Raw genomic sequence first — 254,128 nt, 5'->3', positions numbered from 1 at the left:
AAAACATTAAAACACACATATTTAAAATACTAGTGGCTACTGCCCAGGCCTCAACTCCACGTACCCCATTCTTCTTTCCCCACACTTGACCAGCCCCTCCTCTTTCCCTTTATAGCTCACCTATCCCCTAAAGCTCAACCCAAGCCCCTCCTGTCCGAAGACCCACAACCCTTTAAAGGAGGGGCGAGACACTTCACACAGCTTGCTAAAACTGCATGAAGGGCCTCTCTGCCCCCACCCTGGCCACCATGATAAGCCTCTGTTGGTGGCCATGTGAACTGCAGAGCATTGCAACACTGTGTTTTAATGTATACACTGTATAGGAAGATGCAATAATACAAGTCAATTAAAAAGCATAACAACTGAATAGTTAAAAAACAATTACCATACTTTTCCATGTATAAGACTATTTTTTTTTACTCTAAAATTATGTTCAAAATCTGGGCTCGTCTTATACACAAATAGTGCAGAGTGGGGAGTCCCCAAATCAGAGTCTCCCAAAATAGGGGGCGTCTTATAGATGGAAAAATACGGTAAAACGGATGAAAAAGTTCCAGGCTCACCAGGTCTCTTTATCCTGATTAAATAAATCATTAAAACCCATCCTTTCTCATTTACATTTCTTTCTTAATCTACTCAACTTTTTTATTTTCTATTGGTTGGATGATTATTGCATTGTTTTAACCGTGTTTGTGTGCGCATGCTACATTTAAGCCAGAGTGGGAAAGAAAGCCTTTTCTGCCAGGGGGCCACATTCTCTTCTGTGCAATTTTCTGTGGGCCACAAGCAAAGCAGGTGCAGCAATGAATGCAAGTTTTGCCTTTGTCTAGTAAGCTAGTTTCCATACACACCCACACCCCACTCTCCGTTCCCCACCCCAGCAAGCAAGAGGCATTATCAGAATTCAAGGACATATTGCAGCCAGCCCAAAACACTCAAGGAAGATGCAAAGCAGGGCCTGAGGGGGGTGCAGACTTGGAAGAGCCTTGAGGTCTAGTTAAAGAGACTTGGAGGATTACATTTGGTCTCCCCAAGCCTGAGATTCCCGTTGGATTCTTCCAAATGTTATTAACTGGATAAATGGCATGTATGCCTCACCAGTGCCTCATGATACAGGTGACATAATTATTGTTGCACACCACCGCAGTCTTTGAGCGGTGTGAGATTCCAGGCACTTACCCAGGATTCGTGTTTCCTTCTGGAATGAGGCACAGTGGAGACTATGGTGTCTTTATGATATACGGCTTATTTACTATTGAGGGGTTCACAGCACCCCAAAAGGGTCTTTCTTCCCCCATAGCTGCATCCTTTTATTCAAATGGACTCTCCAATTTGCTGCTTTTCTTCTAACCCACATCACTCTGATGTCAATTCTGGCTTTGTCCTTCTAGCCATCCACAAGTTTGCTGTCTCACACAGAGCCCTTTTCCTTTGTTGCCTTAATGGCCCATCGCCCAGGCGATCACATCACCAGGAATCCAGCCTGACTTACAATTTCACAATTTCTGGATCCAGGGGTTAGAAGGGTCTCAACATGCAGCCTCCCCCCCCCCCTGCACAAACTCATACCGTTATTACATCACTTGCTTTGATATGTCTCATCTGTATGTGTTAAAACTTGCAAGTATGGCTAAAACCCATAAAGTTGTACAGCTGGCAACCATTTTGTGTGCGTCCAATTGGCATGTGATCGCCAGCATGCAGGTCCCTTTGGAACCGGAAGTGGGCATAATGTGGGTGGGGCATAACAGGGTGGGGTGCGCTTATGCAAGTTCTTCCATTGGGGGGGGGGGCAGGAAGGGAACCCCAACAAGAAATGGTCCTCACCTGTATCTGTCAAACATAATTAGATGGGTCAATTGGGTCTGAATTTTCAAAGGGTTTTGAATTTCTTACAGTAAACAACGAAGTGGCAGTAGAGGTCAGGAAGGAAAAAGGAGTGCTAGTTCTACAGGCCATAGAGGTGACAATGCCTAGGAATAAAGGTCACACATCCCTGCATATTTTCAAACAAATCTTCAGCTTCATGAAGACCAGAAGCTTGCTGACTTTTCTAAAAAAACAGCATCTTGGAACCACATGAGCAGGTGTCACACACAATCCCACATTCACAAAAGCATGGGGAACAAACAGCCCTCACGTAATCAGGGCTGCCCTCTCCCCCAGCACACAGTTGTTTTCCTCAGCAAATAAGTTTGCTCAAGTCTGCAGCTGAGAGGAGTTTTTATGCTGCATTTAGTATGTCAGCCTCACCAAGAATCTGATCTGAGATTAGGAGACGTGGGTCGCTAAAGAGCTGGAACACAGGTGTTTTCAAGAGACAAACTGCAGGTGTAGATGCTTGAATCAACTTTGGGAAAGATTAAAAAGCCACATGTAATACTCTGCACCTTAGCAATCTCGAAGGTTTCCAATCACCTGCTACTCACACAATTGACCCCCTCTCTACAAATATGCACACTTTGATGACATCATTTCTATTTTTGTACATTCTGATTTGGGCACCAATTGCTGCTAATTTCAACATAAAAGACTTAGATGCCTGAATGATTTTTAGCAAGTCTTCCCTTTCCAAAGTTGCCTCTCTACTCCCAAGGGTGCCACCAGGGCACGATTTGGGGACAAGGAACCCAGGCTTCAGAATGGATGGGAGGGCCCCAAACACAGCAGCTTCATCACTATACTTTGAAGCCCATGGAGTAATACACGTTGCAGTTGAAAGAGGCAGGACCACTAAGGGTCACTAACATGTGCCCACAGAGGCTCTCCCTGGAGCCCACGGGATCCCCTCCCCTGTCACATCCACACACACACCACAAACGGTAGCCTTGAAATAAATTTTCTACGGTAGCTAAAGGTGAGGGAGGAAATTCAACTGGTCCACATTTAAAGGTGAAGCTGGTTAATTTGCACTTTCCAAAACAATGCAAGAACCGAAACACAGTGATTTTCAAAACTTATGGTAAGCATCTCTGAATTTTGCAAAGCAGTTCTTCAGGCAAACGACCTTGGTGAAAATGAAAGTATGCATAGAAATGCAAACACTGAAAATGGCACACACAGATGCTTTATATTAGGGGCAATTGCTTGCAAAAATGTGTGCCGTAGTCAAAACTGCATTTTAAAAAATGTGTTTATTAGGAGAAAGGCATACTAAGATGCTGATGAATTTTCATGAGAGTATTTTTTAAAAAAGAAAAAAAGCTAAGTATTTCAGAAGTGAATTTAAGATGGGAAAAGTCAGAAACTTGAGAGAGTCAGAATGGACAGATCTGCCCACCCCTAGTAGCCAATAGTCGATGTTGCTGCTTCTTCTCTTTCTTCTTTGGTGATCACTCGTAGCAGAGTAAGATTGCCTTCCATAAACACGGTTTTAACAATGAGTCCGTAAGTGACTGTGGAGGCCAATTCTGGATCCACACGTCCTTCCACTGTGGGGACATTGGTTTCCAGGCGGGAGTTGATCACGGTGTGGATTTGCCAAGAATGCCTTCCTCTTAGCACGTTTCTCCCTTGCGTCCTGAGTTTGAGTGTCTTCAAAGCCCATGACACCTTTGGTAAAGGCTGTTCTCCAACCGGAGTGCTCGCAGGCCAGTGTTTCCCAGTTTAAGATTTGCCTTGAGACAGTCTTTACACCTCTTGTTGACCACCAGCATTACGCTTTCCATTTTTAAGTTCGGAATAGAGTAGTTGCTTTGGAAGACGATCATCAGGCATCCACACAACATGGCCAGTCCAACGAAGTTGAGGTTGAAGAATTATTGCTTCAACATTGGTGATCTTTGCTTATTCCAGTACACTGATATTAGTTCGCCTGTCTTCCCAAGTGATGTGTAAAATTTTTGGGAGACACCGTTGATGGAATCTATCGAGGAGTTGGAGATGGCGTTTTTAAGTGGTCCATGTTTCACAAGCATGCAGTAAGGTTGGTAGTACAATAGCTTTGTAAACAAACATTTTGATTTCCCTGTGAATGCCCCGGTCCTCAAACACTCTGCACTTCAATTAGGAGAAAGCCGCACTCGCAGAGCTCAGGCGATGCTGGATTTCGTCAACTCAATGTGCTTGATTGCAGGGAGGATGGAGAGGAGTGTGTGGAGAAACTAGTCTTCCCTACAAAGGTAACATTTACATTCCTTCCTCCACCCACATTTCCTTATCTACCCACCACCACTGGCAAGTGCCCTGAAAGGCTGCCTGAGAAAATGTGGCCCTTGGGCTGAAAAAGGTTGCCCCCCCCAGCCTCAACCATCAGCCCTCCACCCACAGCCACTGACCACGCTCATTCCATGTATGGCTCTTTCACAGTTGCCCTGCTCTCTTTAGGGTTCATTTACGCTAATTTTGCTTTGCAGGTTTACAAACCTTGAGACTTCCCCCAAGCCTGTTAATTCCTCCCTCTTATGCATGGATTACCATTATTTATTAAATTGCTTTTGTCACAGCAGCTCAAAGCAAACTTAAAATATTCTAAGCAAAAGCAAACACACACACAGGCATACATTTAAACCAGCATTTAAAAAATATCTAAAAGACAATTCCATATATATATATATATATATATATATATACACACACACGCACATATATACATATACATATATATGTGTGTGTGTGTGTGTGTGTGTGTGTGTAACATCCCACTCATGCGAAGGCCATAGATAGGTAAAAGTCAAAGGCCAGATGAAAAAGGCAGCTAAAGATACATAACAATGGTGGCAGGCAAGCCTTACTAGGGAATCATTCCACAAGCCGGGAGTCAACACTTCAAATGTGATACTACCTCTTATTTACCTGAAGAGGGTGAGAGGCTGGGTAGACACCATGCATTTAAAGCACATGGCTAGAAGTGTGTGGCCTAAACCACAGAGCCTCTTGGGCTTGCTGATCAGAAGGTCGGCGGCTCAAATCCCCACAACAGGGTGAGCTCCCATTGCTTTGTCCCAGCCCCTGCCCACCTAGCAGTTTGAAAGCACGTCAAAGTGCAAGTAGATAAATAAGTACTGCTCCGGCAGGAAGGTAAACAGCGTTTCCGTATGCTGCTTTGGTTCGCCAGCAGCGGCTTAGTCATGCTGGCCACATGACCGGAAAAACTGTCTGCGGACAAACACCAGCTTCCTCGGCCTATAGAGCGAGATGAGGGCGCAACCCCAGAGTCGTCCGTGACTGGACCTAATGGTCAGGGGTACCTTTACCTTTAGAAGTGTGCATATCTGGAGCACTGTAGGAGCATGCTTTTGTCAATAAAGAATTAACTTTCAGACGTGCACCTTCCTTGGCTGCAGGTGCCTAGGATAGGCTGGGCTCCTCCACTCCTGGACCTGCAGTTTACTTTTTAGAGCAGCGCTGGAAAACCTGTGCCTCTCCCAATGTTGAGAGACATAAGAAGAGCCAGCGAGATCAGGCCAATGCGCCATCTAGTTCTCTCAGTGCCCCAGTGCCCCATTCTGTTCTCTCAGTGGCCAACCAGATGCAAGCGGGAGCCAAGCACACAACCTCCTCTTTCCCCGCCTGTGGTTTCCAGCAACTGGTATTCACAAGCATTGCTGCCTCCGACTGGGCAGGCAGGGCATTGCCATCATGGCTAGTAGCCATCAATAGGCTTATTCTCCATGAATTTGTCTAATCCTCTTTGAAAGCCATGCAATTTGGTGGGCATTACTGCATCCTGCAGGAGCGACTTCCATCGCTTAATTATGTGTGAAGAGGTCCTTTCTTTTATCTGCCCCGAATCTTCCAACATTCAGCTTCATTGAATGTCCACTAGTTATCGTGCTATGGGAGAAGAAGAAGAAGAATAAAAATCTCTATGCACTTTCTCCAGGCCAAGTCTAGTTTTATACACCTCTCTCGTGTCCTCTCTTACTCACCTTTTCTCTAAACTAAAAAGGCAAAACGTTATTGGACTCCACCTCCCATCAGCCCCAGCCACTAAGGTCAGGGATTTCTGAATTTGGGGGTGGTAGTGGTCTGGCCCCCACAAACCTATAACACTATAATGTGGACACCATTAAGTCGTCTGTTCCTCCACAGGGATGTGACAGTGTGGCATTCTAAAAGACTCAATAACCAAATACTTAGGGAGAAGCGGAGGAACTGGATATGGGTCTCCATTTTTGGCAGAAAACCAGCATTTTGCACCCCATCTTGCTCCACCTTTATAATCCTTTTGGGACGATATAATACCTCTTGGGTATTATGCCAACAGCAATTGTTTTGTTAAAGCGCATTCTCACCCCACCCCCCGCTTCCCCCCGTTAATTTCACAGCAGAAGTAGTGGTGGAGAAACTAAAGTCATGGAAAGGTCACCAAATAACGATTTAGCTTTTGCTGCTTCAACACACACAACAGCGTTTATGTAGCGACTCCGATCTTTGCCTCCCCTGATCCTTAGCAGAGCCATACATCTAAATAAATCAGCAGGACAGCAAGCTTAGATTGGTTTATATTGGTAGATTACCCATCAGCTAAAAGATGCAATCATATCCACTTACCTGGAGCAAAGTCCCATTGAACTATATGGGATTTGCCTCCAAATAAACATGCATAGGATCGCACTGCACAGCAATAATTGGGATGGGCACATTTTAATTGGGCTCTGAATTAAATGAACACCTGTAGGGCAATTTTGATCTAGGTACCCATGTACAGTATAAAATACACATTCCTGTAATGATTTATTTAATTTACTGCACATTTAATTTAAAAGGTTTTTAGCCTGTCTTTCAGCAAAAGTATCTTACTATTATCAGGAATGTATCATACACAATTAAAGATGACCCTTCTACCTGATAATGAATATCAAGTTTTGTTTATTTAGTGCTGGGGCAGAGAACCTGTGCCTCTCCAAATGTTGCTAGATAGTTCCCGTCATACCTGACCATTGACCATGTTGACTGGGGTTGATAGGAGTTGGAGTCTTAACAACACCCAAGTCCTGAATTACGGGTTAGATTCAGCCTTCTTCACCCTGGTCCCCTCCAGACACCCTGGATGACAATTCCCATCATGCTGACTGGGGCAGATGGGAGCTGTAGTCCAAAACATCTGGAGGGCACTGTCATGGACTGGCTGGATGCAGAGGGAGGCACCAGCTGTGAAACCCCCAAGGGAAGAAGGCTTTGAGCCGGGGAATTGGTGATGGGGTGATGTTGAATGGTCAGAGGGAGAAGAGGGAGCAGACTGGGAAGAGGAATTGTCAGAAGCTGAAAAGGTAACAGGGTTTAGTGAGCAGGAAGATTCTGTGACAGACAGCAGCCCAGAACCAGAGGCAGAAGCAGAGGCTAGAGAGGAGGGGGGCCAAGAGGCAGACATGAGGCAGGCTGCTGAAGAAGCCAGTGGGTTTCCCCCTCCTGCTGCAACTAGCTCCCCTCCTCCTTGGTCTCCCAGAACCAGAAGAGGTATGAAAAGGGTGGAGCAATGACAGACGAGCCAATGAAGTCTCAGTTTGCCTGGGGTAAGCACCTAGGGGACTGTGGGGAGGCAGGGACCCTTAGTCCCTACAACTGCCTCATTGGAGCAAGATCTACTGAGAAGAGTTGCTGTGCTCACTAGGCCTCCTGAACTGTTTTGTTTCTTTGAATAAAGAGTTAACTTCACAGACACCGTGTGAGTTATTGCTGACCTGCTCCCGGCAGGCACCAAGTTGAGGAAGTCTTGGTTAGATGGTCAGGACTGTTGAGACAGTTCAAATCCCCACTCTGCTATAAAGCTCATGTGGCAACCTTGGGCAGGCACTCTCAACTCAACCTAAACCTACCTCAGGTGTCGGGAACCTTTAGCTCTCCCAGCAGCCCCACCAAACACGGCCAATAGTGAGGCACGATGGGAATCATAGTTCAGCAATGTCTGGATGGACAAACGTCCCCCACACCTGCCCTACCACCGAGGATTGGTTGAGGATACAGTGGGTGGGAACCCTGTAAACTGCCCTGCTCTACTTCTAGGACAGGTGGGATAGAAATCAACAAGAACACCAATCCTTGGCATATTAAATATTAAGTTACCCCCCACTTTTTTCAAAGCTCAATTTGAGGGCACGGCAAGATGCAAAGCTGAACTGATATGTCAGCTGAAAATAAACACCAACCAACTTGATGGTACCATCATCCAACAGCCCCAAATAATATGGCGTTAATGCTGCTGATGGTCACGGAAGAGCAATGAGGGCGGCTTGCCTCACCACTGCAGAAAGGCTCTGTGTTGTTTTAATTCTGTAATGCTTAGCTTGGGAAGGAGGAGGAGAAGCCCCCCCCCCCCCACGCTCTGTTCTCCCCCCTGCTCCTTGCCTTTCAGCCTGCACTACCCTGCTGCGTTTCCCTTTCCGACAGGGACCCACGCCAACGCTGATGGAGGGCAGTTCTAGGAACGCCGCTGCTGCCATGATCCTGCTGACATTTGCTAATCAGCTTTAACCTTAGATCTACACATGCACTGTCTGGCTTGCTGTCTTGTCTCCATGGAGACACACAGCAACCTTTGCTCACAAGCTAATGGTACCTCCGAAAGCACACACACACACACAAAAACACCACCGAAAAACTAAACCCGCTCTCTCCTTCCTTCCCATTAGAGCCAGGTGGATAAGGGGCACTTTGTCCAATAGAAGGAGCGGGGGAGAAGAACCACTTCTGGCTGCAGTATGCATTTAAAGCACTGTCCCTTCAACTAAAAAAGAATCCTGTAGTTTGTTCAAGGCACTGAAAATTGTAGCACTGTGGAGGTAAACTACAGTTCCCATGATTCTTTGTTTTTCTTTTGGGCTTTAAATGTACTCTGTGTGTGGTCTAATTCTTTCCATACCTTTATTCTTCTGGAAAAGGGTGTCACTGTTGGCACGTTTGTTTTATCTTAAAGGAACAGAATTGCACAGGGAAGAAGCTAGGCGTTCTTAAACTACATCACGCTGGTTCAAAATCTCCTACTCATTTGGACTCAGTTCACTCTATTAAAAAATAAATAAATAAATAAATGCTTTTGCTAGCTTATAAAGCCAGTTGAGCCATAGAAATGAGAGCCTTTTCTTGAATTGGTAACTGAAAGCTCAAGCCATAAAATGAGGCTGCTGGTTCAGGCAAGTGGCCCATCTAGTCCACATCCTGTTCTCACAGGGGAGGGAAGCCCCCTTCTCACCCTCCATGGGGGAAATTCAGCAGTCTGCTGGATGAGAGGCAGAGTTCTCTTTCCTCTGCTAGCCCCTAGCAGGCTTGTCATCTTTGCAGTCAGGTAACCTTGGTGGGTTTTATAAAGCTGCCCTAAGCCACAGACCCGTTATGCAAACGCAGCAGTTGACAAGGATTCTGTGCCTTCTCTCCTCCCAAAAAGACTCACCCTCCGCAGGTTTACTTGGAAGTATATTCCACTGAGTGTCTAGGACTGCAGGGCCAGACCATTACATTTTGCTGGATGAGGAGGAGATGCACAGCACCTAAGGCTATGCACCTCTCCCTAGCAGTAAAAATGAAACAAAACACCGTAATGATGCATTAGATAAATAACGATCTGCTGCCCTTTCACGATACCCAAAATCACCTGTCTGGCACAACCCCCTCCCTCCGCCTAAGGGTAGGATGAGCTCTAAGATGTTTTTGTTCGCATCCACACCTTAAAGCACATGGTTTCCTCCAAAGAATCCTGGGGACTGTAGTTTTCCCTTCACAGAGCGGCCAGAATGCTTAGCAAGCATGAGTTCCCAGGATTCTTTGGGTGAAATAATGTGCTTTAAATAGATGGTGTGCATGCAGAGACTTTTGTTCATATTAACACTGTATATTTAAAGCACATTTAAACCACATGCTGTTCCCCAAACAATCCTGGGAACTGCAGTTTATTCTTCAGTTCCAGCACTTAAACTACAGTTCCTAGGATTCTAGGGTAGAGGGGAATGTAGTTTGCTTTAAATGTATGTTGTGTACGCAGCCTAATGAGCCTGCGCCAAAATAAAATTTGAGGAACTCCAAGCAAATATGCTGTTGGGAAGGGAAAGAATCCAAATCTTATTCATAATGGCTCTGGTCTTATCAAGTAGAAATGTTTTCTTATCATAACTTCCAGGGGGGTGGTAAAAGAGGAGATAAAGGAGTAGGAGGTAAAGAATTTCAATCCCAGGGAGGGTTAAAAGCACCTCCCTTTCCCAGAAGTGCCTTGCTTTCCCTTGTCTTCCCTCTCAAAATTAATGCGGGGAAAGATGCCCATTACCTGCTACCAGATAATGACTATGATTAGGTGGATCTCTGCCACCAGCCAAGATCTGAAGGATTTGCTCAGGGCTCCAGCAGAGGCTGCCACTGCAAAAACAAGAGCCATAAAAGTGTAAATAAAAGACTTTGGAAGACAGCTCTGGCCGCCTGGAAAGGGCACAAGCTGAAAGAGCTTTGATTATCTTCTGCAGCAGGGCTCTGCGTTTGAGCATCTGGGTTGAAAGAAAGACACAGACACAAGCCAACCTTGCTTTTTATCCCAAATCTGAATGAGAACCATTTTGTGGGGTGGGTAGTAATAACAGATATAGAACACCTGCGTGGTAATTAATAAAAGAATTGGCTGGATCCCTAGATCCAAAGCATGGGGCTAAACATACTCTCCAGCAAAAGAGAGCCCCCCCCCCAGTAGACACCCACAGGAAGATCACTGTTTCCTTATCCTTTAATTTTTACACATTTACTCTCAATCTGCCTTCCATGCTCCAGGTCACGGATCTCTTCACAAGTTCCTATGTTCCAGTCATGAGTCTTATTCCACCAAGTTTCAGTTGTGTCTATTAGGTTGCATTTGCCATCAGGTATTGAGAGACAAATAAAACCATGAATCATTCCCTCCGACTGCTTTCTTCTTGTAGTTTTCTGACCTTTAGCAGGTTTCCTGTTGTCATGGACCGGCTGGATGCAGACTCCAACCCTGACAGCTGTACATCAGTGAAGATATTATCCTCAGTACCTCCATGTCATGGAGGGGGTCCCTAGAGATAGAAGTTAATTGGGAAAGGGGAGAGAAAGAGGGCAGCCCCCTTCTCCCAAGTGACTCTACTCTGTTTTGCAGTCAGCTCCTGCTGGGCTTAAGCTTGCAGAAGCTGCATACACACTCTTCTATATTAGGGAAGACTCAAGCAAGCCCACCACCTGGAGGAGCCCAGGCAAAGATGGAGACTTTAGCTTTCCCAGCCTGACCTGGAGATACCAAGGATTACACCTGGGATCATCTGCCTTCAAGCAGATTCTCTACCAGCATCTGTAAGAACACAAGAACAGCCCTGCCTCCTGCCCCAAATCCTAGAGAGCTGTTGCTAGCATCAAAAATTGTGAATCAGATGCACCAATAGTCTGGCTTGAGAGAAGGCAGATTCCTATGTTCCTCTGTTCCAGCCTGGTCCATGGACTACCGACTGAGCAACAGAGGATTCACAGTCTTATATTTAGTGGCCCAGAGGCACTGGCGGAGGAAAAGGAGTGCAGGGGGAGCGCACCACCCCCGCAGTGCGATCCCGGTGGGGTGCCATTGTGGCTGCCCCCCTGCCCACGCTGGGCACCAAGCCACTGCAGGCAGCGCGCCATGCCCCCGGGGAAACGTGCCAGCCGTGCCCCCGCCTGCTATCTGCCCCCTGGTGCCAGAGCATGAATAAAAATAATTTATTATTTATACCCCGCCCATCTGGCTGGGTTTCCCCAGCCACTCTGGGCGGCTTTCAACAGAATATTAAAATACAATCATCTATTAAATATTAAAAGCTTCCCTTAGCACGGCTGCCTTCAGATGTCTTCTACAAGTCTGGTAGTTGTTCTTCTCTTTGACATCTGGTGGGAGGGCGTTCCACAGGGCGGGTGCCACTACCAAGAAGGCCCTCTGTCTGGTTCCCTGTAACTTGGCTTCTCACAGTGAGGGAACCACCAGAAGGCCCTTGGCGGTGGACCTCAGTGTCTGGGCAGAACGATGGGGGTGGAGATGCTCCTTCAGGTATACTGGACCGAGGCCATTTAGGGCTCCGCCACTGCCTAGAGGTCTACATGGCTGGCAATCCCCAGACCAGGAGATTTACCTTCTGGTGGTCCAGCTCCTAAGAGAACAGGATGTAGCTGCTCAGGAGGTCCCTCTCTGTCGTGCCAGACACTGGCACTGCGTTTTCATCTGTTTGTGGGGAGTCTGCCAAAGCTGTGCACTTATTTGGTGATGACCTGTCCCATTTTCAAGCCTTCTCTCCCCACACTGTCCATGGGCAAGCAAAGAAAAAACAGACGACAGAGCCCTTTCCAAGGGTGGCAACTTATGCTGTGCTTAAGGGAGATGGACAGGCAAATAGGTTGTGTTAACTTACATGCAGAGAGGCGAATTTAGACAGTTACCACAATTCAAACAGAAACACAATGCATCTCCCCATAGTGAGAAAGACTGTGACCAGGAGCACGGTGTGCCTCGCTCAGTCTAATGCCCAGGTGCTCTCTGTTGATGGGTGACATCAAGCCTTCCTCACTCTCCCAGTGTGGTGAGAGCCAGTGTGGTGTAGTGGTTAAGAGCGGTAGTCTCCTAATCTGGGGAACCGGGTTTGCGTTTCCGCTCCTCCACATGCAGCTGCTGGGTGACCTTGGGCCAGTCACACTTATTTGAAGTCTCTCAGCCCCACTCACCTCACAGAGTGTTTGTTGTGGGGGAGGAAGGGAAAGGAGAATGTTAGCCGCTTTGAGACTCCTTAAAAAGGGAGTGAAAGGCGGGATATCAAATCCAAACTCTTCTTACTCAGGGTTCCTAAACTTTAAACCAGCCTTGAACTGTAGTCTAACTTATATTTTAATCACCTGTTTTTTTTGTTTTTTTTTAATGTTTTTACTGTAGTTACATTCAGTGTTAGTTGCCCTGAGCCCAGTCCTGGCCGGGGAGGGCAGGGTATAAATAAAATAATAATAATAATAATAATAATAATAATAATAATAATAATAATAATAATAATATTGAAACAGACAGCTGTTCAAACAGAAGACTGTTGTGCGGAAGGGCTTCAAATTCTGTGCTCTGTAAAGTGAAGCACATGAACACCCCAGCTTCATTTCGTATCCATCTTCTCCATTTTTCTCTTAAGTAGCTATTTATGGGGCTGCAGTTTTCTCTTTCCCTTTCTCCCACTCCGGTCTGCGTGTTGCCCCACCTGCCTGAAGTGGCTTCCCTTTCCCAGGCAATTTCTACCACAGTGCAGGCCAATGCAGGAGGCTGTTGGGATGCCTGAGGATTCTGATGGAAATGGGAGCGAAATTTGTCAATGTTGGCTTATTTGCCCCATGTTCAGAACGGAAACCAAGCAATCAGTGTTTGCTGTTCTCGTCAGTCCACAAATGATGCATACAAATGATGAGGAATAAGGCAATCATAATGTAATGATAACATAATTGCGTAAAATTTCGCCATAGCCAGCAGTGAGACAAGTAACGTAGCTTTTGCTGGAAACTGAACTGCAGTGGAACACAAGCAGTGTTGCAGGCGATAGATAGAAGATGGAATTGAAAGTGATGCCTTCTGGCGTTTCTAGGTGGCAGATCCTAGGGCACCACAAAAGGAAATTGCCAATCGTTTTGTTGATTGTTATATTTTTAGCACAATGGGGAGATTTTCTTTAAGCACCAATATATCATGGGTGCTTCACCTAGTTATGCAGAATATGGAATTCTGGCAGAGCTTTTCTTACCTTTGCAGCACTGATGTGATAAACTACGCCCTGTCAAAATCCCTTCTCCTACACAACTATTAAAGAGACAGGATCTCCATCCTGAATTGTATCTAGTGGTCTCTTTCCTCCTACAGCTGTTGGGTCCAAGCCCATCTAGCTGTCTGAATCAGTCAATGAATGGATTAACTGTTGCTGAAAATGCAGCATGTTTAGTTGACAAAAAAAAAAAAATCTTTATTCGGCCGACAGCCCAGAAAACTTTGCAGCTTGCAAAAGGGCAGGAGGGGGGTCGTTGCAGAGTGAGAAGAAGAGGGAAACGGGAGCAAGATAAATCCATTTTCAGTGGGTGAATGCATTCTCTCACTGGGAACCTCTCTCACACATGCTGGGGGTTGGGGAGGGGCTCTCTGCGGGATTTGTCATCCCCTCCTAACGAGGAGATGGATCCCATGCAGTAGCAGGAGTATTAAAATAGTGCTCGTCTGTTCCAGCTGGACCCTGGAGCTCCTGGGTCTGGGAGACCACTGTGGAGACCAGCAGCTCCTTTCAGTCTCCATGGGGTGTGTGATAAGAACCACCACCAAGTGGGTGCAGGAGGGTTGTTGATTGAACAAGAGTTTATTGGGTGCACTTGGGAAAGTGTCCAAAGGGAAGAGTGTGTCACTTAATTGATTAAATACCAATATTTAGAATCTGTACTACATACATAAAACCAGCAGCATACACACAACCACTAGATTTCCAACATATAGTCACATAATGTTCCTATTAGTGTCTACAGGGCCAATGTTATCCAGTACCTCCAAAATGTGAAAGTGCTCCTTTTTTCCATGAATAAATTCTCAGGCAGTCTTCCTCCTCTGACGCTTTTCCTGCACTTCAATAATCCATTTTTCCAAAGCTGGCGTTCCCATTCCCTGCAAACACCCCCCCCCCCCCGTTGTAACAAACGGTTATTCTAGGAGAAGTTGGCAAATGTTGGACTAATTTTTTTTTTTTAATCCTGTACCAACACTAGTTCTTTCATATAGTCAAAGAAGATAATTAAAAGGTACGTGGGTGGTATATATGCCAGGCATAAGCAAACTCTGGCCCTTCAGATGTTTGGGACTACAATTCCCATCATCCCTAGCTAACAGGACCAGTGGTCAGGGATGATGGGAATTGTAGTCCCGTCCCAAACATCTGGAGGGCCAGAGTTTGCCTGTGCTTGATATATGCTATGATTATTTCATTTCCCCTTATTTTGTAAACCTCTTTGAGGGGTTTTTTAAAAAAGAAAACAACCAAATAGTATATAAATTTCATGAAATAAATTTGAGGGAGGCATGAAGCAGGGAAAATTGTGGTGCACGATCGTAAATCCTTGCACGAGGGCACTTGTGGCTTCTTGCATTCCATCATCCTGCATTAAACACAGGTTGAACGCATGACAAAAGCAAAAGCCTTCTTACTTACAAACCAGTCCAGGGAGGTGGCCTCCTTACTCTCAGTGCTGGCCTTGAAGAACTCACCAGGAAGGAGGACAGGGACCAAAGAAGAATTAGTTGGCTCTGCCTGCAACTGGCTCAATGTTCTGTTGGCTGCCCTACCAGTCCTAAAGGGCACCAGCCACCACCGCTGCTGATTAAAATAAAAACAATTAGCCAGAAGTTAAGTTCCCAAACATTTCTAGGGTTTTCTGTCAACCTAACACAAATAAAAGATTAAATGCCGAGACACCAAGGTTATAATAATAACTAGTTGGGCTGGAGTGTGGACCCATCACAGATGGCCAACCATACCAACTCTGACAGTCAGTGCCAGACACACTTCTCTGGGCAAAGACTTCCAAAGAGAGGGTTCAACAACTGGAGTGGCAGTGGAATCTGTCTCAAGACAGAGCCAGCCTTACCCAAGTTATTTGCCTCCTTCCAGCCTGATATCACAACTCAAGAGCAGAAAGCACCCATGCCCCGTGTTAAAAGCACATGGAGGGGATGTAAAAAGGTAAAAGTAAAGGGACCCCTGACCATTAGGTCCAGTTGTGACCAACTCTGGGGTTGCGGCGCTCATCTCGCTTTATTGGCCGAGGGAGCCAGCGTACAGCTTCCGGGTCATGTGGCCAGCATGACTAAGCCACTTCTGGTGAACCAGAGCAGCGCACGGAAATGCTGTTTACCTTCCCACCGGAGCGGTACCTATTTATCTACTTGTACTTTGACGTGCTTTTAAACTACAATATAACAACTCGAGATTACTTCCTCCTTCTTGCCCCAACACCCCAGACAGGAGCATTTTTTCAGAAACACTGGGCTTGTCCCTAGAGCAAAACATAGATTTGCACCAGCCTGTCTCACCATTTTAAAGTATGTCCATGTGACATCCTTGCCGCCACAGCATTGTCCCAGATATTTTCCCCTTTAAATGCAGAGTTTTTCAATCTTGGCCATTTCAAACTTTCCAAGGATTGAAAAAAAAAACCCACATTTAAAGGGGGAACTGGTCTGGGATGATTCTGGCATGGGGAAGACATCATGTGGACATCCTCACATCAATTGGGAAACAAGCACGTGCAAATACGCAAATACGCATTTTGCTCTGGTATGGACAAGCCAGGTGTCAGACTTGAGCTATTTAGAATAGCCTTTTTCAGAGCAAGGTCAAACTGACTGAGGGTTTGTTTTTTTTTTACAGATTTTTATCAGGTGTTACCTGCCTTTCCTTTGTTTAAATGGCATTATTAGCTATGTTTGTTGTGGATTATTATTTCCCCACCCAATAAGGCCCCGAGATAGGCAAAGTATTTAAACAAACAGCCTAGAAGAAAAATAAATAAATACACATCGGTATATCTCAGTTAACAGGGTGAGCCTATAGACATATCTACACCAATGTATGTCCCATGGAGCTAAACAGGACTCACTCCCAGGCAAGAGGGTCCAGTCACCAGCATCTTCAGGTATGGCTGGGAACATCTCCTGCCTGAAATGCTGCTGCCAGTCTGTGTAAACAATATGGAGCTACATAGACCAAGGATATAAGACAGCTTCCTCAGCCAACAGCAGACAAAATCACTCCGCTTGGGGCTGCAAAGCCCCATTGTTTCCTTCTTTCAAAAATCCACAACCTGCCCCTACCTGTTTTTTCAGTGATGTCACCAGTACCAACGCAAAACAAAAACAAAAACATTTCTCCAAGGAAGGGAAGCTTCGCAATTAAAACCTGGTGTTTTAAAAGGACCTCTTTCTATTTCAGTAAACTGCCTCTGTGTCTCTGGTAGCTTCTCCTTTCTCTTGCCCGGAGCCCAGGCTGCACAGGGACAAAGCAGAATGCTTTCGTGTGTGCATTGTTGACAAGCCTTCAGCTTTCTGCTCTGGCCAAACAAGTGGAAGGAAAAGTCAGGTGAGAAAAAAAGAGGCAACTAGGGAATTGAAGGAACAGAAGCCGGGATGGCGGTGGGGGGGGGGAGGGGGTGGCTCGGCTGTTTTGCGTTCAGTCGTCCTCTCTCCCTCTCTCTGTTGGGTTGCATGTGGGTGTTTTAGCATTTCCTCTCTCCGTGATGCCGCCCCCCCCCTCCACCCCGCCGCAATCTCATGCCTTCCAGGTCTGGCTCTCTGGCTGGTGATTGGCTGCTAAGCCTGGCAAGGCAGGCTGTGTCCTACCTACAGGGTGCAGATGTATGTAAGCGCTCGAGAGACTGGCTGTCAATAGCCCAGGGCTGCCGGACCACATCTTGCTGGGGTTTTCTAAGGTCACCGAGGAAAAACAAAAATAACCCAGGACTCCTCCAGACTTTATTGAGCATTCATCCTGGTTTGCTTGCACAAAATTTGTGCGGTGTCTGGTCTTTCTTAAGCAGTTTGTTCTTATTTTTTTTTAATGGGGAAGTTATAGTAATACAACAGGCATCCGTCCTGTTATCAAGGGGCTGTGAGCTATGCGGACCCTCCATGTTCAGAAGCAGCCTACTCCCGAGTAGGAGATGCCGGGAGTCAACAGGAGCAAAGGGTTGTTGCCTTCATGCCCCACTGGCGAGCTTCACAGAAGCATATGACAGTCGCTGCCCCCTACTGGAAACAGAACATTTTGTCTAGACTGGGTAACCAACATGGTGGCCTCCAAATTTTACTATACCACAACTCCCATCATCTCTGACCACTGGTCCAGAGGCTGATGAGAGCTGGAGACCCACAGCATCTGGAGGGCAACTCTGATCCAGTTTTGCGAGTCCGGCTCTCCTTGCGTCCTAGCTTTCTTGCCCAAACTAACTGCATACCCTCCAACATTTCTCCGATGAAAATAGGGACGTCCTATTCCATAATAATTTTTTTTTTTACTTTTTATACCCCACCCGTCTGACCGGGTTGCCCCAGACACTCTGGGTGGCTTCCAATATATATATAAACACAACAAAACTTTAAACATTTAAAAACATTTCTATACAGGGCTGCCTTCAGATGGCTCAGGGGGTCAGATAACTCCATACCCTCCAACAGTTCTCCAGTGAAAATAGGGACACCCTAAGGAAAAGTGGGACGTTCCAGGATGAGATCAGAAACCGGGATGACTTCTGTAAATCCAGGACTGTCCCTGCAAAACAGGGACACTTGGAAGATCTGTAAACGACAGTGTGGGAAGGGCCCCGACTAATGAGAGCAGGGACAGGCGGCCTCATTTGCAGTTTACTGAAGGACCTTTGCTAGCACAGGCCGGAGGATTTCCCTCAGGCGACATGAAAGCCTGCTGCTCCCGCAGCATGCAAGGGCCTGAAAGAGAGGTTGCTGGCCCTGATCGGTATGATCAGCAGTCCTCTAGCTGACACAGAACAACATTTCTGCTGCTGCAGCCTTGGAAGCTCTCTGGCACGGCAGATCATTCATCACAGCAAGAGGGAAGTCGTAAGCACAAACAAACAAAATGGCCCCCAGTGGCACTCCTGGCCTAGGCGGAAACCACATTTCCAGCTTCATGGCGGCCTAGTCCCAAAACAAAACAAAATGGAGGAGGAGGAGGAGGAGGAGGAGGAGGAGGAGGAGGAGGAGGAGGAGGAGGATCAGAGCCCCGGCTTGGATCTGGTCTGGTATCACCACCAGAGAGTGTAATTGCTCCTCACTTGCAAAACTCATTTTGGGGAGCCGAGGGTCCAGAGCAAACGCCTCTGGCAGAATGAGGAACCAAGTGAAGCCGCAGTGCACTTGTCCTAATTTCTCCTCTCTTGCACTTCACACTGCAGATGGCTCTCCCAGCCGGGTGAATCCCACAAGAGAATGATTTAACGTCTACGTGAGATGCAGCATTCCAACAAACGCAGCTATGCACAGCATAGAGACGCAAGGATATGAGGGGCAGCTTCACCTGTTGGGGTGCTGCCTGTCACGTGTCTGTTAAAAGAGCAGCAGTCCTTTCATGAACTTGATTAAAAAACAACAACAGCCAACACCTTGGTCAGTGATTTCCCTCTAGAAGCATTGAGTCTCTTTAAGACTCACCTGGGATATCCAGAACCACAGCAGAACCTTCCAGCATTAACTGGAAGTCTGGCTCCTTATATACATTCACCTGGGTAAACAGTAGCATACACTGCTGTCCAAAAAAGGAAGACAAAATGCATCACCAAAAGAAGAGGACAAAAGGACAAGAGATCTACATAATATTTGCATGTGCTAATAGATGCAAATGTATACATCACTATGATTTTGATAGAAATACTTCTCACCATAGTGGGGATCCTAGGTGTCTGCTCAGCCTGCTGTCCTAGTGCTAATAGTTGATGGGCGACAGAAAATCCCCGCCTGTTCTCCCTTCTTAAGAACAGAGGAAGTGCTCTTGTACTGAGCCAGACCACTGCTCCGTTGAGCTCAGTATTGTCCACACTGAGCGGCAGCAGCTCTCCAGGGTTTCAGGCAGGAAACTCTCAGGCTTACCTGAGACACTGCAGATTGAACCATGCAGTTCTTTATCTTTAAACCAAACTTGAACCAGACACCCCTTCATAGGAACAGAGGAAGCTGACCACTTGCATCGTACTGTCTACATGGTTTGGCCAGGGTTTCATGCAGGAATCTCAGCAAGCCCTACCTGAACTTGCCTGGGATTGAACCAGGGACCTTCTGCATGCAACGCAGACTCTCTAATCAGTGAGCTACGTACCTTCCCCATAAAAGGAAGGATGCCTACAAATAGAAAACAGTCCCTTAGCATCCCTTCAAATTAGAGGACTGGCCTCTGTAGCAAGACACAACTTTTGCAGCTGAAGTAGCAGCTGCCTGTAAGCAGACAGACAAAGCCTGCACAGATTATTAGATCATAGAACTGTCGAGTTGGAAATGACCCTGAGGGTCATCTAGTCCAACCCCCTGCAATGCAGGCATCTCAACACACCATCCCCCATCCAATTTGAAACCATACCAAACCCTGCTTAGCTTTGCAAATAGGCTAGCAGTTTTATTGCTGCACCACTAGCAGGCCTCACCACAAATGTTTTTAGCAGGGCTATACCACTAGGGGAGGGGCTTCCCCTTCCATTCTGTGAGCGTTTCACAAGGCTGATTTACAGCAAACTCCTTTGCATGTTTACTCAGAAGTCAACCCCAGTCTATTCAATGGGTCTTACTCCCAGTTAAGTGTTGCCACAGGATTGCAGTAGTAGCTTGATAGGCTACTTTTCAGGAGAGAAAAGAGGCAACATTCTGCTAATTTTTTGTTTTTGTTTTGTTTAGACCAAGGAAGATAGAGCTCTAACCTCTACATTAAAATAAAGAATAAAAAGTCTTAAATAATCATAATGGCTCTATAACATGGTATGCTTAAAAATTCAAAGGAGCCTTAAATGCTGCTCCATGTGAAATGTGCAGTTGTGTTACCGGCTGCTGCAACCCAATAAAATCCTTGTTTGAGAGAAGCCAACTGCAGCTTGGCGGTGGGGGTCATGTATTTCCTTTTGCTGGCAGGGACCAGAGTGTGCTTCTCTTCTGCTCTCCACTCCAAGGACAACTTATGGCTCGGAAGAAATGTAAAGAATTCCAACGCAAACAGAAAGAGGAGTGGAAATGGTCAATTTTCACTTATTTGCCTATGTCTGGAATGGAAATCAGTCCAGCAAATTTGATGGGCACTGGTTGCCATTGCTGCTTTCACTCCACCAACAAGACATTAATTGATTGCTCCCCCCTATTTGCATTTAGTTTGTATTGAAATGAAAGTGGAACGAACTAATTTACGTACGTTACGGGACAAATAACATTTTGGGGGCAGAAGGCAAACTGTAGTGGCATGGAAACAGTGCTGCTTGCGACAAAATTCAGGGAACAGAATACGGTGCCTTCTTACAATCCTTTTGCTGGGTCATACAGCCCCCCTGGATAGCTGCCCTCGCCATTGCATCACAACATTGCTCCAGGATTGGAACAGGCAGAAAAACCAGAGTCATCTGTAGTATGATTTTTCATCCTAATTCTTATTACATCAGAACAGAATGTGCTTGATCATAATTGGGTCTGCCTGAATAATGCCCCGCCCCCTTTTGTTTTTGCATCAGGGGTCTCCTTTAACCAAACGCTCCCTTCCTGAAAAGAAGGGAAATGGGCAGCAGGCAGGCCTGTCAGAGATGTCCTCCTAGCAGCACTGCTGAGTGAGCTGGGAGAGGAGAGCTAATAATTGCTCCGATTAGGCAGAATTCCCAGCAACAGAGGTTTCTTCTTTGCTGTCCCCCCACCGCCTTTCAGCGATAACCAAGAATAATATAATCCCCCTAATCCCTTCCCTTAGGAGATTGTGTTCCGCACACAAGGCAGGAAATGGTGGACAGCTTCTGCCTCCACCGATAACTCCAGCAATTTGGGCCCCCGTGGAAAATAAATGCCTTGAGTTGCTCTTTTTTTTTTTAACAATTTGCTCTCTCATGATCTCCATGGATGCAGGATCCCTTTGAACCCCCTCTCCCTACCTACACCTTTGCTAGCCTCCACAGGGTGACATTCTGCAAGCTGATGTGAAAGCAGAGACAACCCCAGCCCACTCACCGTTGCACCAGACGTGAGATTCCCTTAGAGCAAGGAAGGGGAACCTAAGGAGCTGCTTAGGGTTGAATTAAGAAAGGTCACATCCACGCCATGCTTTTAAAGCACAGCACTGCCTCCCCCAAGAATCCTGGGAATTGTAGTTTATCCCTTTACAGAAGCACACTTCCTGGGGGGTCTGTAACAAATTACAGTTCCTAGGATTCTTGGGGGAAGCCATGTATTTAAATTGTATGAGCCTGGAGGTGACCAAAGTTTGATAAATATGATATCCGCTGGAGAGTGCAAGTATTAGGGCTTGCAATGAGACCTTAAAACCTTTTAGATCAGAGCTATTTAGCAGCTCACACTTAGTGACTGTTTCTTGATCACCCAACCAGTTCTGCACTTCTCAGCATTCTGCCTAACCCTGAAATCACTCTGGTGATTCAGGGCCAATTCATATGCACATGGCAGGAGGGTAACCAGATGCAAAACAGGGCTCCTGCACCTGTGTAGAAGAGAGAACTTCAGTCGATGTATGTAGCTTGTCATGCAAGCATAACCTGCTGAAATTTCCTCTTCCACACAATTATTAAAGGTGCAGAAGCCCCAGATTTCCACATAACTATTAAAGGTGCACGAGCCCTTTACTATTTTGCATATGATCATCCAATGTGAAGGCAAGATGCCCTATGTTGGGGTTTAGGGAACCTTGGGCCCTCCAGTGGTTGCTGAACAACAACTCCCATCAGCCTCAGCAAGCTTGGTGATGGAAGCTGTAGTTCAGAAACAGCTGTGGGGGGCAAAGGTTCCCTACATCTGCCACAGGTGCAGTGGAATGCACTAGGGATGTTTAGGGGCATAAATTCAGTGGGAGGTCTTCCCAAGCTGTGTTGTGCATGCATCAGACACGCCTGCTTTTTCAAGTGTCAGAGAAAAGCAATGTGTTTTCTTGAGGAATTACTGCCTGATCCTGGGCACATATATTCCACTGAGCGCTCAGAACTGTATCCTTAGAACAAGGACACACCAAGACATTTTGCAGGAGGGGATGCAGAGGCTAAACACTTTAATTTGGCACCTGACGCAGAAAACCCCCCAAAGTACCTCTTCTTGGCAGGAAACAAAAGCCAGCAATAACACATTAGACAAGTAGCCATTTGCTACTGTTTTCATCAGTGGTGGATTTCTGGTTGGTGGGGCTCTGTGCACAATGCTTTTTAAGGGCCCTATTCATGGCAACCTAAGCATAAACACTGATATTTCCAAATTAAGGATATACGAGGAGAATAATCAGGAAAAAGCGGGTATGATTATTATGGTGCCTCTGCACTGGGCTCCCCCCACTCCAACAGCTTGGGAACAATCTCTGTTATATGAAGTGCAGGAAAGCATTGCCACGTCCTCCCCTCACCCTCGTGTTCCCCTCAAGCAGCTGCCTGCTATGTACCTGGCAGGCAGCAAAATGAGCAACATGTGATTCTCATGCTTTCCACACCCCAGAAGAAGCTTTTTTAAAAAGTAGATACCGCCTAGTGCTCCATGTGGCTGACAGGCAGCAAAACAAAATGAATCAAGCAGAAAATAGGGGGATCCTGTGCTTTTGCATTTACCACATTCCAAAAACTCGTCCATAGCCAGAGCAGCTGCCTGCTGCTTGCTCCATCTGGCCAGTGGGCAGCAAGGCAAAGGAGAGGCAAATAGAGATTTATCTACCAGGTCCCGATTCTCATTTAAATACAGATTCAGTACCACAAGCTCTGGAGACATTGTGACACACTGATGTGTAATGTTACGTATCTCATTAAACACTTGTTCCCCCAAATTTGCCACTTTTGGACATGTCCACCAGAAGTACCTATTCTCTCCCCCACATCCTCACCAGCACATAGATGAAGTACATTTATACAGATACGAAAGTTTGCATTTAAAGGCAAATCTACCCATTTCCAAAAGCATATGAGAACAAAAAACAGCCACCCTTCAAAATTCACATTCATCTGAATTTTGCAACGCAGTTCTCCAACCAGTCAATGTGTACAAAAATGCATCTATTAGGAGGAAATGTGCATAAAAAAGAATCTATTCACTAAAAATAACAGGAATATGCATTATAATAGGAGCTATTGCTTGCAAACAATGTGAGTGTTAGTCATACCCTGCTCTGATGGAGACAACGAGTGGAACAGCAACTGGAATATATTCTTATTCTTGATATGATTATATCCAATATATAATTTTATTAATATATATTGTCTTACAATACAATATACTACTAAAGTATGCCTTGGAGAGTTACAGTGGTACCTCGGTTTAAGAACAGCCCTGTTTACGAACTACAGTGGTACCTCAGGTTACATATGCTTCAGGTTACAGACTCCGCTAACCCAGAAATAGTACCTCGGGTTAAGAACTTTGCTCCAGGATGAGAACAGAAATCGCGCGGTGGCAGCGGCGGCAGGAGGCCTATTAGCTAAAGCGGTGCTTCGGGTTAAGAACAGTTTCAGGTTAAGAACGGACCTCTGGAACGAATTAAGTACGTAACCAGAGGTACCACTGTATTTGGTTTAAGAACTCTGCAAAACCGGAAATAGTGTCCTGGTTTGCGAAGTTTACTTCAGTCTAAGAACGGAAGCCAAACGGTGGAAGGGCACCGGCGCCGGGAGGCCTCATTAGGGAAAGCACGCCTCGGTTTAAGAACAGACTTCTGGAACGAACTAAGTTTGTAAACCGAGGTACCATTGTATTTGAATAGAACAGTGGGGTGGATGGAGTATTAACACTCATCTTAATCAGTAATATTTTTGTAGTGTGAATATGAAACCTCTTTGTGCCATGCTGCTTGTCTGCGTTACAAATGCCTCCCTTTTGCCCTTCTCACCCACATTGATCCAGTGTTCACAGAAATAGCCTAGTGCACAAAGAGAGGCCGGGAAGTGTCATTTTTAAAAGAAAAGAAAAATTGCACATGAGGCCACTCTTAAGAAGCTGCTCCTACTGGCCAATTTGCTTCCCATGTCCTAAAGCCCACGAGATGAACTTTCTGGCCATTCCACCCCACTCTCCTTAATCTTTCTTGTGTTGTCGCCAGAGCCTCCAATTGGCAACCGGTATAGAAATGGGGGCTGCAAGACGGTGGCCATCCTCTCTGCTCTGCTCTTGAGACACCATCACCACAATGAACCCTTTGCTGGGAGCTCCTTGGCTGCCTGCAATGGCACAGAGACAGCTGGAGATTTTAGCTGCCTGGGTGAGGCGGATGAGAAGAGTCAGATGGAGGAGCTGCAGAACCACACATCAGGCCTCTGCCAGTCTCTTCCTCTCAATGACATACCCTTATCTCACTGCTGTCTGCTCTTAGTAGCCATGTGCAAGAGTCCATACCCAAGATCATCTGGCACAGATTAGTTACTCCTTTGCAACTTGCTCTGCCAAAAAAACAACAAAATTAGGGTTGCCAACTGACCTGGGGCCCAATGTATATTGACAGAGCTGAACAACCATGCAAAAAGTACAACACAGGATGAAGTTTAAAAGACCTTAAAAACAAACGTTATTTGCCTAGCACCTGAAAAGCAAGCAAAAGGGCAAAGTGTGTGTGTCTATCTGTGAAGGCCATGGCTTCAAAGGTTCTTTTGTTCACAACCACCCCCTGAATCAGTTTGCAATATTATTCAGAGAAGGCGTCAGGCTTGTTTCTATGTTGGCCACTTAAAAAAGGTAAAGGTACCCCTGCCCGTACGGGCCAGTCTTGACAGACTCTAGGGTTGTGCGCCCATCTCACTCAAGAGGCCGGGGGCCAGCGCTGTCTGGAGACACTTCCGGGTCACGTGGCCAGCGTGACATCGCTGCTCTGGCGAGCCAGAGCCGCACACAAAAATGCCGTTTACCTTCCCGCTAGTAAGCGGTCCCTATTTATCTACTTGCACCCGGGAGTGCTTTCGAACTGCTAGGTTGGCAGGCGCTGGGACCAAACAACGGGAGCGCACCCCGCTGCAGGGATTCGAACCGCCGACCTTTCGATCGGCAAGCCCTAGGCGCTGAGGTTTTACCCACAGCGCCACCCGCGTCCCACCATGTTGGCCACTTACATGTACCCAAAAAGGGAGGACACAGATTTGCACAAAATGTGCATATGCATGTACAGATGATATAGATATAGATATAGATATAGATATAGATATAGATGATATAGATATAGATATAGATATAGATATAGATATAGATATAGATGATATAGATATAGATATAGATATAGATGATATAGATATAGATAGATGCACATTTAGGAATAGTTACCATAATTTAAACAGAACTACATTTCACTGTAGTGGGAAAAACTGTTACCTACTTGAGTAAGTTTTTGTTTGCTCTTAAAAAAAAAATGCTTTCTTGTTTTATTCCCCCCCCCCCCCCGCTTGTTATGGTATTATCTGAAATTCAATTTTTAAAAAAGTAGGAGATTGCCATTCCATTTTATGCAAAATAACAAAACCCTCCTTAGATTGCTCGGTTGCTTGAAAAGCTCAGCCCGGAGGAAGTCAAAATCAGTTCAGAGCAGAGGCCTTGGTAGCAGATGAAGACTGCAGTTTTAAGTACACTTACTATAAGGCACGGGTAGGCAAACTAAGGCCTGGGGGCTGGATCCAGCCCAATCGCCTTCTAAATCCGGCCCACAGACGGTCTGGGAATCACATGTTTTTACATGAGTAGAATGTGTTCTTTTATTTAAAATGCATCTCTGGGTTATTTGTGGGGCATAGGAATTCATTCATTCCCTCCCCCATATAGTCCGGCCCCCCACAAGGTCTGAGGGACAGTGGACTGGCCCCCTGCTGAAAAAGTTTGTCGACCCCTGGTATAAGGCCTTTAAATGGTGGCCAGGCGCCTAACCTTACGGAAGACAGTCCTCTGCCTGAAGAGCTGCTGAGTCCAAGTCCAGTCTAAAGCTAAAGAACTTCAAGCACCATGGGAGCTGGGTCCAACTCTTCTAGAGTTGGAGTTGTTGCAGTCAAAGCTCCCTTTTCCCCTGTGTATCTAAGGATGCAGTCCTACAGAGATTTACTGGTACCTGGAAATAAGTCCAATTAAACTCGGTGCTGAGGTATATCCCAAGTATCTTTCATCAACCCCAGGACAAAACAGGAGAGGCACCAGGGAGCCTATTCCCTTCCAAAAACACCATATGCATAGCCAGAATATATTCCAGGTATCTTCAGTAGGATACATCAATCGGAACATCCAGTAAGTGTTGGGGAAAGTGTAACAATCACCCTGTCAGTTAGGGGCTCACATACATTTCCTACCTCACAGGGGCTCTGTCTTCCCCCACCCACCGCTCTCGCTTCAGGATCCTTATGCAGGAAGCTGCCTGATACAGTCATACCTCTTGTTACGTTCGGTTCAGGTTACGTTCTTTCAGGATACATCCCACAGTGACCCAGAGGTAACGGAACAGGTTACTTCTGGGTTTCGCTGCTCAAGCATGCGCAGACGCTCAAAATGATGTCGTGTGCATGCGCAGAAGCAGCAAATCATGACACGAGCAGATGCGGGTTGCATTCTGCTCATGTTCTGAATGGGGCTCCGGAATAGATCCCATTTGCAACCAGAGGTACCACTGTACTGAGTCAGACCACTGATTCATCTAGCTGAGTATTATCTTCACAGACAGGCAGTGCTTGTCAGGGTTCTGACAGGGTTTGAACCTGGGACCTTCTGTGTGCAATGCAAGTTCCCTACCACTGAGCCAGAGCCCATAGGAAACCTGAAGGACAGCACACAAATCATTTTTTAAAAAACTAAGGCATCCCTGGGACGCGGGTGGTGCTGTGGGTTAAACCACAGAGCCTAGGACTTGCCGATCAGAAGGTCGGCGGTTCGAATCCCCGCGACGGGGTGAGCTCCCATTGCTCGGTCCCAGCTCCTGCCAACCTAGCAGTTCGAAAGCACATCAAAGTGCAAGTAGATAAATAGGTACCACTCTGGTGGGAAGGTAAATGGCGTTTCCGTGCGCTGCTCTGGTTCTCCAGAAGTGGCTTAGTCATGCTGGCCACATGACCCGGAAGCTGTACACCAGCTCCCTTGGCCAATAAAGCGAGATGAGTGCCGCAACCCCAGACTCGGTCACGACTGGACCTAATGGTCAGGGGTCCCTTTACCTTTACCTAAGGCATCCCTAAAGTACCTCTGTTAAACATTGGTCTGTCTGCTCCCTTTTGAAATCCTTTCAAGTTGGTGGACATCACTGTGTCTAGTTTAACTATGTACTATGTGAAGTTGTGCTTCCTTTTCTGTGTCATCATGGATCTCCTGCAATTTAGCTTCATCAGGTGACTCCAATTTCTAATATTATGAGAAAGGGAGAAAAACATCTCTCTGTTCATGCCCCTCCCATGAAGGGACTGGGGAGAAACTCAATTCAGTTCCCACTTAAAGTCAAATCTCCCCAATTTGCACTTTCCAAAACAATATGAGAACCAAAAACATGGTCATCATTTTAAATTTGCACTTGTCCAGATTTTTCAATGCAGTTTTTTAAGCCCAGTGAAGTTTACAAAAATGCATATACTAGGGTAAAGTGTGTCTATAAATGCACACAATACTGGGTTTGTTTGTTTTTGCAAAAATGTGAATATTAGGGGGGGGGAGTCTGTTAGGAGAAATGTGCACTAAAATGCTGGTGGATTTTCATGAGAATTTAAAGAAAAATGGCAAATTGTTGTTGAAATATGAATTTAAGATTGAACAACATGAGACTATGAGAGAAACTGAAATAAACAGTTCCAAAATTGTCTGGGTTGGACACATTAACCTCCAAAACTCTCCCCTGCTTGGTCCTCGCTGGCCTCAAATCACAGATGTTTTGCTTGTACCTTATGGCTCATTTGGTGTATTTCTCTCTGCCCGGGACTCTGTCTCGGAATTGAGCCACTGTGGAGGGAATGCCAAGGAAAGAAGAGGAGGTGGTGTCACTGTACCAATTCCACCCCCAGCCTCTCAAGAGCCTCCCAAGGTCAGTTGTCTTGCCTTTCATTTCATGGAGAAGTGACTGAGAAACTGGAGCTGTTGGAAGAATGACAGGAGAGAGAGAGTTTAGATTCAGCATGGGCAAAATGGGACAAGTGAGGGTTTCTGTAGCAATGAATAGCAGGGCAGTCTCTACCACGCAGAAGGACAAACTGACCTGCTTAAAGGGGACGCCATGAGGGTTGAGATTTGGGGGGGGGGGGCAGATGGAGACGATGTCAATGTAGTCAGTTAGAGTACTGCATTAGGACTGGGGAGACCCAGGTTGAAACCCACCTTCCCAATGGGTGGTTTGAAGGCAGTCATTATCTCTCAGTCTAACCTACCACATAGATTGTTGTGAAGACAAAAATCAGAGGAAGACCTTTACGATGCCTTGAGTTCCTTGCAGGATAAAAACGCAATAAAGGGTAAAATTAAAAGGTACTTTCAGGTGTGGGGCTAGGCAATATTGGGTGTGTCAATTCAGAATGCCTCGCTTGCACCCTAAACAGAAGCACCCCATTATGCATAGCTTTGTTGCAGTTCCCACTTGTTCTCTCTAATAGTAAACTCGAGTGGTTGAGGGCAGATCCATACTGTATACAGTGGCACCTCTGGATACGAACAGGATCCGTTCCGGAGTTCCGTTCGCATCTGAAGTAAATGCAACACGTGACTGTGCATGTGTGGGTCGTGTTTTGCTGCTTCTGCGCATGCACATGACGTCATTTTGAGCGTCTGCGCATGCGCGAGCTGCAAAACCCAGAAGTAACGTGCTCCGTTACTTCTGGGTTGCCACAGAGCGCAACCCGATAATACTTAACTTGAAGCTACTTCAACCCGAGGTGTGAGCACATCTGACGTACATTTTTAAAGAACATGACTTCCCCCAAATAATCCTGGGAGCTATGATTTCTCCCTCACAGAGATGTAGTTCCTAGCACCCTTAACAAACGACAGTTCCCAGGATCCTTTGGGGAAAGTCATGTGCTTTGAATGTGATTTGAATGTATGCTGTGGATCTGCCTTTGAACGCCTGTCAATACAGAAGTGGTAAGGAGCCACCCTGAAAGAAGGTGGTGGCTTCTACCTAACTCAGAAAGCATCCTAGGTACACAGAAATACAAATGTTTGTAGGTTCAAAGGCTTTTAAAAATCAAACAAGCAAGAAAACTGTCTGACAGGAACATAAAAGGTAAAGGTAAAGGTAAAGGTAAAGGTACCCCTGCCCGTACGGGCCAGTCTTGACAGACTCTAGGGTTGTGCGCCCATCTCACTCAAAGAGGCCGGGGGCCAGCGCTGTCCGGAGACACTTCCGGGTCACGTGGCCAGTGTGACATCGCTGCTCTGGCAAGCCAGAGCCGCACACGGAAACGCCGTTTACCTTCCCGCTAGTAAGCGGTCCCTATTTATCTACTTGCACCCGGGAGTGCTTTCGAACTGCTAGGTTGGCAGGCACTGGGACCGAGCGACAGGAGCGCACCCCGCCTCTCGCCCTCCCACTTCCCTTTTCCTCTTTTGATATAGCAATGAGTAGCACTTCGGAAGCATTTGTCTCTGTTTTCAACAAGCCACAGTTTATAGTTATATTTTAACCACAACAAACTATGGTTTGTTTTAAGTATGGTTTGTCTGAACAAGCTTGAAATCATGCTTTAAAAATTCAAACTTCTTTCTAGAAATTAATATATTGCTTTAGTCTCTATGCCAAATATGTGCATTTCAGTTTGAGATATGAGATGTTCATGTGTCCACTGAGAAGCAGTGAGGTGTGTTTGGTTTTTCGTGTGCGGGTTTGTGTAAAAAAGAGTCAGTTACGCTTTCTATTTTTTAAAGGAACGTAATTTATGACAGCTTAAATGAAAACATTCCAGTCCAACAATCTGGTATTGGAATAGGAGTAGAAGCTATCCCCTGCAATAACCAGTGGATAAGGAAGAACAAATCTTTCCACTTTTGTTTCAGTTTCTCATTTTTCCCAGTCTTAAAGTTTGTTCCCCACATTTCTGCACCCCTTCGTGATTTTTTAAAAGGTTCCTCATGAAAATTCATCAGCATTTTAGTGCAAAATTTTCCTGACACGTACATTTCTGTATGCAATTTGGCTTAATATGCATACTTTTTGCAAATGAGGTCCCCCTATATAATGCATTTCGTATGTCATTTTTACCAATTGTGAATTTTTGTTATTCAAACTTTCCTCTAATGTAAGTCCCCCCCCCACACATTTTTGGGTTGGAGAACTGCATTGCAAAATTCAGAGATGAGTGAATTTAAAATATATTCTGTGTATTCAAATATATTTCGTGTCTTGTTTCAGGAAGTGTGAATTAAGAAGGTTTGTATTAAAATCCAAACTGAACCAAGTTTCTCTCCCATCCCTATGCCTGGCCTGGCATCAAGTAAATCAGAGGCCCAGAGAGTGGGACTCTCTCTGGGCTGCACCCCTCACTAGCTGTGCTTCACACTTAACTACTTTTGCCTGTCTGTAATGTGCCCTTGAGCTCTGATGATGCCTCTTGCTAACCTGGATGGAGGATAGAGACATGTGTGTGCAGGAAGTAGCCTAGTGTACAAAGGCAAAAATTACATATCTTGTTCTGCCCACTTTTGCCTCTGGCCCTGCCCACCACTGGCATGTGGCCCCCAGATGGGAATGTGGCCCTCAAGCTGCAAAATATCCCCGCACCTGAAGTTAAGTGGATGGTTTCCATTGGTTGAGTAGAGCACCAGACATTTGGCTGTCATTGCATAAGTAAAATCCAGGAAGCATGTGGCGTAGACTGATGACAATTGCAGTTTCTCCCATAATGGGAATGCCTTCTCTGATAAGTAACAGGGAACCCATGCTGTGTTAGAATTTTTGTTTTTAAGTATGCTCGCGAATAGACGTCAAACATGGGCACAGCGGGAAAGTTCTGGTGTTCACACTCAGCTAGTGACTGTTTTGGTGTGGGAATCAATTTCAGCAGCTGCCTTAAGCTCAGTCTAACAGTTGCCCCAAGCAGGGTTATAACCCGTGTTTAAGAAACAGCATAGACAGTTCCAAGATTCAGGGTAACAGGAAATTGCTACAGACAACCTAATACCTCAATGCACGCAAGTATTTCACAGCACCCATGCAATGCCAGTTTGAAAAATGCCAGATGATTTCCCCTCTATTTAATCTGGAGTCACCTAGATTTGCAAAAGTCTGCCAAGCCCATCAGCTGCAATGGCCCCATCATAGGGTTGCTATATTTCAACAAGTAAAAACCCCCAAAGTTGTAGATCTTTTTTTAGAATCCCCCTGGACATCCATTCTGCCTTTGAAATCCCAAGGATGTCTGGGAAATTCCGGACGTATGGCAGCCCTACCCTGTCAAATATCACCGACAAGGAAATGAGACGATTCAAAACAAAGATGCTTCTAGAGGGCTAGACACCCTGTTTGCTCATTGCACTCAGCGGTGGAGCATATGCCTGTGCTGCCCAGGGCATGTGTGCTCCTGAGGGGGACGTGGCGTGGAGGGTGCCCTCCCAGGCACAGGATAGCCGCTCAGGTGCCCGCTCAGGTGCCCACGCCCTGCAGCCGGGGGTGGAGCGAGCCACTCATGGGGGCGCAGTGAGCTGCCCAAGGTGGACATTCAGCCCGCTGCCTGCCCATGACTGCCCAAGCTGTCAAAACGAAGGGGGAATGCTGCCAGAAAAGTGACGCAGCTTCCCCCCTTGCCCCAACGGCTTGGAGTAGGCTTGGGAGTTGTGGGCGGTTGGCACGCCGAATGTCACCCCACTCAGTGAGGGCACCTGGGGCAGTCCGCCCCCCCGCCCCCCTTCCTGTGCCCCTGATTGCCCTTCCACTGTGAGCTGCATGTGGAATTGCAACAGACTTTCCAACACCTCAGAAGGAACAGGGCAATATACATTGTGCATGATGCCTTGAACTCCTGGGAGGAAAGGCAGGATATGACTGCAATTAATTATGTCTTGTCCAGACCGAGAGGGCATAACTTAACCACGTGGGTAAGGAAGGGGCAACACACCTGATCGTGCCATTTTAGCAGCCTGTTTATTGTGACAATCAATTTTAAAATTTATGCTAAATCACTTTCTCTTCCAAGTGCCCCGAAAGATGCATTGAGCCAGCAAGTGTCTGGGCTCCCACTTTTGGACACAGCAATTGGACACTCAGCTCGAAAATTCCCAAAGGCTTTATTCCAAGAGCCAGCACACAGTTTAGGCCCAGCCTATCTGAAGCTTCCATATGAACCTGCCTGAGCTCTGGAATCATTGCGGGAGCCCCTTCTAGCAGTCCCACCACCCTCTCAGGAATGCTCGGTGGGTGTCCTGAACCCCTGGCCTACCTCCTGGCAAGCCAGTATGTCAAGTCCTCAGTCCAGGGCCAATCCACAAGTCCAGAGTCCAAACCGAAGCACAATCCCACAGAGATCCTGGAGCATCCAAGCCGAGGTCCATCAACATGGGCAGTTGAGCAGACCCAGCACCTCAGCTCTGCTTCCCTTTGGTACTTTGCATGCTGATTGCACCATCTGGGCTTGACGAGGCAGGTGACCCTCACCTGTTCTGAGCCAGCTCCAGCTGAGGAATCATACCCTTCCTTTCAGAGCTAGCGAGCCCCACTTGGCCAGCTAGGGAGCTGGGCTGTGGGCCCTTGCCTGCCTCAGCCTCCTAGAGCACCCTGCCTGCTGCTCCTTATGCCTCAGAGCCCGCTGTGTTTGTGGAAACAGGGCCCTCTCTGGCTCTGGTGATGGGTCCTGCTGCTCTGGTTCCTCTGCACTGACTCCCTCCTCTCGCCATCCTCTTTCACCCCGTGAGTACTTCCTTCCCCATCCCCTGCTTGTGTCCCAGTCCCGGCTACACCCCTTGTTGGGATCCTCTTCCTCATCTTCCTCCTCCCAGTTGTGCTGCCAGTTCATTACATTGGGGATCCAATGGAAGAGGGCTTTCTCAGTGGCATCTCCCAGACTTTGGAACTTCTAGAGAAGCTAGACTGGCTCCCTCCTTGTTGTCCTTCTGCTGGCAGGTGGAGAATGTTTTATTCTAGCAGGCCTTTGGAAACTAGCTGTTTTTTTTAAGGAAGTGGCTTTTAAAAGTGCTGTGCTGTTTTTACTATCTGTGTTTTAAATATTGTTTTAATTCTATTAGAATTTAATTACATTTTAAGAATTAACTTTTATATGTTTTTGAATTTTATCTGTGTCATTTTAATTTGTGTAAGCTGCCTTGAGTCTAGGCCTGGGGGGAAAGGCAGAATATAAATAAATATAATAACAACAATATTAGTCATAGTTGAGAAGCATTGGTTCAGAAGCTGAGCTCTTAACATAGAAGCTAAGATGTCCCAATGCCTGAACCCACCCCACCCCCTTTCAAAGACTGAGTTGGGCACAATCTTTCACACAGTTCCCATTGGGACTGTGCATGCAAATGGGCACTCCTGCCAGTAGGCTGCGCCTGCTTGCGCTAGTGCATCTGAGGATTCATCCTTGGAGATGGCACATGAATACTTGGCCAGCTTACTGTCCTACTCAGGCCTATGTGCTTCCTCAGTTGCCAGGGCAACCTCACTCTCTGGAGGCAGAGTGATAGCTGGCTCACAGGATTCTCCTTCCTGTGCTGGGCCATCCAGCAGCAGCAGCCGGGCGGTCATGTCTCCTGGCAGACTGCTCGGTACTTCCCCATGAACAGTCTCACTGCTGGGCAGCAGGGTGGGCAACACACCACTGTCTCTTTATGGCCCAAGGTGAGGTGCTAAGGCCTCAAATCCTACCCTAGACTGAAAGGGTTTCCCTACCCCTCTGGCCTGCTCTGTTGCTGCGCCAAGAACCCAGGATAGGCTCAGAGTTCACTGTCCAGGATTCTTTGAGGCAGGGAATGTGCTTTGGATGTGCTTTAATGGCATACACACAGCCTCAGATAATACCAAGGCACACGGTGCTTTCCACAACACATTCCTTTGTGCTGCAGTGGATAAAGATGTATCTGGCCCTCCATGGGATTTGCGATGTCCCTGACCCCTTTCTGCACACACACACATTCTCTCTCTCCCCCCCCCCCATCTTCTTTTCCAGCTAGCAATGAAGGGCAGTGCGGGCGGGGGAAGTCTCTTCGCTCTGTTTTCCACATTCTTTCTCTCTCCTTTTTGTCTACTCCGTGTGTGTGTGTTAGCGCTTGTGTCTGTGTGCCTTGCTTTCGTTCCATGCAAACACGAAGGAGAAAGATTTGGCTCCATGTAAACACCAGCTGTGTCAAGAGTGAGCAGCTCCTTTTAGGTCAACAGACAGCTGTGTGGTTGCCAGGCAACGGGGCCTGGGCTCTTCCTCCCCTCCAGCCTCAGCAGTGCCAGGCTCTTCACAGCGCCTTGTGCAGGAGCAAGGTCACCAACCAGGGAGATGGCCTCCACCACGCCGCCAAGGAGGCCAATTAAGCGAGGCAGGATTTGCAGGCTCTCACTTCTCGGAGGAAGAGGGGGAAGAGGCTGCGGCCTGCGCAGAGGGCACCACAGGCCGCAGCTTCGCTTCCTAGGCCTTCCGAGATGGTGTAGGATCGAAAAGGGGGGTGCTGCTTGCTGTAGCGCCTCGTAGCTATGGACATTTCTCTCACCGAAGACCATGGCTCCGGTTTCCCTTCCCCGCCTCACACGTTGCGGGCTGCATTTCACCATCTGGTGCGTGAACTGCCCTTGGTTTGTACCTGTGTTTCGTTGGGTGACATACACAAAAACTTCAAGAGACTGACAGGAGGGGCTGAACAGGGAAACGCTTGGTGGTGTGGCACGCTGACAGGATTTCAGAAATGTCAGAGATGGCATTTCACCAGGGAGAGGTGCCAGAGAGTTGAGAGCTGCCTCTGATACATAGGAAGCTGCCTGGCGTCATAGGGGGCATTGGTGGGCACAAGGGCACCTACGGGCGCCGTGTTGGTACCCCTGCTCTACCTTGTGCCCAACACACCTGTATTGCAAAGTATGTTTCGCATAGGGATTTCCGCTTAGATTGCTTTTATTAAGTTGTTTGACAATTCTTAGTGTTATGAATTATATTTGTATTCACATAGTTATTTTACGCTGCTTCATAATGAATTTAGAAACTGCTAGATAGCTACTGAGCCAAGTTCATGGTGTTAATTTTGGTTTTTGAGGTCCTAAACAGCTCAGAACCAATCTATTTGAGAGTGCCTGAACTTGTATAGTTGATCCCAGTCTCTGTGACCTTTTAACCATGCCACAGCCAAGAGATGTTCATCTGGTGGTGGTGGTGGTGAGAAGGGCCTTTTTTGTGGTGGCACCTACCATGCGGAATGACTTTCCCACTGAGGTGAGGTAGTTTCTGCCCACTAAATGCATACCCAGGTGTTTCCCTGGCCACCATTATTTATTTACTTGTTCATCACTTTCCACACAAAAAAGATGTCAGAGAGAGATTCCTAAAGTACATAAGGCTTACCAAAATTTAAAAACAAATACGTTAGGTTTGTTGGTGTGTGTGTTTTTTTAAAAAAACCCAATAAAACACGGGTTTTATCTGAAAATTACTCACCCAGCAATACTGAAAAAAAGAACAAAGCCTACCCTACCCCACCCAACTAAAAGATGAACACCACAAACAGGCAGTTTGATCCTAATTACTCTTCCCAAAGCCTGGATAAACAGGAAGGTCTTGACCTGTCTCCTGAAAGCTGACACTGAAGGCACCAGACATGTTTCCCCAAATGCAGAGTGACCACTGAAAGCCTGTTTTTGTGTTGCCACTCTTTGTCCCTCCCTGGGTGGGGGCAGATGGAGAAGGGCCTATGATGGTGAAGGCAGGGTGCAGGTTGGTTCATATGGGGAGAGACAGTCCCTGAGGTATCAATGCCCTATAAGGCTTTATAGGTAAAAACCAGCACTTTGAATTGATTCCCAGGAACTAGCTGGCAGCTAATGCAGTCGGACCAAAATTAGTGTAAGATGTTCAGACTGTCTGGTTCAGTCAACAACCTGTCCTCTGAATTCTGCCCTCTCCAAACTGTCTTCAAAGGCAGCCTCTTTTCTAGTTTAGAGAAAAGGCGAATAGGAGGTGACAGAAATGTATAAGATGATCCCTGGTGTGAAGAAAGTAGATAGAGAAATGCACACACCCCTTTCATAACACTAGCACTTGTGAACATCCGATGAAGCTGAATGTTGGGAGATTCAGGACAGATGAAAGAAAGTGCTCCATGCAGTGCGTAGTAAAACTATGGAACTTGCTCCCCCACGGGAGGCTGTGATGGCCACCAACTGGTATGGCTTTCAAAGAGGATTAGACAGGTTCCTGGAGGTTAAGGCTACCAACGGCTGCTAGCCAAAATGGGTGTGTTCTGCATCCACTGTCAGAGGCAGTATACCTCTGAATACCAGTAGCTGGGAATTGAAGGTGGGCAGTGCTGATGCTCTCCTGTCCGGCTAGCAGGTATCTGGTTGGTTGCTGTGACAACAGGATGCTGGATTATATGGGCTATTGGCCTGATATGCTCCTCTTATGCATGCTGTTATAATGTATTGCAGTAGTCTAACCTTGAGGTTGCCATAGTGTGACCACAAATGCTAAGCTAATTGTTATGTACTGAGCTGAATCCTAGAACAATACGATCCAGAATGCAGCAGTCTGATTGGTCCGCAGGAGCCACCCAATCCAGCTCCAGGTGGAAGTGAATCAGCGACCTGACTGGCCTGCAGGAGCAGCCCAGAATTAGCCAATCATGTGGGGCCCATTGTGTAAATAATGTATATATAGCTAGACGTTTTGGGGAAAGATTCATTCATTGCTACTATGAGCTGAATAAAGAGCATGAAATTCACACTCGACTCAGCATATTTCACTAATCCTAGTTGTAGGCGCCGCTTAGTTACTCTGACTAGTATACTGTTGTTGTTTTATAGGTTGTTTTTGTTGTGATTTTATGACTATATGTACACACCACACACACACACACACACACACACACACACGATGGACATTAAAGTGGCATATAAATTTGAGTCAAAGTAATCCTGCATTGCAGAGGGTTGGACTAGTTGACCCTTGTAGTCCCTTCAAACTCTGCAATTCTATGATTCTTTGAAATTTGATTCAAACAAACAAAGAAAATAGTGTGTGCAAGAATCCCCCCCCCCATGTTTTGCTCCGCCAGTCATTTTCATCATTACCACCTTTCTTTCAGTATTCATTTGTGAAACTCTTGTTCAATCTGGTTCTGTCATGGAAATTCCATTGTCTTACATTGGGTAGTTTGTTTTGTTTTTTGAACTAATTTATATTATTATTATTATTGCTGTGGTCTGTGGCTGTGGCATCAGCATCTGTGTCCTCCTGGCAGCCTGGAACCTGACCTGATCTGAACAGGCTGCCTTTGGTTCAATGCATCACACATTCCAGAACTAAAGTGAGGCAGAGTAGCTTCAAATCCATGCTCAGGGAGATGGCCTTGGAAAAAACTTCACCTACCTCACAGGGTTGTTGTGAGGCATGCCTACAGCTGCCCTGAGGTCTCGGGGAAGTACAGGGGAGGGTGAGGCACAAATAAACATTTGGAACAATTGATGTTTAAAATGCTGAAAGCAGGCTTCCTGACTCATGGAAAAAAAACTCTGGGCTTAGATGTTCAGAGAGAAAAACCAACAGCAACTAAATAGGAAAATGCTGTTAAAGCTTCCCAAACAATGACTGTAGTCTTTTGGGACAAAGAAGCAGTCTGCTGTCCCATGTGCAAATGCTAAATTAATCAGTGCTGGTAGAATTCAACCATACATGCTACCTTTGAAAACCAAGAGGGCATTGAACTGACTGTGAGAGTCAAGGTGCTAACATGAGCTTGCAACTTTATTTACTGAACTGAACCTCTCCAGATTAGCGCCATAGCCATGGGAGGGCTTGTGGGAGCCGGGACTTCATGGGGATATTCCCAGAAGCTCTGGTTTTTTATTTTAAAAAAGCCAAGTTTCTAGTCCCTTTCATTTACAGGCATAAAAGGGGAAGTTTGAAAGGAAAGTTCTACCTAGCGGCTGAGTTAAGAAGTAAAGTGGCTCTCTGCTTCTGCTCCTCGTACCAATGAATGTGAAGGTATGGGTCCTCAGCATTGATTTTTGTTAACTTTTATGAAGATTATATTACATTTTGCAGGAAGTACTATTTAATTTAGAAATGTCTAGGGGAAGGCAGATATAAGAAAAAGAGAGGTCTCATCAGGCAGCCACTTATTATTTTTTTTGCAGAACTATCTTCCTCCCAGCTTCACAATTGGCACAACAGATGTACATACCTGGAAATCAAATGCTGATTCATCTGGCTGCCTTGCCCCTCTCCCTCTTACTCTGGTTCAGGGATGCCACAACGGTACCTCGGGTTAAGAACTTAATTCGTTCTCAAGGTCCGTTCTTAACCTGAAACAGTTCTTAAGCTGAGGTACCACTTTAGCCAATGGGGCCTCCCACTGCCGCTGTGCTGCCGCCACCGTGCAATTTCTGTTCTCATCCTGAAGCAAAGTTCTTAACCCGAGGTACTGTTTCTGGGTTAGCGGAGTCTGTAACCTGAAGCGTCTGTAACCCGAGGTACCACTGTATATGTTAATCCATCAAACTTTCTTTTTTTAAAAAAATACAGTCTTCAATACAAAAGTTTTATGTAGTTGTGAAACTACTCTGTGTTAGATTTGTCACAAGCACTAGCCAATAGGCGCCCTCCACAGGTAGATCTTCCCCATTCAACTCCTCCATGCTGAAACTGCATAAAATGTGTTTCACAGGAAAGGCAGTCTTTTTATTGCTCATTTGTGATGATTTGCTGTCATGATGGTTTCAGGGTAGTTATATGCAATCCCACTTTCATGACACTGTTTGAATCTGCAAAGGTTTCAGGGTGGAAACCCTGCTTTGCTTTCAACAGGGACACACCCCATAGCTTCTTGCTGAAACCCTTTTTTTCCCCATGCCACAGATATCCCAGTTTACTCCCAGTTCACTTTTTATCTCCTGTTATTGTTATGTTATAGTACAAGAGAGCCAGTCCAGACAGCAATCACGCAGCAACGCTGGGGAAGCATTGCAGAACAACTAGCAAAGTGGAATGATGTGTTGACTGTCTACTAATGCTCTACTGTTGTGTCAATTGCATGTTGCAGGATTCACCTGGAGAAGAAATGCCAGGCTGGAGGGCTCTCTATTTTACGAAGGACAGTTCTCTATTGAAAGGCACCTTCTGAAGAACCGTCTGGTCAAGTCCTCTTCAAAGGTAAAAGCTAGCACCTAATGCTAAAACTAGTTCTGCATTCAGAGCTGGCAACTGCTGCACCCTCAGCACCCTGGTGGGATGCAAACCCCTGCCCTGCTGTGCCCTGCCCACTCTTCTCCATGCTGAGCAGCTGGGTCTGTGAGCTGCCATTTTAAATTTCCCACAATGCCCGCAAGATAGCACCACCCAGTGGGGATCCCCGTGGGAAATTTAAGGTGGCAGTTCACAGCTGCCAGCTGCAGGGTTGCTAGCCCCCCCCGCTTTGAGCTGGTGACCCCTTCAAACCTGAAGCCAGCCCTTATCTCTCCCAATTGGAGAAAATCAAATGGAAATGCTGTCTGTTGACGGATACTTTTGACCTGGAATTTCTGATTCAGCAAGAAGAAACACCCTCTCTCCTCCTGTCTCTTATCTTTCAGTCTCCAGTATCTTGCATGCTTCTGCAACATACTTGGGCTCACCCCTTTCTCCTTTTTTGCTTGCTACTCCTATAAATATGAGGGCCTGTAGCCTTCTCCCCCCCCCCACCCCAAGCTGTCAGCCTGGTTGGTGCTGTGAAAATAAAGAGCACGGATCCTTTAAATCAGACCCTGCAAGGTCACAGTTGGTTTGGCAGGTGGCTGGCTTTTTCTGATCTTTTTCCAGGCTCATTGTTTGATTTGGCCAAGATCACAGGAGAAGGGAGGTGGGGAACATTTTGGGGTCGGGTTTTTCTCTCCCTCCCTCCCTGCGCTCAGAGAAGCTCAGCAAAGGGAAATGCCTGTTTTGTGTCCTTCTCCTTTCTCATGAGAAGGGGGGGGGGAGAGAGAGGAATAGCAACGGAGAGAAGGAGGGTGAGCCTGGCAGAGAGAGGCTGGGGAGAGCATTGCTTCAGCAAAGGAGACTGTTCAGAAATGCCATCCCCAAAGGAAAGAGGCTTTGCGGCAAAAGCCACATTCCCCTCCCTGTTTCCTCCCTCTCCACCCCCCCCCCATTCCTCCTAGCTTTCTCCTTTCACTGTACAGATGGCTCTCAAGCCTCTCATATTTGCTGTGGCAGTTCTCACCCCCCCTTCTCCTTCCCCACCAGTCCATCAGTATGCATCATGTGTTTTTTTTCACCATGGCAACCTCCTTTCTCCCTCCCCAGCCCCCCCCCCCCAGCTTTCCAAAAGCACTTAGTAGCAATACCCATGACCCTGTGGATATTGCTAACCTCTCCTCACCACCCACAGGTAGAGGCTGCCTTGCGCCTCCTCCCGCCTCTGCTCTCCCAGCCTGCCTGCCTGTCTCTCCCACCTCTGTGGCCCCCTCCACCTCCACACACCCCCCCCCCGCAAGGCTGCTGCATCCCCTCCTAGAGTAAGGACACTGACAGGGCTGTCTTTCGATTCCTGGAACTTTCACGCCAGGCGGTGTTTATGGCACTGGCATTCTCCCGCCACCGCCCCCCCCCCCGCACCCACCCATCTGTCTCTCTTAACCTGTCTGCAGTCCAGAGTCAATGCTGCTGCCTCCTTCTTCCTTTTGCTGGTTGGTACACAACAGCTACCCTCACAGCCATCTATCAAGTCCCGTCCCCCCCCCCGCCTCCCCATCCAGGGAAGCTGTGGCCTGCAGGTGCTAGGAGACCTGTCGCCTTGCTAGGATCTGCAGTCTGCATTAATGGCTAGGAAGGAGGACGCTTTGCCTCAGCTTCTCTCTCTCCCCCTGATGCTGAAGGACAGCAAAGGGCGGGTGGTACTCCTGCTAGGTGACAACTTTCCCACAGTGATTCATGCGCCCACAAGCAAGAGCGAGAGGCTGCCTGGCAGGAGAGGAGCGCATGCCGCGCCGTTTGCTCATGCCCAAGAGAGATGCCACGTAGGCCAAGGGCCAGGTCTCTGCCTACATAACTGTAGGAGACAGAAGCGCACGGCTCTGGCACAAACAGGATTGGTCTGCAAGACAGGCCCCTGTTTCACACTTTGCGTTTGCCAGAATCAAAACAGTGATAAATTATGCAAATCCACTTTTTACTTCTTCTTTAGTTTAGAGAAAATCAGCATGCATTCACGGGGGTCACTCTCAGTTTGCTGCCCTCCTCCGTCTCCACCCGCCTTATTTGCATTGGGAATGCTGAGTCAGGAAACATCCAGCTGTACCCTGAACTCCAGCTATGCACTTTTGAGCACAGGGTGCGATGCTGGAGGCAGCAGAGGATTTGAGAAATGAGGATCCGAGCTTAAGGGACACACAAGAAGGAATCCCACCTAGACTTAACGTGCTTGTTGGCAGCAGAGGTTGCCTGCATCCTTCCATTCAAGGGATCTGTAGTAATAGCTACTGGGTGGAGCGATCTTATGGAGTTGAGAGGTGGGAGAGTCTGTAGAGGAGGAACCACAGTGGAAGTTTCTTCAGCTAGGGCTAGTAGGGTGGAGCTCTCCTAAGAATCTAACCATGTGCCTCCACACCCACACCCAAAGCCATAGCCCCATCATTCTCCTATCACACTCACATTCACACATTTCCATTGACTGAGGTTGTGTATACACCATGCATCTAAAGCATATTCCCCTGCTCCTCCCCAAAGAATTCTGGGAACTGTGGTACTGGGAATTATAGTTTGTGAAGGATAAACTACTGTTCCCAGGATTATTGCAGGGGTGGGGTGGGAATGTGCTTTAAAAGTGTGGTGTTTACATGGCCAAAGAGAGCCACTGTGGTGTAGTGGTTAGAGTGTTGCACTAGGACCTGGGAGACCAGGGTTCAAATTTCCAACCAGCCATGAAACTCACTGGGTGACCTCGGGCCAGTCACTGTCTCCTAACCTAACCCACTTCCCAAGGTTGTTGTGAGGATAAAATGGGGGGGGGGGGCCGTGCATGCCACCTTGGGTTCCTTGGAGGGAGGGAGGATATAACTTAAATCATTCAATCAGTGCTCATGGTGTATAACTTCCCCACAAACAAATCAGAATGAATGCTCAATATACAATGACTGTAACCTTTGTTTAAGCAAATCAGAGTGAATATTTGATAAACACATCATCTGGAGAAACTCAAAGACTACCACTGATAAGCCTGCTGGGGTTTCAGACAAGAGTCTTTTCCAACCCTATTTGGAAATGGCAGGCATTGAACCCATGGCCTTCTGCACATCAGGCATGTGCTCTGCCATTCAGCTGTAGCCCCTTGCCAAGACAAGAGGGAGAAAAGTGACTTGCACAAGACAGGAACTGGAGGGGTGTGTGATGCTAATGTCAACCATTTCAATGGCTGCTAAGGTTCCATCTCCTCTCCGATTTTTATCAGTACCAGAGGGACAAATTAGCACTCAGTACCATGGCTATCATTGGCTACTAACCCTGATGACTATATTCTACCTCCACTGACAGAGACAGTGAATGCTGCTGAATGCCAGCTGCTGGAAATCATGTGGGGACATTTGCTGTTGTGCTCAGGTTATGCTTGTGGGCATCTCATGTGCGTCTGGTTGGCCACTGTGAGCACTGGATCCTGGACCAAGTGGATCCAGCATGTCTCTTCTTATGTTTTTACATGAGAAGAACATGTAATTTCCCAATGACTACATCCTGCAACCAGTTTGCGCTGCCTACTAGACCATTTTGGAAACTCCTGCTTACTCAGGTTAGGACTATACTAAGCCTTAACTCCTAACTGGGTATCAAAGAGAAACTTCAACAGATAAAAGATATTTACAAGGAGAACTGAAGCAAGAGGAATGCAGGACAGCTCCCTTGAAAAAGAGCGATCAGGCCAAGGTTGAAGAAGACCCGTTTATTGAGCATTCCTGATTTGTTTTTCCAAAGTTTGTGGGGAAGTTAGCTATTTACTGATAGGGAGGCATTTAGGGCTCCCCACCCGCCCTAAACAGCTGATTGCCAATGAAATAAGCACACAGTGACCCAAGGTGCATCTCCTTTTGCTTTCTTTTGAAGGGTAGAGAAAGGAAGGAAGGAAAAGGGAGTCGGTAAAAACATGAGAGTTGTGGTTGGATTTTAAGAGCAAACAAAGCCTGTTGGTGAGAGGATCTGAGTCTGCCCCCTCCTGCAGATTATCTCCCATTGCTCCTTCCTGCCCAGCACGTTAACTCCTCGCCAGGCTTATTTTTGGTCCTGGAGCCCAGCTGCAGGGGCAAAGGCGGGGGGGACGGGGGACGAGGATGAGTTCTGGCAGCAGATGCAGAGATGGAAACCGTGGGAGGAAGCTCAGTGCTGGCCCAAGACATTTGCCTTCCTGAAGCAGAGCCTAAATGGCACTCTTCCCTCCCTGCTGCAGCGCTTCAGAAAGAAAAGGCAAGGTCTTGCTACACCACCAGTTCCCGCCTTCATTCTAGCACCAGTCGCCCAGCTGAATGGCCAGCCAGCCCTGAATATTCCAGGAAAAATGTGGAATTGAATCAGATACCCCCTCCCCCCAAAAAGAGGTGTCCTATGCTAGGAGGGATCCTTTTTCCTGCATGACCCCAAAGTAGGTGTGGCTACCCCATTTTCTCTCTTTCTGTGCCACCCCTTTTGTCTCTCTTCCTGTTACCTTTTTTGCCCGCCTGCCCATCCCAGACAGGCTGATGGTAAAGGGACAGATCACTATTTCAAGAGATCTGAATTGATCATTTGCAGGGGGCTTTCCCTTTCTTCTCCTTCCATCACTCTATTTTGGCTTTTTTTGGGTTGTCCCGCTCAAGATCACTTCCTTCTTGATTACCCCCAACTGTATGAAATGTGGTCAAATGTACCCATGCAGCGTTGTGTGTGCCTGGCATCCTATTTAAACTGGGCCATCGGCCTCTCATTCCTCCAAGCACACACCCCAGTTCCATGAACAAAGCTGACCAGACAGGCAGCCGAATCTTCCTTCAACACTGACAGCCAGGCCACGGCCTCCAGTGCACTTGAGATCAGTGGGCTAGCTCAGGGGATGGTGCAGGACAGCACATTTCTCCTAATCCAAACATTTTTCTGTATGCCATTTTGTCTAATATGCATTTCTTCAAGCATTTCCCTGTAATAGAATACATTTTAGGTATTTTAATGAATGCATGCATTAAAAAATCCAAACTTTCCCCAATATATGCATTTTTGCACACATTTTTGTGTAGGAAATGTGTATTTTAAAAGAGATCTTTTAGTTTGCATATTGTTTCTGATTAGGTGGATTCATATTAAAATGTCATCCGAATCAGATTTGTTCCTCATCATATAAACACCTTGGGAGTGTGTGGATTACAGGGACTTAGCTATGTGTTTATTGCCTATCCAGCTTTTTTTTTTTTTTTAAAGAAAAAACGGGGGGAAACCCCCATAACCTACACCACTTTGTAGAGTTTCTGCAACATGGCAAGGAACTTGTGGTAGTGCTTGTATGTTTATGGATCATATTTCCCATGCGCACTTGCTGATGGCTGAACATTTTTTTAGAAGCTTTATTTGGGGGCTAACGGGTGAGAGGTGGGAAGGAAGCTTGCACTCTGTGCATTCTGCACTGGCTGAACTACAACTCCCATTGGCCATGGGGGCTGAGGCTGATGGGATTCCTCATCCTAGTATAGGCAAATCTGGAGCTAGATGGACCAATGATCTTAATATAAAAAATATTTCTGTGTTCCTATTGCCCATGTTTTTGTTATAGTGGGGATGGTAAAGTGAAGGATGAACAGAGCCACTTCTGAATACACACGGCACTTTTTTTAAGAGGAGAAGCTTGATGGATGGTCAAACCACTATTTGCTAGCATCCAGGGTAGGCTTTTGACGCAAAATTATAATGCCTGTTTGCTCCCTTTGAAAGGGGAACAGATCTGCATGCAAGAGTTATTCCTCTAATATAGAAACCTTTAGAATAGTGCAGGGCTGGCCACCCATGAGGCAAGGTGAGGCAACTGCCTCAGATGGCAGGATGCATAGGGCCAGCAGATTTGGCCACCAAGGAATGTTTTGTCCGCTGCTGCTGCTTGGATGGCAGTGACTGCAGCAGCACACTCCTTGGAGGCTGGATCTGCTCTCTCCTTGGCAGCACCCCTAATGCCGCCTCTATAGTGGCCTCTTGGTGAATAGGAGCTGCTGCTGGTCTTCCACTTGTTTCCAATGAAGATCTTTATTCCCCCTTTGTTCTTGATGTAGATGTTCACTTACCCCATCTTCCCTGGTTTGTCCCACACTGGCATATTAAAATGCACACAAAAAATCTGCCTGTCGGTCACTGTGCACAAGCAAAAAAAAAAAGTTACTTGTGCATTGTGATGGCACCCACTTTCCCCTGAATTAGCACGCAAATGCTGAACTGTGTGTGTGTGTGTGTGTGTAAGTTGCCATCTTGAAGTGCCCTTCAGTTTCCTCCTGGCTTCCCAGCAGCACAGCATTTTTTAGGGCACCTTGTCTTCCAACCACAGTGGGAGCAACGGCAGACAAAGTCGCACAGACAAGGCTTCCCGCTTTGAAATGCAGGCCAGAAAAAAATCTCATCCGCCCCGCCAAGCTTATTCTGGTGTTCTGGTGCGGAGGCCTCTCAGTCGAGAAAAACAAGCGAGCTATTTTGATGCCGCCAACAGAGAGGCTGGGAGCCTAGAGCCAAGTGGCAGCAAGCTGGAAATCAGGATCCTACAGAACTGCAAAGAGCAAAAGCTTATGCTCTCCATCTGATGATGCCCTTTGATTGCAGCCCAAATGTCAGAATGGCAGCCTTTGCAACCCATTGTTCCTGGATTTGGCCTTAGAAGTGCCTCTCCCACCCCCACCCCAACGCATAACTAAGCACAGCATCTGAAGTGCATGAGCTAAGCATTAGTTCCAGCCCCTCCCCTCCCCAATCCCCAAGTGCTGGCAACAGACGCTCCCTAGATACCCTAGGCATCCATTCAGTTGTCAACAGAAGCACACAAAGCAGCCTCGTCACTCAATATATAGGTTTCTTTTAATATAAAAAAGTGTCTATTAAAAATTCCTTCCTAAATACACAAAAAGACCAGTTGGGGCACAGGGAGGGGGGAGGGGAAGCAAAATAAAAAGAGGGGCTTTGAGGGGTGGTGTGGATGAAGGCAACGTGGCCTGGGGAAGGAATCAAGCAAGCAGGAGCTTATATGGTGACAAATCAGGTGTGTTCTGTCTCCAGTCGACTACCAAGTCTGGTATATTTAGTCGTACAGTTCAGATCAGTAATGGGTAACACAGAACAGGGGTGGGGGGTCTTCCTCTTTTTTTAAGTTTCTTTCTTTTTTTTGTTTTTGCACAATCCACAAAGCTGTACATAAGTTTCCAAATCCAGGAAAAGGAGGGAATAGAGAGGGCAGGACAAAGGTGGAAAAAGAAGTCACTCGCTCACACGCACACACACATACACCCTGAGCTCAGCACTGGCGCAACGGGGCACACATGGAAGAAATACGGTTTACAAGTGGCCAATGAGAACTCAGAAAATGCCGTTGCTCCCCTCCCTCTCCCTAAAAAAAGAGGGTGCATTTGCTTGTCTTTAATCTCCCCCCCCCCTTTTCTTTTTAAAATACAAATTTGGATCTTTGGGTGCGTACTGCCAAAAAACAAAACAAAACAAAACAAAACAAAAAAAATCCCGCCCCCCTCAACAAACAATAAAAAAGCAACTTAAAACCTCAAGGAAACCCATGCTGAAATTTGCACATCACAAAACCACAGCAGATGTACAGATGCAATATACAATACACGATTTATAATAAAACATTATATACAATAAATAGCTTCTTGTTACTTTTTGTCAATCAATCTGCAAATAGATTTCTCAGTGCATATCTGACACAATTAGCTTCTCTCCTGCTTTGACTCTCTCTGGACTCCTTTTTTTCTTCTTCTTCTCCTCTCAATATATATTTCTGATTTTGAAAACGCACTCTGTGTTTGTGTGTGTGTGTGTTCGTGTGTTTTCATTGTGTTTGCTCTTTTGTATTTTTTTTTTCATTTTTTTATATATTTTTGAAAAGTATTTACAATTGCTGGTTTTGTGCAGAAAGAAAAGCCCCATTTTCCCACCCTCCACCCCACCTTGCTTCTCAACAAAGGAGACACAAGCATCTCAGTGACAGACCTGGGGTTGGGGAGAGGCAGGAGAGGCAGTAACATAGAGGGCCACAGTAATACAGGTGTGTATTGGGGTTGGGCAGGGGGGCAGGGAGGGAAAGGCAACACGAGGCTTCTGTCTTCTTGCTGGGACTTCTCAGTGGATGAGGATTCTTCAAGGGGGAAGTCCTCCTTCTCTCTACCCAGCCTCCTGAAGGAGCAATGTCAAGAGGAACCAAGAAGGGTGCATTTCCGTTTGTCACAAGAGCATAGCCAGTGTGGTCGGGGGAGGATCTTCCTGTTGGTTGTGGGAACTGGGAACAGAAACAAAGGGAAAGAATTAACAGCAATGACACGGAAGCTAGGCTTGAGGAACCTGGTGCCCTCCAAATCATGCTGGATGTTAACTCTGATCAGTCCCAGCCAGCATCGGTTGGTTGTTAGGGAAGATGGGAGTTGTAATATATGAAGGGCCACAGGTTCCCCACCTTCGGGTAAATAGCACCAGCATAACAACAGCAGGTCAGTGCAGCCAAGTGGCTCCCAAGTATGTGGTTTTTCAAAAGCAACCTCAGATTCAGAATGTGAATCTGAATTTTAGAGGGTCTCTGAACGGTTTTAGAGGGCCTCTGAACATACGCAGTGTTTGCCTTGAACGCATGAAGCTGCCTTGTACGAGTCAAACCCCTGCTTCATCTCACTCACTGTTGTCTCCTCTGATTAGCACCAACTCTCCCAATTTCCGCACAAAGGCCTCTGCTAGTTTGGTGGCCTGAATTTCTTTTACTTAGGGATTCCAGGGACTGAACTCAGGATCTTCTGCAGGCAGTGCATGTACTCTACCACTGAGCTACCATATCATCCCACAGTGTGTGGCTTGTCTTTCTTACTAGAGGTATCAGGGCATTGTTCAGCCACAGATCTGCTGTCTACTCATGGCACGTTGCAATCTATGCCCATCTATGGGAGGCGTATTATTAGCGATGTCTCTTGATGCCATTCAACAAATCTTTCAGTATAAGGACCAAGCTATTTGTGACTGTAACAGTGTAGCCCTGCTCCTGGGTCCAGGGTATTTTGTCCAGCCCTGAAGTGAACAATTGTGAATTGTGTATAGCTCTTGTTATTATTTATTGATAGGGGATTTAAACCCTTGCATGTTGTTTTTAACACTTTGCCCCCGTTTGTTCTCATACCGCATCACTGGAACATAGAGCTCATAGACTTATAGAATTGTAGAGACCCAAGGGGTCATCTGGTCCAACCACCCACAATGCAGGAATCCTGCCTATCAGACCACTGGTCCATCTAGCTCAGCACTGTTTACAATGACTAACAGCGGCTCTTCATGGTTTCAGATAAGGTTCTCTCCTAGCCTGACCTGGAGGTGCCACAGATTGAACTTTGGGCTTTCTGCATGCAAGGCAGATGCTCTACCACTGAGCTATGGGCCTTGCAGAAAAAAGTGCCCCTATTTGTTAATGGGATGTCTATTCTGCCTACCCACCCCCTCACTTTTTTGCAAATTATATCGCTAGTTTAGGGGCCCCGATTTGGATGAAGACTGCAATGGGATGGCAAAGGGTTAAAGGCCCCCTACCCCTCACAGAAGAGTTCCAATCTGGAATGGGGCCTCTACACAGGCAATTTGTAAGGGGGAAATGCTGCATTCGAGGTCAGAACTACCTAGTTAAGAGCACTTGTAGTTTAAACGCATGCAGTCGGCCCCTGAAAACAAAAGGGAGAAACAGACTGGCCCTTGGGTGGCTTGGTAGAGTGCAATACTGACTGAATGAGAGATTGTGGCCACCGTCCTTTGGACAGAAAAGGGAGCTTAGGAATACCTGAATGTTTGAGTGTATGGAGACTGAAGGGCTGATATGCACAAGAGCTGGCCTGGCAGCTTTGCACCTTAAAAATCTCAAGATGTATGCAGGCAGACTGTCGTTACTCAGTCCTGAACTGGGCTGCCACAGAGACTGTCTTGCCCAAGGATCCTCCAAAACATGGAGCCACCAATGGTACCGCAGTCACGTCATGTGTGGTTAGAGGTACCAACTGTGTGGTTCCAAGGTGTTCACATACATGTTCTGGGACTGAATCCAAGCTCAGTATTTAGCCCTGGTCACACCATGGAGATCTTTCCAGCCATGCCTAAACAAAAACAGCAGGCACTGCTTCCGAGTCCAAGGGACCTAGCTTTGTAGTTCCAGAGGCAGAGCCACCTGGGGATCAAGAGGCATAAAAATGCAGAGGAATGGCGCGTTCAACCCTCCCGTGACAGATGCTGGAGGCCCTCAGGCAGAAGAAACAGAGTGACAGGCATCCTAGCGAGGCAAAGGATGAGGAGAGCTAAGGGATCAGTTGTCATAGAGACTGTTACTGCTAAGACTTGTTCAGCTTAGTTAGCATGGGAGAGCAGGAGAAGATGCCCATTGGACAGCTACCGCTGAGAGGCTCTCAGAAGTGGCATCAAAATGGATGCTAGTAGGAAGGGACTGAGGAGCAGCCACAGGAGGAGAAGGGGGGACGGTGCTGGCCACAGCAGCCCTAGAAACACATGTTTAAAGGGTGGGTGGAAGTGGATGCCCTAGCTAAGGCCTGCCCCTGAAACCTTTCTCCCAGCTCTGCCCTATTCATTTTAAAAACCATGGATTCTGGGCAGGGATGCAGCCTAGTGGGTTCTGACAGAAACTGGGCTTTTTGCACTTCAAACCTGACCATGGAGACCCTGGACACCAGCCCTGTTCAGTAGTGAGTAATGATAGCCAGTCTGCACACAGCTTGAGATTTTAAGGTGTAGAGCTGCTAAGTCAGCTTCTGTATATATCAACCTTTCCATCCTAGTATGCTCAATCAGGTATTCCTCCGAGCCCTCCTTTCTATCAAAAAGTGGGTGCTCAGCATGTCCCACCCTGCAGTGAAAAAAGAAGCAAGTAAGCAAACAAACAAACAACCAACAACCCAAAGCTTTTTGGCAACTTTTTTTAGTGTGGGGTGAAGAAGCTACATAGAGAGGTGCATGCAGGAGCAAGTCCACAGTGGCCACTCACAAGTCACCATTTTGCTCTGCTGTCACCACCTCTGTCTCAGAACAATGGAAGATGGGTGTGCAGAGGAAAAAACCACTCTTCTACTCCATTGTTAAGTCTCTCATTCAGCAGCAGGAGACATGATGAGCTGAGACTGCGCTCACAACTTGGTTCCTGGAGCAGGTGTCAGGGATCGGCACTGTGGGGACCCCAAAAGAGGCCCCACTGTGGACTTCTGGCTCCCCTGGGACCTGCTCCTCTTCTTCCTCTTTGCTGCCACTGTCTGTTCAGTGGCCTCTTGGAGCAGCTGTGCAGATAGCATGCAAACAGGCATCAGTGAACAGCAAGGAGGAAGTGAGCCCACTCATAGAGGAGAGGCTTCATGAGGGCATCTTGCCCCAAAGCCCCCTCAAAAACTCTGCAGCCTACACTGCATAGCAAACCGTGCGGGTGCGATTCTGCCTGCAACATAGATATTATCGCCTGCTAGTTGTTTTCAGGCCACTACTGAAACCTGATTCAGAAAGGGGACAAGCTGTCATGAGCTGCAGCCCCCCACCATCCTGTTCTTCAGCAGTCACACTGGTTGAGGACTGCTTGCCTACTTGCCAACCAGACGTATGAAAAGATAGGACAGAGGAGCAGGAAAATGATAAAAGGAATGAGACCCCACAGCCAATACAAAGATTGTTGTAAAAGTACCAGAATTTTCTATATTAAGAGCGGCATGTAAATGAACCTAATAAATAAATAATAATAGATAAATGAATCATCCTAGAATGTGCCTTTCAAGAGTTATGGAGGCCCCTTTGTATGTTCATTCAAGTCAAAAAACACTTTCATATGTAAAGCTACAATGTCGGAGAGATAGGCCATAATCCTTCTCTGAGTCCTGCCACGATTTCTAGGCATTTCCTTACTCTCCATCATTTGTCCTGCTTCAAGATTTGCAGCACAGAGCTATGCGGGATATAGCAGCCAGGCTCCCTGACCACTGCAGATCTGATTCAGCAGGCTCCCCTCTGGCTTTTGAGCCTTGCTCAGCCCACACACTTTCCAGTCTACATAGCCTTGAGTGGTGTATAAACATGCTCTTAAAAAGAGAGTGAAGATTATCTATGTGCTGAATTCTATATCCGGTGCCAATTTCTGCATTTGTGCAGAGGGGGCTGTGGAATGCACTCCTTTCCCCAGTCCGTTTCTTGATTATTTCATGTATCAACTGGAAAATGTACTTGGGCAGGGCCTGCTTACACGTTTTGTACACTGCCTTGATCTTTGAAGAGGGGCTGTAGCTCAGTGGGGGAGCCCCTGCTTTGCATGCCAAAGGTCCTGCGTTCAATCCTCCACATCTTCAGGTAGAGCTGAGGAGGACTCTAGAGATTGCTGGTCAGTGTAGACAATACTAAGCTAGATGGACCAATGGGGTCTGACTCAGTATAAGGCAGCTTCCAGGCTTTATGATGGTGGTGATTATGATTATTATTATTCCCCATATTTTTTCCTGACAGGACTTAAGGCAGCTTGCATATAAAAATAAGAACTGCTAAAAGCAAAGAAAAAAAATCATCATTAAAAAGCAATTAAACATGGATAGAAATAAAACCATATACATATATAACATCTTTTAAAATCATACAAATAATTACAATAAAAGCAGCACGGCACCAGCCGTTTCATTAAAAGCAGCCAGTCCCCAAAAGCCTGTTAGAACAAATAAGTAAGCAACAACCTACTTCCCTGATTATTATTTTTTTTAAAGTCAGGCTTTCAATGCATAGTGTTCTGTGGATTCCTGAGAGCTCAGTGGCAGAGATAAAAGGATAAACATCAAAGAAAGGGTTAAGGAAATAAACAGACCCATCTCTCCCCCACACAACACACTTTCCATTGAATGGGCTTAAATGAGCACTTAATGTGACTTTAATATGGCTGTTTCAGTATGCTAATCCAATATCGATTGATTGTAAAAAGGGACGCCCTCTCTGAAATTGAACAAGCCAGTGAGAAACAGACCTGGCATGCAATTAGTGCCAAATTACCCAGGCCCTGATGGCTTTGAGTGCATCCTGATTAGAGCTGGAAACTCACGTGGAAAGGGGCAAATTCCAGACAGACACCTGCACTCCAGGAAAATGCTTTCTGATGGTGGCAAACTCTAGGCAGGGAGGAGGTGTGCAAAAGGTGCAGCAGCACAATCAAGAGGATTAAAGGAACAGGTGTGCGTCTAGACATGGTTTAGCCAGAGAAAAACTGAACAAGGGTTGGGCCGAACGAGAGTTCAGGATGACCCGAGCCTGGAAACGGGCAATTGTTTTAAGAGGTGAAGTTGATGACAAAACAGTAGCAGCGTCACTTGGGGGGCATACACCCATAAATTATGTTCCACTTGGACCCAATGCAAGGCCAATCCTGCCTTTAGGTAGAGTGAAGCAGATGCTCAGGCAGTGAATGCTGGGGAGGGCATTGGCTGATCCTCCTGATCCCGATTCCCAGGATATGTCTGCACATGCCACACCACTTGACAGCTGGCCCTCTTGGTTGGGTGACCCTTCAGACATTTATGGGATGGGGACATGCGGTAGGAGAAGAGGAAACGGCAGTCCTGCTGTGCCATTGGAACTCCACCAGCGTTGCTCTCATGCATCTCACAGTGAGACATTTTATTTTCCCACAAGGCCCTGAAAGGACATTAGACTGCTAGCATTGTAGGAGACTGAGATTGTTACTTACTGGCAGATGATGGTGTCCCCAAGGCCCGTTCACAGACTTGTAAAATCTTCTGGGCTCTCCAAAGAAATTAAGCAACGGCAACAAAAATGTTCTTTTTTAATAAAAAAAATGCAAACAAACAACCTGGGAGAAAAATAATAATAATAATATAATAATAATAAAAACCGCACAAAAGAAAGATGAGAAGAAAAAAGAAAAAGAACTACGAGGAGGAGGAGGAAAATGCTGAGTCTCCAATCTTCATTACTGAGTTTTCATTTGAGTTCACAGATTAGACGGTTCTCTTTTCCCTCTCCCAAAAAGAAACAAAAATAAATTTCCCCTTCCCATGGCTATCCATGTAGGTTGTCCATTGCCTTCCGGTGTGTTTCTCGTATGCATGCTGTGGGTGGGTGGTGCTGGGCATCACGGGTGCTCCCCTGGCTCTCGCACTCCACGTGGGCAGTGGCTGTGATCGTTCGATTGTCTTTTTGCTGGACTGCAGGGTGGGAGGAGAGGAGGGCTGACAACATGGTCTGGTTCAAAAATCGTCTCCATGCCGTTCTCAAAGAAAGCGAGTTTTTTATTCTTATTTTTTTAATATATTTTCTTTTTTCTTTCTTTCTTTTTTTTTAAAAAGGGGGTGTTTATCTCTCTCCTTTTCCCCTCTTTTCCTTTCTCTCTCTCTTATTTTTTTCTTAGAAAACCCCCCCAAAAGAACCAACAAACAAACGAACAAAAAGATCAGTTTTTGATTTCCATTAAATACAGAACTTGAAAAGTGTTCCAGAAAAAGTGCTGGCTAAAGTAGCTCTGAAAAAGAGAGGGGGAAGGGAGGAGAAAAAAAGAAAAAAGAGAAACATGTATCAAAACGTGGCCCATTCCATCAGAGCATGCACATTCATTCTGGAGCATGGAGCCCGAGGGGCCAAAACCCTTTTGTCCGACAAATCCCCTTATTTGAATCTTCAGTTTAGTAGGCCTTTAAAAGAACCTACTAAACCTCTCCTTGTACATATGCTTGTTGCTTTTATTTAGAGTAGAGATTGATAGATAACTTATGGTCTATACATATTATGGCCATGTATCCTGCTAACTGACCTATCCACATGGTCAGTTTTATCTGACCCTTACTGGGCCTACTTAAATTTAAATAACCCGTCACTTTAAAAAAAGTCTACCGTTTTTTTTCTATAGAGGAAAAATTACCTATTCAATTTATGTCCCCAACCCTTCCACCAAGGTGTTCTGTGTAACATTACACACACCATTTGTGTCAGGCTGAATTGCAGATCATTGTGCCTGTCAGAGGAGCCTGCATAAGCCCACCCCGCCCCCATTCCAACCCCTTCTGGGTCTGAAAATGGCCCACACATGCATGGCTGCATGTTCTTTGAATGCATGTACAGGAGTTGCCTGTATATAGGTTTGTGTTTTTAGAAATCTGCTTTAAAAAGCTATGTTCAAATATTTGTGAAAGAGATATTCCATAGCTTAGTACTGCACCCTTGGTAGAAACTGGACATTATGGTGTGTGTGTGTGTGTGTGTGTGTGTGTGTGTGTGTGTGTGTGTGATATATATATATAGAGAGAGAGAGAGAGAGAGAGATGGAAAGCCACAGATTGGTTTTCCATCCTTTCTGTTCCACGAAGTCCTATAAGACAAAACACATGACAAAACGTCATTGCATGGTAAGATTCACTATCCCTGTAAACAGCAAATGACATGGAGCGTGGGTGGGGAAACTCACATGGCAATGATATAACAGCACAGATTTTTCTAAATTACACTGGACCAGGAATGGGGAAACCTGTGGCTCTCTGGATGTGTTATTGGACTCCAACTCCCATGAGCCACAGCCAGCATGGCCCGTGTGAGGCAGCAGCAAAAAAGCTAATGCTATTCTAGGCTGCATCAACAAAAATATAGTGTCCAAATCATGGGAAATAACAGAGTAGTGCTCTATTCTGCCTTGGTCAGAACACACCTGGAATTCTGTAGCCATTTCTGGGCATCACTGTTTAAGAAAGATATTGACAAGCCAGAATGTGTGCAGAGGAGGGTGACCAAGATGATCAAGGGTCTGGAAATGAAGCCTTATGAGGAACGGTTGAGGGAGTTGGGTATGTTTAGCTTGCATTAGAGGAAAATGAGAGGAGATATGATCATAGAATCATAGAGTTGGAATCGTAGAGTTGGAAGGGACCCTGAGGATCATCTAGTCCTCCCTGCAGCAGTGTAGGAATATGCAGCTATCCCATATGTGCACAACCTTGGCGTTATCAGCACCACACTCTAGCCAACTGAGCTATCCATGATTGCTTCAAGTTACTGGAAAGGAGATTCTGACGGAACATCAGGAAGAACTTTATGATAGCAGAGGCAGACTTACGGGAGCATGGCAGGTTGGCCCAAACTGGGTGTCAAGCTGAGAGGGTGCTGCAACAATGTCTGTGGTGGTGGTGGTGTCGAATTTGGTGTTGCACAGGGTGCCACTGAAATTTGAAATATCGAAGTCCGCCCCTGTATTGCAGGGGCTTGGACTCAATGACCCATGGGGTCACTTCCAACTCTATAATTCTATGATTCAAAATGTGGAACAGCATCTAGCTGTATTTGCATGTGTTAGTTCCTTGCTTGTACAAGGGTCTATACACTCACAATCATCATAATACCCAGTGAGATTTGCAAATGAAAACCTTTTGCCTCCAATTGAACAATGTTCAGAGCACAACAGAATAATACTAAACTTGTGCTTGAGAGGCCTGCACTTGCTTCTGTTAGCTTTTGGTGACCACCTAACCAGCACTTTGGGCAGCATTCAACTAATGAGCCCTGACAATGGAAGGCTGTACAAGAACTTCTGCTGGCACAATGGGGTCCCCACCCCCCCATGCACATACCCAGAATTGGTTCAGGAGAATCCTTGGAACAGCACATAAGAGGAAAAGGTAGAACATTCCACCAGGCAAGCGGAGATACTAGTGTTGGCAGAGGCGTTCAGCTTAGCATTATGCTGAATTCCTCCCTTAATATCATTTATTTATCTATTATTTCTTGCCTTTCTGCATATAGTCCCCAAGGTGGCTAACACAGCAATAACAGAAATATAATAAACCAAATAGCTTGGATCCATCTTGCTTTATAGCTACTTTCCCTCTCTAAAATCACCCCCAAATCTCCTGTTAACAGTTTTCACCTCTAGAGCTTGTAGAAAGGCATTCTCAATACCTGCCCCTCATTCATGGAGCTTCTTTCACCTAGAGGTTCTTTAGAGCTCAGGCTGAAGTGCATTTCGGAAATAGTGAAAGGCCCTTCAAGTTCAGGCATGCATCTGGAAGCTGAGGCTATGTACACATAGTTCCTATATTTACAGCATTTTGGTTTTTGCTAACTTGAGGGACGATTCACAGGTCCCTGTGTTTCTACCCCAGTGTGACAGCATCCTTTCTATAATATCTGAAGGGCGTTTGCGTGTCCAGGAACTTCTGCTGACCATGACTTCTTGGAGACAGCCATAACACCCTACAGAAGTTACAGAAAGGGACAACGCCAACCTAGGACAAAGACACAGGGAACTGCATTTTGCTGTTACATGTGAAGTCATCATTAGCACAGAGCTATCTCGCCTACGTTTTGCCATAAGATGCAGAATACGTATCTGCTTATTTACACCTCTGCCTGCATCTGTATAACATGCACACCCGTGTCATACAAAGGTCTCATTCCTATGTATGGGGCAGTAACTGCTGGCACACAGACATCTGCTTTGAGGCAAGGGGCTTCAAGGATCTCAAAGCCACCACCTTTCTCCCCTCCCTTTCCCACAGTGCATCCCAGGTTTGATTCCCCCCCATCCCACCTTTCATGTGCCAGGAAGCCCTTTCCTGGCACAGCTGTGATGAAGCTGAGTTACACAACAAGCCCAAGACTCCCTCCCACTAAAGCATGTCCCCTCCCCCTCCCCCCTTTTCCTCCAGCACCTACCCTGAAACAAAACCTCGTTGTCTGGTTGGCACTTCAGATGACACTACAATGAGGTGACTGTGAATGTGTCCTCAGGATGTTGCTCTAGCATTGGACCCAAAAACGCGCTCTTCTGGGCTGCAGTCATGATGGGGTGCCCTTGGGGTGCAAAAGTGGGGTACCTATAGTTGTCCTGCAGCGGCAGCATAGAGTCTCTTGGGACTGGGGAGATATTCAAGTCGTTCATCAAGGGGCAAATGTAGGCCCCTCGGTGGTGGGCCCTTGCCATGTCCATAGGCTCCTTCTCGCTCTTGGAAGGGTTGGTGTTGGGGGGGCTGGTCAGGTGGGGGTTGAGGCAGGAGACATCTGGGCTTCTCCCCATGAAGTCCACTAGCATCCCAACCCCGGCTTTGTTGTCGTAGGGAGGGCTGCGGGTGCTGGAGGTGGGGGAGTACCAATAGTTGGGGTTTTTGCAGCTGGGCGAGTCGTAGTGTGGCTGGGACATGGGCAGGTCCCGGCAAGACATGTGCGCGGCTGGGTGGGGCATGCCACCAGCCCCTTGCATGCTGTGTTTGAGCGAGTCGCAGGCCGGGAGCTTGCGGATATCGCTGGGCCTCAAGTCCTCTTTGAAGGCCAGGGTTGGGGAGCAGTTGGGCGAGAAGGCTTTCTGTAAGCTTGCTTCAAACACAGTCTGCTGAGGGGGCGGGGCAGCAAGCTGGTGGGGCAGGGCGGGGAAATGCTTGCTGTCCAGGTCTGCCTGCCCTAGGCCAGGGGAGTCACTCTGGAAGCCTTGCCCAAAGGTGCCGTCCGAAGGGGTGGAGGGGTTCATGGAATAGGGCCCAGCAAAGTCGCAGGGGTCCCTTTCGCTGAGCCCAAAGCCCCGCGACTGGGAGGGCAGTGGGGACATGCTGCTGTCTCCACTGTAGTAGTCCAGGCCCAAATCTGTACTGTCTTGAAACATGGGGTTCACTTGCTGGGATTTGGTAGGGAACTTGGTCTTGCCAGTGCCTCTCTCCTTCTTGGAGGCACAGGCACCTCGGGAGCCTCGTGGCTGCCTGGCCCCCGTGCCCCTCTTGGAGGGGTATGCACCTGTCGAGAAGTTCAGGTGAGCAGCATCAAATATATCCACTTTCTTCCGCCTACCACGTCCCGGCTTGGAGCTGCTCTGAAATAAGACACTCTGGTTCCAGTTGTAACCTGGGGCCGAAGATGACTCATTCCAGTCCATCATCAGCTTCTCCAGGCTAGAGAGGCTGGACTGGCCCTCACTAGACGAAGCCTCGCTGTTGGCCCTTCTGTAGCCAGCTGGCTGGTTGAACTGGGTACTGTCCGATGAGGACTCGGAGAAGGTCTCAGAGACGGTCTGCTGCTTGGCCTTCTGGGGTGTGTAGTTGGAGATATCCAGGATAACATTGGGTTCGTTGATATGGCAGTCAAAGCCTGGGTTGTAAAGCTGGCTGAAGGTTTCAGAGTTCCAGTCCAGGTTGCTGTAGCCTTGCCGGAAAGCCCACTGGGAGGCACTGGGAAACTGCCGGCAGTTCTCCGGGGAGGGCTGAAAGGAGACTGAGCCCTTAGGGACCATGTAGCCACCTGGGGACACAGTGCTTGCCCGGCTGTCGCACCTCATGGGCGTGTGGGAGGAGCTGGAGAACTGGCTGGGATCTGAGCTGTTGAAGAAGGAGGCCTTATTCAATGGCAAGCTGGGCCCCGAAGTCTGCTGGGCATAGCTGGCACTATGGGCACTGCTCGGTGATGAGGGCAAGCTGTTGCCACTGCCATACGTGAAGCTGCAGTCTTTGTTGTTGGGGCAGTCCTGTGTGGCATGGTATGGCTTCCCTTGCTGGAACAAGCTAGAAGGTGTCACGCTCTGCCCACCACTGTTGCTGAAGCTGCCGTACTGTGCATAGCTGGAGGCTGCTGTGGAGTGGGCGGTGGGTGACCTGGAGACAGCTGAGAGAGGCGCCAGCTTCTGAAAGGCATCTGTGCTGCGGCATTCCGAAGCAGCCTGAGAAAGGCTGTATCCCGCTGATCGGCTGGGAGGGAACGACTGCCGGCTTGTCATGGCTGTGTGAAAGGGTGCCTCAGTAGTAGCAGTAGTGGTGGTGGAGGAGGGCGTGACTTTACCCCCTCTGCTTGGGTAAGATGCCATGCCCCTCTGTGTAGCGATGGCATTAGGAGGAGCCGTGTACGAAGGAGCAGATTTCCGTGACTCAGAGCGTGTATTTGAGAGGGCAAAGTCTAGCAAGTCAGAGGAATCATCTGAATCCAGCAGGGAGCGGAAATAGCCTGTGAAGAGGCTCTGTCTCTCCTGGCTTAGCTCGGACTGTGATGATGGGTTGCTCCCACCATAAAAACCAGTCCTACTGGATGAACTCGTCTCCAGCGTCGAAGAGTGGAAGGTCCGAGAGTCTTGGTAGCTGCAGTTCCTGTTGGCTTGGCTGGAGAGGTGTCCATGATGGGACATCCAAAGACTTTCTTTGTCTCCGCCCCACTCGGAGGTCCCATCACTGAAGTTCTGGCCAAGGTTTTGCTCAGGAAACAGTGCCCCATTCTTGCGAGACCGCCTCTTCCTCTTCGGCTTCTCCATGGAGTCGGGCTCTGGCCGGCCCCTTTTTCGTGGGTGAACAGGGTCAGCATGCATGGCTGCTCCTGGGGCTGCCTTCTTCTTCTTGCCGATGCCTTCAAAAAAATCACTAAAGGAGCAGCGAGGTGACCGGGCAGAGTGGCCCCCTCCACGTCCAAACCCGCCTCCTTTACCACCACGTCTGCGGAAACCTTGGACCCGGTGCAAAAAGTGGGAGATGCTTTGAGTGTCTGGGGCTTGGTGGATGGAGTCTGGCTCACTTGGGGTCCAGCAGCGAGGCGGGGAGCAACGAGCCGAGCACTGGCTCTGGCGGTTTAGGAAGGCAAGCTTTGCCAGGACATCAGAGTAGTCAGCTTTACTATCATTGGTGTCGGCGACATACGAGGGCTGTGGTGATGCCAGTTTCTGTTTTCTCCTCCTCCGCTTTTTCACTTCTGGGGTGGGTTCCTTGGGTTTGCAGGGACCCAGCATCAGGTTTTTTGGGGGTCTCCCCCGCTTGCGCTTCAGGATAATAGGCATTTCACCTGGAGGAAAGACCACCACCACATTACGACCATTGTTCTTCATCTTCAGCAGTGGAGTTGGCTCCAACGAGCTGCAGGTTGTAAGCTCTTTGCCTTCCAGGTTCAAGTTGCTGTTGAGGGAGGACACTTTGTATGTCGTCTTGTTCCTCCTCCCAAGGGAGACAGGGATCTTGGCCATCTTCACCACCATCCTTCGCACTCCACGGCACTTGGGTTTTTGGACCTGCAGGTTGGCGGCTGGTTTCTGGCCATCTTCAGGTTCCAGTGGGGAAACAATGGGCTCCATCACTTCTGCTGTCACCGGCATCCTGACTTCATCTGGTTGTGCCATCACCACCTCCACCGGTACAGCCATGGGGAGGACTCTGTTCTCAGCTACAATCTCTGCCCGCCGGCCCCGGCCACCTCTCCGCCGGCGGCAGAGCATCTTTGGTTTATCTGTTCTACGTAGAGCATATTTCCTGTGATCATCCCTTCCCCGCCCTCCTCCTCGCCTTACTACTCCTCTCAGGGAGCAGCCTCCAAGGTGGGAGCTGGGCGGCAGCGAATGTGCTCCTAGGGACTCGTCTGTCCCTAGTTGGGGCTGGGAGTCTAACAACTTGGGCAGGGGGCCTAGCAGCTGGGCTTCCGGATCCAGAAGCTGGGCTTGAGAGTCGAGCAATTGGTGGTCCAGAGTCCCTAAAGACTGGAGCCCTAGTGGCTCAGAAAGGGGCTCCAGGGACTGAAGTGATAGTGATTCAGACAAGGGCTCCAGATTCTGCAGCTCCAAATGCTCCAGAGTCTGCAGCCCCAGTGGCGCAGGCAGTGGCTCCACCGTCTGCAGTGCCAGCGGTTCTGGAGGAGGCTCTAAAGACTTAGAGTCCACTAGCTGAGGCTGGTGTTCCAGAGAGTGTGAACCAATTAACTGGGATCTTGAATCTAGCTCCTGGCTTTGCAGCAACTGGGAGTGGGGCTCCAGATGTTGATGATCTATTAACTGGGGGCCTGGGCATGCCAAAGAGGCCAGTTCGCTCAGGATATCTGTTTCAGCCAGTTCGGGATAATCAGTGGTATCAGATTCCGAGCTGCTAGCTTCATCTATGCTGCTTGATGATGCCTTCAAAGCAGGGCTACTCTGGGTGGCGGGGTACTGGGCACTCTGAGTGTCCCCCTCTGACTCTCCTTCACAGATGCCAGTGGGTCGGGTCTGCTTGGGCAGCTCAGCTTTGGTGCTGCCCTGCACTGCTACCTCCTCGGGGCTACGGATGCTGCTGGCAAGCATGGGTGAGGAGTAGAAGCTGTACTGCAGGCCCTGATCCTGGCCTTCCTCGTTGAGTGGTGGGTGGCTGTTAAGCTCTAGGCCACTGCAGTCCAGGTGAACGCCACAGCTCTTCAGGTCCTGGGAGAGGCGGTTGATGTCCTTCATGATGTCTATGAGCTGCACCACAGGGTAGAGGTTGATACGGCCATTTCCACACTTGCTCTTTAGCAGCGAGATGATGTTGTCAATGTTGCACCTTCCTGAGGCCAGAGTGGCATTGGAGAAGGTCTTGGCAGCTCTGTCGTGCGTGGCTGTCTCATCTAGGCCCCGGGTGTCAACAGGGCAGCCCAGAACATTGGCCGACGGCAAATCCTCTGCCTTGGTGCTGCCATGGGCATGAAAGCTCTTGTACCGGTCAGCAGTCTCAGCATGACGCAGTGAGCTAGACTTGTGCTCACGGCCTAATGCTGAACAGGAACCTTCAGGAAAGCTGAGCATGCTGAATGACAAGGCTTTTTCAGCCAGACACGCTGAAACCTTTTGACCAGGGTGCCCTGCCTGGTATAACTTTGGCTCTTGGGAGTAATCAGAAGAACTGCGGATGGCGCCTCCTGCTGGTGGGACTGACGGGCCCTGTGATTTCAGGCGCTTCCTAAATTCTTCTTCACCGGCATGCCTCTTGGCAGAACAGTTGCTGGGATGTACATCTGCAAATGTGGAACCTGGAACAGGCAAAGAGGAGACATTAAGTTTGTCCTGTTAATTGGTTCATGTAGAAGTGTGTGATACACTTCAATATAAGACAGCATTCACTTCTGGGGCTTCATGGAGGATGCTATTATTGTTATTATTTAAATTTGTTAGTCATTTTATCTTGCCCAGGGCAACCCAAAGCAACTTACGGCCAAACAAACAAACAGACAATAAACCCAACATGAAACCCAACATAGATACATTAAAACCAAGAGGAAAGAGAAAGACATTAAAAATATCCCACCCACTTCTAAAAGGCCACAAATAAAGTCCTGATTAATATAGAGGAAAGTTTTTGCCCGGTGCCTAAAAATATGTAGTGAAGGCACTAGGGGAGAGCATTCCACAAATGGGAAGCCACTGCAGAAAAGGCTCATTCTCATATTGTCACCCTCCAGATGGTCCTCAGAGCACAGTGTCTGAGTGTAGGCTCACATAGGGAGAGCTGGTCCTTGGGGTATTGTGGCCCTAAGCAGTTTAAGGCATTATAGGTCAAAGCCAGCAGCCTGAATTGGCCCAGAAACTGATTGACAGCCAGTAAAATTGGGTCAGGATTAGTGCTATATGCTCAAACCATCTTGCCTTGGTGATCAACCTAGATGCCAAAATCTGCACCTGTTTCTGGGTTGTCTTTGGAAGCAGCCCCATTTACCACACATTGCAGCAATCTAACCTAGGGGTTACCAGAGCATAGATGGCAGAAGTTAGGCTATTCCTCTCCAGATGAAAGCCATGCAGACAGAGCCCAATGCAGGAGAACAAATGTGCATGTGTTACACAACAAATGAACTGTACAGAAGGGTCCTCAGCACCATTTGTTTCACTGCTGCTTTGCAAGAGAAGAGTGGGGTAAAAGTCCACAGCATAGAACTCACCTTCTGTTTTGCTGTTCCTGCTGTTACACTTGAATTCTCTGTGGAGAAGGAAGACAAAAAAAGAAGAAGTTTAGCCTGGAGAACAATCAGAGCCACCCTTTGCAGTCCTTCCTGTCGGTGGCTCACTCATGTCAATCTCGTTCTGCAATAAGGGACCCAAATCTACAGCTGGGCATTTAGTTGTACAAATATCCTCTTAGTGTTCTGGTACCCCAGTTCTGCACAGACAAGCAGTGTGGGGGTGGAAAGGTGACTTAATGAAAGAAGGCATGGCTGGCTAACACCTTGAACAGGAGCACTCCACCATATTATTTTGCTGGTCCCACCTGTGGTTCTGATTATTATCCCACCTCAGAAGGGTTCTCTCCCATTAGCACTGTGCCTTTTCACCTCAAACCAATACCTTCTTTTGAGAGAATTGCTCTTAACAGTGTTTCTGGGCTATGACTGATAATGAATTGCTGGAACACCTTTATACTTCACCAGTCGCCCTTGCGGGCCCCAAAATAGGTATGATGGGGGGATTTCTTTTTTGGAGGGGGAACCCCCAAGCACTTTAAAGCAGGTACAATGCCCTTTTTTGACTGGAGCAGATGGGCTCAGAGAGCAAGTGTTGCTTTTGCTGTCTAATATCCCTCAAATGCTGCTATTACCCCTAAAGTAACAAACAAACAAACAAACAAACAAAAACACTAGCACAGCACAGATACCTGCATTTCGTTCTAATGCAGAGCTAATAGAAGCTATTTCTGTAGCTAATTAAGTGGGAGGAGGAGCTATTTAGATTGAGAATATGGCACCAAGGAAAGGGTTAAGCATTCAATTCACCCCTGGCTGCTTTATAGGCAAATATAACAATTCTTCCACATCATGCCTGTTTTGGCCCTGATTCTCAAAGGGAATAAAACAAGTCATTGTGAGGTTCCACTACAGTGGAGATTCTGAGGAAAATCCACCTCTTCCATCTTATGAAGATTTTAACTATGACGGCTTACTCAGAAGCGCCATTGCACTCAGTGCTGGTTACTGCCTGGTAGGTGTGTTTAGGGCCGTACTCTTTAATGTGGGTCAGGTAGCTCTTACTACCCAGCTTTCACTCACATTCAGACAAACAGACATTCAACAGGTACAGTCATGAGGGAATTGAATTGTTTTTATTTCTGTCTGTCATTTAAAAGCTCAGAGCCTCTGTTCAGAGTGGAGGTGGGTAACTCTGACAGAAATAAAAAAATAAAAAGTGGATATTTCAGATGCATGCCAGTGGGAGAAATGGAAACTATAAGCATGGATTGTATGATGGTGGAGGAAGGCAGATATTCTGGATGTATTAACAGGAAGTCAAGTATCTGGTATATGTAGCACAAGTCATTTTTGGCTACAGGCTCTTGCAGCCACGTCTCCACTAGGTGTCCCTGATGAGCTACAGATCCCCTTCCAAGCCGCCATGTCTGTCAAATGGTTAAAACCCCCTCCCAAAGTTATTCCCACTTTCCGTTTAAACTTTCTGACCTGGCTGTGCTACTTCTCTGGCCTGACAGAAAGCCCTCTTTGTGCAGTTCCCCTTTTTGTGCGACAGCAGCAGAGCACTTTCCTTGCCCAGAGCCGGCTGAGGGAACGCACACCTGGCACCAGAAGGGTCCCCCCCCCCTTTTTATATATAGTATCAGTTACACGGTCTGTGCCTCCCCACACTGTGGAAGGAAGGGCGACAGAAGGAAGGAAAGACACAGAGAAAGAGAGTGACGCTGAGGAAAAGAATGGAAGTTCTTTGTGTGCAACTTTCTCCTTGGCGGGGAAAAGGGAGGCCCAAACTGAACATTCACCATTCCAGCCTAGCCCCAAAGCGCCGGCCTCCACTTCAGACGAGTCTCCTCCCTCAGACTGTGGCAACCCTAGTCTGTCTGGGGAAGCCTTGCTTCAGACTGGCCGCACGGACGACAACCGGCCTACGCTGAGGCCAAGGGAGCTATGACTACACATGAAGCAGAACATGTGTATCGCCTCTGTCTTTGCAGGCTTTGCTGTCGGAGGCGAGCAGCAAATGGCGTCTTCGTCCTCTGCTCCAACCCCACCAGCCCAAAAACACAGCACCCAAAGAGCGTCATGCTTTTGTGGCCCCTGAGATAGAAAACTCCACAAGTGCCCCACCCGGCAATAAAAAAACAAAACAAACAAAACACCCCAGTAATAATTTGCCGTCCTGTCATGACACCACAAAGCCAGCTGCCTGGGTGGACTGTTTCGCTCTCCCCAGTAGAGGCAAGTTCAGCCTCTACTGGGGCAACTTCAGCCTGCCTTCAGCCAGCGCCCAGCTTACACATAGCCATTCTGGGAGTGGTACCGACTGCCCGCATCCTCCTCCTGAGTCTCAGTGTTGCCTTTGCAGAGGATGGTGGCAACAGCAGGATTAGTTGGTTTCACCTACTATTGTTGCAGTTATTTGTTATATTTATCAGTAGTTTTTTTTTTTAAAAACAACCACCCCAAAAACCAAGCCCTGAGAACAAATAGAAAATGTAGAGTAAGAAGAACCCCAAATGGTCACTGTAATACAAATAAAGGAGCAGGTCCAACTCAACCTCCCCTCTTAGAATATATGCAAGGCCTAGCTGAATAAACATGTTTTTGCCTGGCACCTTAACACAGGCAGTGATGGAAGCCATGGCTTCCCAGGGAGAGCATTCATCAAAGAAAGAGCCACCATGGAGAAGCCCTGCTTTGTGCCACTAGAAGAAGAAGAGTTTGGATTTGATATCCCGCTTTATCACTACCTGAAGGAGTCTCAAAGCGGCTAACATTCTCCTTTCCCTTCCTCCCCCACAACAAACACTCTGTGAGGTGAGTGGGGCTGAGAGACTTCAGAGAAGTGTGACTAGCCCAAGGTCACTCAGCAGCTGCATGCGGAGGAGCAGGGACACAAACCCGGTTCACCAGATTACAAGTCCACCGCTCTTAACCACTACACCACACTAACCACTACACCACACCACACTGGCTCTCACTATCCTCTGCACCTCCCTTGGGAGGAGGCAGACAGAGAAGGATCTCAGATGAAGAATGAAAGGTCTAGGTTGCTTCATCGGGGAGAGGTGGTCCTAGAGATGATCCAACTACTGGCCGCCTGAGCACGAGCTTCCAGGGGGATTTTTACATTTTAAAGGAAATGTCTGGTTTTTGGGGGGAATTTTTCGGCTCAGGTGTGGCAGCTCAGGCTTGGGCTGCTCTGCACACCGTGGCCACTGTCAACCCGAGCCGGGGAATGAGGGGTGCAGGCATGGCGGCAGTCCACATGCCCACGCACCTCTTTCCCCAGCTTGGGCTGGCAGTGGCTCGGGCTGTCCTCTTCTTTGCTCTTCAGTATATGACAACCCTGTCTCTGCCTAATGGTAGGGACAGGTCCTGGTTCTCTTGAAGGCCTAGTCCTCACAGGGTTGAGCAACCATATTGTCTTCCCATGGGCATCTGGTTGGCAACTGTGAGAAAAGAAGGCAGGACTAGATTGGTGTTCGGTCTGATACAGCAAGGCTCTTCTTATGCCTGAATTGCATCACTTTAGACTGTGGGTAGAGGTTCATATGAAGGAATGTTCCTTCATTCAAAAGCATTGCCTGCTGGCAGAAGCCTTGCATGTTAGTGGGAAGAGATTCTCCCCTAGCCTTCAGCTTAAGAGCTACTTTTCTGTGTACAGAGGGTTGTTCTGGAGGAGCATTTGGTCATTATAGTCTCAGGGATTGCTTCTCTCCATATGAGCCTACCTGGACCCTGAGATCATCTTCTGAGGCCCTTCTTCATGTGCTTCCTCCATGAGAGGTCCAGAGGGTGGCAACATGAGAATGGGCCTTTTCTGCAGTGGCTCCCCGTTTGTGGAATGCTCTCCCCAGGGAAGTTCATCTGGCACCTTCATTATACACATTTAGGCACAAGGCAAAAGTCCTTTGGTTGAGTGACATCTGATATCTGATACCGTTTCAAATGTGGGAGGGGGGGATTTGTTTGGTTTTCTTCTTAATATTATATATTGTGTTTTTTATATTGTAATTTTATGTTGTGAACTGCCCTGAGTTCTATGCATTAAGGGTAGTATGAAAATCTAATAAATAAATAATTGGAGTTTAAAATTGTACAGCCCAAACTCCTTAAGGAAATTTGAGCTGGCTCTAACCAAGCTGTGTGGTGTGTGTTTCAGACCCTATACACTGAGACTGGCTCCCTAAATACTGCCAGGCAAATAGAGTTTTTTGTGTTGCTTGGCAGGTAAACTGTTTTAATGGGATGAACTCAGTTTTTATCTGCTGAGCCTGTCTCCATTTTATATTGTTTTTATTGTTTTATTATGATATTGTGATTTTTAATTGTTGTAAGTCACTCTGACTCATGCATATGCATTAGAAGGGTGGAATATAATTTTCAAATAAGTAGATGGATAGATATAAAAGAAAGAATATCATATGATAATCAGAGATCAGCCAAGCTGCTTGGTTCAACACATTGTATACCCCCATGCAATTATGCGTGGGAATATGAGTCAGGGGCTGTAGATCAGTGCTGAAGATCTGCCTTGCATGCAAAATGTTCCAGATTCAATCCACAATGGTCTGGTAAGTATAGGAACGTAGGAATCTGCCTTACACTAGGTCAGTTTATGTGTCCATCTAGCCAAGTATTGTCTGCTTTGACTGGCAGCAGCTCTCCAGGGTCTCATATCACCTGTGCCTGAGCCTTTCAAGTGGGGATGCCAGAGGTGGAATCAGGGATCTTCTGCATGCAAAGCAGTGCTTTACTACTAAGCTAGATAGAGTCCTTGATTACTAAGATGTCTGAGTGCCCTGGGGTGGGGAATAACAGCACAATTAAGTTCAACAAAACAGTAAACTTTAAAATAATAAAAACACATATTAAAAGTTTACTGTTGTGTAAGTGATGTGTTTATGCAGCAATATTCTTTTTTTTAAAAAAAACAACACAATAGCATCTTGAGCTCTTATTGGTAGGACCGGCTATGAATAAAAAGTAGAGGACATAAAATATAAAAGTAAGTTTTGCTCAAGGTAAGAAATACATTCCCAAAATGGCAGAAAGAGCCATTGGGACTTTCCTTTCTCACCAGCCTCTTTAACTGAGGGTCCAGGAGAGCTGGGGCTGATGGGAGTTGTAGTCCAAAACATCCAGAGAGCATCAGGTTGGCAAAGGCTGCTGCAAATCTTTCACCTCACTCAGCCATTAGTGGATACAAACACACATAACAAAGGAAGAACTGGATACCTTGCCAGGGGGCCTTAATTTCTGTTTCCAGGGCCATAAACCTACTTTGCTTTCCCATTTATAGGAAGGTAAAAGCAACTTTGAAGGTAACTTTGTTGTTGTTGCTAGATATATATTAGTTGCAATGGGCGTAAATCAGAATCCCGAGCTTCTGATGGCGCTCAGAGGTTAACAATGGAAGTGGTGGGATTACTTCCAGTGATAATCAAAGTCGGGCTCTGTTTTTACACACTGCCACAAACCACTCTACACATGTGGTGCTGGCAGGATGCCAATGGCAGGATGCAGACTGAGTCCCACATGTGCCAACAGGATCTTTTCACAGCATTGCCACAGAAGTGGCTGGAAGTCAGCAGAGGTCAGCTCTTTCCTGTGGCCGCTATGGGCTGAGATGGTTGAGACTTCTCCTCTCTTAAGTCATACAGTCAAAACGTACAAAGGAAGCACGCCCCCCCCCCGCCCTTCCCATTGTTATGTTTGCATTTTTAAAAAAACCTGGTTCATGAATGTTTGTTTTTGCATCCATTCTCCATACTTCATGAAACATCATTAAAGTTTGCAATACTGATGGAGGAACTGGAGTGAGAGAGATATGCTGGCCATGTTATGGGTGCTAGACAATTGGTACTTTCTTCCGCTGCCTTCTCCCCAGTCTATATTCACCATGCTGGAAATTTGCAGAGCTAGTTTAGCAGAGGTCATTCCCCAAAGGGGAAGACGAGTCTTTGTAATGAGCCTGTAGGGAGGGACTTTGTTAAACTATCTGTGGTGTTAGACCTGCCTTCATCCTGAAATAAACTACTTATGAGATGTTCCACAAGATGTGCTGAAAAAGCTCCTGGTGCACTGTGCTCTCTTTGAACAACAGGGTGCTTGAATCTGTGACTGTGCACAAATACATACCTCCTCTGACCTTTACAGTTTCATCTGCAGGGATACATGCCACCAGTTCAAACACTGATTAGTCATTTGCTTTGCCTCTTTCCCCATGTTTCAGACAGGCTATCTGCCTTCTTATGGCAAGTGTCATTTGTAAGTTCACGTCAATGAAACTCCATTCAAGGCTTTTAAAATATTGTTGTTGTTTTTAAGTGACAGAATTGGGGGTGGGGGTGGGAAGGAAGATTCATATTGCCACAAACACTGGACCGTCAGCGCTGTGCACAACCCACTTCTGTTGCAAAGCAGAAGAACCAATTTCGCCTAAGTTTGACCTGGGAGAAAATCTGTTTTGTTTAAAACAGACTGCATTGAATGAGCTTCCAGAGCGTCCTACTGCTCAAGCAATGTTTCGTCATTATGCACCCTGTGTTTTAAAGCCAACTATCCTGGTGTGTGCCCTTGTATGATGATTTAACCTTGTTTCCCAAAACCTTGGCAGTTTCCTTTAAAACCTCAATGAGTGATATGAGAAACATTTTGGCTTTCAGTTTTTAACAAGGTATGTTTCCAGTCCAGAGACTCCCAACTGGTGGGTCAAGATTCCACCAGATTGGAAGTTGTGCATGGTTCCCCAGGAAGCACATTTAATGAGTTCAGGTATTTATACTTTACTCTGTATATCTCACAGCTAACAGAATATATTCTAACTCCTTTTGTGTGGTTCTGTCAGTTCTATTATTTGTTAAATACGGAATAGAACAAAGAATCCACCAGTCCAGCGTGTTGCAAGGACTTTCTGTAAAAGCGCTGACAGTGGTAGGCATTGGGACATTTGCCCCATAAGTGTTGCAGGAACAACTTGTGATTCACCACATGGAGCAAATGCACACAGATAGAGCTGTTTCTGACAGCTATGACCTAGCAAGGTCTTTGCACTGGTTAAACTATGGAATTAGCTCCCTCAAGAAGTAGTGATGGCCACCAACCTGCATGGCCTTAAAAGAGTAGACATAAATTCATGGAGGATAAGACTGTCAGTGGCTACTAGCCAAAGTGGCTACTTTCTGCCTCAGCTGTTGGGAGGCAATATATCTCTGAATACCATTTGCTGGGGCTCACAAGTGGGGCAGTGCTATTGAACTCTGGTCCTGCTCGTAGGCTTCCCACAGACACCTAGTTGGCCCTGTGAGAAGAAGATACTGAGCTAGATGGGCCATATGCATGTTCTTCAGGACTCAAGAAATAGAGAGTGTGAAATATCAACCCTTGTCATTAGTAGGTAGCACAAAGCCTCTGGCCTGGCCTGGCCTGGCCTACTATAAATAATGGCCGCGTGCCTCTCCTGGTAAATTCTCTTACCCAGCTCCTGACCGTAGGGGTCCTGGACTGGAAATGTTATTCTCCAGATCTAGATTCAGATAAATTCACTAATGCAGTCTAGTCTTGACACTTCCACTGATTCTGTGGCTGAATATTGCAATGCACAACTGGGAAACACAGGAACGCGTTGAAGGAATTTCTTGTTAAAGAGCTAAGCTGGAAGTGGGAAGCAGCCCCCACCAAGGTTACATGCAATTTCTCTGGGTGGACTGCGCCACCTCCACTGACCCAATGATCCCCATCTCCACTCTGTAAAGTCTGCCATGTGGACCAATGGGGGATTGGCACAGTTGCCATTCTGAATGAGTGCATCCAAGCCCTGATGGGAAAATGCCATGTGGTGATGCCCTCAGGCTCCAGTCTGGTGGGTAGCAGCTCCAGGCTTGCGGGCTGCACTAAAAGGAGGCTGAGGTGGTTCCAGGCCTGGTGCTGGAGAAAGAGGCTGAGCCACAGCAAGCACAAAAGGGAAGAACATTTCCCCTGAGAACAAGCCAGCCCAGCTCAACAGAATGCCTCCTCTCCCCCTGTCCCACTCTGTGCTGCAAAAATGCAATTGCATACTGTTTAATGCTTTTAATTTGCAGCTACCTTCTGCATTACAAAGTGTTGGTTTTTCATGCCGTTCTGAGAGCGGGAGATGCAGCATGCAACTATCTTAAAGAAATAAAGCAATCAGATACATCCTATATACCAGGAGTAGGGAGCCTATGGATCTGTAGATATTGTTGGACATCTCTCATCAGCCCAGCCAGCTTGGTCAATGGTCAGAGATGTTTGAAGCTGCAGCTCAACAACATCTGGAGGGCAGCAAGTTCCACACCCCTGTTATATACTAATAGCAAATGCATTATCCAAGTGCTTATCCTTTTGTAGCCAAAACAGCACCACCCATGCACAAGAGAGAAGTGACAACAACAAAGAATACAGAAAAAACACAAATTTAGAAGAAGAAAAATTCTGCTTGATGTTGTGGGGAAGCACTCCCAACAAAAGTTCGATGAGGATGGAGTGTGCTCTATGGGCATGGAATGCTGATGGGCTGTGGGGCAGGGTAGAGAAAACTAGTAGGAAGGGAGAACAGAGTATCCTGGGAAAGGACATGGCTGGCAGGCTTTTTGAACAGGAACATTCCACACTGCAAAATTTTGCTGCAGTTTCCACTTGAAATAAATACTGCAATAAATAGAATGGAAGGGAGGTATAGCTCTACTCAACCATAATACGTTGATGTAGCAAGTGGTACAATTCTTTTAGCCAAAACATAAGGGTGCATGGGTAAATGATAAGTGGCATGCTATCCTGACTTTTCCCCCTAAAAGAAAAAGCTTAATCCACACAATGGGGCTCAACCAAGGCACAGCTAAACATATTTTCAAATCCTACAGATTTCAATTTGGGAATTAAAGTCTGTGCTGCTGAAATCCCAGGAATTGTTTTAAAATAATGCTTAACTTTGGCTGGGTTATTTATTATCATTAATTACACTTCTACACTGCCCTTCATCTGAGGATCACAGGGTGATTTACCACCTCAAGCAAGGTGATGGGTACTCTGAGCTACTTATTTATATTTGGAAAGATGCTACTATGGGAAAGGGTTAACACATCCAGGGCACCTGCATGCGGGAGGCGGGAGGCATTAATGGCTTTGACTCCTAACTCACACCATTCGTTATGAAACAAGTAGGGCAGAGAATGGAATGGTGGATCCACAGGCATGAGCTATGCTGCATTATCACTCAGAGAGGCTCACATTGTATTTTTGGAGATGGAGAAGTATGGGTCAAGATGTGCCTCTTCAACTGGGCAGCTGGGAGGGAGGCAGTCCAACCTCCTTCCATTCTCTCCTCCCGTGCCTCTGCACTCTCAACCCCCCACCCATAAACATCTTTCCCATGTTGTTTCACATACTGTATTGTCCAGCCTCTTCTTGTTCCTCTTCCCTTCAGTCTTGGCACTGAAACCTTTTCCACTGCAGGCCCCAGCCAGCCAGCTAGCGAGGCACAGCCTTCCCTCCTTCCCTCTCGCTCAGCTCCAGGAGGGCTCCACAGCTCAGAGCGCCTCTACAGGAAGTGACCTCAGTTCTTTGGCAGGCTTTCCCATGTTGCACCTACAGAAGCCATCTGCACCGTTCAGCAGGCTCCTCTCTCCTCCTCCTCCCCACTTTGTGAAGGACCATCACCCTTCCGCCTTAGATCTGCTCAGATCTTTTCAAAAGGGCTGTTTTTGCTTCATTTTCTAGATTCTCCGATTTTTCCGTCCCCTGCCTCCAAACTTCCTGACACTGTTCAGTACGGGTAAGAAGGAAGGACTCCCATGTCTGCCGCAGACCTGGCTTTCCTCCTGATTTTCCGTACACTCCCACCCCGTTCTTGTGAGAACACTCCTTCTTTCGCTCCCCTCCCCACCTCCGCTTGCTGTTTCCAGGCAACTCTTGGCCAGATGTGGAGTGAGAAGGGTCAGGGAGGCAGTAGCTGTGCACAGCAGGGATCCACAGAGCCCTTGAGGGCAGCAGGGAGGGAGGGTGTTGGAGGAACCAAGATCTCTCTCTTCTAGAGCACTTCCTCAGCCCCCTCCCCCTTTCTATCAAAAGGGCTGAAGATAACAGGAGGAAAGGGAGGGCTCTTTAGGGAGCCAAGAACAGGGATGTGTGTATTCAGTCATTACACTGTGCAAAGAATAAACCCAGTACTATTGAGCATTCAGAATTCTCAGACTCTGCTCACTTTCTAAAGACAAACCCAAGTTTCTAGTCCCTAAGGCAGCCAGGAGAGGTCTATACGGAGATTCAAGAATCCCGGTTTTTCTTGCAGTGTTAAATAGTTTGTTTGCAGCCTTGTGTTTCGATGCTCAGGATCAGCATTGGGAAATCTCCTAGATGTCTGGTTGCACTGTGCTTCAAAATATATCTCCTCCCTCCAATGAGACAAAGTTTTCCCTTTTCCTGACATGTTACCTTCACAACCATCCTGCGATGTAGGTTATGGTGAGAAAGCAAGCTTTGTGGATGCATGGTCTGGTTAAGGGTCAACCAATGTGAGCAAACTGGCATGGTGAATTACGTTTGGCATGCAGTGAGGCCCAGCTCCCTCCCAACAACATACACAAGCCTGCAACCAAGACGATATTTGCTTATGAAGTGGCAAACACGGGACCGAGTCATGACATGTCTAGGAAGTGAAAGCATCATGAAGTCACAGCTCTACCCTGGGCTGAGGTTTGGCCGACACTACACAAGTTTACAGAAGAAAGGGTGGCAAAATACTTGTAGATGAATGCATGGCACTACTTGGGGCAGCATGCCAGGCGACACCTTTTTTCTTAATGGTTCCATACACTAATGTTAAAAAAACCCAAACTTTCCCTACAAATAAAAGACTAGCATGGCAGGCAAAGAGCTATGTCAAGGCCTCTCTGATATGCTAGTTTTCTGCTTTCAGGAAACTCTGTGTAGATCTCTGTGTTTTAAACACTGGGTAAGCCTATTCAAAATTGGCATCCCTCTCTGGTCTGCAAGTGGTAGAGACCAATCAACTATCTGATGCTGCTGAAAACATAGACTAAGCTTGAGTTTGAGCCCAATCCAGTGAACCCACATCCCCCACCTATTTAGCTTTGCTTGCCTGTTCAAATCAATATGGAATTTTTAGAGCAGTGGTAGGACTCCTCAGGAATCAGGGGTTGGATGCAGCCCTCCAACTTTCCCTAACTGGCCCTTGGAACACGCCCTAGGCCACACTCCTTCTCCAGACCACACCCTCTACTGCCCCTGATTCACATCTCCACTAAGTGATTTTGCCTGGCCGGAACATGTCCTTGAATTCTGATCAGGATTCTCATGAACAAAGGCGAAATTCACATTCGTTGCTCCACCTCTTTTTGCCTGTGGCCCCACCCACCACTGGCATGTGGCCCACGGGTGGTGGTCCAGAAGGGAATGTGGCCCCTGGGCTGCAAAATATTTCCCCATTCATTTTGGAAACACACAGACACGAAAGCATGTTTGATTACCGGCAGGGGGCAAGCGGCAGCAGAGAGGGCCCACTCTCTGCCTTGTTCCCACCCGCTTACCTGGGCCGCCCGTATTTGCAGTGGAGGTTCACCCTGAAGTTTCTCTCGCTGCCGTCCGCCTCGCTGTTGTTGGGCTGCCGCAGCCCCGGGCCCTGGCTGCGCGGGAACCATTCAGCTGGAGGGTTGGCTCCGTTTTCCAGTCCAATGGGCTGGCAGGCGATGGAGCTCCCATCTGTTAAATGGAAGCACACAGACCCGGGCGTGTGAAGCAGCGACAGAGCAGGCAGAAGGTACAAGGAGGAGGAAGGGACAGATCTTTTTTTATATATTAATAATAATAACCAGGAAATTTAATTTCAATGGGAGTGGTGGGCAGCAAGACTACAAAAGCCCAACAGTGCTTTGGCTATGGATGTGCAGGTGACAGGGCAGATGAGCAAGTGTTTGTGGCGGCAGGCAGGGCAGAAGGAAGAAGGGTGGTGGTATCTCTCCCTCCCCCCTCACTGTCCAATCTTGCAGGCTTTTAGTAAGTTGATGCTGCCTCCTTGTAAAGATAGTGGACGGGGGGGGGGGGGGGAGTGAGGCAGGGGAGTTATGTATATGGCATCACTAAGTGCAGGAAGACATTTTGCTGAATTGTACTTTGTACTGCTAATAACACATATACAGGTCATCTTGGGGTTATTTATTGTCTGTGTCGTGCAGGGTATAGAGAATACCATGCCAATTCATGCCCACCCATATTCGCAGCCATGTCTCCCTGCTGCCACCCTCCTGCCGGAACCACAACATCTCTGGCACAACAAATTTGTGCCAAGGCTACAGCCAGATAAAGGGGGGACATTGCGTCTCTCTGTCCAAGGTTTGAGACGGCTCCTGCTCAAGGTCACCCAAAAAAGGAAAGGGTGTGGGGAGGCTTGGCTTTGGTCTATAACAGATGTGCACAAAGGGGCCTGGCTCCTGGAGAATGCAACCCCACCTCGACCCAGAGGGATTATGCTGTGGGTCAGATGTCTCTGCAGCCCTGATAAACAGACAGACAAAATGTCCGTGCATCCTTCTGCATGCCAGGCCTGGCTGTCACTCATCAGATCCGCCTCATCTCCAGCCCAGGCTCTCTTGGCCTTTCCTTCCTTGTCTGGCTCCCCTCCTCTCCCCTCCCTTCCCTCTCTCTCCTTTTTGTCCATCTCATCATAGCCCTGCAGGGGGATCGGCCAAACTCTATTAGCTACAGTCATCCTGCTGTCTCAAGCTGTGTCTGTGAGTGTGTGTGTGTGTAATGGGGGGCATGCATGCTCTGTGCAAGTTATCCCTGTTTGAATCACTAAATGTTGGTGATATGCAGCTTTGCACCTTTGCTCGCATGCCTGGATGTGTGCTATTTTGCAGGCATGCATCTGTGTGTCTATTTATTGAACAGGACATAAAATTCCAACTCGACGAGCTTCCCGGCTACTTGGCAAGGTAGATCAGGAGTGATCAAGAGTGGCCAATCGGCAGCCTGGGGGCCAGATCTAGTGCCCAAATCTGTTTTATCATGCCTCTGATAACCCTAACCAATATTTAAATCAAGGTGTGGTGTGAATTTTGGTCAAGAGTTTGACGTGGGGAGGAAATGAAAAATTGTTCTCAGACATTGCAATACGTACAGATATTCTACACCTGCCGTGTAGCATCTCTCTTTGGCTTTCATACACACTGTCTCAGCTGCACCCAAATTCATATGCTCGCTATAGCCTTGTTGTTTACTGTTACTGACTTTAAACAACTCCCAAATAAATGAGCTGGGGCTATGAAGACCTTTTCAGATCCAGGGGCCACCTGTAACCTGATGATACATCATGGGGTTCAATTTATTTCCTTTTTTTAAAAAAAAATTTCACATGGTCCCCATATTTGCTTCTGCTTATGCAGAGAACGCTCCTGTATCTTTCACTGCTGTACAGAAGAGAGAATTTTGGCAATTGCTGCTTCTTATGCAGTGATGGGAAAAACTGTTCCTGTCAAAATGATTTCATCTTCACAGGCATTTAAAGGAATGGAATTCATTCTTCCAACCACTTCTGATCTCCCCACCCCCTTGTTTCCTTCTCTCTTCCTACTTCTTTTGGAAGATAAATAAAATCTGAAAGAAAAAGAAAAGTTGGTGGTGCTCATGGTGTCACACATCTGGATGCTGTCAGGGCAGGACTTTGGGACGGAAGATCAAGTACCCATTCATCAGGAAGGCCCCCCAAAGTAACAGGGCTGGCTTATCACACATTGAAGTAAGTGAAACAGCACACACTGTTATCCAGAGCCCTCCCTGTAAGACTACTTAAAGATGCAACATTATCTAAGGCAGAAGTAGAGTACTTGTTTCCTTTCCAGATGTTGCTGAACTACAACTCCCATCATGCCTAGCCACTGGACACACTGACTAGGGTTCATGGGAGTTGCAGTTCAGCAAAAAGTGAAAGGTTAACCACTCCTGATGTGAAGCAAGCATAGGGAACCTGTGGTTCTCTAGGGGCCACTGGGCTCTCAACTCCCATTAGCCCCAGCAAGCATGGCCACAAGAAATGAGTCCTGGAAGAACATTACATTGGCTATGTACACCACTGCCCTCACCCACCAGTTGAAAGTCCATTATCAAGATCCTCCCAAACTGCAGCCTGCCATTGGTTTCCTATTTAATCCATAAAGGAAGTCCAACTGGAAACACAGCACAACTTGATAGAGTGTCCAGCAGTTTTATAAGGCTAAGAAATGTGAAGAATCACAAACACACACAAACAAACAAATGTACAGAGAAAATAAAGGCGCTATTTCGGAAAAGATTGAATATAGCACTGAGTTACAGGTGCTTACTTCTGAAAAACAAAAAACAAAAAGCCTCTGCACACCAACTCCTCATTCTCTGGGATTTGGCTGGCCAAAGTGATGGTCTGACTTGTTTTGATAGTTCCGGCTTTTAGGTCATAAAACAGCACCTCTGGCATGTCCAGATGCAACGCCCTAAACAGTGTATTTGAAGGGTCAGCCTTCCCTCACATGAGCCTGCCCATGGTGCTCTTCAATGGAAGCTTTGCTCTGTGCCCTACAGCTGTGCTTAGGAGCCCAGTTGGGTGGGCATGACCAGATGGTGGAGCTTCCTACCTTGGGAGGCCTGGATGGTCTCCTTTCTGATGGCTTTCAAATGTTAAATCCTCTCTCTTCCTACCAGTTCTCGGGACTGACAAACATTTTGCTTTTATTCTTTCTATTGTATTGTTTTATTACATCTATATCCCACTTTCTTCCTTAACAGAACCAAAGATGGCATACATGCAGTTCCAAGGTAGTCACCAATCCAGGTACTGACCATACCCTGGGGACATAAAGTTATGTTTTTAACTTGTGATTTTGAGCTGCTTATGGGCATGTGAAGTCAAAAGGCAGGACAGAAATATTTTATTAATAAACTTTGAAATTATTCCATTACAAGTTTGATGTGGTATGAAGGCTCAGGTTCACATGTTCCCTTCTCTTGTGCATAATTCCCAGATCTAGTTTGAGGCAAACTACAGTTTAGGGATGCTTGATTATTTCATTCATTCTTTGTGGATTTCGGTTTGTGCTGACTTCCTGGATGAATATAGTTATTCAACAGTTAGTCATCTTAAAATTTTGAGACGTGTTTCTCTGCTCAGAAATGGTACCAAAATGCATATAAAAATACACATTTTAGGATAAAATTTAGAAATACTTTTGAGAGAAAAGGTTTAGAAATCTGTACTTTAGAAAATAAAATAAAATTATAAACATACAATGAAATCATGCAAAGTACACAAGACATTAAAAATGGAAATGTACAGAAAAGGATGCAACAAGTGTTGGAAATGTAAACAATTGGAAGGTACATTTTATCATGTGGTGGAAATGTGAGATTGTTAAAAAATTCTGGGAAATGATTTATAATGAAATGAAAAAAATGTTTAGAATACCTTTTGTAAAATAACCAGAAGCCTTTCTATTAGGAGTTGTAGGAGCTGAGGTGCCAAAAGAACAGAAGAATTTGTTTATCTATGCTATGACCGCCACCTGTTAGCTCAAAGATGGAAAAAAGAAACCATCCCGACCAAAGAAGATTGGCAAAATAAATTAATGGAATATGCTGAAATGGTGAAAATAACTGTAAAGCTCAGAAACCAAGACGATAAGAATTTTAGAAAGGATTGGGAAATGTTCATTTTATATATTCAAAAGTATTGTAAACATGTTAAAACATTGGCAGGATTTTAAGAGCACTTGTAATTTTAGAGAAACTATGAAAGAAATTGGATGAAATTTTTTTTTGAGTAATAATGATATGCAGTGGGAAAGGAAAATTAAGGAACCAGAGGATGGGGTGGAGGGAAGTCACGGGATTTGGGGAATCCTTAATTTTAGATTTGAAATTGGTTTTACTTACAGTTTTGTTTGTGTGTTTGAAAATACTGTTTTTGATATGGTTTTTATTTTATTTTTGGACAGTTTGTTAAAATTTAATAATAATAAAAAAGAATAAAAATGGAAATGTGTATTTTGTGAGAAAATACTATTTATACATGAGGATTTTTTTTTAAAAAAAGAAAGCCACGGATTAATACAGAAGGGAGATGGAAAAGAATTATGAATGAGCACATGTGAAACTGACATGGACCAGAAATAGATGGCTCCATCCACCATATTACAGCTCGTCATTGCACCTGAACCAACAAACTATGGCCTGGGGTGATCCTGCAAGTCAGGATCAGAAACTGGGGGGGGGGGGGGGGACACACACATTGGTTTGTGATCCTGATTTACAGGCAAACACAACCCCACAGCTTGACTGTTTGGACAAAAAGGCAAACTACGGTTTACCCTAATTTAGGATTGGAAAGTCGGGAATCACTGTACACAAATCTGAGAAGCAGGAAGGCTTGTTCACCTAGAACCAAATCATGGTTTTGCATCGCATCTGATCAGAGCCTTTGTGAGCTAAGAATCCAGGGTTCTTTGACTTGAAGCAAATGCAGCCTATATTGTGGAAAGCAAAAGGTAGTTTCCAAGTATCCAGACAAACTCAAGTCTTCCACCCTTCCTTTGTCTTTCCCCCTTCCCATCCCCTTCCGATGCTTGGGAGAGGTGGGTGACCTAAAAAATGATGGGGTTCTTAACATTGAACAGATTCTCATGGTCAGGCGGTTAGTAAAATTAATTTCCTCTGGAGCTAAAACTCAATTACTATGTAGATCTCAAAACATAAATCCCTTTAGAAATACTACAATACTAACGAGATCTCTTGGCACTTCAAAGAAATAGGTGAGCCATCAAGATAAGCGGAGAGTGAATTGCCCAGTATAGACATTCATTTACATTTGACAAACATATATCAGAGTGCTTTAATCAAATGGTATCTCAGACAAAAGGAAAGTTGGCACAGTGTGGCACAAAAGGAAGGTAGACATACCTCAGTTGTATCATGGCAATAACGCATAAAAAATAGTAAAACACTTGATGCATTCCAAGCATTAATGTTTATAGAAGAAGCTACCAGTACGGAGCCAACTGAGAATGCAGGGGTGGGCTGGTGTCCACTGGAACAAGGCAGGCACGTCCAAAGTCCATTTCGGGGGGGGGGGCTAATCTGGCCTGCCTGTCAGTTTAATCTGGCCCCTGTGGAAGTTTATTTCCTGGGGTAAAATCCTTAAAAAATGTAACAACTTCAACCCTAAAAGAAGATCAACAACTCCAACCCTGAAAAAAGCTGTCAATCCTAGAAAAGGTCGACAACTTTGGCTGGCCTCCACAGCCCTTGACTTCATCAAATCTCGCCCTCTTTGAAAAAAGTTTGGACACCACTGATAGGAAGACCAGCAATAGGTGAAGCCAGAGCCAAAGACAGCCAGATTCACCCCCTGTGCTGGCGACAGGCAGGTGGGGGGTAGACTGAGAGCAGATTGAGGGCTCATCCACTTGTCCTGCTGTTTTCAGGGGAAACCACTGTTTAGCCCCACATCATTATTACATACTTTGCAACTACAATAAGCCTGCAACATCCGTGGGGGTTACGTTCCGGGGATCGAGCCTAAAGCCAAAATTGTGTGTATTCAAAACCCATTGGATTCAATGGTGGGTGGGATTGCCCAAGTCATTTTCCCCATGACCTCAACCCCCCCCCTTAAAAAAATGGGGGTTTTGGCCACAAGCGTAAAACTGAAGTTAAATGCACGTAAGTTGCAGGAATGTACATCTACATTCCTGATACGTTGGGGGGTGGGAATCTCTTGAACATGTGCAGCTTCACATTATACAATCTTAAATCACAGTTTGATCATGACTGCAGGTATAAAATGGAGTTTGCTTCCGTTGCCCTGATGCCATGAACACATTTGCTTTGGGGAAAGCACAATTCTGTTGTAGAGAATTATAATACATTTGAAAAGCAAACACAATAAAGTCAGCATCTGTAATCATGCACATGCTTGGCCAGCCAACCCCTGACTATAAAATGTTTTTGTTTTGTTTTGAATAGGAAGATACTGCACTGCAGTGACTAGTGTCAGCCCCAGCCAGTGGAATGTGTGAGTGCTGGCCCAGGTCATTACATTGGTCCTGTTTGCTGCTGCCTCTATCATCTGCCACTCTCAGGTTAATCATTTTTTTGGAGGGGAGACTGGTCTGTGGGCCCTGGACTTCAGCCCTGAGGTCCAATGTTAGCTGCATCTCTGAGCGTGCCATCATTAAGATAGACCCAACATATTCCCATTTTACCAATGGAGAACAAAGCAGAAGACACAGCAATCCATGCTACCTCTATGGCTGCTTGTTTTTGGAAGCTGGCTGTAGTCTTGTGATGGGCCTAATCCACACTGGTCCACAGAGGCTACAGAACGCATCAGCCCTGCCCTTCTGCGTGACTGAGCAGGGCCGATGCAGGCAATATTGTCTGCAGAGCTGGCTCTTTAGTTTGGCAGTAGGGTGTCCTGGGAGGAGACATACCTGATTTTTTCCCAGAGACAAGTCCTCTGTTTCCAGCTGTACAGTGCCAAACCAGGAGTGCAAGCAGCTGCCATGTGCCCTTACATGCCAAGGCCACCCAGTGAGCCCTGGCTGAAGCAGGGTCTTGATCTCACACCTCAAAAGCCAGTGCTAACTCAGATGCAAATCATGGGCCACGAACCAGACAAAATGTTAAGTGCTTCTTCTAACCTTTGTAGATTTCACTGGGGCACTGAAGCGTAGGCTTAAATTGTGGGTCTTTACAGTGCTGAATTTTGTTCCGATTATGCCCTTAGGATTTTGGAAAGATTTTGTTGTTGCGTGTGTGTGGTGGTGGTGGTGGTTTTTTGGACAGCTCATGTGGAAAAAAGAAAAAGGAAAGAATATTTGAAGCCATTTCAGGTATTTTGCTGCCAGCTGAACCGGATGTTTATACGCCTGGTACGCGCTGGAAAGATTCTGTCAGGAGAGGAGGAAACGAAATGGCTTTAAAGTTATTCGCAGCTGCAAAAATTGGTGGCAGATTCTGCGAAGAAGTTAGCACCACCTACTGAGCCTTGGGAGTTGATGCAGGTATGGGAAATTATTATTGCAATTATTAATAGACACTATTTATATCCCACTTTTCCTCTCAAAACGTGTAGGGATGCTAACATAGTTCTTCTTCCTCATTTTATCTTTACAAAGATTAAGCGAGATGCGATAGGTTGAGGGATAGCAACTGGCTCTAGGTCCCCACTGAGCTTTATGGCTTTAATCACTGCACCACACTGGTTCGCTGACCATGATTGCTAATAGGGTCATGGTGCCATATTCTGCTTAACATTTGAAGACAGTCAGATAGAATTCTGTCAAGTTTAAAATGAACAGGAGAAATGGTTAGCATTTCCTGAGATGTAACCAAATGGATTTTTATTGGATAATGAACTGATGTTCTATAACCTGTTGGGGAGGGGAACATACAGGAACTTCTTGAACATTGTCAAAAAGCAGCCGAGTTTTATGAAAATCATAGGTCCTAGCCCAGGGCCTTGTTAGCCTGTCTGATAATCCAGCCCTGATCAAAACAGCCTTGATCTCTGCCAGGAAAAAATCAATCGTGTGCAGGTCTGCCAAGTACCGATATATGTATTTACTGTTCTGCAACTTTTCTGTGGACCACCTGGATGGCACTCACAGACCTCCAGTGGTTTGTGGACCAGTATGAGATCTTCACATTGACTGTTACTGGAAGTGGTTCTCCAGGGTCTAAGGAAAAGAGAGGTCCCCCCCCATCACCTGCTTTCCGAAATCCTTTTAGCTAATGGGGGGGGGGGACCTCAGGCCCAGAGGTCCAGTGCAGCCCTCCAGGCCTCTCCCACTCTCAAGATTCTTCCCAGGCCATCTCCTATCTCTGTAAGCTACATCCCACATCATGGATGGAATGTGTCCTTGAGCTCTGATAATGTCTTTTGCTTGCCTGGCTGGAGGACAGAGTGGGGTGTGAATGTGTGTGGAAACTAATCAACTAGCCCATTTTCCCCACTGGCCTGCCCACCTCTGGCATGTGGCCCTTGGATAGTTGCTCAGAATGTGGCCCTCAGGATGAAGAAGATTTCTTGCCCCTTGAGGTGGCCAGAGATTGAACTTGAGGCGTTCTTTCTGCATGTGAAGCATGTGCTTCACCATTGAGCTGTGGTTCTTTCCATAACAAACAAATCTGTCTGGCTGTTGTTAGAAAGGGTGCATTCAAAAAGGGAGCTTGCTGCATTAGTTTTCCAGCTTATAACTCTAGCGCTTCTGTCCCAGTTTCATTATGGAGTTGTGGTTCTTTAGCTGATATACTGTCATGTTGTGCCAAATTTCATTCGCTCCAGGGGGTGTGGTGTGACACAACAGCAGACGTCACTGGATATGTTGCCGTCGTCCCATCTTTTATGTCATGTGCATTCCCCCCCCCCCCCCGGAAAATGGCAGGAAACAACTGTGTGCCACCATGCTGGCCACCCCAAATTTCAACCTGTGATTTTCCAGGTTGCAAATGGACTTTTTCTGGAAGCGATTAAATGTGGAAACAAGCACCCAGCTTCCACTAGATTCTGCTAGATTAACAGAATTAGTTTTCTGACTGTGTGAAAGATCACATATGGAGATGTCGGGGAAATGGAATAAAGTACTGTTTGAATGCAGCCAAAGAGAATTTTAAACACACTTTTGGATGATTCGGGCAGGCAGTTCTTACGTTTGTGTGCCTGTGCCTTGGCCATGGATACAGAACCCTGTAGATACTGCTGGATTTCAACTCCCATCATCCCTAAGCACTTTGCTGGGACTATGGAAGTTGGAAATCAGGTTCCCACCTCTGGTTTAGGTTGTTTTGACTCAGCCTTTCTATTAAAATTGTTGCCCTGTTTCGTTCTCTTAAAAAGCTTTATAAATCCTTCCTGAACTGAGTGCTGCTTTCTTCTTGCCGTCTTCCCTTCTGCCACACCCAATGAGGTTTATTGCCATTGAACTGAAGCCCTCGCTCTGGATCTATGCGTGAATTTGCTGCACAATCACCTCTTTATTCTGGTGCACCTTCGCCCTTTTGTATCCCACCATCCCTGCCTTGCAGTTGGCATGGCCCTGCCTCCACCTTTGAGCTTGTTTGTGCCCCTGTCCATCTCCTAGCTCCCCTCCCAGCACAGCTCAAATCCCACAGCCAGCCGGCTCTGCGCACCCAGATTAGCATGGCAACATCAATCCAGACTGGCAGGAAAATGCACGCATGTGGTTCCCTCCCCAGCATCAGTGGGGAACTGCTGCTGCTGCTGCTACAGGCTGGGAGGGTGCAGAGTTACACCAAAGGGCAACGTGGAACAAGGAAACAGCACTAGAAAGACTGGTCTAGTCTCAGCTGTGTCTGCTAATGTGCCCAGAGCTGGAAGGAGACAGACAGACAGACAAGAGAGGGAGGGAAACTCACAGAAGGCTTTTCATTACAGCCTGTGGGTGCCCAACGCTCCCCCTTCTCCCCCTCCCCACTTCCCTTTTAATTCAAGTGGAACGTGGAAAGACTGAAAAAACAGCTCAGACCCCAGGAGTCTTCCTTTCTACGGGATGAAGGGCAACAAGGGAAGCAGAGTAAATCTGCAGGGACCCTTTTGGCTTCAGCTCACTCAGTGCTTGTTTACACCAGGGGCGGGGAAGCTTGCAGAATCCAATCAGATGTGTGCTAGCCACCTAGAGCCTGATACATGTATGTCCAGAAAGAGACACGTATTCAGAAACATCTCCACTCCAATCCCCTCAGAGTGACATGGCACTTGCATATGTGTACACAGATATATTGAAAGCCATACACCCATGCAAAAGAAACACACCTGAAAAGAGTAAACCCGCAAGGTTATACAGGCAGGTCATGGAAAAATGGACTGGAGGGGGGCATGTATGGAGAATGATGCACCAAGGATTCCAACTGCAGGGCCTTATGCACAGAGCACACGTAGAAGAACACACATGAAACAATTTGTACTCAAACTGCACACACAACACACTTTTACACTCACTTGCATGTTCTCTCTCTCTCTCTCTCTCTCTCTCTCTCTCTCATACATACACACGCTGACCAAGAGCACTATGTGAGCACATAAATGCACATAAGTATTCATACACAAATACTGTCCCCATACAACCACACCCATCCACTTCTCCGGCTGCCCCTGACAATTTATAGGAAGGGTGGGGGACGTTTTTCAGCCTGAGGGCCACATTCCTACATAGACAACATTTGGGCAGACAGGGGCTGTATGCTGGTGGCAGGTGAGACCAGAGATAAAAGTGGGTGGGGCAATGGATTTGACTCTTACCTTTGTAAAGTCAGCTTTCACCTTCCTGCTACGACTACGCAAATGGTCAGAAGGATTTACACACTTGCACACACTCCTTCTTGCAGGCAAGCAAGAGGCATTATCACAGCTCAATGATACATTCCAACCAGACAAAAGCAGTCTTGGGAGATGCGTGGCGAGGGGTGCCAAGGCCAAGATGCTTTCCTGCCTCCTCCCCCGCAAAAAAAAGTTTCCTACACCCTGAACTGGCTTATTGAGAGTCTGTCATCACAGTCCCATGTGGAGCTTGCGTTAGTCATTCCTTCAGTCCACAACATTTCTGGTCCTTGAGATTGAGAATTCAAACACATGCATGCACGCACGCACACACAAGGTCATAGTAGATGCTTTCCATTGGGAATTTCTCCTGGAGAAGCCTCAGTAAAATGCCTTATCCTACTGTACTCTTCCTAGAGGATTATGCTTCAGTGGGCAAGCCTCTCTGTCTCCCACTAACAGCCCTTAATTGTGAGAGAAACCTGTTGCACCACCCTGCCCCACTGGAAGGCCACTTGGGGAGGAGGCTACCCCATGACTTGCTTTGGCATAACAACATAGCAAGAGCCCCGCTGGATCAGACCAAAGGCCCTCCTGCACCCTGGCCTCAAATGGCCTACCAGACACCTGTGCAAAGCCCCAAAGCGGGACAGGAGTGCAAAGGGGTTCTCTCCTCACTTGTGAGTTCCAGCAAACCAGTATGGAAACATTCCTCTGGTGCTTTTCAGGTATTTTGGAGTACAACTCCCATCAGCTCTAGTAAGTGTGGCCAATGGGTCAGGGATTATGGGAGTTGTAGTCCAAGAATATCAGGGAGACAATGTATTGATTGGGGAAGGCTGTGCTGTGGCTCCTAAGACTCAGAGGGGGCCCAGTTTTTCTCTGAAGCTGTGAGCTGGTCTAGAGTAAAGTTAATCTTGTATAATATACCTCATACAACATAGCACATATAGCATGGGAGTTGTGGTCCAACAGTATTGGAGGTGGAGGAAGCAATGTACACACAGGTCCTACTATCAAAACTCAGGGACAAAACTAGGCTTTATTTTCCCCAGGCCAAAGACCCAGTTTAGCACCCACATACATGCATTTGCATCTAAATACACATAGGCCAACCTATCCATTCTGAAGGAAGTCAGCCCTGAGTGCTCACTGGAAGGACAGATCGTGAAGCTGAGACTCCAATACTTTGGCCACCTCATGAGAAGAGAAGACTCCCTGGAAAAGACCCTGATGTTGGGAAAGATGGAGGGCACAAGGAGAAGGTGACGACAGAGGACGAGATGGTTGGATAGTGTTCTCGAAGCTACCAACATGAGTTTGACTAAACTGTGGGAGGCAGTGGAAGACAGGAGTGCCTGGCGTGCTCTGGTCCATGGGGTCACGAAGAGTCGGACATGACTAAACAACTAAACAACAACAACACACATAGGCCGGGATCCCCAATGGCACCTCTCTGGAGGCTTCACCTGGGGCAAAAAACCCGGCTACCCCCCCCCCCCATAGCTGCAGCACTGCTATATGCTTGTTATACAAAAGTCACATCCAAATACGATGAATTAGTACCCAAACCTCACTATACACAACACTGATTCAGATATACAAACAGCCATACTGTAAACAAATAAGCAGTTGTAAACAAGCCTTGCTTCTTTGTGTTTTGCTTGTCTGCAGCAGAAACCATGTTGGGAGGGAGGGGGAAGGGGGAAAGATGGGACAAACAAGAGAGTATTCCCCCCCCCCTTCCTTGTTTGCTTTTTACAAGGTTTCGTAGGGGTTTCCTGTTCCCCCCATCATTTGGGGGGCAAAATTCATGGCTGGGAACGCATTAGAAAATTTCTCATAGGAATACTACCAACTGTCAACTTGTTATGTGAATGCTGGCCTAACGAAAACAATGTGTTCCTGAGAATGCATTACATTTGGATAGCGATACGGTGGTACCTCGGGTTACATACGCTTCAGGTTACAGACTCCCCTAACCCAGAAATATTAACTCGGGTTAAGAACTTTGCTTCAGGATGAGAACAGAAATCGTGCTTCGGCGGCGCGGCAGCAGCAGGAGGCCCCATTAGCTAAAGTGGTGCTTCAGGTTAAGAACAGTTTCAGGTTAAGTACGGACCTCCGGAATGAATTAAGTACTTAAGCTGAGGTACCATTGTACATGTGTGGAAGTCTGTGCTAGGGTGGCCTCTAAGTCTCTGAGAGGGCCCAGTCTTTCTCTGAAGCCATAATACACATCATACAACACAGCAAGTGGACCCCACCCCTGATCCTTCCACCCCGTTCATTGGCAGGTGATCAGACAAACCAGAGACAGGCCTTTCTCCTAGTTCCGCCAGCCTAAACGCAGACATGTTCGGCAGCAGAACAGCCTGCTGGGAAGGGGGCAGTAGCCAAGTCCCCAGCAGAACAGGCTGGTGACTCACTCTTCTGGCTCAGGGAATGGCCCCTGTGCGTGGGACCGAGGCCAGGCCAGGCCGATCCTCTTCCTCCAAGCCTCCACATGTTTTGCTTGCTCAGAGGGAGGAGCTGGAATGACGGAGCCCAACATACTGCCGCATATGCCCAGCCTAGGGTTGACCTAAATCCCCTCCACCGGCCCTTCGCTGGGAACTGCCAGGACCCAAGTCCTCCGTTTGCCGGAATCCTGGTTGTGCCAAGCATTCAAAGGCTTGGCCCCAGAAAGGGAGCGGTGGAAGAGGGCCACTGCAGAGGGAGGGAAGGAGGGAAGGCGCAGAGTGGGCTGGGCTGGGCTAGCCAACAAGCTGCTCTTTCTTTCCCTGCGCTCTGTTCCCTTTCACCTCCCTTGCTCAGCCGCAGGCAGCGGCCACATGTTTCACATTAGGATCTCTGGACTTCGCCATTCCTGGGGTGTTGGCCAGGGGTATTCCTCTCTTCTCCGCCTCCCCCCACCACAACCCAGTTACAAAACTCTAGCAGAGACCACACAGGAGATGGGAAAGATGCTTGGACAACAAGTGGAGTGGGGGCAGCAGAGAGAGAGAGGAGGATATGCGGTGGGGGGGGGGGAGAGAGAGACTGATGGAGGGAAAGACTTAAAAGGAGAGAAGGCGGCCATGCAGCTTGCATGAGATTGCAAAGGGAGACGGGTGGGCACAGCCAAAAGCACAGCAACAAGAGACAGCGGGAGGGAGGGTGTGTGTGTGTGTGTGTGTGTGTGTGTGTGTGTGTGTGCGTGTGTAAAAGAGAGCAAGTGAGAAAGATTGCAGTCACCTCTCCTTGCTACCTCCTGACCCCTGGAGCCTTGGAAAGATAACAGCCCCCAAAGAGTGCTGACTTGCCTTTCAGAAATCCAATATCCTCGCCTGGTGAACTAATCGACTACCTGGGCTCGCAATAACCACCCTGCAAAAGGATTAATCCTGGCGCTGAAAATCTTTAATTAGTTTAACAGTTTCAGGCTCCATGGAGGCAGCAAATGGCAGACACAGGCGCTCCAGCCTCTCTACCCCCCCCCCGCCCCTTCTCCTCTCCCCCACAACTCAAGAACGGGACCTCCTGGGAGGCGGCTTCATTCCCTAGTTGAGATGGGAGGAAGAGGCAAGAATTTCCCACTAAGAAGGGAAGAGACACAGGAGAGGGGGGGGGGGAGGGCAGGATCTTGCTTGCTCTCTGCCTTTTAAAAAATAACTGTGGAAGGGAGGGCTTACTCAACTGGAGCTCTGAGCGTAGTCCATGGGAGGTAGATGTGATCAAGAAATCTCAATATATTATTAAATGGTGAGAACGGAAGGTCAGTCCAAAACAGAGCTGGCTTCCTCCTCCACATTATAGCCAAAGGCACACGATCACATTGTGCAAGTGCAGCATCTGGTACTGGGCAGACACTCCAGCACTGTGAGGCTCTCGGCTTTCGCTATACAGGATGCAAGTTACTAGTCCTTAAGATTCTGAAACAATTTCTGGCTATCTGTCACTCAAGGCAGACTGACGGATGATGGTAGCACTGAGCATAAGAACACATATTGAGCAGGACTTTCATAGAAAAGTTCTCCGTGCCCTCTTTCTTTTCCCAGGGTGGGGGCCTTTTTGTGCTGGTGTGCACTGTGGGGACTCATATGTCTCTTTCAAACTAAAGGGCAACAGTGTTGGAGCACGAGACAAGCCAGACACAGGTACCGTAACAAATCCTAGCATCCAGCAGTGCTGCGTCTTTGGGTTAGTGGGCCGTACATTACGGAACATGAACACCCAGTTTTCAGGCTGAGAAAGTCCCTTTTCACTACCAAGGCAAGAAATCGTCCTGCATCCGTCACACTGCTTGGGCCTACCCCTGGCATTAATCAAAGGGGAAAGTAACTCAGTATGGTCCCTGATGGCATAAGAAGAGCAGGGTCCCACCAATGGCCCATCTAGTCCAGCATGCTGTTCTCACTGAGGCCAACCATATGTTCATGGGAAGCCTGCAAGCAGGACTTGAGTGCAATATAACCTCTTCCCACTTGAGAGTCCCAGCAACTGGTATTCAGGGCCACAGTGCCTCTGACAGTGGAGGGAGAACATAGACATATTGGTTAGTAACCACTGATAGCCTTATCTGCCTTTATGTCCCTCCTCTCGCGAAACCATAGCTCAGCAGCAGAGCATTTGACTTGCATGCAGAAAGTCCCAGGTTCGTTCCCCAATGACACTGCCAGGTTGGATTGAGAATATTCTCTGCCTGAAAACCTGTGAGGCCCTGCTAGTCAGTGTTGACAACACTGAGCTAGGTGGCAACTTCTTACGTTTCCTAATTGCTGACTACATGGTCTTTGGACATTACAGCCCTTCCGGGCGATTTTGCCCGTATTGTGAAAGGGATTGGATCAAAACATGTTTTGTCTATGGCCATACTAGCCTGAACACACCTGATCTCAGAAGCTAAGCAGTGTCAGGCTTAGTTAGTACTTAAGTGGGAGACCGCCTGGGAATACTGAGTGCCGTGGGCTTTTGCCTCCTTGGGCCTGGGATAGTCGGTGCAGCATGAGACTCTTAATCTCAGGTTCATGGGTCTGAGCCCATTAGGAAAAGATTCCTGCAATGCAGGGGGTTGGACTAGATGACCCTCAGAGTCCCTTCCAACTTTATGATTCTACAGTTTACTGTACAGAGGGAGGCTATCTTGCTAATACAGCATGGCACAGAGAATAATAATAATAATAATAATAATAATAATAATAATAATAATAATTTATACCTCACCCATCTGGCTGGGTTTCCCCAGCCACTCTGGGTGGCTCCCAATTGAATATTAAAAACACAATGCAGCATTAAACATTAAAAACTTCCCTAAACAGGGCTGCCTTCAGATGTCTTTTAAAAGTAGGATAGTTGCTTATTTCCTTGATATCGGATGGGAGGGTGTTTTACAGGGCAGGCACCACTACTGAGAAGGCCCTCTGCCTGGTTTCCTGTAACCTTACTTCTCGCAGTGAGGGAACCGCCAGAAGTCCTTTGGCGCTGGACCTCAGTGTCTGGGCAGAACGATGGGGGTGAACACACTCCTTCAGGAATACAGGACTGAGGCCATTTAGGGCTTTAAAGGTCAGCACCAACACTTTGAATTGTGCTCGGAAACGTACTGGGAGCCCATGCAGGACTCTCAGGACTGATGTTATATGGTCCCGGCGACTTCTCCCAGTCACCAGTCTAGCTCCTGCATTCTGGATTAATTGCAGTTTCCGAATCACTTTCAAAGGTAGCCCCACGTAGAACGTATTACAGCAGTCCAAGCGGGAGATAACTACAGCATGCACCACTCTGGTGAGATAGTCTGCGGGCAGGTAGGGTCTCAGCCTGCATACCAGGTGGAGCTGGTAGACAGCTGCCCTGGACACAGAATTGACCTGTGCCTCCATGGACAGCTGTGAGTCCAAAATGACTCCCAGGCTGCACACCTGGCCTTTCAGGGGCACACTTACCCCATTCAGCGAGTCCCCCACACCCACCCGCCCCCTGTCCCCCCAAAACAGTACTTCTGTCTTGTCAGGATTCAACCTCAATCTCTTAGTCGCCATCCATCCTCCAACCGCCTCCAGGCACTCACACAGGACCTTCACTGCCTTCACTGGTTCTGTTTTAAAAGAGAGGTAGAGCTGGGTATCATCTGCATACTGATGAACACCCAGCCCAAACCTCCTGATGAGCTCTCCCAGAGGTTTCATATAGATATTAAAAAGCATGGGGGAGAGGATAGAACCCTGAGGAACCCCACAAGTGAGAGCCCAGGGGTCTGAACACTCATCCCCCAACACCATTTTTTGGATACGGCCCAGGAGAAAGGAGCAGAACCACTGAATAACAGTGCCCCCAGTCCCTCTAGATGGTCCAGAAGGATGTTATGGCCAGTGGTATCAAAGGCCACTTCGAGATCCAGCAGAACTAGGAAACAGCTCTCACTTTTGCACCTAGCCTGCCAGTGATTATCAACCAGTGCAACCAAGGCAGTTTCAGTCCCAAGGTGAGGCCTGAATCCCAATTGGAAGGGATCCAAATGGTTTTTGTGGTGAGAAGAGCCAGGTACCAGAATGGAAGAATCTAGACTGGAATGAGGCTGCTCTAGAAAACAAAGCAAAGGAAGCAAAGTCAAAGAGGGCAGAAGTCATCAAGGGGGTCATAAGCCAGCCAGTTCTTCCCAAGCTCCAATGCTTTGGAGAATGGGATGGAAGGTCAAAGACTGGAGCTAAGGTTAAGTGATGATAAGGCAGATTTGGAAAAAGAGATACTTTTGCACAGTAAAAGTAGCAGCAGTAACAAGCAAATCAAGCCCAAATGCACAGAGAGGGTTTTTTGGCTGGGTCAGGAAGATCACACCAAAGCAGTAACCAATCTATTGCGGGGCTGATCCTCAGATGCAACAAGGAAGCATGGACATGGTTGCATAGAAAATGGAAATTCTCAGGACCTGTGGAGGAGCTCAGCCTTCTTCCAGTTCATCAACACCACCATGCATATTAGACCATTAAACATAGCTATAACCAGAAAGTTAGAAAGTTTGTGTTGTGGAGCAATGGAGAATGGGGTACAATCTCCAACAGGACATTCAGTATCCTGAAAGCCTAAAACTTTCAGGCTTTCTTTTAAAGTTTCTAGCCCTCAGGAGATGTGTGTATATGTGCGTAAGGAGAAATATAATTTCCAGCTGCTAAGCAGAAATTGATTTTATTCTCAGATCCCAGGAGTGTGATGTCCCAAGAGGAGAGTATGCCTTGATAGAGCAGAATAACCCTTCTGCTGTTTACTATTTTGAGAGGTGGGTGAGTGTTAATGGATCTCAGTAAGCACAATGTTATCAACTTTTCATAGCAGGAGAACAGGCAGCCAGCAGCAGACCCAGCCTTAATAAAGGGTTCTTGAAATGGTGGACCAGTGCAGCACAGGTGGCAGGGGTGGGGGTCCCCTGCTGCTTTTTGAGGGTGTTTAACAACACAACACAACACAACACAACACAACAACACAACACTGAGACTCTGGAGAATGATTACACCCTGGAGGCATAGGACTGAGGATAGTCAGAACCTAGGATTCCTTCTCTAAGCATAGGAACCCAGGAAGCTGCCTTATACTGAGGGATCATTGCATTGGGCTTTCTTGAGCAGGTTTTTTTGTGTTTTGTTTTGTTTTTGCCCCACCACTTTCCCCAGGAAGATGTACTCTTTTAATGCTGAATCAGAACCAACAGCAATTCAGGTTTCCCACAGATTGTCGTTTGCTCTGATTCAGAAGAAAGGGCAGATTTTTGTGGGGAAAGCACCAGGGCTTTAAAGTGCGGACCTGTGCCTAGAAACACAGCACAAAGGGAAGCCTGGGTGAGCCCTGCATCAGGCCACTGTTCCACCCAGCTCAGAATTGTTCTCACTGACTGGCAGCAGCTCTAGGATTCCAGACAGGAGACTGAAACGTGGAAGTGGTTTCAAGGCACATTCTCATAGAATCATAGAATCATAGAATCATAGAGTTGGAAGAGACCACAAGGGTCATCGAGTCCAACCCCCTGCCAAGCAGGAAACACCATCAGAGCACTCCTGACATATGGTTGTCAAGCCTCTGCTTAAAGACCTCCAAAGAAGGAGACTCCACCACACTCCTTGGCAGCAAATTCCACTGTCGAACAGCTCTTACTGTCAGGAAGTTCTTCCTAATGTTTAGGTGGAATCTTCTTTCTTGTAGTTTGTATCCATTGCTCCGTGTCCGCTTCTCTGGAGCAGCAGAAAACAACCTTTCTCCCTCCTCTATGTGACATCCTTTTATATATTTGAACATGGCTATCATATCACCCCTTAACCTCCTCTTCTCCAGGCTAAACATGCCCAGCTCCCTTAGCCGATCCTCATAAGGCATTGTTTCCAGGCCTTTGACCATTTTGGTTGCCCTCCTCTGTACACGTTCTAGTTTGTCAGTGTCCTTCTTGAACTGTGGTGCCCAGAACTGGACACAGTACTCCAGGTGAGGTCTGACCAGAGCAGAATACAGTGGCACTATAACTTCCCTTGATCTAGATGCTATACTCCTATTGATGCAGCCCAGAATTGCATTGGCTTTTTTAGCTGCCGCGTCACACTGTTGGCTCATGTTAAGTTTGTGGTCAACCAAGACTCCTAGATCCTTTTCACATGTACTGCTCTCAAGCCAGGTGTCACCCATCTTGTATTTGTGCCTCTCATTCTTTTTGCCCAAGTGCAATACTTTACATTTCTCCCTGTTAAAATTCATCTTGTTTGTTTTGGCCCAGTTCTCTAATCTGTCAAGGTCGTTTTGAAGTGTGATCCTGTCTTCTGGGGTGTTAGCCACCCCTCCCAGTTTGGTGTCATCTGCAAATTTGATCAGGATGCCCTTGAGTCCATCATCCAAGTCGTTGATAAAGATGTTGAATAAGACCGGGCCCAAGACAGAACCCTGTGGCACCCCACTAGTCACTCTTCTCCAGGATGAAGAGGAACCATTGATGAGCACCCTTTGGGTCCGGTCAGTCAGCCAGTTACAAATCCACTGAGTGGTAGCATAGTCAAGACCGCATTTTACCAGCTTCTTTACAAGAATATCATGGGGCACCTTGTCAAATGCCTTGCTGAAATCAAGGTAGACTACATCCACTGCGTTCCCTTCATCTACCAGGCTTGTAATTCTGTCAAAAAATGAGATCAGGTTAGTCTGACATGACTTATTTTTCAGAAATCCATGCTGACTATTGGTGATCACAGCATTCCTTTCTAGGTGCTCACAGATTGTTTGCTTAATGATCTGCTCCAGAATCTTCCCTGGTATTGATGTTAGACTGACTGGGCGGTAATTATTTGGGTCCTCTCTTTTCCCCTTTTTGAAAATAGGGACAACATTTGCCCTCCTCCAGTCTGCCGGGACTTCGCCTGTTCTCCAGGAATTCTCAAATATGACTGCCAGTGGTTCTGAGATCACATCTGCCAGTTCTTTTAATACTCTTGGATGCAGTTCATCTGGCCCTGGAGACTTGAATACATCTAAACTAGCCAAGTATTCTTGTACTATCTCCTTAGTTATTCTGGGCTGTGTTTCCTCTGCTGAATCATTTCCTCCAAATTCTTCAGGTCGGGCATTGTTTTCTTTATCGGAGAAGACTGAGGCAAAGAAGGCATTGAGGAGTTCAGCCCTTTCTGTGTCCCCTGTTTGCATTTCACCATCTTCTCCTCTGAGTGACCCCACTGTTTCTTTGTTCTTCCTTTTGCTACGAACATACCCATAGAAGCCTTTTTTGTTGCTTTTAACCTCTCTAGCAAGCCTGAGTTCATTCTGTGCTTTAGCTTTTCTGACTTTGTGTCTACACGTGCTGGCTATTTGTTTGAATTCCTCTTTGGTGGTTTCCCCCCTTTTCCATTTTTTATACACATCCTTTTTTAATCTTAACTCAGTTAAAAGTTCTTTAGATAGCCACCCTGGCTTCTTTAGGCACCTTCCATGTTTCCGTCTCATTGGTATTGCCTGAAGTTGTGCTTTTACTATCTCCCTCTTAACAAACTCCCAGCCATCATGAACTCCCTTTCCTTTTAGTATTACTGTCCATGGGATCTCACCCAGCACTTCCCTAAGTTTTATGAAGTCGGCTTTCTTAAAGTCAAGAAATTGAGTCCTAGTATGCTTGGCTGCTCCTTTCCGTTGTATAGTAAACTTCAGAAGAGCATGATCACTTGCGCCTAATGATCCTTCCACTTCTACCCCATTAACCAGGTCATCGACATTGGTTAGGACCAGATCTAAAATGGCTGTTCCTCTTGTTGCTTCTCCCACTTTCTGGACAATGAAGTTGTCTGCAAGGCCAGTGAGGAATCTGTTTGACCTTATGCTCTTGGCTGAGTTTGACATCCAACAAATATCTGGGTAATTGAAGTCCCCCATTACTACTATCTCCCTTCCTTTTGCATGCTTGGCCATCTGTTCCAGGAAGGCATCATCTATGTCCTCCGTTTGGCTTGGGGATCTATAGTAAACTCCCACAATGAGGTCACTATTATTCTTCTCTCCCTTAATTTTGACCCAAATGCTCTCACTTTGGCTTTGAGGTTCTAAATCTTGGATCTCTTCACAGGTATACACATCCCTGACATATAACGCCACTCCTCCTCCTTTCTTGTCTGGTCTGTTTCTCTGAAATAGATTGTATCCCTCCATTTTTACATTCCAATCGTGGGACTTATCCCACCAGGTTTCAGTGATGCCTATTATGTCATATTTAGTTTGCTGTACCAAGAGCTCAAGCTCATCTTGTTTATTTCCCATGCTTTGTGCATTAGTGTACAGACATTGAAGTCCATTAGTCATTCCCCCGTGTCTCTTATTTAAGGATTTTTTCCTCCCACCACTAGGTCTGCTTGCTGTTTGCTCCATTTGGTCTATGACATTTGGATGATCATCTTCATCAATTAATAGACTCCTACCTTCAGGAGCACTGTCTCCCTCCCCCACATTAGTCAGTTTAAAGCCCTCCTGATGAGGTTTCTTAGTTTTTTGGCAAAAACATTCCTCCCAACCGTTGTGAGGTGCAGCCCATCGCTTGCCAGAAGTCCATCCTCAAGAAACTGCAGTCCGTGATCTAAGAATCCAAACCGTTCCTGTTTACACCATTTGCGAAGCCAGCTGTTTACTTCCACTATTTTCCTCTCTCTCCCTGGGCCATGTCGTTCAACTGGGAGGACAGATGAGATGACGATTTGTGCATTTAATTGCTTCAATTTTCCTGCCCAGAGCCTCGTAGTCTCTTTTGATCTTCTGGAGGCTATTGCTTGCAGTGTCATTGGTTCCCACATGAACCAAGAGGAAGGGGTATTTGTCAGTGGGTTTTATGATTCCTTGTAGTCGTTCAGTTACATCTTGGATCTTAGCCCCGGGGAGACAGCACACTTCCCGAGACATCTTGTCAGGCCCACAGATCACTGCTTCTGTTCCCCTCAGTAGGGAATCCCCTATCACCACTACACGCCTTCTCTTAGGTTTGGTCAGGGTTCTTCTGTGAGCGGTCCGTTCCAAGGTCGCCTGCACATTCCCTGAGGACTGACTTTGCTGCTCATCTTCATATACGTGATCGACTGTAATGAGGGAGAGATCCTCAAATGGAGTCTGCTCTTTGTCTTCCATGCTAGGGGAGAGGACCTCAAAGCGATTGTGTATTTCTAGACAATCAGAGCGAACCCTGGGCCTCCTACTTCTTTGAGTCACGTTTCTCCACATATCGGGCTCCTGTGTTGGTGAACTAGCCTCCTTCTCAGGGGAGTCCCCTGTCTCCTCCTTGGTGGAGACGGTGTGCTCTGTTGCTTCCAAGAAGAGCTCCAGCTCTCTAATTCTTTGGAGCGTAGCTACACGTTCCTCCAGTTGCTGGACTTTGTCTTTTAGGAGGGCAATCAACATGCAATTGCTGCACGTAAAGCTGCCTGCAACCTTTGGCAAGATGGCAAACATTGCGCAGGAACCGCAGGCGACTGCAGCTGTTCCCTCCCCCTCCATCTTGAGAATGTGTCGTTGGGCTTGAGACTAGCTCCCCTAAATCTAAAAGATGGTTCAAACGGCGCGCGCCGCTGCCCTGCAAACACTGATAAGCTCCTCCCACAGCTAATCACCTGCCTCAACAGAAACCCTGCCCCCTCTGACCTTTGACCAGGGAAAGCAGCTAATCAGCCACAAGAATCACACACACAAGAAACCCCTTTTGGCTCCTTCTTCAGCCGCTGCCCTGCAAACATTCTCTACAGTTTCAATGCATTTTGGGCTGCCTGTTGTGTTCCTTAATGATTCCAGGCTCCCTTAATCCTGAAGCTCTTCTTTATATATGGAATCTAGACACTAACACTGGTAGATGCAAGAGAATACATTCCATTAGGCTTTGGACCACCTGAGCGAGGCTTTCAGAAGCAATCCCCCACAGTCTCTGCCTTTCTTATTGCATTTCAATGTTCAACCCCTTCTACTCCTCTTCCTTTCATTCACTCCTTACTATTTGCCAGAATAACTCTTGTTTTGCATTTATAATTAGGAGACAAAACAGATGGCAAGTGATTCATCTTAGGTAATGGGTCCACGAGAGTCCCCTAAGCTGCTGGGTTTCCTTTGCTGGAGCCTATAACTTTAAGTTGGTGTTTTGCGGTGTGTGCATATTTTCCTCCCACCCCCCCAAGTCAAGAACTGCTACCTGGCAAACATAAATCCAGCAGCTGTTTGGGGAGGCTCTCGAAAACAGAGACCACGGTTCTGTTTGACTGGTGACAGTGAACGATGCACAGAGACACGGAGCGTGGGAGATGCCCGTGGAGCAAAAGAGGGGGCTGTGCTTCTGGCAGGGCTGCTGCTGATAAAGTGCCATTTTCTGAGACTGTTCTCAGCCCAAAAGCTTCATTCAGCATGGCCTGCTGTAGTGTATTCTGGGATAATGGGGAATGTAACCCAGACAAATCCGAATCAGTGTGAAAAGGTGGGTCTTTGGGATAACCTCTAAACAACGAAGAATGGAAATCTACAACAGGGATGTGGGGTGGCCATCCATATTGAAGAATCATTTTAGGAGTCAGGAATTTGTACCAAATAGGCAACCATACAATACAGACAGCCTCCAGATGTATTTGGATTCCAATTAGCCATCCGATGGGTAAAGGTAAAGGGACCCCTGACCATTAGGTCCAGTCGTGACCGACTCTGGGGTTGCGGCGCTCATCTCGCTTTATTGGCCAGCATGACTAAGCCGCTTCAGGCGAACCAGAGCAATGCACGGAAACGCCGTTTACCTTCCCATCGGAGCGGGACCTATTTATCTACTTGCACTTTGACATGCTTTTGAACTGCTAGGTTGGCAGGAGCTGGGAGCTCAACCTGTCGCGGGGATTCGAACCACCGACCTTCTGATCGGCAAGCTCAAGAGGCTCAGACCACAGCGCCACCCGTGTCCCTTCATCCGATGGGAGCTATAGCCTAAAACATCTGGAGGACACTAGGTTGGTGAAGGCTGATTTAGACTGTAAGCCCTCAAGAAAAGGAAGTTTGCACACCCACCCTCTCCCTTGCTGGTTATGTTCTGCAAAGGTGGAACAACTATTCCACCTCCATCTGCCTGGTTCTGCCCTTTAAAATCTTAAAACTCACCTTCATTCACATTTTCTCCTCTCCCTAATACATTCACTAATGAAGGGAAAGTCCTCTTCCCACCTGTGGGCTTAGAAGCCAGCACATTTTAATGGCTGAGGGCTTGATAGCCTTTTATTCTTTGCTGTTTAATGTTGTGAGCAGCCTAGAAAGGTTTGAATCTGGAAAGGCGGGATCTAAACGACTTTTCGAAATCAATTAAAAGTGAAAAGACTGAGTTCTCGGATTTGAGGCTCCCTGAATCACATCTGAGACGGGCTGGAAAAGAGAACTGAGTGAATCCCACAGACACCCATGGATATAACCTCTAGGGGTTCCCGAGTGTGAGAGATTTGGACAAAGCCCCAAAGATGTGCAATAGTAAGATTGGCATGGGATGTTACCTTTTTGTGATGCACTCTCTCTCCTTCTCTATCTCTCTCTCTCACACACCTACCTTTTGCCACCTGGTTCACCTTCCAAGAGGGTACTGAGGATTGGAAGGGAGCAGAGGGAAGGCACGGTGAAATCAGCCGACAGATGGGCTGCTGAAATAGTGCACCTCGGCCGGCTCTAACCAAAAAGCTGCAGTTCATAAAAGAGCTAGCAGGGAGACAGGCTAAATTTAGCTGCTTTCCAGTGCCAGCTTTGTTTCCCCCCGCCATGCAGGAGAAGGGGGGGAGGGGGTGTCTGTGCTTCTCTCTTCCAGCAGATCTTTGTCCCATCATGCTTTGCACTGGCTTCCTCCAGAGAGGGCCACGATGATGTCTAGGTCTGCTCTCACTGCCTCAGCTGGGGACCTGCCTTGCCTGCTTCCTATTTGTTTCCCCACCTTCAAGCTCAGTATGGCTTTCTTTCCTGGGATGGTTTTGCTTCCTCTCCTCTGCCACCGAGCACCAAGTTGCTAATGGGCCTGACGTAAATGCCACTGCTTCCTCAGGCCAGGGACGCTGGCTCTCTTGCATTGTTTGCAGCTGTTGAGTCAGGCTCTCTGTAAAAGGGAGTCGCCATTTCTCGGCATCCACAAAGGCAGCTTCCCTCACCCCAAAGACCTGCTTGCCAAGGCCTTGCAAATAAATCTCAGGCAGGAGAGAAAGAGAGAGCGAAAGAATACTTTTGTGTTGTGTGTTTTGCCCAAGAGAGGAGAGCTAAAGGTGATTTGAAAAAGAGGGACATTGCTTAGAGTGTGTACACTCATCCCAGTTTCCTCTCTCATAAATGGGGTTTTGCACTGTTTCAAAAAACAAAAACAAAATGCACACACACAAAAAAGCGAGCTTGAGCAGAGGAAGGGGGAAGAGAAAAGAAACATGTGTACACAATGTGAAGTGGAAAACTTTCCTCAAATAAATTTCAGCTACCTTAAGAAATGGCTGTCTTTTCCAAGCTCATGTATTCTCCAGCTTGCATTAATTGTCTTATTAACATCTTGGTCAAGGCACCCAGTGCAGGAGAGATCGAAAGCTGCCTTGCACCAGGTCGGACCATTTGTCCCACTAGTCCAGCAATGTCTCTTCTGACTGGCAGCATCTCTCCAGGTAGGAATGGAGGATAAATATGTTCAGTTCTTGTTTTAAAACCAACCAACCAAACTCACTGGCCCTCGAGAAAGATTGAAAGACAGCTTTCAGACCACACATTTTCCTGAATTCTCTGGTGCAGTTTTGGATCTGTTTGTAAGAACGCATGGGGGGGGGGGGCACGGCAGGTGTATTTCACACACAAAAATCATGTGCAAAGGCAGCGTTTTGAGAAAATGCATTGGAAAGGACACTTTGGGGAAAACAATGTTTCTAGAAATGCATACAATTTAAACGTGAATGTTTACATTTGCAAAAGACAGGAAGGAACAGATCTATTATTGAGTGAATGTGAAGTGGACAGAGAGGTTCCCCGAGATTCTCCAGCAGAGTTTTCTTCTTCTTTGGCCAAGAATTGAACCTCAGACCTTTTGCATGCAAAAGCTTGTGCCCTGGAGCAGAACTATGGTTGCTCCCCAAATTTTCAGAGGGACCAGGGTCAGTTTCTTTCCAACACTGGCCAGCCAATGACAGCCCTGAACCAGGAACGTTGTGCATGAAGATCTCTTAGCTCTCAGGTGAGCCATGCCGAAAGAAACAGGAGGGGTCATCCCTTCCTGCCACCCAACCACCCAAAGCATCTATGCTGCTGGTGCATTTCTCTCTCTCAGCCCACAAGGCTGAAGGACACAGAGAGTTAATTCAGCAGCACAAGCTAGTTGCTGGGCGGACTTGCTGGATATGCGCCCGTCCCAAGGTCTTAAGAGCTGAAGAGACACAATGCTTTCCAGCACGAAGCTGCTCAGGGACAGTGTGGACGATAAAAAGGAAGGTGGAGCGATGGAGAGTGAATGGAGATGGAAAAGGGGGCTTGAGGGATCTCTCGAGGGCCCCCATTGGCCAGGTGACAAGGGATCAACTTTTTGAACTTCTCTGTTTCTGGCACAGTCTGCTTGATGGAGAGAAGAGAGTGGGAAAGAAGCAGGAGGATGGTGGGCAGAGTGCAATGAAGCAGAGGGAGCTGTGCAGACAACGTAATCACTGGGCCTCTGTAATTTATACTGTGTCAGGTGTAGGCGCCAATAGGCTCAAGTGGCTGACAGCAACACTTCCAGGCCTCTTCTCCTCTCCAATCAACTCTCCGCTTGCCAGGAGGAACATGCTGCCTTTGTCGTTCCTTATCTGTGGGACCCAGCCCTGGCCTGGGGGAGACTGCAGCAGCTCACAAGGCCAGTTCTTAAAGAACAGTTATGCTGGGAAAACACTGGGGAATGAAGGGAGGGGTAGGTGTGGTGCATCTGCCCCCCCCCCAAATCCTATTTGTGCAGCAGCCTGTCCCTTAACAGAATGTAGCAACACACAGCACATCAGATCCAGCCCTGTGAAGCAAAAGTCATCCAAAGGTCAGCAAGAGCAGGTCTCCCAGTTGCTTGGACAAGCAAGCCAGTCAGACCTGGGAGGGTTTACAAGGGCCAGAGAGTATTGCTTGATGTACTCTGACCTGTTTGCGCAAGAAGGCTTCTATGGCTGCTATGGGTGGGCACCCTGCAATTCCTACCATCAACCAGATTTGGAAGGTGATGTCCAAGCTGGCTGCCTTTGTGAGATCCCTTAAGGCAGCAATGGAGAACCAATGACCCTCCATATTCTCTTGGATTTCCACTTCCATGTACCCCAGCCCGCATGGCCAATGTTCAGGGATGGTGGATGCCAAAGGCCACAGGCTCCTCATCTCTGTCTTATGGTAACCAGAGTTTGCCTGTTGTAAACTCAAGGGCTAACGCAGGCGTCCCAAGAAGACCCGAGTCTCCCCTTCTGCAAACTGGGGTTAGCTAACATGGTGCCCTGGCTAAGTTGTTGGACTCCAACTTCCATCAGCCCCAGATATCAAAACCCATGATCAGGGACTCTGGGAGCTGGAGTTCTACAACATCTGAAGTGTTGACTATGCCAGTTCTGCAGTGCTACAAATGTACCAAAGGGGGAAGAGGAGACAGGAAGGCCAGGCCGTAGGATTCAGCTTCTCCCCTTCACAATGTTATAGTGGTGGTCATATTGTTAACATGTTGGAGACGTATCTGTTGTAGGTTATCTACTGAAGTGCTGCAGCTTGTTCAGAATCTAGTATAAAAGTCCTGCTGGACTGGACCAGGAGTCCACTAGTCCAGCGTTCTGTTTCCCAAAGTGGTCAGTAACCATGTTGTTTGGTTACTGAGAAACCTATTATGAACAGCTCTCCCCTGTCTGTTCCATCTAGCCAGAGCACAATAAATGTTCAACAGTTAGCCCCATCTCTTCTCTGCAACCCCCTTGCTTCTCTTGAAGAAAAATGGAATACTCTCCCTCATCCCACCCCCTCCCCAAACTGTCATGAAAGAAAGAGTTTGAGAAAGCATGTGCTAGAGGACCAGCTATCACACAATTTGGCCCCTTCTAAATACAAACTCATTCAATGAGTGTGGATTATTATGCAGCCAAAATGGTACCATCCATGCATAAGAGCCTCCAGTCTGCAAAGTGCAAAATGAATGCATACACAGCTTTTTGGGGGGTGGGGTTGTGGGGAGACAAAAGGGGAAACTAGCTCAATAAGAACTGCGGATGCTTAAGGGGACACAAAATGCTGACGGGCTGTTGTGGAGGGGCGTGTGTGGAATGGCATATGCTAGCTGGTTAGAACCCTGAACAGGAGCCCTTCACGCTGCAACATTTTGATACAGATTCACATCTGTTTAGAAAAGCCACCTGTCTGAAAGGTATCACCCCAGGTAACAGTTCAGCTCTTTCTCCTCCACCCCACCTTCTCTCTCTCTCTCTCTCTCTCTCTCTCTCACACACACACACACACACACCACTCAAATTTCTCCTTCTGCTCTGATGACTTATCAGAAAACACCCCAGAGAAGGGGGCCGGGAAATAGCAGACAGAAAGGAGAGGCAAGGACAAAGGTGGCAAGACCTGTTCCAATTTTAGAAACTGGCTGGACAAGAAATGGAGAATCCAGCGGGCAGAATGGATTTATGACCCATCACTAGCTGTTCTCCCCTTCTCCCGCCTTCCACCCCTCCCTCTCCTGGGAGGTACTTTAGTTGAACGGGAACTCCTGGCTGAAGATCCTGTTTCCTGGGAGACTCAGACATTCATGCAGAAGGCTAAGAGCTGCCTACAGGGATGGAGAGGAGGCTGCCAATGGAGACATGTTGATGCACAGAAACCAGAGGGGGAGAGAAGGAAGCAGCAGGAGCGGGTGAACACCCAGGGAGAGGGTAACACATAAGCAATGATGGCAGGCAGCTGTGCACATGCCTCAAGTTCCCTGGCAGCCAAGAGCTGTCCAAGTTGTGATCCTGTGCCCTTGAAGCAAGCTTGGGAAATGAAGGGGCAAAAGAGGGAAACCTCAAGTCTGTGTATTAGGAAAGAACCCTGGGATTTGACCCTGCATGGCAGCTGAAGCAACAGCTTCTCAAAACTCTTAGGTTATTCCTTCCTCCCTTTTCCTTTGAGAAGGTGAGCAGCATTCTAAGCCAAATTCTCACAAAGGTGGCAAACCTATATCTGGGATGTACCACTTGGTGGGGTGGGGGGCATGGAATCCTGCAACAGATTACATCATGGGCAGGGGTAGGAGGGGATCTCCTTGTCAAAGGAAACAGATATTAGAGTCCAGGGTTCTAACTTAACCAGTTTTCTATGTGTATTATTTTTAGAAGGGGAAGTATTCTGTCATGCAAGTCCCTCCCTGAAGTGGAAGGGGAAGAGCAACAAGTGTGAATTTGGCCTTTGTGCAGAAGGCTACTTTCCACACGGACACGCCCCCCCCCCCCTGCTCTATCCTCCTTCCAGGAAAGCAAAGAGGTGTTTTTAGAGCTCAAGGGCACATCCCAGCCAGGCAAAAAAGGTCAAGGAGGTTGCAAAGCAAGGCTGGTGAGGGGGGTGGCTTGAAGAAAGTCATGAGTGTCCGTCAGAGAGGCCAGGAGGCCCCATTCAGGCCCCCTGCTGCTATATGTCTTTACAATTCCACCACAAGAAAAGAGAACACCTAAGTCTAGCTCAGTGTGGGTAGCCTTGTTTCAGATAAAGGGTTATCACTTCTGCCACTGCTGAATGGCAACGATCAGCTCCATTACCTAACAAAACAATAAAATAAACGGAATGGGGTTTGTCATTTATTTATTCTGTTCACACACAAAAAGGTGGCTTTTCCAAAGGTGGCGCTCTAGGGTTTTGGACTCAGAAGATCTGCATTCAGGAGCCACACTTCTCTGTGCTCCAAGGATCTCAGCTCCCCTAACCCCTTGGAGGAATCCCCTTGTTGCTGATGGTTCATGGGAGTGTGTGGGGAAACATGACTCAGTACGCTATGAATAAATTTGAAAGGACAGGAGGAAGCTCAGCTTATTCCTTGGACTGGTGGCAGCAGCAGAGATATTCCAAAGAATGACTCCTACACAGTGGGGCTTTCCTGGAAGGCTCCCATGGCTCTGCCGGGCACATACAACCTTTGGCTCCTTGTGAGCTCCCACAGTCCCAGACTATGACACACACTTTCCCTTCTTATCTGGTTGCTGTTTATGGCACAGACCCAGAACCACCCCATCGTCCCGTTAGACCAGTTCCTCAGTCGGGGTGTCTAGAGCTGTGGCTGGATCACCCCCTGGGAAAGAAAAGAAGGTAAGCAAGATGGAGCAGAACCAGCACCATATATTTAAAGCACATGACTGCCCACCCCTAAAAATTCTGGTCACCCCCCTCTTCTCTCAGCCTAACATTCCTCACAGGGTTGTTGGTAGGATAAAATGATATAATCCCTAAGTATGCTGTGTTAGGTCCTGAAAGGAAAGGTCCTGAAAGGACAGGCAGTATGCTCGATTCTGATGACGCCTCATGCAAAATCCCTGGTTGACCTCTGTCAGTGGTTTCCTGTATACTAAAAATGCATGGGTGAGTCCCTGTGAGATCCCACAGCAAGGACACCTCAGGGCCAAGCAGCAGTCTCCCGGGACCACCTTCTGGAATATGGCACCCTGGTAGATTGGAATCACTGAAATATGGTGATTTGGAATACTGTGTACAGTTCTGGTTCCCTCATCTCAGAAAGAAAATTGTATAGTTGGAAGGGGTTCAGAAAAGGGCAACCCAAACTGATCAAGGGGAGAGATCAAGTTTAGAGAAAAGGCAAGCAAAGACATGACAGAGCTTTATAAAATTATGCGTTGCATGGGGCAAGTGGATAGAGAAAAGATTTCCCCTCTCTCAAAACACAAAACTCGAGGAAAGCCAATGAAGCTGAATGTCAGAAGATCCAGAACAGATAAAAGAAAGTACTTTTTGTTGCAGTGCATAGCTAAACTATGGAACTTGCTCCCACAAGAGATAGCGATGGTCATAAACTTGGATGGATTTAAAAGCTTAGGCAAAGATGCTATGGCTATTCATGGCTAGTAACCCAAATGGCCATGTTCTTCCCCCACTGTCAGAGGAATCATGCAGGTGGGGAGCATCACTGCTACACTCAGGTCCTGCTTACAGGCTTCTTGCAGGGGTCTGGGAGACCACTGTGGGAACAGGATAGTGGACTACATGGGCCATTGGCCTGATCCAGCAGGCTCTTCCTATGTTCTTACAGTGACCCCTTCTTCAATCCAAAAGGATAACATGGTTGATAAGCCACCACGGTCAGAACCCACCCTAAGCTTCGCCTCTCCCTTCCCTAGAACACAATATGAGAATATTTTACTTTAAAAGTTGGCAATTCTAGAGGCAAATTTCCTGCTGAGACTCTGCTACAACCCACACAGGAAGTCAGCTCCGCAGGCTGCAACCCAAGAGGATCCACGGTCAGATTAAGCCGCCTGCTTACGAGCACAGTCGGGACAGGGTGCTGCTTCCGCATATCCACAGCCATCTAAATTGGATGTGTCTGGATGTGGCCAGAAGGCAGAGATGAGGACAGCATGGCTCACCTTGAGAGAAGCACTCGCTCACAATCTGTTCTCAGCAAGGTCATTGGTTCTTTGAGCAACCAGGCTGGATGGGGTGTGGGAGGCAGACAAAGTAGTCAAGCACCTTCCTTGTGGGAGGTTTGTGTCTGTTAAATGGTGAATAAGGAAGCCTCAGCTCCAAGATGCCTGATCTTAAGCTCAGGTGGATGGAATCTCCTCCCCAAAGCAAGGTGAGAAAGGGTTAGAAAGCTTCACAACACCATGGGATCGTCCTATTGGAAAGCTGCCCAAGACCACAGGTAACAAATGTCACAGGAATTACTGGCCATGAGTCTTTCTAGGGTTTGTTTGTTTGTTTGCATTTTAACCTACTTGGCTACTCTGCATAGTGTCTTTTGTGCTGACTGCTAGCTTTATAGGGAAGGAGAATGGGACAACTTTTCTGGCTATTTCTTTCTTTTTTTTTTTTTTGGCACAGAGGCATACCAGGAGGCTTGAGAAAGGGGCAGGGGGGAGACTTTGTATATAATCCATTGTTTTAGTAAGTCTCGGCCTCTCCTCCCAAGCACCAAGGCCTTTGCCTTGCACCATTGCCAACTAGATAAATATTTTAAAAGAAGCCAAAGAATCTGGTGCAATTATGGGTCCTCCCAGCCACCCTCAAGGTACAATGTTGCTTGATGCAAGGTGCAGAAGATGTGGGTATGAATGGGTTATGCAACAGATTTTAAAGACTGTTGGGCATTGAGCCAATAAGTCTGGATGGCCTTGAAAGGCTTAGACAAGTTATTGGAGCATACAGCATTTAGCCATGTAGGTAGGTGGAACCTCCATGTTCTGAAGCAGTATATCTCCAAATACCAAATGCCGGGGAGATGCAAGCAGGAGTGGGATGGCTGGTTTCTGAATTTACCCTGCTTTTCGACCAAGAGATAATTACAGTCCACAAAATCAAGACAGTCCCTGCCTGCCCTCAAACTCACAAAAGACACAACACAAAAGGAAAATGGCTTGGGAAGGAGAAGAAAGCAAGAAAACTCAATGACCAGCTCTTAGTTACAGGTTATTCTGTCTCTGCTTGTGAGCTGCTGTGGGCTACCTTCCTGTTCAAGTACCTCTCTCAGGCTAGGCAAAGGGGAATGCAAGAACTACGCATTGCAAGGAGCCCTCACCAAAACAAGAACACGGCACAGCTGGGAGCATGCACCTAAATCACCAGGAAGCAACCACTCCTCCCACCCCTACCCCGAAGTGATGGCGAGGTGAAAATGAAATTACTGGGCTCCAATGTGAGCCTCTCTGCCTATTCACACAGGCACAGCACCCATTAGAAAGCCAGGCGTTTAGATGATGAGATATTCACACAGGGATCAGCTTCTTTCTATGTACTTAAAGTTGCTGTTCCTCCATCCGCTCCCACCACCACCCTTTGAGAGATCAAAACAAAACAAGATTCATTCATTTATTTATTTGTGCAGAAAAGGTTTCCAGTATTCAGAATGGAAAAACACAAGGTGCCAGCAGAGCCCCTACGCTGATCATATGCAACCTGTCAGTCAGCCGTCACTTTGTGGATGCCCATAAACTGCTCCATTACCCCTTCTAATTGAGAAGAATGCAGCTGCCGAGGGGTGGTGGCAGCATGGTTTTTTATTTTTATTTTTAAAGAGAGACAGAGAAGGGATAGCTTAGATTGGTATCTGAAGGTGGATTCCCGGAATGCTTCCACCATTACTGCAAGGGGGAAACCCCTAACTCTGCTTGCGGGGTTCCTCCACAGGCACTCGGTTGGCCACTGTGAGAACAGGGTGCTGGACTAGATGAGCCTATGGCATGATTCAGCAGGCCTTTCTTATGCTCTTATAATTAAAAAAAGCAGGTGGGCCAGAGCTGTGATGGATGTAGGGGCAAGGTGCAACAGAATACGGTACTCAAAGAATCTGCAATGGAAACCAACCACTCCAACAGAATTCAGCAGTTAGGATAAAGTAAGGAAATGGATTTGGATTTTTCCATCTTAGGAATTCAAAATACCTTGGACCATCCCATTTTTGTTCTGATGGCCCACTTGCAGCCATATATGCACATCTCTGGCTTCAGGCAAGGCACTTATGTTTTTTCTTCCAGACACTAAAGTGGGGAACCTTTTTTAAGCCTGAGGGCCACATTCCCTTCAGGAAAATATTTGAAGGGCCCAATGTGGGCTAAGCAAAGAATGTGACATTCTCCTCTGTACAGTAGGCCAATAATTTCTTTAAACTCACAAAACTCTATCCTCTACCCAGGCAAGAAATAAGCATGAGCAGAGTTCAAGGAAATGTTCTAGCCAGGCCAAAACACTCAAGGATTGGTGGTAGGGGGTGAATAAGGGCTGGTGAAGGGTATACCTCTGGAGGGCGTGTTGCTTGGGAAAGAGTCCAGAGGGGCAATTAGGGAGGCATGGAGGGCCACTGTTGGCGCCCAGGCCTGGGGTCACTCTCCCTGCACTAAAAGGCAGGCATGTGTGTTGCAACAACAGATGGATGTGCCTTGAAATGGCTTTGCTGTAGTGACTGCTCTGAAAAAAGTTGGTGAAATCTGGACACAAGACATCAAGGCAGGGATGGGATTCCTATGGCCCTCCAGATGTTGTTGTGCTACAGCATCTCTATTGGCCATGCTGAATTGGAACCCCAACAACATCTGGAGGGCCAATGGTTCCCCATCCCTGTATTAAGGCATCACAAAGAGCACTGGGAGACAGGTCTCCTTTTCTGCATTTTTTAAAAAAGCAAGGTCTTGAGAAAACATTTGCTTATTTGTTTAAAATCACTCTCATTCACAATTGTTCTTAGTGTTGTTACCATGCAGCCAAATCTGATCAGCGATGTTTACCTGAATTATCTCATTGATTATGTGATCGTCTCATGAGTTATGACATCTTTTGTCCGCTGCATGAGATTTGTCAAGAAAGGAGGAAACTGACAACAGAAATAATGGTACCAAACTGTGTTCAGTGGTGGTTAGGCAAATATTTGTACATGGTAAAGTTGTTTCGGCAGGTTGGGGGGTTACCCTACCCCAATCACTAATCTCACCCCCAACATTGAAACTGCTGGAAGTCTGGTACAGCTCTAGCTTTCAAAATATAGGGCTTAAACTGCAAGACAGACACTTGGTTGGAAACTTATTAATTGCTGCCAGAATAGCATTGGCAAAGCTACAAATCCCTGACTCTATGGATCGGCTCAAGAGGTCATGGGATATAAGAGAGATGAACAAATTAACTTCTCTCATTCTTATGAGAGAAAGAGAAACTGGAAAGAAAACCTCCAAAACCACACAGAAACAAGTTTGCATATTTTGGAACAATAACTGAGGGGAAATTATATAATGCAGGTTCTACAAAATGCCAGCAATGCTCTTTGTTGGAACTGCTGTAACCTTCCCCAACATGGTGCCCTCCAGATGTTTCCACCTGCAACTCCATCAGCCTCAGCCATGTTGGGGACAGCTGAACTAATGTATTATCTATTTGGAAAATAGAGTAAGGGGTAAAAACCTCTCACCATGTAACAGACTGAATCAAAGGGTAGCATAATATTCAATATGGTAGCAACTGGGCACCTGTGGCTGTCTACTGCAGGGGTAGCTAAGATGATACCCTCCAGATGATTTGCACTACAGCTCCCATTGCGTCAATTGTCAGATATGGTAGGTGCTGTGGTCCCAAGCATATAGACAGCACCATCATTGGCTGCCCCTGGTCTAATGGCAAAACAAGCAAGGGTCCACATTTATGTTGCTAAAATGAACATTGGAAAGCTCAGAACAAAGTTAGCCCAATGCCTTATATAGATTTTTGGGGAGAGATTAAGATTGGGGCCCAATCTACAACAAAATGTGGAAAAGGTTCAGTATGATGCAGTTTGTACACAGGCGATCTAGGTTCAAGTCCCCTATTGACTGTGAAGATTAGAGTATAGGCCTACATTACTTATTTGGAAGACATAGCATCTTCCAAAGCAACTATTCTATTCCCAACATAAGAATGGAAAGCGTAATGCCAGTGGGCAACAAAAGAGGTTTAAAGACTCTCTCAAGGCAAATCTTTTAAAAATTGTAGCATAAACACTGACAACTGGGAAACACTGGCCTGCGAGCGCTCCAGTTGGAGAATAGCCTCTACTAAAGGCATCATGGACTTTCAAGAAGCACAAACTCAGGATGAAAGGGAGAGAAACAAGCTAAGAGGAAGGTACATTTGGCAAATCCTCACCGTGATCAACTCCTGCCCAGAAACCTATGACCCCACTGTGGATGGATGTGCGGATCCAGAATTGGCCTCCAAAGTCACTTACAGTTAAGACCGTGTTCATAAGACAATGTACTTGGCTATGAGTGATCGCCAAAGAAGAAAGAAGACATTACTTATAATGCAGTCCTGCACATATATACTTATAAAGAAGCACCAATGACTTAAACAGGACTTACTCCCAGGTAAGGGAACTGTACAGGATTACAGTTTTACAGAGTTTTTATAATTGATTCAATGAACTATCCCCAAAGAACCCTGGAAACTGTAGTTTGATGAAGATACCAAGAATGCTCCCCCACCCACACACAACATAGGTCTTCCTATGAAGAAGAATGACTATTAAAACCAGTTTGTGCCTCTGCTCTATAATATATGCTCTCACTGGCTAGCCCTGGGTAAGATACTAGCTTTTATTCCAACTTCCCTAACGGTCTGGGCAATAAAAGTGTCAGGTGATAAACAGGAATATATTCTTATGCAAATATGGATTTAAAACTTGGCATCAAAGTAACTCAAGTTCTGTGCTCAGAATCATGCTGCTTGGGGCGCTCAGAGGATGGGTGCACAGCCCAATAAGGTGTCCCAATAAAAAGGGACAGGTGTGTGCCCCAAAGTAGCTGAATCTGCCAGCTAGTAGTGAACAATAATTGGGCAATCACGGATTCTGTTGAAAGGCTCTGCCCAATTTTCATGCCATGGCTGCATCGTAGGGCTGTTGCCTTAGATGGCTTTAAAGGGAAATGAGACAAATTCATCTGAACACAAATTCAGATGGCTAAGAAGAATCTCCTTGTTCAGAGGCAGTGGACCACTCCCCGCCAAATAACTACCAGGAGAATGCCTTTGTCTCCACACCCATGTTCCTGGAGGCATCTGGTTGGCCACCTTCAGGAACAATAATGCTAACCCACATATGCCTTTGGTCTGACCTAACAGGACTCTTCTTATGCTCTTATTACTGTGCTGTGCATCACTGTGGCAAGCAGCCAACATGGTACCTTCCAGATGATACTGGACTTCAATTCCCATCATCCCGGACCACTGGCCACGCTGGCTAGGGCTGATGGGAGTTGGGAGTCTGACAACATTGCAAGGGCACCATGCCGGCCACCCCAGAGCGGAGGTATTCCAGCAGACATCATTGCACCCTCTTTTATCAGAAACAATTCAAGTCACATTGCATGACAAAACTTTTTGTCATGTATCTTGTTAGCAGAGCTCAATCCAAGGTCATTATCGTGCTTCTGCAGATGTCTTTTCTCTCTTTTTTTTTTAAGAAAAAGAGTGAAAAGGGGGGATCTAGGCCCCTGAGTCTTGTCTGGCAATGAAGCAGCTGTCTGCAGCCCAGCATCCTCCCTTTGGAGGATACAACAGCAATATTTACTGTACTGCAGACCTAGCTGGCCGCAGCCCAATGCACTCTGGATTCAGAGAGTGGATTCAGCTCTGGGCAGGACAGACACAAGAGTATTTGGGTGCAGAACAGCATGATGTGATACAGCTTGGGGATTAGGAGGCAAAAAGGAGGGTGCTTTTTTCTGCAGTAAGAGCACATGCAAGGCAGAGCAGAAATACAGGCAATGTCATGCCCACTATGGGAGCAAGGTTGGAGGAGTGGTTGTGGGGAGGAAAAAGAGAGGAGGAGGAGGAATACTGGGGGGATTTCATGCCAAATATTTTCAACCTTCCCTCCGAATCTCACTCAAGTGGAAAATTTTCCAAGCAGCTCCACAGCTCGTCCACTGCCTGCTGGAGCCCCTGGGTAAAAGCACTGCGGGATGCCAGTGCATCCGTAATCACCATGGAGAATGCCATGTTTGTCCCTGCGGCACAAAGCACAGGCACCCCGGCTTCCCCCTGCAGCGGAGAGGCTACTGTCCTGTGGCAATGGTGGTGGTGGTGATGGGGTGAGCCTCCGTCTTGCAAACATTCAGGAAGTCACCTGGTGATGAAAGGACTGCTGGTCTAAGCACTACTGCAAAGGCAGCCGAGGAACTGGGAGGGGGGCACAGACAAAGTTGCCATTTATTCCACTCCCTGTTCCATGGGAGGCAATGAGCAGGAAGATTGATGCTCAGCCGCAAATCAGCACAGAGAGAGTGGCTTTTCTTCTTCCCGCAGACAGGCAGGAAGAATGAGCCAGCCTTTAAGATGGGGGACAAGGGCTTGGTTTTTACAGAAGCATTTCCAAGGGCTTGTGCGCTTCCTCTGCCCTCCCTCCACTCCTGCTCTGCCCCATGCTGCATTCAAGGCAGGACAAACACACACACATGGAGCAGGAGGACGAAAGCCAAAGAGACTTAAGGCACAGATAGGCGCCTGCAGAAAAGAGAAGCAGAAGCCAAATCAGGCTTACAGCCCTGAAGGAAATCCAGAGAGAGCAGGTTGGGAAGGCGGGGGGGGGGGAGGAAGGGGGGGAGAAGAGACAGGAGGAGAGGGAGGAAAGCAGCAACAGAAAGGAGGGGGAAAGAAGGGAGCAGATGAGAGTGTGTGCAGTGGCAGGAAGGCTGGAATGTCAGCTGGGGCAAGAGGCTAGCAGATGCTGTGGGCTCCAATTACATCTTAGGGGGCAAGTTGGCTGCGAGCAAAGTGTGGGAAAGGGGTCTGGTTTCTCCAGCCGCCTGGAGAAAGGCTAAGAGCAGGGAAGAAAGCCAGCTGCAACACACACACAGGCAGGACAGCCCCACAGAATGCAGAGCAAGGTCTCTACTTTGGCCCAGAATCCTACTGGACAAGGTGTGTAGCCCTGCTGGTTTCTCTGGGTACACAGCAGGAGCCACCTGCTTAGGAGATGGGGGAAACAAAGCAGGCCTGAAATGTGTGAGAATCAGTGCTCCACATCCAATCAATGCTTCCCATGGAAGAGCTCATGTCACAGAGCTCTCTTACTGGTCCTGGGGCAAGTACACAGGAACTCAGCAAAGGTGGTAACAAGCACTGCAAACTTTAGCTTGTTGAGGAGGACCGCTTGGAAGTTTAGAGAAGTGAATAGAATTGTTTCCCCTTCTCTCTCTCTTTCTTTCTCTCTCTCTCTCTCTCTCTCTCTCTCTCTCTCTCACACACACACACACACACACAACACACAAACACACATACATGAACAAAGGAAGAAGCACAAAACCTACTTCTTCCTTTCAAAACTATTGTTTTAAGTCTGCATAAATCTACATGGGACTAATCTATAATTAACTGATTGATCAAGTTAATATTAAATTGACTAAGGTGCTTTTTTAACTGGGCAACAGCCTGCTTAATTAAGTGTTTGGGTGCACACATGCAAGGCAAGGAAACAAGGGGTTGATTTTGTTGCATATGTATTCCTCCTCTGCTTCCATCAAGCTCAAGGTTGCAGTATATATGGGGGTAATCCCACTTTATCCTCCTAACAGTCCTGGGAGGGCAGGCTCTTCAAGACCACCCAGTGAGCTTTGTGCTTTGGCAACAGCTGGATCTAACAGCATTCCTGACTCCAGGGCCAGCCTCAACACGAAGTGACATGAAGCAGTAGCTTTATGGGGCAGAGTCCAGGTTAGGCACTTTTTGGTGTGTGTGGTGTTTTTTTTACTTCCCCTACATTGCCTTTCTGGGCACCATTTTAAAACAGACAAACTCAAAGAGCCCAGGCACCTGTGTGTAACTTTGACTTTCTCACTTCAGGTGTGAAAATGGCCATGGGGTCCAAGATGGCCCCCAACTCCCTCCTGACCTCCCCCAAGGACAAGGGAATGACCCTCCACAATCCTCCTTCCTTGCACTTGTTGGGACTTTGCAAAACTGGTTCAGACTGGAAAAAACACTATCGGCTTCTGGAGGACTTTAATTTGCTAGAGAGAGATGTGGGGGATGAAAGGAAAGACCGAGCTTGCAGAAACAAAAGGAGCCAAATGGGAGGGAGACAGGAAAGCGAGAGCCATACTGTTCTAAATCAAGGCCCGGAAGAACGTTTTTTCCTGGGTTGCCCATGCAAACCAGCAGGTCCCCCAAACCAGGGCTAAGATCTTGTCCCGAGGCTGCCTCGAGGCTAGAGCTGCTGCCGAGGATATATTGTTCAAGTGCTCCTGGAATGGCTTTCCAAACATAAAAATGAAGCGTGTGAATGCAAGAAAGACCTGTGCCTGGCAAATGGGGGCTCTGCTGCAGATTCCTCCTCACCGCTCTCTGCACAAATGCCAGTGATGAGGCCCATGTACAGGGCTGCCTTCCGCAAACTCCTGAGAGAGGGGGAAGATTGGCAGTCCCCGTGAGAAGGCCGGGGACGGCAGAGTGCAGAGCTCCTCGGCAGTGTGTGTGGCCATTCGTCCTTCCATTTTGGCCTCCAGTCAAATTCTATTAAGAAATGTTTGCCCAGCTTTCCTTTGTTTAATCACACCTCTGTTCAAGGACCAGAGAAGCGGATGGAGCATTTAAGTGCAGCCTTCTGCAGCCCAGCACCATCCAGATGTTTGGACAACAGCTCCCATTGTTGTAGTTCAAAACATCTGGAGGGCACCAAGTTGGGGGAGGCTCAGTGCCCTGAAGCAGGACATCCTACACCTGAAGAACCACCAGCAGATGCTTGGGCCAGTCTTTGCTGGGAAACATTCAGGAAAGATGTAGGGGAGTACGTCAGTGAGGTACAACTCCTAAGAGAGCAGCTCCAAAACATACAGTTTTAAACCCCTCCTTGTTGTCCTGTCCCCACTGGCTCATATGAACAATTGCGGGCCTTCCTCCTCTCACTGCTGCAACATTCATAAAAAATAAACACTCCCGAAATTCTTTCCCCCCAAAGTTTCTAGTTTCTACACAGAATCACACACAATGGGCATGCTTCCTCAATAAAATATAACAACAAGAAACACAGCTGTACATATAAAGCATTCTGCAAATATGTGTGACAACAAAAAAAGTTACAGATTTCCCTGTCACAAAATTGTGATTTAATTTATCTGGACACAAGGTAAAGAACAGACAGATGCAATAACTGTCAATGTTACACTGTCTACTAACCTATGGGGGAAACAGAATTAAGGTGAAGGCTGCAATTATATGCACACTTCTCGGGAAGTAGGGCCCACTGAACTCAGTTGGATTTACTTCCAAACAGACATGCATAGGATTCCACTGCAAAGATCCAAAGAGATTCACGTGCAACAAGACATATGCGTGAGGGGAAGAAAAACAAGGGGGTAAACTATGCAACCAAAGAGAGAGTGAAGAGCTCCAAAAGGACCTCTGAGTGAATGGGCAGTAAAACAGCAAATGTGCTTAAATGTAAACAAGTGTAAAGTGATGCATGTTTGGGCAAAAACATCTTAATTTCGCATTGACTGACCAGGAGGAAGACCTTGGGGTTGTAGTGGATAGCTCTATGAAGATGTTGACCCAGCTGTGTGTGGCAGCTGTGAAAAGGGCAAATTCAGTGCTAGGGGTCATTAGGAAAGGAACTGAGAATAACACAGCCGATATCATAATGCTGTTACACAAATCCAGGGTGCAACATCACTTGGAATAACCATGTACAGTTCTGGTTGCCTCACCTCAAAAGGATATTATAAAGTTAGAAAAGCTTCAGAAAGGGGCAACCAAAACAATCAAGGAGATGGAGCAATTCCTTGAAATTCATGGAGGGTAAGGTTATCAGTGGCTACTAGCCAGGCTGCCTATGCTCTGCCTGCTCCCCAGTTGGAGGTGGTAACATAGGCGCCATAATATGAGGGGGGCACCCACGCTTCTTCCCCGCTCCCCACACTTCTGGAGAGCACACCTTCCTCTGCCCATACAGGCCTCCCCTTTCCCCCTGCCCGCTCACCTCTCACCCCACTCTACCTGTGTGCAAAAGGTTTCCACCCACTTGCCTCTCCTACTGGCCTGCCTGCGTGCCTACCTACCTACCTCTCTCCAGCTGTCCTGGCTCAGACACACTCGGAAATGGCACTGAAACCTAGGAAAAGAGGGAGATGCCCAGCTGGGTGGGGGAAGGTTGGCTGCCCAAGGGAGGAAAGCAGGAAAGTGCCAACTTGCAGAAAATATGGTGGGGCTGCCTCCGCTAAGTATTTTATTGGGGAGGGGGCAAAGAGACCAAGGCCTCATAGAGTTAGTGCCTATGGGTGGTAATGCTTCAGAATACCCATTGCTGGAAACAGGAGGAGTGCTCAGCTCCCGCTTGTGGTGTCTGGTAGGTCACTGTGAAAACAGGATGCTGGAGTAGAGGGGCTGCTAGCCTGATCCAGCAGGCTGTTATGATGTTCACATTGGCACTCACAACAACAGTAGATATTCATTTGGGCTGAGAGGTGGATAGGAAGGAGTGTCTTCAGTCATCTTAATCAGGGGGGTGTTAATGGACCGTATGGGCAAAAAGTGTCCTTGCAGGCGTTTATCCTCTTTTTTCTTTTTTTAAAAGGAGACTTCTGGTGCAGGGTTGGTGGAATGAACCAGTCTGTATGTGTGCGTACAGGGGGAGAAACAAGATTCACAAACTGGAGTTGCTATGAGTGTGAGAAGAGTCATCTTCCTTAATACTCAGCATGTCACACAAAATATAGCAACAAGTGCCCAGGCATGCCTGCAAGTATGTTCTACACATCATTAACATCAGCAGTGGACACATGTTCTGGCAGATGTGTCACATTTTCCCTCCAGGTACAAAATACTACAATTTGAATGCCGGTAGAATGAGATTACCTCCATGCCAGAAAAGCAACCTTGATAGAAGGCTGAAAAACTGCACACAATGCATGAGGAGAAAATGTGTATTGATTGCACGGTGCATCGGTCTGGTGGAGTGGCCTGTAGAGGCCCCAGTGAGGACTTGCCTTCATGAACAGCTCAAGGGGTCAGAAACAGTGGGTCCAATTACAGCTTGCAAAGATTACACGTTCACCTCATTTGTATTGTTTACAAAGCTGACTGTGGACCCCAAAGAGCACTAGAACATTCAAACAACATTCAAGATCAGAGTGATTGCTACAGTGCTTGGCATACACAATCTCACATAGAGACACTCAAGGCCAGTGTGGTGTTGCAATAAGGAGTCTTGGACTAGGACCTGGGAGGCTAAGGATCAAATCTCCACTCAGCCATGAAACTCACTGAGTGACCCTGGGCCAGTCACCATTTCACCACCTCACAAGGTTGTTGTTGTGAGGACAATTAAAGGCAGGGAGAACCATGCATGCCACCTTGAGCTCCTAGGAAGAAATGTGGGATATAAGCATAACCATAAATAAATTGAGCATCAAACACCAAACTCAGTCTAGGCTGTTCGTTATCTGAAGTGCTGAATTTCATAAAGAGTAGAGAGTTCTTTCTTTTGCCAAGAGGCCATGATGGCAATTCCTTTTGCATTGAACACATGTGAGCACTTTCACCCACTCCCCAGCAATGTCAGTAGGAGCATATTATAAGTTTATATCACAAAACTGTAGAGTTGGAAGGGTCCCTGAGGGTCATCTAGTTCAATCCCCTGCAATGCAGGAATCACAGCTAAATAATCCCTGACAGAAAGCCACCCAACTTCTTGTTTAAAAGCCTCCAAGGAAGGAGAGCCCACCACCTTCCATGGTAATCTGTCCCATTTTTGAACTGCTCTAACCATCATAAAGTTATTCCTAATGATTAGTTGGACTCTGCTTTCTTATACTGTAATTTGAATCTACTAGTTCAGATGGAGCAGCAGAAAACAAGCGTGCTCCATCATCCATGTGACAGTCCTTCAGATATTTGAAGATTTCCATAATTCTGTTTAAACAACGCTTCATATCTCAACCCTCTTCCAATTTGGAGTGCAGGGTATCCGAGAACCAAAACAGATAAAACAGCCATGCAAATTTTTAAAAAGTTTAAGGGTGCTACTCTTGGGTGGGATTCAATCATATACCTGCAAATTCTCGCTGTGTAATTAAAGTTGGTTTGGTGCTCTTACGAAACAACCCTGTTCTCCCCCCACATAGGACTTTGTGCAAAGTGATGGGGAAATGCATTTTAAAGTGTGGAGTAGCAATTGCTTGGTGAAATACCATGTAAGCTCCCTGCAAACAAGCAGAATCATAGAATTGTAGAGTTAGAAGAGACCACCAGGTCATCTAGTCCAACACCCTGAAATGCAGGAATCTTTTGCCCAATGTGGAGCTCAAACCCACAACCCTGAGATTAAGAATCTCATGCTCTACTGACTGAGCTATCCCAGAGGTTCAGGTTCCATTCACATATATACACACATATATTTACACTGTCTAACCTCCCAACAAAGTTTGTGCAAGCAGATCAAGATGAATATGTCTAAAAAGGCCTGGAAGCAACCCAAAGTGAATTTTTTAAAACCTGCATTAAAACTACAATAAAAATACCAGCAACAATGCCAATAAAACCACACCCAGAAAATAATTGACCTCAGAGCCCCCAAACCTGGCCAAATAAAAAGGCCCCAAGCCTTCTTTTAAACATCTCTGTGGTATGGCCAGACTGAATGTCACTTGGAACAGAGTCTAGCCTAGAATTCCCCCTTGAAAAGAGAAAATTAGACACAGGTGAATGGAAGCAGTAAAGGTACCTTCCCCACACTCATTGTGCTTTGTGCTGTTTTCTGGAAAGGCCAACCTGGATGTGAGCAGCTTGGCATAATCAGAATCAGACCTGGCAGAGCTGCCAACACAGAACCTGACACTCAGCTGTTGCTAAAAGTGTTCCACCATACAAGGAAACCACAGCCCAAACCAGACATCCTAATCATCTTGCTCAATCACTGCACAAACCTCCTTTCCCCCCTCAGCTAAAGCATGCCCTGGACTCTTGCTCGGGGCTTCATTTCAGCTTTAAACTGCCGCATTTTAAGGAATGCTTTTGGAGCAGAAACCGATGGTGGTTCGGAACAAGGCAAGGGACTTATTACCAAGGAAGTGGGCTCTTGCTTCTGCAGGGAGGGAAAGTGGGTGGGATGCAAAAGGGGGGCAGGCGGCACAAGAGAAGCCATCTAAAAACTGTCTTTTAAGGGAGTTTCGAGATTGTGAATTCAGACTGAGCAATCCTGACATCAGAGTCCTACATGGGATACAGTTTCCACAGCAACCAGAGGTCAAAGGCCAAAGAGGGGAGCCAGCTCCTCCAGTCAGAATTCCAATTGTTAAGTCCCTGAATAAACAGCTGAAATCGCAGGGAAGGGGTGGGGGTGGGGGTGGCTAGAAAGCAGCTCAGTGTGGCCTTGTCAGCGAGATGTCACTAATTGTCTGCAGGAACAGCAAACTCTCAATTAACCCTTGCAGCACTGCTGCCAAGGAAAACCGCCGGGGAGTCTGCTCTCTGCACGGCAATTCAAAATGCACGCCACCCTACCCTTTCAAGGACTCCCGAAACAGCTTGCAACCTACAAAGGTAATTGGGGGTAAAGGTGTCTGTATTATAAATGTGTCTAGGGTCCTGTGCGTGCGTGTGCGCGCACAACGACATTTCACATGCAGCACAGACTTATATTCCTTCCGTTGTGCACTCGGAAGGCTGGTCACCTACAGAGAATGCGAAACCAGCTGGATATTTATGTTGTCCAAAGCTGCAACCTCCTGCTGTTTAAACAGGCAAAAGGCAGAAGTTTTCTGATGGGTTAGGCACAGGCCAATGGCATTCCTCCCTATGAGAAAGCCCCACCCACATTCTACTCTGAGAAATCTCAAAATTCCTCTCTCTCTGCACTGTAAATCAGCGTCGACAAATTGGCTTATTTTGCACTATGCAATCCACTTTGAAGGTTCAGGTTTTCAAATAAACAGAACTATTTCAGTTTAGAGCAAAGAACGTGGCCACAGAAAGATAGGGACATGGAATTTATAATTTGGGCTGTGTTTGAATGTAGTAGGGTCAGGACACAGTAGCAAAAGAAGGCAGGAAAACTATGCAGCAGGGGTACTGAAGCCTCAGCCTTCTCAATCAGCAAAGGTTCTGTCCAGGTCCATTAGAAGTTTTTCTTTGCAGCCATGAAGGATTTAAAACCTGCTTTCTTAAGGAAAGACAACAAAACCTGAGATAAGTGGGAGGCCAAATTCCATGGCAATGTATCACATTCTGGAGAGCTACTGGGAAGCCACTGTGTCTGAACAGAATACATGCAGACAATTCCGGAAGTAGTGTGCAACCACCCTGATGAGAAAATGCCAGCTCCCCTTTGCCCCAAAATTCCTTCAGAGCTTCCATTCCAAACAGGCAATGGAAGCTGGGAAAACAGAATCACAGGCCAGCTTAGAAAAAGAGGTTCTATAAAACTATGCCAGCCATCACCTACTGGTGCTATTAAATTGGTACAAATATTAGATCTGTTGTACATGTATGGGTCTTACTTATAGGTTTCGCATAGGGGCACCTGGTTGGCCACTGTGAGAACAGTGGGCCTCTATTCTGGTCCAGCAGGTCCTTTCTCATGTCCTTATGGAAGCAAACCCAGCTTCGTAACTGCTGATGTGTGTAAAAAATAGGTAAAGGACCCCTGGATGGTTAAGTCCAGTCAAAGACGACTATGGGGTTGCGGTGCTCATCTCACTTTCAGGCCGAGGGAGCTGGCGTTTGTCCACAGACAGTTTTCCGGGTCATGTGGCCAGCATGATTAAACCGCTTCTGGCACAACGGAACACCATGACGCAAACCAGAGCACACAGAAACATCGTTTACCTTCCCACATCAGTGGTACCTATTTACCTACTTGCACTGGCGTGCTTTCGAACTGCTAGGTTGGCAGGAGCTGGGAGAGAGCAACAGGATCTCCCTCCGTCACAGGGATTCGAACTGCCGACCTTCTGATTGGCAAGCTCAGTGTGTGTACAATGCATGTTTGTGGCATTCCAACTTCACATTATAAAGTGTACACATAAAGCATTCCATGTACAGCTATTGTGTGTACACACTGCAAAGTGGCAATTAGTGCCATAGCAAGGTCCACAGTCTGACCTTATACTCCCCATTTTAGAGTATGCAGGAGGGTATCTCTTCCACCATGGGATACATAACGTAAATGAGGAGCAGAAACAGAAGGAAAAGCATAAGGCAGGGATGGGGAACCTGTGCCCCTCCCATGTTGTTGGACTCCAACTTCCCTCAGCCCCACCCAACACGGTCAAATGATCAGTGATGGTGGATGCTGTAGTTCTGCAACATCTGAAGGCCACAAGTTACTCATTCCTGGCATAAAGCAGCACACACTATTTACAGCGAAGCTGACCATCACGAACACCTCCCCCCATTCAAGAAGCATGAGCACCACTATTGCACTAGGTGTCTCCTCCTTACAGGTATCAAGTGTAGTAGGCACTGTTTCGCTGGATAGCACCCATTCTAGGTAATACACTTCCTCAAGTGTGTGAAGCACTTCTGGAACTATTCCAGGGTGGTGCAGCCCCTTCCAAATGTGCAAAATTGTAATCTGAGGTGCAGTTGACAAGACTGCTTGCAATCTAGTCTGGCCCAGTTATTTAACCAAGGTATACACCACTTAACTAAAATAGTCTAGATAAACCATTTTATCACTGCAATGACCCATATGAGCCTAGAAGAAGCTGTGGTGTCAATCCAGGGCACTTGCTTGAAAAACTTCAGATTTACCCAGGAGGAATGGAACACAGAATCTGAATGCAAAGTTTAAACACAGTACACACCCACATAGCATTACCCACACAGTGTAACAAATAATGCTGCACGGTGTTATTTAAGCAAGCTTTTCACTGCCTTTGCTGGTTTTGGGGAGTGCATATTAGCCTTCGCAACCTGGTCTCCTCCAGAAGTCTTGGACATCAACCACAGCCAGCATGAGCAATGGCCTGGAATGATGGGTATCTAAAACATCTGGAGGACACCAGGTTTGGGGAAAGTGATGCAAATTATAAATACCATCATTTGGATTGCAAGCCTGTTTAAATTATTTTTTCCAACAATTTCTATACTGCTTAACCACTCTCATCTCTATGCGGTGTACAGGCGACCCAAAACAGTAACACTAAAAATGAGTTAAAATGATAACATGTTGGAATAAGGACCTGTCACACTGTACTGAATAAAACACTATGTATGTAGATGGCTCTAATAATAATAATAATAATTTGTACGTTGATTGTTTTCATGAGCTTTATTGTGAACCTTTTCATTGCATGTTGCCTAACAGCGGTTGCTTTCAAAATAACATTAGGCAAGATAGAAATTTTATAAGATCAACTACTCTAGTGGCTAACAATGAATCCTGTGGCAAGGCCTCATATGCTTTAATCCATGCACTGCGCCAAGAGCATTGTGGGACTGGTTCTGGTCTAGGTTCTGTTAGTGCCAAGTCATTATTCTCCTGACTCACACTGAGGTTGAAAAGATGGCACAAGCACATTTGGGAGCAGGATTGCATTCTTTTGATAAACAAATCTGTGCTCCAAGGCTCAAAGTCCAGGGGTGGGGAACCTGTAGGCCTCCCTCCCAGATGTTGTTGGACTCCCATCATCTCTGACCCCTGGCCATGCTGGCTGGGGTTGATGGGAGTTGGAGGTCAGCACCACCAGGAGGGCCATATAGTCCCCCAACTCTGCTCCAAGCTTGCCTGGAATCTGAGATCAGGTCAAAACCATTGCCTCCTAGGCAAAAGTGTTCTTTGGAAGCTACTCAAGAATTTCCTTATCTGTCAAGTAAGAACACTAATAGTGGGAAAAGCAGACAAGCCCCACACGTCAGGCAGGAGACCCTCAGCTACTGGGAACTCATCAAGACCTCTGGTCCTACTGCAGATTGCCTTGTGGGTTGTAGAAAAGAGAAGAAAGGAAGTTCTGGTCACAGTCACCCGCTAGGAGATAAAGGACCCTCCCTAGAAGAATATCAGAAAGGGCAGATCAGCCTGGCTCCAACTGGCTTGAAATGCCAGAAAGTTTGAGGGAGGGCAGGGCAGAGCAGGGTGTGCATCATCATTATCGCAAAAGATTAGGAACTAGGAGAGGGGAACCGGCTTCTCAGAAAGGCAGGTCATCCACCAATGTGTTATTTCTTTATTGCCTTTTCATTTCTTCCTCCAAGCTCAGGAAGGCAAGTAATCTTCCCTATCCCGATTTAATCCTCCCAACAAGCCAGTAGGGTAGTGACTGGGCCAAGGTCGCTCCATGTGCAGAAATTTGAACCCGGGCCTCCTTCAACACTCTTAACCGCTACACTAGGCTGCTAAGAATTCTTCACAAACTGTGCAGCTGCAGAGACATGTTGTGTGTGTAACAAGATGCACTCTCAGCTCATTGTGGAGCAAAAGGCTTGGCTTGTGCCTTGTGAAAACTTGGTGTGCAGAGAGATGGGCAGACTTCAGGCTTATAAGATCTAGTTTTTTGTTCTTTTTCTAGAACACCAGATCCACCAACCAGAGCCTGGTTCAAAAGACACACAGACACATACATTAGAAAATAAAATAAAAGGGTCCTCTGAGCAAACTCTGAGCCTAGAAATTTATTTCCTGCCCAAGAATAGTATGGAGCTCATAGTCCTTTCACACAAAAGAGCACTCCTAGTTACCGTATTTTTCGCTCTATAGGACGCACCTGACTGTAGGACGCACCTTGTTTTAGAGGGGGAGAACAAGGGGGGAAAAATCTCCCCCTCTCTGCTCAGCGCCCCTTCACCGAAGCGGCAGGAGAAACGGAGCCCCTTCCATTTCTCCTGCCGCTTCGCTGAAGGGGCGCTGTGCAGAGAGGGAGAGATTTTTTTTTCTTGTTCTCCCCCTCTAAAACAAGGTGTGTTCTGTGCATTCAAGGTGCGTTCACCCGAAGCCTCCAGAGCGCACCCTCCGGAGGCTTCAGGCGGCTACCTTGGAAGCCTGGAGAGCGAGAGGGGTCGCTGCGCACTGACCCCTCTCGCTCTCCAGGCTTCAGTGAAGGCAACCCGAAGCCTCAGGAGCACGGCGAGAGTTCCCGCTGGGCTCCGGAGGCTTCGGGTTCCTTTCGACCTGCTCTTTGAGGCTGGCGGGGGAAGCGCTGTTTGCAGCCTTTCCGCTGTTCCCCACCTTGTGGGGCTGGTGGTGGGGGGAAGCGCTGCTTTCCCCCACCACCAGCCCCAAAGACCAGGTCGGGGCGCAGCCTTCCCGCTGCCCCCCGAGCTTGTGGGGCTGGCGGTGGGGGGAAGTAGCGCTCTACGCTTCAGGGGCTTCATGTTGCTATCACTGAAGCCAAACAGCCTGCATTTGCTCCATAGGACGCACACACATTTCACCTTAATTTTTGGAGGGGAAAAAGTGCGTCCTATAGAGCAAATAATACGGTAACGTTCTTCCTTTCAGCAGCCTAATTTATGTGGGGAAGTCATCTCGCCACTTCTATTTTTAATCAACTGGTCATCAGAAACACTTACCAATCTAGTATTATTATTTATTAAATTTGTGCCCTTCATCTGTAGATCACAGGGCAGTTCATAACATAAAAATGCAAGATAAAACCCACAAAACACATAAAAATAAAAACAAAAACTAACCAATAATCCCCCCTCCCACAACATGTTTAAAAGGGCATTGGATGTCACCCAGCCAAAGGCCTGAAGAGAAATGTTTTCACCTGGCAGCTAAAGGTGCATAATGAAGGTGCCAGGCAAACCTCCCTAGGGAGAGCATTCCACAAATGGGGAGCCAGAGAAGGCCCGTTCTCGTGTTGCCATCCTCCAGACCACTCGATGAAAAAGGGCTTCTGAGGATGATCTCAGGGCCTGGGTAGGTTCATACTGCAAACCACCCAGTGATCAGCTAGCGGATCCTTATAGGATATATCTCCTGCCCACTCCACCCTAGCATCTGATACATACATCATTTTATTTGTATGCCACCCTTCCATAGATAAAAACATGCCCAAAGTGGATTACAGCATTTTAAAAAAAGTATTTGCAAACATAACGAAAGTAGTCATAAGCAAAAAAATAATACATCAAAGAGTACAAAACCAAATTGAAACAATTTCCACATAAACCATAACAAGATGTAAAATAAAGATAAAAAATAATAATAACAGGAACAATGGGGGGCGGGGTTTCAGCCGGAACTGACCGGAACTCTGTTCTGGCACCTCTCAGGTGGGCGCCATTGCCATTATAAGAGAGCAAGGGAGGTGTTGATGGCGAGTTCCGGCACCTCTTTTTCTACAAAAAATAGCACTGGCAATAATCCCATCCCTCTGCAACTCTCAGGAAACCCCCTGCAATGTAGCTCAATGAAAGGTTTCCAGAAGACAGAAACCAAAAACTATTGGGGTTAAGAAAGGAGGAATCACACCGGGGGTGGGAGGGTAAATTTCCCAAGGGACTTTTGTGAATGAAAAATGCTGGATCCCCCTTTTGCGTTCTCCACCTGACTCACAAACCTTCCTGGCAGCGTTTTCAAAGGAAGGGCAAGATCCATGGGACTGCTGGAATATCACATGGGGAGGGAGCCAGTTAGCAAGGTCCAGGGTCAATGAAAAAAGCTCTTGGCTCCGCTCACCCAGTCCGTGGCATGTTAGACCTTTTGTTCCTGCTCTGTGCATTTGGAGTGGCCTCTCCTTCTCCAGCTTTCGAAGCAAACACAGCAATTCTTTCCCCTCTCTAGTTCTCCCAGGGCCTGAACGATGCAAAGGGTGGAGAATGGCGGTGCCATGAGTAAGCAAGGGTGGAGAGTAAAAAGGGGAATGAATTCCCTGGGGAAGGGGGGACTGGGAGAGGCCTTTTGCCCAGCTCCTTGAAAGGGCAGCTTCCTCAGTCTTTGCTTGCCCTTGCAGAGCTAAGGGCACTCTCACTCTCTGAACGCCCCTTGCAACACAGAAGCATATGGTTTGAGCTATGGGGCCTTTTGCCCCAATGGCTTACAACGCTGATAACGAATCTGCCAGGTGGAGGACTGCTTTAATTAGACCAAAGGAGTTTGATTGTCTCGTTTTATTTCTGCCAAGGGTCTCTGATCTAAGGATGGCTTCGTTTGACCAAGATCATGCAAATAATAAAATGCAAGAGGCGTGCTTCTGAACATGAATGGAGTGCCATTCCCTCACCTACTGAGCACACTTGCGCAAGCTGGAAACGTGGCTTCCAGAACAGCTCTGAGATGTCTTGTTTCAGACAACAACGAAGAATAACAAAGACGAACAAAGTCTGGAGGGGTCCTTATCACTGTTAGCTTTTTTGGCCTACAACCACCCCTAGAAGCTGCTGTTTGGGGAGATGAGCAGGATGGACGAAAGATTCAATTCGCCTGTGGTGCTTCTTTGTGCATTGGGACTGCACTCCCATGTGCTACTGTGGGAAGGAAAGCACAGATTTTGCGTGCAAAGCCAAGGCAGCAGTGCTTCCTGCGCAGGGGTGCCAACTTGAATAAAACGGGGGGGGGGGGAGTAAGTCCCACCCCTCATAATCGATCACATGACACGGTGCATGCAAACTGTTTGAATGGCAATGCCCATCAACCTGGGGAGGGGACCGGCCTCCTCAAATATTTTATTGGGTGGGGGTGAAGGAACCTCAGACCCTTGGGAGTGAGCTCCTAGTTCGTGCAGACTGAAGTCACTTCAGATAGCAAAAGGCAAACGTCCTTACCCTGCACCCAGGCCACCACTTAGTACTTTCCCACAGTGCTCAAAGCATTGCCCATATATTATCTCACTCATCTCTTCCAACCACCATGCATTAGCCCCATATTGCTGGTGGGTGGTGAGATTTGGACTTGCCCGAGGCCTCCTTTTGAGGTTACAGCTGAGGAGATTTGAGGCAGCGATTTCCTGACTCATAGCTCATTCTCTAGAACAGGCTTCCTCAACCTTGGGCCTCCAGATGTTTTGGGCCTACAACTCCCATGATCCCTAGCTAGCAGGACCAGTGGTCAGGGATGATGGGAATTGTAGTCTCAAAACATCTGGAGGCCCAAGGTTGAGGAAGCCTGCTCTAGAATGTCTAACCTGGAGAAAAGAAGACGGAGAGGTGATATGATAGCCATCTTCAAATAACTGAAGGTCTGTCACCTAGAAAATGAAGCAAGCTTATTTTTTGCTGCTCTAGGGGGCAGCACCCAAACCAATGGATTCAAGTTGCAAAAACAGAGATTCTGGTTAAATGTTAGGAAGGATTTTCTGATGGCAAGAGCTGTTCGACAGTGGGATGGAATACCTTGGAAGGTGATGGGCTTTCCTTCACTGGAGGTTTTAAGCAGAGGATGGGTGGCTACCTGCCAGTGATTTATTTAGCTGTGATTCTTGCATTGTAGGGGGTTGGGACTCTTGGGACTCTCCCAACTCTACCAATTATTCTGGTATTCTTCTCTATGCAAACAGTTTGCATTGGATTGTTGTTGTTATTGTTGTTGGCTTTGGGGGAAGAGTCACACTTCTATCCTGCCCTTCATCTAAAGGAACTTGGGTCGGCATACCTGGGCTTATCTGTTTGAATAACTAAAACCAGCTATTTGAGGTAGATTATGATAAGTGTACCTTGTTCAAGGTCACCCAGCAAGGATTTAGGATTGTTAAAAGGGCTGAACCCAAAAGGGTAACGTGCCACTTTTTGCAAACGTTTAAGCTCCCAATGAAAAGTGACCCCTTACGCCCTGCATTCTTTTCAGAGGGAGCCAGGATGCTCCTAAAAGTGTTGCTGCTCGGCTTCTCCACCCAGGGGCGGGGAAGGGGCATGGCAACGCCATGCACAGGAACATCTCCCTCTTGCTAGTGGTAGAAGCACTGAGGTCAGCGGAGCCTGAAGCAGACACTTTACCCCGCCTCATGGGCAGGCCGGCTCTGACCAGATTGCACTGTAAGGCATAAGGCAGCTTCCTATGTGCTATGGGGAGAGCCTTCTTGATGGTGGCACCCTGGCTATGCCATAGTTTCTTCACACAAGCTCACTTCGCACCTTATCTTTTTGGTACTAGGTGCAGATCTTTTTATGCATTTAAATAAATATCCTTTGAACAACGTGTGTTATTTAAAGAAAGCTTTCAAGGTCTGAGTAACGCTTCACTGTATAAAGTGAACTGTTAATTGGTTTCATTCTTCTGCTGCTAGGAATGAAAGTCTGAAGGCTAAACACACCAGAAAGCTTTGGATTCCCATAATGCCTGAACCAACCCATGGTTTCTAGCCAACCAGAAGCCATTATACGTTGCTGGCCTGCTGATTATAGGTTGTTGGAGGGCAAAACGAATACAAAAACAACTTGATCCCTGTCTGGTTCAGTTATAATGGGGAGCCAAGGCTTCCTGGTTGTTTATACTGCCTAGAATGACTGGCAGCATGCACCACCACTCTTCCCTTTTCACAATAAACCTACTGAAGAACTCCTTTAAAGTGGAGTTCTTTATCCCAGTATGTATTAGACTTGAAATTATTTTTACATTATGAAACTGTTTTTGTTTTTTATATAAATGAAATTGTTTTTAATTGCTGATATTTTTACTGTGTGGCATTTTATGGGAAGCAATTCACAAATGGAATCAAATAAATAAATGCATGTGGTTTAATGGCCTTGCAATACTGGGCAGAAGACTCCCGGGACGCCCTCTCAATTTGACCATCCCACCATGTGCCACATAAAGGGGGCCACTGATGTTTTTTTTTGCTCAAGCCTCCTTCTGAGTTTCTCTAGCTTTCAGCCTGAGGACCTTTAAAAACAGCCATGCCCAGAGGCAGTGATCAGCAAGCGCTCCAGAGGCACTTCTTATGTTTTGAATTTCTGAGCTCTATGTGTGGTTTACAAGGAGTAGTGAGGAAGGGCAGGGATAAGAAAGGAAGAGGGGAAAGAATAGTATGTCTGAATCTAAACTACGGGTTTATTTACCTTGCGGGCAAGAAACTTCTGCCAAATTCAGGATGGATGGTTCCATAGAAGGGCACTGCTATCTCAGTCTCAAGGCTGAAGCCAAGGCGCATGGGAATAAGTAACAAATGGTGGAAGTAGGCAGAGGTGCTGCCCTCTTGTGGTCACACTGACACTGTTTATAAAGCTTGCACATTATTGGTTCTGTGTTCTCTCATTTAGGCATATGAAGGCAAGGCATCCCTCACAGCTAGCACAAAGGAGAGCACAAGGCCAGCTTCTGCTCGAAGTTATTTGAGCCCGGCTGTGACTCCACCTAAGGCAGGGAGTTTACGCTCAAACCACTGGACAGCTGCACAAAATCATTTGGAGGTTTAGGGAAGTTTTGGGCTTCGCAAACATGACAGAAGGTGAAGTGAATCATGCTTCTTTTGTGTCTGTGCTGTGTAAGAAATGAAATGGGCATGAGATTCTCATGACATCCAGCGTTCATGCATCTTTCCATAGTTGAATTGCACCCACAAGGCAAAAATAGAAGGGATACAGATTGAAAATATATGGGATTTATAAACAAAAGCAAAAACCATAGTGGATTTCAAAAGCCTGCCCTGTTCAAAAATCCCACAAAACAGAGGCACACCAAAAATTTGGCAACTACAGCACAAGTTACCTGCTACTGTGCAGAACAGATCCGTTACTGATGCAGATCTGGGGAAACAGGTGACAATCTATTCTTCATAGGCTGCATTAAGCATCACAAACTTGTGGCCAACCCACTTCCAAGATTCCCATCATGGTGGCCAGAACTCACCTGGCTCTTGCTTGCAACAACTTGGATTTGTCAAGTAACAATAAAGCAAATGCTCTGGACTCTAGAGCAGCCTCCCCAACTTGAGTCCCCAGATGTTGTTCAACTGCAAGCCCCATCATCCCCAGCCAGCACAGCCAATTATCAGGGATGATGGGAAGTATGGTCCAATAAAATAAGGGAACCCAGGGTTGGCAAGGCTACTCTAGAACAGGTGGCAAAGCTGCAGCCCTACAGATGTCATTGGGTTCCAACTCCCATCATCCTCAGTCAGCACAGCAAATGGTCAGGAATAACAGGAGTTGTAGTCCAACAACATCTAGAGGACTAGAGCTTCCCCAACCCTGCTCTAGAGCATTACAATCACACACAAAAACCTGAGTCTAAGAGCGAAGTCACTACATCCAAAGCTCAGAGGGTATGCGGTCCAAGCAGACATGACCCTGTAGCATCTCTTTAAAAGTTTTGAAACCCTATGGTGGTGTTTGCCTCCCTCCCCCCGAATTTGTGCACACGCATCAGTGCTAAAAGGACTGATGGGAGGAACAGTTGAGGTCACCAAGTGTTGCTAGGCTGAAACCAAAAACAGAGAAGCATAAGCACACTTCTGCATGATACTGAAGTGTCTGTCTCCCTGTGGCTTTGTCACAACAGAGGGCACCTTCCCACTAAACCTGCTCCTAAAGGAGTGCTTCCAACATCAAGTGGGGACATAAATGTACATGGTTTCTCTTCCATGCACACATGCAGTGGGAGGGTTGGTGTATCTGCAAAACACATGCTGACATGGAAAATATCCCAGGTTCAATTCCTGGCATCTCCAGGAAAGCACAGGGGAGTCCTGCAGAGGGCTACTGCCAGTCAGTGTTGATAACACTGAGACAGATGGGTCAATGGTCTGACTTGGTATGATAGTTTCCTATGTTCATCCAGTCCCCGGAAAGCACACAGGAAAGCAATGCCTGCACTGATCCTTCCAGGAGGTTGTTTGGCTGAGTTAAGCATATTTAGAGCTTTTTAATTATTTTTTAATAAATCAGCCATCTAAATCATCTTTGCTGCTTCTTGCTGTGAATCTGAGAAGCTCACTGAGCGTAGTATGCCAAAGGAGGGGAGGAAGAGCTTGTCTCAGGGCTCATTTCCTCTCACCCACCTACCTGATTCGTATGGAGCTACTTCTAAAAAGCATGTGGCCAAAACACTCGCTCACAGTGGCCTTTTGTTTAGGCTCCCCCATCCGGATATGCTGGATAGGGTTGTGCATCCCAGACCCACCTCCTTCCTGCAAATCTGCCCTGAGCTGATGGAGAGACCAGATGCAAGGAAGCAGCAGTGAGGGTGAAAGATGGGCAGAGTTCTAGAGGTGTGGAAGGCCCGCCTTTCTTCAGCTATTTGTGTTAATAACAGTGACACGCTCTCTTTCTCTCAAATATATTGCCTAACACCAGGACAGACAAAAAGATTATCAAGTACATGGCTGGAATACAACAATAGCAACTGGTCCATTGTGGCAAATGGGGCACTGCCCCACTGAACTCACATCTGCCTTCAGCCAGTCCCCATCTGCCTTCCTTCTTACTTTCAACTAGACCAAGGGGTGGCACTGGCTATCCCCTTCCTCCTCCTTAGACTCTATAGAACTCAACATGGAGCAAGACAAAACTAAAATTGGCCAGCTGCCATTGGATGTAGCTCCACCTACTTTTCACCTCCCTACTTTCTGCCCTACCCATGCCAATGGACACCAGTCATGGCTAGAACAGAGCAGTCAAGTCAAGGGGGTACAGGCTGGGACCACGTCATGCTCAGATTCATGTGAGTGGCATCCACAAGCACTCCTGTGGAGAGCTGCGCTGTTTACTTCTTCTGGTAGGCAGGAACCCACTAGTGGGGTGCAGTCTGATCTAAGACAAATTGCAGCAGCAGCAGTAGCTCAACAGAAATATGTGGTATAAAATGAAGAATCATGTCCTGAAATGAGTGTTAGGAGTAAACATGAATGCCCTGGATCTGAAAAGGTTGAAGACTCTTGGTTTACAATCATCCATTGGAGTAATCCACTGAGGAAACTTTTGATCAAAGGGAATCGCTGCATATTTCAGGGAAGCAGGTTTTTGTTTGTTTGTTTGTTTAAATACACATACATACTCCTCCTGTTTTCCCACCAATAACCTTCCCACTCCTCCCTGACTACTGGGGCCATGGTGACTGAAGCTGTAGGGCCACAAGTTTCCCATCTATGTGCAAGTATGCACAGGGCTCACAATGGCTGGAAAGGGGACCACTGGAAGAGAGGCAGGTAGGTATACCATCACACCTGAGAATAGAACCTCGCACTCTCACAAAATGGGAGCAGAGATAGTTTCTTTGTAATTTTGGGTGCAGAATTACAGCTAGCCTGCTTCAGCATGCTGTTCCTCTTACATTTAAGGCAACAGTGTCTTATTAAATGACAAAGAAAATTTCCTTCTGAACTATCGTTTTTATTTATACTTGGATCCATGCAAATGTAATCAATTAACCAATCAATTAAAATTCATACAATTAGCTACAGTTTCTTTAATAGGGTGACAGACCTATTTTTAAGCAGCGAAAAACATCTTTACTCCCACATCTGGGTCCATAACCCTTTCCAGGTGCAAGGAGCTCTCAACAAGGGGGAGCTTTCAAACACACAGTCCCTGGTGGCACAGTCCAAGGAAGGCTGCACATGCATGCACACATATAGAACCCTGCTCAAAAGGCTTTCACACACATTATACACACATTATATCATGAATCCTCACAACTGCCCTGCAAGGTTGGACAATATTATTATCCATTATTTAAAATTTATAGCATAGGAACATAGGAAGCAGTATGAGCATAGCCAGGATTTTTGTTGGGGGACAGGACATTGTTAGGGGGGCAGGACTTTTGTTGGGGGGGGGCAGAACCAACGTGATTCGACAGTTAGTTAAGTATTTCTATTGTTTTACTTGATGGGGGCGGGAGAGGAGCTGTCCTCCCCTTGGCTATGCCCATGAGAAGCTGCCTTGGTCAGACCACTGATCCATGTAGCTACAATGACTGGAAATGGCTCTTCAGGGTTCCAGGCATGGACTCTCTCATGCAGCCATACCTCCAGATTTTGGAAATTGCACCTAGGACCTTCTGAATGCATGGCAGATGCTCTAACACTGAGCGTTAGCCCTTCTGCAATAAAGCTCCCCCATAAGCTGCCCTTCTGCCAGAAAGGGAGCCCAGGGCAGCTCACAATAAAATGACTTTAAAACAACACTATTAACACCAGTTAATACCACCAGGTAAAGAAAGGGACTGTCTAATTTTCATAGCTAGCACCTCTGAGAATGCCCTCTCCCTGCTTTAACTACTGATGCTTTCACTACTCTCTGCTTTAACTACAGATCGCAAAATCGTCCCCGTGTTACAGAATGTAGGGCCTGAGATAACTGAAGCCACAAAGAGGTACATGCCTAAGTCAAGATGTGAAAACCAAAGGCTTATGCTCCAAACACATTGCTACTTGTGTTTGTGTTGTGTACATTGTATACCGAAGCAGGTGCTAGGCATTAAAGTGCCTTTAAGACGGGGTGAGAACCTTTTCCGGAGGAAGGGCTGTTGATCCACAGGAAAAGTGAGTTGGGGTGCATCTGATGATGAGCGCAGCAACAGCTCAAAAAGGACGGGGTTTGCAGCACTGCAAATCACAGCACCCCTCTCCCAGCCACCCCATCCTCTCCATCTGTCCATCAGTTTTACATTCTCTCCCCCACCACACACCAATCCCTCCTCAATTAGCACAGATCTGATTGCTTGCAAAAGGCCACAGGTGTCCCACCACAATTTTAAAGGAACAGCCAACAGCGTTACAAATTATTTGAAAACACCTTTGGAGAGCAGACGGGTCAGCAAACAGGCCATTTTCTCCTCCTTTCTAACTCTGACTTGTCTCGTTTATTTGCCTTGCATCCAAAGATAAAGACACTAGAACAGAGGAAAGCGTATTGTGTATTTTTTATGGTTAGGATGAAAAACAGGTGGAGAAAGGGAAAGAACAGAGGAAACAAAGAAAACTATTTGAAAGAGCACCATCATTTGGAACAAATACGCAGTAAGGAACAAAGTACACAAAAGTTCAAAACTACCCCAAAATTCATTATGATATGGGTAGAGAGTTTTTGGCCCTCCAGATGTTGTTCAACTACATCTCCCATCATCCCTGACCATTGGCCATGCTGGCTGGGGCTGATAGGAGTAGGAGTCCAGCAATGGCACATTTTAGAGATGGTGAACTCCTTTCAGCCTCAGGGCTACATTTCCTCAAAGGCAGCCTTCTGGAGATGAGGGGAGCGGGGAGAGAGCCCCATATGGCAGGGGCAAGTGTTGAGAATGACAAAGGTGGGCAGAGCAACAGATGTGACTCTTACCTTTGCACAGCAGGCTACATTCCAACCACACAAAAGGTCAGAGGTTTCTATGCACAAGAGCCCCAGGCAGGGCAGAGGCTTTATTGCCCTCCAAGGCCTCATTCCAGCCAGGCAAAAGCCCTCAAGGACCGCACAGAGCAGGCCCAGTGATAGGTGTGGCCTGGGGAAGGTGCAAAGTCATCTGGCCAGATAGAGAAGCCTAGAGGGCTGCATTTGGTGTCCAGGCCTACCCCCATCTTTAGAGGAATTCACTTCAACAGCCAGGGCTGCTTCCCCATGTGCTGCACATAAGAGGGTGGGGCTGATATGGGAGCCAATAAACGAAAGATGCCCTCCATGCCCCATGTTTTGATACTGCAGTGCACTCTGACACCCTTTTCAGATACTTCTGTGGATCAAGGCGTCTGGGGCTACATGAATGCTAACCACCCATTATGGAAATGCATTAACCATCCTGAGATACATTTTGTAGGCTTTTGTTCCGCGGGAGAGATTTCTCCATATCTGCCTTTCAGACTGAGTCATCAGGGTTTCTTGGGCCATGCTGTCCATTTTTCTTTTCTTTCTTTTGATCACCCCCCCCAAAAAAAACCCACTGAATCAGCCCCATGCACCTGCATATTTTTGTAACACCTTGGCCACAGATTTCCCATTGCTGCTAGCATCAAATATTTAACCAGCTTGCTACCCTTAACTATCTCAACAGATGATAATCCGCCAACAATTGTCCAAGTGTCAGAAAAAACCTCCAGGCTGGATTTACAAATCACCCGTATGGCTGCTTCAGATTTAGGGGACAGAATGCATGCACTCTGTACTATGTGAAGGGGATGCACAGGTCAAACCTGTGGATGAGAACCTGTGTGAGTACAAAAACTTTGTGGATGGTGTTTTCCACTTCGCTGCAGCCCGCCCAGATACAAATTTCACTATGTGATTCTCATACTCCAAACATGACATTTCTCTCATCACTGCATTATACTGTGGTGAATGCAACAATTTGCATCAGATATCTTCATAGACATCTGTCCAGAAACACAAGTCACATAATATGATAGAATTCTGAAGACAACCTATCTTTGATATTCATGGGTTATTCCAAGAAAGAATTCTGACAGACCAATGAGAAGGATGCTAACTATTTTTCACTCTCCTTTTTCTTTTGTATGGTGACTATTTTAATTATTGGAAGGAATATGACTTTCAGCTGTCTGGAACATAGAACCACTACATAACAGACCAGCTTTTCATGATATCTATACCCTTCACTTTATTCGAGGGGGTGGGGGGTATTGTAAAACAAAGGCTGTGTACACATTTTAAAGCACACCCTTTCCCTCAAAGAATTCTTAGCACTGTAGTTTACCCCTCAGGATTACCATTCCCAGCAACCCTTAACAAACTACAGTGCCCATAATTCTCTGACAGCAGAAATATGCTTCAAAAGTGCTTTAAAGGTACAGTGTGTGCACAGCCTCTGAAGCGAGCTCTTCCTACGTCTAACTCAAAACAGTTTAAATTCAGATCAATTTTTGAAAGAAAAAGAACCCCAATAACATTACACGGCAAAGCTTCTGCCACTAAACCACTTGTTTTCAAAGACCACAGCAGGAATTTTCTAGGCATTGAGACAGTTGGTCATCCATTGGACATGCTTAGCTGACTAGAACTGTCCGAGTCAAGGAGCTTGTGCCCAAAGAAGGCCTGGCAAATCTCTCTCCCCCAGCAAACAAACTGGCTACGACACACCCACACTCAAAGCTTATACACATATCCTTTATTTATTTATTTTTTAAACAAAGGGTAGGTACAACCTGCCCCCATAGCATAAATCTGTCTAGAAAAACCATCTCCCAGCATTTCATCCTATTTTCTCAAAATTCTGTCACACTCTAGTGTGAACAAGAAATGAAACCCCACCTCACAAAGGAGGACCACTTGTTCCCACATGAACCTGTCCATCTGTCATATTAGCTGATCAACACAGGTCCTTCTCCGGGTGCCTCATCACCACATTTTCAGAGGTTAGGGAAGGCAGCAACTGGGGGGAAACCATCTCTATTTTGTTCTGGCGCGTATGGGAAGACAAGCCCTCTAAGTCTATCATCATCCCGATAGATATTTGTACTGGATTTGAAATTATATATATGTGTGTGTGTAATTGTTTTATATACATTTTTACTGTTCTGTAAATTGTTTTGAGATGCTTCATAAGATGAGCTACATAGATGGTTGGCAGATCTTTTGTTAGTTACCTTGAAAATATCTTTATTTGTAAAGCAGGGTATAATTTTTTTTAAATAAACAAAATGGGGCACAATCCATCTAGAGGTTCTCTTGCAGAAGCCTCCTGGGAAGGAAAAGGGTTTGTTTCCACTGGAGGGTCCCACTGATTTCAATGAGGCATTTACAGGACCCGCTTTATGGTGGGTTGTGTCTCATGATTCATCAGTTTCCATCTCTGCCAACTTTCACAGCGACGGCATTCTACCACCTAAAACAGGGGTCAGGAACCTCTGAGCCATGGGCCTCACCAGTCCCATAAGGCCTCCACATTCTGCCCACAAGGCTGTTTTGGGTAAGCCAAGCCTGCTTTGCTCTGCACCTGACATCAAGTCACCTGGAATCATTGTGATTTCAAGTGATTGACCCCGTATGAAGTGGGGGGAGGAGGGGGGAGAGAGAAGGACCATTGCCACCAATCCTATACAGTACCCCTACCCTGACCTAGAAGCAGCTATTTCCGTCTTGCCTCACTCTAGGGTTGCAACCAAAGAGAACGCAAGTGCATGTCCCTGGATTTCTACACTGATGGGAGAATATAGTTTTCCACACAAGGACCACTCATGATCCAGGAAGCACAATGACAGAAAACCAGGGGAGCTGCCGGTCTCTCCCTCTCCCTCTCCCACCCCGCACAATACAGGGGGCCCTGGTGTTCACATGCAACAGGACCAAATAAGAGAACGCACAATCGATGTGCAGGTGGGGAATGTCATTTCTGAAATCTCAGGGATGTTAAAAACAACACACCACCACACACAAACAGAAAAGCAACACAGCAGGCACAGAGCTGGGCAAGAATCTCACTCACCATTATACTGGTTGCTTATTTGCAGGGATTTACACACACACACATACTAACAGCAGGGATTTTTATTTTCAGGGAATTGTTTAAACATGTGACCCTCACCTGAGCAGCCCAGTTGCCTCTACCACTTTAGGATTTGGTCACAACATCCTGCTGAATGTACAAGACATTGCCTTTGTCTGCACACACACACGTGTGTGCAAGCACAGTCTGCACTGGCTCCTTGGGGGAAAGTGAAGGGGGGCATGCAAAGGCGGTTCGGCTTTTAGGGTGCAGGCTAACCTTGACACAGTTGCACAGTCACTAATGGCAGGCAAAGCGCCTTATCTTGGGGGACGGTTGCAGTTGCTAAGATACTGGCAGCCGTGTGAATGGAAATGGGTCAGTAAACCTGTGGAGAGACAGTGTGACACTCTAGCCACCGCAGCTGTTTGAGCAGAGATCTAAATCCCACCCTTTCAATATTTATCACCCTCCGCCTTCCGGCTCTTTCCTGTTAGCAATTTTCCACTTTGCGCCTCCCCTTTCCCTGGGCAAGAGTTGAAGCCAGAACAATTTAGCAGCGGCAAGCAACTGCCACCTAAAATATACCAGTCAACCTACAAACACAAACACACACACACACAGAGAGAGAGAGAGAGAGAGAGAGAGAGAGAGAGAGAGAGAGAGAGAGGAATGTTATTATTTGCAAATCAAAGCTGCAATTCCAGAAAAGGGGAGAAGGGAAATAAATATAGGAAGGGAGAAAGGAGAAAGAAGGTTAAATAACAATCTCTTTCCCCCCCTTGCCCCCCACATACACAAGATGCATTCCCCTCTCAAACAGGATAGAACTGGTTCTTGAAGAGATTTAACAGGAAACAGGCTCTAATCCCTTGGTAGGAAAAAGGGTTAAAAGGTCAATTTACTTCTGTCCCTCACTTAGGCACCGTGGTAAAATTACGCACTAGCAGGAGAAACATTTTACTCCCCCCCCCCCCCATTCCTCTTCACAACATGCTCTAGGAATAAAAAGCACAAACGCAGGCAAGGGAGGATGGAACAGACCCATGGGAAAAAGAAGAGCTTCACAGTACTTGGGGGGGTGGGGGGTGGAAGAGATCAGGCAGGCCGCAGCAGAAACAATGGGGTTGGCCTTTTTATATTTCGCATGCATGCACACACACAGAGGGAGGGTGAGCAATGCCATCACATCCATGCAAAAACATACAAGGGTGGGTGTGGGAGTTCTGCACCAATGCAAGTCAGCTGGGGTTGCAGCCAAGTTTTCAACAAGAAAAAAGACGGAGAAAGGTTTGGTTAGGTTAGCTACTCTGCATGACAGTCGCAGAGTCTGGGTTATGGTAAAGCATCATTGGGTAGCTTTCTGTATACATGTCTTTGGACTACTGTAATGCGCTGCACATGGGTCTGCCTTTGGAAAAAGCAGTTCAGAAACTTCAGTTTATTAAGCATCTGGTTGTGAGGCTGTTAACTGAGACTGGGTGATGATGAGCACATTCTGCCACCGTTTTTGCCATCTTCACTGGTTCGCATCCATTCCGGATCCAATTCAAGGTGCTGGTTTGGGGTCTTTTAAGGCCCTTCACAGCTTTGGACAAGGCAGCTGAAGGGATACACACATACCAATCCTTCTTTGGAAGCTCTTTCTCCAAAAACCTCTGCCAAGTAAGGTGCAGTTTCTAGCTATGGGAGAGAAGGCCTTTTCAGTGGTGGTGCCCCAGCTATAGAATGCCTTCTTCAGAGAGGCCTGCCTAACACCTATTTTGGTGACATTTCAGCACCAAGTGAAAACTATTTTTCACACTAGGCCTTTTAGTCCTTTTCAGCTTTAAGCTGTTTTCAGACTCCTGTTGTTGCTTTTGTTTTCATTTACAATCGGGTTTTTAGGTTATGAGCAGGCCAGAGAACTTTATTGTAGGTCAGCCTAAAAATACTGTGAATCATAGAATAATAGAATAGTAGAACTGCAAGGGACCACGAGGGTCATCTAGCCCAACCCGTGCAATGAGACAACTGATATTTGGTATAAACAAAAAAACACTTAAGAGTCCTATGTTCCATCACTCCCATCAATCCTGCCGGATTCTCCTCCTCTCTCTTCTCCAGCTCTCATTGATGGATTGCTTTCCTCCACTCCACAGAATACCTGCCAGGCAATTTATCTGATCCTTTGGGATAGGATTGGTAGAGCTGCTAAAACCCAGTTGGAAACAAAGCAGAATGGCATGCATAACCATGTTTGCAAAATATAGGATTGGTGCATCTGCCTCACTAGTTTGATCGTCACATTTTCCTCCTTCTCACGCATCTTACCGCTTTGCAGTAGACCAGGCTAGGAGACAGTGATTTGTTTTATGTCTGAGTGGAGTAACTCCGATCCTAATCCAATAGGAAATATCTGCACTACAAATATATACCTAGTAGGACTAATGGAACAGATTCCAAGTGCACAGAAAGGAAAACATTTTTGTATTGTTTTGTTTAATATGTAGAGTTAAGATACACACAGTCATACACAATAACCCTTCAAAATACAGTGGAACCTTGTGTTACGTACCGTCCTCCTTAGGAATGCTTCGGGTAACGAGCTCTGCTAACCCAGAAGTAGATGCCCCTAATTGCGAACTTTGCCCTGGGATGCAAGTGGGTGCTGGCAGTGTGGTAGCAGCAGGAGGCCCCATTAGCGAAAGCGCACCTCATGATAAGAATGGTTCCGGCTTAAGAACAGACCTCCGGAACGAATTAAGTTCGTAACCAGAGGTACCACTGTATGCTTCACGTCTTTTTAACTGTCACAGCATCCCCCACCCTGTCCTGGGAATTGTAAGTGTAGTTTCAGGGGATGGGCATGCATAAATCTCATGGTTCTGCTAGTTCCAGGTACAAACTAATCCGTTGTGTAGAGATATGCCTACTCAGTCCACTAAACTTTGCTTTTATATGAAGTTAAATCTGCACATCACCACTATTTCTATTGTAACAGTCACAAGAACACAGGTAAAGGTACCCCTGCCCAACAGGGCCAGTCGTGACCAACTCTGGGGTTGCGCGCTCATCTTGCTCAAGAGGCCGGGAGCCGGCGCTGTCCGAAGACACTTCCAGGTCACGTGGCCAGCGTGACAAAGCTGCATCTGGCGAGCCAGCACCAGCGCCGCACACGGAAACGCCGTTTACCTTCCTGCTATAAAGCGGTCCCTATTTATCTACTTGCACTTAGGGGTGCTTTTGAACTGCTAGGTGAATAGGAGCTGGGACCGAACGACGGGAGCTCACCCCGTCGTGGGGATTCGAACCGACCTTATGATCAGCAAGTCCTAGGCACTGAGGTTTTACCCACAGCGCCACCCGCATCCCGAGAACATAGGTAGCTGCCTTATATTGTCGGTCCATCTGGCTGAGTATTGTCAACACTGGCTGGCAGCAGCTTTTCAGGGTTTCCAGAATCTTTCTTAGCCTTATCTGAAAATGTGGGAGATTGGACCTGGGACCTTTTGCATGCATGCTTGTGATCCACCACTCACTGTAGCTTTGCAATTAAGCAAAATGCTTTGTTTTCGGAAATATTAATTGTGTTGACATTTAATGGAAAGCAAAACAAAAAAAAATACCACAGTCCTATAACCTCTGTATCTTTGTTTAATTCAAACACTGTACAGTACTAAGTGGTATACAGAAACACAAGACATGACAGTCTCTCCCTCAGAGAGCTTACATTATTATGTGTCCGATCTCAGAAGGGAAAGGATAATAAGGGAAGAGATGTACAGAGGAGTAGCAGACTAAGGTGAGTCCAAGGGAGGCTAGGATGGGCTTAATTAAAGTAATCAAGATGGGGCTTGGAGGAGATAACATGATAAAAAGAGAAGGGAATGAAGAGAACACACACAGTACTTGGCTCATTTTCTAGCATCCAGCTCTCCTCAAATTAAGCAAACCTGCCTTGCATGTGCGCACATTCAGCCTGAGATCTCCTCTTAATTATTAGAAATCACCCTTCCCTTTGTTAATATCAGTGAATCTTCATCTATTCAATTCCATGAAAGTATTTCCATGTAGGAAAAGACATGATCCAATCACATATAAAGCTGGCCACATGGAACAATCACATAGACATATATTGGCCATTGCACGGTGTGCCTGCAACAAAACAGAAGCTGACTCCACCACTCCAGTTGCATACACATAGTGAAATAACCCGAGAGCATGATGTACGGTACATACTGGGTGGAAAGAACTGCTTTCCAGTGTGGGGATTGCAGTTACACCTGCCCAAAAGTCTATCCTAACTTTAGATCCCCCACTCCCAGGGGGTGGGATTTTATCTAGCTTTACGTGGAAGCAACTCATTTCAGGAAGCTGGTGGGGTGGATAGTCAAAGCTCCGCCTCTTGCGCAAAGATTGATATCTCAAAGAATGAGACTTCTCTTTGCCATGTGCTAGGGACTGTTGTCTGAACTGGCCCAATACCTTACCACTGCAAGATCCACTACTACAAAGCCACCCCCCCCCCCTCAGGGAGAGGTGGGTACAGTAGCAGAAGGTGAAGAAAAGGGGAAAGAAAAGGGATCTATCCACAACTTATGAAAACAAGCTTGTCATGCAGAGGTAAGAAAAGCAGCAACCAACATTTTCTCTGCTGCACAACTGTTAAAGGTACAGGAGTCCAGTCATCCTTCATATCTGCCAAACCTAGTACAGTGGTACCTGGGGTTACATATACTTCAGGTTACATACGCTTCAGGTTACAGACTCCGCTAACCCAGAAATAGTATCTCGGGTTAAGAACTTTGCTTCAGGATAAGAACAGAAATCGTGCTCCGGCGGTACGGCGGCAGCAGGAGGCCCCATTAGCTAAAGTGGTGCTTCAGGTTAAGAACAGTTTCAGGTTAAGAATGGACCTCTGGAACGAATTAAGTACTTAACCTGAGGTACCATGGTATGGGGTAGAACTTAGTCATTATATCAACCATCTGGGGCCCTATGATCAGCATGGGGGGCCCTTTGGTGATTCCACTGCTGGGTACTGCCTGGTAACCATTAACCTGTGACAGGGACTTGTTGATAGCAGTTCCCCATTTGTAGAATGTTCTCCCTGGTGAAGTGCATCTGTATTCCTTATTATTTTTAGGAGGAATTTAAAAAACATTCCTATTTACCCAAGCTTTTGATGACTGAAAGATACTGATCCTGGCAACCTTGAAATTATTAGCTGCGAGAATGTGATTCAAAGGCTCGTAATGTTTTTAAGTGCTTAGATATGTTTTCATTTTATTTTTAGTTATATTGTTTTATCACTTTTATGTTTGCTGCCCTGGTCTCCTTTGCAAGGAAGGATGGGACATACATTTAATAATAAATAATAAAGTAATAAGAATGCTTAAGGCTAGTTAAGGAACAAACCCAACTGTTTTTTTAGAAGTCAGCTTTGGATGGAAGAGCTGAAGATGGCTACAAACAGCTCAAGCTTCTCAATATACTGGCTCTGGAGCAGAAGCCTCTAGATCATCATCCTTCTTACATCCCCACCCACTGTGCAGGTGGTTCGAGCAGAACGGTTGATATGGCGACAAGGGGGAAGCAGATGTTATCAGAGTAAGGTGACATTCGGACAGATGCCAGGCAAAAAGACTTGCTTGAATCCGGTACCCCCATTGCCATTTCCTTGTGAGCTGAGCCAAAGATGAGGTATGAGGGGAGTATGTGTCAAGGAAATCTCTCATCTAGCCCAGCACCACCACATTTTTTTAAAGCACCCACCCACGCCCCATATTCAGGGAATGCAAGGCTATGGCAGTTCAGTCCCAGAAGTATCTTAGGATTGTATAGTGTGCTGCTGCACACAGTCTGATTAATTTAAAGAATTCGTTGCTACAAGATGTGGTGACGGCCGCTGACTTAGGCTGCTTTAAAACAGAATTAGAAAAATCCATGGAGAAGGTGGTAGTCTATCATGGGTATTAGTCATGTTAGCTAAACAGAAAAACACAGTGCACAAAAGCAGCATACTAGTGAGCATCAGCTATAGGGGAACAACAACAAGAGGTGGTTATTGCCTTCATACTCTGCTTATTGGTCTTCTGGAAACATCTGGTTGGCTGCAGGATGCTGGACAAGACTTATATTTGGTGTGATCCTGCAGGACTCTTATGCTCTTAGTTATCACTGTCCAAGTAAGAGAGATCACACTACCCCAGTAGTCCTTACAACCACCCTGGAAAATTACCCAGTACTAACCAAATTTTGCAGATGGCGATATTTAAGGCCATTAAAAGAGTTTAGAGCTGATGTTATATTTAAACCAGGAAGTATTATGCTAATTTTCTTAGCCAATATGCTACATTATCTCCTCTCTTCAGGAAAAGAGTTGGGTTACAGGTGATGATGTGTTAATGTATAGCTGTGAGCAAATCTAATAGTTTGGGCCCTGACAATCTTGTTTTGTTTTTTGCAAAACAAAGTAACAGTTCAGCACCCAATCTTTTCCCCAGCAGCTAGCAACAAAGCCAGAACTCAGTTTGGCCGAACACATTTGCTCAACACAGAGAGACTGAAAATCAGGACTCACAAATCTCAGAAGAGCCTAGAGATGAGATCTAAGCACAGGCATGGAACTCTGAACACCAGTTGCCAGGGATCACAAGTGGATAGAGTGCTGTTGCTTGCACTCAGGTTCTGCTTTGGGGCTTCCCATAGGCATCTAGTTGGCTGCTGTGAGAACAAGATGCTGGGTTAGATGGGCTGCTGGCCTGATTCAGCAGGCCATTCTTATGTTGCAGGAGAGGAATTGAGAGGGATGGCAGTTCAATAGCAAAGGACACAGCTGGCAGGCAGAAGGCACCTACGTTAATCTCCGAATAGCAGGAGCGAACTGGAATACAGTAATAGTAAATGCTGGGGCTAGGTGAACTGACTCAGTATAAAATAGCTTCATAATCTCATATGGTGGGTGTGCTGCTTCAGAAAAAAATGTGTTGTGTGCCTGGTGAAAGCAGGAAATTAAGGGCTCCTCCAGACTGGTTTTTGTGTTTGTTGGTTTGATTTGCAGCTGAATTCTGCAACAACTCATTGACACAAAAATAGTGCACTGGTGGTGGATTAATACTGGACCACTGGGATTTCAAAGGCAGAAAAGACATCCAGGGGGAAATTATGAAATGTGCTGCTTTGCCTGGATCTTAGGCAAGTCAATCAAAAAATTACATTTTTGGGTGGTGTTAAAAAAAAAAGCACAACAACTTTGGGGTGTCCTGGTTTTTACTTTTTGAAATATGGCAACCCTGTAACAACCCAATGTCGCAGCATTACTGAGGGGCACTTGTGGACTGTACTTCATCAAAAGCAGAACAACGACAACAACAAAAGCCCTGTGTAACATTTGTGGTATGAAGTTACAGAATTTCAAAAGGACGCTATGGAACATGAACCGATCAGAAATGATCAGTTGTATGCCCCCCAAACCTTTGCAGGTACAAAAGTATTGAAGGAGGAATAGCATGTAACTTCCCTGATACCATCATGAGCACAAATAATCATGAATGCACAACGAAAAGGATGGCTGGAAGGACCCTAATTTTGACCATAGCGAACCACATGAGCTCTACTGACCACCCCAAATTTCCTCGGCTTTTTGCAAAAAAATAAGACCTTTCCCTCTGCTCTTCCTACTCCCTTCTTCACCCCACCCTTATCTTCCATCTGTCTTTCCCCACCATCAAAACTTGGAGCAGCGGAAGGTCAGCAATTAAAAACAGGGGGGAAATGAAACCCTTCTTCACACAGAGGCTTCGGCACCTCCCAGTGCTAAGATCAAAAGGGATATCTTATGGATCAGCAAGCAAGGGCGAGAGGGAGAAGGATTCCTGTCATGCAAGCGAAGATCCAGGAGACAGACTTCCTTAGCATAGCGCAAGAAGATGATTGGGGCACCCAGGCCACTCATGCCCACGAACTCATTATGGCAGGAAAGGAAAAGAGTAAACACAACTACAGGGCTTAATAGTCACAACCTAAGCCAATCTTATCAATATTCTGTAGTCGAGAGAGTGCCTCACCTTCTGTCCCCTCTTATCTATTACCTGCAGCTTCTCGTATTGGCAGGGGCAAGAGTCAGCCTCTGGGTATCCTCTTTGTTCCACCTCTATTTCAGCTGCATGGTCTTCATCTGTCACACCAGCAAAGCCTCAATAAAGAATCCATTTCCTTTTGCTTTACACACACACACACACACACACACACAATATCCAGGCTTTTCTTTGCCCACAGTGATGTTTTCCTTCCCTTTTAGGGTGTACCAATGCAACAGACTTGGACTGGGATGGCTGTCAATGCACATCCCACAGTCCACATGCATGCACCTTAAACCCAGGCTGACTACCTGCATCCAAAAATTAGGGGTGAACTAAGAACCAGAGGGAGGGCAGCACTTTGTTGGGATTTCCACGTTTCCAAGCTAATGCACAGCCAGAAGACTGGGGGAGAATGGCTATCTTGCTGTGCCCTTAGGAACACCGCACTCGGCAACTCACGTTGCCTGAAATGGTCAATTATTATTAGCATCATTACTACAGTATAAAGTTCACTGTATGGTAGAGTTAAACAGAGTCACAGAGAGTTCTCTGCCCTGGGAAGCTTACAATTTTATGTATGATATAGAGTTGTGCATACTTTGCTCTTTTTTAATTAAAATGTAAAAAAAAAGAAAAAGTAAGTGATAAAAAGTAACCCAAATTTTGTGCCAAACAAATCCCAGTTATGCAAAGCAAGCAGAGACTTTTGCATAACTTAATTCTGGTGAAGGGCAAGAAGCTATGAAGTAAATGGAAGTTACCACCCCTGAAAACTGAAAATCTTATTTAGTTCTCTGAGCTTTACCCATCCATTTTTTATTTTTTTATTTTTTTAATTGGTTGTGGGTGGTGGCAGGCAGGATTTTAGAATTTTCTAGCAGGAAGCCTGGCAATGGCATGGAGAGAGAGAGTAGGGAAGGGGGGTGGAGCATGATGTTGGCATAAGGCAACAGCATGGGTGAAAACAATTTTTCAACTGTTTTGGTAAGGTTGTATTTCACTTTTGATTTTTGCGTATGTCACCCTGGCTATTTTTGATATAAAAATGCAATTAAGAAGCTTCTAATATAATAGCAGCAGCATGACTGAGGACTATGATAGCCATGTGTCGTACTTTTGCATAAAACACTCTTCTATTTGAAAGCTTCTGTTTCCAGATTGGCCCTCCAGATGCTGTTAGACATCAGCTTCCATCAGTTCCAGTCACCATGGCCAATGGTCAGATATGATGGGAGTTACAGTCCCACAGCATCTGCAAAGCCACAGGTTCCCAATCCCTGGTCTACATTGACTGACAGTAGCTCGCCAGGGATTCTGGGAGGGACATGGAATTTTAGCATACCTGCATTTCTCCCCATGTCACTGTCCAACCTTAAAAACAGTTCTCCTTTTTTCTTCTTGCAAGTATTTTAAATATTAGAATACCTTGAGTGCCTTGACAGAAAGTGGTATATAATTGTTCTCGGCATGCGCATTTTTCACACACACACACACACACGGGCTAGTAATTGATTGTTATTAAAATCTTTCAGAACACCTCAAGGCACCTTAGTCAACTAGTTAAACACACCACCACAAACAAGTACATAAAGGTAAGGACCAGGGAACAGCTAAAAGCAAGCAGCCAGCATAAAAACATTACATGGAAAGTGAAATGAAAACACATTACAGCCTCTGGTGTCCATACAAAAACATGCAAAGTATGTTGATTTAGTATTTGAGGGAGGATTTTCCTCAGGTATGGGGCTACCATGGAAAAGGCCTTGTCCCTGGTAGCCAGCCTGCTCTTTCCTGGTGGCAGACCAGACAGCAGTCGTTTTGAAGAATTCCAATTCTGCATGAGATACATGGATGTTTAAGAAAGATGAAGGGAACAAAAAGAAACTAATCTGTGCTGCTAACGCAAAGAGCTGAGACTCAGCATTTTTTGAGGAACCCCTCCCCCCCAAAATAGCCTCCAGTTTTGAGGGATTCCTTCCTCTTTCCCCTGTCCCACCTGTATTTCAAAAGCAAAAATTCTTCTTGAAAAACTTTCAGCTGAGTTCTAGATGAAGATGAAGCCATCTATCCTGCCCCAAAATGATGGCAGATGGTTCCCGGCAGGAATTATTCCATTTGACATCACTATTTTACTCCCTGGGTAGAAACTCTGCATTGAGGGAGTACCTAGAAGGGGAGGAAACCTAGGATCATGCCTCGCAGATGGTGTCATCTGGGATCATGTCCCTGTACCTCACTGGAATGAGATGCAACAGTCACCCAGCCTTGAGCATCGTTATGCTGCAGAGACAGCTTCTTTACAACAGCAATGGCAAGGTTGTGCAGAGGGGCTGAGGAAGCAAGCGGCAAGGGACGTCTGGTGCAACAGAGTGGAACCCAATCCAAAGCACATTTTATGAACTGGAGTAGGGTGGCGGTGGAAAAATGGGTGGCATTTCATCCTCCCCCTCACACCCGAAAGACAAACAGGACTGAGGGAGGGTTTGTCAATGCCTGTTTGCCTGATAGCCAGGAAGCCATGCTACATGCAAAACAAACAAACCAACAAACATCCCAAATAAACCAGAACCCTACGAAATGGAAAGGTGGTGCTTTGCGTCAGAATCACCTTAAGAGAACTAGACAAGGGAGGCTGGAATCCAACATGCTCTGCTGTAGACCTGGCTGGGGAGGTGGAAGTGGAAGGAATGCAAGAACCACCCTCACAGCTTGCAATAATCGGGGGGGGGGGAGGCGGGTTGTTGTTCGTTTTTTAAACCATTTAAGCAAATTCTGTAATAAAAGTCGCAAGATCCAAGTTAGGCTCATCCATGCTCCATGACTACTTCTCATGAAAAACCCACAACCCATCCCCTCTCCTCTCATTCTTCCAAGAGCTCCTAATGGATGCGGTGATGCTAGAGAAATTTCTTGTTGTTTTCCTTAATTATTATTTAAAGTTTGCTTCCACCACCAGCAGTCTCTCTCCCCCCCCCCCCGCAACCTTTCTCGCATTCTGGCATTTGGTGTGTTCCCCAGCTGCAGGAAATTCCTAACGCTCTCCATCATGCAAGTCTGCTTGCAAAGAGCCCTCTTCCCTTGCCAAGTCTCCCCTAAAGGACAGACATGTGTTGGGCATTCAAGCACACCCAATGACATGGTTTCTCTTCTCCCCGGTGCCTAACATAGAGTTGGATTCTTTACCTTTCTCCCTATACTTTTAAAAATACGCAAAAACACCCACACACACCCCTAACTTCTCTAAAGAGAGAACCTCCTTTACAGAATGGTGAGCCCTGGAGTCAACCGTATTTGCAAGAACCCAGTTATGTTTCTTTCCTGTGCACACATACTGCCTTTCTCTCTTTCCCTCCACCCCACACTTCTTTCCGAGATCGCTCCTGATCTTATTTTAATTCGTCTCAGACGGTGTTGGGGAGTGTTATTTTAAGAGAGAGGATATGCACAGACATTGTGTTTTCTGCTTTTTTTTCCTGGCCCCGAGCCAGTCTCTCTGGGCTGTCAAGCTACCCACTGTGTTGGAGTCACGTGTGGGAAGAGGCAGCCAGCGCCAGCTTCAGAACTCCTGGTAGCAGCATGAGAATCAAGTGTGCACTTTTCTTCCCTCTGTATGTGTCTGTATTATTAATAGCATCTCTCTTCTCTTCCCCGCCCCCCACCCCCACCCCGACTGCATGAGCTATCCATAACATATCTTAATACCTGTCTGTGTCTACAGATGCTGGTGAAGGGGCAATGATGCTATCTGGGTACCATATGCCCACTTTGATACACAAAGGGAAAGGTGGGAAATAAAGGTTTGAGATGCATCCACAAAGCTCTGCTAAGGACTTGATTTGCAAGCTGCCTCCCCTGCTGGATGGGTTAACATAGAACCTACCAGTATTTGCATCCTGTAGGCAAGAAAACCTGTTTTCTGCACAACTGTGTTGTGATAGAGGCACAGTTTGTGGACAATGTTCCAGAACTGAATCTATCAAACCACAGAGAATCCAGGCTTTCACTGAACAGTTACTAGTCCCTATGATGGCAAAGGGAAGGCTTAGAATGGACTCCGTGGGAAACCCAGTGGCCAGAGGGAAGGTATACTCTCTATACAGCTTATTGTCTTCACTCACAGATTTCTGTCTTTTATCTCCTGACGTGAAAATGTAGAAGGCATCCCTGATATAACGAGCACTCAACAAGCTTGATTATTTGCTCTGAAATCAGAAAATATTTACATAATATTACATACACCATTGCCTGATCTCACCCACCAAACACCTCATTATTTACTGCAAAACTGGAGCAAAACACACATGGACTAGAATGGCAAGTATTAATGTTGCTTTAAGACTATAAAAACCATGATGCTGTGCAACCTAGGGGGGAAATCTATAAATTATGTTTTTAGATTTGTTATTTTATTTTTATTGCATTGTTTTAAGGCTGATGGGTTTGCCACCCGGGGCTCTTTTGGGAGGAAGGGCAAGATACAAATTTAATAAAGAAATCTATAAAAACATCTGGACCTTAAGTTATTGTCAACACTGAAGAAAAGGCAATCCAAGCAAACAGGCAAAAATTTGAATGGACTTTTTGCACAGAAATCCACAGGCTGAGTGCTCTAAAAATGAAACTTGTGCAGGCTGTGTTCATCCTGATAAGGATCTGAATGCAGATTTGGTAGAAATTTGATGACTATAATCACACTTGGAGAGGGTGGCATAAAAGCAACATGCATAGAGTCTCACAGAAATCAGGAACAGAAGCCCTTAACTAGCACCAGGGCTGACTAAGGAGATTATACTCCTTAAAACCTGGGGATTGGCAACTGCTCAGAGTGCTTAGGCTAGGAAAGACAGGCTAGCTTTGGTGACAGGATGAAAGACCTTGGGGGTGTAGCTTCTCAGGCACATCATCAAGGGCTGTAAGAAACCTTTGCCTTTCAAAATTACCAATGCAATGTGCATTTCTGCTTATCCTCAAGGAGGGAGGAGAGCTTTCACCACATCCCACCTCTCCTATCTGAGAGACACCTGGGACACACTGAAACCAATATCCAGCCAGCAGAACAAGAGTAGGGAGGTAGATAAGCCCTGTTTTGCACAACTGGAAGGCAGGCTGATCTACTGAGAAGCTGTGTGTTTTCATTTTTCTGTACAAGTTCTGGAATTCTCTCACAGACATTGGTCACTTCCATAAAAGAAAAATCCTTGACTAAACAGTGTATGGGGAACCTGCAGACCCCCCTCTCCAGATGTTTCTAGACTACAATTCCCATTCACCCCAGCTAGCATGGCCAATGGTAAGACATAATAGGAACTTATTCCAGCAACACCTGGAGGGCCACAGGTTCCCCAGCCCTGGACTAAACCATATTTACAGTATGCTAAAAAACATTTTCCAGCAATTTATTTCTTACACTGATATCCTATACAGTGGTACCTTGGTTTGCGAACTTAATCTGTTCTGGAAGTCCGTTCTTAAACCAAAGCATTCTTAAACCAAGGCGTGCTTTCCCATAGCAACGGGAGACTCAATTTACAAATGGAACACACGCAACAGGAAGCGAAACATGTTCTGCTTCCAAGGCAAAGTTCACAAACCAAAACACCTACTTCCAGGTTTGCATCTTTCTTAATCCAAGTTGTTCATAAACCAAGCTGTTCTTAAACCAAGGTACCACTGTATTTTGGCTAGCAGAGGCCACCACATGGCCAGGGGGACAGCCAAATATCTGGATAATCGCAAGTTTGCAGGAAAGAGGGCTTTTATTTGACATAGGGTTAAATAAATAAAACCTACTGCTAATGGTGCCTAAAATCTGCAGCCTGAGGTAGCTGCCTTGCCTGATCATAAAGCCTCATCTAAACAAGTGGCTTTTAGGTAACTGAGCCCTGGATCAGAGTTGTAACATGTCAAGATGACACTCATTTTTAAGTGACATCCAGCATCACCCAGGAAACAAACACAGGTCGGGGGAGGAGAGACCTGCACAATATTGGCTCAAGTTACAGGTTAGTCATGACTTGCCAGGGCAGCCTTGAGCATGCCCTCTCTCAATTTACCACCTATAAAATGTGAACTAGGATGGCCTAGGGGGTGCAGAGGTAATTGCCGCAAAGCTCTAAAAATGCTATCTTGCGCATACTTTCCAAATTACCCCTCCCCTTCCCAATACATATACTTGCAGCACTGAAAAAAAAATGCAATGTGCTACGAAAATAATATATCAGCTGCAAGTTACCATGTTACTACTAAATATTATTTTCAGATTTTTTTCAGCACTGGATTTTTTAAAAAGTTATGAGAAAGAGGGGCCACTTCATTTGGCCTTGTAAAGGGGAGGGGGGAGGAAACATGGCTGCTGTGCAAGTATGAATTCGATTGGCCGCTGAAAATTCCGACCGCGGTGCTGCTCTCCAGCCTCCCTACGGTGCCCAGGCAGGATGGAATTGCTAGCAGCGCTGTCTGGAACAAGTTAGCTCATTAGCCTGTAGCCCAGCTGCTGCCTGAAAACCAAGGTGGGTCCAAATCTGTGGCTGGGTTTTGGAACCCGACACTCACTCACATCCCTCAGAAGTCAGCCAGCAACTGAAATAGCCAGGGGAGGAGCTTTGCGCCCAGTTGCCAACAGCTTTTCTGAGTGTTTTCCAGAAACAAGAGGGTTGAAGTAAAAAAAAAAAAAGGGGGGGGGAGGAGGAAGGAGAAAGGGGCTAAAGTCTGCCTGAGGCTTCTGCCAGCTACACACACACACACACACACCCAGAGAGAGAGAGAGAGAGAGAGAGAGAGAGAGAGAGAGAGAGAGAATCCAAAGAGAGAATTTGGTCCTAAAGCAAAAAAGCCTTTCACTAAGCTCCCCCATCTGATGTCAGTTTCCTAGGGGGCGGGAGGGGGAAGGGAACTGGAATCCAGCGAGTGAAATTAACAGGAGCTTCAGGCTTTGCATTTCTGGATTCTGGTTCCCCTATTTCTGCTCCTGGCTGTTGTTTCCATGGAAACTGGCATCAGACCTGGGAAAATAAGGTTAGGGTTTTCAAAGGGAGGCTCTCTTCCAGCTCCCTCTCCCCCTTAATTTCTGGCGCTCTGGCCCCCTGTTCCACTGAGAAAAGCAAAGTGAGGAAACAGCAAGCAAGATTCTCTCCCTGGAAGATTGCAGCTGCCTGCTGAGATGGGGTAAGCTATGCTTTTCAGAACCCAATACCGATTTGCAGTGCTTCAAAAAAAAACCCAGGGAGGGGGTGGGGGGAACATTTTAATTAGTAAGTGACAATAATAATACCTTTGTGCTTCTCCACTGCCTTTCATCTGGGCATCCCACAGTGCTCTGCAGACATTCATTAATTTGGAAATGCATATCAGCATCCAGGCACCTCTGCCAGGAGGAGAACTCGATCACCCCTCCTCCTCATTATCCAGGAGATAGCTATGCCTAAAGTTCCATAGTCAAGGCGCAAAACCAGCAAGGGAACCCAGAAGGGCCAAGACTGGACCACATAGCTACACTCCCGGGATCTTAAGATGCTTTAAAGAGATAAAATGCACACACATATACAAAATCATTGATATAAAATTGGGTGCATGCTTTTAATAACCAAACTGCTCCTGCACAAGGAAGGATGTTATCGTTCCAGTAATGCACACAAGCCTTGTCTTGGTTTGGGCACCCAAAGAAATGTGCACTGTCCAGATGAACAGCAGGGGGCTATTTATGCTGCAACTTTTGTAAAGCAAAAAGGTGTTGGGGGACAACTATGATAGCACACTAGCCTAGTTTCTGTTCTCATACTCCTGAACACACAGTTGCCTTGGGCAAGTGCCACCTACCTCCTTGACACAAAAGGGAAACCGAGGCAGGTGGCAGTAATAGCAGCACTATAGCAAGAAAACTTCACAAAGAGATGCTTTTTCAAAGGTGCTGATTGGAGTGGAAACATGCTGGTGATTTTAGTGTGTTTGTGTATGTGCCTGAAAGATTATGGGTTGCCTTCAACTAAGCTTTACTCAGAGCAGAGCTACTGAAATTAATGAAGTTAAGTTAGTTTCGTTCATTGATTTCAACTGGTCTGCTCCAAGTAGGACTAGCGCTGAATATGTATACATGAGACACGCGCACACAAATATTTATGCACAAAATGCATAATTAAGTTATGGACTTTGCTGTCACAAAAGGAGATTATGACAACTGGGTTAAAAAGGTAAAGGGACCCCTGACCGTTGGGTCCAGTCGCAAACGACTCTGGGGTTGCGGTGCTCATCTCGCTTTATTGGCTGAGGGAGCCGGCGTACAGCTTCCGGGTCATGTGTCCAGCATGACTAAGCCGCTTCTGGTGAACCAGAGCAGCACACAGAAACGCTGTTTACCTTCCCGCCGGAGCAATACCTATTTATCTACTTGCACTTTGACGTGCTTTCGAACTGCTAGGTTGGCAGAAGCTGGGACCGAGCAACAGGAGCTCACCCGTCACGGGGATTTGAACCACCGACCTTCTGATAGGCAAGCCCTAGGCTCTGTGGTTTAGACCACAGCGCCACCCGCATGCTAGACAACATGACTTCAAAAACAGATGAGATGATTTCATGGGGGAAGACCTGTGTTAAAAACTGGGATAGAAAAGCTAGAAGCCAAATGGTTTCTGGGGCCTAGGTTTTGGGCAACAAAACAGAATGTCTAGTTGCCACAGCGGGGTAGGGCGGGGTGTTGGAAACACTTCTTATTTTGATAACCATGAATTTATACACAATTTACACAAGTTACACGTTGTTAATATCACATTTTTAGCAGAAACTGTTAATACCTGTTTATTTTGGTGTTTACAATAAAATTATTGGTACCATACTTCAGTTTTCAAAACACTCTACTCTTTATTGTTAAACTCCTTAACATATTGTCTATCCTTAACATATACTTTGAGGCTTCCAAGCACATACATTTCAGTAATCCTTGAGTGTCAGCCAGGCAAATGGAGAATCTTTAGGTGCACAATGCACCTGGCACTTTCGAACCCTATGGAAGACAGGTGAACCAGCAGCTATTAGTCTGGATAGCCAAATGGAACCTCCATTTTCAGAGGCAGAAGAACAGCAAAAACTGGCAGCTGTGAAGGCTGCTGCAGGATTTCCAGAAGCATCTGTCTGGTCATCATACAAATAGGTAGCAGAACTAGATGGACCTTTGCTCTGATCTAGGAGGGCTCTTTGAGCACATCAGGGCTGGGCAAATTTTTGGCCAGGAAGGGCTGTACAGTGGTACCTTGGGTTACATACGCTTCAGGTTACAGACTCCGCTAACCCAGAAATAGTGCTTCAGGTTAAGAACTTTGCTTCAGGATGAGAACAGAAATTGTGCTCTGGCAGCGCAGCGGCAGCAGGAGGCCCCATTAGCTAAAGTGGTGCTTCAGGTTAAGAACAGTTTCAGGATAAGTACGGACCTCTGGAACGAATTAAGTACTTAACCCAAGGTACCATTGTATTTCAAGGTGGACCATAATTCCATACACATGCACAGGCACACAGAGGGAAGCAGGCATAGGCTTACAGTGTTTGTACACACACCCCACTGGAATTTTTAGCTGGCATATTTTACTATAGTTGTTCCTTTTTTATTGTACTGTATTGGTTTTTAGATTATATAATCTATTCTATATGACACTATACTATATCTGGAATCTGGTTTGATAAAAGACAGTTTAGAATTCTTTTTATTTGTTTACGTAAACACACACAAAAAGGAAACCCATAAAAACTAGAGAGTCTCCAGCCTAGGTATCTCAGGTGGTCTGAGACAAGGATCACTGCTTGTAGTGTGAGCATTATAGCCTCTGGTAAACAGGTATAGCGGGTTTCAAATATGGCTTTATCTAACTGGTTTTGTGGGTTTTTGAATACTAGACCAAAAAGCTTGCAAGTACTGTATAGATAATGATGCAGTTTTCAGACCAATGCCAAGTCTTAAAAACTACCAATGCATTTTAGCAGCATGGGAAGAGAAGAGGTAATTTACATCAGAAAAACTGTGACAGTAGGAGGCTTAACTTTCCCAGTGCAGCAGCCCCAACAGGTTTCTGGGGACAACCCAGAATAATAAATTAAAGCAGAGAGAAGAGCTGAACATTGTAGTTTGATCCTGCTGCTGCTGCTGATGATTTCTATCAGTCAAAATGTTAGGATTTCTACTCAGAGAGGACTTGTTTTTGGTTTTAAGAAAAATACTGAAGGCATTAGATACATGTTAGATAGAAAGATGATGATGATAGATAGATGATAGATGATAGATAGATAGATAGATAGATGATAGATAGATAGATAGATAGATAGATAGATAGATAGATAGATAGATATAGAGTGAGTTTAGGACCTCTCAACAGCAGGGAACATGCATGCACCCTCACAAATAACTTTTTAATACCACAGTCTTCCTCAAGTAAGGCACTCCTCAGACTACTTTTCTGCCTTAGATGCTAGCTTCTCCATCACTCCCAAACACTAGCCCAGGACTAGGCTCTCAATACAGTATCTGTCTCCATTCCTTGGGATAAAAATAAGCATACTTTGTGTCTATTAAACTTTTTAAAAATAATAGTAATTACAATTCAATTAAGTACAACCATGCATTATTCTGAAATACTTTTCTAACGAATGCTCCCAATTCTTACAATGTGCATTGGTTCAGCATTTGGCTTTACGATGCTGGGCCACCACAACATTTCACTTGGCAGATTTCATTGCAAACATGTATCTGCTGATGAAACAGACTTCAAAGAATGGGCTGCAAGTCTTGCTTTGTTCCACTCTGGGAATGCTATACAGTGGTACCTCGTGTTACAGACGGGATCCGTTCCAGAGACCCGTCCGAAATAGGAAAAGCCCGCAACTCGAAGCGCTGCAATGTGGGGATGAGAACAAGGAACTAGATCTGGACCTGGACCTGCATAAACATCTGTGTTTTGTTTCAGTCTTTGCAGACCACCAGAGCACACTGAGTAGTTAATTAACAAGGAAAAGGGGGGAGAAAAGGGGCACACAGGGTGGAGGGATAAACCTCAGACCCAGGTATGCTGTGCAAGCAGCACTAGCAAAACGTAAACAGGAAAGATGATAGGATGGCTGGATGATCACCAAACTAGATTTCTAAAATTATGCACAGCACGGATAGAGAGAAGTTTTTCTTTCTCTCTTTTAACACTAGAACTGGTGAACATCCAATGAAGCTGAATGTTGGGAGGATTCGGGACAAAAAGAAGAAGAATATACTTCTATATGCAGTGTATAGTAAACTATGGAATTTGCTCCCAGCAACTTGACTGGCTTTAAGGGAGGATTAGGCAAATGCATGGAGGTAAAGGCTTTCAGTGGCTAATATTTATGATGGCTATGCTCCACCTCCAGGTTGGAGGCAGTAGACTTCTGAGTAACAGTTGCTGGAAACCACAGGAGGGGAGAGTGCTCTTACCTACAGGCTTCCCATAAACATTTGGTTGGCCGCTGGGAGAACAGGATGCAGGACAAGATGGGTCATTGGCCTCACCCAGCAAACTCTTCTTACATTCTTATCCTACATCTATAGGCTTATCTTGGGTCTTTCAAGCATTGTCCCATGGCAGTGGACTAGCAAACAACAGAATGCTTGCTTAAACTCTGTAGAATAGGGAATGGGGGAATGTGGAACCTATGGTCCTCTAGATGCTGTTGAACAAGAACTCCCCTCATTCTTGACCACTGGCTATGCTGGCTAGACCTGGTAGTTGTATAAGTCCAACAACATCTGGGTGCACCACACTGGCTACCACTACTCAACACGGGGTTTCAATACTTCCAGGTGAGCAGCTCAACACAATCAAAAGCTAGCATTTGAAGCAGTGACAGGTTCATCTGATTAGGAGTTGTGGCCACACAACACAGTTAGAGGTGGGAAGAGGAATCTGGCCACAGAGATAGTTTTATTTCTTTAATGAATTAATCCAACAAGATTTATATACAATTTAATCATCAAGCAGGCTACATAAACTACTGTAATGGGAGTTGTCTATCTGCATGAATTCCTTGTTCCTTGCATAGTAAAGAGATGACCCTATTACATACAACCAGCTAAAGGAAAGGGGTTTATGGATATTGGAAGGGAACAGTCACACACACACACACACACACACACACACACACGACCAGGAGCTGCTCTTTTATTCTTAATACTTAGTGGAAACAAAACTGCCTCAGGAATGGCCTCCAGCCAAAGCAGAGCAATGCAGTCACATCTCTGTTCCATCAAACCCAGGACTTCCAGGCTCTGCATTGCTAAGTGGGCGCATCCCTGCTTCTCCCAGTGGCAGACCATCCCCGCCCATCACCCACAACCCCACAGCTGCAGGACACACACCAGTTGGGATTCCTAGCAGAAAGCAGCCTCCTCCTCCTCCTCCTCTCCCCAGAGGTGAGAGAGGCCAGTGTGATAATCCTTTCCTCTCCCACAGCAGTATGCCTCTTCCCTGCTGGGGTCCACAACAAGGAAGCTTTGCAGGAGGACAGACAGCCTTTATGCTTTTTAAGGTAGCCTTCAACTCCTGCTGTTCAAACCACTCCTCCACCCTTGCACATCCAAGACCCTAATCTCATTTGTGTGGAGGTGCCAGCTGTCCCTTCTTGAAAAATGGTGGAAGGGGGAGAGAAGTGAAGGTGAGAAAAAACAGATCCTGTTTTTGTCAATAGAATGCCATCTAGTCCCTAGTAAATTTACTTCCCTGCTAGTGAGCTGCAAATGAGCCACAGGGATGGGCTGTGGAGGAGTCCTCCTGAAGCAGAACCTCCTTAGACCAACTCCAATCGCTCTAAAGCATTAACTCCTTTCAATTACAACATAATATCTATCCCCAAAGAGCTCCACTTCACCTGGTTTATTAACAGCTTTGAGGTACCTCTGGCTTCACCTTCTCTTTCTTCTTTTAATCTATTATTATTTTCTTAGCTTTTATCTTTAGGAATGGTGTTTTTAAAAATCTTTTCCAAAGGATGATGATTATTATTATTACTATTAAACTGCAGTGGTGGTGGTAGAGGGCACTGTTGCTGAAATAGAGTCCGAAAAGTAAGGTTAAAAAACAGGTAAAGGACCCCTGGATGGTTAAGTCCAGTCAAAGGTGACTATGGGGTTGCGGCGCTCATCTCGCTTTCAGGCCGAGGGAACTAGTGTTTGTCCACAGACAGCTTTCTGGGTAATGTGGCCAGCATGACTAAACCGCTTCTGGCGGAACAGAACACTGTGATGGAAACCAGAGCGCACGAAAATGCCATTTACCTTCCTGCCGCAACAGTACCTATTTATCTACTTGCACTGGAAGGTTTTCAAACTGCTAGGTTGGCAAGAGTTGGGACAGAGCAACGGGAGCTCACCCCGTTGTGCAGATTCGAACCACTGACCTTCTGATCAGCAAGCCCAAGAGGCTCAGTGGATTAGACCACAGTGCCACCCGCATCCTCAGTCCGAAAAGTATTTGCCTGTGAATCAATAGTCTATTGGTGAGGTGAAAAGGACAGCATGTTTATAAAGCTCACATATTTGCATGTGCCTTGGTCTTCATATGTATGTATGAAATAAATATAAATAAAAACTGCATCACCAAGTGATTATATGGTGGGCCACTTTATCTTGCTCTGGCTGAATGCTTCTTACATCAGGACTTTCCACAAGCAGCCATGCCCAGGAGCCATTCACATGTTCCTTTTCGTGTTCAGGAACAACTTCAGAATTTGCTCTATCACTTCTGGGAGCATCCACATTCAGAGTTCCTTTGAGATCTGTTGTCTCCTGTTTTTCCTCACTTAGTTCCTCAGTGCCAGTCCCCTGGCCCCTCTGAGAGAGTAGGGGAAACAGTGCTGCATTTGAAAAGAGGCATGCTGCTAGCCAACTATTTATGTTCAAGAGAACAGCAGCAATTACTCCTCAACTCCAAAACAGTCTGCCCTGCCTCTTTAACGCTAGTTCCCCAGGGATGCTTGGAACTGCAGCTATCAAATTTAACATCAACCTCCAATGGGAAAATTGGTAAGAGTATTTTGTCACAGAAGATCCAACAATAAAGTATTAAATTTAACTGAACCACCACTGGTTATGCCGTGCTAGTTTCGTTCCAACAGAAAACAAATCCAGTGGTAAAACACACACAGCGCCTAGGTGTTGACCAGCCCGCCTACAGCAAATCCTGTTTTGGATCTGGCTTGGCAGCACACACCATAAGGGGCTTTTTGTGTGTGGCACAGCTGGGAATGCCTGAGGCACAACCCACAACCCCCTCCACCCTATATTCACAAGTGTTCTGTACCCATTCAGTTCCACATTCCACTGCTTTACTTTGCAAATTATTCCGTCTCTCTGCTCGCAAGAGCCTGTTTGGCACTGTGGGATGGGCTTCCCAGAATGCACTGCAAAGGTGTGCAAGCAAACAAAGGAGAAGAGCACAGGCAACAGCTGGATTGCATGCGCTGACCTGAGGCAAGGATAAAACAAGAGGAAGCCACCAACATCCCAGCAGCCTTGTCCTTGCCGAGGGTAAGCCCACCTTCTGCACAAAAGATCCTGTTCTCCATAAAGGGGAAGAATAATGCATCCCAAATTAAATACAGCTGGGCATAAAACTTGTGGGGAAGAGTCTGTCCTCTGTTCCCAGAGGGCAGCTTCAGGCTTTGTTTATTTATTGAAAGTCTGTACCTTTACATGCATGGATGAGAACACATATCTGTTTCCTGGAGAAGATGGGTACTCAGTGACACTGTTGTTCCAAATGCAGTGTGCAAGGTTCTGTGTACACACCATACATTTAAAGCACATGACTTCCCGCAAAGAATCCTGGGTAGTGTAGTTTGCTAAGGATGCTGGGAACTGTAGGGTAAATTATAGTCTTGAGGATTTTTTTTTGGGGGGGGGAGCCATGTGCTTTAAACATATGACACGTACACAGCCTTACTCAACAGCTCTCCTCAGGCTGGATCTATGTTCCAGGTTGGACAGTACTCTCATGGCTCAGGACATATATATGTTTTTTCTTACACTGTGCACATGCATCTTGAGACATGGTGCTGTGGACCATTACCTGGAAAATGAAGTTGGAAGTGGCCCAAAGCTTCAGCTTCATGTCCACAAACACAAAGCAAACCCCAAGCAAAATGGCTGAACTTGAAGTACTTCTGACACAGGCCAGGTTTGCCACCAAACAGGCAGACTTTTAGGCAGTACTCAGAAAGAGACTCTTTGGTTACAACTGCACCTAAGCCAGGTATGTTTTAGGGGAGCTTTGTGACACTGTTCAGCATTGTCAGCTACACACCAACAGATGCTGCTCGTATGATGGGCCACAGGCATCAAACATCTCCTGCAACACAAGTTTCAGAACTTGTATTAAGATTGCATTTTAACTTGTTAAAATGGGACCTTAAGGTAAAGGATGAGAAATATATCAAAATAACAAAACAAAAAAAATCAACTCACAATGCTTCTATCCATTGTTGTGGAGGTCTGGTCACAGCCCACCTGGCTGGTACCTTCCATCGGCTGATACAACGAGCAATGGACTCCCCTCATTTATATCAATGATCAGCGGGTTAATGATATCTTATTGGTGCTACTTGCTATATGTAGTTATTCCTACATTTCTATCCATTATTCTCTCTTCTTCTCATTTCAGCCTCACAACAACCCTGCAAGGTAGATTAGGCGGAGAGACAGTAACCACTACACAACAGCCACACTTACAAATGGCCAAACATTTGCAAGTCCTATCTTGGCTTCTTTGCTCCCGGGTTTCACAGAGGAGGAAAGAGGCGAACCGCACCAAGTAGCCCCACACAGACGACTGCAGATACAGCACAAATGTATGAAGCACAGGGAGAGGAACCTTTTCCAACCCGAAGATTGAATTCCTTTCTTGGCAGTCTTCCAAAGGGTGGGTGGAGCCAGAGGCAAAATAGGGTAGAGTAGTGGATGCAAATATTATCTTTGCACAGCAGGTTAATTTCTATACATACTCTTACATCCCTTTCTATCACGCATCCAGGCAAGCAAGAGACATTCCCAGAGTTCAATAACACTTTCCAGGCAGGCAAAAAACACTCAAGGAGGGTGCAACTTGGAGAGAGTAAAGGGAAAGACAAGCCTAAAGGGTTGCATTTTACCCCCAGGGCAAAAGGTTCCCCAGACCTGCTGTACAGAGTACTCAGTCAATGTTTCATATTCTGGGGAAGCCTTCATACAATTATGGTATATGCACAAGGCCCACTCCCTACAGATGTCTGTCCTGCACATGTAGTCACTAGGGAAGGGGTGTCTGGCACTAGGGGTGTGGCCCACTCCTGGTTCCTATATTCTTAGAGCATGGGATTGAACAATGTATCTCCGTGCGCATGTGCACACACACACTAATTGCATCTGAAACTTTTTACTTGTTAGAACACAAAAATGTTTCACAAAAAAGTTGCATTAGTGGCCTGATCCGCACATAATATTTAAACCATGGTTAGCAAAAAACAAAGCCTCACCAAAGGCTCCTGGGTCCTCTTAAGGAATATTAACTGGTTGAGCAGGAAACAGAGAGTGGAATTAAATAGACATGGATAGAAGAAATGGGTTCACCAAGGATCTGTACTGGGACCAGTTTTTAACTTTCCCAGAAGTGGGTTAGTGATGAACTGTGAGGTAGCCAGGTTTGCAGATTACTGTGGGTGGTGGAAACCCAAGCAGACTGGGAAGAGCTCCAAAAGGGCAACTCCAAACTGAGTGAATACACAACAAAATGGCAAATGTTGTTCAAGTATAAAGTGGTGCACACTTAAAAAAACCCACAAAACCTTAATTACACATATACACTAATGGGATCTGAACCTGAAGTGACTAACCAGGAAAGAGAATTGGTGTCACAATGAACAGGCTCAGTGAAAATGCTAACCCAGCATAGGGATCAAAAATGAAGTTGCCAGTATAGTAATATTCTTATACAAACCTTTGGTGCAGCCGCACTTGGAATACTATCTACAGTTCCGCTCACTGCACTAAGAAAAGGTATTAGAGAGCTGGAAAAGGTGAAGAGGAAAGAAACCAAAGTGATCAGGGCACTGAAACAGCTTCCCTTCAAGGCAAGGCTAAAGCATTAAGAAGTTTTAATTTTTGAAAAAGTGCAAAAGGGGTTTGTAAAAATTATCTGCTTCCTCCGCAAAAAGACATGTTTTTCTCCCTCCCTAATAATACTAGAGCTCAAGAGTCAACCAATGAAACTGATGGGACAGGAGATTCAGGGCAGACAAGGGGGGGGAAGACTTATTAATATAGCAGATAGTTAACTTATTAATTTGCTGCCACAGCCGTTGGCTTAGATGGATTTTAAAAGAGTGTAGATAAATGTATGAAGGATAAGGTTATTGATGGCTACTAGTCAAAATTGCTATATAGACACCAATGTTCAGAGGCAGAAAGACAATGAAATACCGTTTGCTGGGAAGCAGTTGCAGGAGGGAACTGCCTGCCTTCCTACTCTGCTTGTGGGCTTCCCAAAGGAATTTTGGTTGGCCACTGTGGGAAACAGGATGTTGAACCAGATGGACCTTTGGGTCTGATCCAGCAGGGCTCTTATGTTCTTCTGGCAGAGAGCTCACACCTTCTTTTAATATTAGTCCCTTTCTACAGCAGACAGCACAGACACAATAGATAAACAGATCCTCTCTCCTGAGCACATGCAGTCTCCTGCAATAGCACACACAAACAACACAGTTCAAACATACAACACCTCCCTTGCTCACGCACGCACAAATATGCAATTGTGCACATAGGTAACTACTTCAGACCAGATGTGGGGGCTTCATATGCCATACAAAACAAAAACAAAAAACACCCACCCATAGAATGGCCGGATCAGCTGGAGGCAATAATGCTTCTGAATACCAGTTGCTGAAAACGACAGGAGGGGAGAGTGCTCAAAACCTGCTTATGGCCTGGATGGGCCCAATCCAGCAGACTCTTCTTATGTTAACCACCTGCCCATCAGCAGCCTGCTCTAGAGAAGAGCAACCAAATCCTATAGCACCTAGCACCTTATTGCCAATTACTGCTTGTTCCTCACCACTGCCGCCACCTTCTCAAAAACGGAAGGGGTTCACTGAAGCCAGCAACTCCTCCTTACCACCACAGCCTAAAATGGGGGCACCTGACAATGGTGTCCACCAGATGTTGTTAAATTCTAATTCCTACCATCCCTGACTACTGGCTATGCTGACCTGGGCTGGTGGCAGTTGGAGTCCAACAACACCTGGAGTGTGCCACATTCATCCACCAATACAACCCTACTAAGCTGCTCTACACTACTGAATGTTGAGATGTCACTATCCCACACAAGCTCTGGAGGGACTAGAGGAGGGAAAGTTGATGTTTTTCACACATGGCATAAATAACCCAACCAGGTTCCACACAAAATGTATTTTTTTTAAAAAAAACAGCAACACCTTTACATAAGGGGGAGGGAAACTCAGTAGGTTTTCTCTAAGGGAGAAACCTGGTCTGACAGCCAGTCTTAAGTTCCAGAAACATACCAGGACAAACAGAAAGTGGTCTGTTTGCAAGCCTTCGGGGGGGGGGGGCGGGGTTCAGTTGCAGAATGTCCCATATCCAAAAACCTGAAGAGCTGCTGTCAGTCAACATAGACAATGCTAAGCTATGTGGACCAAGGGATTCTGGGTATGGCAGCTTCCTATCTTCCTAATGCCAATTCTGTTGGGATGCTCAGAACTGCAGACAAACCTTTCAGTGGTTCACTAAAACAGATTTGACATCCAGATAAACATGGCGAAGCTTGAATCCTATAGACCAGGGGCATTTTCAGGGCCATTCCAGCAGTAAAAGAAAGACTGCCTTCACATTAGCACACAAGAAACTAGAGGTGGGAGGAGGGGAGGAGGAGGAAACTTACTGTCCCCAAATAACAACACTGATCCTAAGAGTGGCTTAAGCCCTCTCGCTTCTCAGTTGCAATGCTCACAATTCAAAACAGGGAAAGCTGAGGAACTTCAGGAAATATTATAGGAGAATCAGCTCATGTTTGCTGTGCAAACCGATCCCAGAGATTCTGAGGGTCTCTTCAGGTGCTATTTCAACCCCAGGATTTGATCCAGAATAAGTTGAGAAGATCAAAGAGGACCTGACAGTTTGAGGTGTCAAGTGGGTGGCCAAGTCAAACAAGAGGGCTCAGAAGACAAACCATTCTGATGTATGGTAACTGCCCAGTTTATGAGTGTTGTGTGTGTGCATTTTAAAGTTGCACATAAATACATTTACTTTCCCAGTAGGATTGTTTTTGTTTGTTTTGAGACTCATCAGGTTAATCCTCCCAAACTCCCATCTACAAGTGTGAAAAGTTCAAAACCTGGTTACTAAAATGGAACTTACAGAATCAGCCTTAAAAAATAGTATGAAATATCTGGAGTCATCTGGAATTTTGGACTCGTGCGGAGCTTGATGTATGGGTACCCCCCCAAAAATTTAAAATTTGGCTGTATAAATCTGGAACTAATGTGATTTGAACAATGTGATGTGATTGGCCTGTTAATAAAAATTATTTCAAAAAAAAAAATAGTATGAAATATCACTAGGAAGCTCTCTCACTCCAAGGGGAAATGCCTCCAAAGAAAGGGGTTGTAAGGCATGTCTAGGCAACCCCTGAAATTTCTTGTGTTACCTGTATATCTACAGTTTCTAGATCCTCTCCCCACTGGTTGAAACTTTCTAAGCTGATAAATTTTACCTACTCCCCTCCACATCACATTCTGCCCTTTAACTCTTTTCTTTTCTCAATCTTTCCCTTCTGTTCTCATTTATTCTTAGCCCATGACCCAGCCCACCTCCCTCCTCCTTGCTTCTTTCTTAAGGACCACTAGCACCAGCGACAAAGGTCATAGCTGCAAAACCAAGACCCACCACAACACAGAATGAAGGAAGGAGCAAGACAGCTCTCAGAAGGTTGACCAAGTGTGGCTTTTAACCACATACAGAACAAGCCACTGGCAAGTCTGGGATGTGCCAATTTTGCACATCCAGTGGACCTTTTCCACAGAGCAGTTCATGAGTGGACTGTGGAAGTTGGGGAAGTAGCAAAATCCATAGAGAGACAGCACTGAGCAACACTATTCCAAACCAACTGTGGCAATTCCCCCTCGTCCACCGCCCAGTGGCTGCCTGTTACCTATATTTAGGGTTTCAAGAGGCCACTTGCACATCAAGAGGAAATACATCACCAAAACAGAAAATGAAAGGTGGTTCTATTTGCATACAATCTGCATATGCTAATTATATGGAGCAGTCCCAAAGCAGCCCAAATTTAGAAACAATTTCTATAATTTAAATAAAAATGCAAGACCTTTCACTGTATGGGAAATGCTGTGACGAGGTGACCTGTGTGCCTGGTCAGTCTGCCATTCAGGTGCTATGTGAGATGACCCTCCCCTGCTCTTCTGCTTTTAGGTTCTTTATTTTTAAACAAGACTCGGACCAGGCTGCCCTCCAAACAGAGGACATTTTCAAATACAGAGCCTCTGTAAGGTAAGACGTGAGTTTCAACTCTGAAATGACAGAAGAACTGGAAGAGTCCAAGTGGATGTTTCCTTTTCAGTTATTCACTGCATTTATATACCGTATCACCTTTTTCTCCAAGAAGCTCAAGGTAGCATACATTGTTCTCCCCCTAACGATGTAATGCTCACAACAACCCTGTGAGGTAGGTTAGGGTGAGAGGCCATGAATGGCCTAAGATGACCCTGTGAGCTACACAGCGAAGTACGAATTTGAGTCCTGGTCTCCCAGGTCATAAACTGACACTCAGTCTAACTAGTATAAGAGAGCGAAGACCTTTAATGCTGTGGTTGCATAAGAGGGGACAATACTAATGATAGTTTAAAAGTAGTGCTTACTGGGGGTGCAAATACTTCCATATTGCTCTTCTGCATATATTAATCCAGATTTGGGCTGACCAATGATTAGTTTACTAAAAAGAAAAAAAAATTAATCATCTGTCTAATGACCATTTAAATTTAAGTTTGATTACCACCAAACCAACTACTCACCATTATGAGCAAATGACATTTGTAATGTTTTTCTTTAATGATTATTTACACCAGAATCAGTATAGATTTTTATTTTTTTAAAATGGACTTTTAACACTCAGTCCTGGCATTTAAAATTAGCTCCTGCAGGTTAAAAACTGATCCCCCCGCAACACATAATCAAGGAATTATTGTTGATTGATGTGCGTATTAAATCAGTTGCTTTTTGCTCAACTCTTAGCACAAACTCTGTTTAGTTGTAATGGTCATTCTTAAATATGTGTGCATTGCAAATTAATGCTTTAAAAGAAACAGGGAGGCTGGAACTGGGGGACTAAAGAGAACAGTAGCAACGGTGATTTTTTAAGGGAATTTTGTTCCCAACTTATATTGTTAACTGGGTGGTGACACGGGTGGCGCTATGGTCTAAACCACTGAGCCTCTTGGGCTTGCTGATCGGAAGGTCTGCGGTTCGAATCCCCATGATGGGGTGAGCGCCCATTGCTCTGCCCCAGCTCCTGCCAACCTAGCAGTTTGAAAGCATGCCAGTGCAAGTAGATAAATAGGTACAGCTGCAGAGGGAAGGTAAATGGTGTTTCCGTGCGCTCTGGCACTCATCACGGTCCTCCATGCGCCAATAGTGGTTTAGTGATGCTGACCACATGACCCGGAAAACTGTCTGTGGACAAATGCCAGCTCCCTCAGCCTGAAAGGGAGATGAGTGCCACAACCCCATAGTCGCCTTTTACTAGACTTAACCGTCCAGGGGTCCTTTACCTTTACCTTATAAGGCAGATTGAGGTCAACAGGCTTTTAACTTCCGAATTTCATCAATAATGTTAATGCATATTTTATATTCTATATAAACTGCTTTGATTTCTATTCCTGCCCACTCCCCAATTGGTGGCTTTAATTTCTTGCGCAGAGAAATGGTCATTTAACTCCTCTGGCTCACCACCTCTCCCAGAGAACTCCTAATCTGAAAGGCTTGTATAAAGCTGAGGTCGTGGAGAGTTTTCTATCCAGTCCAAAGGGAAAGGCTAAGGCGGGCCATGTTGGAGTCAGTTCCTGAGCGGCATCCCAAAGAGGCCTTTTGTGCTGTAATAACATCCTCCCTAACTCATTCAACCATGCTCTGCAATATGTCATTTGGTTGGGCCCAACTCTTCCCTCAGCTCTATTCACCAGGGTGGGCGTGAGGTATGAGTGAAAGGAATCAGCATTCAAAGTCCAGGGAACAGGTCAAGACGGACCCAGCTGCTCGAGTCCCTCCCAGGTGACCCCAGGTCCAGCTAAGCATTTTTATATTTATTTTTAACACCCCCCTTGAGACTGCCAGACTTCGCACTGGGGGCCCATGTCTGAGTTTCTTCTGCTGATCCCTGTCACAAAACAATCTGCCTCTGCCTAAGCGAGAGTTGCCTCAGTTTTCTTTCACAAATGCACACAGGAATCAATTATCCCTGACAGGAAACCTCAGTAAACAGGTTCTCTGCTCCTAGCAACCAGGCCCAGGCCTCTCTTGCAAGCACAACCCACTGTCCTCAAGCAGCCCCCTCTGCCAAGCAAAAAATAACAGATTCTCGCTGTCTTACCATCATCGTCTCATCCCTTCTGATCTCTCCGTTCCCAGCTCTCTCCCTCCTCCGGAAGATTCCCCCTACCCTCCATCATCGACCTGCATCAAGCTGCCAGGTGCCACAAATTGGTGTTCATTAACCAGCTCATAAGCCAACTCTGCTCCAGCAGATCTGAGCTCCTGAGGGAACGTTGTCTGAAACAGACCCTGTCCCAATTTCCCTCTACCCACTTGCCCAGTGTCACTGAACGGGCTCCAATTCCTGCCCCAGACACCTTTGCAGTAACTGAGAAGAAAAACATGCAACTCGACACCAGAAAGAATGAATACACACTGCTCTGGTGTGAAAGTTTTACTATTGTTATTCTTAGCTGCTGCCTCTTCCTTTCCCCCCAAATGTACATCCTACTTCTTTTACCATTTGAGGCAAGAATTGTGTACACCTGGTTTGTTTTTAAACAACCGCACACACACACACACACAAAGACACAGTGTGTCAAGACTCATACGCAATTTAGGCTTTAGTCTCAGTTGATAGCATTCTACCCAGTAAAGCAAAGCGTAAAAGGGAGGCACACATATGGCAGGCATAAATTAAGGGAGCAGAGCCAGTTCACCATGGAGCCCTCTGTGTTTGGAGATGAGACGCCTGGCTCATGTAAGTAATATCAGTGCTCTAGGCCTCAGTTTCTCACAGGGAAAGCTATCACCCCACAAGGACTGCTCAGTGGGGTGAGTGGGGTTGCAGGCTCTACTACAGCTGTGGATCTTGAGCTGCTTTATCTCCAGCTGAAGAGATATGGTGCAAGATGGGATAGGCAGGGACTCTTGTAGCAGGAAGGAGAGTCAGACAGAGGACGACAGCAATGGGGTATGATTTAACGCAAGGGAAGAAAGATGCGGGGGGGGGGGTCGTCACATCATACCCTCCAAGTGTCCCAATTTTCCAGGGACAGTCCTAGAATTACAAAAGCCATCCCAGCTTCTGATTTGATCCTGGAATGTCCCTATTTCCCCAGCCAGATTAAAATAAAATCGGGATTCAGGGGTTGTTTTTCGGGGTGGTGGAGGTTGTGTGTACTGTGTCCCATTGGTGTAGTGGTGGCAGCACTAGTCCTTTTTCTGATGGGAAATGTTCTGGGGGGGGGGGGGACACACCAAAAAATGGAGAGTTGGTTGTGGGGGAGTGAGAAATGTCCCTAATTTTCATCTGGGGGATGTTGGAAGGTATGCCACATGTGTGTAGACAGTGATGAGGGCACAATTTCATGATGTGTCAGAAGACTGGATTAAACTGGGATCAGCATAAAATAACCCATAGCCAGTTTAACATGAGCTACTGGGCTCATTAAATAGTATCTTGTGAGCAAGGTGGGGGGACAGACAAAGGAACATTGCTTGATTTGGCAATGACTCAAAGGACAGCTTATTTAAAGGTGCTACAATTTAATTAGCCAACAAAATGGCAAGGGGAGCAGAAAAAAAGAGAAAGAAAAGCAGGAGAAAGATTGACTATTGGAAGTGTCTGTCCCATGCAAAATCTTACAGGCCACCTATCCAAGAACATACCTCTCAGGTGCCTTACGCACGCAGGTAGGACTGAGGCAGATGGGAAGAGCTGTTGGGGGAGGAGGGCATTGGACATTTATCACCTGGGCTACCTAGCTCCATCCATTCCTTCCACCGCCACCCCCTGCTGCTCCCCAGACTCCCTCCAGCCCATCTTTCCACTCGAGTTCAGCAATCACAGACATCTGAAAGTAGCTTGGGAGAAGGTTTAAGCAGCAGTTAATTAAAGTAAGCATCAAATTAAATACAGCAAAATTAAAATAGCTCCGGAAATTAATTTCCAGCATTAAAAAAAAAAAAAAAACCTACCTGGTAAAGCTAGATATTATTTAAAGAGTGAAAAGGAACCTACTGAGGCGGGGAAAAGACGGAGTTGCACCCAAGCTCCAAATCCCCTTGCCAGCTCCAGCAGGAGTTACAGGGTATAGAAGAGGCCAAGTCTTTTCTCTCCTGAATCTCCATTTTGCTGGTGCACGCACACACACACACACAATCCCAATCACCACACTTGACCACAGCCTGCCAGTCAAAACCCCTTATCTAAATGCCCACCACCCAGCTCCTCTGAACCATGTGGGTGGCCCACATTCTCCCTTCCTTCTTTCTCCACCCTAAAACAGCCCAGGAGCCATCAGACACACACATACAGTGTTAAGGAGGCAATTTTCACTCTTCTGGCACTGTGTACACAGAAAGGCAGGCAGCGGAAGCAGCATGGAATATATATGTATATATTTTTCTTTTAAAAATACCTCCTAGTGGAGATTTTGCAAAGCTGCATGCAGTTGTGATTTTAAAAAATATAAATAAACAAAAGGCCAATTTAAAGGGGCAAGCTCCCCCAGAACTTCCTGGGGGCTGCTTTTCTGTTTTGGGTGGGCAGCTAGGAGGAGGATGGTGGAGATATATATGGCTCTAATATATTTAAATGGTGCTTTGTTTGTGTCACTGGTACTGTAATCATAACCATCGCCAGATATACATGATATATGATTGCACGCGCGCACACACTCCACAAACGGCAGCTTGCTCAGATCTCATTATAAATAGAAGGATCCAACTAAGACCAGGATCTAAATGCATTAGAATACCCATGCCAATGTCTTGCCATGTAAAAGTTAGCTGCTTTAAAAACACAGTTCTGTTTCTGGAACTACAACCAAACGCATCTCCAGCACTGGCTGCCCACACATTAATCTTTCCAATGGCAAAATTAACTTGATAAATAGTAAGAAAGTGAATAAAGGATACACTAAAAGTTCAGCTTGTTAAGTTGGTCGAATATCAGACCAAAGCTTCTTAGCTGGGGAATAGAAGGGTTTTTAGGGAAGAAGTCATTGAAGGTGAAAGCTCTCTGATTTATTCAGCAGACAATAAAGGCCAAAATGTAGGGGTTGTGCCAAAGCAGGGACAGAATGCATGGTGGGGAGTTCCATTGCATGAGTGGTAATCCTTGCATGAGCGCAATTGTTTAGTTGAACAGTGCCCCAAATCTCTCAGAGAAGAGCTAGCCATCACAACCAGTACAAGGCAAATGTTGAAAATGGTGGCGGCGGCACCATAGTCAAGCCCCCTATTTCCAAATGTACATTCCATACATTTGTAATAAATCAGTATTTTAGCGTAGCGGCATCTACACTTTGAAACTCCCTGCCTAGTGACATCCAACGGGTGCCTTCGCTATACTTTTTTCAGCGTTGGCTTAGAGTATTTCTGCTTAGGCAAGTCTACCCATATAAATAGGTGTTGGTATGTTTTAATCTTTTTTTCTTGTTACTTTTAATTACGTTAAAATGGTTTTAAATGGTTGTATTTATAACATTAATATTTCTTGTAAACCACTTAGAGGTTGTATTACAATCAAATGGTATATACATTTTGTTGAACAAATAAATTCCTCTGCCCCAAGATACTGGTGGTGCCGATCCACCCACATAAACTTTTTGTAGCCGTTCTCCTAACGCAAACCACATTGTGGTAAACTTGACCCTGACTACATCCAAGCTAAGTCACCTTGCTAACTTTGTTTTGAAATGCTAAATAATCCCCACAATTAACCTTTGAATTAAGGCTTAAACGACAATTACCACGAAACAGAACACATATAGGATATACTCCACAACAATATAATAACTGATACTCAGCTAAAAGGTTATAGTGAAATTATCACCATGCACAGTAATAACTGTGCATTTTGGCAGCCACTAATTACAAAATCTCCCAACTTGTGAACCCAAAAACTTGACTACCCTGTGATCCTGAGAATGAAATGCTGTCAGCATCCCTATCCTGTCATTTCCCCTTCCCCTTTAAGCATGAAACCTATTGGAAGCTGTATAGCTGAATGAGTAGAATTCCATGTTTACAAATAAAAGTTCCAACCATGAGGTTGCCGGGGGGGGGGGGGGGCTACGCAAACAGGAAGCTTGCAAAGTGGGGTGGGCTATGTGAACAGAAAACATGCAGATTATTTAGGGGCAGCATGGAATCACAAAGTGAAATAAAACACTCCCATTGATATGGACTCGGCCTCATCAAGGTCTTTTTATGCTACCTGGTCTTGCATAATATACATCTGCTTCCTATTTTGTTGCCTGCATTCCGCACATCTTCCATCAAGGCAGCATTTTAGTTGGAGGGCGCATCCTGCACCGTGAATTGCAGCATCTGAGTAAATGCATTACTCCACCCTCAAGTTAGTTCACTTGTTTCCATTTGGATTGCCACATGAGCCACAGTACGTAAAAAAGCCATGGGCAGCTATTGGATTTTGTTTGTGAATTCACTGGTGGGGGCTAACAAGACACCCCCACTCAATGCTCACAACATTCTAAGCCTTTTATTTTGGTAGGTGGGCACTCCACTGCTCCAAAACTCCTGCAAATAAATATTTTTCTATACCAAGAGGCTTTAAAATACCACAAAAATGCAGAGTTCTTCTCTCTTCCCACCCCACCTAATAGATGCAGTAGGGAGGTTGCGTGATTGTCACAACAGGGGAGGGGGAGAGAATTGCAGAAAGAAGTATTGCACAATGTGAATGTGACCGTGCTTTCAGGGTCGGAGCAAAAAGGCCTTTAGAAAAGCAAAGGAGAAGGGGAAAACCCACTCCATATGGGAATGAAACCAACTGCTGTGTCCCAGAGTCCCAGCCAGGCCAAGCCATGTGTACAAACTTGCTGCTTTGCCTGTTTCCTGCTCACCAACCTGAAAGCAGTTTTAAGAATATAAGAATCTCAACGCCCAGAGGGCTGCCACAACATGAGCTGTGAGCCCAGGGTGCACCAAAGCTTTGAGGTGCCGCATCCCCAGCCATGGCAAAGCACAGGTGAAGCAAACATGACGAAAGGGTGTGCCACCAGTGAGTGGGGAAACTGAGCCATGGAGACAGGTAGAAGCTTGCACAACAAAAGCCGCAGCATTTCCAGGGCTTGTTCTGACGCTCTGCAACTAGAGTTTCAATATGATTCAAAGTCCCCCGCCTTTTAAAAAAAACAACCCTGCACTTCCCATCAGGATCACTTGTGCATATCCTTCTACGTGTCCTTAACTCATCTGTCTTTACTAATAACATACAATTGGTTAACCATATTCCCACATTACAGCAGAGGTAGGAGGGTGGGGAAGTGTATTGACATTCCTATTTTACAAAAAAAAAAAAGTTGTTGACTTGCCAACTACTAGGTTAATGGCTGAGCCCAAATTCAGACTTGGTTCTTCCAGATCCAAAAGAAAATCTTAGTAAAAATTCATTTATTTAGCAAAATTTATATACCACTTGTTTCCTGTAAACCGCTTAAAGGCGTTACTACAAATGACCCCAATGAATTCCCGTGGAAACAATGAAACTGCTAGCACATTTGCAAAGCTAAGCAGGGTCTGGGATGGTTGGCTGCACGTGAGATTCCTGCATTGCAGGGGGTTGAACTACATGACCCTAACTCCACAATTCTATATTAAAGGCTTTTCAGTTTTTGGGGGGCAGGGGGTCAAGGCCAGGGAGAGAGGAAGAGGGCCCATCACAGGAATTAATAACATTATGCATAGCATGGAGAAAGCATGGGGCAATTTTCCATTCCTCTCACACTATACTAGAATGCAAGGCCCCCCAGTGAAATTGGTAGCAGGTTCAGTACAAAGGAATGAGCTTGTGGAATATTCACGCACAGGGTGACCAGTACCCGAAGTGGCTGTACAATGGGGGCTAGTGAAATTCATAGGAGGCTAAGTCTTATCAGTGGCTACTAGTCACAATACCTACATGCAATTTCCAGGTCCAGAGGTATTATGCCACTGAATACTAGCAGCTGGGTAGCTACAGAGGGCTTTTATGTTCATGTCCTCCTTGTTGACTTCCCACAGGCATTTGTTCAATGGTGGGAGGCAGGACGCTTGACTAGATAAGCATTTGGCCCAATCTAGCAGGGCTCTTCTGCTCTCATGAGGCAAGTCTCTCTGGGATAGTGCTGGGAGGCGGGGAAAGAAACAAGGCAGGCAACCTCTCCCTCCACAGTACATATCTTGTGCAAGCCTGGAGGCGAAAATATGTCTCAGGACCCATTCCAAGTAAAGCTTGTGCTCCCCACATTATGGATCCATAATTTTCCATTTTATTTTAAAAGATCTCCACCGACCGCTCCCCACAGCGAAAGATGGTTGTAGGCACAGATGCTGAGGTGAGGCCGAGCATAGGTGCCATCTCACACCGAAGATTGTGGGTGCCCACAAAAAAAGGGCTTCAACTTTGCCCACTGACTTTAAGGAGGCCCAGCCCCTACAAATATATTATTGTGGGTGCTGAAGCACCCACGGCTCCCTGGAGTTGGCTCCAGGCTGAGATACCTCCCTGTACAGGGATGTTTTTAATGTTTGATATTTTAATGTGCTTAATGTGTTTAATTTGTTGGAAACTGCCCAGAGTGGCTAGGACAACTCAGTCAGATGGATGGCATGTAAATAATTTGTTGTTGCTGTTAAGAGGAGGTTGTGCCCAAAGCCACAAAGCAAATCATTGGAAGGGAGTGTCACCCAAATCTACATCCAACATAGTGGCGTAGCGTGGGGGGTGCAGGGGGGGCCGGCCGCACCGGGTGCAACATCTGGGGGGGGGCGCTCGCACTCGCAGCTCTCTGCCCCTACTTGGTTAGGGGGCCAAATTACTTGTCTTGCCCCGGGTGCTGACAACCCACGCTACGCCACTGATCCAACACTCTAACCCCACTTTGCTAACCTGCCGCCCCTCCAGGTATTTTGGACTACAGCACTGGCTGGAGCTGATGAGAGTTGCAGTCTGCAACATCTGGCTTGGCAAAGGATGCTCTTCCCACCAGGAACCACAAGAGGCTCTTGCTTTTCAAGTGTGCACAGGCAAGGCTGCTCGGTGAATCGTTAAGTTTTTATGAGGCATGTTCTTGGTCACAAACCGAGGCGGCTCCAACATGCTTTGGCCTCGACCTGGACGGCTAAATTAAGTCACCGGTGCTCCCCTCCCTCTTCTGAACCCACCCTACACTGTGCTGCTTTGCTATTGTCTACTTCTGCTGCAGATCGCCTCTGCCACCAGAGAGCTGAGCCAGACTCCCTGCAGCAAATTCTCAAGAGCATGCTGTAAAACTTTTGCAGCACTTCTCCCTCCCTCTCCCCCCCCCCCAGTATGTGCCTAATTCTGTCCCTGACACTTTGGCTGAGTATCATCTTATCTGCTCTCCACCCCACCCGCACAGCTCATGCTCACGCAAGCAAGCAAGCACACACACACACACACACCTTCCTGCTAGATGTCAGGATGATCTTGGATCTTCGCCTAGGCAGCTCCAGCATAGCTTTCTCCTTCATTTGACAGCAGCCCTGCCAGGGAAGGAGGGTCAGGAAGAAAGGGGGAGGGAGGGAAGGATTTGGTTGGGGTTTCTTTTTCTTTTTCCAGGAGACACAAAAGGGGGGGGGGGGAGAGGAATAAGAGTCTGTGGAGGGAGGGAGGGAAGAATGTCCGTTCCAATCATGGTGCTTTTTCCTTTTTAAAAAAGCCAGCTTGCTTTCCAGCCATACGACCTGCCCCCGCACACCCCGACCCCCGCCAAATACCGCCCTTCTCCAGTCTCTCAGCGCAGGCCATTTCAATCTCTCATCTCTGGGTGGCCTGGCCTTCTTCATACTGCTCACAGATGGCTGTTTCTACTCACTTGAGCGCTTGACCTAAATCTCTCCTCTCCAGATCCAGTGGCACTGCAAATGTCTTACCAGTGCACAGCTCAAGGCATGGCAAGGCTTTAAAAGAAAAAAAAGAAAAAGAAAGAAAAACCAGGAGGAGGAGGAAGAGGTGAAGGAGAAGAGAATGACAACAGGATGTGAGCTGCTTAGGGAGAGCCCCCACCCCAGCTCCCCATTTTAGAAACAGACAGGAGGAAGATTCGGCCCTCAGCATCATCTTTTGCCCTGTCATCTATTCTGCGCCACAGTCTGAAAACTGGGTAACCACATATCCGGCCCCAATCTTCCTGATAAACCTCTCTCCTCTTCCTCTCCCCCTCCCCTTCCTCCCTGCAAGCTCAAATAAGTTCCACTAGCTCTAAAGTTTCATCAGTGACTCAGCGGCTGGCTGTTTCAGACAGCAGCCACACACACACACACACACACACCTCTCAAGGGAAATGGAAAGAGGCCTTCAGGCCCCAGTTGCAGATGGGCTGGGTGGTGCAGGAAGGCCGGAGGATAGCCAGGCTCAAATTACAGTGTGTGCATCGCAGGGAAGGGGTGGAGGGAAGAAGGATAAACTGCAATAACACCGCGAACCCTTATGTACCACTTTCAAATGTTCAGAAATCCTTCAGGTGTTACCTTGTCATAATCCTTACAACAGCCCTATAAGGTAGATCGGTCAATATTATCTTTGGGTTGCAGATCTGGGGGAGCGGGGGCTGAGAATGGGATGGGGGGGTTGCCTAAAGCCACCTAGTTCTTCGCAGAAGTGTTTTGAAATGGGACATTCATACCTGCAGATCAGTTTCAGCCACACCAACACTCTTCTATTTCTTCCAAGTACACTCTGAACGTGTGGGTGATCTCTGAAGGGGCAGGAAAGTGTGCCTGCATATAAACCGCAAGCCATGCAAGGGCCATCACATCTGTTTTACATGCAGAAGGTCCCAGGTCCCATTCGCCAGCATGTCCAGGTAGGGTTGGGAGAGTCAGCCCATGCCTGAATCCCTGGAGAGCCAACTGCCTGCCAGTCAGTGTAAACAATACTGTACTGAGTGAATGGACTCGGTGGTCTGATTCAGTATAAAACAGCTTCCTATGTTTCAACATATGCTGCAACAAATTATCTTTATCTCTTTGGCTTGTGAATTTCACCTGCGGAATAGCAGAATTACTTTTATAAGGGGAGAGAGAGGAGCCCCCTCCCCAAACCAAGCCCTCCCCCACCGAAGAGATTAAAGGGACACACACACACACACACACACACACACAGTCATTCCCCAGCTCTGCCTTCCTTCCCCAGCCAAGGCTGTCTGCAAGAGCCCATCATTTGTTCCGCCCCCAGCGCCAAAGCACTGAGCGACAACAGAATGCTTTTAAAATCCCCTACGCGCGGCGTGACTCACTGCAACCCCACGTTGCCCAAAACAAGCTCCGACAAGGAGAGGAATGGAGAGGCAGGCAGAGAGATCCTGGAGGCGTGGACAGAGAGAGAGAGAGAGAGAGAGAGAGAGAGAGAGAGAGAGAGAGAAGGCCGGAAAGAACAGGGGCTGAAACTCTGCCTGCTGGCTGGAGGCTAATTGGTTCCGGCAACAGCCTGCTCAGCTTGGCGACGCTTCCTCCAAGTCTGCTCCAGCCACTGCAATGCTGGCCCTGGAGAGCGGAGAACATTTCTCCCGGCTCAGCTTTGGACACAGCCCTGCTGACATTGTGGGGGTGGAGGGGGAAGGGTGAGAAGCAAAGCCACCAAGCCTAGGAAGAAAGGAAGAGAGGAGAAAGCCGCCCGCACCAAGGTTTCTAACTTGCACATGGCGTTCAAGCCGGGCGCATTCGCCGGAGTGAACCCACCACTGATGAACACAGCAAGCCAGTTGGGGGCAGCAGACGCAAAAGGACCTGGGACAGGCGAGGCTGACATCTATCAGGCGCTCTCGTTCTGCCCACAAAGGCCACGCATAGAAAGAGAGGCGGAGGCAGCCAGGAAGTCAAAATCCTGCACCAAGAAAAGCTGGAGCCTACAACCTGTAGATGACAACTGGCACGTTTGCTTCTTTTGCAACAGCTGGCTTATTCGTGGGGAAAAGGGACAGAGCTATGGGAGGGGGGGTCGTCCCAAAACAGGCATGTGCACCCATGGGTGCCTTATTGACAACCCCTCCACAAGGAGCTGCAGCCATTTCTGGGTCTCCAGTGAGGGTAAAAGGTAAAGGTACCCCTGCCTGTACGGGCCAGTCTTGACAGACTCTAGGGTTGTGCGCCCATCTCACTCAAGGAGGCCAAGGGCCAGCGCTGTCCGAAGACACTTGCGGGTCACGTGGCCAGCGTGACATCGCTGCTCTGGCGAGCCAGAGCCGCACACGGAAACGCCGTTTACCTTCCCGCTAGTAAGCGGTCCCTATTTATCTACTTGCACCCAGGGGTGCTTTCGAACTGCTAGGTTGGCAGGCGCTGGGACCGAACAGCGGGAGCGCACCCCGCCGCGGGGATTTGAACCGCCGACCTTTCGATCAGCAAGCCCTAGGCACTGAGGCTTTAACCCACAGCGCCACCCGCGTACCCAGTGAGGGTAGTGATATACAATTTGTTTTCAGAACCTGCCTTTGTCTACCAAACAGGCATGTACCAATTGCTGTACACAATGAACAATAATAATTTGAGTCTTTTTTGAGAAATAGGCAGGGCAGGAACTTAACAAATAAATGAGTTTCATTATCATCTCTTTTTTAAAAAAGTACCTGTCCTGTAGGGATCAGAGAAACGTGCCCAAATCTCCTCAGTAGGATCTTCTTATAAACAGTATCAAAAACTTTGGAACTGTTGGAACAAGAATACTGTTGGTGCTAAACTGTTTACTTGAATGGTACCCATATCCAGTCTAACCAAAGATATGGAGGGCCAAATTAGATGAGAGCGTGCATTTTTAATAATACTAATAACAACCCCTGGGGGTGGGGGAGACTGATAGTGGTGTTGCAGCAGCCCCAGAGGTGTTTTTTGAACCTCTTCTTCCTTTGTTAGGTTCTCAACAAAAATCACTCACCTTACTAATTTACACTTAGAAGAAGAAAAAACTCATTCACACCAACAGAAATTCCTCCCAATGCAAACCAAGAGGCTTTGGAGAAACAGTTTTCATCAGGACCACAGCAAGGGAAGGGGTGTTCCACTCCTGCCTTCTCCATTTTGAGCAATCCCCCTAAATGATCAATGTGACTCTTCTCACCTCCCCTCCACAATCAGGGGCTGTTATTTGCATTTTTTAAAAGCGTACATATTTAAAATCACATCTGAAAGTTCCTATAACTTAGGCTGTGTGCACACCAGAGTGTTAAGGAGCACAGAGATCACAGAGATCCATTTTTCCATGTGTGCTTTTGTGCATCTTCATCCACACATGGGCATTGCCAGCTGAACTCTAGCTCAGCGGTTCCCTTTCACACTAGTGGGCGGTGCCTGATGGGATAAATCTGCGTTCTGTTTTCTTGTCTCCTCTCCTCAATTAGTAGTACATAGCTACCCTTCCTGAGTTCTGGAAACTTGAGGTCCATTGTGGACATGTGTGCAGGTATTTGTTTGCCGGTGTGTACAGCCAATTTTTGAGACGGCCTTTTTCGAGATCCACAAAATGGGTTTAAATACAGAACACACGTGCCACACCCAGCACCACTAGCAGCCCACAGAGGACCTCCTCACCAAGGAAGTAGGGATGTGGTGCTAGATGAAACACAGCAAAATGTCACCACACACATTTTAAAAAAAACAAAAAACCATGCCCATACCATGTACTTCAGTGCACTCACAGCTATTATTTTATGTTGCATTCCCCGCCCCAGACACCCCTCATTATCCACAAATTGAGAAAATCCAGATTAAATGAGAGGAGAGGAATGCAGGCTTGACACTTGGGTGAGGACAATGTGTGGACAGGGTAAAAACACGCGCATGGGAAAAGCATCAAATCCACTTTAAACTGTCGCGTGTACACAGCCTTGCAATGGCTTTGCTTTGAGTCTAAAAGGCAAGAGAGGCCCCAGCAACAGAGTGTTGGTACAGTTGGTAGGCAGAAGAGCCTCAGAAGCACCAGAAGCGTGCTTGGGGCTAGCCCAAGGTGGTGGCATGAGAGCCCCAGATCTTTTGCATCAGGCCCTGGAAAAATACTTTGCTTATCACAGGGCTGGGGGACCTTAAGCCCTCCAGATGTTGCTGAACAACAATGCTAATCAGCCCCAGGAAGCGTGGCCAATAGCAAGGGATGATAGTAGTTCAGCAACATCTAGAGGACCAAAGGCTCTGCACACCTGGCTGGGTGCCCTCCAAATTCCAGTACTGGTAAGACCCCACCCCGCCGCCATTCACCAACTCAATTCCCAGAGGCATCTATACAAATAAATTTACATGTGCAAATTTGTGTCATAAGCTCTGCGCCTTGAGTTCTTTTAACTGTCTTGCAAGACTCCTGCTGGTAATAAACATGTTTGTGGTCTACAAGCTCCTCTTTTGTTAGAGCTGAGGTGTCCCACAGTTCAAAGAATCAACAGCCTTCCAGTTGTGGGTTGAATCTGGCAAACTGGGTTGGGTGGGTGCTGCTTAACTGGGTCCATTTCTAGAGTAGTGGTGACTAACCATGCCCCTCCAGGTGCTGCTGGACTCCAACTCCCATCAGCCCCAGGCAACATAGTAAGGAGTCAGGGATGATGGGGGGTGGGAATCCAGGACAGGGAGAGCTACAGGTCTACCAGCCCAGTCCCAGAGTGAGTCAATGAGCAGATCAAGGTGAAAACCACCAGCGCTCCCTGGTAGCAATTTGGTAGCAAGAGTAAGGCTGACCCAGCCACAGACGGTTAAATAGAACACAACTGGAGGAGTGGGCCGAGAACAAATCAAAGCCAGGGGTGGGTGGGGGTTAGTTCTATGGCTTGCTTTACTGGCGGAGGATCTGAAGCAGCTAGGTTTCTGGCGCTGTGCAACAATGAGCTCTTTGTAGCATGTGGTGCATCCCTTAACAGCTGGCACAGCTGCACCTCATCTCATGGGTAATGTCCACGATCAAGGCTCAACTACTTCCAGGTTCGGCTACGACAAAGCCAGTTACTTTAAAAGTGGTACTAACCTGATAGAGGAGTCCCTGATGGTGTTTGCCCATCACCCCTCCAACCCTCTTGCCATGCTTACTCCCAGAAAGATCAGCTTATGTGGAGGCACAGGACTGCGCTCCTTGAAATGGCAGGATTTAGTCATTCCCAACACCACAAGAACAAAAGGTGAGGGTGGGGCAAAAAGAGACTACAGAAAATGAAGGACTGCATCAGATGCGTCTTGGTGCAACAACGGGTGCAGATGTGGCCTTTCTTTATCAGAGCACAACAGTAAGGGCATAACCAGTGTGGTACAGATGGAGGTTCTTGCATGGCAGCTATTGTGCCCTGTGGAGTGCCTCTTCCTGCAGAATCAAATAGCTACTGTGAATCAGAGCTTTTAGTTGAAGAGAAGAGCACAGGGAAAGTGCAGGGGGTAGTTTCAAGGCTACAAAAGAAAAACTCAGAAAGCACGTGGGCAGTTTCTGTTAGAAACTGGAAAAAATAGGGTGGCCTTTTTCGTTTGTTTGTACTGCATCACTACCAACCTTTCTTTGCCATGCCCACAAACACCCAAATCCATACCAAAATTGTGGCTGATTCATTCTCTTCCCCATGTACCTGTTGCCCAGGGTTGCTGAAGGAAGCCCAGCACCATCCACCAAGATGGGACTTGTTAACCGATTTCAAGTCCTTTAGGTAACAGACAGCTAGTGACGTGCTGAACTCAGAATAAGAGATTCAGAGTAAGGCACCGCCACTTCCTGGACCAACCTCTCTCTGCACAACAGTATACGAGCTTTAGAGAGGCAAAACAACTCTTGTTTCAAACACAGAGTTCAGTGCAACTTGAAAGACTGCATATAAAAAGGCTGCCAGTGTAGTGCAGTGGTTAGAGGGTAGGACTAGGACCTGGGAGGCCGGAGTTTGATGTTGCTTTGCACTTCAGCGTAGCAAAGTGTGGTTTTGGTCTGTCCTCTCCAAGCCCAACTTTGTGGCATTATAAGGCTAGCAGCAGCCCTGGGTACATCACTTGAGCACTCCAGGGTCTTTTTAGTTTTAGCAGGCGCTGCTGCTGCATCTTGCACTCGGATTCTGTTTTTGCGAGCAGCCATTGCAGTGTGGCGCAGGACCAGTGGAGCCTACCAGAAAGTGGTGGCTGCCAGGGCTCCACAGAAAGTGCTGGGCTCCGGAAATGCTGATGTGGGCTCCTCTCCTACTTCACAGAAAGCTGAAAGTAAATGTGCTGGTGGCAACCCTGTGTGTGTGAGGCCAACAATGCCATGGCAAAAAGGAATCAGGGAGTTCTTTACACAGTCCCCAAAGCATTTGGAGAAGGAGAACCAGGTCCTTGAGGAGCCAGGATGCAGTGAAATAGGAAAGTGCAGAAGAAAAGCTCACCCCTTGTCTCCTCATCCTGCTGAAGACTAATCATCTTCTGAAGGTGATCAGATGTGAGACAGCCTTGCCTCTTCTGACCAATCTTGCCATGCTCAATGTTTGCAGTGGCTTTGTGTGTAAAACTGTATATATTGCATGTGTTTTGATTTGAGTACAGGTCTCTAAAAGCCTAGCATGCTGTTTTGTTTACTAAAATAACCTAAAACTTGAATGACTGTAAGGGAATTGAGAAAACTAATATTTCCTGGGAGGTTAGCTACCAATCAAGCATTGCAGTGTCGAGTAAGTAGTAATCATGGGGTTTGTGTTAAGTGGTGTGGTTTACTTCTTTCTGCACTCCCTAAAGTTCTGTGCCATATGAGTGTTGAAATGACTATATTACCTTTTTTAAAAACCTACATTTGTATTCTGATGTAATTCATTACCTTGAATGATATGTCTTGGCCTCTCTTTCTGAGGGTTAGAGAAGCGTGAAACTGAAACACCAGCTATTTAAACTGGGAACACCAAAAAGCATAATTTGTAATTAAAAAAACTTGCAAATTAAAAATCAACAACAACACTTGAGCACTCTAAAGCACAAGTTCTTCTCATATTGCCTTCACATTGTATAGCTGGGAAATTTATTCCCATTTTATAGATTGGGGAAAAAGGCCCCCACTTGTCCAAGGTGCTACAGTAAAATCCTTGGGTTTGTGAAAACAGAGCAAGAAAGATAATCATTTTTCAGACAGAGTTGAAGGTGGTCTAAGAAAGGCTTTGCTTCTCCCTTTTCTTGGGGTCCCGTTGTTGCTTTTGGCCAAACAGGGTTTCAAACCAACTACTAACTCAATGTATCTGGCTACAAACAATCTGCAAAACTGGGATACCAGGAGGTTAAAGCTGGATAGTCATGCAAAGCATGAGCAGATCCCGCTTTCAAAATTGCCTCCGACTCACAGGTGGCGGCGAGGAGGGGGTCTTCTGTTCTCTTCCTAATGGAATATATAATTGGCTGCCTAATCCCCCCCCCCCCCAAAAAAAAGCTCCCATAGCACAAAATCCTCAATTGCAAATCCAGTCTCCTGTTTCTCACAAAGACTGTGCAGCTAAAAGATCTCCTGGACCTCTGTGGCTTCTCTCGCCACTCAGGATCTTCCACCCTGCTGAACCACTCAGGTGAAACTGCAGGACAAAGAATGGAACTCTGACAGCGTAATCCCCCAGTAATCCTAATTAGGGTGCGGCTAATTCATTCAGTGTGTGTGTGGAGGGGGGTAATAGAAGGGGAGGATGCTCATTTTTAGCTTTGGATAGTGTTGGCCCCTCTCCTGGTTAAAGACACAACACAGCCACAACCAAAATGGGCAAGATTGGGGGCGCGGAGAGAATAGGGATGCTATCTATAAAAAATAATAATAATAATAATAAAGATGCCTGTGGACTTAAGGATTACGGGTATAGTGGTTTCTGAAGGACAGGCGTGGGTGGGGAAGTCTGTACATGTCAGAAATCCACCCCCCATTCCTTATCTGGAATGGATTAATCAGTTAAGCAGGAGGCCACTGAGTAACTTGGTTGCTCTATGGGCAGATGGCAACCCATAAAACTGTGACATTGGTAGCTGGTTTATTGCATGCTGGCATATCTTCATCCATTTAAATGGAAGCAAGTTTTTTTTTTTTTTTAAAGTCCGCCAGAATTGAACAGAGTCAATCTCCTTTTTAAAAGGAGCCAGGTACATTCTCTCTCCCCCTCCCCACCCGCGTCTCACACTTACCTGGCTACCTACCTACCTACACAGTGAAAGATTCATTTATTGCCAATCAGTCTGCTAGTCAAGGGATGCTGATGCTGCTACTGCCACCTCCCCTGCTTCTTCCCTGCACCCCTCACCCCAACTCAGCCCCCAGACTACATTAAGCATCCTGCCTGAGCCAGGGGGGCAACCAGACCCCCAGGCCGCCAGCCCCAGGACACTCGCCAAGAGCCAGCCGCTTTGTTCCAGGTGCCTGTTCACTTCTTTCATTAGGCTAATGGGATGCGGATGCATTACTCCATTCCACATGCTGCTAATGAAGCACTCAGGCCTGTGTGTTTGCATTAATGTGCGCAGTGCTGGCAGGCGGGGAAAGGGAGGGTGGAAGGAGAAGAGGAGGAGAAGAAGAAGAGTGAAGGGGCTGCATTCGGTCAGACTATCTAGCCGTCGTTGTCCCCCCCCCCCACTTCCCCCCCAGCTCCCCATTAATCATCCAAGCTGCCTTCATTTAACTCCTGCTACCTCAGCCTCCATGCCCTACCCTACAAAGACCGAAAACCAGGTTATGTTGCATGCCGGGCCGGACGAATCTTAATCTGCCCAGGGAGAATTCCACAGCACATTCCACGACACATTAAGCAAGGCCCTTTGCACTGGGCAGGCTCAGAGACAAAGCTGCTGGCGAGGGAAGGGCGGCTACACCTACCCCCGGCTCTCCGGAAGGGAGGCCTGAGAAGCGGAGCTGTGGGGACGGGGCGGGGAGGTGGGGGTGGAGAAGAGAAAGAAGACAGCTGCCCTTTCAGAGCAAGCCAGCCATGGTCTGCAATCCAGTTTCCACACAGGAAACACCCAGCCCAGCCTGCCTGCCTGCCTGCCTGCCTTTCAGATGAGGGGCTCCTGGCTTGAGTGTCTGGCAACGGTGCGGCCAAGTCAGGCAACGGCGTCCCAGCCTCACAGATGAGGTTGTCCAGAAGCTGCACGGTGTGCGCCCTCTTCCTTCAGCATATGTAGAAACACTGGGATGTTTCTGAAATTCCCTCTTAACACCACAGGCCTCTGGTGCTTCTTGCTGCGGACACATTAGGGAGCATGCAGGAGCCATCTCCAAAAGGGGCCAGAGCTCCTAGGCCCTGCACAGCTAAGGGGGCGCACCCTCCAAGTATGAACTCTCAAAGGAAATCACCCCAGCTGCCCCCTAGGGTGGCACCTTGAAGACTGACCACATCTATTATGGTGTGAACTTTCACAAACTGAAACCCACCTCAACAGGCATGCTTGCATCCGACAGTGTCCACAAAACCTTACACCATAATAAAACTGGTTTAGTCCTTAAAAGGTGCCACGAGACTTTGCTGAGAAGTCCTATTGAATTCATCAGGGCTTAGGCCCAGGTAAATGGGCTCTTCCAGATGGCTATAGGCAAGTTCAATGTGAAGCTTCATTTATAATGTAATGCTGCTGCCCTCACCCTCTTTTCTTCTGCGTATTGGGATTACAGAATGGTGTTTATTATTATTTGATATGCATTCTATTGTATTGTTTTTAGTGATGTAAACCGCCTGTGGTCAAAGAGCAGGATACAAACGCTTCAACAGATGATAGGAATAAATAAAAATGACAATGAGCTGTGAGGTTCATGGGAGAGGACCTTTTCCAAGGTGCACCCACAGCTCTAGGAATTCATTGCCCACTGTCCTCCAGAAAGCGACTACACTTCAGCCCTTTGGAAGAGTTCTGAAGACCGGTTTGTTTCATGTGGTCTTATGTGAATTGCATTTGCTCTTCGCAATGGATGGATTTGCAGAGTTGTGGTTTATATCATGAGCTGGCTGGCTGCTTTATTACTATTATTATTGTTGTTATTATTATTATCGCTCGTTTACTAATGTTTGTGATGTTTTGGGTAAGTTGTGTATTTCTGCCAAGAGACAGAAAGAGAGAGGGTGGGGGACAAAGAGAGAGGGAGGGAGGAATTCACGAAGGCAGCCTAGGAACATTTTAAAATAAATAAACCTCAAAAAGGCCTGGGGAGGTAGCTTAATCAGAAAATTAGTCCAAGCTCTTTGGATAAGGTGTTGGATAACAGATTCCTATCACAGTTATGTTCCTCACCTACATTTTTACCTCACCAACATGTACAGAAAATAATAGGGTTTTTATTATAGAACACCATTCTATTTGATGAAAATTCAAGTGTGGGCAAAATCCTTCCAAGCGGGGGTCACCAGCTTATCTTGTGAGCAAGAAAGCCCAGCCCACAGGCTGTGGGGCTGAACTGCATTTCCTTCTTTACCACACTTTTCTTTACACGCCCACTACAGGCCAAGCCCAAGACTGTGCTTGGAGTGACACAACAGAGCTCATAGAGCGGCCGATCAGAGAGGGATAACACGCTCCGTTGACCCCAATCCTCCTACCCCTTTGCAAAAGTGCATGCATGCAAAGCTTGCAAAAGCCGGAGCTCAAGTTGCTCCCCAGGCTCCTCTGGAGGAACATTCCAGCGCCCTCCTTCTCTCCAAGGCTTCCCCAACACACAGGAGGCATCACCCAACTCAGAAGCTGGGGTTCAGAGAGCTACCTCCAAGCTGCGGCTTGCTTGTGTTGCTCCCCGGGGCTCTCTCTCGGCTGCTTCAGCTCCCCAAGGGCATCAGGGAGGAGTGACCCAAGAGCTGGAATTCAAAAGCCTCCAGCAAACACATCCAGATGCCTGTACCCAGAACAACACAAAGGAGTGGGGGTGGATGAGAGGGAACAAGCCTGTGGCTGCTCCAGGAGGGTCAGATGCGACACCCACCCACAGCTCTGCAATGTGCATGCCTCTGCCTTTCCACAGGCACACCCCTCCCAGACTCTCTCTCTCTCTCTTCTAGGCTGCTAATACACAGCCACATAAACCAAGCCCTCCTGATGTTCCTCTGCTCTGCAGAGCTGCAGTATACAAGGGAGCCTGGCAGACTGCACACACATGTATGCACACACACACACACACACAGAGAGAGAGAGAGAGAGAGAGAGGCTGGGGCACTGTTTAGCCAGGTGCCAGGGAATCCTGTGCCATTGTTCCAGTTGCAGCATCTCGCCCAAGCCACCTAGGCAACAGGGTTAAGCTGCCACTGCCCCCCCCCCCGCCTGCCTTAAGGAACAACCAGACCAGGCTCTCACTTCTCTGCCTCCTGCCTCTCCTCCCACCTCAACCTCTCATCCTCCCCCGGGAGAGAGAAAAGAATGGAGTCTTTCCATTTGGTCCCAGGTGGCAGAGCACGTGGGGGGGGGGGGAATAGGCTAGCCAAGACTGGCTCGCCTAGCAACACTGGGAACATAGCGGGAGAGATTAAGGGGGGAGGCAGCCTCTCCTGCCGTCCGGCATCTGTGCAGATACTGTTGTGCCAGCGGGCCTCTCCCTCTGTGGTCCTGCTGCCATCACCACCATACCAAGCAGGGGAGGGGAGGGCGGGGGCGCATTCTGCTCAGCATTCCCTCCCACCTCCTTGATGCAATACTGTATCATTTAGAGAGGGGCAGCCCCACATTCTGTTCGTTCGGCACCAGGTATCAGCAAGGACAACTTGACAGACACCCACTCCCAGAGCACAGGGGCTCGAGATTATGCCATCGCAGCACATCTTTCTGGCCTGTTGACAGTTGACATACATGCCTATGAACTACTTCTGTTGAAGGGCAGGTAGCAGACAGACAACTGACAGTACAATCTAAGCACCTCTACTTAGAACTCAGTCCCACTGAGTTGAGTGGGGCTTACTTTCCAGCAATAGTCCTTGGTATGCCCAACAGCAGGCCGTGCAGTGGTACCTCAGGTTAAGTACTTAATTCTCATCCTGAAGGAAAGTTCTTAACCTGAGATACTATTTCTGGGTCAGCGGAGTCTGTAACCTGAAGCGTAAGTAACCTGAGGTACCACTGTACTAAGAAAGTCATCCCCTCACTGCCTCCAGAAACAGCAGGAGGAGGAACAGCAGCAGCAGCAGCAGCAGCAGGTGGAGGGCGAAAGAGGCACCAAGAAAAGTTAAATTCAGCAGCCTGTATAAGTTATGCAAATCTGCATGAGCTCTGATTTTATAGGGTGAAATTCAATGTTGCACTATGACGGCTGTTCTGTCAGCAGAAGCATTTCTGCTTGCTAGATGGAGCAGTCTCCTCCCTTCTCCCAACCCTTCAGAGCATACCTGGGGGAGGCATGGGGGGGGGGAGCCCGGGTGGACTAGCAGGAGCACTGGCTTCTGCTAGTAGGACAACTTAGTTGAATCTGGCCCTTATAATTCTTATCAGGTAATCGTGGGCCTGAAAGTGATCCCCCCCCCCAAAAAAGACTAGGCATTTTAGCCCTTCCTCAACCAGCACTTTTGTTTCAGGAGGCTTCGCTTGCAAGTTTATCTTAGCACCCATAAGGACTAGAAACTTCCTTTTAAACATCATTTGAAAAAGTCAATTTTCCAAGCAAGTCGAAACACCCTACATTCTTCTGCACTCTGCCATCACACTGAAGCACCTAAGGGAGCAAGTAGCCAGAATTTGAAGCCTGTCTGATATGATCACCAGCTACATATTTAAGCAGTTTCTATACAACTTCTTCTTCTAAAGAAGTCACACCAAAACAGTAAAGCATAATAACTACACAATTAAAATCAATATATAACGTAACTGAAGTTAAAAACAACAACACCAAGCAGCAGATAATAGAAGCATATTATCACATTACAGCCAGCCCCTTCATTCCCAGCACCGGATCCCAGCCATCCCACACTGGCATAACAAAATCAAAAACATGACTAGAAAAGAAAGATCTTGCAGGTACATCTAGAGAAATCTATAAAGGAGCCAAACACAGCTCTTGGGGGAGGGAGTTCCATATTATACGATGCATGTGTGGAGTATGCTAGCGGCAGCAGCAACAAAAACAGGCATCGAGGAGAAGGATCCCCCGTAATTCCACCAGAGAAATCCAAGGCAGGTGCGCAAATGTCCGAGAGCCCGCATGCGAAGGAGAGCAAAGGTGGTGGAGGCAGGGGGTGCGTGCGCATGTGTGTATCTGGGTTTGTCACAGATTGGTGAGCAAGTTAATCTCAGACTCCCTGACACGTGGAATAAAATCACGATCCCGTAATGGAATTCATTCGTCTTCCTGTCCAGGGAGAGGACAACCCCAGCACGGCGTGCCAGAATGGAGGAGAATAAAACATCAGGACAAGGGCTTCGCACAAGGCAACAGGGCACCGTGCGGAGCCTGGAGGAAGACGGGGGAGACACGGATGAGGCGTGGGGGTGGGGGTGTTAATTTTCAGCCTGTTAATGAGGAAAAACTCTAGGGCGCTGGCAGTCTCACTCCAGAGCACCTACAGAGGAAATAATGACCTTGATTTGGACCAAGCTGCTACCCCAGGAAATGGAAGAGCATCTTGTTTAAGATGCTATTTAACACAAGTGAGCCGGGGCCATTTCACACATTACACAGCAACAAAGCCAGGCATACAATGCATAGCAAATTACTGCCAGGTCTGGTTCTCTGCAAGCATGTGCATCATGCACAAACATCTGTCAAACACCTGCTTATCACATTCACATTTTTTTTAATGTGCATTGCCAAAACATAATTCATGAACACCCTGTACAGGATGGGTTAGGGAATGTGAAGCTCTCTGGGTGCTTCCCAACTACAGCTCCCATCATCCCTGACCATTAGCTATGCCAGCTGGTGCTGATGGGAACCGGAGTCCCAGTGTCCTCTGAAAGGCCATGGGCTCCCCATCCTTGCTTTAAAATGAATCCGCAAGGGCACAAGACACCAGAGGATTGCTTAGTGCAAATCTAGCTCCAATTCCTGCACTGCAGGGGGTTGGACTAGATGATTCTCAGGTTCCCCTTCAACTCTATGATTCTATGGTGCTGTTTTTGAACAGGAGCCTGAACAAGAACAGCACAGATTACAAGCAGCTTGGGCCCCAAGAGATCATCTCCCACCTTATGTCACCGAAGGATCACTAGGATAAACCAAGAACTCCCTCTTGAGCTTGCCATTTGTGCACCAGGAAAAGAAGAGGCTATCATCATGGCAGATCTTCCATTCCAGAGGCCCCCCCCCCCCCCGGGCACGCTGACCCTCGTGTTCCTATATCGCAGGCACTTTTGAAGGACAGAGACAAGTCAATAAGGGGTAGCATTTTTTGTGTCTTTTCATTTAAAAGCACTTGGCATTCTTAATGTAATTGCTTCTTGGCCTGTGCCTTTGATATTGGGGGGACCAGCTGCAATACAGCAAGGGTTGGGAGGAAGGCATGTCAACATCTACCAGTAGATCAGCAAGAACCTCTTACTCCCAGTTGCTTTACTCCCCCTCCTTGGTGCCCTAAATTATACTGCTGAAATTAGGAACACTTGAAGGAAACCCGGAGTGAATTTTTGTATGGAAGGGCTGTGGGGGTTCCATATAGTTCTGGTATTCGAAATAAACCCCTGGGTTGAGATTTCGTTATTTCTCAGTGTGTTACCTTTGCACCTGACTCCACTTGGTGGATCTTGAGATCCTACTGTAAATAATCAAAGATATTCCTGCAAGTCTCATGTCTGCCCACCCAGGTAATACAGCAGATGTGAGGAACCTTTGGCCCTCCAGATGCTGCTGAACTATACCTCTCATCAGCCCCTGTAAGCGAGGGAAGATGGAAGCTGTAATTCAGCAACAACAGGAAGGCTGAAGATTCCCACACCTGTAATAGAGGACAGGAGACACAACATTTAATATTTGTGCAGGAGAGACTGGCTCAGCTGCAGCTTGCCTGACCACCTGCACCTGCCAAAATTCTCTCTTCAGCACAACCATTGAAAGTGCCCTCTACTGTATCCAGCCACTCTAGGCAGTATATCACAGGTTAGGACCATCAAACCGTGGTCACACGTACAATGCTTTAAATGACAAAGAAAGAAAGATGTGGTATGGGACACAGTAAGGTGAGAGGGCAATAATAGGATTCCCAGACAAGTCAGTCCAGTCTCATGCTAGTCATATGTAGCCAGCATGTCCACTTAAGAACACATGCAGTATAGTGACTAGAACTGCAGTAGCCAACATGGTGCCCTCCAGATGCTGTGGGACTACAACTCCCATCATCCCTGCCCGTTAGCCATGCTGTCTGAGCCTGAGAGGAGTTGGAGTCCGGCAAAATCAGAAGAGTATCACATCAGCTACCCCTGGGCAATGTTAGAAACTCAGATATACAACCTAGGGGCCAAATGGTTCCTTAAACCAGGGTTGCAGTCACCAAAATAAAATGCCTAGTTGCCATTTTTTGGCTAGGCGACTCAAATGTCATATTTTTCTATACAACTTTTTGGTTCCTGAAATTCATTCTCGTGCAGATAAAATATAATGGGTAGAATTCTGCAGGGTGCACTGTTAGTATGTGAAAACAGTCAAGATCAAAGGAGATTGTGGAAACATCAGGCGCCATCCTGGCACCCAGGCATCTTCACGTGGTCGCAAGTGGCTGATAGCTAGGTGCAAAATGTGCCTGGTGAATTTTGAACACTGGGCTGAAGTTTTCACATCACTACTCATCTATGAACCATTCCATCTCAGCCTAACCTACCCTGCAGGATTGTGGTGGAGGCTTTTACAAAAAGCGGAACAAATCCTTTCATTTACAGTGTGCTGAGCAACTTGGAGGAAGTGCAGGATGAAAACAGTAAGGCTGTGTACACATTACCATTTACTCTGGCTCCAGTACGCTCCCAGTGCTGGCGTTTGAAGTTGTGTACACATGGCATAGGCTGCAACACACAGCTATCCTGTAGTTTCTTGAGAAATACTGCTGATAGATGCAATTCCCCTCAAACCGGCTTCCATCCACTCTGAAAACCTAAGCCACAGTTAGGATGAGGTTTATACATTCTTAGCTGTTCTTATTTTTAATCTGTAAGCCGCCTTTGGTGCCTGAAAGGGCAGGGTATAAATAAATATATAATAATATATTCAAGACAGCTGTTGCACATGCAAAGACAACAGCTTCACAAACAAGAATTATGGAAGGTTGCAGGTGTGGGGAAGGTGAACAGGTAAGACACATTGGATGAAGAGATCCCCGCCCGGTCTCTGGTGTGAACAGCAACATGCAGATGCAACTTGATATGTAGCTGAAGGGTGGGGTGGGGCAACCTCACTGTATTTTAAGCCACTAATGTGTACATGGCCTAAGTAAGAATGAAGTTAAAAATACACAGGGTGTCCCTATCTACCAGCTTTCCACCACCAGAGAGGCAAGAATGCAGTTCTAACAAATCCAGTGTGCAAGCTTTCCATTGAAGTGCAGACATCTCTGAAGTGAGGGGAACACCTCTTTTGAAGGCTAGACTAAAGCATCCAGCTCTGTTGGATGCAAGGACAAGCACATTCTTCTCACCCCACCTGGACCCAAGCATCACAAACAGACCAGCAAAGCAGGGTGGGCATTTATTGGTTATCACAAAGCAGGACAAGACATAGAGTCTGTGAAATACAGTGTCAGTAGTCTGGCTCTTCCTGAACCACCACCGTGGCCTTCTTAAAAATAAAAAAATACCCAGATTCAGCTGCTAGGGAAGAGGACTGCAAAGGGTTTATAAAAAGCTGCAACAGGATGTTGTTTTGGCTGAGCAATTCTGGTTTGTCAATACCCATCGGAATCCCAAGGGAGCCAGGGATACAGTTTGAAGTGGGAAGGAGATGTGCTCCACAAGTCTGTCTGTCCAGCCAGCCTTCCTTCCCCCACCGCCAGCTGCCACCTTCCTTCCATTACCACAGGGCGGGGGAACCTTTATCAGCCAAAGGGTCACATTCCCTTTGGGGCAACATTCCAAGGGGCAAAGGAAAGAGTGGGTGGAGCCATGAATGCAAATTTTACCTTTGAACCAGAAGGCTAGTTTCTACACACACTCACATCCTTCATCCAGGCAAGCAAGAGGCATGTCAGAGTTCAAGGACCATATTCCAGCCAGGCAAAAACACTCAAGAAAGCTGCAAAGCAGGGCTACAAAGGGGCTGTGGAGAGATTGAAGGGTCAGGTATAGAGGTCTAGGAGGCTCCACAAGTAGTCAGGAACAGCTGCATATGCAATGCTAAACCAAAGGTTGAACAGAGTCTCAAATGATGGTTTTCCAAGCAGGAAGGAGCGCCATGTGTTTAAGAAAGTTATAAAATTTGTCAGGTCCCTTTACCAGTATACTGTCTCAAAGCAAGTCCCCACCCCCACCAAAGCCAATTGATGGATTTTTAAAAAAGCAGTTAATGCTAAATACACAATATAGAGATGCACAGGCTAAAAATGTTCATTTTTAAAAAATGGAATCAACAGGGGTGTATTGAAAACTGTTGTCCAGCTCATGCAACAGACTTCTGCTTGAGCAAGGGGATTTCCCCTTCCTCTCCTCCCTGCCTGCAGCCACAAAATATGGGACCCTCTGGAGCAGTTTGATGAGGGGGCAGCATGGAGGAAGAGAGGAAGGGGAAGTCCTGCTGCAAGAGGGGAACTCCGCTTCCACAGTGTTGGATACAACCCAGTATCAGCTGGAAAAAGCTTTTCAGCAGGAGAGAAATGGGTAGGAGGAATTCTCTGGGACATGGAGTTTGAGAAGGTGAGTGCTCCCCCTCTCCAAAAAAGAGGTGCTACCCCAAGTCTGCCTTTAATCTCAAGAAGAAACCTAGAACAAGGCCTTCCCTCTTGATCTACAGGCAATATATTTTGGGGGGGGGGGAGGGCGAATAACTAATACATATAGATGAGAATTTAACAGGCCTGAGCACCATTTGGGGAATTGCTCAGTTTTTATTTATGAGTTTGATTGATTTATACCCCACCTGTCCAAGGTGCTCAAGGGGAACACACAAGGTTTCCCCTCCTCGCCTTCCCCAATGCTGTCCTCACAACAGCCCTGTAAGGAAGGTGGGACTAAGAGACAGTGACTGGCGCAAGGTTATCCAAAGAGCTTATTATTTGGCTGAATGGGGATCTGAACCCTGCTCTCTCAGCCCCTAGCCTAGCACTCTAACCACTACACCACACGGACTCCACACAGATGCACCCCACATGTGTACAAGGACGGTGGGGGCACACTTCTTCCACCATCAGGGTCAGGCAACTGCCCAAGCAGCAGCTGTCCTGCGCCAGCCCCTCCTTCAGGAGCGCCTCCCTCCAGAGCTGCTGCTTTCTCTCTTTCCTCCAGTCTTGCTTATGTTATCTTTACTACTGCCAAGCCAGCTTAGTTACTTCTTTCCCCCCTTTCTCAGCCCTCCAAAGAGGATAGGGAGGATGAAAACCTGATGCCTGAAAAGTGCAAAAGTCAGTCTGTTTCCAAGGACTGTACACCAGCTGCTTTTACCATTGCAGCTATCTTTTACTGCACCGATTCTACATCACACCCAGCACCTTGAAATCCAAACAGGGTGGCAGGCAGCACAGAAATGCCTTAAATTAATTGCTTGCTTTCAGGGTGAGAGATTCTTCTAGTAGAACGGGCCACGCTGGTTCTGGAGCACAGATACACAAATGCGGACATAGTGAAGCATGTGCGAAACATTCAGAGGCTTTTCCGGGGAGATTCTCCTTATCTGCTGTTTAGATATCCACACAAAGATGGGAGCAGAGAAAAGGCACTGACCAGTTCCCTCCCAACCACCCTCGAGAAGCAAAAAAGAAAAAGAGGATGGCTTTGAGGCACTGCCACTGTGCACTGGAAAGGGGACCAGGGTTGTACGATGGGCCAGAGAAGAACCAGGGAGGGGGAGAAAAGCTTCTACCCAGTATACAAAGACCCTTTCATAGGGGGCTGAGACTGGAGCCAGGCAGCATGGAGATCATTCAAAAAAGCGACCTAGCTGTGTGTTACCACAAACGCGGAAATACAGTGCCTTATGGAGGCTAGGGCAGAGAACTGGCAGGACAGATCCCTGGGCTTATAGGGTGGCCATGTGTCCTACCTTACAAAGCACAGTCCTCTACATCAGGCATGTCCAACTTTCAAGAGACTGTGATCTACAGTACTCCCACTATAAAAAAAACTGGCAGTGACAACTTTCTGGAAAACAGAAATAGACGGGGATTAGCAATCACAGTCCACTCCCTTCATCATTCCCCTGTGCCACTGTTGAACCCCAATTTAACTGGCAAGAGGGATGAGCCAAAGAAACTCTCTACATTTTCAAGGCAAGCCCATGCCTTGGGGGAAAAGGGGGGGTGGGGAGAAGAGTATAGTTGCTTCCCCTCCCCACACCTAATGGTCATTCACTCAAGGGGAGCAGGGAGAGGTCATTGTACAGTGATAGAGTATGCAGAAGGTCTTGGGTTCAATTTCCTGGCATCTCCAGGTACGGCTTGGGAAAACCCTGTCTGAAATTCCAAAGGGTCTATGGAAGTCAGCATAGATAATACAGAGATGGATGGATGGACCAAAGATCTATCTCAAGAGAAGGCTGCTTCCCATGCTCCTTTCTTACCTGACAGACAGAAGCACACTTTACCAAGGCTCTCTGGTTTCCCTGTACCCAGCCAAAAAAACAGGCCTCCTATAGGAACTCTGCTCTCATACAACCACTTCTTGCGTTTCCCCCTCTCATCGGCATCTTAATTATATTAATAATGAAAGTCGCCTGCATGAAAACATGCAGCTTAGGCGCTCATCTGCTCCTGCTGCTTATTCCCCCACTTTAAAACTGTAATCCGCTGCTGGGGACACTACAATTAGCTGCCTCAGAGATGGTTGCAGTGTCACAGCGGATTAGGACTTCAGCTGGGTACCAAGCAAGAGTCCGCGGATGAAGCACTAAGTGACTGCCATCTTGCTTTCAGGCAAAGAAATCGGCAGCCACCCTGGGAATTAGGGGCCAGGGTGGCAGAGGGAGAGAATGAAATCTCCTGTTATACATCCTGGTCTCCGAAACAAAAGGCCTTGAATCACAGCCTCAGAAATGGTCCCCTTTTAAGAGATGCCTCGGGCCGGCTCCTAACAACCCCTCTGCATTTCTGGGCCCTTAAGACTGACTGGGACCAGTCTTGCTCCGCCACCACAAACCACCAGCCTTGTGAAGTAGTCCTCAGCACACCTCCCCCACCCAAATCCTGTTTACTTAGCCCCGCTTTTAGCACAATTGGAAACCTGGAAGGGGTGTGTGAAGGGATTAAGGGAAAGGAAGAGAACTGGATGCTTAGGGAAAACATATGACAACAGAACTTTTCCCCAACATGCATCACCATAAACCCCACAAGCATCAACAGCTGGCAAAAAAGCAAGATTTAGCGAGAGAAAGGGTAAACTCATTCCTCCAGCCTCCCCTGCTCCCCAAGAGCAAGCCACATTCCCTGTATGCACCAACCCCCAGGCCTTTCCATCTACTGCCAGCTATTAAACCTGCAGAAGCAAGGTCTGAATCTTCCTCCTCCTCTTCCCCCCTCCCTCGCCCTTGCCATCCATCAGCCGCCACGGGGTTAATTCCAGCTCCACCAGGTTATTCTCCCCTCAGTGCTTCTGACTCACTAATGATGTGCAAGGGATACAAAGACAGGCTGCAGAGCAGATACACAGTCCACCCCCCCCCCAAACAATCTCTCTGTTCCCAGCAGTGACTGCCTCCCTCTGTCCCCCTCACCCCACCCCTCTCCAGCCTCCGGATACACCTGTGTGTGGCAGGGAGAGCTATTAACCCACTGCATGCAAGCCAGAAGAGATTCCTGGAACATAAAAAGAAAGGGGGGGAAAGCAGCAGGATATATAGGGCGAGATTGGAGGACAAAGAAGGAACTTCCTTGCAGCTACAGGAGTGTGAGAGTCAGAGAAAGGTGACTGCCCAAGCTTCCAGCCCTGGGAGGTTTACACCACCAAAAGCACACAGTCTGTGGCTAACACATACACCCTTATTGCAAGGCCTGCGGGAGGGGGAAAAATCCTGTCACTTGAGTGCAAGGGTCACAACCACGAGCAGCATAGCAAGGAGGGCGCTCTGTGTTCACATGCACACAAACACACCCAGCAAGTCTCGGAAGATATCAGGCAGCTCATTAGAGAAGTCTCAAGCAAGACTGCCAGGAAACAGGGCAAGAGACTATCCAAGGGAATGCTCCCCCTTTCAATGCCACATCCCCACAGACACATGTTTACTTTGCCCAGGGGCTTCTCCCACCAGTAAAACAGAAGGAGGCATCTGTTCCTACAAATAATACCTAGTTGTGGTCTTTAGCAGGAAGGTCAGCATCGCATTTGCATTGGCCAGGCTGGGATGGCCAGTGGTTGCCCAGCTCTGGGTAGATAGATAACCAGCAGGGTTTCCTTATGTACTCCACAGGTGGGGAAAGCCCAAGGCACACTTAAAAGACTGAAGCTGCTGCTGAAGGTGGGCAACTTAAGTCACAGCCACACCATGCATTTAAAGCTCTTGTAACACTTTCACAGGGACGCGGGTGGCGCTGTGGGTTAAACCGCAGGGCCTAGGACTTGCCGTTGCTCGGTCGCTGCTCCTGCCAACCTAGCAGTTCGAAGGCACGTCAAAGTGCAAGTAGATAAATAGGTACCGCTCTGGCGGGAAGGTAAACGGCGTTTCCGTGTGCTGCTCTGGTTCGCCAGAAGCGGCTTAGTCATGCTAGCCACATGACCCGGAAGCTGTACATCGGCTCCCTCGGCCAATAAAGCGAGATGAGAGCCGCAACCCCAGAGTCGGCCACGACTGGACCTAATGGTCAGGGGTCCCTTTACCTTTTAACACTTTAACAGTCATGGTTCCGTCCCGTCCCCCCTAAGAATCCTGGGAATTGTAGTTATGGATCCCAACCCACCAGTTCAAAACCAAGAGTATGGATGACCTTTCCATCACACAAGCCCTATGTCTTATGTAAGGCGCAGGCACAGGCACAGATTGACCAACCTTGGCAGGAAACTAGTCCAAGAGATGGTCAGCAAGAACTTAAACTGCTCTACTTGCTATCATGGCAAGTAAAGACTGAAGTACTGGGAACAGATCCATTCAATCTTCCTCAACCCAGAAGATTTCCACATTGAAGCCATCAAGATCCTAATCCTAGTTCTATTAACTCAATATAACCCTCTATCTGAAAATGTTAAAACACACAATTTCCAATGGTAGCCAAGGAAAACAATGAGTGGCTCTAAACAAGCTAAAGGAGTGAAATCGGCTATGATTAAATGGGCTCAAGACGTTGGCCATAACATAATGTTTGCTGACTGGGAAAGGTTGTGGACCACTGGAATAAAGTTTACGGCATGTAATGCCTTAAGAGAGAACATAATGAAAATGATATATAGGTGGTACATGACACCAGTCAAGCTTGCAAAAATGTATCATATGCCTGATAACAAATGCTGGAAATGTAAAGAAGCAGAAGGTACCTTTTTTCACCTTTGGTGGACGTGCCCAAGGATTAAGGTTTTCTGGGAAATGATTTATAATGAATTGAAAAAAATATTTAAATACACATTTAGAAAGACCCCAGAAGCCTTTCTCCTGGGTATGGTAAACCAACAGGTTCAAGTGAAGGATAGAACTTTTTTTATGTACGCTACAACAGCAGCAAGAATACTCATCGCGCAATATTGGAAGACGCAAGATCTACCCACGCTGGAAGAATGGCAAATGAAGCTCATCGACTATATGGAACTTGCAGAAATGACCGGCAGAATCAGAGACCAGGGAGAAGAGATGGTGAAGGAAGACTGGAGGAAATTTAAAGACTATTTACAGAAGCATTATAAAATTACGAACGTTTGAGGTTATCAGATTGAATGTAAAAGAATGTTATTATAAAAATGACAATGTTAAAGAAAGTATATTTAATAAGACACAGGGAAATGTAAGGATAAATAAGACAATAATATTAATCTGAACCAAAGATACGCCAGAGGGAAAGAGTTTACTGCCAGAATATAAGACCTAGAATACAGAGTGGGAAGGCATGGGGAAGTCGCAGACCTAAGTTAATGCTGAAGAATATAATGATATAATATTTGTTTTTAACTTTTTTATTCTTACCGTTTTTATTTTTCTTTGTGTTTTTGTATAATGTATGTATTGTTTTTCTTTTGCTTTTTTTCCTTTTGATGTGTTTGTCGATTTGTTCTTTTTTTTTGTTTATTGAATGCGGAAAATAAAATATTATATGAAAAAAAAATAAACAAGCTAAAGGAAATTATAAACTTTGAATTGCCTTAAGCCAAGATTCTATAGCTTGGTGGTAAAACCACCAAATGCTCAAGATCCCTGATCTTCTTATTTATTTATTCCCCAAGATTTATATACCGCCTGATTGTAAAAACAGACAAACCTCAAAACAGTTTGCAAAAAAGACAATTATAGGTCTAGCATCTCTTATCCAGTTTTACTTATTTCTGGAGTGAGGCATTTCCCTTGAAATTCACACATGGGGATGCTGCTGGCCTATTTATAAAAAAAACATTTCCCTTTTTCTTCAGATAAATCAAACACCAATAATACTACAGCATTTTGTATAGTAGTCAGAAGCCCTCTTTGCATTAGAATTCTATTTAAAACCAACAGCTCAAACTTTCTCTTTATCTTTATTTACCATCTTCAAATTTTGACCATATGCCAATCCTCCACTTTAAAAGGACTGAAACACCCAAAGCATGTTTACTACTACCCACAAGAGCTTATTTAATTCAAAATACTTAAGTCATTGTTAAGAATGCACTGTGTGTAGAAAATGGATGGGGTTTTTTTCTTCCTCTCATTGCTGCATCCAATGATGCTGCATGTTGGAAGATTCAGGACTGATAAAAGTACTTCACACAGTACATTTAAAGCTGTGGAATCTGCTTCCTTAAGATATAGCGACAGCCACCAAAGAATCAAGAGGCTTTTGCCTGAAGAAGAAATGATGGAACAGGCTCCTCCCTCCAGCAACTGTAACCTGGAAACACCCATTTCAGAGGAGAGATGCATCAGCACAGCTTGAGAGACCAGGGGCTCTCTGCTCCTTGCTCCTCCTCTCCTTTCAACCTTCCCACCCCAGCTTGTCATTAGAAGAACTTGTAACTAAGAACTGGAATCAAAGTTTGCTTTTTTTCTTCCTCCCTCCAAATCATTTTTCCTTTTGTGTCGTATATTTTTAATTTACGCCCATGGGTAGGGACTGTCTTGTTTGTAGTGACCTGTTAGGCACTTCATAAAAAAACCCCACAAGCTTTGCTCTTGGGAATTATAGGAACCAAACTACCTAAACAGTACAGAAATTTATTTACATATGCAACTACAGCTGCAAGAATGTTATTTGCCCAAAAATGGAAATAAGAAGTCCCCACAAGAGAAGAATGGCTACAGTAACTAATGGATTATGCAGAAATGGCAAAACTTACTGAAGAATAAGAAATCAAGACAGCAAACTTTTTATAAAGGAATGGAAATGGTTTATTGAGTATTTACAAACTGTAAAAATATTAAGACATTGGCAGGATTATTGTAATATCTTGCAGTTTCAAAGAACATATGAAAACAGATGAATAAAATAATAAGTCAAGATAATTTGGAATATGCAGGGAATGATGAAAATAAATTTAAGAAATCACAAAAAGAGGAGGAAGTTGAGGTTTGAAATGTTAGAATTATTGTTGAACTGTATATAAATGAAAATTATAAATAAAATTATGTTAGGCACTTCAGCATTAAAAGTCAGATGAAAACTTCAAAATAGCAAAAGAAAGCAGGTGGCCAGGCAGGTCTCCTTTGGGGGAAAAAATTAAAATCAGGATACCACAACTAACAAGGTCCCCTCTTTTGTGTCTCCAGTAGCCATCTGCCTCACTTTGGACTGCTAAGGCCTATGGAGGAGGATCTTCTGTGGACAGAGTAATGTAGGATCAGGTGTCCCTTCAGGTACCTGCATCCCAAGCTGTGCTGCCACTTAAAACATAGGCACCAACACTTTGAACAGATCAGGAGAAAATGGCCAATGAACCTCTTCAAACTCTTGCATGATCTGTTCCCTGCACTGGCGCCAACTCCAGGGGCCCTGGGGGCCTGGGCACCCACAAAATTATCACTGACGTTGCACACACACATTGCTGAGCAAAGTCGGTGCCTCTGGCTTTTTTTTAGGGGAACAGGTCTAAGTTCTAGAGCTTTTTTTTACAGGGGGGCTTCCCAAAGTTGTTGACCTTTTTAAAAAACAGTTAGTGTGCAGAATTAAAATAAATTGCTCACCAACAACACATCCGCTAACAGACACAGCGCTACAGCAGACAACAAAGGAATGCTCAGTAACGCAGGGAAAGACCGAGGGGGGAGGACGGCGGAGACATGATTCTAAACAACACGAGCAATAAGGATCTGCAATCAACCCCGATCATCCGGGGATCGACCTGTTGATTGCGGTCGACCAGTTGGACACCCTTATTCTACAGCAACTCAATTTCGGAACAGTCTTCAAAGGCAGCCCCAGGTATAACGCTTTACAGTAGCCAGGAGCAGACACAGCTGGCTGGCCAGTCTCAGCTGGTGAAAAGTGGGCCATGCCACCAAGGCCACTTGGTCCTCTAATGACAGAGCTTGATCCAGGAACCACCCCGGCCAAGCTACGAACTTCATCAGAATATGGTGGCGTTTCCAGCCTCCCTGGCTAGGTCGCAGGTGCCAGGCTGCTGCTAGGCTGTGCCTGCCAAGGCAGGTTCAGTGTGATTTAGTGGAAGGAGATTACATCCCCACAACAATAAGCATGGCAGCCCAGGCACCAAGTAAGCAACGTGGGAGCTATTACAACCCAAGCTTCCCTCTCGTCCGCTACACTAAGCTTTGCTGCAGAGCCCAAGGGCACCCTCGGGCCTTCTCCTGGAAAGCTCAGCTCTTTCCCTCCCACTGCAGAGCCGGGGCCTCTCCCCACAAGGATAGGATCATTAGAGGTCAGGAAGTTGCCATGAATCCACAAGAGGAGGAGGAGGAGGGAAGGAGGGGGCAAGGAGAGTAGTTTCTCACCCTGCCCCCCCCCCACTGCCTGCTCCAGCACATTCGATCTCCCCCACATGCTGCTTAAGCTGACACAGACATTCCACACAAAATCCCCTTTGATCGCCAGAAATGCCTGCCCAGAGCTACAATCTGACCTGCCTGCCAGCCATTATTGCTTCCTCTCTTCTTCTTTTTCTTTCTTCCCAGAGAAGAGGCAGAGAGAGAGAGAGAGAGAGGAGGCATGTCTGTCCCCTCTGCAGAGGTACACTAAAACAAACAAACAAAAAACATGGTTCTTGCAGCCCCATGGGCTTATGAGGCTAGGCCGCCAACTCCTGCTTCAAAAGCAGCAAGCCATGTGCTAAGCAAGATGGCCGCTGCCCTCACCTAGCAACCCCGGCTCTCGTTCACTATGAATCCCTCCGAGATAACCGAAGGCCAAGTGTGGGGGCTTAGAATAGCCAAGCGTGCTAATTAGAAGTGAAAATTGTGTGTGTGAATTGGGGAGGGGAGGGAAGGAGAGAGAAAGAAAGTGTGGATAAAAAGAGGAACACGAGAAAGGCCTGTAGGATACCAGTGTTCACCATTTGATAGCCCTCTATCCCACCATCCCACTCCCTCTGTCAAAAAAATAATAATCTAATGTCCAAATGGCTACTTAATTATTTAGCCAGCATGGACATTATTTGCTAACCTGCGTTTTTCATGCTCTCTACTGCTCTGTGATGTTTGTTGCCATTTTTACACGGACAAAGAAACCTCCACAGTTGACTTGGAGATTTGAACCTAGGTTCAGCGGACCCCATAGGACCTTTCAGAGTTACGAGCTCAAGTTTATTTACCCTGGGCAGGGCTGTAACTCCAGAGGTGCCCCCTACATATTTTGGAGTACACTTCCCATCAGGCCCAGTGCGTGTGGTCAATGATCACAAGATTATTATGGGTGTTGTAATCCAGGCAACATCTGGAAGACACCAGTTTGGGGGAAAGTGCTTTATAACAATAGGATCCCTCTGCATTTAACCAAGTACATGTGTATGACTTCAACAGATGCAGCCTTTCTTGGCTGTATCCGCATGGCTAGAACAGCTGCACCTGTGAAGGTTCTGCCTGTGCAAAGCATCCTGCTAGGGAACAAAACAGAAAGTGCCAATCCTAGAATTAGGATTTTATTTTTTTTAAGTCCGGCTAATTACTCCAAAGACACATGCCCAAACTCCCGAAGCACATATAAGAAATCAGCAAATATAAGGAGCTTTGGAGCCCTCAGTGACCTTCCGCTTTTCACACCTGCTCTGTAGGCCCACAGTTGTGCTGCTCTCTAAACCAAGCCATATGGTACCTCAGAGATGTCCTTGAAGGAAGGTGCCAGGGCAGCAGTTAAAAGATGTTTGGGAATGGGAAGTTATGCCTTACTGGAGTAAGAGGGCAGCAAAGCCCAAGGTTACTCAGCATCATTTGCAAGTGGCTGAAGCCAGGCACACCTTACAGGGTGATCCAATGTGGGAGGCAGGGCGGAAGAGAAGAACTTTCTTGTATTTGCTAACAGGGCTGGGTTCAATTCTCTCTGGCATTCCTAGCCGCTGCCACAGTGGATAGCCACATATCTGGCAGATTTAGACCATTTAACATAGTCACCATTTGTGTGGCTGTCCTTAGTGGAGGGATATCAGCTGAGAGTTGTGAGGCTTGTCACTGTTCATTAAAGTTGCCAGCAGGAGGTGTAGGAGGAAAGGGGAGGGGGGAGCATGAAATCCTTCCACTCAGTGCTCACGCCACAGCTTAAAATGCCTCGCTCACACTTCGATGGCATCTGATGGGAGCAGGAGAAGGAAAGCAACAAGAGGATGGGAAAATGAAGCTCTTGCCTCTGTTGGCAAGTAGTTTTTGTTGGAAACAGCATGGGCAGGGAATTTCTCGTTTTTAAATTCATGCATTTCCTCACCATGCTTTGCCTACTACCTGGTTTCTACAGGCACTAAAATCTAGCAACTTGCAACGAAATAAAGCTTTTGGACAAACACAGGAACATAATCCAAACCCTTTGGCCATGAAGCCCACGTGCCTTTTGCAGTGAAAAATACTTCTCCTTAAAGAAAGGTACCAGGTTCGATTTCCAGCATCTCCAAGTAGGGCTGGGAAAGATTCTTGTCTGAAGCCCTGGAGAAACACTGCCAGTTAGGGCTTGTCCACACTTCCACTTGTTCCATGCCTAGAAAGCACCAGTCATTATTTTCTGCTTCACCTGTGCTTTCTAGGCACAGGTCTGAGCGCTTTCTCCCTTGCCCCACTCCTTTCCCAGGGGAAACCAGCTCTTTAGTGCTAAATTAGAGCAAACATAAACCCTGAGAAGACCCAAATTGTTTGCTCCAACTGAGTGCTAAAGAGCAGTTTTCGGGGGTGGGGGGAAAGCAGCAGGTCAAGAAAAAGTGTAGCTAAACCCTTAGGTGTCGCCAAATGGATGGATCAATGATCTGGTTCAGTATAAGCCAGTTTCCTGTGTACTTGGTCACATGGAACCAAGTGAAACTTTATTCTGAGCAAACCAAATATGCCTAAGATTGGAAGCCTAGTAAAGGTAAAAGGTAAAGGTAAAGGACTCCTGGACAGTTAAGTCCAGTCAAAGGTGACTATGGGGTGTGGCACTCATCTCGCTTTCAGGCCAAGGGAGCTGGTGTGTGTCCACAGACAGTTTTCCAGGTCATGTGGCCAGCATGACTAAGCTGCTTCTGGCACAAGGGGACACCGTGACGAGTGCCAGAGCACACGGCAATACCATTTACCTTCCCACTGCAGCGATACCTCTTTATCTACTTTCACTGGTGTGCTTTCGAAATGCTAAGTTGGCAGGAGCTGGGACAGAGCAATGGGAGCTCATTCCATTGCACAGATTCGAACCGCCGACCTTCTGATCAGCAAGCCCAAGAGGCTCAGTGGTTTAGACCACAGTGCCGCTGAAGTCCCACCACATTCCTAGTAGCTCTGGGCAAAACAATGTTTTTTGTTGACGAGGAAAGTAAATGCTGATGCTGTTTGATTGGCAGAATAAAAGTCTCATATTTCAAGAGCCACAATACTGCAAAGCCTGGACATTTGGAGAGCACAAAATAGGTGCTCATGGAGCTTCCAATTCACACATAGCAATAACCTCTCTCTTTTGTGGTTTGAGACAAACAGTTTTATCTGTTTATTGGAACTGGCAAACTAAGTTAAGGTTTGCCACAAATCAGGAAAAAAAGAGGGATTTGCAATACATAAGGTAAGGAGGCAGTGTGTGAGGCCAAGGCCCTTTGAAGTTTTGTTCTCAAAGTTTGTCATTATTTCTGAAGTAAACCATTCTGATAGATTTAATATTGAGACAATAAGTGTTAGCTCAAACATGCTTGTTTAACACAAAATTTGAATAGAATATACTGGTGTGTGTGTTTTAAGGCTGCTAATAATTGAATATATATATATTTTTTAAAGATTTAACTGGTTTTTAAATTATTGATTTTTATCTACAGTGTGCAGTAGTGAATGATCACACTCAGATTTAAAGTGTTACTAAATAGTATACTCATTCAATCAGCCCTATCCTCTCCCACTACACGGGTCTTACACACACACACACACACACCTCTTTATATTCCATTCCATAAGCATGCATGTTCCACATCAATGAACCCAAGATCCTATGCTCAGATTAACTGTTACATATCAGTGGGATTTGTGTACATTTGCTCATTTTACATAAAATGTTTATGCTTAAGTTCGGGGGGGGGGGGTGTGGAATCTGCCACCAGCAGAAAAGTACCAGTGCATCAGGAGTACTGGCATTGATGAGAAGGGAATATGACCAAGTCTTCTCTGGGGTGGACCAGAACTTTACCCCTCCCAAAATACTGGAGAGAGACACCTGAAGAGATTGTGTATGCTCCTACTCAAGTGCTTTCTCTATCCACCATGAGGACTAGAAACTTAAAGCAGGATCTTAAAAATCCCAACTGCCCATGAAATTCCAAGCATGCCTTCCACAATCAGACAAAGACATAGGGTTTGTGCTCTGCCTCAAGTCAGAGGAAAACTGACCAAACAAGAGTCAAAGGCTTCTACTTGCTTTCCTCATATTCAGGCTGCCCAATTATGCTGCCCCAAAGACAGATTCCCAGTTAACTACATGATGGGAGGAGGTCAGGCTCAGCATAGCAGCTGTATTTAAGACCTCAACAGAGGAAGGGGTTGGGGATAGCAAAAAAGGACTGTGATTTTAGGAAGGGGGGGGGGAGGGTTTGGCATTGCAGGCGAAAGAAGAAAGCAGCCTGAGCTAATCAGGTGCAAGTGGCAGTGCATATAAGAGAAGGGAAATCAGCCGACTGCAGGCGCACTGCTGGCAGGGAGTCTCTACTCAATCTTCCTGCAGGTTTCAGGCTGTTAGACAACTAGGCCAGAAGGCCTGAAAGTGCAATCAGCATTTAACCACCAGGGCCAACAGCAATCACAGCAGTGGGAAGGAGTAGGCGGAGCAGCGCCAGAGCCCCAGAGAAGGGGTGCAGTGACACACAAGAGCAGTTTCAGCCACACCACACAGACCCAGACACTGGAGCACGGCTGCTGCTGCTGCTGCTGCTGAAGGCAGAACTGCCCGCAAACCCATTATGCACTCCCTCCCTGTGCATTTGGCGCTGTGTGGCATGGGTCCCATCTGCTGGAACACCATTACTCACGAGGAGCACAACCCCACCCCACCCCTAAAAGAGAGGTGCCAAGGTACAGGGGCATGCTCCTGCTTTTGCAAATAGCCACAGGCCACCCCCAGAAAGGAAATCTGAAAAGTCTCCATCTGCAGGCTAGGTGCATCTGAAAGCTAAGGTCACACATAAGATGGCACCAAAATATTAAAAGGGCAAGGTGGGGGAAAGGACTTAATTTGGGGGGGGGGGGGAGAGCTGTCCCTTTAACTCTTTCCTTTCTGAGCCAAGCAAACCCAAACTGCACTCCCGCCCTCCCCTACCTTGTGCTGCAAGACAATTCTGCAATTTCCACACACACACACAGCCCTGGGATTCCTGCCTTTAAATCTTGCTCAGAAGGAGCGAGAGTGCAGAGCCGAGCTGCTAGTTAACGGCCGCTTATTAACAGCCCTCTGGGACGAGCAGGGTAGCCAGGGCACCTGCAACCTCCAAGTAATGAGCTCCATTACTGTCCTGAAGCCCCGAGCACAAATGAGGGGGCAGAGGACTCTTATCCGCAACGATGGCTGGCGCGCCATAAGCCCAATCACCCCCAATTTTGCCAACCTTGCAGGGAGCCACGGCTGACAACCAGCTTGTGCAGGCTTACCGAAGCTGGCAAGGGAAGTGGAAGCGGCAATTCTCACACCCAGGGTGCAAGCAAACCTCCGTTGCCAGGGGTGCCTCTCATTAAGAAGCACATGGGAGAACATCCCTCTTCATGGGAGTTTCGGAGTTTGGGGATGGTAGCATGTGGCTCCCCACACCCTGGAATGGGATAGTAGTGACAGCCAGAAATTACGGAGGGGGCGAAAAGGCTCAGATTGAATTGTGGCAATGGCAGAGTATAGGGGAGGCAGTGGAGCTTCTGTTGCTGAGAAGCACCCCATCCCAGTGTTAGAAATTCCCCAGGTGCCAGGCGCATTTTGCAACTGGTGCAGGTCCAATTGTGACCACATGGAGATTTCTGGATACTAGGTGGGCAGCCAACATCTCCATCTTGCTGGCCCCTCCAGCATTCTTAAGCAGGTAAGCAGAAGAGCGTATTTATTGCATTTGTATATCCCACCTTTCCTCCAAGCTTTACGTGGCCCAAGGTCACCAACTGAGCTGCATGACTGATCTCCCAGGTCCTATAGCGGCACTCTAACCACTACGTCGCACTGACTTCCTAGAGTACTTCTGTTATGGGGCAGCTATATATATTAAGTAGGCGAAGAAATATGGAGAAGCAAAATGTCACTTGGGGATCTGAAACATTTTCCTTGAAGCTTGAATTTGTTTCATTGTTTTATTTGATGTGTTGTAAGCCGCTCTGAGATTTCCCCCCCTTAAAAATATAAAGTGGTATAGAAACAAAATGAATAATAATAAGAAGCTTCACTGAAGAAGAAAAAAGGCGCCTGGATATTTTGTTGTGGTGACCGTAACCCAGGTTGAAAGTCCCATTTGGCAATTAGCTTATATATCTGAGTTTCTAACACTGCTCATCCTCACCACAAACATACTGCTACGTCCCCCACTCCCCGGAACACTCCCTCCTGCCTTCGTCTCTTGACGCTAACTCGAGCCAAAGCCAGCCGCAATGGGTGGATGCTGTCCTGCAGAGGGCTAGGTCAAGAATGTCAGGCAAGGATGTGGGGAAGGCACATATGCAGGACCGAGCCAGCCAGCCGCACAACTTATCTTCCCCCATATGGTGAAGAAGAGCAGGAATAGGATCTGAGGGGAACCCTGGAGCAACAGCCAAATAAGATGCCAGCTGCTCCAGAGCAGATTCATATATGGAGCCAAGCCTTCCAGGGAGCTGAAAGCAGCAGCATCTCTCTATAAACCAAGCGAGGCAAATTTACAGCACAACGCTATATGCTGTCTGCTCAGAAGTCCCATTGAGTTCAACAGGACTGGAGCCTTAAACAAGCTCCAGGTTTATCTAACCGCCATACATCCTGCCCCCAACTCCCAATTTTAGGAAGTTTGGGGAATTGAATTTGACAAGAGGATTCCTCGATAATTGTCGTGGGGGAAAACACTACAGTTCCCAGGGTTCCTGGGGGTGGGAGGGGACAGCCTGACAGCTAAAACTGATTTAAAACCAAGTCACATTTGTAGCACAGATGTACCTCCAGGGCCCTGCTGCAAAGTCAACATGGGATTCTTGTCCTTTAATTGGTCTGAGATCATTACCCAGCCTCTGTTGCTTGTCCAAGGAGCTTAGAAACCCCAAATGTGCCAAGCAAAATATGTGACGGATGGAGCACAAGCTCCGGATCCCAGGACTGCAGGAAGCACCGTGTGTGGCGCTGGGGTGGGGGGAGAAGAGGATGCCTTGCCAGACCCAGCACTATAATCTTTCTTTGCATCCAAAGAACAGCAAGGAGACCCTCTCGCTGAGCCACTGCCACTACTTGGCAGAAGCCACCCCTGTTTATCTGAGCCACACACCTGCATCAATGAGAGCGACAGCTGGGCAGATTTCTCCTGGCCTTCTGAGTGCTCTGTTCAGCGACTCCAAGCCTCCCAACCCTGCAGGAGCCAAAAACACAAACAACCACCCCAGTCTCTAATCTCAGCCCCAGTCCACTAATGAAATAAATAAATAAATAGGTTCTTCAGTTCAGCACCTAGCATTTAGGTCATAGCAGTCATTCCACACGGAAACAGGAGGTCCTGTTTCAGTTTACTTCCTCTGCAAAAGGATGAAAAATTAGGAGATTTTAAGTGCCAAAGCTTAAAAATGAAAGCCACCATTAGGTGCAGGGCTATAGATCAATTCCTGGCATCTCCAGGCAGGGCTTTGGAAAGGATTCCTGGCTGAAACCCCGGAGCACTACTGCTGGTCAGTATAGACAACACTGAGCCAGATGGACCTGACTTCCCATGTCCCTATTAGGAAACACCAACACTGCACCACATACAAACTTAAGGACCCAGACTAGATTCTTCCATGGACTTCTCATCTACCATCCTGGTAACCTTAGCTCCCCCATCGGTGAAATGGGAGCCCCTCAAAGAGATGCAGAGGTCCATTATTACGGTCTAGATAAGGGCCGACCCATCTATTGGGTAAGGTGAAGCAACTGCTTCAGACAGCAAGATCCACTGGGGTAGCAGATGCTGGTGCTGTTCTTTCTTCCACTCCTGTTCCTGATGCAAATCTTTCCTCACCCCTTCTTCCCTGGTGGGTAGAGGGGGCGCCATTTTGGGGTCCACCTCAGGTGTCAAAACGTCTAGGGCCAGCCCTTGTCTAGATCAAGACCACTTGATGCCAGAAAATAAAATTTTAAAAAGCAAGTATTTTAAGGTTGCCAATTCTTTCTCCGAAAGGCATACAACCTGTGCTTTCAATAACCAGCAAAACGACGCTGAGGATGACAGACAGGAGAACCTAATCCCATACCTGCCGAGCCTCCCCTAAGATGCAGCAATTAAAAAAGCACAGAAACACCCTTCAAGGGCAGGTGTTGATAACTCTAGCCTAGAGCCTGTGAGTCAACACAGGGCTTTTGAAAGCTGCATCATTCTGAAGTAAGGCTCCCCCGCCCCTTCCCATCTCCGAAGCACACACCACACATTCTCATGTTGCCCACGAAGCCATCTTCCTCCCATCAAACGAGACTGACAGCCCCCGCAGGCAGCCCTGAGCTGGAGAGAGAGAGAGGGAGGGAGGGAAGGGGGAAAAAACCCAGCTTCTCACAGAGGACTCTAACTTCCTGGCTCCATGCAAAATCTCCACCCCCAGGGACGCGCTCCGCTTGTTCCCAAGATACAAGGGAAGCAGGCAGGCTGCCCTTGTGCCCTCCACGTCCTCCTGGCTCTGTGGACAGCTAGGCAAGAAACTGCATGGGGAGGGGGAGGCTGGTGCTCAAGTCCTCCCTCCGGAGAAAGTGACACAGACACACCCTTTAAGGAATGAATCCAGAAATGCCTGGTTCTCCCTTCCTCAGTGCTGCCCACATGTTGCAAATGGAACCTCCAAACCTCCAGTTTGCAGCTGCAAGGGTTCCTATCTTGACCAAAGATTTAAGCCCCACACCTCCCAATCTCCTAGCATGTGTCCCTAAGTCTGGGGTATTTATAGAACGCTGGAAGCTGCCTTATACAGAGTGAGACCATTGTAGCTCAGTATTGCCTACACCGCCGGCAGCAGCTCTTCAGGGTTTCAGGAAGGTGTTCAGACTACCTGGAGTTGCCAGGGACTGAACCTTGGGCTTTCTGCATGCGAAGCAAAAACCCAACCACTGTCTCTCTCCGCTTAAACCTTAAAACCTCTCTCTCCTCATAAGGATGAGAGTGGGTTTCTGAGTCAGGAAGCAATAATGCAGTTTGGACGGCAGAAGTTGGGGGAGGACCCTTTATCCCGGCCATCATTTGCCCCTCAGTTCTACTCACTCTCGCAGAGCAGGTCTGCCAGGCAACCACAGGTCCAAAATTAGACAAGGCCTCGCATCCAGCCACAAAAGTCACCCCTGACTAGTGCCTTCTCTCCCCCGCCCTTGGTTCTTCCAGCCGACACCCCCCGCAAGTCTCCTGCCAAGCACCCCGGCCTCTGACCCTGAACCGCACAGGGGGTCTCTCTGTTAATGTTTACTCAGGCTAGTTTAACAACTGCAGGTTGCTATGGTAACCTTTTCAAGCTGGGATCTACCAGGGTCCAGCTGGGCCACGGAGAAGCAGAGAGGACACAATGGCCCCCGCCATGCGTGGGTGTCCCTTTGGAGTCTCCACGGGGTGCTTCCAGAATACCGTTTTCCTCCTCCTCACACACACCCGGCTTTGGTATTCATGCATGCTGCTTCTCTCCTCACCATTCCCCACTCCCTCTGCACAAATTGACCCCCTGATCCCCAAAGCGAAGACTGTGCTCAGTGGTAGGAACGCCTGTGGAAAGGCAGAACGATGCCACAGGGGTTCTGTTCCTGATTTTTGCAGAAACAAGTGTGTTTCACAATTGCCGCTGAGGGATCTTGGGGGTGAGAGGATGGGGGATGTTCTTACTCCTTTCTCAAAGCATATGCTAGTAACCTTAGCGGATGAGTAAGCCAAGGCCTCCCAATTTTCACCTTGGCAAATGCCTGTACAATATCTTCGCAGGTCCTCCTCTCTGCATCGCCCACTGCAATTAGATGTATCCTACCCCTCCTCTCTACCACAACCAACCACCCCAAGCAAGGTGGAAAGTTGTAAATTAAAGATCTAGAGAGCATTCTGTCATCCTCTGGTGAAAAATACCTTAGTGAAGGCTTGAAAGTACCGTATTTTTCACCCTATAAGACTCACCAGACCATAAGAAGCACCTAGTTTTTGGAGGAGGAAAACAAGAAAAAAAATATTCTGAATCTCAGAAGCCAGAACAGCAATTGGGATCGCTGTGCAGCCTCTTGCTGTTCTGGCTTCTGGGATAGCTGCACAGCCTGCATTCGCTCCATAAGACGCACACACATTTCCCCTTACTTTTTAGGAGGGAAAAAGTGAGACTTATAGAGCAAAGAATACGGTAACTGTCCCAGCTTCCAGCCGGGAAGAAGCAGCTCCTCAGCCCTCGTAAGATATGATAAGAGTCCTGCTGGATCAGGCCTAAGGCCCATCTAGTTCAACATCCTGTTCTCAGTGGGCATCTAGATGCCTTTGGAAAACCCACATGCAGAATCTGAGTGCAATAGCACTCTCTCCACCTGCCATTTGCAGCCAATGGTACTTATGAGGCACACTACCTCCAAAGGTGGGGGAAGCACATAGCCACTGTCCTACTTGGATGGTCGTTTCAAGAGGGTGATGCTTGGGGAGTGTACTTCAGTGTAGCAGTGGGTGAGCTGGACCGTTGTCCCGCTTTGGTAATGGACTGGATGAGAGCCAGTGAACTGAAGCTCAATTCAGTTAAGACTGAGGCACTGTTAGTGGGTGGTTCCCTAGACCGGATGGATGGGAGATCGCTTGCTCTTGATGGGGTTACACTCCCTCTGGAGGAGCAGGGTATTCTGGGATCCTTTGCTTGAGGTTCAGGTGGCCTCAGTGGTGCAGAGTGCACTCCATCAACTTTGGCTGGTGGCCAAGCTGAGCCTCTATCTGGACAGCGACAATCTAACTACTGTTGTTTATGCCCTTGTATCCTCAAGGCTAGATTACTGCAACATGTTATGCGTAGGGCTGCCTCTGAAGATGGTTCGGAAACTTTAGCTGGCGAACAATTTGGCAGCCTGGTTGCTCACCAGGGAAAGATTGTTTAAGCACATTATACCAATCCTGGCCTGACTGCACTGGCTGCCAATCCGGGGCCCAATTCAAAGTGCTGGTTTTGACAGATAAAGCCTTAAATGGACCAAGGACCTCCTCTCCCCGTATGATCTGACCCAGACCCTGTGATCATCATCTGAGCCGCTTCTTTGTGTGCCCCTACACAAGAGATGATCTGGAGGGTAGCAACATGAGAATGGGTCTTTTCTGCAGTGGCTCATTTGGGAAATGCTCTCCCAGGGAGGCTCTCCTGGCACCTTCATTGCATATCTTCAGGTGCCAGGCAAAAATGTTTCTCTTCAACAAGGCATTTGACTGATTAATATTCTGTTTGTAGAAGGTGGGTTATTGGCTTGTTTTCGTATTCTCACTCTGTATTTTTCTGTTGCGAACCACCCTGGGGTCTTCTGACGAAGGGCGGCATACAAATTTAATAAATAATAGTAACCTTACCCTCCCCGCTCCGAAATCTATCTCCCCTTGGATCTACCGTAAGGACAGGAAAGAACCATCTGACCAATACCCAGGGGCTGCGTCTGCCCTTCACACAGCAGAGCAAGCAATGTGAAACCTTTCTACTTTCAGTGACCACAAGGTTAGAGTTGCATCGCTTCTCTCCCCCCCACACACTCCACGCACACACCACCTCCACCTAACCGCCCCCCCCCGCCTGCTGCTATATGTTGAAGGCTCCTTCGATCCAACTGTCTGTGAAGCTCTCTGCCAACACGCCTCTGTGCTGCATTATTTATAAAACAGAGGAGCAGAGGGCTAGGCAACAGCTGCAGAACACTCCATGGACGGCAGCCCTGCCCAGCTTTAAAGCGCCACGACACCACAGGGCATGTGGTATGGGGGTGGGAGCCGGGAGCCGGGAGGAGGGAGAAAGAAAGTGGGGGGGGGGGAGAGAGAGACTTCCTTTGCTGCTTTTGCACAGAACAGGACTGTCATTTCCTGCCCTCTCCCACACGAGCGCGTCCAACTTCAGCAAGGCGGCTGCGCACGGGGCAATTCTCACGGTCTCTGGGAGAGGGAAGCATGTGTTGCCCTGGTAAGAAAAAGGTGGCCTACACAATTCGTGGCATCTTTGGAGACCCCCTTTTTTCCCCACCCCCCAGAAAGCTGGTGGCATGGCATGCCATGTGATGTGGAGTTGGGGGGGGACTGCTTTACTGTTTGGAGAGATCACCCATTAAAACATGAGGGCTCTCATCAGTCACATGCTGCTGGTCACAGAGGCATGGGGGAGGGAAAGAGAGAGAGAAGTCTTCCTAGTGCCTGTGGTTCAAAAGCTCAGCACTCACCCACCCTCATCTCTTGATACATCACAATCCTGTGCCATGGGGTGTGATGATCAAGTCTTCCCTTTGAAGAGCAAAACAGCCTCTCATTATTGGAGAGCTAGGATAAAAGTAAGCAGAGAGAAAGACACAGGACATGGGGGGGGGGGATGAGGGCAAGAAAATCTATGGGGGGAAAGGCAAATGTGTCCCCTTGCACGCAGTCAAAACCCAATTTCTCATCAATGCAAAAAATGGCCTTGCTTCAGTGGAGCAAGATATGACCCCAGGCACATAACTGGACACATAACTTCACACACACACACACAGTGTTTGAGGATCTGCCCAACAGAGCAAACAAGTTTGCCTTCTCAGCCCTTGCAGAATTGCTTCATTTCCCTGCTCCTGCAAGCCCCGTGAAGGCAATGTTAAGGCTTTTAATTTTTTATTATAAAAATTTAACATCCTGTCAAAGAACTGCCTCTCTTCCCCCCCCCCCAGCCTCTCCTCTTTTCCTGCCCCCATCTCCTCTCCAGAAGATCTGTACCCGCTGAAGCCAAGCTAGGATGCCGATAGGATTAATTCTGCATGACTGCCCATCTCCACAGGGGTGTCTAAGACCCTCAGGCCTGCAGCAATCTTTAAAATTCCTCCAGCCCAACTTAATTCCCCTTTTTCCTGCAGTGCCTGTGCATCTGCTGCAATCTAACGCACGGATGCTGGAGCACAAGGGAACAAAGACATACACACATTTATTTTTTGTGTGGGGAGAGAAGCAGGGCAGTTCTATGCCTGTCATAGTTTGCTCCTTGCTGAACGCTGCACAGACTGGGTAACTCCCTGGATCCTCCATCAATCCAGCTGCTCTTGATTTAAGACCTGGGACCATTTGCTGCCATGGGCCAAGAGAGGTAGGAAGCAGTCTCCTCTGGTTCCTGTTTTGATTCCTCCGTGTAACACTGTTCTCTTCCTTGGCCATGCCTCCTCTTTACACAGCACTGCATGAAAGGCTTCTTATAGAGGATGGAGCATCTTACAGCTTTACACCCCACTGGTTGTGCGATAAAGGTGTTTGGTTGTTGTGTTCTGCAGGTGTATTCTGTGACATGTACTTGAGTGGTAAAAAGTTACAGGCTTTCAGCAGGACGTGGGGGGAGGCAGGGAAATGCACGGATGGGAAACAAAGCCTATGTCCTCCCTGAAACTTGATCAGTTAAGCAGAGCAAGTAAGAACCCTACAACCTACAGGAGGACTGGATAGTACTGGAAGAGAGAAAGGCTTGCATAAAGAGTGCAGCGTTGTGCCATATAACCGCTTTCGAAGGAACCAGCAGCTGCAGAAGCACAAGCTGCTCATGTGGACTTGGAAGAACAGAGGAAAATATGCAGAGTTTCTGGTGCATCTGATGGTCAAGAGACCCAAACGTGAAACAGGAGCCCAGCCAACCACAGCAGATTCATAGCAAACGTGGCACAATTGATACTGAGACACATTGGCCACATTTGGACAGCTACACCTGGGTTTAATAAGCTAAGATATGAAGGAGACACATTATAGCCCCTTTGTTCTTCCCTTCACCAGAGTGAGCAAACAAACCAGGAAGTCTCCCACGAAGCACTTCCCATCTAATCCAAACCGGAAAACTATGGTTAACTGCTTCAGAACAAGCCAGTTTTTTAAGCCAATGTCAAACCATGGCTTAATATCCTGGCTTGTTCCAAAGCCATTAAGCATAATTTCCTGGTTTAGATTAAATAGGAAACTATAGACTTTGAGGTTTGACAATTTCTGCAAAGGGACTGTGCGTGCAGCCAAAAGGCTTTTTCATATCTTAGCTTATTTAAAACTGAGATATTGCCATTCAGACACAGCTACACACTCACATATATACTTTATTGGAAGTAGAAAGGTTAATATACATGGCCATGTTGGTCACTCAAGAGACCACGCGCCACTTTCGCAATTCCAGCAAATATTTTGATCTCATGGCCAATACATCATTAACCTTCTAAAAGTAGCACGGGGTGGGAGCCATCTCAGTCGTGATGATATGAAGCAGCCAACCACCTTGCATTCTGCTCACAAGTCAAGCCAAACTACAAAAGATTCCAGCTTACCATGGAACAGAGTACACAGCAGGCCCCCTTATAAGATCAAGTTGCCATGGATCCCACCGTGAAGCAAGTTAAATCTTCCTCCTGCTGCAGAAATCCCAAATCAAAAGCCAGCACGAAAGGACCATTTGCCTTTTAAGACCAGGGAGGAAGTGTGCATTGTGGGGCGGCCTTTCCACCAGGAGGAGCTGGTGAAAAGCTTGTCATCTCCACAATCTGGAATTGCAGGCACAGAAACTGATCTGGAAAAGAATTCCAAGGCCGCACACCTGAATAGTAAGGAAGCTGCACCCTACCACTGAGAGGAGTGTCTCTGGACCAGGCATAGGCAAACTCGGCCCTCCAGATGTTTTGGGACTACAACTCCCATCATCCCTAGCTAACAGGACCACTGGTCAGGGGTGATGGGAGTTGTAGTCCCAAAATATCTGGAGGGCCGAGTTTGCCTATGCCTGCTGTCTGGACCGTCTAAACAGCAATGTTGCTTTCTAGCATTATGGTCAGTCAATCAGGTCAGCATAGTCTCCAAATAATGACTTAGTTCAACCAGGGAGCAAGATACATTTTCATGTGCTCCTTCTACCTAGCATGTGGCTTCACAAGTGGCTGGGGAAACCCAGCCGTATGGGTGGAGTATAAATAAATTATTATAATTATTACTCAGTTTCCTGTGTAGCACAAACCATAGTTTGCTAAGGCATCATAATTGGTAAACTATGGTTAGCACTTGCCCTCCAAACTAAAGCTGGAAACCTCACTTTGACATCTGCTTCCAGCTCTGGTGGTTACCACTTTCCCCTCAGGTTTGCCCATTCAGATGCCCTGTCAATCAATAAATTGCATTAAACAGAAGAAGGAGGAGTGTGAGCATTCCTAGCTTGTTTCCAATAGTCTGAATGAGGCCACAGAACAAACACAGATTTTGGAGAGTGAGCAAAGAGGCTACTGAGGACAGCACAAAGAAAATGAACAAGCGAGGAAGTGTATCCACAAAGCATCCCTCACCCATGGTATAATTCTGACTTTTCCTCCAGCATTAGAACCTGAAGTGACAGGTGTACTTATTGAGGAATCGAATACTGGCTTAGCGGTCAGGTCATACCCCTCCCACTAAGCTTTATGCAAAAAGAGGTTATCGTTCAAGCACAGCACAAAAATTCATGGCCTGAAACCACTGGAGGCAGGATAGGTTTCTTGGCGACATCACAGAAGGCCAACCAATCAGCACCGTTCAGCCAGCTTCCCTTGGCAATGTACAAAATTCTGTTCTCTACCCCCAGAAGTGACATGAAATATGTACTTTTGAACTCAATGTGGCAAGGCCACTTCCGATCTGGCCACACTGCTCTCTACATGCCACATCGATCATCTCTGACAAGCCACTAATCCTGGGGTAGCCAATGTGGTGCCCTGCCGATGACATTATTACTATTGTTATTAATGTTTATAATTCATTCATAAAGGCATTCAGGGCTGTACTCAATATTTCATTAAAATACAGACCCAACATTAAAGACCATAAAACCAATGGACATAATAAAACCTCCCAATGCCTGCTGGTCCAAACCAGCAGAGACGATGGTCAGGACTGATGGGAGCTGTAGTTGGCAACAATTCAGGGGGGCACCACTTTGGTCATCTCTGCTTTAGCCTAAAAGCAAGGGTGGCTAACCTGTGGCTCTCCAGATGCACTGGACTTCAGTTCCCATCAGCCCTGCCAGCATGGAGATGGGATTTGAAGTCCAACAACAAGTAATATAGAATTCAGTTGCCATACACACTCCCCTGTGAGAAACAAACACAGGTCATAGGAAGCTGCTCTATACCACGTGATGAACCATTGCTCCATCTAGCACAGTATGATCTAACCTGTCTGGTAGAGACTCTCCGGGGTTTCACAAAACTGGACAGTTGGAAGGTACCCTGAGGATCATCTATTCCAACCCCCTGAAATGCAGAAATATGCAGCTGTCCCTTATGGGGATCAAACCTGCAACCTTGGTGTTATCTGCGTTTCAGAACGGGATCTCTCCCAGTCCTTCCTGGAAATGTCAGGCCCTGAAACTGAGACCTGTTGCTTGCAAAGTGTATGTTCCACTACTGAGATATGGCCTTTCCCTTACAGATCACGCAGCATACTAGCTTTATCAATGGGGCAGCATCAGTACTACACCAGTAACTGCAGACACATGCTACCACCTGCATGTTAAGCCCTGTGCAGGTGTGACATGCTCCTGGACCAAGGCCAGACATCTAGAAGCCTCAGAGTTCACCTACCATGCAAGGCTGATTTGCATCAGTTTTGCTTAGGTGACAGCTCAGAGGCTGAATGTGGCCCTCCAATCACCTCTATCTGGCCATACCCTCCAACATTTCTCTGATGAAAATAGAGACGCCTCCATTCCATAATGATAATTTTACTATTTGCCCCAGCCACTCTAGGCAGCTTTCAACATATATAAAAACATAAGACAACATTAAACATTAAAAGGAAACTTCCCTATAAAGGATTGCCTTCAGACAGCTTGCGGGTCAGATAACTCCATACCTTCCAACATTTCTGCAATGAAAATAGGGACATCCTAAGACATTCTGGGATCAAATAAGAAACCGGGATGGCTTCTCTAAACTGGGGTGGCCCCTGGAAAATAGGGACACTTGGAGGGTTTGTCTGGCCCTCAGAACTCTCATTTCACACTCCTCACTGATCCCGCCTCACATCCCAAGGTTTGGTTTCATAGAATCATAGAACTGGAAGAGACCACAAGGGTCATCTAGCCCAACCCGCGGCAATGCATAAATCTTTTGGGCTTGAACCCATGAACCTGAGATTAAGAATCTTGTGCTCTACCGATTTAGCTATGTTTTGGTTTTTTCCTGCTGGACTGTGTCCCTGGATGCTAAAAATGTCTCGTTTGTCTGGATAGAGAAGGGTGTATGAGAGTATGTGTAAACCAACCTGGTCTAGAAACGTAATATTCACATTTGTTGCTCCGCCCACATTTGCCTCTAGCCCTCCCCATCATTTGCATGTGGCCCTCAGTGGATTGCCCAGAAGCAAATGCGGCCCTCAAGCTGAAAAAGGTTCTCCATCCCTGATCAAATACATACATATTCATCCCATGTTTTTCAAATGTACAAAACATTAGTGCATACCCATATCTATTAAGGCATAGTTAATGGCCAACAGCACCCTTGATGCTTTAGCTGAGATTCCTGTGTTGCAGGGGGTTGGAACAGATGACCTTTGGGGTCCCTTCCAACTCTACAATACTATCTGCTTTAAGGATGCCCTCTTGTTGAAAGAGGGATGCGGGTGGCGCTGTGGGTTAAACCACAGAGCCTAGGAGTTGCCAATCAGAAGGTCGCCGGTTCGAATCCCCGCGACGGGGTGAGCTCCTGTTGCTCAGTCCCTGCTCCTGCCAACCTAGCAGTTCGAAAGCACATCAAAGTGCAAGTAGATAAATAGGTACCGCTCCAGCGGAAAGGTAAACGGTATTTCTGTGCGCTGCTCTGGTTTGCCAGAAGCAGCTTGGTCATGCTGGCTCCCTCGGCCAGTAAAGCAAGATGAGCGCCGCAACCCCAGAGTCGGTCACAACTGGACCTAATGGTCAGGGGTCCCTTTACCTTTACCTTTACTTGTTGAAAGCAAGCAAGAATTGCTTTGCTGTACCTTCTGCCTATACCCGAAATAGGAAATAATTGCAGGGACAATGAAAATGTAGGTTAAAATGGTTGCATCCAATGTCACGTAAATACTGAAGAGCAACAGGTAAGAGATGCAGTTACACACACTTTGTTTTGCCCATCCCCTCCAACTCAGGCCTCTTTCGCTCACTTAATCATCTGCCGCTCTGCTTTCTTTAAACTGTGAGCTCCCCTCTGCAGGGCCATCAATTTAATACTTTGCAGGCTGCATCAAGGGTGCTGTAGGAGCAACTCCCCCGAATTTTCTTTTTCCGCACAGGGAGGGGAGAGAGAGAAAGACAGAGAGAAAGAGAGTGAGGGAGAAGTTATCCACAGGGATCAATTACACACGGGATCAGCTGCTTTAAAAGCCACCAAAGTGCTTAAAGGCAATCAGAACAATGGGCCTCCCAGAAATGGAAAAAACAGAACGGATGGTTAGCCCACACCCTCACATTCCCACAATGCACCAGCACCCACAAAGGAAGAGGCAAAACATTTCTTTGCACTTTGAAAGCTTAAAATCCAATCTAGCCTTGAGGCAAAGCTAGTCTTCTTCAGTTGGAGGAGGAGGGAGCAGAGTGGCCCCCTCCTACTCACAACATGGTCCAACCCAGCCTCCTGTTGCAGAGCAAAGAAAGGAGGAAAACACACTTCCCATCCCAGATGCTTACAGAGCTCTAGATTGGTGCATTTAAATCACTTATATCTTTAGCTTCTCCTGCGCTAGCTATGGTTTTGTTATTTTTTGCACTGGTAATTAGGGGGTGGAACAGATGGCAGAGGGCTCATTTAAAGTAATGCATCCATTAAAACAACCTTCGCTGCCGGGGACTGTGTTCCACAAGGGTTGGCTTTCATTTGGGGTCCAGAGGGAAGAAGGCAGGGGAGAGGAACTGGACTTGGGAAAACAAACAAAACGGAGGCCCCATCTGCACTATATATTCACAGCAGCATCATACCAGTTTAAACAGTCGTGGCTCACCCAAAGAATTCTGGGAACTGTAGTTTGCTCAGAGTTGTTAGGCGACCACTATTCCCCTTCACAGAGAGACAGAGGGATCGATTGTTAAACCACTCTGAGAACTGTATTATTTATTTAACAAAAGTTATACACCACTTGATTGTAAAACAAACAACAACAACAACCCTCAAAGCAGTTTGCAAAAAGATAAAACAAAAAAAATCAAGAAATTCACAATTGTACTTTAAAACACACCAAAGTTAAAATACTAAAACAGATTAAAATTACCTCAATTTTCTAACCATCTGGGCAGGCTTGTCTAAACAAGAATGTTTTCTGCAGGTGTCAAGAAGAGTACAGTGAAGACGCCTGCTTGATCTCAACAGGCCAGGAGTTCCAAAGTGCAGGTACTGCTACACTAAACAATCAAGTTCTTACAAATGAGTAATAGGTATTATGTGGCACTTGTAGTAGTGCCAATTCCACCAATCCAAGCAGTTGAGTGGGCAAAATGTGGGGTATGGAGATCTCATAGGTAAATTGGTCCCAAGTTGTTAAGGGCTTTAGATACCAATAGTAACACCTTGAACTTGGCCCAGTAGCAAATCGGCAATCAGTGCAAATCTCTGAGCATAAGTGTTATTTGCTGACGGGGTCTTGCTTCTGTCAGCAATCATGTTGCAGCATTTGGCACTAACTGCAGCTTTCAGGTCAAGCGTGAAGGAAGCCCCACATAGAGTGCATTGCAGTAGTCTAGTTTTGAAGCAACCAACGCATGAACTACTATGGCAATGCTTTCCTGGTCCAGGAAAAGATTTAGCTGTCAAACCAACCACAAGCCGGTAAAAGGCATTTCTAGACACTGAGGCTACCTGAGCTTCCAGTGGCAGAGCTGGATTCAGAAGCACCCTCAAACTATGAAGCTGCTCCTTCAGGGAGATTGCAACCACTTCCAGGGCAGGTTACTTACCCATTTCTTGGACACTGGAGCTACTCACCTGCAATGCCTCCATCTTGCCAGGATTCAAGCTCAGCTTGTTTCTGCTCATCCATTTCCCTACTGCGTCCAGGCAATGGCCGAGGGACTGCACGGCCTCTCCTGATTCAGATGTAATGGAGAAACAGAGCTGAGCACCATCAGAATACTGATGGCACCTTGCTCCAAAAACTCTAAAGACGGCTCCCAATGGCTTCATGTAGATCTCAAATAGCACCAGAACGGCACACCATAACATAGATGCCACTCTCCCAGTGCTACTTTCTGGACTCAGTCCTGAAGGTAGGACTGGAACCTACAGTGTCGCCAACTCCCATTTCCCAGAGCTGGTCCAGGAGGATACCATAGTCAATGGTATCAAATGCCAACAAGAGATCAAGAAACAGGAGCAAGGTCACACATCCTACTCTCTGCAAAGGTCATCCATCAGGGAGACCAAGGATGATTCAGTTCTGTGGCCATGCCTAAAGCCAGATGGAAATGGATCTGAATTGTAGCTCTGGGAGGAGAGTAGAGGGTCTCCTAACAACTTTTAGCAAACTACAGTTCCCAGGATTGTTTGCGGGGGGGGGGGGGGGGAGCCATGGCTGTTTGAAGTGGTATGATACTGCTGGAAACTTATAGTGTAGGTGGGACCTAAGACCTGAATGGATGGAATTCACGCAAACACAAACCCATTCTTCAGCAGCTGCGCTGCACCAACCAGGCAGATGATTTACTATACTGTACAGGATCAACTTTCTACCAGGTTGGCAAGCAGGGGGAGGGGGTGAAAACCACCTACTGAGCCTCTGCATAGTTTCAGGGGGCTGTTGAGATCAACTCCCCTATTCCAGCCACTGCTCCTGTATTTTCATCATCATGTGCCTTTTGCTACTGCTCTTATCTTGCTTTCTACATCACCGGAGCAGTCAGTTTTTACCCAGCACCCTTTGCTGGCAATCACACCTGGAATTTGGTTTGGAAAATCCCTGAACTGAAAGGAACTTCAATACCAGAGTTATGTGCACATTAAACAAAATTTTGATCAAAGTTTGCTCCTAGGTAACACTAATTCTGCGCCATGGGGGGGGGGTCTGATCATTTTGTACAAATTTGAAGATGCCTGCACATATTTGCTTATTTTGGATAACTTATTCGGCATTTGCTAGCCCATGCAGAAGAAGGGGAAAGAACTCCAATTTCCACCTTCTTTCTGCTTTGTTCTCTCTGCTACCACTCAGCTCCAGCATCAGGCATTGTCTACAAATTTTCAAGCTAGTGAGGACTAGAAATTTTCAAGCTAGTGAGGACTAGAAACCTGATGGAGTTTAAATAAAAAGTAAAGCCAGGACTTTATATGCTCAGAATGCCAAATGCTAGGCTCCCACGGCACAATCACAGATTAACACACAGCCCCGAGCACTATCATCTTGATGCTAGGGTGCCCAACATTTAGTCAACACTGAACTCCCAAAACGAAGGAGAAACAGCTCCCAAAATCTCCCACGTGCCTTGTTTGGTTGACAAAGAGGGCACAAGAAACTCAGGTTGCTCTGGATTCATGCAGAATTGCATTGCCACATTTACCTAACAAAGAAGAAGCTGGTGCAAGATCTTCCTGCGCCTGAGGTGAAGGCTTCCATGCCAACTGGCATGACCTAGAAGGAGTCCTGCTAAAAATGCGACAGGGTGGAAAATCAGAAGGTTCCTGTAGTTTTGCAATAACGCTGTTGCGGCAAGGGCAAAGCAGCCCCCAGGCCTTTAGGAGACGCCTTGGATGTGCAACCACAGCCAGAGACTTTGCAGCATTTCAACAAACCGAGTCAACCGGTAGAACCCTCGCCAGAGATTTGAGGGGTGTGGTGAAGGGCACGGCCTAGGGGCGACCACAAGAATCCTGCAATCCTTGCCTCTGCCCTCCTCAACCCCAGCCCACCCCCCACCTGAGCTCCTGCTCCCACAATGGAAACCTGAGGTAGGCCGAAAAGGAGCAATCACCATTCCATGCAGCAGCGGCCTCTCCTGTTTCAGGCTCAGCTCCCAGGAGAGCTGGGGCAGGCTTTGTTCAGGAATTGGAGAATGGGCCAGAGAAAGAGAGAGAGAGAGAGAGATGGTCCCTGCCAGCGCTTGTGTTTCACTCTCATGGAATGCTGAGGAGAGGGGAGCGGAGCAGGAAGAGAGCCCCCCCCCCAGCACCCCCCACCCCAAACAAAGGGCTTTGGACAAGGGGAAGTGAGGGAGGGTTGCGGGGTTACAGCTCAGAAGCAGAAGATATTTGTGCTAGGGTAGGGGTGCAGGATGAACGCTGGCTTTTGCAAGCAAGTTTTAGTCAACTACTGGGCATGTAAGGGAATGTGAATACTCACATAGGGGTAATTGAAGGACCATTAAGTTTGGGGCACACTCATCCACATATACACCACGGGTATCAGTTGAGGGGAGCATATTCATCAGCCCTCCATCCAGAAGAAAGTTCCAGAGTAAATTTCAGTGAACTATATGAAACACATGTATCAAAGGAAGCGACCTTTGCAGGATTGGAGCTGAGAGTTGGGCTTCTCACTACTTAATACCCCTTGCCAAGGCATCTTAGAAGCACAGCACCTTCCCATATACAGTGGTACCTCAGGTTAAGTACTTAATTTGTTCCGGAGGTCCGTACTTAACCTGAAACTGTTCTTAACCTGAAGCACCACTTTATCCAATGGGGCCGCCTGCTGCCCCTGCGCCTCCGGAGCACGATTTCTGTTCTCATCCTGAAGCAAAGTTCTTAACCTGAGGTACTATTTCTGGGTTAGCGGAGTCTGTAACCTGAAGCATATGTAACCTGAAGTGTATGTAACCCGAGGTACCACTGTACTATCATTAGAGCAATTATCATCAGTCAAGTCCCATTAAAGGCAAATCCACAACTGTCGAACTGCTCCGTACACCCACTAGGGTTTGGAGGAAGGTCAGCAATGCACAAGGGGACCCCTGGACCTGCTGTTATGTGGCAGAAAATGGCATGGTTCTGCAGAAACCAGCATGAATGAAAAACTGGGGTGGGGGGGGATTTCCCTTTGCACATAGGGTAAGGCTATTAATGGCTACTAGCCACGATGGCTACATTTTGCTTCCACAGGCAGAACACCAGTTGCTGTTGCTCTCAAGCTATGATTGGGAGCTTCTCATAGACACCTGGTTAGCCACGGTGAGAAGAGGATATTGAACTAGATAGAGGGGCCTTTGGCCTGATCCAGCAGGGCTCTTCTTATGCCCTTAATATTGTGCTGAAGGTGGAATCCACTGCAGAGGATCACTTAACACTACCTCCAAATCATTTCCCAATCAACCAAGGCATTAACATGCATGGAGGAAGTGGGACACTGGAAAAGATAGAAAAAGGAAGAGGGTCTGTATTCATGCACACAATGACGTGGACCCTGGGCTACAGAATACGCCATGATAAAACAATTTCAGTCAGCTGAAATTATAAAACAAGGTTCTTGGTCATGTTTATGAAGATGCCACTACATTTCCTAGCCAGGAGGAGGGTACTCTTCTCCAATCATAACAAAAAATCCTCTTGTTGGCTTCACAGGGATATGGAATCATGAGTAGAGGTGGGATTTGAAGTACACCTGCACTTCCCTTGGGGCCTTTGGAGGAAGGAGCAGGAAGAGAGGGAAACCACATATTTGTGGAGAGTATTTGCTAGCTGGCTGCCCCATCTGTCTGTTTTACACAAGCTTCTTCCTGCACCACTATCCCCTCTTTCAGAGAGAGAGAAGGATGGAAGGAAAACAATTGGGGAGGGTGGGAAGAAGAGAGGAGGAGGAGGAGGAGGGAGAAATGAACAGGAAAGATTCCAACCCACCCAGTCCTGTTCAAATATTTAGCATGTGCTTGCTAGGTGTTTCTGCTGCCTTTAGGGTACCTTGGTGTTTGAAGCATCAGAGAGCAAAGAAAAGAAAAATTGGGGGGGGGGGGGCAGAGAGAAGAGAAAGAAGAGGTAAAAAAAATAAAAATACAGAATGGATCAGCAGAGTGCGCGAGAGGAAGCTATCTGGATTGTGTCCATCTCCATTTAACGACGAGCATTATGAGCACTAAGGAGTACAGATGGCTGCAGTGCAGAGCTAAGGGCAGAGCTGGGCGCCTGGGGGAGCAGGGGGTTAAGAGCAGAGAGAGAATGACTCCTCAAATTGCACCTGGAAAGCCTCCGAGTTGGGGAGAGGAAGAGAGCAGAGGCCTCCAGTGAGGATTTACACATTGGCTGGAAGGGGGGTGGGGAGGGAGAAGAGAGGCCTCTGGAATTTACCTTTGATCAGTCAGGCAGAGATGCCAGCCATGTGTTGAGCTGCACACCACTGACCCTGCAGACCCACATACCTTGCGCTCCAGGGAGCCCAGGGATATAGGTAGCAGTTCCCATTCTTGCTCACAAGGAGATGGCAGCTAGGGTTACACTAAGCAGGTCCCTCCAGGCTTGGATCCTGTTCCATTACAGTTCACATCAGGCATTTCAGGAGGACATCGCCCCCACCCACACGCCAGCCTGGCTGCCTCAGACACCTCCCTCCTCGCCCCCCCCCCCCCGAGTCCTCTTCCCAGCAATCTGTATTCCTCACAGACTCAGCAACCGCACACACAGCCACCTCCGAGCTGCCCAATGGCTCCCGAGTGACCCGGGGGACAGCAGGCAGCTGTGACACTTCAGTAGCCAATGTGAGCAGAAGGACTCTCTGCCTCGCTTTTCTTTTTTCTTTTTTTAACTAGCGCATTAAATGGCACTTTCGGCAAGGGGGGGGCGTTACTGTCTGCCCTTGCTCTCTTTGCCTGCCCCTCATCCCTTCCAATATGGAATCTGACCCCTCATTCCCAGCTTATTCCTCCAGAGGGTTGTCAGCCATTCAGAGGGTGTTTTATAAAAAAAACAACCACACACCCCAGTCCAAAATAAGCTTCCTACTTATAAGGGGGTCGAGTTCCACTGGTATTTTGGTTGTTTCATGAAGGAAATAGAAGTTGTGAAGGTTTGGAACTGTGCATCTACACTAACTTTGATCAACCGTGCCTTCAATCTCAAAAAATAAAAATAAACGTTGAGGACTTCTGGAGGCAGAAAAGAGCAACTGCAACTTCTCCCGCCTCCCAACCACACATAAACTTTTGGTATTGTAGAATTATAACACACAGTCTTGTTGATGCCCGTTCTGGAAACAACATGCAGAGAAATAAAAAGGTAGCCAACCCGATGTCCAAAATATCTGGAGGGCACTTGCTTGGCAAAGGCTAGTCTAACACAAATCATTAAGGACTAGTGACTTGTTTGTCAGCCCATTTCTTATACTGTAATACTCAAATTAATGCAAGCAGAGACTCACGACTATGGCAGTAGGGTTGCAATTGTCCTTCTTGGGTCTCCCACACACGACAACTGCCACATTTTAACAAAGCAAAGCTTGCTTCATGGCTACTATGAAAAACATGAAAAGCAAACTCCTTAACAGACGGCCAGGTGCTTAGGGGGCTGTGCAGCTCAGAAAGGGAATCCACACACCCTCACTGGTTATATGATAGAAAGCAATGCTGGCAAGGGAAAGAGCCCACAGGACCAACGGGGCAGGGAACACCTTTCCTTAAGGTGCAGCACCACAACAGAACAGAGCACCTAAGTGGCCCACACAAGCCAGCAGACTGCGATGGAAAGCAGAAAGCCCACAAAGGAGGCTAAGCAGTCAAAAAAACCAAGAAAAAGAGGGCTAGGGGTACATTATCTCACACACAATTGACACCAGGGGCAATGGGATAGCTCAGTCGGTAGAGCATAAGGCTCTTAATCTCAGGGTGGTGGGTTCAAGTCAAATGCTGGGAAAGAGATTACTGCATTGCAGGGGGTTGGACTAGATGCCCCTTGGATGCCTTCCAACAATTCTACGATGCTGGAAAGCCTGGGGAAGACACAGCTAGACAACATTACCTGCAATGTTGGTGGGATGGGGCCGCAGCTCAGGGATGGAGCACATGCTCTGAAAGCAAAACATCCCAGTTTCAATCCCTGCAGAGCCACTGCCAGCCAGTGTAAAACAGGGGCAGCCAGTAGTGCCCTCCAGATGCGCTATTGTGTTGTCTTCTCCCTAACATGCTGCTGTTACAAGCCACATATCCCCAGCTCCAACCAATACTTTGCACAGCCCTAGGAAAGAATGCCCCACACGATGGGTTTTCTGCCTGTTCCCACCAAAGCCCATTCCATGCATTTGCAGCCCTCGTCAGCCTCTATCCACCCGTTCCACAAACCCAGCCGAATTCTTCCTTCCTTCCCCCTCGTCTCTCCGCCACTACCATAAATAAACCCTTTTTCCACACTTGGCATGTGCCCTCTGCACTCTCAGCTCCTCACCCGCAAAGTTCTACTTATTTAGCCTCTTCTGCTGCTGTTCCTTCAAGCCACCATGGGTAACAAAGGCGGGGGGACAGGGAAGGAAAGATAATCACAAGTAAATTCATTCCATTTCGATGCCAAAACAATTGAAGAGCCCAATCTGACAAAGCATTAAAGGTCATTGTGATACCCCAAAATGCAACCCCCTTAACACATCACAAACATTCAGACTACATGGAACAACCTCCCCCTCTGAAATAAGGCAAGAACCAAATGTGATGCATTTCCAGCCCTGGCTAAGAACCCTACTTACTTTCCCAGGCCTTTGCAGACCATTGATATCAGCTGCTGTTTTATTTTGAGTCTGCACTACTGCTGCTGCAATGAGTGATTTAAAGTATTCTGATATCTTTTAATATTGCTGAAAGCCACCTTTTGTGGGTTGTTTTGTGTTGTTGTTTCTGTAGGAGTTTTTTACACATTTTAAAACAAATAATACAAACACATTGCAAAAAGGACAGAGTGTCAGAAAGAAAGAGCTACACCCCCTTAAAGAGAGTCTGTATCTCCCAGCTTTTGCAAAAAAGAAAGGGATGCTGCCCACTATTTTTATTTATTTATTTTACAAAATTGATATACTACTAACCAGAACAAAAGACATCTAAGCAGTTTATGCTAGTGTATGTAGCTATTGGGGACGCCAGAACTTAGGACTTGCTGATCAGAAGGTTGGCAGTTCGAATCCCCGCAACGGGGTGAGCTCCCGTTGCTCAGTCCCTGCTCCTGCCAACCTAGCAGTTTGAAAGCACGTCAAAGTGCAAGTAGATAAATAGGTACCGCTCCAGTGGGAAGGTAAACGGCGTTTCCGTGCGCTGCTCTGGTTCGCCAGAAGCGGCTTAGTCATGCTGGCCACATGACCCGGAAGTTGTATGCCAGCTCCCTTGGTCAATACAGTGGTACCACTGGTTACATACTTAATTCATTCCGGAGGTCCATTCTTAACCTGAAACTGTTCTTAACCTGAAGCACCACTTTAGCTAATGGGGCCTCCCACTGCCGCCGCACCACCACTGCACAATTTCTGTTCTCATCCTGAAGCAAAGTTCTTAACCCGAGGTACTATTTCTGGGTTAGCGGAGTCTGTAACCTGAAGCATATGTAACCTGAAGCATATATAACCCGAGGTACCACTGTAAAGCGAGATGAGCGCTGCAACCCCAGAGTTGCTGTGGCGGCAGCGGCTCCAAAGCAGCAGCGACGGGCTCCGCTCTGCGCCGGGAGAGAGCCACCCGGCACGGAGCCCGCCCACTGCTGCTTCGGAAGCAGCAGCAGGGGTGGCGGGCTCCGCTCTGCTCCAGGCGGCTTTCTCCCGGCGCGAAGCTGCCCAGCATATTAGGCGACTGGGCTTAGAAGACGAACCCCCAAATTGCAGCTGCCAATTTGGGGGTCATCTATTACGCCCAGTCGCCTAATACGCCGGAATCTACGGTATACCTCCTTACACCAGCTGCTGGGAATAGCAGGTGGGCAGAGTGCTGTTGCACTCAGGTCTGGCTTGCAAGCTTCCCATAGGCATCTGGTTGGCCACTGTGAGAGCAGGATGTTGAACTAGATGGGTTTTTGGCTTGATGCAGCAGGGCTCTTCTCATGTTCTTATGCACCATTGAGTAATTACAGTTGTACCAATTTTTCCTTTTCTGCTAAAAAGAAGAATGCTAAAAGCAAAAGAAGCCACACACAAAATCTCAAAATTATTTTATTTTTATTTTTTTAAAAGAGAGACAAATATAAATGCAAGCTGAATGGTGGCAAACAGGGTGCAAGGGGAGAAGGACTTGGATTTCAAGGTTGCAGAACAGGTTCTTTTCTCTTTTCTCTACCGAGGCAACCTAAACTCATTGTAAAATTCAAATGCTGCTGTTGTGAAATCCACTGATAGAGCTTGTACACCTTCCTTCCTACAACAAAGCAGCATGCAGTTCTTGTTTGCTATCAATTTCTTTGTGCTTGCTTCAGCTCTACACCTTTCTCTTCTCATTATATTCCTGCTGGAGTTGTCTGACTTAAGAGGGCAGTCAGTTCTTGAGCACTGTAGATGTGGGGTGGCGAAATGCCCTCCAGATGCTCACAGACTACAGTTCCCATCATCCCCCAACACTGGCCATGCTGACTGAGGCTGATGGGACTTGGCGAAACTGTTGTTCAAAATGCAAGTGTACCCATCTTCTCTCAGAAACAGATTTGCGTTCTCACCCATGCTATCAATGTACAGACCTCCGAAAATTGGAAAAAAGTTTGAAGGTGCCCTCAGGACAGAGGACTGGATCTTCACTAGGAGTTTTGTGCCCAGCTGTATTATTAATTATTATTATTATGCTTCTGCTTCAGTGGAGGAAAGCAGATGAGCCGCCCCCCTTTCATACAACGTAGATATCCAGAACTTGTAGGAAAACTTAACATATTTGCCATGTCCTACCTTGTAATCTCAGAGAACTCTTGATAAACACAGGTCACATCCCCACCGTATACTTAATGTACCTGGTTTTCCCCGCAATAGTCCTGCAAACCATAGTTTACCCCTGACAAAGTTGTAATTCTATGCAGCCTTAACAAAACTACAGTTCCCAGGACTCTTTGTGGAAAACCATGTATGATATGCAGGCAGCCAAACAGTACAGTCCTGAAGTGAAATAATGAACTGTGCCACTTGAGGCTGTTATGTGTGGGATCATGTTACTGAAGAAAACCCCAAGGAAAATCTCATTACAGAGTTTAAAAAAAAAATACTCAGAACCTCTCTTTGATGTTAGTTTTTTGTTTGACATGCAGAAATTTCTCCCTCCCACCCCTCAAATATGATATTCCCAGTCCCCTGCAGCCTGAAGTAGTACAGTCCATTCAACCCCCTCATTCGACTGCATAGGTGGACTAGGTCCCTGAGCTTTTCAGCCAATGGAGCTGGGTTCCCTGCACATGTGCTAAAAGGCTGTGCTCGCCCCACCCCACCAGCAAAGTCCCCAGCGGAATTTCAACTTTGCTGTGTATTGCATGTGTTTTCAAACCCCACCTGCTGATCCCATTCACAGTCCCCTTTGAGCAGCAGTGTAACCAAACACCAGCTCCCACATACCAACTGGTGGGTGCCATTTGGGAACAGCCAGCAACCCTTTCCCTTGAGGAACAGGAGCTGCAGATTCTCACTAAACGGCGTCAAGCCATCATTTAGCCAGCACCATTCTGCTCTGCTATGCACCTGGATCTGCAACACCAGCTGCCTCTCCAAACTCCCTTTCCTGCGAGGGCCGCCCCATCGTCCACTCCCATACCTCTCCAAAGCACCACCACATTATCCACCTTTGGGAGCAAATATGCACCAGCTAACAGAACTAAGGCTGTGGAAAAAACATCCAGGTGTGTTTGCACCATCTTCTACTGAAGTTCCAGGGTAGGGAAGAGTGTGGGTGAGAGAAAGAGATGTTCCTCCATGTTGATAGTGAGATCAGAGGAACACAGGAAGCTGCCTGAGGTCATGTCAGATCATTGGTTCATCCGACTCATTATTTACCCTAACCAACAGCAGCTCTCTGGGGTTTCAGGCACAGATTCTTTCCCAGCCCCACCTGGAGATGTCAGGGATTGAATCAGGGACTTTCTGCAATCACGGCAGATGCTCAACTGCTGAGCTGTGGCCCCTTCTCCTAAATCTCATCATCTCAAAGTCACCAGTTCAGATCCCAATGTCACTGCTTCTCAACCTCCTCCTCCCATCTACTGCATGGAGATAATACTGGCCTGCTGTGCTGTATTCAGGTACAGTGACTTAGCCGTGCACTTTCCCCTTTAGCGCGGCTCAGACTCTGAATGACGCTCCCTCCTAAAGGGATAGTCAGTGTGTCACTCTCGCCATCAGCCCTAGCCAGCATGGCCAATTGTCCACCAATGTCTGGACCTGAGCCCAACAACATATCTGCCATTCCCACTTTATTACATTTTGAAATGTTCGGGGGGTTTTCCCCTTGAACATTGATTAAGCATTGATTAAGAGAGATGTAAATTTATTAACAAAACAATAAGATGCCCCAGGATCAAGGGTTTTAAAATTGGAGATTTTCTACAGCCTAACTCTAATCTGCTCTGCTTTCACCTGCCTTTAATTATTTTGATGCTGTATTTTGAATTTTTTAATTGATTACTGCATGCTGTTTATTATTATTACTACTACTAGTAGTAGTATTTATTAGGTTTCTTACCCACCCATTAACATAAGGTCCCAGGGCAGGTTACAGCAATTTGAAAACACCTTATTTAAAAAAAAAAAAAAAAAAAAAAACAGTACAAAACAAATTACAGCCAGTAGAATATACTATGGCACCTCTGGTACCTTTAGGACACCTCTCATATCAGCATATTAAAGGCAGGCTCCCAGTCCAGTTTGGGAGAATAAAAAGTTTTTAGCTTGATGCTTGCAGGGAACCAATACTGGTGCCTCATAAGCCTGGGGAAGAGAGTGTTCTGTAAATGGAGCAGCAGCAGCAGCACAAAAAAGGCCCTTATCCCAGTCTGCACCTACCTACAGTCATACAGAGGAGAGCCTTCTAAACAGAGCTGAAAGATTAGGACAGGTTCAATGGGAAAAGGCGGCCTTTCAGGCGGATGACAGGTTACATCAGGGCTGTATGATCATTAGCCATGCAGGATCTAGTTTGGTTTTTTATGGGGTCTGCTGTCCAGGGTCTGGAGCAAATCAATGGCTTAAAGCAAGTCAATGCACAGTTCAGAATTATAGAACTGGGTGCCCCTGTGCAGGCACACCCTCAGCCCAGGAACTGAGCTCAGGGCCCTTACACCCTACAAAATCCACTCCTTGTCTTCCCCTCCCCATGACGTTTATTGCTTTAGCAGCATAATTCATGAATACAACGAGTCTTCTTGTGGTTGCTTTGGAAGTCCATTTCCGATTTACCCCAGATCATTACCAGGATATCCTGATCTCTATTTTGCCTACCTCTGGGCTACAATGAAATGTTCACCTAGGCCTAAAGCATCTCCAATTGACACCCATGCATCCTCTTCTCAAAATACACCCAAGTACAAGTACATGACAGTAACCACAATTTTCTACAGACAGCAAGTGACGCCATCCATCCATCCCCCGCTCGCTCGCTCTCTCTGTTTTAAAGGCCTCATAATTACAGCAATTATTTACTACAGTAATTACAGCTTAGGGAAGAAACAGAAGTGAAGTAGTTATGGGGCAAAATAATTCAGATACAACTACTTTGGGTTTAAAACAACATCAACAGAAGAACAACATGAACATACTCCTGAATCCTGCTCTATTAACCTCTTAGCTGGTATCATCTTCTGAAGTTCATATGGCACTGTATGGACACATTGTCAAAGGAGAAACAACATAGTATTGCCAGGGCCGATCATACCATTAGGCAGAATGAGGAGGCTGCCTCAGACAGCTGATTTTGGGTATAATGAAGGGACAGCAAATTGCTGGTTACTTAATTTATTGTTTTTGTATTTTTACTGGCAGGGAGAGGGGAAAGGTGCTTGTGGTATTTTCTGCCTCGTGAGAAATAACTTGGCCACCCTTGGACGCTATGCACCTTGACTCAGGTGGGCGAGGGACACTATTTGATTCTCTGCCTTAGGCAGCAAAATATCTTAGGCCAGCCCCAAGTATTGCTCCCTGGGGTGTCTAATACAAAGATATGGCCGGGCTTCAAGATGCCAAAACTTCTTATACAAGAAGAGTTGGAAGATTTACAAGGTAATCCCAGCCATGTCTACTCAGAAGTAAGTCTTGCTGAATTCAATGGGGCTTATTCCTGGGTAGGTAGGGTCCAGAGTTCAGCTTTAGTGTATTTTACCCTGAAAGTAATTAATACTTTACAAACATTTTGTGGAAATATGCCTAGAGACAGGATTTTTGTTTTGGAACCAAGTGCTGTAAAACTTGCCAGAAAGGATATCTATTTCCTTAAAATATTCAGATAAAAAAAACTAGAAAAGCTAACAAAACCAAGGTAACACTTTAATACCAATTTCATTAGAGGTCTATCCTTTCCTTCCTCTAACACAGAGTTTCCCAAACTTGGGTCTCCAGCTGCTTTTGGACTGCAACTCCCATTATCCATAGCTAGCAGAACCAGTGGTCACGGATGATGGGAATTATAGCCTAAAACCAGCTGAAACCCCAAGTTTGGGAAACCCTGCTATAACGAAAGGATGGGGAACCTCTGGCCCTCTAGAGGCTGTTGAACTACATCCCCCACCATCCCTGACTATTGGCCATGCCAGTTAAGGCTGATGGGAGTTGAGAGTCCAACATCTGGAGGGCTAAAATGTCCCCACCCCTGCTCCAATACAACAGGCACCAGAGATGCATCTGCTCAGGAGTCACAGCCAACTGTTCCTTTCCAACTCTACAGTTCTATGATTCTATGATACCTCCCAGTTCATTCCTGGTGTGGGATACTTAGGTTTTGGTCAGCTGATAGAAGCATGAATTGTCCCTGCAGAGAACACACTCCTACTTCACCTGATCCAAGCCAAGCCAAAACAGACCCCAGATCCAACTTAAAATAAGCACCACCTAAACTCATACTATGCTGCATGACTGATACTAGAACGAGGCATGCAAGCTTTAGATCCAGTTACACTCTGGAGCTTTATCACCCAATAAAGTATCAAGGGAAAGGCAAGTACCCTTTTGCCCCAAAACACCAGCCCTGCTATGGTCCCCAGCTGTTTGCTTACTGCTAGCCACATAGACTGGCAAGGGTCTGCAGCAGTGCATGTATCTTGGGAGCACCAAGTCAATGCTCTCAATCCCTGGACTGATACCTAGACGGGTATCATGAGTAAGGAATACAGCTCAGCAGCAGAGTTGCCTTGCATGCAGAAGATCCCAAGTTCAATTCCTAGAATCTCCAAATAGGACTGGGAGAGACTCCTGCCTGAAATCCTCTCAGTTAGTATAGAAAATAGTGAGCTTGTTGGACCAATTGTTTGACTCAGTATAAAGGCAGCAACCTATGTTAGCTAGCCTTGAGAAGACCACTACCTTCTCTGTGGAACAGCAGGAAAGACCAAATTCCAAAGCACCAAGGCTGAAGCCAAAGCTGATTCTTTTAAGAGAGCATGCATAGAATTAGCCACAAATGCTTTTGTAACAGGCACTAGAGTCAAACACTCCAGTAGGAAGGGATGTTGTTCAGTGGCATAGAATTTGCTTGAATGCAGAAGGTCCCAAGTTCAATCCTGGCATCTCCAGGTAGGGCTGGGAGAGACTATTGCCTGAAACCCTGGAGAGCCACTGCCAGCCAGCATGTGGACCAAACTGAGCTTGATGACCAATGATTTGAGTCAATATAAAGAAGCTTCCTGTGTTCCTATAACTGTAGCAGCACCCAAAAGCCTGGTTGCCTGCTAATTTGCAAAAGAAATGCCAGTAGACAGATATTTTTAAACTAGCATTTTACTGTAAAGGGAAACAACTATAAAAAAAATACATCAGCATACGTTTGGATATACGTTGTGGTAGAATGCACCACATATTAAAGTTTTGTGTTCTAGTATGCATCTAAGAGAAATCCACAATTTGATGCACTTGACACTAGAGACTGAGCTCAAGAAGAGGTTGCCCCTTATGACAGAGGTTTGCAGGTTAGGCATGGAAAGAGACTTGGGTAATAACCCTCAACTCCTTTATAGTGAATAAGCCACACAGAAGATAATGGGATCTGCTTCCAAGTAAACATGCATCAGATTTGTGGCCTACAGTTCTTGTGAATGACTCGAGCAGGGGGGATGCCACCACTAGGAATAAACATGCAGTTACATCCATGCAATGGGGCTTTTCATCACAACGATCTGTGCAATGCACTAGCACATGCTCACATCCAACAACATGCGATACTAATTCGTTCGGAGGATCATACAAGTTCAAGAATCTTGTGTCTTGTCTCCCCTAACCCCATCACACATGCAGCATGAATCATGCATCATGGTCACCATATTCATGCTACACCACAAACGAGGCAGACAAAATGCTAATATGTCAATGGCCTGAAGAACACTGTCAGTTTCCATGCACCATGGCAGATTTTGCATTGTTGTTGTTGTTTTTAAAAAAGTGTGACTTAACTTTTTGAAGTGGATGCTGAACTCTTAACAAAACCCCGCTGTGAACTTTGGAGGGGACAGCGATAAGATAGGAGCACTGGAAGCTGCCATATACCAAGTAAGACCATGGACCCATCTACCTCAGTATTGTCTACACTGATTGGCAGCAGCTGTCCAGATCTTCAGGCAAGGTTCTCTCCTGGTCCCACTTGGAGATGCCAGTGATTGAACTAGGGTTCTCCTGCATGCAAAGCAGATGCTCTACCACAGAGCTACAACCCTTCCCAATATCAAGAATACTTACATCACAAGTCTTTGACTATCCAGAATATTACTATACAATTTTATTTTTTAAGGTAATGTTTGAATGATAGAGGTTGATTAATTGCTTCAAAAGCATAAAGCAAATTAGACTATCAAGAGCATCCCCCTTCGCCAGGACTGGCAACATGCGTGATGAGGAACTTGCAAGTCCATGATGCAGATTGTCCAAACTGACTAAATTTAACCCCTTTCTCCTAGAAGGAAAAATACACACATGTCAAACATGAAAACAGCAACAGTCCTCCTCCTCCCCTCTGTTATCTGTTGCTCCAAAGAAAGGAGGGTGGAATCATCATATAAGGAACTTTGCAATTTCCAAGGATGTGCAGAATATCTAGCGGAGTCTCTCTCTTCTCTTGGCCTGCACAACTTATAACCCACCAGTCAGACTTGTCAGGTGCTTTGACATTCCCATATCTCTGGGCAGGTGGCAAAATAACAACACAGGATATGGGTGCCCAGCAGGGTGGCATGAATGGTTGGCAGAGCACATTCACTTTAGCAAGGCACCAACTGAGCAGGGCTACGCTACCCACCACTCATCCACAACCACCAGTGCAAGGACCAGGCACCCCAACCCTGGTGCCCTCCAGATATAGTTGGACTCCAGCTCCTATCATCTCCAAATCATATGGTCAGGGATGATGGGAGTTGTGGTCCAGCAACACCTGGAGGAAACTAGGTTTGGGGAAGGTTGCTTTAGAATAATCTTACTTGTTAACCACCACCAGAATCCCTAATCTCCACGATAGGGACATTCTCAGTCTAGAAAGTAAACATACTCCTCTTCCTCACGTATCACCCAAATGAATTCCTACCATAAAACAAGGTGGGATAGAAGCTTCAAGCAGTGGGTTTGGAGCACTATTAAGGGTGACAGACAAACAGGCCTAGCTCCATGGTTGGCATGATCTACTAGGTAGGTCTCCTGCACAAGCTTCCAAAATTATAGGGAACTTTCCTGCAAATTCTGCCTCTGGTTTATTAGTGTGCACTGCCTCAAGTTGCTCTGGCCCTGCTCTCACTCTTCCATCACATCAGTGCAACTTAAAAAAACAAAAACAACCCACCTTTATTTATCCTTATTTCTAATGACAAGAGGTTCCCATACTGTTAGTTCCCCTTGCTGTTTGAATTGATGAATTGGCCCTGAAGCAGCTTGAAACATCTCTGCTCAACAACTCCTTGGGATTTGTTTTAACAGGTAAGATAGTTCTATCCTGGCTGAGAGCGCCATGGTATCCTGTGAAGTTCATGGCACCGACCAACCAACAGGTGACCACACAGAAGGCTCCTACAAAACGGAGACCCGTTCTAATATTAAACAACCGCCCCAACCTGGTGGCTTCCAGGTGGTTTGTTGGGACTACAACTCCCATGATCCAGTGATCACGCTGTCTAGGGTTGATGGGAGTTTTAGTCCCAAATAAACATCTGGAGGGAACCAGGTTGAGAGGGAAGGCTGCTTCAGCACTTCAGCTAAAAGTTCCATAGGAAGGCCTGTTGCCCAGAAGACTCATTCATCACAAGCTGGAATACAGGCCAGAGGTGTTTTTAGACTGAGATTCCCAAACCACTCAGCACTCTTCATCCCCCTCACATTCTTGCCAGAGCATGCACCCAGGGCAGTATGACCTGGACATTATTCCACACAGCTAGAATTATGCCTTCAGACAAGGCCTTGACGTACACACCCCAACCAATCAGGAAGTAGCTTCCCCACCATCACCCCTATTCCCAGGCCCCCATTCCTCAGTCCCGGATCTCATTACAAACACAGTCCTCCCCACAACACAATCCTGTTTATCAAGACACTGGTCTCTTTCTCTGTCTCCCTCTCTCTAGCGCTTTAGAGGCTCCGTTTCCACTCGGCTGACACACTCTATTTATAGATGCTTACCATTCTCCCAGATCTTTCTTCAGGATCTCAGCAGAAATAGACCACCCCCAGGTCCCTGAAGCCTCTCTCTGAGGCAGCTAGGGCAAGGACGCCAGCCAGCCAGCCAGCCCCCTCTAGGCCACCCATAACTTTCCACATACTTCCACCTGCTTGTCTCTGCCCGGCTCCTGTTCCAAAATGTTCCATTATGCCCTTGCCTCTGCCCAAGGCACAAACTAGTCCCCCTTCAGCAAGCCTTTTCAGGCTTCCAGTTGCAATCTATATCTCTGGCACGCAGCCCTAGGACGTCCATAGTCGCGTCCTCAGGTACACCACTGTTAAAGAGAAAGAGAGAGAGAAAGGCGGTGTCACTTAACTGAAAAAAATATACGGCAAGAGCAGGTTTTGACTCTTTCTCAGGGCAAAACTGGCCTAAAGACAGTCACAAGCAGAAACACACACACAATCAGTGTGTTTGGGCTCATTTGGGACACAGACGTGCAACTGAGTAAAGCTTGAATTTGTGGCACACTGTCCCATGCAGCCCAGTGGATCGTAGCTAAGCAGCACAGCATCCACTTTGCATGCAGAAAGTTCAATCCCCCGTACCTCTAGGTAGGGCCGGGAGCGACATGTGCCTTAAACCCTGGAGAGCAGCTGCCAGGCAGGGCAGACGATACTGAGCTAGGTAGATCAGCAGCCTGACTCAGTAGAAGGCAGCTTCCTATTTTGTAGTGAGCATATGAAGCTGCTTCCTACAGATCCAGACCACTGGCCTATCTATCCTAGCAACATCTTACACCACAGTGAGCGTTGGGTCTCGCACAGAGGTCTTTTGCCACCCAGAGATGCAAGATCCTTGTAACAGGAGCTGCCGAGGACCTTCTGCATGCAAGGCATGTGCTCTACAAGCAGAGTGAGGGCCCCTCCCTAGTGGGATGTTTCTTGGCATAAACAGTAAGGAGACACCTAGGAGCTCATTAAAAGCAACTCCACATGTACATCAACCTCCAAACAGAGTGGCTGTGGATTTGCTTTACACCCTTGTAAAAAGAACCTGAGAATCCAGCTTCAGGACCCTCCCGCTTCCACCATGACCGGCACTCTCTCGTCACATACCACTGAACTCAGTCCAGCTGGGGGTGAGAGAACAGACATGTCAAGTCTTAGGCAAGTGAGAAGTGTTCAGACACAGCTCTCCCTTGTTAGTGAAACTTTCTCCATGCAAAGCTATGTCAACAGACCTTGACAACTAAAACCTCAAAGGCTTAATTCAACTATCGCCCAGTGCACCTCATCAGCCAAATTGTTGCAGCTAATTTATTCCTGCATGGGCCCAAGCGTTTTGATTTAGCTTGCTCTGCGAGACAAAGTAGAATATCTAAAGGCAGGAGGAGGAGAATCCACCCCCCAGAAAGAAGGCAGACTCAATTCTCTCCCAGGATGTTTACAAGCTCCACACATCAGACTAAGATTTCCCCATAGGGTTAGACACAAGCACCAAGAAGATGGTTGTAAAGGCTACAGTCCTATGTACATTTACTTGAGAGTAGGTTCTCCTGAGTCCACATGCATAGAACTTTAGTGCTCAAAATACCAAATTTAAGAAAAGAAAATGACATTCTTTAAGAGAGAGATTGGAAAGGCTTGCCCCCCCCCCCCAGCAACAGGAAATTCATCTGTGCAACAACACACACACCAATGTAAGCTGCCTAGAGCACTTCCAAGGAAGGGCAGGATAAACGAGGTGATCAATAAACAGACACCACACCATGCTTCAGATGCCTTGCCCCATTTTGGCAGGAAGCAAAGTAATTAAGAAGGCTCTGCACAAAATTATAGACCCAGGCTGCAATTCTATGCATGCTTACCTGCAAGTAAGACCCGCTGAAGGTGAGAGGACTAACTTCTGAGTTAAAATAAAAATATGCTCGGGGTTGCACCGCTTCTCCCTCTCACACACACTCAGGTGGCACATTAGAGCTTTAAAGGGAATCAGTCAGGAACTTCGGTGCCTTCCTTCATTTGATTTAAGCTAGAAACCACCTGCCTTCTAGTGGACAGAACCCTGCTTGGCAGCTGTCACTCAACACCCCACTCCACCCCACCCCCCGCGCGCTTGTATGGAGAAAGAAAAAGGTTATCCCCAAGTGCTTTATTCTGCCTACTGAAAGAATTGCATTCTCCGCACCGCCAATTTATTTGCGTGTCCGAGGCAACTGCGCTACAGGTCCGGTTCTCGCCCGCACCCCCACCCACTCCCACAGCTTGCCAACAAACCCCACGCTACTGAGGAGGACCTGTTTTGCAGGATCTTCCTCCTCCACCGCCGTGACCCTTCACCTCTTCCGCCCCCCTCCCTTCTTGCGATAGATGGGTCCCTTCGCAAACCACAGCCACGGTGATCTTGGAGAGGGGTGCCGCGGGGCGGGGGGAGCGCACGAGAGAGAGAAAACAAACTCTACAGAGGAGAGAGGACGCAACTTCACCCTTTCTTTCCCAGGGAGGTTCCGCAGGGCGCTTCCGTCCCCAGTTGCGCCTCCCCGCCAGTCCCCACATGCTGAAATAATAAGGGATTGTTTGCCTTCGAGAGCTTCCACTCCCCCCCCCCCGCACAACTCCTTCCTTTCTCAAAGCATCTCCTCCTCCTCCCCTCCTCACCCACCGCCTCCCTCTAGTCTCTTCCAGTGCCCCCCCCCCCGCGCGCGCCAGTAAACAGATCCGCTTACTCCGAGCCTTCTCAAATGCAAACCCTCCTTTGCTTTTTGCGTCGCGCAACCCCCACCCCTATCTGCATGTGCGAAGCCAGATTAATGTTTACACCTAAAGCGATTTCGGGAGCAATTTAAAGAGCGGCGGGGGGGGGGGGGAGAAAAGAAAGTGGCGGCTGATGATCAGCACATCGCATGGGGGGGGGGAGAGAAAGAGAACAACTGAAGAGGAATCGCTTAGGAAAGGAGAAAGAGGGAGGGAGCGAAGGCAGGAAATAAAAAGAAACAACCTTTTTTTGCGCTTCAAGTGTCTTGCTCCAACTGCCAAGGTTTTGCTCACAGTGGTTGAGACAAAAGGCTGCTTCATACGGACTACACACTAGTTGGCTTTTTTAAAAAAAAATCAAATCATTCATTTCTTGCTTCCCTCCGCCGCCGCCGCCTCCCCCCCCCCATCCCTCTTTCCAACCCCATTGATACTTTGCTGCGCCCACATGCACGCCGTGGAGCCGTGGGTGGACTGGGGGTGTTCCTCTCCCCCCCTCCCCAGCCAAAGCCATGGGGTTTGTTTTATATATATATATATATAGAAAAATCAGAACTAGGATGGGAAAGGAAATTCGGTAGCCATCAAGCATCCTGCGCTGGAGGAGCAAGGGGCGGGCAGCGGATTTGGGGGTGGGGGTCGCCAGAAACAAACACATAAATTTTAAAATAAGAGGGAGGGTTGGAGATCTATTCCTTCTGGAGCAAAGGCTCTGTGGTGGTGGGCAAGGGCTGGACGAGAGAGCGCGCGGGGGAGAGAGAAGAGGGCGCATCGCCCGAGTTAACTCACCAGCCTGCTGCTGCTGTGGGGATCCGATCCCTTCGGCGGCGGCGGCGGCTGCCTTTCGGGAGAGACTTTTTTCCTCCAGAGGAGAGGGCTCCGCGCTGCCGGGGAGACTGCCCGACCCTTCGGCGCCACTGCCAACCTTCAGCGACAGCATATTCATCGCCTCTTTGGCCGATCACATTATCCTCACGCAACTCTGCTGGACATGACTCTACGACGCCTCCTCCTTTCCCCCCTCCCCACTCTCGCTCGCTCTCCTCCTTTCTTTCGTTCTTTCTTCCTCCGTCTCTTTTGCCTCCTTCCCTTCCTTTCAAACACGCCACACAAAAGAAAAAGCCAGGAGGAGGGGTAGGAAGGAAAATATGCAAGGCTGGGAGAATTTGCGCTCGCTCTCTCTCGAGCTCCCTGTGTCTTTTTCTCTTTTTTTCCCTCCCTACTCTCTCCACCCCCTTCTCTCTTTACTGCTGCTGGGTGGGAGGGGGGGCGAAGGAAACGAAGACAAACCAGACCCTTGACTGTTTCTCCCTCTTTCTCTCTCTCTCTTTTGCTGCTGCTGCTCAGCTGGTGCTGGTGGCGATTTCCCTCCCTGCTCGCCGCCTCCTCCTTTTCTCTCGCCTCCTCTCCTGCCGCTTTGCTGCTTTGCTTTTGCTCGCAGAAAGGGGGAGGGAAGGGAAAAAAAGCTGGCTGAGGCTCCCCTCGGCTCGAGCTCCTTAAGAGCTGCTGTCGCTGCCTTGGCTGCCTCCGAAGCTCTCTGCTTACCTTCGCTTGTCAGCGGCAGGAGCAGCATCCGGAACCCCAGGGAGAGACCCGCAAAGCATGCTGGGGGGTGTAGTTCTTTCCGCTAGAAAGGGGAGGGTGAGAGAGACGACTTTAAAGGGGCGGGATGGACGCTGGTGGGCTGCGCAAAGCGTGGCGGCTTTGCTTCGGATCCCTTCTCCCACGTTGCGGGTTCTCGCGGCCCCCGCCGTTTCCAGCTTGCATGCAACCGCGACGATGCGGGAGAAGGGAGGGCTGGCGAGCAGCGGGGTGGGGGAAGGTTACGAGCCGCAAATTGCAAAGCGGCTGCGGGATCCTCAACAGGGGCCTGTGCGTGTGGGTGGAATGGAACACTTGGCGGGGCGTGACGCCAGCGCTGCCCCTGGATTCAGGCATGATTCGAGGTAGATTTAAAAAAATTAAAACCAAAAATCCCCGTTTCCATTGCACCCGGCACGACTCAAACCTATCCCCTCCACGCAAAAAAGAAAGAAAGATCAGCTGCAACTTCATTCCGCCTCCCTTACCATGGTGTCTGACTTAAGGAAAGTTTGGACATTCTGTATAGTATTTTTATACATGCACAATGTGCCCGTTCATAGTACAGGTATACAAACCATACTTTGCAGGGAATGTTTGATGGTCTCAGGGATACACAGTATTTTTTTAAATAAAGAAAATAAATAAATAAAAACACCCCTGTGATTAACGAACTAGTTACTGTTTATGTGTCACCAGTGCCCTCTAATGGTGGGAATTGGGACTCGTGTGCCTCAAGCCCATATACAGCTCTCTCGCCTTGGCTCTGGGGCAGGGAGCGCTCCACGCTGGCATTGTGGGGGTAGGAGGGTCCCTCTGACGGCGGTGTACACGCCCACCCTCCTGTCGCCTCAGACGAAGCGTGTTTTGCTGCGTTTCCCCAAACTGCAAACCTCCTTGGACCAGAGGCAGCCGTTAGCAGAACAAAAGAAAACGTGTGTGCATGTGTATACAGTATATACATACACACACGTATTCTTGCACTTTGTATATATAGCACTTTGCCCCATATATTCCGTGGTGTCTGCTGCCCAGGAGGACTGGTGGGGCGGAAGGCAGGTGACCCACAGTAGATGGAGCCAGAGCAGGCAGAGCCCATCCTTCTCCCTGCCTGAGCTGTACAAGGGCAACATTGAGACTAAGGCAGGGAAAGGTGACAGGCGGTGCCACTGCTTGCATGTAAGAAGGCTGGCAGGTGGGGCTGGTTGAAGCCGGACTGAGGTTGGTGGACCCGCCTGAACTGTATATATATTCAGAGCAAGCTCAGTCTCCTGAGTGTGGAGCCTTTATTTAACGAAGGAGCATCCACACAGGAGGTACTTTCATTGTTGCTCAGAGAACGCTGAGGTGTGAAAAAAGCTTTGTTTTGGGTGGTGGTGGGGAGAACCTGTGGTGGGACCTCCAAACTGGGAAGCGAGAACAGAGGCATACTGTTTCATTGTCTAGAGATAGGCCATTTCCTGGTTTACACTGAAACTATTTTAAAGCATCCCCAGGGACAGAAGAAGGAGCAGCAGGCATCCCCACAAGACACCAGAATGGAAAAGGGGAGGGGAAGAAAAACCAAGCCAGCCCAGTGAGGCATTGTCACTGCCAGTGACTGGGGAGAAGTGGGGGAGAAAGGAGGCGGGATGGAAGGACTGGAATATTTTGCTGGCGGTTTGTTCATTAATTGCCAATTCTTTCCTACTCTGACTAACCCTTGCACTTCACTCTAAACTCAGAGATGGGAAGCCTGAAACCCTCAAACATGACCCTTGGCCCTGCTGGTTGGGGCTGACAGGAGTTGGAGCCCAATAACATCTAGAGAGCCACAGCAGGGATGGGGAACCTCCAGCCCATGGGTCAAATTTGGCCCACCATGGCCCACTCTACAGGAAGGCAATTTCTCCAACACCACACCCACCTGCCCCATACCTGACACCGTGTGACTTGAATGCTTATGCAGCTGCTTCCTGAAGAAAGCAGGAATGAACTTCCCACACACCGCCGACCTTCTGATCAGCAAGTCCTAGGCTCTGTGGTTTAACACACAGCGCCACCCACGTCCCTCATCAGCTCATGTACAGGGAGTTAAATCCAGCTTCCTGTCTCCCCTCCCCTCACACCTGCATGCCATCTTTGACAGGTAGGTGGCACTACCCATCTGTCAGTCACCTGATGTCATTATGATAGCAGATGTTTGACAGGTCCCACCCACCTGCCAAAGTTGGCCCACAGGATGGAGGCATAAAGATCTGGCCCACTGGGCCAAAAGGACTGCCCACCCCTGGACTACGGCCCCTCCCCCCGCTGCTATAATTGGACCCCTCTCCCCTTGCTGCCCCTCAAGTGAACTTAATGGACTTTTTTATCTTACTTGAATGCTCCCGTCACTCTAAAGTAGTTCCTCCCACGACATTGTAAAGGACACAAGCATTCTAGCGGTTCAGCGGAGTTTCGTTGTTGCCCAAACTCTTCAGCTCCTTACCCTCAGCTTGGGAATGTTGGTTCTCCTGAAGCTCAAACTGTCAAGGGGTGGAGCTTAGGAGTTAAAGGGCAGTGCTTTCCCAGCGCCTTCTAAAGCTAAAACAAATAAATAATAAAACTACCATCAAAATAGAAAAAAATACAACATCAAAACACTGGTTAACCCATTATAAACAACAAAACAGTCAGAACAGCAGCAGTTTAAAAAGCAGTACCAAGAAGACAACAGTAAGAGCTCTAGCAGATAGCAGATTTAAAATTAAGGCATACATTAAATGCCAACTGTCTTCTTTTTCCTTTTCCTTTTTAGTCTTTACTAAACGCCCAGATTAAGACAGGCAGAGAGGGAGCCTGGTGGATCACCGTTAGGAGGAAGTTCCGGAGTCTTGGTGCCATCACAGAGAAGCCCCTGTCCTTTGTTTGGTTTCATGTGTGGTTGGGACAGGGATCAGGCCCTCCATTGCCTGTCTTTATGGCTTGGTTGGCTCTGGGTCTGGGAGGTGTCTGTAATCTGGTCCTAATCTATATCTCATCCAGTGGCCCCCTGAGACACTGAGTAAAACCCAGCTTCTGAGGTAATCTGGTTTTGAGAGCTGATGGCTTCTGAGGTAATCTGATTTTAAATTTAATCTAGCAGCCTCCTGAGACAATGAATAAAGCATGACAGGGAGTAGGCCCTTCAAGGTCAATATTTATGGTTCAGTTGGCACTGGGTTTGGGAGCTGGTGGTTTCTGAGGTAATCTGGTCTTAGGTCTCATCGAATGGCCCCCTGAGACACTGAGTAAAACCCAGTTTCTGAGGTAATCTGGTTTGGGGAGTTGGTAGCTTCTGAGGTAATCTGATTTTTAAGACTCATCTAGTGGCTCTCTGAGATACTGAGCAAAATATGCCTAGTAATGGCTATGCAATTGTAACCCTATCATCCTCTCCATTTCCAATGGTCAGACTATGTGTGCCATTGCTAATGTAGCCAAAATGGCACCACCCACATGAGGAGAGGTAGCAGGCTTGCAGAGGTATAAAACAATCTTTTGGGGTGAGATTAACCCTGCCAAAACAAAACAAAACTGAACTGATGTTTAGTAGACAGAAAACAAGGGAAAGCACAAATGGAATGTATTCTCCTGGAGGAGAAGATCTTTTTAAAAAATAAAATAATTCCCATACTTTTAAATCTTTTTGTTATTATTATTATTATTCTTGCTTACCTTTTAAACTAAACTATATTCATTTTATGGTGCTGTCTGCTTCCTCGTGTTTTCCCCCACAAAGTATGTTGCTTTTAAAATATATTTTTAAAATTTGCTTTTCTTGTGCAGTAATTCTGACCTTTCCTCAGCTGTTATGGGTACTTGTTAAAGGATACCTAATTCCCGGCATGAAGAAATTTGATAAAATGTTTACATTTCACTATTGAAATTGGATTTTGCAGCATAGTTTAGCAAAAATTTAATCTCACCTTTCGTTGATAAATTTAAAAATATTGCGTTAAAAATCTGTTTGTTAATCCAAAATGTTAACATGTCCCTAATTATAATTCCTAAACAGAATGACACCCATAAATGGGGTATACTGTAATGAAGGGGGGGGGACCACATTTGGAGGATATTCGTTTGGATGTTTGTCAGCAAGCTCAGACTTGGGGTGGTGGAGGAATTAGGCCTGGCCTGAGACATTTTGGCACCTGAGGCAAACCGCAAAATGGAGTCCCCCCCGTCCCCCGCCCCCGGTCAGGGAAGAAGGGATGAGTGAAGATTTACATCAGGAACAAGGGGAGAATAAATATCTACATCCACAAGAAGGGCAGGAGGAGACCAGTAGCACCTCCTATTCACCAAGAGGCAGCATTAGTGGTATGGCTGCCAAGGAGGTGGCAGATCCTGAGTCCAAGGAGCCTACCACAGCGGCAGAGGCAGCAGCCGCAGGCAATGAATTCCTTGGAGTCCAGATCTGCTGTGCCTGCCCCCATGGATCTTGCCACATGAGGCAGTCACCTCAACTTGCCTCATGGGTGGGCCGGCCCTGGGTGGAACTTTGGTTGACGCTGCATAGTATCGTGTACATGTTGGGATTCTTTGGTGGGGACAAAACCGAAAAACCGCTAACTCCCCACTGCTTGGATATATTCCGTCAAGCTCTGATGTGGCAGTTTCAACAAGGTGCTGCTGGAAATATGAAAGGCATGATGGGATTCAATAACATGTAAAAATCCTTAATAAACTGACTTGATTAACCATTTGCTGGAACATCACTAAAAGAATGAGATCTCCTTTTTTTACAGTGAAGGAGAATGTTTTGTTGTGGGGGAGGAAGGGAAAGGAGATTGTTAGCCGCTTTGAGACTCCTGAAGGGGAGTGAAAGGCGGGATATCAAATCCAAACTCTTCTTCTTCTTCTCTGCCAGCTGAAGTAGATGGTGAACAGAGAACCACAATAAATATCCATGACTGGGTGGGGTAGGGGTGGGGACAGAACATGGTAATGTGCCAATTACATACACGGGAAAAATGGATCTCAACAACAACAATTAGCAGACCTTATTGTTACTGAGGATTTATTCTCCTCCACTATAAATTTTGTCACCCCTTCCTTCCCACTCTGCCCCTTTAGAGTGCCAGACTTAGATAGTAGTTAGTGTTGGAAAACAGGGTGCAAATCTCCACTTCTCCATGAAGTTTGCTGGGTGACCTTGGGCCAGTCACTAACCTACCACAAAGGGTTGCTGTGGGTATTAAATGAGCAGGGGAAGACCACACCACCTTGAGCTCCTTGGGAATATAAATGCAAAAAGAAAAGTAAAAAAAAAAAAACCAGCCCTGTGAGGAGGCCGACTCACAAAAGCTTAAATTGCTACCAATAGACCACTCAAGATTCAATCCAGCTCAAGTATAATCAAAGATGCAGCCCTAAGCACATTTGCTTGGCAATAATTCCCTTTGAATTACAGGGACTTACATTGGCGCAAGAAGGGTTAGGAGGAGCTTACAGATGAAGTTTTCCCAATTTGCTTTGAGGGAAGGTGCACAAAAGAGGCAGGCGTCAAGATGGTACTGAAAAACGAAGGGAACTTTGACTGCCTATGTTTGACAATAGCTTGACTGCAGGAGGTGCCAGAAGGAAGTGTACTTAAGATGAAGGAATTGAGGGGATGCTCATCAAATTTGCAGATGACAGCAAACTGGCAGGGGTAGCCAATGACACGGAAGACAGAATCAGGGTTCAAAATGACCTTAACAGATTGAAGAGCAGGAGAATGAATTTCAAATGCAAGGTTCTACACCTAATACAGGAAGATCTAGCTGCACAGATATAAGATGGGGGACACCTGGCTTGCCAGTAGTACATGTGAAAAGGATCCAGGGCTCTTAGCAGACCACAAGCTTAACATGAGTCAAAAGTGCAATGCAGCAGCAAAAAAGCTAATGCTGTTCTAGGCTGCATCAACAGAAGTACAGTTGATAATTTCAGAAGGATGTTGATAATCTGGAACGTGTTCAGAGGAGGGCAACCAAGATGTGAAAGGATTTGGAAACCAAGCCTTATGAGGAGTGCTTGAAGGAGCTGGTTATGTTTAGCTTGGAAAAGAGGAGATTGAGAGGAGGTATGATCGTAGCCATCTTCAAATATCTAAACGGCCTCAGCCCAGTATACCTGAAGGAACATCTCCACCCCCATCACTCTGCTCAGACACTGAGGTCCAGTGCCGAGGGCCTTCTGGCTGTTTCCTCACTGTGAGAAGCAAAGCTACAGGGAACCAGGCAGAGGGGCTTCTCGGTAGTGGCACCCGCCCTGTGGAATGGCCTCCCACCAGATGTCAAAGAGAGAAACAACTACCAGACTTTTAGAAGACATCTGAAGGCAGCCCTGTTTAGGGAAGCTTTTAATGTTTGACGGACTATTGTATTTTAATATTTTGTTGGAAGCTGCCCAGAGTGGCGGGATACAAATAATAAATTATTATTATTATTATTATTATTATTAGCTGTCACATGGAAGATGGGGCAAGCTTGTTTTCCCCTACTCTAGAGGGTAGGACTCGAACCAATGGCTTCATGTTACAAGAAAGGAGATTCCAACTAAACACCAGGAAGAACTTTCTGACAGTAAGTGCTGTTCAATAGTGGGACGGTCTCCCTTGAGAGGTTGTGGATTTTTCTTCCTTGGAGGTTTTTAAGCAGAGGGTGGATGGCCATCTGTCTTGGATGTTTTAGCTGATGTTCCTGCATTGCAGGTTGGACTAGATTATCCTATGGGTCCCTTCCAACTCTACGATTCTATGATCCTAAGGCAGGGCACACACATGCACCAACAACCAGTAGACCAAACTAACAATAGCTGGCACCACAGCAAGAGTGTCTGTGTGTGCTACTGGTACATGACAAAGGCGAAAACCCAGTTCAAATCCCAAAGAACAAGCAGGGCTTACTTTCAAGTAAACATACATGTGTTCAAGCTGTGATGCCCCTCTTTCCAAGACTTTTCAACAATACTGGTTTTGCATCAGTGGGCGATCAGAGGCATTTGGCCTCTACCAGCCGATGATGTCAGCTTCGAAATCCCTGGCTATTTTTAGCTGCTGATCAAAATCAATGCCGATCTGCATAGCCTTTCTCCCTCTCCCTCTTTCTCACCGGGCTTTTGCTTGGAATTAATACAGCATAGCCCCACCACAGCATTCCTGGCATGTACATGAGATGAACACACCCGGTAACGGGGTCAAGGGTTCAGCAGAGACAAGTTGGAATCAGGAGGACCTCACTCCCAAAGGAAGAAGCAAAGACCATGCAGAGAAACACATAATACAGAAAACTGCCTTATAGAATGGAAGACCCATTGGTTTATCTGGCTCACTATTGTCTACACTGTCTGGGAAGGGCTCTCCAGGATTTCAGGCACGTAACTTCTCCAAGCCACATCTGATTTGATTTGATTTATTGTATTTCTATGCCGCTTTTCGTTCCAATGAATTTCAAAGGGGCTTATAAACAATAAATAAAAATAATCTAATAGAACATAATAGAACATCACAAATGCAGCATAAATCAAGTGAAATATATATTTTTAAATCCTCAATAAAACAATAATAATATATAAAACACTATTAACAAAACTCGGGTCAGGTCTGGAAGTAGCCTCTGGGAAACCACAATAAACCTTAGTGTGGTCGAGGCCTTGGCTTCTCTGGCCCTGCCCTCCCATAATGTTTTCTTTTCACTATTGAATAATTATACCTCTTTTCCAAGGTTATAAGTATTCTTTGTTAACTCATATGCCACTCAGTGCCAAAATAGGGCTTCTAAGCATGTTGGAAGTACTGTACATTAAAAAAAAATACCCATGGGGTTGTAGCCAACTAGATTCTACTCAGAGTAGACCCATTGAAATGAATGACACTAAGTTAGTAGTGCCCATTGAGTGCAATGGATCCACTACTGCAATGGTAGTGGCACCCGCCCTGTGGAACACCCTCCTACCAGACATTTAGAAGACATCTGAAGGCAGCCATGTTTACGGAAGCTTTTAATGTTTAACAGACCACTTTATTTTAATACTTTGTTGGAACCCACCCAGGGTGGCTGGGGAGACCCAGCCATATGGGCGGGGTATAAATAATAAATTATTATTATATTATTACTCTATAAGTAGGGTTGGTCGCAACCCCAATGGATAGTATTAAACCATGTTTTTCTCAGCGTACACCCGCTGAAATAAATGAACATGACCAAGGTGCATTAATTTCAACTAGCCTACTCTGAGTAAAACGCACGTGAATACCAGTCACAGACATGAAAATTGAAATAGAAACACAAGCAATAAATTAAAATGTGCAATAAAAAGACCCCATTAAAACAACACAGCAATTAAAACAGGAGAGTCGGGTCGAGAGATCAAGGGAATGCCTGTGCAAACAGGTGCGTCTTCAAAAGCATGAGAGCTCACGGGTGCTTCCAGATTGGCAGCTCCTAGCGCTACGTCGTCATTTATCTTCTGCTGAATTACAATAAGCTTTCCCCTCTTAAGAGGTGGGTGGGCAGAGCGCTTTCATCAGCTTTGCGTGCAGAAGGCCCCAGGTCCAGAGCCCAGCACTTTTACATGGGGCTGACTGGCAATGTCCCACACCTGAAACTCAGGAGAGCAACTGCTAGTCAGTGTGTAGACAATGCTGAGCTAGACAGGTCAATTGTCTGATCTGGTATAAGGCAACTCCCTGTGTTCCTATGCAGTCTACCATGCACATTCAGCAACAGAGATGCTGGAGGACAAAATGGTAGGCAGGCAGCACTGAATGGAAGCAGCCAGAAGGATTGTGGGGAGATAAATATATGCAACAACTTCTGAGCAGCAGCAGCAGCATACCCTCCAACATTTCTCTGATGAAAATAGGGACATCCTATTAATAACAATAACAATAAAACATTTTTACTATTTACACCTCACCCATCTGACTTCGTTGCCCCAGCAACTCTGTGCGGCTTCCAACATATACAAAAACATAATAAAACATGAAGCATTAAAAAAACCTTCCCTATACAGGGCTGCCTTCAGATGTCTTCTGAAGGTTGTATAGTTACAGTCATACCTCAGGTTATAGCTGCTTCAGGTTACGTTTTTTTGGGTTACGCACCCGCCGAAACCCGGAAGTACCAGAACGGGTTACTTCCGGATTTTGGCAGTCACGCATACACAGAAGCGCCAAATCGCAACCCGCACATGCGCAGATGGGCCGCTGCAGGTGGCGAACGTGCATCCCACACAGATCACATTCGCAACCCGAGCGTCACTGTGCTTATCTCCTTGACATGGGGTCACATAACGCCATACCCTCCAACATAGGGATGTCCTAAGGAAAAGCGGGATCAAATCAGAAACCAGGATGGCTTCTGTAAATCCAGGATTGTCCTTGGAAAATAGGGACACTTGGAGGGTCTGCAGCAGTCTTCCTAACCAGCCGCAGAGGCTGGTCCATTAGGGCGAATGGCACACAGGCCCACCAGGCTCAGTCTGCCTCCAACCAGCCCCTGCCTGGCTGCCTGGCTGCCTGCCTCCTTTCTTGCAACAGTCCCAGGGGGTGGCATTGGCTGTCAGCTTGATCTCAGTGCTGCCCTTGAAGAACTCAGAAGGAAGGAGGGTGGCGACAAAGCTAGAGTGAGTTGTCTGCACTTGTCATTTGCTCTGACTCCGCTTACTGTGGGCTTCCGCCCTACCAATAGGCACCAGCCGCCACTGCAGACGAGCAAGAACTTGACATCCCATTCACACCACCTTTCAAAGCACACAACTATTGTTAAAATCACCCCAGTGCCAATTCCAGGGATAGAAAGTCTGGAATTTGGTGGTTTGCTATAGGAGGAAGAAGTTGCAGAACTCTTCTTAGGAAGCCCAGATTTTTGGCCTGTGGAAATCTTTCAGCTGTATATTCTGGCAGATCAAAGCAAATTATGCTCAGACCTATTATCACCTCGATTTTGGCACACATGCTGCTGTGTGGTAGCATTAATTTGCCCTGAGTGTCATTCGTGGCATTCTGTGATGCATCATCGTGTGCGCTTGTTTCTCTGAGCGCAGGCAACCGAGAGGAGTTGGTTTTCAGGGGAGGAGGGAACAGTCAGGACACAGAATCATTATTTGCATGCTGTACCTGTGTTCCTGCGGGAGGGAGGTGAGAGCAG

General features: G+C 46.8%; 1 protein-coding gene and 1 long non-coding RNA gene across 2 annotated transcripts; both read right to left on the bottom strand.

Moving 5' to 3' along the window:
* Positions 1 to 47,528: 47,528 nt before the first annotated feature.
* Positions 47,529 to 244,009, bottom strand: AHDC1 (AT-hook DNA binding motif containing 1). Its single transcript, XM_083454694.1, is given in 8 exon segments — positions 47,529 to 48,208; positions 53,660 to 54,451; positions 57,628 to 62,676; positions 63,583 to 63,620; positions 75,177 to 75,310; positions 75,316 to 75,348; positions 222,959 to 223,059; positions 243,198 to 244,009. Coding segments are annotated over 6 exon segments (5,469 nt in total). The 5' UTR covers positions 243,355 to 244,009; the 3' UTR covers positions 47,529 to 48,208; positions 53,660 to 54,451; positions 57,628 to 57,670.
* Positions 231,064 to 242,742, bottom strand: LOC310684939. Its single transcript, XR_014514988.1, has 2 exons — positions 242,653 to 242,742; positions 231,064 to 239,986 (listed from the first exon to the last, which is right to left on the bottom strand). It is a non-coding gene; the product is annotated as an uncharacterized lncRNA (long non-coding RNA).
* Positions 244,010 to 254,128: the final 10,119 nt, after the last annotated feature.

Source organism: Podarcis tiliguerta (assembly GCF_965153285.1).
Source record: "Podarcis tiliguerta genome assembly, chromosome: 8".
Lineage (NCBI taxonomy): Eukaryota > Metazoa > Chordata > Lepidosauria > Squamata > Lacertidae > Podarcis > Podarcis tiliguerta.
This window is presented reverse-complemented; position numbering and strand designations above follow the sequence as displayed.